Raw genomic sequence first — 226233 nt, 5'->3', positions numbered from 1 at the left:
CAGACAGACGCCCAGACTCGGCGCTGGGGAGTCCAGAATAGAAAGAGGCTGGGGAGCAGAAGTCCCCTGAAGTTGCAAACTGGCCAGCTTATGCGCTGAAGGTGACGAGCTGATTTGCGTGTGTGTGTGTGTGTGTGTGTGTGTGTGTGTGTGTGTGTGTGAATTTGAATACATTGAGAGGGGACAGCCTACTTACTGCACCTTGCGACTTCCAAAACTTACTTCCCCTGCCCAGTCCCTTCTGCTCAGGGCTTGAATGTGCAGCGGCTGTAATTTCTCTACCCCCGCAGGTGGGCAGGAAGGAGGCTTTTGGGACCCACCCTTCCCACTCTGCACAGAGGGCCCCTGGAGACAAGTCCGAAGTAGCCAGACACTGGGCACTCCCCAGCAGGGCCTGCCCAGCTGCCCTCCACGTTTTCCTGAGTGTGGAAACAAAGACTTTTCTTCTACCCAGTACCACTTTTCGGGCCTCTGCAGAGAGATGTCCTACTGTGGACATCCCAGGTGGATAATTGGGATAGGGAGAAGAGAAAGGGGTCTGCTTTGTGAACCTGGGTCAGAGATCACCCAAAATCTAAGAATCCTGAGAAAGGCACTGTGGACCAGAACTGAAGCTCCAAACCCAGCTGGAAATGGTCAAGTCTGGGTTAATGACTTTCAGGAAGTCTCTTCACCTTGCTGAGCTCCAGTTTATTTATCTGAAGAAAGTGGAATAAGGAGCTCCTGCCTCATAGGGTCTTTGAAAGACTCGGTGAGCTTGCATGTCAAGCCAGTGAATCTATGTGCTCAATAATGTCAGCTATTGATAGCCTGTTATCTGCCCCAAACATGGTGGCTTCTACAGTGTCTCAGACCCAATATGCATTGTTGCAAATATTCCATTCAAAATTCTAGATATTCTGAGTTGGTGGGATCACAAAGAAATGCAAATGATTTTATTACGCACAGTCTCAAAAACAGTTGCTCATCATCATCCACAAAAGAATCATCTGCTTGACTTTCTAAAACATGAACTGGGGTGCTCTCATTTATCTTATGGATTATTCTGATATGGTGATCTGCCTCCCTCATGGGACTGCAAACTCCCTGAGAGGAGACCATATTACTCATCTTTGCTTCAGCATTTGGCGCAGTGCCTGGTACAAAGCATGCTCTTAATATAGCTGGGTGAACACATAAGGATGAAATAGGACTTTCTCCACCAGGCCTTCTCTATTTGGATTGGTTAATCAAGTAAGAATCAACCTAATAATTAGATCCTTCAACTGAGTTCTCAACTAAACCTTTGCATTGTCTGTTCCCTTTGCCTGAAATGCTGTTCCTCCAGGCTGTTCCATGACTACTTCTTGAGAGAGACACAGAGACAGAGCGAGAGGGAGTGAGCACACTTTTCCTTAGATTAATGTAGTGTAGGTCTTTGTACTTAATCTCAATACAGTTTTTTATCAAGTGTTTTTGGGGGTGGCATGTGTCATTCATTGCACTTTGTTTTCTTGTTCACTGTGCTCTTTCTCTAGATGATAAGCTAGACTTTTAGACTTTCGCAAATGTCTCTAGCCTTTTCCTACTTCAAAGTCTTGCACCTGTTGTGCCTTCTTCCTGGAATACTTCTGTTCCTCTCCACCTGTTGGCATCTTGTCAGTTTTCGAGACCTATCACCTCAGATTTTACTTCCTGAGAGAGACCTTCCCTGAGCCTTAGATCTAAATTAACCCTCTATCCTCTTCTCCTGCATACCATCACTCTTTTTCATTTCCATCATCATAGTTATCACAAATTGTCTAGAAATTGTCTTGCTTACTTATTGCTTACTTATTTATTGTCTGCCTCCCCCACTAGCAAGTAAGCTCACTAAGCCCTCTCCTTGGTTCACTGTGGTGTCAGCCTGCCCAGAACAATCCCTGGCCCTTTGTAGATAGCAGGTAGATATTTGTTGAGTCACTAAACCATGCATTTCACCATCAAGTTGGGAACTGGGGGTATTATTCTTTTCTTTCCTTCAGGCTTTATATGAACTATTCATCAAGCCCTATTGGTTCTATCTCAGACATCCTCTTTTTCTCATCCACAGGACCAATGTTGCAAGCACAGCTCTTACTAACAATGAAAAGACCCACTGGATGCTGTTGGAGCTGATTCATGATCTGAGGCTGGTTAACTTAGGGGTGTGATCAAGTCCAAGTGTTGAACACCAACTGGGATTTTTCTGTGTCAAGGCCATGAACTGTACTGTCCACTCCAACCCATTGTGTCATCCAGAGAAATACAAAAGAAGGGGTTGACTGAGCATGGCACGTCTCCTCTGCCAGGACACAACTGTTTAGCAATGACTTTGGAGTCAGCAGACATTGGCAGAGTATACGCAACGCATTCCTTTGATGCATAACTCATTTGATTCCTACATTACCTTTGTGAGGTAGGTGGAGAGATTTCTTTTTTTACAATTGAGGAAATCTAAAAGATCTTGTCTGAGGTTAAAGCTGAGTGAAAGCGCCAGGATTTGGACCAGGTCTAAGATACTCTTTCAGCTAGCCGGTTCACCAGGCAAGAGAGTTAGATGGACCTCCCAAAGTTTGCTGGAGTTATTACAGTCTGCCCAGGGAAGATGGATTAATAACTCTTTGTCTGGTCTAAAATGTAGCAGTGAAATTGCAATCCCTTGAAATATTTACAGTTAAATGGAAAAGAAAGTGCCTGCACCAGAAAGTGTAATGTATATGGTGCTGATTCTTGAGAGATGCATTATACCACCCACTAGGGGTTTCTAGCCCTAATTTCCTGAACTTCACTAATTTTCTCTTAAGAGGTCAGTTTATTGCTCTTGAATGAACCCCAGTGTCTGATTACTTAATAATATGGCAATACCTTCCCCTTAAAATGAGAGGAGAAAGTGACTTCCTAATAGCAAGCCTAGGAGAGGGAAAATGCTATGTTGTTGCTCTCTGGATCCCAATGGAACAACTCACCCTGTTTGACCTTTGAAAAAGTTTTATTTCCAAGTGTAAGAGTTGTATATATATATATATTTCTAGAAAAGTCAGAAAATGAAAAAAAGCATAAGAAAGGAGACATATCACCTATATCTTACCATAGTAACCTCCTCAACTATCAGGGGGTTATTTCCGTCTAGTTCTTCAATAAAACGTGATTAGATTTCTTGCTTTTCTTGGGAATGTTCATAGTCTGCATAATTTCCCATTGATTAGATGGATTATGGAAATGTTCCCTGATCGTTATATATTTAGGTTATTTTTAGTTGGTTTTTGTTGTGTTTGTGAAAAATGCTGGTGAGTATTTTTTGTACTCACTTGTCAGCATTTATGATCATGTCTTCGTGACTTGTGATCTTACGGGGAGATGTCTGTTTTTGAAAGGGCACAGGCAACTCAGATGGGCTGGTTAACTTGTGTTATATAACATGTACCAAAGGTGAAATTAAAAATTAGACCAATGAAACGGCTACAGATTCAGTGCACTACAGAATTGAGATGATTCAAATGAGATGAAATGGGGTGGCTTCAAAGAACAACTTCTCTGTGCCAAATGGATCCCTAAATCTCAAGTACCCGGTGGTGTGTAGTTGATTCTATGAATGTGCTGGAAATGAAAATCTTCAGATTTGAGATAGGTGTAGAATTCCAAAATAGGAGGCTAGAGGGAAAAGGAGGGTAGCTGGGGGAGCAAGAGAAAGGAGGAGAGAGAGATTCTGCTGATCTGTGAAAATGCCAGAGAAAGATTCCAGATCTTTAGGAATGCTAAGAGATCGAATATTTTTGTTGCCAAATCTCGCATTAGTCTCAAGTACCAGCCCTTAACAGTCATAAAGTAACTGCTGTGGTCTCAGGGGCTTGCTGCAAAAGAACAGTGTCTTTTTGGCTAATATTATTAGAAAACCATTTACCTTTCCAGTTTCCAACAACTTTGGTCTTCTCACACAAGGGGGGAAAAGCAAAATGAGAAAGGGGATTAGTAATTTTTTAGACCACTACTTGTAAGGAAACCACACCAGGACAGAGGGACACAAAACACAGACTCTTCCAGACTTACAAGGCAACCTTTCCCCTCATTTGAACCCCATTCTACCAAAAAATAAACATACCCATCCTGTCACTCTTCCTGTGATTGGGTGGTATGATGGTAACTCTTTGTTTTGAATTCTCTGGCAACTCGTGGAGAAGCCACTAATAACTAGCAAATATTTATAATAGTGATCATAGGTAATAGAAAATATATAGTCCAATATCTTAGTCATTGGCATTTTCCATGATTCATTCTGGTCCAGTGCATATCCAGGTACAGTTATCACACATTTTCAATGAAAGCGTCTGCACAATTTTGTGTTGTGACTCTTTGAAACTTAAAGGTCTCTACAAAACCTTTCCCACATTGTGATCCTCTGCTGAATCACTTTTGATGGCTTTAATAATCTCATAATTTAGCTGGTTTCTTCCTTGTTGGATCATTTTGGAGCTCTCTTACCTTTTGTGTTAAAAATTTAAAAATGGGGAATTTTCGAGATGTTCACAAACCTTTTCCAGTTTTGTTCTAGTAAAAGGTATTTTTTGATCTCAAGCTTGGAGGGCCGAGTTAATCATCGTCTTCAGTTCATTATATATTATGATTAGTGGCCCTTTCAAGGTTCTGCCCTTGTTTTATTTCACTTGCTGTCTCTTCTATTCTCATCTTCTTTCCTTTCCATGGCTTCCCACCTGCCCCTGCCTGAGGCACTCACTCACATGTGTTTGCTGAAAACATGTGTATCATACAATGGATATCGTTATTTTCTGTGTGTATGTGTTTAAATGATGTCAGCAACATCACAGGACAGAAATAATTGTTGAAAGCGACATTATTATTTTCAGATATTTTTATTTAGGCTGTATAAACATCTCGGTAATTCTTTTGAACTGTTGCATAGTATTCCCACGCACCTATTACAGTTTACCATACCATTTCCCTCATTAAGGGACACCTGATGTTCTTTGCCTCCCTACTGCACAATGTTGTAATACACATCTTCATACATGTCGCTTTATGGCTCTGTGTGAGGGTCTCCATGGAATTTGTTCAGAGGAGGCCCTCTGCTTAGGTCGTAGGCATACACAGATTTACTTAAACACTACCAGATTATCCGCTAGAATGATTGCATCCATTTACACTTCCACCAGATGCGTGCTACTGCCTTATTTTCCAGTTTTGGCAGTCTTTTGGGAGTAAAAAGGTATCTTATTGTTTAATTTGCGTTTTCTTGATTACTGGTGAAATTGGGGCGTTTCTTCATTTACTCGTTAGCCATTTAGATTTCCCTATCTGCAAACTGTCTTGTAATATCCTTTTCTGAATTTCTATTGGAGTTGCTATATTTTCTTGTTGGTTTTATTTCTAAATGCTAATCACTTGTCAGTTTGATATGTTGCAAGTACCTACTCATCTGCCTGTTGATTATATAATTTTTAATGTTAACTTTTTTTTTTAATGTGGAGCCTTAATTTTGATGTACTCAGAACCACCAGTTTTTCATTTATGGCATGAGATTTGGATTTTATTTAATAAGTCCATTTCCACGTAGAGATCACAAAAATATTCTCTGACATTTTTTAATTTAGATTTTTGATTTCACATTTAGGTTCTCAAGGGATTTGGAGTTCACCTTTGTAAAGGTGTGAGTTAGGGATCTGACATAATTTTTGACTAAATGATGAACTTGTTTCTTCATATCCTTTATGATTCTGGATTTGTTTGGGTACCAGTTCCTACACCAGTACTTCATTATTTCTACTGCTATGCTTTTATATAATGTGATGGAATCTGGTAGTGAGAATACCCTTAATTGTTTTTATTTGCAAGATTGACTCAGCCAATTCATATTTACCCTTTAAAAACCAAGTTTACATGGGTTTCTAATACTCACTTTAAATACACACACACACACACATTTCATAGAATGGGAAAAAATAGTGATGTTTTAAAGTCTTCCCAAATTTATTTATATTCACTTAGGACTTCTCTTAGGAATTTCAATGTTTTTGCAATTTTCTTCTATTCCTAGGTGTGTGATAGTTTTTTGTTACTAGTTAAGTAGGATTTTTTTTTCCTCTCACATTTCTTTTTTTTTTAAATTAATTTATTAATTTATACAAGCACTGGGTACAGTCAGGAGCGCTGGAGGGTGAGAGAATTCACCAGAGCCAGAGCGGGGAGCAGAGCAGGCAGAAGGACCGAAGTACACTGCTGAGGGGAGCAGCGGGCGGCAGGAGAGGTCTGCGCGCCATGTGGGACACTCGCCCGGCAGTCGGGGATCGAACCAGCGCTGCAGAGGCTGTGGGCAGCTTCGCAACCCAGCGCTCAACTGCAGCGCCACTGGGGAGGCCCTCCTTTCACATTTCTAACTGGTAGTTCTTAGACTATAGGAATTTTACTGATACTGGTATGTTGTTTTTGTTTGCATTCATCATGCTGAGGTCCCTTGTGATTCTAATAGCTTACCTATACATGGTCTTGCATTTCTGTATTGTCAGTTGTATTGGTTGTGGATTTTTCTTCTCTTATTCTTGAACATTTATTTTTCTTGTCTTACTGAGTGGTATTTTAATTACTATTTTGATCACGACTAACAAGCATCATTTTTTTTTAAATTCCTGATATTAATGCTTCTACAGCTTCGCCAGTAAATCTGTTTATAGTATATATATTTTTTATAGTATATTTTTCAAGAACATTTCAATCAAGTTTCTTTTATGAAAGTTATGCTTTATTAAAACTTTAAAGTATAACTTTATATGTGTATTATTCAGGTTTGGCTACATTAGGCATTAGTTAACTTAGATAATTTAGTATTGTTGTATAATCATTTGCTCTAATATTTTTTTCTTGATATATATCCTTTCTTAGTATCATTAATATATTATATTTTAATATATTGTGTTAAATTTTATTGAGTGGCTTTCCTGACTGTATTAAGATTATGATTCTATTATTTCTTGTTTCCTCATTTGTATTTTCTACTCTAACTTTACTTGTGGAAGCTTTTATTAGATGAACTTTGTTTTATGACTTTAAAATTTTTTGTTTATTGTGGGTATGAAAATATATTAGCTGAAATTTGAATCTCTTGGATTATAACTTTATGTCTCTTAGCTTTTATACCATATTTTTTCTCCTTGTGTTTTGAAAGATTTTCTATAAAACATTTTATAGGCGTTCCACTAAATAAAAAAATTTATACACTGCATTTTTATTTTCTAAGAGCTCCTTCCTATTTATAGGAAGCTATAATACTAATAGCTTCAGTATTATTGGAGCCTATAACTATCATTATTAATAGCATTAAAAATGAATATCTTTTGAAGGTTTCTCAAGAAACTAATTATGATTTAAAAATTTTTCCTTTTATACTTTATTTTGATTATAGGCCAGTTATGCTGTTTGTTCATCTCAATTTTGTATTTTATTTTTTTTAAGATTTATTTATTTGTGCATACAAGAGCAGGGGTACAGGCCAGAGGTGTGGGGAGTGAGAGGATTCACCAGAGACAGAGTGGGTAACAGAACAGACAGACTGATTGAAATACACTGCCGAGGGGAGCAGCGGGCGTGGCAGGAGAGGCCACGCCATGTGGGTAGCTCACTGGCCAGGTATCGAACTCGTGCTGCAATGGCTGTGGACAGCTTCATAGGTTGCGTCTTAACCCCTTGTGCCACCTGGGAGGCCCTGTTTATCTTAATAATCAAAAAATGGGGGAACTTCATATTTATAATGGAATTGATTAGTTAATATTAGCAACTATTGTGGATTTCTCGTCAATGTATAAGACAGTTTCCAGCAGGACTTCTCTCTTGAATGGGGAGTCATTATCTTGTATAAACCTCATAGTAACTTTATTAGTTATGTATTACTGCATGTCAGATTATCTCAACATTAGCACTTCAAATGACACATATATATTATCATGGAAGTATGCATTAGCTCATGGTTTCTGAGTGTGAAGAGTCCAGGTGCAACTAAGACAGTGTTGTTTCAGGGTGTCTTGCAAGACTGTAGCTACAGTCATCTCAAGGCTTGACTGGTGGAGATTCACTTCCAAGCTCACTCACATGGTTGGTTGGCCTCATATCCTTGCTGGCTGTTGATATGGCAGCTTAGAGTGTGTGTGTGTGTGTGTGTGTGTGTGTGTGTGTGTGTGAGAGAGAGAGAGAGAGAGAGAGAGACAGACAGACAGAGACAGAGAAACAGAGAGAGAGAGACAGTTAGTTCAGAAGAGACATCTCAGCATTATTGCTGTATATTGCTGGTTACAGGCAGTCAAAAGATCCAGCATACACTCCAGGGGAGGGGATTATGTTATCCGGCAGGGTGAGGGTATCCCGGGACCTCCAAACTTGCTGCCATCTACTGCATCAAGACAAAACATACTATAGTGCCTATGACCTCCAGTGGAAAGGAACTTCAATACAATTAGTGTGCGTTAGAGAGAAGAGAAAGAATATAATTTCCAAATCAAGCACCCAAAGTTACCCATCAGTAGTGGCAGGATGGGCCACTGAGTATGTTTCCTATGATTTGAACAGACCAGACGGGTAAAGGAGAGCCGTTGAGCCCTCGGTGGCTTTCTCAGGCTTTTATTGAGCTTTTACATGTAGTGCAGCAACCAGGTACACGGCAGGCAGAGGTGTCGCCGGCCCAGGAGGCCTCCAAGCCCCTGGCAAGTCTTCACTCCTGGATCCTCTCTCTTCTCTCTCTTGCCTCTTCTACTGCTTCTGCTTCTCTTGGGCAATATCTCAATACTGAGACATGGCCCACAGAAGTAAACAACATAACTTACAACAATGTAACAAATGCAGGTGCCCATCAAGCAGGGCAATCCTAATGGCAGGGCAGAAAAGCCTGAAAATCATCTACCCTATACCATCTCCTCGCGTGTAAAGCCAAACAGAGTCAGCCCAAAGCAGGGCCACTGCGACCCAAAAGCTTGCCACAAGCCTAAGGCCCCTTCTGGTGGAGACTAATAGGAAAGGGGCAGAAGGGGCGAGGCAAGTCTGGGAGGAAAAGAACAAAATCAAAACCAAAGTCAAGATCAAGGCAGCCATTGTCAGCCTCCCCAGGGTCTCTCACCCTATCTCTGTCTCTTTCAAGGGTCTCCTTCCGCGTCCCCCAAGTCCTGGTACAAGTCCAAGGCTGACAAGCACGTGCAGCTCTTTCACCTGTCTCTCTGCTCCATGTGCTTCCTCCGGGTCTCCCTGATCTCCCACGTTTCCTTCCTCTCTCCTTCCTCTCTAGCTTCTCCTTCCTACAAGGAGTGGGGCAAGGAACCTGGAACCTCCTCTTCCTTGGGGATTACCCTGTTACAATTCTACAGGGCATTCATGCCTGAGATGAGCACCACTGGGGCTATCTCAGAGACTGCCCACATTACCCTAGTCCTATTACGGACTCCAGTGACAACTGTGGCTTAGCAGGATTAAGTCACTTGCCCATCATCCTGCAGCCAGTGAATCAAGTACATCTGCTTTCAAAGTTTTCCCCAGTTTCTTTGCCACCAGCTTTCAAAGTGTACTCACAGCTCATTGGTGGAAAGTAAAGACATTTTAAAAGTCTCACAGGAGTGCTGATAGACCTTTAACCCCTCTCCCTCTTAATCTCCCATTCAACCAAGAGAGGGCTGACCTCAGGCTCAGAGTATTGGGAAGACAATAGTATCTAGTTAGAGTTTAGTAACATTGTTTTGCTTTAATGTTGTTTACCATTTTGGAGTGGCTTTAAATTAATGTTAATGACAAATTTTTTTTTTAAATGATTTACTTATGCATGCAAGTGTTAGGGTGCAGGCCAGAGATGGGGAAGTTGGTGAGAGGATCCACCAGAGACAGAGGGGAGCAGAACAGGCAGATCTACTGAAATACACTGCTGAGGGGAAGCAGTGGGAAAAACAGGAGAGGTCTGCTGTGCCATGTGGGTCGGCTCCCTGGCCAGGAATCGAACTCATGCTGCAGTGGCTGTGACTAGCCTTACAGTGCTGCGTCTTAAACCCTTGCACCACCAGGGAGGCCCGACATAAAATTTTCTTTTAAAACACATCATTAAAATATAAAATACATTACTTATAGTAAAGCTTAAATAGCAAAGATGGCACCCAGTTGGCAAACATAGTGAGGGTGATCTATGGGTTTGTCAGATTTAGGAAATACCACCTATGTTATAATGCATCGATTCTGAAAAGTGCCTTACTGGTGAAAACCCCATTCTTTGGTTCGGTCTTCACCCCTGCCCCCACCCTTCATTTTAGATATGTACAATGATAATGGGGGGGAGGGTTAAGTAGTTCCTTAAGGGGACACAGACCCCATGATCGCAACCCAAACTCCATGAATCTCCTGTTTTCTCCTTCTTCTTATTTATCTTATTATTATTTACCTTATTATGGTTTGCGTATCAGCTTGATACATTTTCTTTTTACTCTCCTGTTCCTACCCCATTCTTTCCAATTCACTTTCCTCTGATCAATTTTCCGGGAGTGGCACTCTGACATTTTGGGCAGGGTTTTTCATTGCAGGCGCTGTCTTGCTCACTGCAGGATATTTAGCGGAGTCTCTGTGTAGGGCTGGGTGGGGGAGGAGATGGATGGGACACTGCAGGCTGTGGTAGGAAATCTGCATAAACAGTAAACAATATGTTCATGGCCTGTGTGCTCTTGATGGGGTTTTGCAGAGTTGCGGGGTCCTTGGGTTCACTCTGGGAAAGGTTTCACCAGAGCTCCCGTTTCAGTGGCACACAGTGAGTTTCCCAGGCGCGTTTCTCCAGGAGACAGAGACGTTAGTCATATTTAAAGAACAGGTTTATTAGGCAAAGGGAAAGGGACAGGTTTTGCTAAGAGAGACCTGCATGGTTGCAGGCGGGTGGCCTCGAGGAGAGTGGCCTTTGCTGAGGGAGGTGAGTGAGGAGAAGCCCCGGCAGGTACAGCTCATGGGCAGGCAGGAGGCTGCTGCCCTGCAGAGGGAGAGAGTTGGTAAAAAGAGGCACCTGCACAGTCACAGGTGGGCAGACAGAGTGCTGCCCCAGCCTGTGCAGAGACGGCCCTGATATAGTCCTCTTCTGTTTGGGAGGGGTTACTCCTCCGTGGAGTGGCCTGTTTGTTGCTGATCTGGGAAAACTAGGCAAAACCAGGAAGGGACCAGAGATTCCAGGGTGGGCCCAATGTCCACATCTTTACCCTCAGGTGTGTGCTCCACTCCCAGTAGCATCTGATCCTGCTTGGGTCTCAAGCCTTGTGATAAGGCACTGGTGCCTGAGGGTCACGACCTCTACAGCTGGGTTTTGGTCCTGTTATTTGCCTTGATCCCCACCTCCTCGTGAGTCAGGTTCTGGTCTTGGGGCACCTCCTTTCCAGTCTTTCTATTTTTGTCCTCCATCACTCTGAGTTAATTTTCCAGCCCAAGGACACGTCTGGAGGAGTGCCGGAGCTGGTGCTCTCTGCAGACCAGCCTCAGCACAGCCAGGGGTCCAGGAGGGCGGTAAGGAGCCCCAGGGGCTGGACATTACCAGCCCCTGGCAGCACCAGAGGCTGCTTATTGCTGACCTTTGTTCAACTCACTATAAAAACCAGCTGGAAATGAAATGTGCAGGGAGTTTCTTTAGGTGTTAACTCCCAATTCCAGATTGCTGGCTGTCTGATTAAAGCACACCTTAAAGAGTCAATTCCTGGCTCGACTTTATTGGCATTCGGTGGTGACAGGTGGCCAAACTCTGGTCTTCCGGTTACATCAGGACTCTCCCCACCAAGTGCCAGGAGCACCCCAGACCCTTGTGACAACCAGAATGTCTCCGGATATTGCCCAATGTCTCCTGGGGGAGCAGAATCACCCCCATGGGGCATCGCTGCTGTGGAAACTGCTTTTTATTTCTACAAGCTTGCAGGGACCGCTGGTCCTGGTGGGCTGCGGACCACACATTGAAAACACCATCTAAATTATACAACCTGATAAGGTAACTGTTTCCCCCTCCCTCCAGCTCTGGAGACAATTGTAACACAAAATAGTACTATCTGCAGTCCAGTATTTGCATGAATGAAATTACTTTTCCTTATGTGAATAATGAGGACTTCAGCGTTACATTTTCACAAGCAAGTGGTACCTGCGGGATAGGGAATATAGTTTTACATTCTACACTTGGCAAATTAGACATCCACTCAGTAAATGAAAAGGGGGTGTATATAAAACAATGATTTCATTCTTTGTCTTACCTTGAGAGAAAAATTTAACGAACCTCACCTACATATGTAGCAACCACAGCTTGAGAAGAGTTTGTAAAAGGAGAGCACATGAAATGAACTCCTAAATGTTGCAATACATGCCCAGGCCAGGATGAGCTCAGGCTCCAGCTTGGCAGCAGAGTGACCCTTTTTAATTGCTTAAGAGAGCTTCCTGGGAGCGCTGCACGCTGGCAAAGATTTGGAGGCAGTTCTTATATAAGCAGGAAGGGTTGGAATCCTGTCCTCAGTGTCTTCAGTTATACATGAAGGATGGGCTTCCTGTCACAACTGAGCAAAGATTTCTCGGCTCCTGAGGAATTTTCGTGTATTAAGAATCTGTTAGCAGGCAGGGTGAGTGGCACCCCAGCACCCCCAAACCTGCATGCCCTAAGTGCGTACAGCCATCTGCTGCATAAAGACAAACGTACTCTTAGTGCATAAGACTGCTTTAATCGAATTAGTGTGCAATAGAGAGAAAAATATAGTTAAAATAGTTTCCAGTTAAACACCCAATGTTACCTATCCCCGTGGGTAAATGCCCAGCTAAGTAGGACTCTCTCAAAGTGGATCTGCGGGGGCCTGAAAGCTTGCCACAAATCTGAGCCATCTTCGGGTGTGGACCCAAAGGAAAGGGGCAGAAGGTGCCAGGCAAGTCTGGAAGGAAAAGAGCAAAGTGCAAGTCAAGGTAGCAGCTGCCTCCCCACAGGTGTCTCACCCACGGCTCTTTCAAGTGTCTCCTTCCATGTCCCCCAAGTCCCTGGTGCAAGTCCAAGGCTGAGAAGCAAGTGTGGCTGCTGCTTCACGTTTCTCTGCTCCATGTGCCTCCTCCTCCTCCTGTTCCTTCTTGTTTCCATTCCCCCAGCCTGTTCTGGTTTCTCTTCCCGGCCCAGCTCCACCCTTCGCTAGGGTGTGGGAACCTGGAAGCTCCCTTGTAATGAACATTTCCTTGGACTTTTTAAGATTTTAAAGGACAGGCTTCTTAGGAAAAGGAGAAAGAAAAAGAGGCCCCTGCGTAGCCACGGTTGGACAGGAGCTGCCTTTAGCCACTGCTTCCTTGGGTCTTTTTGGCCAATGACGGGACAATATGGCAAAATTGGTTTTTGAAGTTCAGAGCCATGGCCAGAGAGCCTGTATTTGACACCTTTTCTCTTGCTCTTTATTTCCATCTCTACTCCTCCCCCAGAGCCCCTTCCACTTCTGCTTTTTCTCTTCCTGTGATCTTTTTGCAAGCGAATATGAGACACACACGCTTGTCTTTTGCTTTATGATTTGCATTCTGAGATACTTTCTTTGTCTGAACCAGAAGAAAGCAGTGCAGTTCCAGGAAATGAGATGGTTATTATTTATCAGCTATAAGAATTTCCAGCCATATGCTATTGGCTGGCACTGGATCACTATTTCTCTAGGCAACTGAAGTTTGGAAAGAGCAGCGTTCAGGCAATGAAGAAAGAAGGCTCCACCAATTAGGACTAATCAAACTTGTGCTGGATGAGCCCTCTGCTTCTGAAAATTTCCTGGCAAAGACTGCATCTGTCAGGAACACTGAGTTGGAGGAGTCTGTCCTCGTCCAGACTGGTCACCAGAATCCCTGGGGAGGTTTTCCAAAAGGGGGGATGCATTTTTAGCCTGGGGTTCAAGTCCTGTCATTTCTATATATTTTTTAAATCCTCCCTCATGACTGAGATGGAGCCAGTCTGGCTGTGGGGCCACATGGCATTTAGCACCAGTAAATGAGCAGAACTGAAAGGTCCTTTGGAAGGACCTGAGGATTCCCCCAGATCCTCCATGATTTTAAGAATTGATTTTGGTGAAGGGTCATGTACGTCGTATGGGAGATAATGGCATGGCTCCACCGGGACAAGTTAAATTCCTGTTCCCTCACTGGGTGACTTTGGCTAGGTCACCCAATCTCTCTGAACTTCAGTTTTCTTACCTGTAAAATGGTGACATTAGTGTCGATCCTAACAGGGATGTTGGGGCAACTAAAGGACATGAAGTGTGTGTGTGTGACTAAGCATCACGAGTGCTCAGTAAGCGTTAAGTATTGGGGGCTTCTTGGGGGCTCTCTGGTGGCCTGGGGGTTAAATCTCAGCGCTATCACCGCTGTGGCCTGAGTTCGATACCTACCCAGGGAGCTGACCCACATGGCGCAGCAAACCTCTCCTGTCTTGCCTGCTGCTCCCCTCAGCAGTGTATTTCAGTAGATTTGCCAGTTCTGCTCCCCACTCTGTGTCTGGTGAATCCTCTCCCTCCCTGCACCTGTGGCCTGTACCCCAGTTCTTGTATGAGTAAATAAAAATAAATCTTTACAAAAATCTTTATTTCTTTATTTTCTTACATCACGAATCATCTTTCTGTAGTCACTCTTCCCCTTAATTGCAGCCCTCCCACCAGCAATCCACCTGAATCCCACCGCCCAGCTCCCCGAGTCTCTCTCCCCGGCATGAATCACTCCCCTCCTCTCTGGTGGCAAGATGCGGATTCATGTTTTGGCCCACAGGCCTTGTCTTTTTCCTGGGCGAGGACCTGGGCTCCCGGACCGCAGCAGACCAGGCTGCTCAGATCCCAGAAGCAGCTGGGAGGCAGGTAGCCAGACAGAGCCATCCAGGAACCTCTTGTAGGGCAGGGGTGTGAAGTGGTGGGTCTCTAGACTCCTTGATTGTGGAGCTTCCTGTGGTGCAGGAGACTGTCCCGTTTTGTCCTGGCCAGTTCTGTGCCTCCTCATCTGCACGGTTGTACCATCCTGTCTGGTGACTGTCACATGCTGCTGCTTCTGAGTCTTATAATTCTGCCTTCTGAGTCTTATAATTCCACTGCCAATGTCAGTGGAGAAGTTCTCCAGCAGGGACAGACTCCAGTGGTTGGTTGGTCCAGATCCACTCCTTTTGTGGTTTCCAGTCCTGCCCTGGGTCCCCAGTCATGTCTCTGGTGTTTCCCTACCACAGCTGGAAAAGGAGCAAGCCTGTCTCACTCACATCGCTCACATCTCTGGGTTTGGTTCCCCAGCCCCGGGAGGTTACAGGTAGAGCTCATGTGACAGGTTGCCACCCCAGCCCTGCCATAGCTCTGTTTGGATCTGCCCCAGGCTATGACTATATCTAGGGATTTAATTTGTCTTTCTCCTCTCCTGAAAGTCTGCAGCAGGAATGCCTGAATTACAAATGTCTTACACCACTCTGACTGAAGTGGGAGTTAGAATGGAGGGGACCCCTTTTAGCCCCCACCTCCAGCCTACGTGGAGGCGAAGGCCGGCTCCCCCAGTCTGAGATCCCTAGGGCCAGAGACCCTGAGACCCTGAACTCTTGGATTATTATTTTTTGGGGGGGATTATTGCTATTAATATGACTTTGTTGTTGTCCTTTTGACTTTAGTGGCCTCCAGTTTTGTTCCATATAGCTAAGTATTCCCAGCTGTGCTCTCTATTTAAGAGCTTTTAAAATTTAACTTTTAAAATGTGTGATAAAATGCAACATAAAATTTACCAGCTTAACCATTTGGGGGTGTACAGCTCACTTAGGTTAGGTGTACTCATATTGCTGCACAACTCATCTCTAGAACTTCTTCATCTTGTGAAACTGAAACTGTACACCCAGTAAATAACAGCTCTCCATACTTCCAGCCCCTGGCAATGGCCAGTCTATTTTCTACTCTAGATACTTTATATAAGTGAAATAATACAGTCTTTGTCAGTTTGTGACTAGATTGTTTCACTTAAGCATAATATCTTCAAGGGTCATCTCTCTTGTAACCTATGGTCATCTCTCTTGTAACCTATTTCCTTCCTTTTCAAAGCTGTATAATATTCCACTTTATGTACAGACCATGTTTCATTCACCCATCCATCCATGTATAGATGCTTGAGTAGCTTCCACTTTTTAGTTATTGTAAATAATGCTGCCATGAACACGGGTGTGCTTATGTCTTTGAGACCATACTTTCAAGCCTTTTGGATCTATATCCAAAAGGAATGACTGGCAAGTTTACTTTTAACTTTTTGTGGAATTTCCATACTGTTTTCCTAGCAATGACACCATTTTACCACCAGCATGTGCAGAGGTTCCAGTTTCTCCTTAGTCTATTATGTGTTATTTTATATTTCATTTGATGAGTACCTGTGCCAGTGTGTGTGAGGTGGTATGTCATTGTGGTCAGTTAGTTTTTATAATGTGCCTGGTACTATGCTAGGACAGCATGTGAACAGACTTGGAGTTGGTGGGCATAGAACACACACACAACACACACACACACACACACACACACACCAAACTGCAGTTGTGCAGATAGCTCAGAATGTCTTCATCTTGAAGTTTCAGCTCTGGGACGGAGGGCTTGATTAGTTCCTAGAGTACCCATGGCTCCAAAGTCATAGCCAAAGTCATGGCCACTCCTTCCCAAGCAGCCTCCTTGGTGGGAGAACTTTTCCTTCTGCTCTTTAATAGGCTTCTGGGGAGGTAACCTTTTGGCTGCTCAGTTTTCAGAGGCCCTTGGGCCCTTTCTTAGCACACAGCAGCTTTTGGGACTGGGGCTTGCCAAATATCTTCAAAGGTCCCCAAAGAGCTCTTACTCTGGCAAATGATTTTCCATCAATAACCAGGGTGGTGCTTCCTGCCCAGATGCTTGTTAAATTTACCTCTGTTTTCACAATGAGTCACTCTTAGCCAAATGTTCCCATGTTGGGAAGGATGTTCTGGTCACTCAAGGTCACCTGGCCCACCTGAACCGAACCCAAGCCCACTTAAGGAAAAAGGACCCCAAAAAATAAAAAATCCAAAAGAAGGTGCTTCAGACATAGCAGGATGCAGGTGCTCGAATACACCACCAGGAATCTGTCTCCAGCTCCCTCCCTGCGTTCCCCAGGGTGTGGGGGAAATGGGCACTATGGAGCCGTGGGGGACGGACTGTTCAGCAGCATCCATTCCTCTGTGAATTGCAAGCTAAGTGGAGACCACTTACAAATCCTCTCACTCCCCAGCCACTGTAATACTTCCATGGAGGTTCTGACCAATTATACCAATTTTCTGTGGTCTCCTTTGCTAATTTGTCACCAGAAGTTGGGTGGTCATTTGAGGTGGGGGAGGTGGTGGTGAATGGGATTAGGATTGGGAGAGGAGATTAGGGTTGGCTGTTTTGGTGTTTGGGTGTATTTGCTGTGACCTGCTCACAGACTCAGTTTTTCTTTTTTCTTTCGTTTTTATTTATTTTTGTGTAGAAGAACTGAGGGGTAGACCAGAGGTATGGGGCAGGGGCGGGGTGAGAGGATTCACCAGAGACAGAGCGGGGAGCAGAACAGGCAGAGTGACTGAAATACACTGCTGAGGGGAGCAGCGGGCGGCAGGAGAGGTCTGCGCGCCATGTGGGTGGCTCCCTGGCTGGGGATCAAACTCAGGCCATAACAATGATAGCACTGAGTCTTTAACCCCAGGCCACCAGAGTGGCCCTCAGTTCTTTCATATGTTGGCAAGATTAGATGCAGTGTGTCCCTCTTCTCCTTGATAAGCGTGGGGAGTGTGAAGGAGGTGGCTAGGACATTCCATGAGTGTGCATCATTTATTAAAGCTCTTTTCCTAGTGGATCCACTGGAATCACAGTTCTGCACAGGTGCCCACCCCAGGGATTTCTGAGGGCTCTTGAGAAATGCTTCTGTGTTCCCCATATCTGTTGTAAGGTCCTCCTCTGAGTTCCTGGTGCTTAGTTTTCTGGGACATCTCTCATTGCCTTAGCCTGAACCTTTCACTAGAGGCCTGGAGGTGAGAGCAGGGAGCTGTGCCATAGAAAGGATAACCTGGCCATGGAGTCCTGACTGCTCATACCCCAGGGCTCCTATGGCGTGCTCAGGGGCCCCTTCCCTCCAGCCACTGTGTTGCGGGGTCAGCCTGTGTCCTGTAATAGGTGGTGTCTTTGGCCACCTCCTAAATCAGGATGAAAGCCCCAACTCTCACTTTGTTCCAGAGAGAAGAAAATCCCTCCTTCCTCGTTGACACAGGCTTATTTTCCTAGAGATGCGTCTGCCTTCAACGAAGGTCTTTACAGAAAAAGGACTTGGCTTTCCCTTTGTTAAATTCTGAGGCTCCAAGAATGATTCTCCCAAAACAAAGCCTTGAAGTCTTCTTCCCTCCTCTTCTTCCTGTGGGGAGCTCAACCTCCGTCTGGGGAGTAACTGAACAAACACCGATTGACGGATTTCCCAGAGGTGTTTGTCGTCCACTATAAGCTGACAAGGGGGTGGGAAATGTCAAAGTTGCACAGCACACGTGAATAAATGAGAGGTTGAATGTGCTCGCTCTATACATCCCCATAGGGTAAAATGTAATCATCTACACAGTGTTATGTAGCACATATATGTGGTGTATCGTGTTACACGAATGTCTATACTTTCTCCACATTTATAGCATAACATACAGCAAAATATTTACTGTTTATACTCAATTCTATTAAAATTCTTGAAAAATGTTGGTACTATTGGAAGGTTTCACTTACAGGTGGAATACAGAGAAGCCAAACAAAGGGTCATGAAAAAGAAAACTTGTAAGCTGAGCATAGATCGAGGCGTACAGCCGGGGAGGGGGGAGGTCAAAGCAGGGGAGGGAAGAGCTCCAGGGGCTGTGGAGGTGAGAGAATTGCGGGGACCACGCCTGAGGGGGGAAATCAAATATTGCACAAAAATGAACAATGACAGAAGAAAATAAACATTTATTTTATAATAATTATTATAATTATAATAATACATTATAAATAAATATTATAATTATTATAAATGCATACTTATAAATGCTATATTATAAATAATTATAAATAATTTAATAATAAAAATTAAAAAAATGAAAGATAAATTAATTAAAAAATTAGACTGTCATGTTAGTGCCTCCCAGGGATTCTGATCCAAGAGCTGCACTCCTTGACCTGACAGCAGGTGCTGACGCCCAGAGGTGAATGTGAACCCCAGCGTGGGCTACTTGCTCCCTGCTGACTTCTCCCTGCCCCTGGAGTGGGTTCTTCCTCCAACTTTCACTAGCCCTGGTGTTTAGTGATGCTCTCTGCTCCCTGAAGTTCCAGGATAGAGGTGAGGGAGTGAGCGTAGGACAAGTGTCCCGAAGATGAGTGACCTTCTCTTCCTGGAAACATTCTTGCAAGGGCATGTCCTTCCGGTGGCAGGTTATTTCTGGGCTCCGGAGTCTGTGGGGCATGAGGGTGTTAATAACATCACTGGTGCTGAGTGTGCACAGATGGAGGAAGTGGATTCCCAGGAAGAAGAGAGGAATTGAGGGGGCTCACAGGCTGAACAAAGCTCTTGGATGTGGCTTGAGTGGTATCTGATGTTAGCCTCTGGCAATGGGGTCCTTCTGGGGACAGTGGCGATGAGCAGGGAACCAGTGGTGATGACAGAAGTGGCGATGATGGCATGGGCAGTAGAGAACATTTTCTCTCATTCTCCTTTGCTATTTTTTTATGTTGAAATTTGTAAATTCATTGTGTACATTAAAAGGTAGAGGTTAAGGGGCCTCCCTGGTGGCGCAAGGGGTTAAGCACCACACTATGAAGCAATCTGCAGCCTCTGCAGCACGAGTTCGATCCCCGGCCGGCCAGGGAGCAACCCACATGGCACAGCAGACCTCTCCTGACTCGCCCGCTGCTTCCCTCAGCAGTGTACTTTGGTCAGTCTGCCTGTTCTGCTCCCCGCTCTGTCTCTGGTGAATCCTTTCACCCCCGCATCTCTGGCCTGTACCCCAGCTCTTGTATGCATAAATAAATCTTTAAAAAAAAAAAGGTAGAGGTTAAAAAAGAAAAGTTGGATCCCATCACTGAGAGATTTTGCCAAAAAAATATCAAGGCTAGCTTCTAGGTTCTGGGAATAGAGGTAGAACAAGACAGATTCCTTCCTTCCTGGAATTTATAAACAGGTGAACCCATGAATAGATATTTTCAGAAAGTGGTACGGGCAACGAAAAAAATAGAACAGAGTATAGAGGATAACTTCGTGGGAGGTTAGCTTAGCAATAGATGATCATTATATTCACCTTTTCACGTGTGTGCTTTTTAAGGTCTCTCCCCTGAGTTTCTGTTGCCTTTTCCTTCAGCTCTAATTATATATCGTCTATCTAAAAATGGGATCATGATGTACATTCTGTGTTACAACCTAATTTTTTTGGCTTAATATATTATGAGCACCATTCTGTTTCATTATTTATTCATTTGCAGCTTTATTTTTATGCATGCAGAGCAATTTATCATGTCAGCGGCACCGTATTTATATAATTAGTTCCTTATGGTTGTTTGGGGTGGTGTTGATGGGTGGGTCTGTGGGGTCTGTCCTTTTCCTTCCACCATATGGCCACTTCCCTGGTTCAAGCTTGCAGAGGCCCCTCCTGTTGGGTCCTCTGCTTCCATCTCCAATCTTCTGCCTAGGTTTTATATTTTTGATCATGGTACTCCTCTGCTTCCAAACTATCACTGGCTCCTGATTACCTACACAATAAAATCTGAGCGCTTAGTTTTATCACTCTTGGATTGTGTACCAGTAAAACTAGACGACTTGAATAATTATGTGAAAGACACTTAAATCCTTAGTCATCAGGGACATGCAAATCAAATCCGCAATGAGATACCTCTTCATGGTTACTAGCATGGAGATGTGTATTATGTATGTAAACAAATAGATATGGAACAAAAGTATAAATGGGAATATAGAGTTATAATGGAACATATCACTAACTATGGTGAGGATGTAGAGAAATTGGAATCCTACGTTGCTGGTGGGAGTATATAATGGAGTAGTCTTTGTGGAAAACAGTTTGGCAGTTCCTCGAAAAGCTAAATCTAGAATTTCTTAATGACCTAGCAATTCCTCTTCTAGGTACACATCCAAAAGAATTGAAAACGGGCTCAGACAGATTGCTGCATGCCAATGTTCATTGCAGCGTTCTTAACAACAGCCAAAAAGTGGAAGCAACCCAGGTGTCAATGAAGAAACAAAAGGTGGTCTCTACATACAAGAGAATATTGGGGTCTGGTCCATGCTACAGTTTGGAAGAACTGTAAATAAATATGCGAAGTGATATAAACCAGACATGAAAGAACAATATATAATTCCATTTATATGAAATATGTAGACTAGGCAAAGTCAGAGAGACAGAAGGTAGATTAGAGGGTATGATGTTCCAGGGAATGGGGAGTTATTGCTTAATGGACAGAGTTTCTCTTTGGAATGATGAAAACATTTCTACCATGGCACAACAGCATGGACACAATGAATGCCAATGAACTGTACATAGAAAAGTGGTTAGAATGGCAAATGCCATGCTATACGTATTTTACCAGACAGACAGACAGACACACATACACACATACACGCATCTGGATGGCTTGTCCCTCCCTGCCTTTGCTCACCTGGCTCTTTCTTCTTGATATACACTATTCTCACATCTGCATTGAAATCCCATTCCATTTTCAAGACCCATCTCAAGGGTTAACTCCTTTTGATGACTTTTGATAACTCCTTTTGATGACTTATCTCCTTTTGATGACTTATCTTCCATTCCCTCCATCTCTTCTCAAATCAAAGTGATCCTTAAGTCATTTGAGCGTTCAGAGTGTTATAGGGCAGCCCCGATATTGAACGGGTTGCCTGGCTGTGGGTCCTCACCCGCGTGCTTAAAAGGGACTTATTAATACCCACTACAGGCACACACAAAAGGTTAATAAAAGGTTTATTTACAAGGGAAAGGAAATAAGGAAAATGTACAACTCAGGGAGAAAATAGGGAAATAAAGTCTTTAATGCATCCTACCTGATCTGCTGACCTGGAAACCCAAAGGCACTCTCAGAGCTGGCCGGACGCTGCGAGCTGGCGGAGAGCCAAAATGGGGGACCCCTCCAAAGCCCACGTGTCTGCCTTTATACCAACCTGGCTGCTTAACCCCACCCTCAGGTCCCAGCCACCTTCCCTTTGGTGGTGATGGGATTTGGAGTTCCCAGTGTCTTTGGCCTGGGGTGAGGGTGGAGTCCACAAAGCCTGTATGGAATTAGCTTTAGGACAGCCTTCCCCCCCCTAACAAGAGTATTTCATGTTTCCTGGACTTTTTCTTGCCTAAAACTCCTGTTCAGCTGTAAGTTTTTCAGACAGAGGGACTGTATCTTATTCATCTTTGCATTATTCATTCAACAAAAATGTCTACCAAGCCCATACTTTGTGCTCACTTGGAACATAATGTCAGTTTCATGATAAAAGTTCAGTTAATGTTAGGGCCTCCCCGGTGGCGCAGCGGTTGAGCACTGGGTTGCGAAGCTGCCTGCAGCCTCTGCAGCGCTGGTTCAATCCCCGGCCACAGGGCGAGGGTCCCACATGGCGCGTAGACCTCTCCTGCCGCCCGCTGCTCCCCTCAGCAGTGTGCTTCGGTCCTTCTGCCTGTTCTGCTCCCCGCTCTGGCTCTGGTGAATTCTCTCACCCTCCCGCGCTTCTGACTATACCCAGTGCTTGTATAAAAAAAAAAAAAAAAAAAAAGTTCAGTTAATGTTAAACTGAATCAAAATGTCATGGTGGGGGGGGGGGCCTGAACCCCAGACCTTGGAGGAATTTCAGAGTGCTGTAGCTTGCACCCTACTTAAAAGCTTTGTTGGCTCTCATTCTTGGATGGAGTGGACTATGATAGGTTGCTTTTTCCTACTTCTGGGAACATATATCATCCTTCTTTTGGGTAATTGTTTTCCTTTCTCTTACCCCAACTCCAACCCATGGTGTTTTGAGTGAGCTGCCATGTTCTGACATGATTTCATTCTCTTGGTCACTGTTGATTGGTCCAAGGAGGGCACCTGACCTAAGCTGAGCCAATCAGAAATTTTCCTTGGGATACTTAAATGAGGAATAGAGCAGGAGAGCTTGGGGAATCCAGAGGTGTATTGCCATCTGTATAAAAAGCTGGAATGTGGCAGAATAAGATATGGCTGGTACACACACAGAGAGAGAGAGGAGACACAGAGAAAGACCCCATTATACCAATTGCATCAAAGATTCAGATACATCTTTGTCCATCCAAAGCTTGCTGTTTCAATCCTGCATTATATTTCTTGAGATAACAAATTCTCCTTTTGTCTAAGTCTGAGTTGGGATTCTGTCACTTGGAACCAGAGCTTCACACTCTCTGAGTCACAGTTTTCTCATTATAAAATGATAATGCCTCCCCCCCCATATAACTATTATGAACATTATCAAGATGATGCATATAAAGTGCTTGTGATGGGGTCTGGCATGTAGTAAGTGCTCAGTAAATGCTATCAATGACTATGATTTGAATCAGCACCCATTGTGCCTGGAGAAAATGGAGATGCTCAGCATAAGTCTATTTAGTAAGAAATAAGATAATTTTGATTTTTCTTTCAGTTCTGCCCAAGAAAGAAGGGTCATTTTTCATGACTTTAGTCTCTCTCTGTCCTTCTCAGGCCCAGCCTTATCTCCTTCTCTGATGATAGTCTGAGGTCTGAAGGTCCCCCGCCACTGTCAGCCAGTTCTCATAGAGGTGTCTCCCGAAGTGGGGGTCCTGAGACACAGATGGGCTGATTCCATGCTCTGAAGGGAACTTCACTTCACTACATTCCCATTTGGCTCCAGCTGGTAGACAGTGTACAGCTCCAAGGCTTAATTGCTTTCTGCTTATATGTTGCCAAACACTAAAGCCTCATTGTTGGAGTTAAGTGTTTTGGGAAATGGGCTATATTATTTCACCAACTGAGGGTTTGAAAAGTTGGAACTGCTGAACAAGCTACCAGATCTGACCTTGATCTCCACTTGGCCCACCTGTAATCACAAGGAGGATGTGTTGAAACCGTCATTGTGAGCTTTGTGGCTTGTTTGGAAGATGTCCTGTTTCCTGCCATGCCATTTAGTGGCACACAGTAGGTTCTCAATTGTAATTTTAAATATATTCTGAATTATTCATGACATTAAAAGTATAATAACAGTAAATGCTAATCATGGCCACATAGCTGCAGGCATTGCTTTATTTTATTTTATTTTTTAAAATTATTTTTGTTTATTTACACATATAAGAACTGGGGTATAGACTAGAGGAGCAGGGGGTGAGAGGATTCACCAGAGACAGAGGATTCACCAGACAGCTGAACAGGCTAATTGAAACACACTGCTGAGGGGAGCAGTGGGCAAGACAGGAGAGGTCTGCTGTGCCATGTGGGTCACCTCCCTGCCGGGGGATCAAACTCGTGCTGCAGTGGCTGAGGATAGCTTCATAGTGCTGCATTTTAAACCCTTGTGCCGCCAGGGAGGACCCACACTTAAATATTAAAAGCAGGTGACATTAAGCTTAATACAATATTTAACTTAACCAATAAACCCCAAATGGTATTCTGTCAACATATAATCAATATTATAAAACACATATGCGATATTATACCTTCCTTTTTCCATACTAAGTGTTCAAAGTCCCACATGTATTCTGTGACTGCAGCACATCTCAACTTAGATCAGCATTTCTTGTGCTCAATAGCCACATGTGGCCAATAGCTACCATATTGGATGGGGAAGCTCTAACCCACTCTCCACCTGCAGGTAGAATGAATGTTCTGAAATGTAAATGTCACATTGGTTCCACAGCATTTTAAAACATGTCCCTAGCTTCCCATGATTCTCAAAACAAAGTCCCAGAGGCCTTTAGTGGTTGGATTTTCCAACTCATCTTTCTAGACTGTCTTCTCACAATATCTCCATGCGTGGAACCTCCACCCATAACACACGACTTTCTTTCCTCTCAAATACATCATTATTTTGCAGGTCTCTTTACCTTTGCACAGATGGTTGCAAACTTTATCAGGAATACCACTGCTTTTCTTCCCACTTCTTCACTAGAAATTTTCTTCTTCTCCAAGAAGCACCTTTTAAAAACTTCTTCTTCTTCAACTCAAGCACCTTTTAAAAACTTCCAGGAATCGCCTAGAAAGTTAGTCCAACACCACCATGGAGTCGGATGGCACTCTGAACATAGCTTTTATCCTATTTGTCTATATAAGTACATGAACTTGTTTCTCCCCCAAGACCAAGTGCTTCCGTAGGGAAGATAGCCTGGCTAATCCATTCTGCTGCTCCCGGTGCCTTTCTTACTCAATGCCTATCAAATTGGGGGCACATTATATTATACCCAATATCCTTCATTCATTTTTCTAACTTGCCTCATTTATAGATCATTTGGGGCCCTCATGATCTCGTTCTCTCCCTTTATAGGTGACAAAACTGAGGTCCTAGAAGAGAAAAGGACTAAATCTGTGGCCATCGAGTCCGCCTCCTGTCTACCCCTTCTCAGCCACCCTTGTCTTCCTTGGTAAGTTTTCTGGAAATGTAAAATGATATTAGCTTATATAAGTGGAAGAGAGGAAGAGGAAAGTGAATCTGCTTTATGTAATCAGTAGCTCATGAAATAATAAAGTATAAATAAAATGTTTGTAAATGAGACTGCACTTCAGATGCTCTAGACTTGCTGGATGTGTAATGGAATCCTCTTATGAGTTCTGGGATAAAGAGAAAAGAGCTTGAAATGTAGTGTCTTCTTCCTCTCCAGTCAGAACTGCTGCTGTTTAAGCAAAGCTGGATGATGGTGTCTCTGTTCCACCCCAAGTAAAAATTCTTTGGGGTGGATTATCTTGTTCCTTTCATCCTCTGAAGCTGCAACCCTCTTTGTTATCAATGCTGAGAGAGAGAGAATGTGTTCAGGAGGGCTGATCTGTGGGGTAACTGACAGACATTACAGGCTGCTGTTTCATGTTCCTTAATTCAGGTTCTTGGTCATCTGAATTCTTGGTAGTCTCGGCCATTGGAAACCTGACTTTGAAACTGACTTAGATATGAAAATCTACTTTTTGTAAAGTGAAGGTTTCTCACTGAATTAGGTTGGTCTGTTGTTTCTCTTGGTAATCTTGATTTTGCTGGAAGAGAAATCAGACCACTAAGGAGGAAAGCAGAGGAAGGGTTAATTAAAAAAGCAATTGTCTGGTGTCATTTAGTGCAAGCTTAGGTAGCAAATCCCCCTATAACCTGACAGCATCCCTGAGATCCGGATGGTAATGTCAATTTACTGTTTGGTGCACTAGAATTAATGATAGTTGTGATGAGAGACTGAAAAGACCCAACTGATATGTACAGAGAACAGATTGATGGTTGCTAGAGGTGTGGATGGAGTTGGAAGAATTGGGTAAAGGTGGTCAAAAGTTTCAGATACGCAGGTATAGCATTCTGGGACTTAATGACAGCATGAAGACTAGAATTAACAATACTATACTGGGCCTCCCTGGTGGCGCAAGGGGATAAGTCTCAGCACTATGAAACTATCAGCAGCCACTGCAGCTCGAGTTCGATCCCCAGCCAGGGAGGTGACCCACATGGTGCAGCAGACCTTTCCTGTCTCACCCGCTGCTCCCCTCAGCAGTGTATTTCAGTCTATCTGCCTGTTCTGCTCCCCACTCTATCTCTGGTGAATCCTCTTACCACCCCCCCCCACACCTCTGGCCTACACCCCAGCTCTTGTATGCATATAGATAAAATAAATCTTTTTAAAAAACCCAATAATATACTATATATTTAAAAGTTGCAAAAAGAGTCATCTTAACAGTTGTCATCATAAGGGAAAAAGACCTACATATAACAATGGATGTTAGCTAACCTTAAAGTGGCCATCATTTCTCAAAATATATGTATATGAAATCATTGTATCATGTACCTTAAACTTATATCATGCTATATATCAATGATACCATGATAAGAAAGTGTAAATTTAAATTCCAATATTTTCTTATTTAAAAAAAAGATTTATTTATTTATTTATGCATAGGCGAGCTGGGGTGCAGATCAAAGGTGTGGGGGGATGAGAGGATTCACCAGAGACAGAATGGGGAGCAGAACAGTGGAATCGACTGAAATGCACTGCTGAGGGGAGCAGTGGGTGAGACAGGAGAGGTCTGCTGCCATGTGGGTCACCTCCCTGCCAGGGGATCGAACTCAGTCCGTAGAGATGGTAGCACTGAGACTTAAACCCTAGGCCACAGGGGAGGCCCCCAAATTCCAATATTTTCTAATGTTCCGTAATGGACCGATCATCTAGTGCACCCTGCCTCTCCTTGGAGACCATCGAGCTGGGAAATTTACTTACCCAGCACCTCTCTTCTCAATGGTACTCCCGCCAGGGCTGGCTCCCATACAGTCCCCACCCTACATTCGTTTCATGCTTTTTTAAATCCAAATTGGCACTTAGCACCTGCTGCAAAGCTGAGTGATAAAACATCTGTGTTGTTAGTCCTTCCTTTTTCTCTTGATTAATGTTGTGGGTTTAACTCAGGATTTTCTCTTAACTTTAGCTGCGTGGAATATCTGAAGATAGTTTCTCCTGATTATCCCACTAGGATAGTGGGTCCTTCCTTAGGGGTTCTGGAATTTGGTTTGTACACAGATCTCTTTTCTCTCTCCGGTTGCATTAAGTAGGAATTTTTGTTGTTGTTGTTACTAATAAAGGAAACCAAACTGAGTCTGACTCAGCAGAAAGGAGAACTTGTGAGCCCCCCTAACTACACAGCTCAGAGGGCTGATGAGGTTCAGGTGCTCTAGTCAGGCACCCAAGATTTGCTGTCTTTCTTACTGCACTTTTCAGCTTGGGGTTCCCCTTTCTGGGCAGTGTCTCTGCATGTGATGGCTCCCCCACACTCCCATACTCTGTATGGGATGACTTATCTTAGAGTCTGTGATTCCAGAAGAAAGCTCCTGACAATTCCAACAAGGTGATGGGCTGACTTTTCACTGGGTTACTTTAGATGCCCATTCCTCAATCATTGGGCATCAGGTAAATGTGATGAGTGGATTGGCCGGGTCTTAGTGACGTGCTACACTAAGCACTGGGGTTGAGGCAATGCCAAGTCCACGCTGTATGGGAATCAAGGGGAAGGGGCTGCTAGTTCAAGAAGAGGGAGTGAACAGGCATGGACTATATGCCTTTCACACCCTTGCAAGAGGACTTTCTTTGACAGAGGCTCAGCCATAGGCTTGAAACAGTCCACTTCTCTCTGGGAATATGCTCTTCTGACCATGAAATTGTGATGTAAACCCTGGACTTAGGGCATATTTTACAGGCTAAGGACACAGTCCTAAAAAAAAAAAAAAACCCTCAATTAGCCACAGTTCAGGAGTCCCCTGGTTACTTATTCTTTAGACCAACTGGTTACGATTTGGGAGGGTCTCAGTAGCTTCTCAGATCCAGTAACAACTGCAGAACTCAGCAAAGTGTGATCCCTCATACAATTTTATCAGAAAACATACAAATAAAGAGCTTCCAAATAAGGATGGGGTCTAGGAGTTCCAAACAGGAAGCTTCCATGTCCTTAAGAGAAGTCACCAACCAGGGAAACTCACTGGGGCTCTAAGAATTATGAGGTTTTATCTTGCAGGTGGAATTGATTGATCATTGACTCTGAACTTGATCTCCAGTCCTCCTCTTCTGGATGCTCAGGAAGACAGAGTAATATCACATGATTTGAAACTGCAATCCTCTAATCAAGTGATTTGCCTTTCTGGCATGGCCATCCCCCAATCTAAAACTACCTAGGGATCACTTTATTTACATAAAATTTGGTGTGGTCTAATGGAATACTATTCAGCAATCAAGAAAGATAAACTCATGCAATTCGCAGCAACATGGATGGAGCTGGAAGGGATCATGCTCAGTGAAATATGTAAAAAGGAAAAAGAAAATATCGAATGGTTTCACTTATAGGAGGAATATAGGGGAACTAAATAAGGGGTCAGGAAAAAAATATAATTCAGAGACATTCTGCAGGGGAGGTGGGGGAGAGGGAGCAAAACAAGGGCAATGGTTCTTTGTCCCCTGGAGGTCTGCCATAACTGCTCAGAATAGTGAAGAAATTGAGACTTAGAGAAGTGATGAGAGAGCTACTTCTGTGAAGTTTCAGAGAAGCCTTGTTCTAAGATATGAAAGTGGGGGTTTTCAGTTTTAAAAGTGGAATAGCTCAGCTTCAATTTCATAGCCTGGTGTGGCATAGTAGAAGAGTCTGTGTTAATATCCTGCAGGCACTGAGCTGCAACTTTATTTCATAGCAACCCCTAGTTTTATTAGGATGGGTTCTCTTGCATATTTGCCAGATGCATGGCTGTCTCTGTTTCCCAGAAGGCAGCGGGGGTCAAAGGAACCCTGATGAGGTTCACTCAAGATGATGACTCTTAGCTTCTCTTACAACCATCTTGGCTTCTCTTACAACCATTCATCCATCCGTCCACCCACCCATCCATTCATCCACCCAACCATTAATTTATCCAACCATTTATATACCACTCCATCCATCCACCAATCCATCCATCCATTCATCCATCCATCCATCTCCATCCATCCATCCATCCATCCATCCATCCATCCATCCATCCACCCATCCATCCACCCACCCACCTATCATTCCATACATCCACCCATCCAAACACCTAACCATCCCATCCATCCATCCATCCATCCATCCATCCAGTTGATGCCAGTCCTATAATAGGTGCTGGGAATATACTGATGAATAAAACAGATTGGATCCTACAGTTCAAAGAGAATAAGCACAGTTGGGGAGATAGACAATAAACAAGTAAAAAAACAAACAAACAAGGTGTTTTGAGACTAGAACTGAAAGGACTTCATCACCCCAGTGTGCTCTGCAGTGGCCCTTGAGCTCAATCTCCAAGGCCAGTGTCATAGAGAAAGCTTGAGCATCTAAGAGCCAAGTTCAAGTCTCCAGTTACTGGGTGTGGCATGTCTAAGAAATGAGGGTGAGATCTGCTTTGTGCCTCTCAGAGGATTGCTTTGAAGATCACATGGTATTAATGGATGTGAATGTCCTTTGAAAGATGTAATTGGTTGTTGAAATTGATTATTACTAAAGCTCTGGCTCTGACCCTCACCAAAGAATGATCAATTTGAATCTCAAAACAAAAGCCTCTAACTAGACAGAAAAACAATATATTGCAGAGATGACCAGGATGACCAGGATTTGAGCGCTGGACCCACTGCCCGATGGTGTGTGACTCAGGCACGTTACTTTACTTTGTGCCTCATTTTTTTGTCTGCAGAGTGGGAATAACACAATAATGCTAGACTTACAGGGTGATTACAAGGATTCAACCAGCAAAAGCATAAGAATTAATGGCATAGTGCCTGGCATAAATCACTCAGAACATTTCACTTCTATTAAATTACTTTGCATTATCTGTATATGGCTTCTTCTGGCTACATCCCAGACCCCAAACAGGGAAGGACTATCAATCTCATCCTTGCAGGGTGAGGCTCAGGGACTGGAATGAGTAGTATCAGGCAGAGAGAGATGATGTGAAGGTTGTTTTAAAGTTGGCTGAGGATTACGGCCTGAGTTTGATCCCCGGCCGAGTCGCTGACCCACATATGGCGCAGCAGACCCCTCCTGTCTCACCCACTGCTCGCCTCAGCAGTGTATTTCAGTCGATCTGCCAGTTCTGCTCCCCACTCTGTCTCTGGTGAATCCTATCACCCCCCCCCAGCACCTCTGGCCTACACCCCAGTTCTTCTATGCATAAATAAATATTAAAAATAAAAATAAATAAAGTTAGCTGAGGCTTTCAGCCACTTTCCTCCATGTAAAGTTGAAAGCTGGGACCTGAAACCGTCATCAACATAAATCAATGCAGAAGTTTGTGTATTTGGCTTACTATATCTGTTTAAAAGAAAGAAGAATACCTGCCCAAATTATGTAGCCTTAGGCAAGTTTTTCCACTTTTCTGTACCCCAGTTTCCTCCACTACAGAAATCAAAGTAGTACTACCTCATAGAGCTGCTGTCAGATTAAAGTGAGCACGACATGCCAATCTCTCAGAACAGTGAGTGGCATACAGTAAGCATACAGTGAAGGCTTCATTTAATTATTTAAAATTTGGCTTGCATAAATAATCTGGCTTTGCATAGAATATCTCCAGAAGATGCACAGTCTCCCAGGGAGATTGATTCTCCAGATGGGAGTGGGCTTGAGGTTTCGAGGGAGAAGCAGTACTACTTGGTATTTATCCTTTTGCATTGCTAGGATTTACACTTCTTGCAAATGCTTTTCCCCCACAAAAAGATGAAAACATTTTTCATTTTTTAATGGAAAAAAAACCTGTCTACATATTTACCACATTTTTTTTTAAGCGGCCCTTCCTGTGTCACATTGCAGGGAAGACTAGAAAAATTTCCTTCTGTTCTTAAATTTATGCTGTAGCAGGGACTAGAAAACTATCACCCCTGGCTCCAATCTGACCTCCAATCTTAGAATGGCTTTTCCATTTTAATTTAGATAGAGTTATAGATAGATGGATAAATAATTTGCAATAGATACTATCTGTGCTTTTATAGAAAAAGCTGCTTTAGGGCACATATCTAAAAACTCTCATAATATCCACTCATGTGGGTTGGTCAGAGCTGTGGGGCAGTGGATGCTCATTCCCTGGCACAGGCTTGGCATGCAGTAGGTGCTCAATTATAATTCTAGGATGTTCATAGCAAAAATAATTCTCCCTGTGGCTATTCCTTGAGTGTGGCAATTGGGAGGTATATTGCCTCCCCCTAGTCTACAGTTTATTTTAATAGTAAAAAATCTTCTCTTGTTTGAATAAACACCCCTTGCCTGAGCAGAGTGGATCTTGTTGCTGCTGTTAATGCTTGGTTTCTTCCTTTTGGGCAAGAAGCTAACATTTTACAGGTGACTGTAGAAATACAAACCACTAGATGGAGCTAGGGCTCTGAGAAATGGGCTTAGAAGGCGGCGAGCAAGAGGGTGGAGTAAATCTTGTGATTTCAGCATCTCTTCTGCCCTACAGAGACAGCCCTGGTGCTAGCTAAGGGCCTGCCACTTACCAGCTATGTGACTATAGCAAGCGACCTTAATTTTTGGTATTTTTACTTGTAAAATAGGCATTATGATAATGCTTACTTCGGAGGAACCCTGCATTATCTTATTTGCTAGCTCTGGAATGCAATGCAAATGTTAAGTTAATATGGATGCCATTAGAGCTGTTCCTTGGACATGATTCCAAAATGCAAGATAACTTTCCTGACATACTTGTCTCATAAGTGAGGACTGGGGCTTAAGGGCAGCAGAGGGGAAGGCGGGAACTCAGTGCCCACCTCCTGCAGAGCAGGGTCAGGAAGATGATAATGTAGGCCAGCAAGCACTAGGCCTGGTGGGTGTCCAGACCAAGCAGCTAGCTTGTGAGTGGGCCGCTTGATGCGTTTGTGCTTCTGTCCTTAAGCCCTTTCTCTCCTCCCCTCTCCTAGCTTCTCCGCTCACTTCCAGCTTTAACTCTCCTGCCCCGAGGGTACAGATGTCTTTCTATCGCCAGAGCGGTCCTTCCTCTTGAGTTTTAGGTCCTTCTGCTCGACTATGTTGACTTCCCACTCAATGTATCAGAGCAGAGGGCCTCACTTCCCTCCAAACTTGCTTTTCTTCTCTCCTCCTGGAACACCATCCTCCATGCAGAGTGTGAGCTGGAAAGCTGGACTTGAGCCTGGACACGCCTGCCTTCTGTTCACCTGTTACTCACTGCACCGAGTTCTGTTGAGCCTGCCTTTTATTTATTTTATTTTATTTTTTGTTTAAAGGTTTATTTATTTATGCATACAAGAACTGGGGTACAGGCCGGAGGTGTGGAGGGGGGGGCGAGAGAATTCACCAGAGACACAGTAGGGAACAGAACAGGCAGACTGACTGAAATACACTGCTGAGGGGAGCAGTGGGCGAGACAGGAGAGGTCTGCTGTGCCATGTGGGTAGCTCCCTGGCCTGGGAACAACCTCTAACCCCTTGTGCCACCAGGGAGGTCCGAGTCTGCCTTTTTATTTTGTTATTTTTGCACTGTCAAGAAAGAGTAACTGAAGTTTGATTTTCAAAGGAAGACAAGACCTACCCAAGAAGAATTAGAATTGTCTCTGCTTAGATCAAACTTCTCATTGGCAGGTAGCCTTTGAAGCATCCTTTTAGTGTCTCCTCATCTCCACGGCCTCTGTCTCCCGGCAGTCACTGCCCAGCCTTATCTTGCTCCTGCTCCCCACCTTGCACTACCGCAGTAGCCTTTTTTTCTGAATCAAAATTATCCCCTGCTCAGAAGTTTTCTGTGACTCCCTGTGGCCAGTAAGTTGGTCTAAACCTCATAACGTGGCTGAGGAGTTTAAAAATCTGGTTCCTACCACCCTCCCCAGCCGCCCTCATCCCTGTGCCTCTCCTGCATTTGCCAACCCGACTGTATGATCCAGCCAGACTCATGTTATTTTAGCTCCTCAGATGGCAGCTGGTTTCTTTTTGCCTCTAGGCCTTTGCAGCTGCAGGTCTCTCTACTCGGAACCGACTTCCCTCCCTCCCTCCTTATCCACTTGACTCTTCTCCTGACTCCTTATCTCACAGACTCTTTACAAAGACTTCCCTTCAAAGACCTCACTGGGAGGGGGCAAGTAGGAGTTGGTGTCCCCTCTCCTCCTGCCCCCTGGGATGTTCTCACACTTGCTATAATTTGGCACCATTGTATACTGATTGTCTAGTGGAATGAGATGTCTGCTGTGTTGGTCTCCTGGCATTTCATATATATGGCCAGTGGGGAGCCAAACACTCCATGCTGTCTGTAAATCCAGAGAGTTTACATAATGGTAGTCTCTGACTTTCTGCTCGTACTAAGCTTTTTGTGTATTCAGTCCTGAGTCCCTAAAATCCTTTCTTCGCCTTCAGGCAGACCCTGGTTTTGATCATGGACTCTTTTTCCTGTTTTCTCAAAATGTCACTTACAGAGGACATGTGGGTTTGTGGCAGAAATTACTGAGGGTACAGGGTGCTCAAGTAGAGGGATTGGTTTGCCTGGGAATTTTTAGAGATCTTCCAGCCAGCCCCATCCTGGGAATTTTTCCTGCTTGGTTTTCTCCCAAATTCCCTTCTCATTCTCATATTACTCAGCTTCTTTGCCTGCTTCCTCGTTTCTGTTTTTGGACTCCCTCCATCCTTCGCTGTCCCCTCCTTCCACTGAGATTACTGTTTAATACAGAGACATTTAGGGTCTTCATTTTGCAGATCCTATAGACTGTATTTCACCTTTACACCCCAACACAACAGCTTGTCAAGGTGTCATGCAAAACGAAGAGTATCAGTGTGGAGAGGGAGGCAGTGAAATCCCTCTGGCCTCCCCATCACATTTTATTCATTGTCTACTTCCGTGTTCATCTAAACTCCGCACGAGCAGGGACTTTTCAACTTTGGTGGATGGCTGTACCATCAGGACCTTGAACTTGGGGATGCATATTGGGCTGTCAGTAAATATTCATTGAATGAGTGAAGTAATGACTGAATAGGTGAATGAATGAGAGGTTGCTTAGTCTGAACTGGACCCAATTCAACTCTCTTCTGGATTATCATGAAGAGAAGCTGAAGCCTACTATATATATGAGTGTTATGATAATTTGGGGATAAAAGGAAGCCAAGTCTAGTTATTTAGTTGTTAATCAACCCAGCCATAGGAGAGAGAGTTAAATGACTGCAGGTCCCATAACTTAGGTGAGAAGAGTGGTTAAATAGCAATGTACCCACACACATTTGAGATGACAAGAGATTAAGTTTCCTTCTATAACCAAGACTGCCAAGATAGGAAGATTGGTAAAAGGCTGAGATTTTGCCACACACCATTTGCTTTATTGAGGAATGATCCATCCATCCACCCAATCATCTGCTTATCCATCCATCCACCCACCCACCCATTCGCCCATCCATCCATCCATCCATCCATCCATCCATCCATCCATCCATCCATCCATCCATGCATCCATGCATCCATCCATGCATGCCAGTATATCTAAAGTTGAGAATTACAATCTAGCTCCAATGGTGTGAAATGGGGATAATATCAGTTCTTACTTAACCAAGTTATTGTGAGATTAAATTATATTCTAAGGCAATGATAGCTCCCAACACTGGGCCTATTGTGCAACAAAAATCAGTACAGATTGTTGCCCTAATCTGAATACCACACCCAAATTCTATAGCAACAACTCTTTCCTAGCCAAGCATCAAACATTTAGTTCAGTTTTATTATCCAGAATTTGAATAAGAAAAATAGGGTGACAATCTGGGGAGGGAGTAGGTAGAGCCAGGCTGGACCAATGAGGAACAGATACTGGGAGGCTGAGGTTGAGGTGTGAGGTTGAGGGGAGTTTCCACTGCTGGAATATTGGCAGGAGACATCCTCCAGATGATGCTGTCAGGTCATACCGAGTATTCCCCAGAGTATGCGGGAGGCTGGAACACAGCGTAGACGCATCCTCCGCCACTAGGAAAGCTGGTTGCCCCTGGCCCAGACTATATGGGGACACTGTGAGGCTGGATGGGGATGCTGATCCTGCTCTGCAGCCAGCTGATGTAGTCCTCCTGAGACATATGGATGATGTGTTCTCGTACAAACTGCGGGACGGACACAGTACAGCCTTAGCTTTGGCATGAGAGCTTGACTCTGCACCTCCCTGGAACCCCTTCCCTGAGATACTGAAGGTTTGTGATTGCAGCTGGTGGCCCCAGGATTCCGCTAATCATCAGGCTTTCATAATACCTGAAATGTCATGCTAGGGACCCCTTTCCAGCTTCTGGGTTCAGCAGAATGTTCAGCAAATGTCCAGACTCCAGTCCCCACATCCTGTGACGCTCATATAGGAAAGACTTGGTAAAACTAACTGTAGGATAACCCGTCCACATCCCACTCACTCATCATTTATGCTGCCCACCTTCCACGCGTTAGTTATGGGGAAGGGGTGAGCTCTGAGTGGGGAAGAGGGGGAGAGTATGGACGATCCCCCATTTTAAGTACCTTCTATGTGTTTGACCCACAGAAATTTGGGGGAAGCAAGAAAACCCTGCTGTCTGTATCTTATCTCTTTTCTACCTCTTAATATCTTTTCAAAAGGTTGTTTGTCCTGAAACTTTTTGGGATTTTTTGGTTCTTAGACCTCTTCGAGAATTCATGACAATGGGCTTACTTTAGGAAATAAAGCGTTAAGACACAAAATAGGGAGTTTCCTTCAGAGTCTAGATTAAGTGACCTCATGTTCAGATTATCAGAAGTTCAGTGGGAGGGGGTACATGATGCATTTTGCTAACCAGGATCATGAACTCACCCTTACTCACTCAGAGCTCGCCCCTTCCTCATAACTAACATGTGGAAGGTTGACGGCATGAATGACAAGTGAGTGGAATGTGGACGGGTTATCCTACAGTTAGTTTTCCAAGTCTTTCCTATATGTGCATCACAGGATATGGGGACTGGAGTCTGAACATTTGCTCACAGGGTGATTCCCCCTCCCTGGCTCCAAACTTGCCCCCAAACACACATGCCCAGATCAGCCTGTGGAGGGGTCATCCTGAAAACACCAGGAAGCCTGAGAAAATTCCAGCAGTAGAATCACTTCTTTATCTTGAGGCATTGAAAGCCCTATAAAAATTTGGGGCCTTCCTGGTGGCACAAGGGGTTAAGCACCACACTATGAAGCAATCCGCAGCCTCTGCAGCACAAGTTCAATCCCCGGCTGGCCAGGGAGCTACCCATATGGCGCAGCAGACCTCTCCTGACTCGCCCGCTGCTCCCCTCAGCAGTGTATTTCAGTCGGTCTGCCTGTTCTGTTCCCCACTCTGTCTCTAGTAAATCCTCTCATCCCCACATCTCTGGCCTGTACCCCAGCTTTTGTATGCATAAATAAATAAATCTTTAAAAAAATGCACATGTGCCATCTGATGAAGATAAGGAAGGGACTCCACTAACTTAGAATGGAGACCTTCCTCCACCCCCCCCCCATCTGCAGATACCTTTGGATGTTCTAGGAGAATAGAGCACTCGGATGGTCTAGAGTGGGGGATGGTGGTGATGAAACATTCAGTGGAACCTCAGCATCCTTCAGATAAAGACCCAAACCTCAACTTGACCTTGAGGGTCTGCACAGACTGACCTCTTCAATCCCCTTGGAATTATGCCTTCCTGACCCACCCATTGACTGCCAATGAGCTCCTCCAGCCGGCCAAGTTCCATCCTGCTTTGTTTGCCTTGTTCTAACCTGCCCTCAACCCTGTTCTTCATGCTGCTGTCTTCTTCTCTGTTCAGTTCTTGGTTTCAGCACCATCTTCCCCAGTTGCCCTCTGTGTTTACCTTAACAAGTGCTCCTTGCACCTTCCTGTGTACACAGATCACCTGGGATCTCCTTTAAGTGTAGAGTCTAAGTGGGTAGATCTGGTTTGGAGTCTGCGCTTCTGCATTTTCTAACAAGCACCCGCATGTGGTCCATGCTGGTGGATGGGCCACGATTTTAGCAGCCACATGCAGAGTGCTTCTTGGTTTGTTTGCTAGTTGTTTGATTCCATTGTCCATTTATTTGACTCTCCAAAGCCTCTGAGTTCCCAAGGGGCTCCATTTACATACAATACAATACCCCCTGGAGTTGAGCAACAAGGTCATGTGACCATCCCTCTGCAGTGAGGTGATGTACTCTGTGTCCCCAGCACTTACACAGTGCCTGGGTGTTGAGAGGCAACTGACTGAGGGTACTTGAGGCATGGCAAGGGCACAGGAAGCCGTAGTTTACCTCAATAGCCACTGCAATTTCCGGAGAGCACAGTTCCCAGATTCTCAGGTCCTGTAGCACCTTCAGGAAAACATGGGGCCGGACCCTCAGATCCAGGTTTTCCCCAAACTTCTGCAGTTTTACCAGGATCTTTTTGGCAGGGCGGAAATTCTTCAGATCCTCTGGTAGTTTTGACAGCAGATCAAAGTACCTTTAATTCCAAGATGAGAGGGCCACTTAGGAAGCTGCAGCTGGGAGATGGGTCTGAGAACCTCAAGCCCTCCATCTCCCATTCTCTTTTTCTGTCATGTGATGTCTCTAGGGTGCCATCAACCTTTATTTGGGGGGCTTTCCTCCCTGCTAAATATAAGGGGCCCCATAAACGAAGAAAGTCCGTTCTTTTAGAAGTAGTAAAGATTGGAGCAGAAAAACAGATGAAGGCGTGCTTTAAAGAGATACATTCATGATTTTTCTATCCTAACAATGTGGAAAGCTAGGAGAAAGGGATTCTGGGCTCCTCTATTAGAGTTAAACAGGCCAGAAAACATGCAAATGTCTGTGGAATACCTTCTAGGGTGTGCTGTGGTTGCTGATGGTGATGGTGATGATGACGGTATAGATGATGATGGTGTAGATGATGATGATGATGGTGGTGGTGATGATGGGGGTGATGATGGTGATGATGATGATAACCTGTATATGTTTTCCTTGTTTTTGATAATGAGTAAGCTTGTGTAACAACTTTGTGTGTTTCGGTGGGTTTTGAGAACGTTTGTTAGGACAAAATGTGAGGCTAATCTGAGAATAGTCTTCAGATGGTGGGAGCGAGGTAAGTTTTAACCTGGGGGTTGGTTGAGGTACCATCAGGGTTTAAGGCAAGGTGTGGCATCTCTTCAAAAAAATCTCCCCCAATATACACATGGAAATAGGTGAAGAAGAAATCGATAACCCACCGTGCAGTTTGGGCTACTCATACTTTTTTTTTTAATAATTTGTGATTTATATAAAATATACACTTTTTGGGGGGCCACCTTATCTGGGTCTCAGGATCCTTACCAGTGGTCTGCAATTTCTTGTGCATCTCCTTTTACCACGGGGACTTGATGTCTCATTTTCGCCATATCCTTTTGAAAATTCGAGACAAGGAAAAAAGAATGGAACTTCTGGAGACCTCTCTCTTCTTGGCGCCTACGGCACAGGTTGGATGAGAATGAGGCAGATGAGTCAGACACCTCCTCCTTTAACAGCCGTGTTACCCATTCAGTCATGACTTAAACACCCTTTCCTTTACGAGTGTCTTCTGAACGACTCTCAGTCACTCTTTAATGTATTATCTGGCATTGGTCTCTCTCCAAGGTCCTGAAATAGTCTTGCTAAATCCAGTCACTTTTTAGTAGCCCTAGTTCTCTTTCTACTTTTCATGGTATTTACACAGCTTTCTCTTAGGTAAAAATGGAGGGCAATAGTGGTCCCTAGCTCTTGGAAGCTAGGATTACATGATCTAATATTCGTAAAATGCTGAACTTAGTGTTAGACACACAGTAGGTGTTTAACTCATGTTGGTGTCACCTCCTTCATTCATCTAATCCTTTTGAAAAATGCCCTATCTCTCCAAGGAGACTTTATACTATAAATATAACCCTGTCACTCTCCTATATATGAATTTCTCTGATTTTATACAGAATAAAGTCCTTGACCAAGGGCTTATTCAGCCCCTGCATTTTCTAGTTTCTTCACCATCCTTTCCTTCCCTTTTCTCCCAGTACTTTATGCATTGGCTGATGATCAAAGTCTCTGCAATAAAGTTCAGGGTTAGTAAGGCTTTTTATGATCTCACCTCTGTCTGTGTCTTTGATCACCTTGCAGTCACCCTAAGCTCCAGCCATACCTGACTTCTGGAAGTTCCCAGACCATTGTGCCCCTTCTGGCCTCTAGAACTTTGCTGCTACTTTTCCCTAGAACTCCCTCCTCCTTTACCTGGTAACTGTGTTTGAATCCCACCTTTACTACTTAACCACTGGGTGACCTTTGGCAAGAGAAATATCTGAGTTCATTTTTCTCATCTATGAATGGGTCTAAAAATAGCACCTATCCCCTAGGATTATTTTGAAGTGATAAATAGAAAGTTCTGTTACCCACAACTGGTACATGTTAAGTGCCCTGGAAATAGCATCAATTTTCATTTAATTAAAAATGTTACTTTCTCCAGGAAGACCATCCTGGTTGCTCTCTCCAGCTAGGCACGATATCATTTTGCTATTGTGTTAGCCTCCTCCTTACTCCCATGTTGGCCCCCATCACCTTGTGTGGTAGTTGTATGTTTATTTTCTGCTTTCCTTATTAGGCTGGATGCTCCTAGAAGGTGGGGGGGGCAACTCATTATTGAACCCTTGGCTCAGAGTATCTGCTCCCTGCTTGCTGACAGGGTGAGAGGGTGAAGGCCCACCAGGTAATCACTCTTGCATGGATGAGGTCATTGGGGGTGATCAGTTATGTTGTCAAGGGGTAGGTGGGCAGAGAGGCAGTTCTTGGGTTGTTAGGATAGAAAAGGAAAGTTTCCAATGGTCCGATGGTGTCCTTACAATCATGTTCCAAAACTTAATTACCACATTTATGGCTGTGCATGACACAGCTCTTACTTTTTTTTTCTTCCCATTTTCTATGTCCTTTCCCACCTTGGGACTGTGTATCTTTTTCCTGCTGCCAGGAATATCCTTCCACCTTCTCACTATGCCACCAGCTCCTCTTCACCCACCAGGCCTCTTCCTTAAAGTCACCTCCTTAGAGAGGTCTTCCCAGATTACCCAACCTAAAATAAGTTTCCACGGTCTTTCTCTCTCCCCTAGCACCCTGGTATTTTCCTGTAGAGCAATGACTATCATTTGTAACTGTGTAATTATTGATTCAGTTATTTGTTTCTACTCATATTTTACAAGACTATGAACTCCCTGAGGACAGGGAACCTGTTCTTCTTGGTCTGTGCTACAACTCAGAGCCTAGCAGCTGGTGGGCACATAGTAGGTGCCAGATGAATGCCCTTTGAATGGCTGGATATTTGCATGCCCTTACTTCATGAGGATTTCCATCTTGTCCTGCAGACAGAAGCCAGCCTCCTGGGCCACACTGTAAAACTTGGCCCTCATGGTGGCACACACTGCACTCTTGGAGTTGATGATGTCACGGTTGTTGCGGCTGTAGATGTAGATGAGAAGGGCTTGGGGGATAGTTCCCAAGGAACAGACCCAAGAGGCTGGTTTCCCCAGGTCACTATGCAGTGGGGGGTTCTCTGTACCCACCTGGGTTCTCCACCCTTGCCTGGAGCCTCCCTCAGCATCCCCCTGGATTTAGCAGGGACAGGTCTCCCTAACATCATCAGGTTACTGGTTCAGACCTTAGTAAATGAGCATATGGTAAGACATCTGGTCACTTAAGCCCAGCAAATGTTATGGACATGGAGTGAAAATGGAGCTTGGAGCTAGGAGAGTGAGGTTCAAGCCCCAGTGCCACCATGTGGTATAGCCTTGTTGGGACATTTCACCTGGCCGAGGTACAGCCTGCTTCTCTGTAGAATGGGGAACCCTCTCCAACTTATAGGGTTGGTTTTGGGGCATCAGCAAGATAACAGCAAGACTACAGAATGCTTTGCCCAGTGCCAGGCCCAGAGGAGGATGTGCTGTTATTGTCTGTTGCTCGCCCACTTCCCCAAGAGGGGGTCCCTCTTTCAGTAGTGTCTGTGATTTTAGAGCTTGTCTGCATCCAGTCATTTTCATACCCTTGGGGTGACAGAGGCCATGGTCACCTTGGCCTCTCTTGCTTGGTCTCCTTCCATTGCCCACCTGGCCTACCTTTTAGACTTCTTCTGGTTTAGCTGGGAGTGGCTGTCTCCACTTGTGCTGCTGGATCTCTCACTGAAACACAATGGAACGGTTTCAAGTTAGCAGCAGGCTACTTTTCAATGGCCCTGTGACACCTGCTGACCTCCAGGATTTAGATAAGGGGAGGTGGTTTAAAGCAAGGCTGTCCTAGAACTCAATGTGCAATTCCCCCATATCCTGCTGTGCCCCTTGCTGGTCATATTTTACAGGACCTGTCTCAGGACCTTTGCACATGCCAGTCCCTCTGCTTGGAACACTATTCCCATCTTTTCCAGGCATAGGTTGGTTGATTCATTCTTTTTTTTTTTTTTCAGATCTCAGCTTAAATGTCAAACTCAGTTTTGGTTAGGACCCTGGAGCTCAACATTCACCCAAACCTCCATAATTCAGTATACTTTCCATTGTCTTGACGATATGGCTAACTCCGGTGTTATCTGATAAATGCACAACTTTCCCATTTAACCAGCAATTCTTAAGCATGGGCAGGATTCAAGGAGTCCATGAATGCAGGTGGAAAAAATGTTACGTCTTTTCTTAAGCAGAACCAGAAATCACAGATCTGTATATCCCATTACAATTGTGGGAGATGTTTTGAAAAATCATTTACACTTGATGTTAATCCAAAATCACAGTAGTTATTAAACCTGCTGCTAAGTCTTATTATATATAATGCATTGACTATATTCCAAATTTAGTCATAATATCACAATCTATATTACTATACATATCTCTATAAACCTTTGTAATTTATAGTATGCATTTAAAAGCATTTTTTTTTCCTGGAAGGAGTCCATAGCTCCCTCAGACTCTCAAAGGGTCCATGGTCCAAATAAAGTTATGACCTCAGTCCAGATAGTGAGATTCATGAGGTCAGACTGCATTTGTCTTGTTTGCTGAATCCCCTAAAACCTAGCACACTTACTGGCACAGGGTAGGATGTGATGACTTAGCTCTAAGTGAATACTTGAATCATCTTCTCCTCCCCCACCACAAGTCACTCAAGTAAAGAGAGAGGTGGTGGTTCTTCCCAACTTCATCCCTTCATTACTGGAAGATTTAAACTTTAATGGATAAAATTGTTGGGGAGAAATGCCTGGCTGCTCATACCTAGTACCAGAAGCTAAGGGGCTTTCCAGCAAAGGAGGAGAAAGCAGCCTCCCTGGTGCATCAACACTATCACCTCGACGTCCGGAGTTCAGTCCCTGGCCAGGGAACTAAACCACATGGCACAGCAGACTTCTCCTGTCTCTCCCGCTGCTGCCCTCAGCAGTGTATTTCAGTAGATTTGCCTATTCTGTCTCTATTGAATCCTCTTACCCCCCAACTCTGGCTTATACCCCAGCTTTTGTGTGCATAAGTAAATAAAAATAAAATAAAATAAAATAAAAAAACAGGAGAAAGCTTCCCCACCCATCCACTTCCCTCTCTCTGGTGAGGAGCACCTCTGCTGTGGCCTGTCACTGTGGGGTGCCTCCCCACCCACATGCTGAGGACCCCACACCCTCCTACCTTGACTTGCCGGTGATCTGCATGTCTTTGTGGGCAGAGTCGCTCTTGTTTTGTTTAAGCATTGATAAGATGCTGCAGAGCAAGAAGTGAATGTTAGCAAGATGCTGAACCTGCAGTACTCCCGAGGCAGTGACTATCTATGGGAGGATGGAGGATTCTCCTTCTAGAGCTGGAGCTCAGTGTCTGCTGGGCATAGGAATCAACCCGAGAGAGGGTTCAGAATACAGATTCCTGGGCCACACACCTGAGACTTAGATACATTAAGCTGAGTGGGACCCCAGGAGCCTTTAGAAAGCATTTCGAATCTTTCTGTCTCTCTGTCTCTCTCTTTCTGTCTCTCTCCATCTCTCTTTCTCCCTGTCTTTCTCTCTCTCTGTCTCTCTATCTCTGTCTCTCTTTCTCTCTCCCTCCCTCCTGAAGCAAGTGTGCAGAGAGCACCCGTTGCAAACCTTAGAAATCCCTAGGATTCTGTGAAATAATGCCCACTTGAAGTGCCTGTTAAGACAGTTTCCTCTGGAGATGCTGATTCGGTGGGCCAGGGATGCAGGCTAGAAATTTGTATTGTTCACAAACATCCCCGCTGATTCTGGGAATGGAAACCACTGGTCGTGGAGTTTCAAAACATTTGGAAAAGACTGCTAGAGGATTTTAAGAAAAGGCCATCTTCCCCTAAGATGTTTGTTATGCACACGTGTACTCCCCCCACCCCTGAAGTTCATGGGGCCTCTAAAATGTTATTAGGTCATGAGGTCCGCACTGTCATGACTGGGGTCAGTGTTCTTATAAAAGAGGCCCCAGAGAGCTGCTGTCCCTCTTGCTGAGGAGAGGCAGGAGGATGCTGCCTAAGAAGACGGGAGCCTCACCAGGCCACATGATTTTGGACTGTGAGAAAGAAATGTCTATTAATTATTAATTAATTTATTAATAAGCCATCTGTTTTATGGTATTTTTGTGACAGAAGACTGCAGGAACATGGCAGGTGGCTGGAGGGCCATTTGGCTTTGTTGCCGGGGTCTGGGTGGATTGACTTCTAGGGGTTTCTAAAAACTGCAGCGTTCTCTTTCAGCTTTGAGGAGGGCAGATTTGGTGTCTAAAGTGGAAGGCAATTCAGAGTCTAGAGTGAGGAGGGTGAGAGACAGTCTGCAGCTTTTCCTCATCGTCTCTCTCAGCGCCACATGAGCCTCCAGTTGGGCTGCGGGAGTGAGATTAGGGAGATAGAGCTCCTGCGGGAATTGATGGGGATGGGAAATTTCAACAGGTTCTTGCTCTGTAACCATGGTTATTTTATCATTACTGAGAATGCAGGGCTGTGTGAAGAGTGTTGTGAGAGCCAGATTCTCAGGTGGTTTTGTGTCTAATAATCTCAGGCAAGTTGTTCATTGCTGTTCTTCTCCATCCAGGAGATGGGAAGTTGGTGATGAGTCATGGGCTAATAGCCCTGTCTCAGCCAGGTGCTGTGAGGATTCCATGGGGCACTATATGTGAAGGAAAAATCACCACCACCACTGCCACCCGCATTACCACCAGCACCACCACCATCACCATCATCACCATCATCATTACCACTACTGCTATCACCACTACCACCGTCACCACCACCACCATCATCATCATCACCACCATAATCATCACCACCATCACCATCATCATCATCACCACCATCACCACCATCATCATCACCATCATCACCACCATCACCATCATCATCACCATCATCACCACTACCACCATTATCATCATCATCACCACCACCATCATCATCACCATCATCACCACCATCACCATCATCACCACCATCACCATCATCATCACCATCATCACCACTACCACCATTATCATCATCATCACCACCACCATCATCATCACCATCATCACCACCATCACCATCATCACCACCATCACCATCATCATCACCACCATCACCATCACCACCACTATCACCTTTATCGCTATCACCGTCACTGCTGCTGTGGCCATTTATAGGGTGCTTATAATATGCCAGGCATATGGTAATGTTGAATGCATTATCTCACTAAAAGCTTAAAATTATTCATTGAAGTAGACATTACTTCCATAACAATAATAATATTTTACAAGGACAGTATAGTTTAACTCTCACTATAACCCTGTGAGGTTAGTTATGAGCCTCATTTTATAGAATTGGAATTAGGCTCAGAGAGGTGAAGCAACTTGCTCAACATCACACAGCAATCAAATGATGGGAATGGAGATTGATCCCATTTGTTCCAAGGCCAATGCCGGGCTGCTATACAACCTCATTTTATAGACAAGAGAGCTGAAGCTTAGAGGCACCAGTTTTTGAAATCACATGATTCTGACTCCAAAGCCAGTGTTCATGCTGTCACTTCTTACAAAGGAAGGAGCTTCCTGGAACTGATGCTTCGTTGTGATGATGTGTCTCAAATGCTGACAAATCAGGCACAACAGCCCAGGCCTTAAGGCCAGCCTTGTCTCCAAGTGCCTCTAGGCCCACCCTCTGGAGCCCCCATGTGAATCGAGGCCGCAGCAGCAAATTCATCATGAACAAGCAGAGGCGGGAGTGATGCATGTGAAAGTGCCTGGTGAACTGTAATTATGGTAATAACAATAACCAATAAGTCAGAGTCGGCATCCCAGTAGGATGAAGGCGATGATGAACCTCTTCTAGTGCCTCATTTATTCTCACAGAGCAATTTGCTGACTCAAGAAGGATATACACTTGGGAAGGGAACTCTGGCTCTAGCTGACGTGGTCTCTGAGGCTTTTAGAGGTCAGAAGCTCTGTGGACACAGCCCCCACCAGGAGGAGGACCCCTTGTCTCAACAAAGACTTTAGAGGGTGATGTTGCTCTTAACGTAAAAACTGGACCCTTTGAGGTCCCAGACAGGCAGGTAGACCTCTCACCATCCCATTCTGGCTGCAGTTCCGTTCCCTTGACCATGTTTGCACCTGTGCCGCCTGCAATGTCCCCCCCTGCCTTGTCCCTAACTTTAGCTAGCTGGCTCTTTTTCATGCCTTGTTCAAAGCTCAGCTTAAAGTTTCTTTGTTGGAGGAAACTTCTGTGACCCCATCTCCAACCTGGACTAGGTGGTTCCACTGCCATTTACTCTCACAGGCCTGAGCCTTCAGAACATTCCCTCTGTGACCAGTGTGCCCTCCACACGAGCATAATGTCCACGGGAGGAAGGTCTCACTGAGCGATTCCCAGGCAGCAGTGTATAGAGTGGTTAAGAGAACAGTTTTGGAATTAGAAAGGTCTGGATTGGAGTGTGGCCTTATATTCACCACCTGTGTGGGTTTGCCCCGCTCTGAGCTCGGGGAGGTGCATGTGTGAACAGAGTGCACCGGGCAGTGCTTGTCCCCGAGGAGATGCTCTGGGACAGGGAACTGCTGCTGTGAACTTGACGTTCGTGCTTTTATTCTGATAACCCTTATGACCTCAGCAGCCGTGACAACATACCTGGGCGGTTTTTTTTGCATCTCGTTTTCCATGGTGACTGTCTTCCGGGCATCTTCCCGAACCAGCTCCAGAAGCTTCTGCAAATCTGCCGGGAACAGGATAAGTCACTGCAAAGAGCTCATGAGACAGGATCGTGCAGGGCAGGGCCCGGCCCCCAGGCTGCTGTCACCTTTCCTGCTGAGTGTTGGGGACTAGGCTTTGGTCTCAAGGCGGCAGGTTGCCAACCTGACTGTCACTCCCCTGCATTAAGCCAATGACTCGCCATTTTCCTTTTGGGCAACATATAAATCCCCCCGTGTGGCCTAGGAAGGCTTTCAGGGCCTGACAGCTGTTTCCCTTCTGGTCCTCCCCCACTTTGAACTTAATCACAGCCAGAGAGAACAGTTTCCAGTTCCTGGAAGAAACCATCTTGTTCAGGAAATCCTTTACTCTACAGACCAGGAGTTCCTTGGTGACTCACAGGCTGACTCAACTGTGTGTAGACGCCAGTCCGTGGCTCTGGGGTGGGGGGGCTCTTCCTGCGGCCTGCTGACTGCGGCCTTTAGCGGGACTTGCCTCAGCTCCCCATATTTGTCAATGTGCATTTTCATACTTAATATTGATGCCTTTTCCAGAGAATAGAAGTATTTCTTTGTACTTGACTGTTAGAAGTGGAACTGTGCCCTCTCCAAAAAGATCTTTTGAAGCCCTAGTCCCTAACTCCTCAGAATGTGGATGCGTCACACCTTCATTTGGAAACAAGGTCATAGGTTGTCAGGGGGGGTCACGGTAAGGGAGGGTGGACCCTTCACCACCTTCCACCAGTGTCCTTTATTTTTTTAATTTATTTTTCTTTTTTTATTTTACTTTGATATTCCCCGTACAATTGCAACCTTGATTTTGACCCCAATCCCTCCCCCCTGCCCCCCGCCCAAAGAGTGTCTCTGGTTCACAGTTGTTTGTTGATTTTGATTTTTTTCCTTTCTTATAGTTATTCTTTTTCCTGGTCCATATTTAGGTTTTCCAGATTCCTGCTATGAGTGAGACCATCCGGTATTTTTCTTTTTCTTTCTGGCTTATTTCGCTGAGCACGATCCCTTCCAGCGACATCCATGTTGCTGCAAATTGCATGTGTTTATCTTTTTTGAATGCTGAGTAATATTCCATGGTGTATATGTACCACATCTTCTTGAGCCAGTCATCTATTTTTGGGCATTTGGGCTGTTTCCAAAGCTTAGCTATTGTAAACAGTGCTGCTATAAACATAGGGGTGCAGGTGTTCTTTGGAATTGATGTTTCTGTGTCCTTTGGGTAAATACCTAGGAGTGGAATTGCTGGATCCTATGGAAGCTCTATGTTTAGTAGGTCCAGAAATCTCCACACAGCTCTCCATAGTCCACCAGTGTCCTTTAAAGAAGAGGAGAGATACAGGGAGAAGGTGACCCTGTGGTGACAGAGGCAGATTGGGCCGGTGATACTCTCCCAGTCCAAATGCCAAGGGCTATGGACAGCTACCAGAAGCTACCTGAGGCAAGGAAGGCTCCTCCCTGCAGGTTTGGGAGGAACCTGGCTGCGCCCACATCTTGCTGTTGGAGGAGTCTCCAGAACTGGGAGGCAACACCTTCCTGAATAAAGGAACCACCCAGAGTGGTGCTTTGTGACTGCAGCTCTTCTGCAGGTACAGACACTCTTGAAAGTTGGAGAAGGAAATATGTAGAGAGTAGGCCATGCGCTTCCAGGAAAATGCAGGTGCCCCTTCCAGCCAGCCTGGAGCTGTGGGCTCGTCCTGCCCCCCTGGCACAAGTGCTGCCAGCCCCGGGCGAGAACCTAAACCTGAGCAGGGAGGTGGGACTTGGAGCCCTGCTGCCAATGTTGCCAGTGCTGAGGGGGGCGGTCTGAGGGGGGTCTGGTCGTGCAGTGCGACGGGGCAACAAGGAAGTACAGGCCAGGAGCGGGTGGTGGGGAGCTCCTTCTGGGACCCTGCATGTTGTCCTTGCAAAACAGGACGACTGATGGCATCTACACTGCATCCAGCACCTGCTGGCCCGCACCCAGCACTCGGGGAAGAGTCCGTCTGCTCCTTGACATCGCACCTCCCAGGGCACCCCAGTCCCGCTGGGCACGGCCGCTGGGTCGCCAGTAGGGGCTGAGCTGTCTCCTGAGAGGAAGCAGATTTTAAATAAAAAGGCATCGAAGGAAATTCAGAAGAAATATGAGGAGAGGAGAAAGAATGCCAGAATAGGCCCCTGTGGGGTGTGGGGGGGCAGGTTTCCCCCGTACAGGCCTTCAAGACTGGACAGTGTGGCCTCGCGGAGGGCTCTGGGCTCAAGTGCAAGGACAGGAGATCTGTGAGGAAAATGAAGGCCTGGGAAGGCAAATAAATCCTCCTCACTCCTGACTTAGCTCAGGTCACAGAGGTGCTCGCTGTGGAAGGAGGGAGAGAGGCCGGAGGGAGGAGGGAGGAGAGAGACAACGGCGGGCGGGTGAGAGGGGAGCAGTCCTGCGTGTTTTCTGTGGACACAGATTTGTAAGCACCCGGCCCTGTGCTGGTCATGTAGGTGTCTTTGTCGCTGTTTGCTGACTGACTAAGTGAATGACTAAGGAGAAGGAGAGCGGAGAGGGTGGATCGGGGCTCTCACGAAGGACAGTGTCTGTGGAGGTGCTTTTCGCTCTGAGTCGGCGCCTGTGGTCAGCGCAAGCGCAGGTCTCAGCGGCTGCGGGGGGACGCCCAGTGCTTCCCCAGGCCACTGGCCTGCAGCCTTGTTTCCCAGGGTCACTGCTGGGTGCTGGGGAAGGGGTGCCCCCCTCGTGGAGCCATTTAGGCTGTGGTAAACAGCAGCAGGCAACCGTGTCCCTCTCCACTGCTTAAGTAGTTCATTTTCCTCGTCATTTGTGGATTGATTCCATTGGCCCTGAATCTGACCTTCATGTTTGTCTGGTCATGTCTCCTTGTCCTGTTGCCACGCACACATCCCAGAATCCTGGGGTGTGTCTCGAAGTCTCTTAGTGAGGGAGCTGTGGCTGGTTCCTCCACTTTGTTTCCTTTCCCTGGGAACGAAGCAGCAACATCCGAGTGTCCCTCCCACCCTCTCCTACCCATGTGAAAACCAAGCCAGGGTTTGCGACAGACTGTAGATGCCAGCAATGACCCCAGTGACTTGGCACATTGGGCAGCCCTCCTAGAGAATCATGCCTGACGCTCCATACATCACTTAGTCCACCACCGCCTTTGCCCTGCTTGCCAGTACCGCCCCAGGCAGGATGGTGCTCGCCAGTGTCAGCCTCCATCCCTCACGTAGCTGAGGTTGGATAGATGTGACGTGGCACAGAGCCTTGAGACCGTGAGGTCCACACCCACTCCTCTCCAGGCGGGAGAGGAGAGTCATTTGGGAAGGAGCCAGGTGTGACACAGTAGATTTTCCTCAAGGGAGACTGTCCTGGATGGGTGCGCACTCTCAGAGGAACCCGTTCAACTCTCGGTGCCTAGGGCTGTGGAGATGCCCCAACCCACCCCACTTGCTCAGAGACATTGGTATTAAATGCCAGATCACATCCTCAAAGAAAAAATTCTGACTTCCTTCCTCCGTCTTCTGTCCCAGCCCATCAAAGGAGAGAGGGCCCATCAAAGAATTTCACCCTTGAACAACTAAACCCATTTCTTTGGGGGAAAATGGAGGAGGTGGTTGTTTTGTTGTTTGGGGACTTTGAGGGGAACATTGGTTGGCATAGGACCGAACCTTTTGAGTTGCTACTTAATTCCTCCTCTAATATTTATTTATCTATGTTACATCTAACATAGATTTCTCTTCTAACATTTCCAAGACTGACTGGCAAAAGGAACGCATGGGCTCTGTTTTCTGGGGGATCCCGCTGGCATTGATTTGGGAGGACATGGGTCCACTGCCAGGCCACGACCTGCTGCCCCAGTGATTTGTATTCACAAAGACTTCATTATGCAGCCAGTCTTGGGAATTAGACCTTGGTCAAATGTTGTGTCTCTCAGAATAGGTTTCATGAATACAGAATCAATTTGAGGAGGTTTTGGAAGGCAATGAAAGGCTGGGTAATTAATCTACTTTTTTGTCAAGGCTGTGACAAATGAGGTTAAGGTATAAACAGAGGGAAAGGGTGGGGAGGCAGAAGTCGCAGGACTTTTTGTCCAGATGCGGGTCTCTGGAGGAAATGCATCTTGAGTCACTGCTGTGTACCTACTGTGAGCTAGGATGAGGGCGAATAAGACATTACTGTCCCATGTCTGCAAGGACCTCACATGCTTTCCCCCTTCCTTAATAATAGAGGTGGGTAGCTAGGCAGTGTGTATTAATGCACACATGCATGTATTTGTTTTCCCTGTGCATGGAAGCATTTTCTTGCTTAATTTCTACAAATCCTTTTCAGTGCAGTATAATCCTGTGTCTAAATTCTGGGCAGTGAGATTTTAGTAGAAGTATTGTATGGAACATCTGAGAAAGCTGCTGAAGCTCAGTGGGGAGTGGGCACTTTTGTACTTCACCTACTTCTTTCAACTTCCAGATTAGAATGTGGTTGTGATGACTGGCATTCCAGCAGCCATTTTAGACCATGAAATTATCTTGAACATGATGGAGAAGAAAGACAGAAAGAAGCATGCTCCTAATGATCTTTTGGAGCTACTCTACAAGCCATGGATGATCTTTAGCCTATAAGCCATGGATGGGCTTTCTCTTTTCTAAGCCAATGTTTTTCAGATCTCTGTACCCAGCCAATAGATGCAGTGAGATGCCATTGTAAATTAAAATTTACTCAACATCAGTAAATACATTGTATTAAGAAAACAGAGGAAATGCAGGAGTTCAGGGGAGATGTCACTGTGGAGGGAACATTTGAGCCACGTCTTGAAGGTTGTCTAGGAGTCCATCAGACTGATGGTCAGAGATAAAAGGCCACTGCAGAGGAGGACCTAAGAAAATGTGCACTGTTTAAGAAAAGGAACAATTTTTTTGAGAGGTGGGAGTCCTATGGTAAGATATAAAGAATTGGCAAGAGTGGAGCCTATTATGGGCAGCCTGGGACAAGATCAGACTCACTATCTTAGAGGCAGTGGGAACTCACTGAATGTTATTAAGCTGGGGAGCACCAAATCAGATTTTTAATTTAGAAAGTTCTCTCTAGCTCAACACAGAAGAATCTGTGGGCATGTGAGGAGAAGACAAGGGAAAGGGAGACTAATTAGGAAGCTGTTGCTGTCTTCAGGGTGAGAGGTGAGGAAAATCTGGACCAGGGGTTCCTCTCAGTTGCCTATAGGGGTCAGGTAACAAAAATGAGTGACATAGGATGGTGTAACAAAAACAAGGCTGCTCTCTTGGTTTTTCATTTCTGTCTTTTTCTAGAGACTTGGGAAAAGCATGGAGGGTTAGAGTGCCTAGTTTCAAATTCAGGCTTCTCCACTTACTGGGTATGTGACTTTGGGCAAATAATTTAACCTCTCACTGTCTCAATTTTCTCACCTGCTAAACAGACATGAAATTGTTGACTCGATCTGTCTTTCTTCCTCTAACTTCTTCCCTTTTTTCCATATAAATCCTCTTTCCTTTCCTACATCCTTTTACTATACAAGCTGAAATCAAAAAGATGTCAGAAAGAACTTTCTACAGGACTGATGGAATCCAGTCAAAGTCCTGTCGGGTGGAAGTCCATAAGGCTTCCCCTAAAGGAATATGCAAAATGTGTATAGGTGTGTTTGGATTTTTTTTTTTTCCTGGATAGAGGGTCCATAGCTTCCAGTAGACTTTCTAAAGAAACTGTGTCCTTCTAGATTGTGAACTACTGAAAAGATATGTTCCAGAGTGAGGGTCACAGAGTGACACAACATCCATATATAAAAAGTTGAGAAAAAGCACATCCTTAGACACAAAAAGTAGATTTATGGCTGCATGGGTCTGGAGGTAGGGAAAAGGAAAAGCCTGTCACTGAGTACAAGAATTACTTTGGGGCTGGTGGAAATGGTCTAAAATTAGATCGTGGTGATGGCAGCATAACTCTGTAAATTTACTAAAAATCATTGAGTTGTACGTTTAAAATGAATGAACTTTATGATATGCAAATTATACCTTTAGTAGACTTCAGTGTCATCACCGAAGAGTAGACATCAAATCTCACATAGCATGAAAACATAAAATATCTCATTAATTTTTTTACATAAACTACATATTGAAATGATCATTTTTGTGTAAGCTGGAGCCAAAAAAATATTACTGAAATAAAGTGATATGTTACCTAATAAAACATAAAGAAGAGCAGCTGAGGACCGTGGGCTGTTTTGCAAGGAGAAATGGCTCAGGGAATCCAAGTAAGAGTGTGCATTTCTGATCTCCACTGGGAGAAAGCAAAGGAGTCCAAGATAACTGAATAGGCCTAGGGGACCCCCATCTCTCCTCCCACGGAGGGGGGACAGCGCTGGAGCAGGAGTTCTGGACAAGTCTGGCTTGCAGGTAAAGAGTCAAGGCAGGTGCTCAGACCTCAGGCAGGACTTACTGACATGGAGCGGCTCTTCATCTGGCCTGGTCGAAGAGGATTCATTGTCCTCGATGTCCTTGATGCATGTTGTCACCTGGGTGATCACGCTCTGGGGCTCATCTGAGCCAGGGTTCATAGATATCATGCTGCTCTGGGGGGATGATCCCCCACTGGTCCTAGACAGACTGAGCGTGGACCCCCTCCGGCTCAGTTTGCGGCTGGTGGCTCGTGGCATGGGGATTTTGAATTTCTTGGTCTGAGGGACAGAGAGAAGAGGGATTTCAGAAAGGAGGAGGAAAGGAACACCGTGGGACTTTTCTTGGGCCTGGAGGGACCTGTCACCCGTTGAGATGATTTCAAATCATGTGTTATTTGAATACATGGGGGCTTGTTCTGCTCACTGAGCACCTTGATTGCCCGGGGACGTCACCCTGGGACGCTCCATACCTGCTCCAGGGAGGCCACTGTTGTCTCGTGTGCTCCTCAATGGGCCTGATTTTTAAACCGTGAAAGAGAATGGGCCTAATTTCCTGAGCTGCATTTTGGTTTTGACCCCCGATTGCATGGATCTGCTTCTTGTTCACCAAGTTGAACAAGAGCCTCAAAGGATGAAGATTTGTATTCGTGGGAGTTTTCTAACGAATACAAGGTGGAGAGAATCTTAGTCTGACATGTGGGAGGTAGCGCAGGGCAGGCAGATGTGTCCAGTGGGCCGGCTCTCTTGCTGGGAGCGGGCGAGCCATGTGGCAGGCAGAAAGGCGCAGCTGCAAGTCTGGAGCTGTGGAGGGTGGCAGGGAAAGTCCTGCAGGGGCAATGTGGCCTTGGGGAAGGAAAGAGTCAGAGAGGGTTGGTTTATGCATGCATGCATGTATGAATGTGCATGTATGTACACAGGCATGGGTTAGTGCGTGTACACACCTGTGCATGCACATGGGAATGCGTATGTGCACCTGCTTGCTCGATTGATGCCACGTCAGAACATTGGGGAGGGGGTCATGTCCTCATTTAATTCATCTCAGAGTCTCAGAAACTTTCTAACTTGACGATCACACACCTAGGACGTGGCAGAGTCAGATTCAAGCCCAGGCTAGTCCCAAAGTTAATTATTATGCCTTGCTCAAAAATACTTTAAAAAGTCGTTCTCAGTGGCATTGAACATGCCCTTGACCCCAAGCTCGAGGATTTTCTGTGACATTTTCAATGCCAGGTTTACAGTGGGGAGAAGATATCCTAAGCTACCCCAGGGTGAGAGCTTAGTGTGGACTTGGGCTATAATTTATGCTCAGTTAATAATATAATTTCACCTGAGAACATTTAAAATGAAAGCTCTCGGAGGGCAGATTGAGTTCCTCTCCCAGTGAAACTCACGTTTGATGCCCCAGAGAGGGAGAGAGGGAGATAGGGAGCAGAGGCAGCTCGGAACGACATTGAATAAACGCCTAAGAGGATGCAGAGAATTGTATCCAACGGGATTCACTTTCGACAGTCCGCAAGTAATTTTTTGATTGGTTTTCTCGTGGGTATGAGTATGGTGGAACTTCCCTGCACTAGAAGAGGGAAGGGATTTCTTGGTTGTGTAGGACAAGGAGGATTCGGGAAGAGGGAAGGGACATGGGGCCAGGCTGTGGGGTGTTAGATGTGATCTCTCCCTGTGACCACCCCTCCCCGATTAAACCTAAAGTGATATTCTGTACCAAGGGGCTCTTCAGAATGTGACAGACTGGGGAGCTGGGGTTTGAACTGGGTCACCCAGCTCGCCAAAGGAGCGTGTGTCTTACAAAATGATGGATGAGGAAGAAACGCACGCCAACGTCGACGTGTTCTTCCCTTTGATGAATTAGGGCCATGATACAGTGTACAGTGTACTGTGTGCCCTTTGTCCTCATCTTGCAGCTGGTCAGGGGGTTTTCAGACTAACAAAAAGCCCCTCTAATCCTGTCATCTGGGGAAAGACGATGTCAGGGCTCAGGGATCATCCTATTTCCTCTGGCACTACCCAAATTCCTGACCCTGGAAACCAGGCTCTTTAGATCAGCGGCATTTTAGAAGGCTGGACAGATTACGTCCCTGGAACTTAGAACCAGGAGACCTGGAGGTGGGGGAACTGAACAAGTCACTTTGCCTTGCCTCAGTTTCCTTATCTGTAAGCCAGGAGAAGGGACCAGGCTGATCTTAGCAGTTTCCACATCCAGGCTTCTGTGTGCATCTTCCTTGCACTAGGATTTCATCTTGTGCTCCTAAAGTTGCCATTAATTAAAATTCAATTAACGACCTCAGCCAGGAAATCCAAAGTGAAGGGCTGACACTTCTGATTAATTGAAAGTGGCAGAAAAATAAAATGCCAGGGCGAGGGGGTGGAGATGTGACAGGCAGTTTCAGCATCTTGCTTGCTCTTTATTGACTTAAATTCCCAGTGTTCTCTAATTTTTTGTATTTCACTCAGGAGCAGTGTTAACCAGCTACTGTGTTCCACCTCAGTAGAGGCTGCTTTTTGGCTATGAAGATTTCCCTGAATGATTCCTCATACTTACTTAGAAACAGGGATTTTAAACTAGTGGTCGATGGGGAGATGTGTCTAGCTGGCCGAAATTTTACAGACTGGGGAATTTTTATAAAATAAAATTATAAACCGAGATTATTGATCTCTCTTGAAAATGATAAGCCCTGGGCTCCCATTCTCATCTGGCAACATAAGCTAGAGCTGAACGGAGGCATTTTTTGTGTGTAGCTGTGTGAGTGTATTCCTGTTCGCCACAGACCTCACTACTCCCTATTGCATCACCTGGCCTCATTTTCATGTATGCAATTTGCTTTGGTACTGACAAGCTTTACATATACACAGGAATATCAATTGCTGTGGGGGTTGATGGGAGCCTCTATTTCAAAGTCTTCATTTTATGGGTGGAGGAAGTACTTTCAGGAGAGAGAAAAGGACTTGTCCGATACCACACAGTAAACTTGATCACAGTGACCAACTCAGATCTCCTGACTCCTAAATGAGGGCTCCCCTCTCTTGTTGCAGGCCCAAATTAGACCTACAAACTTCCCTGAGAAATTCAATTTTATGAGAGTTCAAATGTAGCAATTCATTCTCTCCTCCTCCAATTTCAGTTGTGAATATTCCTGAAGGACATTTTTCAAAGGTTTGTGGCTCCTGCTGCTTTCTGTGCATCTCTGGAGGCAGATGCACATGCTATCTCCATAGCAACTTTCTGTGATAAAAACAAAGGCTCTTACTTCTCAGATCTAGGAGGACCTTGATGAAAGAGCAAGAAAATGGTGCAACCATGACGTGCAATTATTATCAAGGTGCCACGGAGAACTTGCATTGGGAGAGCTCCGTGGTGAGTAAACAGACCTAGGTGAGCTCGGCTCTGCCATTACCCATTAGATTGCTGTGTTACTTCAGGCAAGTCTCTTAACCTCTCTGAGTCCAAACTGCCCGCTCTCCCTACCTGTGGATAATAATAATAATAGTAACAACAACAACAGTGTTTTTAAGGGGACTGCTTTAGCACAGAACCTGGCCCACTGCAATTATGTTAAAAAGTGATTTTGAACCTTGATGAGGCTGCAGTAATGCTGAGCATTTAAAAATTTTCAAAGTGACCTTGCACATTGTTTCCTGGAGTCCCTTACTCATGTGGTGGGGTCGGCAGGGACCAGCATTGTGCCTGTTTTGCGGACAGGGGTGCAGGGTCAGAGAACACGGTTGTCATGTGGTCTCCCTCCTGCTTTTACCAATATCACCACTTGGTATTACTATTCTAATCATCATTATTGTGTTTGATTGTTAGGTAGATGAATTTGGGGCATTTGGAGTGAGAAATAATTTGGGGTGAAAAGAATTGACCTCTTGATGTTCTCGTCATAATACACACATGTTCTGGTTTTAGAAAAACCCTGTCTGTTTAATCACTCACTTATTTTCTGACTATCTTGAAAAGAGAGAGAGAGCTGTGCCTGGTACTGATTTAAAAGATGGAGAGGGGCGTCCATTTCCTCCCGGTGACATCTTCTTAAGCTGCTTAACCCCCTTCGACCCGACCTGTATCCAGCCGCATGTCATTTCTCCTATAACCCCCAGTAACCATTTTAATTAAACTTTACAAAAAACACCCACAGCATGGTTTTCATTTCCCTTCACTCCGAGAACCTACTAGGGAAAAAAATCCCAGCAGAGAAGAGTCCGGCCCCAGACCCCGGCCTGGGCTGTGGCTCACCTTCGGCGCCGTGATGAAGTGCTCCCACCTCTGTCCCATGGACTTGTCCTTATTGATTTTTTTAATCGTGCTCTTGCTTCCACCCGGGTCCCTGAGTGAGAAGCAGATGAATGGGTTTTCCATTCCCAGAGCCTCGGCTTATTTATTTATTTATTTATTTATTTATTTTTTTTTATAGAGGCATGCTTTATTTGTTTGCTGGTTTGTTTGTTTTGTTTTTGTTTTATACATGCACTGGGTACAGTCAGAAGCGCGGGAGGGTGAGAGAATTCACCAGAGCCAGAGCGGGGAGCAGAGCAGGCAGAAGGACCAAAGTACACTGCTGAGGGGAGCAGCGGGCGGCAGGAGAGGTCTGCGCGCCATGTGGGACCCTCCTCCAGTGGCCTGGGAGCAGCCGGGGATCGAACCGGCGCCGCAGAGGCCGCGGGCAGCTTCGCAACCCAGCGCTCAACCGCTGCGCCACCGGGGAGGCCCGAGCCTCGGCTTATTAAGGGTTCTTTTAAGAAAGGCAATAAATAAATGGACCATGGGTGGTAGCTGGTCCCTGTTAGGAATTTCTTCCCCCTCCTGCACTGCTGAGAAAGTTGGGGGGGACACTTCCCCATAGTGGGGTCTGGTGAGTGGGGATTGAGGTTAGGAGAAATCCCCACCTACTGGGTGGGGGGTGAGGGAGGTGGGGCATATCTGGGCAGCTGCACCTGTTTTTATTTTGGGCTCGGTCCGGTCATAGCTCCAGGGCAGGTTCGCGCTTACTCCTGGGGGTGAACTGAGAAGCAGGTTCATTTCTGAACCCTGAACAGGGTCCCACCACCCCAGGGGCACTTCTGATGAACACAGATAAACAGTTATTACGGGGTGGGGCTGGGGGGAGCTTGTGGGGTGGGAGACACCGTGCAAATCACTGGTTTGGAATTTACTGAGCAAAAATTCTCAGTGAGGCTCTTTGTAGGTTGCTTGTGATTCTCACTGAATCATCCAATAAAACCCTGTGGTATGTTCAATATTATTATATATCATATATATATCATGATAGTATATATAATGTATGCCATATAATATTGACATATCCCATATAAACATCACACCATATCATATTGATCTACAGCAATAAATTGATACAGTGTATTAATATATAATATGACATTATATATTAAATGGTATATAATATGTCACATATATTATAATATATATTAAATGTGATAATTATATATGACATATATTATCATCTCATTTATAATAAGAAATTTACAAATGGGAAGGGAGGGAGCTTAAGTCACTTTCCTAGGTGCTTATTTGCAATGAATCTAATGGCCCTCTCTTGCATCACTTACCCCAGCGCCCTGTGCCTAATTTTGTAATTGAGTTTCGTATTTTTTCCTTAAATTGTGTCCCTCCCACCTAATTAAGTAAACTTCCGGTTCCACCAAACCTGGTTTCTCCCCTCAGGGGCTGAGACCTTTCTGGATATGAGACTGAGGCCCCAGCAGGCTCTGTTAGTGACATGCCCATAATCCCTTCTCAAGCCCGTGGAACCAGATATGTTGGAAAATTAAAAATTTTGGCATTTTGGAAAGGAACTATGCTGCACAGACCATATATTATTGTAATCTCTCCAGTGGGGCCTGGGGAGGCGTACTGTGATCAGACACATTAATATTTTTGTAATGATATGTTTGACAATTTGCATAAAATGCCAGTAAATAAAGACTATAAACAGCTTCAAGTCAAATTTTGCCTCCAAATCAGTATGGTCCATGTCAGATTTTGCTGCCAAATGAGTTATGGAAAAACTGAGTTTTCAGAGCCTTTTAGATTTGGGACTTGTGGCTCTGGGGTGGTGGATCTCTGTTGATAAACAAGCAAGAAGACTCAGGGTGTGCTCTCTCATTTATCTACCTGTTTACTGATTGACTCATCTCTCTTTCTCTCTCTCCATTACTCATCCATCCATCCATCCATCCATCCATCCATCCATCCATCCACTCATCCACTCATCCATTCATTCAGCCATCCACCCATCTCTTTCTTTACCCCCATTTTATCTGCAGAAAAGCTTTTAGATGGCTGTGATCCTTTGAATGATTTGGCTGACTGCCACCTAGCATAGAGCAGGGACTTCAGGGGATGAGAGGGCCATACCAATTTGATATCAAGGAGGGCACCAACAAGAATTTAGACTTATCAGGGCTGCCGAGTGTTGGTGGTGGGGGAGATTCTGCTCTGATATTGGAGGAAAAAAAGATGATCAAGACCACTGCAGATAGTTCCCCAGACTACTATTCCCTAAATAAACTTCCCCCATGCAATTCACACACACACACACACACACACACACACACACACACACACACAAAGAATAACCTTACGTAGGACTGTCTTATCATGTCCTGGAGCTCTGAGGAGCAGAATCACGACCTTGCTCAGAGTCACAACATTTGAGATGCCAAGGTGGCTGGGAAGGGCGGGGTGAGAATGTGCCTCCAAGCTTTTTGTAAGACTTTATGTTTGATTACACAATAAAAAGCCCTCTGAATAATTAACAGTGAAGCTCATTTAACGTTGGTTCAGCCTGTCTCTCCCTGGAGTAATCAAATTAGGGAATATTTAAAATCCAGCCAGAGGAAGAAGGAGCAATACTTCAGCCCTATAAACAATATTTAAACTAGTGGTGCTTTTGAAGTCTGATTTAAGGCTCACCAACTGGAAGCTTTAGTGGTTCTGCTTTGGAGGAGTTTTTTTTCCAAGCCCACAGGGCTTTTTGCTTTTCCCTTTGCTAATGCAGCCCCCGCTGTGCCTCCAGTCTTCTTGAAGTTCAAAAGCAACCCCCCCACTTCCCCTTTTAAAATTAAATCTGGTCCCAGCCAAGCTTTCAAAATCTTCCATATTCAGGCCCAGTCGGGAAGATGGGGGTTCATTCTGGCTTCCAGGATGACCTGAAATCTGTTGCTACATCGGGCAGCAAGGCTGAATGAGCTAAAAATGCAGCAAGGTTCCAGAAGATCTGAAAAGGCCTGGTGCCTTGGCTTTTGCAAAGTTGCTGATAAAGTAAGAGCATGGCTAGACAGAATGAGTCTCTCTGATGTTTCATTTTCAGCAGCAAATAAACCCCAGAGCAAGATCATTGGGGTGGCAGGGGATAAACAAGCTGAGCTGTCTTGTCCACTGTGGGCTGAGGCTCCTGAAGAGGGCAGAGCATTTGGGGCTTCTTCCCATCGCCTTGGGGGGGCAGTCTTCTCTCTGTGCATCTCACCAAATAGTCCAGGGACATCAGGCTTCTAGAAGTCAGGGGTAGCACTGTGACTTTTGCTTTCCAGTCGGAACACATGCTCAAAAATGTGAGTGGACAGGACATGTGACTTAGGGTGGAGGCTTTAAGGACCCGTTACCCAGGTAGATGCCCTCGGCTGCCATGTGTGTGATGGAAGCTCGTGTCAGGTGGGCAGCCCTCGGCCCAGGGCCCTGAGTGACTGTGAGCGGAGCTGCACGGAGGCTGAGCAAGGATTGAACTTGTGTCAAATAGTCGAGATTGGGAGGTGGTTCTTTTTTGGCAGCTTAACCTAGTTTATCTAACTGGTGCCCCTGCTGTACTCTCCGAGTGACCTCAGGTGAGTCTGAGTGTCAGAACCAGGGTCGTGGCGTCTCTCTGTGGCTAAGAGTAGGTTAACAATCCTCTCAGCCTTCCGCCTGCCCTGCCTCGCTGCTTCCTCTGTGTGTGAACGTGTGCGCATTATTCAGCTTCTCTAAGCCTCAGTGTCCTTATCTGCGAAATGGGGGGGATATCAGCTATATCAGGGGGTTACTGTGATGGTGAAATGACACGGAGCCTGATAAGGGATGAGAATAAGTGAAACTATCGATATTAAAAGCTACCTGGTTTTTCCACTGAGATCTTCCTGTGTGACTTGGAGGAGGGGCTCACGGGGCGTTGAGACAGAGCCAGGGAGAAGTGTCTGTGTTTTTCAGACCACAATTCACCTCTTGCTGAAGCTTTCTGGGGATCCAATTTGCCAGAAATCAGGGGAAGAGGGTGTTGAGCATCATCTACATCACTTTTAACTGGATGTCCCAAATATTTTGTCCCTAGCAGTCACTTGCAGGGGCCTGTCTGCTGTGGCCACTGGAACAATCTTCTCGAATGCTTCTTTTTTTGTTCTCCTTTTCTGAGCTCATGTTTGGGGTGCATGGGGGAAGTCAGCGGCCGTAGGTCTCGTTCCTGTGTCCAAGATGGAGATGGAGACAGAGGGGGCTGCTGATTCTGCACCAGGACCAGAGACTAAAGCGCTTGGAGTCTTTTGGGCTCTCCCAGGCCAGGTCACCCCACCATGCCTCCTCCTTGAGCCATGAGCGGTCAGGTCCCCCTCCATGTCCCCCTGCTCCCGCAGAGAAATCCACTCGGGCACAGGCGTAGAGGGGGAAATGCTAGAATCAGCATGGAGAGGAGAGCAGGGGACATCAGACACTTCTCTGAAATGTCACCTCCTAGTGAGCCTTTTCCCCTGACAACCCAGTTGAAAAGCTGTCCCCTTCTCCCTGTCACTGTCACATTGCCCTGCCAATTTCTTCTTCATGACACTTCGTGCTACCTCAGAGTGTCTTGATTATTGCATGTTTATTATCTGTTGCTCCCTCCACCTCCCCTGGCGGAGAAGCTGTAGAGAAAGGAGTGGGTCTGTTTTCTTCAGTTTTATCCCCAGTAGTGCCTGATAAAAGCAGGCTTGAAGAAAATGAGATTTTTTTGGAATAGGGGAGGAAGTGCCTGACAAAGGGAAAACTACTTAAATATATAATAATTGCTTTCAGGTGTGTAGTTCAGAAGGGCACTGCTCCCCCCCACCTGCCCCCTGTAAAAGTGACATTCTGGCAAAGACTTGAAGGTGATGGGACATGGGTGAAATTTGTTCCTGTCCAACCACACACTGATAAAGTCTAAAATCATTCAGTTTCCAATGGCGAGGTGTTCTCCTCATTAAGTTAAATAACCAAAATTAGTTGCACCGCAGTAAGAATAGAATAATCATTTGGTGTTTTTTTTTTTTAAAGAAAGATCTATTTATGTTTCAAATTATCTTGGTAAATTGGGGTCTCCTGGCAAATAGTCCCCTTTTTTTGGTCACCACATTGTCCCCTCAGTTAATTGAAGACTTTCAGAGAAAAGGAGGGATTGAGCCCTTCGCTGTTGAGTGCTCCTGCTTTCCGGCTAGGTTCAAATCCTGACTTAGCATTTTCCAGCTATGCAAGTTCTATCGAGTTACTTAAATTCTCTGTGCCTCAGTTTCCTTATCTGGAAGTCAGAACGAGGCTCAGATGAGGTCAGCTGCTCGGCACAGTGCTGGACACAGCAAGCCGGCTCACATGCCGGCTCTCTGCAGTATGACACGGGAGTTGGACATAGGTGCTGGTGTCATATTTGCAACGTTGAAGTGTGGTGGCCTTTCGGCCAGCTGTGTTTCCCTAAAGGAGGGGTTGATTCCGTATGCTTGGGCAACCCAGCCTTTGAGTGCCTGGACTCTCTTAATAAAAATCAGGGTCAGACCTGGCTGGGCTGCCCTGTTAAGAAGGGGGTGGAGCTGGGGAGAGAGGTCCTGACAGTCATGTCCTCTGGGGTCAGTCCTTCTGGCTGGTCTTTGGAAAGTTCGTCTTTAGGAAGAATAGTACCAGTGCAGGGACATGATCCCTTATCCAGTTCCAAATTCCCAGGGGTCTTGAAAGCCAAAATCTTTTAATAAATTACTTGGCAGCAAAACATGACCTGAAGGATGGGAAGCTACTGATGACTGTTATTGATGCTTATTATGCATTTCTTAGTGGGAATAGTTATTTGTCCCCTCTCCCCTGAAATATATGCTTAACAGTAGGACACTTCCCCAGCCCCCTCTGGGAGGGTGGTGTTCTGTATAGTAAAGGCTCCATGTTTCCTTTCTAAAATGCAAATGAGGGGAAAAAAAAAAAAACCAACTGGGAAACACAGCGTATCCCAAAGGTTTGGATAAAGACTTTTGGGTCTTTCTATAAAAAGCCAGGCTTCCTCTGCCTGAACAGAGGCCTGCATCTCTCGGAGAAGGGTAGTTAGCATACTCATTATTGAAGGCTCTGTTTCTGCTCTGTGTGGACCCCTTCATCTTGTCAATGGAAATAAACTCTCCTGCTAGCAGTCAGATTAATGAGGATGCTGGGAAATAATAATGTGTTTGAATTGCCATATGATGAAGTTGGGAATTTTTTTTTTTCTAAATAGAGACTTAGGTGCTACATATGAGACAGCCTAGGATCTGTCTCCCATCCATTCACCTAAACACCCACCTGTGTGGTCTTGCATCGAACAGGTACCATCTATGCCGTGTGGCACACCAGCTGCCAGTTAGTAAAATTCTGCTGCCTGGAGGCAGTTCACGTTGAGGTATTGAACCTCCCCAGTTTTTTTGCTATAAAATCCATTGAAGGGCAGGATTGGAGCTACTGCTGTCATTCTGCCTAATAGAAATGAAGCTTCTGGGATCTACAGGTCCCCAGGGATGGGTGTTTCCTTTTGGAAAAATGCACAGTGGCTGACAGGGCCCAGGGTTTTTGTTTCAGGTGCTTTAATAATAGGAGATGCAGGCTGCCTGTTGGTAGTGAGAGTGCACAGACCAGAGCAGGGAAGATTTGCTGTTTGCCCCTCGAGGTTGTTCTTTGGATTATTTATCTTTGCAACCAGATTTGGTTTGACCTTATGTGGCATTTTCCCCCTATCTGTTGGTAAAATTCTGTTCAGAGTCTTAATTCCTTCCTAGACTCAAGTGTCAGTGGCATCGATAATCATAGCACTAGGTGCTCTTTAAGCTGGGAGGCTAATCTTCAATAGTAGAGTGAGGGGACACTCTCCTTCCTTGCTATCTAAATAGATGCTTTCTGGCACTTTCTAGGCAACTTAAACACACTGTCCCTCCTAAATCACCAAACCCGTATTTGCAAAAAAAATTCTTTTTGTCAATCCCGACAGCGGTATGCTAGAGTGGGCTATACTAGCTCACAAATATGGAATTTATGCATCTCTTCCTGACCCCAAGTTCAGTGCCAGCACGCCGGGAGGTCTGCAGTCAGCCACGGTGGGGGTATTTACATGGGTCAGCATTGCTACAAGTCATGGCTGGGTCCAACTTTCTCCTGGTATCTGAGAGTAGACAGTTCCTGTTTGGTAAGCTATTTTGGGGGGTCTGTGCATGCTATTGCTATTAATTTCTATGAAAATATGTTGAGCATTCCTAGGCCCCCAAAATAGCCTACTAAATCATACCAAATAGGATGGTTCTACTGTTCGAGAGCAGGGGAACTGTGCATTAGATGTTTACCTGTCTACCAGTGACTGCAAACTAAAATCACCATCAGGATCAAATGGTTCACTAGGAAACCAACCAACCAACCAACCAACCAACCAACCAACCACACTGAAAACCCAACAAATGCTTTGGTTTCCTGAGGGATTCTTTCCTGAACTGCATTTTTCTGTTGGGTCCGAACCAAGATTCTGGCTCGGCTTCTGCTCTTGTAGAATTCCTCGTGGAATTCTGCCCCATGTCACAGACCCGCACAACTTCAGGGGACTGCTGTGACTTTTCACTGCCGGGGATGATACTGGGTCACGTTGTGGGTGTATTTCACCCGCCGGAGGAAGTAAAGACAGTCCCTTTGCATCAGTTCCAGGCGAGCTCTGCATGATGTTCTTTCTTCAGCTTGGGAGAACAAGTGCCCAAGTGTGCCCACGTGCCCGCATTTGGGAGCCACCCCCTCCCCAAATGTTGCTGCTGGGAGTTTGCTCGGGGAGATGAAATGCTATGAGAAGTCTGCTGGCTCGGGGGCCTTTTTCTTAGAATCTAAGCAATCAACTGTGAAAAAAAAAAATGAGATGTAGTTTTGACCCAGAAATTCCAGTTCTCAGAATCTGGCCAACAGAAATATTTTTAGCTGGGCACAAAATGTACGTAAATGGATGTTCTGTACCCTCCTCTTTGAAGTGGCAAAAACCTGGAAAGAGCCTTCGTGCCCACCAGTACAGAGAGGGTTATCTAAAGGAGAGTCCATCCACCCATAGAAGACCCTGGGGGATTTTCATGAAGAGAAAGTGGAAACTGTTTTTAAAAGGAGGTGGAAATTTTGTGCATATGTAAGATGTCTGTGAGGCCTAGTGAAAGGGGGGCAGGAAACCCATCTAGAAAACCATGTAGAGTATAACCTCATTTTTGTAAAAAACAAACAAACCTTCATATATGCATATTTTTTATAAGAAATCTCTGGAAGGAGAAAGGATAGGCCTCAGGGGTTTTTCTTCAGGGAGCTGAGTGGACTGGGGTAGGAATCAAGGCTTTCATGCTTTATACAGTCTGAATTTTTTGAAGATGTTTGATAAGAGTAAATTTATTTGAACATTACACTAGCAGCTTTGCTTTAGAGAAAAATACTGTGTGGTAACTGTTTTAAGGCTGTGGTTTTCACCAACTTCTGTGAGCCACACAGGTATTTGGGAAAAAACTGGAGTGCCTTGGTAGGGCTGGGAGTGTATTAGAGGGGCCCTAGTTCTGTCAGGAGCCCCAACCTCTTGCTTCATGTAGAAGCTCCGTTTTGAAAGATCTGTTTTGTATCTAGGGTTTGCATTATTAAAGGAAAGAAATAATTTCTGCCAGTTAAAAAAATAAGTTTGTAGGCCACACGTCAAGAGAAACTATGGTTTTAAATTTATGCCAATCCAAAATATGGAATCAGTAGGAATTCTTGGTCTACCAATTGATGCATGATGTATATTTCTGGTTGCAACAGAGACTCAGGGGCCAGAGATGAATCAGGGCGAGGCTTGGGGAGCTGGGGAGTGAATGCTTTCAGGAGGAGGGAGTTCATTAGGATTCAGACTTGGCGAGAGAAAAAAAAAAAAAAAGAATTCTCCCGGGAGGCAGGACTGTGAAAGGGTAGTTGGTGTCAGTCTTTTTGGGGTGGGTGGGTGTGGGGAGTTTCCACTTATGGGGGAAGGGGATATTTTATTGCATGCAGCCTGGGATGTTCACAGAACCAGAGCCAATCCCTTCCTCATGTGAGGGTTCTTTATCTTTTTGGCCCCATTCATGCAGACAGTAGGACGCTCCTTAAAGAAGCGATGCTTTCTCATGTCTGCTGGCCCCTTGTTTGCCCTGTGTCTGCAGCGTGCCTCCTGTGGCAGTGACCCCAAGGCTTTCATATGAGCCCTCCCTTCCAGTGGGGACACTGCTAAAACTGTGGAGTAGACAAGTTCTGGAGCTTGGGCCTGGGCAAACCCAGCCGCTCCAGGAACCTCACACATGCACAGTCTGAGGGTCGAGAGGAATGCAGCTGTGGGTCCAGCCCTGCGCTGCTCCAGCCGGCTGATTCCTGTGGTGTAAATACTCCCGCCGTGGCTGATCGATTTCTAGCTTCTGAGGTGATGTCACTGACTGCGGAGCTGGGACGAGAGGCACACAGCTGGCTCTCGCAAGTGTGGTGATGCCCTGGCTCCAGCTCACCCTTGTTTGAGTCACGCAGATTGCACAGAACTCCTAAAGTGACCCACCCACCCAAAACACCTCAGGAGGGAGGACACACAGAGGAGAGAAGCCCTCTCCCACCGCTCAGTCTTGCCAGTTAGGGTGGGTTGAAGGGCTGAGCCTTACTTTGGATTCCAGCAGGTGATCACCGGCTTCATGGTGTGGTGGGTGTGGTCGATAGTGAGCGCCTCCAGGAGCCAGTGGAGTGCACAGAGCTGGCGGAAGAGGGGTTCCCTGCAAGAGGGAGCACAGTGGGGTTCTGTCAAAACAGTATTCTTCACAATTATGGTGACAGAGGTGGGGTTGTGTTGGTTCTTAGTTGGGGGCTGCTGGCACATCCCAGGCATGTGTAGATATTTCCCCACATCAGCTCATTAACCCTTTGCCACAGACCCGTTTCACAGATGAGGAATCTGAGGCTCAGAGGATTTAAGGAACTGGGGCCGGGGTCACTGGGCTAGTAGGTGGCAGGGCCATGCTTTGGGACATGAGCCATGGGAGATGACCCCGTGCTGGTTGCTGTGTAGTGGGGAGGGCTGAGGGAGGGGTCCCCCCACAGGGGTCCTGACACAGGCAAATGAGAGGATAGAAAGAATTTCTATCCTCTAGGTAGCCAGTTGCTCACCTGATAAAAATACAATAAATGCACTGCGAGTGGCAAAGAAGCCTGCAAACACGCAGAAGCCTGTGTTTCATGGTGCTCCCCTCCCGCAGATGAACCGCTTTACTTTCCATGTGTAAGTTGTTTGGCTGAAGTTGCTGCCGGAGCTTGAAGAAAACATTGGCTATGTTTTTTGAACCAAAGCTACCTACTGTTTAGAAACTCTGTAGTGTCCCATGAAGGGAGGCCCATCTGTCTTATCGTGACCCAGGCATGGGCTTGATCACTCCCTCGACCCCCCGCCCACATTATTCAATTCTCTGGGCATCGTGACCCGCATTTCAGAGAGGAGGGACCCGAGGTTCAGAGCTGTGCAGTCACTTTGCTCCAGGTCACACAGCTTACTGGTGGCAGAGGTGGGGTCTGAGATCTTTACTGCTGCTGACCACATGTACTGCTGTGACATCTTTGCAGCTTAGAGACGGAGGCTCAGAGAAGTAAAGGGGCTCCATCAGGGGATTTGAATCCGAGTCTGTTTGGCTCAGGGGCTGTGCTCTCATGGGAGTGAGTGCTGATTGCCCGGGGGGCGGGCCAAGCCAGCCCAGTGGTGCCCTGAGAGTGAGGTCAGGAGGGGGTTAACCTGAGGCCTGTGTTCTTCCTGGAAACAGGTGGAGTCCTGACTAGCACCCAACCCCCCCATGATTTCTCCTTTTACACTAATGGGCGTGAGACCTCCATTACCAGTGCTGTTCCCTGAAGTTGCGTCCAGCCTTGATCGATGCTCCCCAGGGTTCCTGGGCCTGAAGCGCACAGAGGCCGGGAGGCCCCCACTCTCTGTTTCCAGGAAGACACCGCCTCAGCAGGTGGGGCCCAGGCCCTGGGGACACGTCTGGAGCTGCCCCAGGGTTATTGGGCATCCTTGGGAGGCACCCGTTTCTCTCAGCTTGGGGGAGAGCTGCCCACCTCGCCCCATTCTCTGCCCTTCACCCTACCCCCGCCAACTAGGGTGGTTGTGTTCACAGGTTTTAGGAAAACTAATCAGTGACTCTCTTTGCTTCCCAGGAGCCTCTTCCTCCCGCTTTTTTTCCTTCTACAAAGTGTTTACACTATGTGCCTACTCGTTCTTCACTTCTAATTGAAAAGCCCTATAAGCCCACAGCCCTGACCGTTCTTGTCTTTGTCCCCTAGAAGCCTTCTTTGGCAGCTTTGGGCCCTGGGCACTGTCCAGCATTTCAGCAGCAGCAGTGGCTGTCCCTGGGCTGTGACACCTTGAAGCCCACTGCTGTAACCCCAGGGAGCTGGGAAAGGCCCGGGAGATGCCCCCCTTCTGGTGACAACTTAGAGCCCCTGCATGTGGACAAGCCCAGGCTGACCTGCCAGCTGATGAGAGCTCTGAGGGCCAGACACTCCTGATGCTCTAACCAACCAGTCAGCCAGCAGAACTGTGAATGAGACCATCCTAAATGGGCCAGCAGACCTGTGAATGAGACCATCCTAGATGGGCCAGCCTCAGACTCACCCATCAGCTGGGGGCACACCCATAAACAGCCCAGCCAGGAGTCAGAAGGTCAGGATAGTGTTGTTGGTAGCGGCAACTTCTACCCTTGAACTAAGTGTTCTTATTAATGACCTTTTCCCCTACCATCTCAACCTATGATTTTGCTTTTGCATCATTTTAACTCTTCAAGTACACAAGACTTAACTCTCCAAGTGTATATCATGAGGGCTATGAAGACAAGGCCTTGGGATACATTTCTTGGGTGGTGTGTGGATGGTAAGAGTTGAGACTCTGACATCAGACAGGCCAGGCTGGATTTAAAAAACTCCAGTGCAGCAACACCTGAGCTGTGTGACCTGGACAGGTGCATATACCTCTCAGAGCTGCTGATTGCTCATCTGCAGGGAGGGGCTAACAGTGCACCTGTACGGCAGGGTGTGGGGAGGGCTGAGTGAGGAGGATGTAGCACTGTTTAGTTTATTCCTGTGTACACAATTGGGGTCTAATAAATATTTGACAAGTGGGCAGACAGAGGAGTCTAGAATCCATACGCCATTTTGATTGCACTAAAGCAGTGGTTCTCAACATGGGGGGCGAAATAGAGAGCTGGTACAGTTTTGCCCCCAGGGGCCATTTAGCTGTGTTTGGAAACACTGTCACTTTGCAGGGGAGGTGCTCCACTGGCATCTAGTGGGTGGAGGTCGGAGCTGCTGCTCAGCACGTGCCTGGACAGCCCTTCCCATCCAGCAGGGGTTAGTTTCAGAATGTCCGTAGGGCCTAGGGCCAAGTCAAGAGCTTTTACCACTGCATCTGAAATTCTCCAAATGTGAAGTGCTAACTAGTGAAAAAGAATAGACATTGGACTTGAAATACATTGGAAATATACACAAGGGGAACAAGATTTTAGAAAGCGAGAGTGTGCTTTGGAGGGGGGATTAGCTCCCCTTAAACCAGGCAATCGTGGGTTCATGCCTCGGGTCGGGGGTGACAGGGCTTCTCCGGGAAATAGCTCTCGGGTCCTGGGGAACTCGTGTCCCTTGAGCCCTGGCTAAGAGATCCTGGTGCACGCTCGGCCAGGGCTGTAGACAGACTGTATCATGCTGCAGGAGGCCTTGTTGCCCCAGTCGGATAAGACACTGGCAAGCAGCGAAGCTAAAGGGCTTCACACCATGGGGCTGAAGCTAAAGCGCCTCACACCGTGGGGCTGAAGATCTAACATTCCTTCATTTTTTGTTCTTGGTCATAAAGAGAGACAAATTTATCAGAAAGTACATTTAGGCAGTAAATTATATGCATCAGTATACTACAAATAAATGGCATGGAAAATCATCTGTTTAGAAAATTAGTTATTAAACAATTTGGCCCACTTGACAATGGGAGACGATTTATTGTACATATCTGACAAGCAACCCAGCACTACTATTATAGTACATCCTTCTTTTGCTTTTTTAGAAGTTCCTTTTATTTAGAAGTTTCTTAGGCAAGTTTTTAAATGAAGTTATTTGTGTTGAGGAGTTTCTAGGTAGAAAAAGTTCTGATAGCTGAGCAGCAGCTGGTCTCCGTTGAAGGCCATGCGAATAAGAAAAGTCTTTTGATGCTGAGGCTTTAGCTGATAGGGATGCACTGGCGGCTATCCACTGTCTTAGGTAATTGTCTCGCTGAAATAATAAGTTAGTGTTAGGTCTGGTTTTTTATCTATTAACCTTGAAGGCTACCGTCTAGCTGAGACCCGTAGGAGCCAGTAGTCCGTGGGAATAAAGTACACTAATTGTTTCTGCTCTGCACATGATGATGTAATTTTTCTGCTTACTAAAAATGAATAAATAAAGACCTGCTGGGTCTCTCCGCAGAAGATCCTTGCACCCCATCCTGGGTCAGTGTCTCCTCACTACCTCATCCCCTTCCCCTTAGCCCTTAAGTTTCAGCCCCTAACGTGTGGCCTAGGCCGTCTCATCCGTTCAGGAACCCCTGACACGACATTTTGCCGGAGGCTGGTCCCTGGCAGTATCAGGCTTTGTAAACTATTTGACGTTACAGTCTGGCTGGGTGAGCAGTGGAAGGACTCGGCCCCAGCTGATTTGCCTTTTAGCTCTGATTCACGGGATCTGCCTTCCGGTATTTTTATACCCCAAATTGTGGTGTAGGCTCTAGGCTTCATGTCCGTTTTAAGAGGACAGAGGAACAATTCAACAGCTCCTGAGGAGTTAGCCCAACGAGTCATTTTGCCTTTGGCTTTGATTTATTAGTTAACAAGGCAGACAAGCCAGCGGTGAGACTACTTACACGTGGGCCTCAGGTAGCAGGGGCGAAATGATGCAGCTGTGGATGGGGGTGAAAGGGAGGAAGATGTTTCCCTTCTTCATCTTGTCATCGCCATATGTGCTGAAGGAAAAGCAGAGAGAAAGAAACTGAGTGAACAATTGCAGCAGCTTAAACACCTGCTCTCGAAGGGCTGAGTTTTGAGGGGCGGGCAAATATTCATGGCTCCGGGGAACACAGGGTTTATGTCAAAACACTTAGTGACATGAACACGTTGGAGGTATGTGCACGGCATGAAAATGGCAGTGTGCCAATAAAGCTTTATTTACTGGGGCTGGATTTGCCCCCAGGTGGGAGTCTGCTGAGCCCCTGCCCCAGCCATCCCAGAGAGTGCACATATTTTGGGGTGCACAGCCATGCCCTGTATACCAAGGTTTTGGTCAATGACAGGCTGTGTAGAGGATGATGGTCCCTATATAGAGCCTCAGCGTGTGGAAGGTGGTACCAGCAGGGTTTGTACAGTTATACTTTAAGCTGTTGACATGATGAAATTACCCAAAGTCACGTTTCTTAGCAGAGAGGGAGATTTGGGAGGACTGGGGGTTGTAGTTTCAAGACTGGTGTTTGGGGAAAGTGTCAGTGGGAAGGTGACCTTTGATAAAAATCTGGAGTATAAGAATATGGGCCGTTCAGATGTCTGGGGGCAGAGAATTCAGGAGCAGCATGTGCAGAGATTCTGGGGTGGGCTGTGATTTCAAGACAAGGAGACTGATGTGGCAGCAGTGGAATGAGCAACAGAGTGAGGAGGTGGAGAGAGAGAACATGGGCCTAGGAGATCCACTGCAAGACTTCGGCCTTTTCTCTGAATGAGGGGATTTTGAGCTGAGAGAAGGCACCATCTGACTGACATCTGAAAAGGATCCCTCTGGCAGCCGCTGTGAGAACCTAGGACTGTTGGTCAACCAGGAGAGCAACTAGGCGTATCGCAATGATTCTAACTTCAGAGAGGAAGGTGGATTCAGCCAAGGTCCTGCCCCTGAGGACATGAGATGGGCACAGCTGAGGGGCTGCCTGGAGTTAGTGTCTCCAGCTTCTGGTCTTTTCCTTGAGGAGGCGTCCTCCAGTTCTATAGATTGCTGACTGGTATGTTTGTAAATTGTCAACTCACCAGCCATGAGGTGTGGGCACCTGGAACTTCAGAAGACTCTCAGGGGTGCCCCAAAAAAAGATCACCCACAACCAGCTATACCTCGGTAGCCCCCAGGCAGGTCACCATGAAGAACCAGAGGCCCATCCTCTGCGCCACAGGAAGTAAGGGCTCTTCCTCTAAAAGCAGACACCACGGGGGAGTAGGAGGGAGGGCAATTGCACAGAGAGAGGGAGAAACAGCCCAAACAGGCAGTTCATCTCTGAAACCACGGATATTTACCCAAAAAATAAAAAAATAAGAAAAAAAAACCCGACTTTCGAAGTGGAAAAGATTAAATTACATCTAATACAATATAATAATACTTAAGATTTTCTCTGTCATCATAGAGCAAGTGGTTTCAGTTAGAGAAGGTTGTTTTTGTTTGGTTTTTAGCAAACCTGAGTCATTGGACATATATTTTTTGTTCATGACCAAATCTAGCCCATAGAAACATTTTAATTAGTTCTCTCTCTCTCTCTCTCTCTGTGTGTGTGTGTGTGTGTGTGTGTGATTGAATCAGTTGCTTATATTTTGAAATTTATGTTGGGCAAAATGAAATATTATCTTGAAATCTGACCGTCTAATGGGAATGAACTAGACAAAGAGTGAAGGGGGATCAGGAGTGGAAAATGCAAGGTGGGGGCCTCCCAGGTGGGCCTGGGGGTTAAGTCTTAGTGCTGTCACCACTACGGTCTGAGTTCGATCCCCAGCCAGGGAGGTGACGCACATGGTGCAGCAGACCTCTCCTGTCTCGCCTGCTGCTCCCCTCAACAGTGTATTTCACATGCAATGAAATATGAGGCTCCGGCCACTGTAGACCTGTGTCTGGCTGGCAAGAGACCGGTGGGGTCCAAGATTGGGGACCCAGATTGAGGTGGCCGCCTACTCTGCGTGAGGTGTGTTCCTGAGACTTAACCATTCCGTCGTCCCCCTGCAGCCCGCCTTACTAATTCATGATACTGTGTAGTCCCTAAAGGCCTTTTAATTTCTGAGCTCCAATTTAAATACCTTCACTGGTTAAATCGCTGGTGGGTTGGTTCCCTGATCCGCTCATTTACTGAACATCTGTGTACTGGGAGCAGCAGATACAGCCACCAATAAGGCAGACAGGGCACAGCCCCTCTCCGCTGGTGCTCCAGGTCTAGAAGCCACATGTAGCCAGGCCTACAGTTGTGATAAGACTGAGTGTGAGGGTATCTAGTGCTTTGACAGCCCCAGTAGGGACGTTTGGCTGACTGGAGTTGGGGGTAATTTCCTGGAGGAAGTTGGGCAAATTAGAAACCTGTGTCCAAAGTTCTTTGATGCTCTTCCAATGAGGAGAGGTGGGTCCTTGTCTCCTTCCCCTGGAATCTAGGCTTTGTGAGTGTTCGAGCTGGATAGAATGTGCCAGAAGTGGTGTGATGCTAATTTCTGGGCCCCAGGCCCCCGGAGCCTTCGGCTTTTATTTTAGTTATGTCTTGGGAAGTTTAGCTCTCTCAGCACCTGGCCACCGCCATGTTGGGAGGAAGCAGACAGCCTATGACGGGACTCAGAGGGAGAGGAACCAAGGTCTCTGGACCTCCACCCTGGCTGAGCTCCTAAGTGACAGCTGACCCCAACTTGCCACCCACAGGCTTGAGCATCCTGGAAAAGGATCCTTCTAGCTGCCCTGGTGAGTGCTGGCTGGAGCAAGATCCATTTTCTGCCCCATTGAGCCCAACTCAGATTGCTGATTTGTGAGTGAAACAAGTGTTTGCTGTTCTAATGAGTTTTGGCATGCTTGTTCACAACAATAGTAACTGGAACAAAATGAAATATTATCTTGAAATCTGACCGTCTAATGGGAATGAACTAGACAAAGAGTGAAGGGGCATCAGGAGTGGAAAATGCAAGGTGGGGGCCTCCCAGGTGGGCCTGGGGGTTAAGTCTTAGTGCTGTCACCACTAAGGTCTGAGTTCGATCCCCAGCCAGGGAGGTGACACACATGGTGCAGCAGACCTCTCCTGTCACGCCTGCTGCTCCCCTCAACAGTGTATTTCAGTGGATCTGCCTGTTCTGCTCCCCACTCTGTCTCTGGTGAATCCTCTCACCCACACATCTCTCGCCTACACCCCAGTTCTTCTATGCAAACCCTCCCCCCAACCTTAAAAAAATAAGAAAATGCAAAGGGGGCTGGGGCAAAGGGAACCAGAAGGGGCTACAGGCCAAGGGCTTGCCTACCCTCAACCTGTGGTGCCTGCTCAGGCTTTTGTCTTGCATGAGCTGGGGCAGAGGACAGGAAGCTGGGACCACATTAGGATTTTACCTTCCACCTGGGACTTGAGGGCCAAATATGGAGTCACAGAGTTAACTACAAAATTAGACCCAAATTTAGGCCCCCGATTTCCACTTCCGTGGACTCTTTATTCAACTCTGAGCTGAAGGAACCCCCCGCAAACATGTTGGCTGGCCAGGTTTTCCTGGCTCACCCGCATCCCCCCATGATTTAGAATATGTGGGGAATAACTCAGCCTTTACACTGTTTCATCTCTGGTTTTCTGTCTTCTCTCAATTACGATAATAAGACAAATTCTTCTTGTTTTTTTTCTCTACCTTCTCAGCTGAATTTGTGGCTGTAAAACGAGGCGACTGAACACAGCGGGGAGGCTGCTGGCAGGCAGGGATCTTTTGGGGCCTGCTTTCCTTTTGTGAAAACTTTGCAGTTTATCAGACTTAAAAACTTTGGTCTAAAAGAGCGTCTCCTATTACGGTCTTAGATCCATAGGAAATGATCCCTTTTGCTTTTATAATGCAATACTTCATTACAAAAAGAATTTGCTAAAGAACACCTGAATTTTGGATTCTTCAGTGATTAGAATTAAAGTCATAGAAGCATAGCTCTTAGATGTGAGATGCCTGCCTGGAAATTAAGATTTTTTTAGCCATCAATCTCAGGATTTTAGGTAACGGAAGCCCAGGGAGATCATATGCACTTGATTGCTTAAAAATTGCTGACAATAACCAAGGACATACGCCTCAGGTGCCAGCCTCTGTGTGTTAAGCGTTATTTCATTTAACCCTCGTTATGAACTGGTATCATTCATGTGGGTGAAGAAAGAGAGATTCAGAGAGGGCTAGCGACTTGTCAGGACCTCAGCATAGCTCTTAACCTCTGCTCTGTATTGAATGGTCAGGACAATCTCCTGATGCTATTTTGTAACTCCAGCCACCCCACCTGCATTTGATGGCCCCATCTGGTAATGGCCTCCAGTTTTATTTTAATAACCAGCCTTGTACAGCTCATAAAATCCACCAGTTAAGATGTAGCCAAGCCAACACTGATGGGAGGAGCCACATCATACATATTTAAACTTATTAAACTTTAAATAAACCATGTCTCGCTCACTGAAACATGAATTGGAGAGGGAAGAACTGTGGTCTATGACCGTGGATTAACAACCCCATTCAAACATGGAACCGTTAACATCCAAACTATTTAAACAGCCTCCAGGGGATCTTTAATGGTTCCCCCCTAACACCCCTTACAGCCCCTGTTTTGTTTGCCTGGTAATCTGAGCACAACTCCTGCAAAAGCAAGAGCCATGAGTGAGTTTGTTCCTTCTCTTTATTCCAGGGAGCGGGTGTCAGGGGGCTAGAGTCACCAGGAACCCCAGACTCCGTGAGCACCACTGGCTCAGGGAAGGTAGAATAGGGGCTGAGGTCTTGGGGATCCTCATGGAAAGAGGAGGAAATTTGTACTTCCCTGGTGGCTTAGGGGTTAAGTCTCAGCATTATTACCTCTGAGGCCTGAGTTAGATCCCCGGCTAGGGAGCTGACCCACATGGCGCAGCAGACCTCTCCTCTCTCACCCACTGCTCCCCTCAGCAGTGTACTTCAGTCGGTCTGCCTGTTCTGCTCCCCTCTATGTCTCTGGTGAATCCTCTCACTCCCTGCACTTCTGGCCTATACCCCAGTTCTTCTATGCAAAAATTAAAAAAAGAAGAAGAAAGTCCCTGGTCTGTGAGTGACCTCTGCATCAGGGTCTTAGAATTCTTTCCAGGTTCCCCGTCCTCCCCCTAAACGAGAGAATGAGTGGTGTGAAATAATAGAAAAAATATGTATATATACATCTGTATTCATATAGATGGCATTTGAACTGATGGTTGTGCTCCTTTGAAGCTCCTGAGGTTGGCCTTTGGGTGGTTGGATGGAAGGGACTCAAGTCTAGACTGGCTTGCATCCTTTTTCCATTCTGAAAATAATGATTCTGGCTTTTGGCAAAAGGTAACTCCACTGTCCCCTCCTCTCTCAGCCCTGGCCCACCTGGCTAAGCGGCCTTGCTGGCTGCGGGAATTCCCTGCGCGTATCTGTGGGTTTCTAGTCAGGCCAATTTTTGTCACCTGAACTTCCATTCAGGAGTAAAGATTATGTTGAAAAGTTGTGTCTCTTGGGATTCTTTCCAAGTTTCTCTTTCACCCCCTAAACTTGAGGGAATAGGCGTGTAAAATAATAGAAAAAAATATATACGTATATATGGGCACCTAACACAAAACAGACTGTTTAGGGTGTGGTTCGGTGGCATTTGAATTGATGGTTGTGCAACCATCACCCCAATCTAGTTCCAAAAAATTTTCATTCCCCACCCCCTAAGAGACCTGGTCCCCACTGAGCAGTCACGCCCAGTCCCTGCCCCCTCTGCTCTCTCTCTCCCGTGGGAACCTTGGCTGCTACTGATACCTCCACTTACATCAGAAGATTATCCCTGTATTGGATTTCCGAGAGCATTTTGGCTGGTTGGAATTTATGCCTTTCTTCTTCTTGCAGCTTCCGAAGTTGCTGTTGTCGTTTTTTCCGGGCAGTCTCTTCCCTCAGCATGGTGAAATACCCGCGGCCTATCTTCACCGATTGAATCATGATGCTAAGGGTTGGGGGGTGGGGGGGTGGGCAGAGGAGAGAGAGAAGAGAGTTGACTATTAGGTCTTACCCTGTTGTCTTGGAACTGATAACCCCATTGTCATGTCTGATAATCATTCTTCTCCCAATGGATTGGAGCCTGCTGCCTTTAGAACTCCAGAGTTGACAGAACTGAGCTTGAATTCTGAATCCATTTCTTACTAAAGACCATGAACGAATTATGTCATCTCTCCAGGTCTCATTTTTTTAATCACTCCATTGTTCAGCAAATATGTGTAGAGCGACTACTGTGTGCCAGGCACTCACTGGGGGCATCAGAAGGTACCTTAGACCTGTGGCGAGTTTTTGGGCCTCAGTGGCCCTGCTTTGGGCCAACCCTGTTTGGCTGGATGTATTGTTATCTATTCTTTCCCTGCTTTTCCCTTTATTGCACACTAATTGTATCAAAGTTATTTTCTATTGACGGTCTTACACATTAGAGTATGTTTTGTCTTGAGGCAGCAGAACCTATTTAGAACAGGCAGGTTTGGGGGTCCTGGGGTATCCCTCCTTCTTCCTGGTAACAATTAAAGACCTAATTAAGATGATGTCACATTGGAATAGGGTTGCTTCCCCACCCAGTCCAATATGATGGACGTCCATATAAAAAAAGGGGAATTTGGACATACATGTGCTTGCAGAGAGGATGGCCTGTGAAGGTGCAGGCAGAGATCGGGTTATGCTTTTACTGGCCAAGAAATGCCAGGGAGTGCCACAAACTGCCAGGTGGGAAGCCAGAACAGAGCCTTCCTCCCCTCTTAAAAGGAACCCTCCCTCCTGACACCTTGATCTTGGACTTACAGCCTCCAGCTCATGAGCTGATAATGGTCTGTTGTTGAAGTCCCTGAGTTTGTGGTGCTTCGTTATGACAGCTGAGCAGACTCAGCCAGTGTGGTCAGATACCCATGACTACGCTCATGGAACAGCCTGCCTCTATCGTCTTTGACTGTGAGGCCCACAACATCCTTATGAAATTAATTTTGTAGTAAGTGACAGGCGGATGGTCTGCGCCGCAGTTAATAAAAGGGGCTTGAATACTGTGTACCAGGCTCTGGGCTGGACACTTATTATGTGTCCGATTCTGTATCAGGTGCTTTATTATGTGTCAAGTCTTGTTCAAGGTACTGGCAGTACAAAGGTGAACGCCTCTTACAAAGAGTTCACTGTTTTTGCCTCTGCCTCTTGCTTGTTTTGTTGTAGCAATTAAGAGGCTGGCAAGAGATTTATTTGACTGTTTATGCCCTTATTTTAAAAATGATTAGAGGCAGAACATTAAAGCAGTGAGAAAGGCAGGAGACAGGAAGAATAAGACTGACAAAATCAGTTAAGGCAAGTCTCAAAACCCATGCTGCAGTGATCTCGTGCACAAACGTGACCAGAGCATCTTTGTGGCCAGTGCAGAAAGGGAAACAATGACCATAATAGTTAAACAAACACGGGCCTTTTGAGCGATGCCCAGCTGTTTCTGGTGCTGAAACTAGGAAGAGACTTCTTTCAAGAACCTATACGGGGAGGCCACTGTGAAAAGCTACGTCAGTAGTAAACCTCCAGATGCAAAAGGTGATGGATGTTTTTGTCTGTTCACATATGGGAAGGGCTAGTGAGCTGGTGTTGGCCAATTTTAACAAGCAAGCAAGTTCTCTGTTGGAATTGCAGCCCCCTTTCAACCAAGCAGTCAGCCCAGCTGCTCAGTCTTCTGGAAAGACCCGGGTGAGAGATGAACAGAGCTGTGGGGGAGGGTCTGGGCCCCCCTGTCAGACACTCCAGTCTATTCTGGGAGCTGTGAAGTGCTCCCCTGGTACCACGGAGACCCATTTAAACATGCTTAATATTTTAGCCAATTCCCATTTAATTCCCTGTATGTTCCCTACATTTTCTTCATCATTATTGCTGATTACCAGGCTATTTGTGTGAAGGGAGCTATTTGCAGGGAAGAGCAGTTTTTGCCTTTAAATCCACTCACCCGGAGGCCTCCTGCTCACTGCTTTCCACAGTGTAAAATTCCCCTGGCTCACATCGCGAGGGAACAACGAGGAGCAGAATAATTAACTGCGTCAGGCAAGTGAAGGAAGAAGCAGGTTATAAAATGGAAAGTTTCCTCTACTCAAGGCAACTTCCTCTTACCCGATGCGTGGGGGCGGGTTTTTATGTTTAAGGGACATATGTTCTCTGTTTGGGAGTCTGTATGTCAGCTGACGAAAGAATGCTCACTTCAGAGACAGGAATACTCTCAGTCGGGCTTAGGTGGGACAGATCGAAAGCACAGGTGTGAAGCAGCTTGGCTTCCACTCCCAAACACCTTTGGACTTGATGGTCAGGAAATACAGTGGTGAGGCTGGCAGGGGTCAGCCTTTGGATGGGATCCACTTTCTTAGGCAGGCTCGAAATCTCTCAGAACCAGAGCCTCTTCCTCTTCAAATGGGGTTGAAGAAGAGTGTAGAATATACCACCCCCCAAACATGTGTTTCTGGCATTTGGATTATATTGGGTTATTTTTGAGACTGCAGACAGAAGAGCAGCTCTGAAAAATCTAGTAGAAGTGGCTGTTTTGCAAGGGAGCACTTATGTTTATAAGGGAAATTTCCATTTGAAAGTGAAGGGTGGGGCCCCCCAACATGTTCAGATTGGCCTTTCCAAGATAAGTCACTTTGATGTGGGTTATTTTGAGCCAAAGTCAGTTGAAACCCTTGCAGACTCACAAAACATTTTTACCATTCCCTTAACTACCAAAAGAAATGAAAATTTGGGATCATACCCCGAATTAGAGTTACTACCAGGAATAACCTTTCTAGCTGAAAAACACATGGAGGAAATAATTACAGATCCTCTGCTCCTAACCACATGCATCTTAGTCATTCTTTTTGAAGTCCCCAGCCCCTACCCCATTCTTTAGTTCAAGGATATATACCCCAGTTTTGCCTCAGAGTCTTTGGAATTCTCACTTCTATGTAGATTCTGTGTATGTGCGGAATTAACTTAATTTTTCTCTCCTCTATTCTGTCTGTTAATTAGACTACTTGATCAGTCTGAGAAGAACCCAGAAGGGTACAGGGTAGTTTCCTCTCCTGCTTGGCCGGCTGAAGGAATATTGGCAGATAGGACTTGAATGGAAATTTGAAAGAAGCTTGCTCTGTGGGGTCCAGGACAAGAGCAAACTACCATCTTGCTGAACTGGGAAGTGTGAGAAAGGCTTGAAATAGACTTGAGTCTGGCTAATCTCAACCTAGGTTAAGCAGCCCAAAGTTGAACCTACAGACAATGAGTAAGGAAGAAATATTTATGGAAAGTCACTGAGTTTGTTACACAGGGTTATGATGAAAATAGCTGACCGGTATCTCATCCATTGTAAGTTGCACCATTATTTTATGAGCCACAAAGAGGGGAAGAGCCATGGCAACTAAGGTAAGAGATGATTATATTCTGCACCCCCAGTTCAGAGATGTTAAAATGTGAAGAAAAGAATTTTTTCTCTGAGATCAGATAAAACATAATGTTAAGAATGAAATTGCCTCAACCCTGAGAAAAGGTGGTTTGGAACAAGATCTGGAAATTAATAGCCCCTTCTGAGAAGTAGCTAGCATATCTGATAAAATATTTGAGCAACTCTCTGATGAGATGAAAAGTCCTTTCTGGGGTGCTAGATTTACCCACACAGCTGGCCAGCAGACTTGGAAACAAGGCTAATAGCCTTTAACCAGCCAGTGCTCCCTACCTTCTTGCTATTCAAAGTGTGGTCCCTGACCCAGCAGCATCAGTATCATCTGGGAGTGTGTTAGGAATGCACAGTCTCGGGTGCCCTTCCAGACCTCTCCAATGAGAATATGGATTTTAACGGGATTCCCTGGGTGATATTCACATATACATTGAAGTCTGAGAGGCAGAGGTCTGCTGCCTTTTCCCCCTATTAAAAACAAAACCAAAAAAGCTCTCTCCAGAAAGAAATCTTCCAACTGGCTTTATTAGAAGCCTGATTCCCTTGTCTCAAGTTTGAAATAAAACTTTGACACATACCAGCAATCAGTTCATCTCAGAAGGCTCTTTAAACCTATTTGTTGTAGACATGCTTACCCTTGGAGGGCACTCTGCTTGCACTACGTCTCCCATTATCCAAATCAGCCTCCACCCCCAGGGCCCCCAAGGAAACTAGGACTGAAGGCATCTAACACAGACAGTCCCAGCTGTCTGCACAGGAGCCCTGCAAGCAGCTGGGAAGTCTTGGGAGATGCTGAAGGGAACTCAAGCTCAACCCTTCCATTATGGGGGACACGGGATTCACCACTGCAAATCACTTTGTTAAAAACTAACAGCCCAGATGTACTTAACAACAACAACAAAATCTTTTAATGTTCTTATGGCTCTGCATCCAGCTGGTTTTCACTCACATTTTCCGTCTCCTCTGCCTGCAAGAAATATGGGGCTATAAAGCCAGGGGTGCTTGGATGGGAAAGCAGAATGACATTAAGATGAACAAACACTCCTTGCAATCCGATGTCCTGCTCTTGCAGAAGGAAATTGCCTACACGGGAAATTTTCACTTAACAAATTTTACTGTTTTCAAATAATAGCAAATAAATCAGCTTCTTCCCAGATGTGAAGGCTGGGAGAGCCCACTTCATCTGGCTTGCTCACACTTTGCTCTGTCAGCCCACCCAGACATATTGATTTCAGAGGAGGAGAGGGCAAACGTGATGGAATGAAGGGATCTGAAACACCATCCTTAAATTCTTGATTTTTTTCAGTCAACCTACACAGGCAAATTAATAACGCAGCCCCTGTTCAAACGCACAGAGCAAAAATATTTTGCATTTAAATTCCCGCATTAGAATGCCCTGTTTATACAATAACTTAATAAATCTAGCCTGGCTCCCAAATTGACAAGAAGGTGAGAATCATTCATTAAAATGCAAATGCAATTGAGATGAAATTTGGAATACATTTATTACAGTAATTGAACTTCAGTCAACTGTAGTCACAACACAGATTTTGAACTGCCTTTCAGACAAAAGGACGCGTTGTATTTTCCCCCTCCCCAAGTTAATATCTTTGTCAGCATGCAAATTAAAGCCATTTCCTGAGTGCTAATGATTTGCAATGGAGGATTTCACTCTCCTTTATAGGGCAAGATTGCCAGAGATAAAGGTCAACTGCATACACAAAAGATTGCTCTGGTAGCATATTGTGTATACAGCAAATTGATTGCAAACATATTCTGAGTGCTTATTGCAACCACATTCTTATTAAATCACATCTGAATACCTCTTTACCATCCCTTGGTCATTTGCTAATTGTGATGCCCAACAATGGGGAAATTTTCTGAGTCAGGATTTCACTTCTCAGACCAAAAGTTTCCAATGGGATGTCTCGCTTTTCTGAAGGACTCAGCCCAAAGGGAAGGCCCCCTTCGTGGCTTCTTTTTGATCATAAATCAGATGGAAGAAAGATGCTACTGGGACTGTGATAAAGGGACAGAAAACTTGACTCTCCATGGAGAAGTGACTTTAGCTTTTTCAGTTTTGTTCTTTCTTGTTCCTTTGCAAAATTCATGTGGCATTACTGAAGTCTGGGCAAACAGCGCACTGTTGGAGTGCTTTGGCAAAGGTACCAGTGTGCTGTGCAGAAGTCACTCTAAGGTAGCAAAAACAATTTCCTTCACTTGCAAAATGAAGAGATTACTTCTGTTTTCTTTACTCTCTTTATAGGCATTAATTGATCATGAAGTCAATTAATTGATCATGTAAAATATCACCTGTCTTCTGTTGCCACTACCTATCCAGAAACAGTCATTTATTACTTCTATTATTCTATTTTTTAAAAGATTTATTTATTTATATATACAAGAGCTGGGGTGCGGGCCAGAGGTGCGGGGTGGGGCTGAGAGGATTCACCAGAGACAGCATGGGGAGCAGAACAGGCAGATTGACTGAAATACACTGCTGAGTGGAGCAGCAGGAGAGACAGGCGAGGTCTGCTGTGCCATGTGGGTCAGCTCCCTGGCTGGGGATCGAACTTGTGCTGCAGTGGCTGCTGATAGCTTCATAGTGCTGAGACTTAACCCCTTGTGCCACCAGGGAGGTCTATTACCTCTATTATTCTTTGTAGCTTCTTACCTGGTCTTTCTCTCTCCCAATCTATTGTTCACCTGTCTGCCACAGGTCTCCTAAAATACAAGTCTCATTTTGCCATCAGAGTGCTCCACATGTTAGAGGAACAGTAAGGAGCAAACTCCAGTGAGTGAATGATGTTCTCAATGGACTTCACTACCATCTCCTCACTGAGGATATCTCAGGCACCAAAGACTACACCTTCCAGTGTGCCATGAACCTGACTTCCTGAACAGAGGACCTTTGGGAACTCTGGGTGGAGTTAAGCAGCCATGTATGGCTTAAAACGGAACACGTGTGTATTTACTCTCTTGCTTTTCCTGCTTCAGTTTGCACCCTGGTGTCTCAAGTCAGACAGTGCTGATGGTAGGGTGTGTTGACCAGTTAATCTCCCCCTCTCTCATTCCATATTCTCATCCCCCTTGTAAATAAACCTTTTTTAAAAAGTTTCTCTCTGCATGCCTACTTTTGGGGCTTGTCCTGAGTACTTAAGTACAGGAGTAAGGACTCACAACTCAAGAGATCCCGGTTTTTCCTGGGGTTTACCCTGTGACACAAACCCTTCAGAGACTTCCCACTGTCCTCAGAATGAAGTCTAGACTCCTTTTCATGGAAACACTTCCTTTAAGATCTGGGCTTTATCTCTACATCCTCAGACATTCATTTTCATCTCTCTGCCTTCAAAATGACTTCTTCCTGCAGCACCTTCTCCCCCTTCTTCACTTGGCTGAGTTCAAGTCTTGGGGTGAAACTGTCCACTGTTGACCAGTACTGTGATTTTTCCCCTGACCCCAGCTCCAGGGTAGCTCAAGTGTCTCCTCTGTGCACCCATAGTTCCCCATGCCTGAGTGTTCCCCATTTTTTAACTCCTTGCACTATATGGTGATTGCTTATGTCCTTGTCCACTTTTCCAGGTGGACTGTGGACTCCTTGAAGACAGTGGCTGGCAGAGCATAGGAAATCAGCATTTTCTGGGTTTCCTTCCCTATTCCTTTTTTCCTCCAAATGGTAGAAAGTGTCAGTTGCCTCCCTAGTATACAGTTCTGCAGATTTTTTATAGCAATAGACCACATTATTTAGGGTATCAAAATTCCTGGATTAAAAAAAATCAATACAACAAAACAAACAACAACAAACAGAACTACATCGCCATCATCAACAATATCACAGTTGTCATGAAGGACTGCTGTTACAACTCTGGCTTTGCACACAGCTAGATGGGTGGTTTGGGTCTGAGCCCCAGATACTTCTGGGAAGAGGAAATTGGTTTAGATGGTGAGCTTAGGGGGTTCCCTTCCCTGAGGATGGCAGAGTGAGCCATCTAATTAGGCCACAATTATTCTGGGATTTGGTAAATTGCATTATGCAATAATTCATAAAGGTCTGTGAATCAACTGTACATAGTGGTGGTAGGATAAACACTTGGTTATCATGTAAGTAATAAAATTTATTAAATTAAAGGGTTGGGGAATTAACCTCTACTCTTATGAATAAGATATTACATGCTGGAAACTTCTAGTTATTTGAAGTAGTTTTCTTTTCTAGGTTCTTCCTTTGTTTAATCTCTAATCTTCACAAAAGACAATGAAAAGGGTAGAAAGCAGAAAGAAGAAAAAGAGAAATGAAGAATTGAAATAACTCACATCACAATCTGAGAGATGTTTTAAAGGGAGACACTGCTAATAACAGCATGTTATAATCAGACCTATGGGTTTAGGCAAAAGTGGGATGGACAGGAATGTCAGGTAGCGAGCCAGCTTCTAATTGTGACTCTGCCAATGACTGGCTGTGTGATTTAGGCAGAAAACTTAGCCACCCTTATCTATTAACTAGATGATAAAAATGACCACTACTACCCACCCCCCCCACCAGAACATGCGTAAATACCAGTTATCACCAGAACATGCGTAAATACCAATTGGCGACACTATGGAAAGGCTTTCCTACCAAAATTCTTTAATGTCTTAAAACAATTCCCCCAGGCAACTGTGAGTAGCACTGTCAGCCCAATCCCATAGTGAGGAAACTGAAGTACTGAGAGGTTCTGTGCGTAATGCCAGGTTACCCAGATGGGGCAGAGTCCAGGCTGGACCAGGCCTCAGCCTGTCCTCCTTGTCTGCTCTGTAAGATCATACTATCTTACCTGATTTGCTGTGGAAGAAGAAAAGTGAGGAAACAGAAGTGAAAGCATTTTAAAAAAAAGGTCCTGCCAACATTAGCACATTCAAGAAGTGGAAATTCAAAGCTGCTTTATAAAGTGACAGGAGTGGGCCTCGCCCCCTAATCACATTACTGCTGACTGCCAGGGCCGCAATTAGAAAAGCAAGCCCTCTCATCAGCACAGGAGCCACACATAGATGAGCAGGTGATGAGTGAAATTAAGATGCGAGGAAGCTCTATTTCTATGCAGAGCAGCTTGAGAGTTTGACTAAACTAATTTCTAGAAATTAAAAATTTTAAAGGCAGAGAGCATATTCTGTCCCTCACTCTGGCCCTCACCCACTCTTTGACATAGAGAAGGGACTTAATATTATTTTTGATCCTCAATAAGAAAATGGCTAGTGGATTCAGTGAACACACACGCGCGCGCGCGCACACACACACACACACACACACACACAGGATCATGTTGATGAGTTGATCTCTTGCTGAAGGTCAGTTCTATTCTTACCTAGCCCTAAAATTAGAGACCAGCATCTCCAGGCAATGTTTCTCATGATTCACAAATTCACTGTCGGTATTTATCTAATCTAAATCTCTTCACTGCTTGCCAATCTTATTTCCATGTATCCTGCCTAATTTTGGGTACACATTTAATTCCTTCCTTCCTGACATTTTCATTGGACATCCACTAGGCTGAGGCGCCATGGGAGGCTGAGGAAAGGGGCAGCGTCGAAAAGCTTTGACCTCTGCCTTCAAAGAATGTGCATTCAGGTGACATTTAAGGGCCAGAGTCTCCATTCCTGGGACTCAGGGCTTGGCATGGGGAATCACTGGCCTGACCTGACTCCGAGGCCTGGCTGAGAATTGTGGAGGGGAGATGACCCTTGGGGAGCCCACACCCTTGTTTTGCAAATGAGGAAACTGAGGCCCAGAGAGAAGAGGGGTCACAGAACAACTCAGAGCCAGACCTGAGACACTGGGGGTCTCCGGAGTCCCAGGCCAACGTGTAACTGGGTGGTTACCAGGAAAAGGGGAGGTTTCAGGTTTCCTGTCCCACCCCAGGGAGGGTGGAGCTGGGCAGGGAGGAGAAGAAGCTGGAGAGGAGCCTGGGGAAGGAAGGAAGCAGGATGGGGAGCCAGAAGGAGACCTGGAGGAGGCATGTGGAGCAGAGAGACATGTGAAGAAGCTGCTCTTGCATCTTGGTCCTGGGCTGGTTGAAACAGACGTGGGTGAGAGACCCGTGGGGATGTTAACAATGGCAGCTTTAATCTTGGTTTTGATTTTGCTCTTTTCCTCCCAGACTTGTCTGGCCATTTCTGACCCCTGGCTATGGGTCCGCACCAGGAGGTGCCTTAGACTCGTGGCAGGCTTTTCAGGCCTCAGCGGCCCTGCCTGGCTGGGCATTTTCCCATGCGGGTCAGGTAACTTCAAGAGCTTGATTTGGAAACTTTATTCTTTGTCTTTTCTTTGTAGCACACGAATTATATCAAAGTTCCTTTCCACTGATGGTCTCATGCATTAGAGTATGTTTTGTCTTGATGCTGCAGATGGCAGAACTTATTTAGAACGGGCAAGTTCGGGGGTTCTGGGGTGCCCCTCATCCTGCCTTGCAACAAAGGCACTGTCTTCTAACCCCTCTGCCGCCTTCGCTCCCACTCAAAGCATTGACAAGCATGGCGTGGTTAGCTGGGGGATGGGACATCCGCAGTCCTGGCAATGGAGTGATCAGAATGTTTTTGCCCCGTCACTCTCCTCCCCTGATGCTTCAGCCCTTCACCTCACACTCATTGTTGCCCCAAGGTGAAGATGGACCTCTCGTGAAGGGTGCAGGGCCTGCTTTATGAAGTCCTCCGGTGGCCCCCCCATCTGTGTTGGGTCCCCCGTGTGTCTTGGCTCTACCCTCCTGTGGGCTAAGAACACTAACTTTTAAAGCAAATTCTAAATCTTTTCTGTGTCCCAGAGCCAGCACCTAGGGGGATCCTAAGAAAATATGTCTTGCATGAATGACTAAACCATTTGAAATTCTTGTGCTTCAAGTCCTAATTAAGTACCTGCCTACTTTGGGGGCCTTTGACAAGACGCCTCCCTTCTCGGAGGTGGTGTGTTCACCTTTCCGCACGGAGCAGGTGTCGAGGACTGTCTGTGCGGAAGCTGAATCATGCAAACACAACAGAGATAAGTGGATGCTTTTGAGATGTCTGTTTCCACTGGGGAGCTGGAATACAGCCATGTTCGAGAAGAAGTGATCAAATGAAACAGACTCCCTGTGTGCTTCGTGAGAAAGTTATTTCTTTAGCTGGTAACGCGGACTCTGACCTACCTCTGCCCAGTGACAACAAGTGGGGTTGAAATCCCCAAAGGGAACATAGATCCAGCATTTCATATCGGCGCACATGGTGCACGCATGCCTGCTTTGACTAGTGGATTTTGCAGTCTTTAGGTGACCTCACTGCCCACACACACCCACGGACACACCCATGGACACACCCGGCCTTGTTCAAACAGTGTCCTGCCTCCAAAGCCACTTCAGATCTTGCAGACATCCCCAAATGCAAACACAGTGACCTCAAATGGCCATTTTGTCCAGGATGCCCCCCCCCCCCCCGCACCCCCGCCAGGCTGCTCCCCCAGGGGCTGGTCTGTGGTGATGAGGTCTCTCAGCCCAGGGCTGCTCTTTAATTAATGTGACTCAGCATTTGGATGAGAGGGCTGCATCTCTTCTGTGCGAAGAAGAAAAACCTGCCAAGTGTCAACAAACAGTTCTCTTTGCATCCCAATTAGAGAGATTTCTGGAAGGGAGCAGAAACCCACCACGGTTCCTGTTTCCAGGCAACTGTGCTTGGGGGTTCTGCACCTCCCGGGCGAGGGGACACTGGCGAGTCTGCCTGGTGACTGAGTCTAAGTGCCTCTCGTGCCTCCCCTCCCTGCCAGCGTGTCTGCTTACTGCATCCTATTCAGAAGCCAGTGATGGCTTGGAAGTGGTATAGAAGTAAATATCCTTGAGGGAAGTTCACAAATAGGGAAACAGGAGCTCACAGAATCCAAGCTACTGACTTAAAGTCACACCATGGGAAGGTAGCAAGGCTGGGCTTTGCACTCCTGTGTGTCTGAATTCAGGGGCCACTATCCACACCACTACGCTCGCTTTCCTGCCCCTGGGCACGCAGGCTGGCACATCACTTCGGGAGCAGGGCAGAGCCAGCTTTCAGTTCCAGGATAAGCTATTGTTTTTCTTTTCTTCTTCTTCTTCTTCTTTTTTTTTTTTTTTTCAAGAATGCAAGCCCCATCCTGAAATACCCATTATTACCTATCACTCTTAATGCCTAAACAGAGTGGTCCTTCCTAATCCTGCCACTGTGGTCATAAAATATGCATTAGCAGGGAGAGGTGTTGTGTAGAGAGTTCTGACAGTCTCCAAAGCATCTGGGCTTTTTCTTTCAAGACAGACAATGAGATAAGGTGCAAGACCACTGCCTGCTCTCTGTGGACCGTTCTGCTTGAGTGGAGCTGGGAATGGCTTGATGGAGACTAGGACGTCTTTTCATTGAGCATCTGTAGAAGGGGACGTCATAAGGGTGGGCGGTGTGGCAGTTGCTGCGGGTGGGTGGTCAGGGTCCTCCCTTCTGAATTTGTACCTGGGGTTTGCTGCCACCATCATCAGGGCCTTCGGATGGGCTCCTGGACTTGGGTGGTCGTCTGCCACTGCTTGTCTTTGTCGTGGTGCATTCAGGGGGGCTGTAGAAGACGCAACCCCTCTGTCGGCACCAGAGGCCAGCTCTCCCCCAATCACTCAGGGTCTGCTAGGCTGCCTCAGTCTGAAAGCTGACCCCTTAACTGTCTGGAGCCCCGTGATGGAGCTGTCTCCTTTCCCTCACTCTTGAAACCATCTTGGATCACTGCCTCTGCCAGTGCCTGAATGGGGCAGGGACTGGGGTACAGTCGACGGAGTCTGCAGCCACCCCAGCTTCCAGAGCCTGCCCTGACTGACCACATGCACGTGCTTTTCTTTGTCTGGGATGCCTCTCCCGATCCCCCATGTCCTTTTATCACCTGGTCATTTCCTGTTCATCTTTGTAGACCTCATACTTGTGTGTGAACTCAAGAATTCCAGGGACATGGCAGGGAAAAGGTGAAACACATGTCCTGTAAGCCTCTATCTGGTCTGTGAACCACCAGATACTCTTCCCAGGCATTTGGATTGTGCTTTTCTCTCTCCATACCCCATCCCATCCTACCCTACCTCACCCCGCCCCGCCCCGTGCCCTGAGGGCTCCAGTGTAAGATTCCAGGGTCTTGGTTAACATTGTATTCTACACCTTGTGCTTTGGGGGTGCCATTTGCCCCTGGAATGTACATTGTACAAAAGGAAGGCCCTGCCTGTACTCACCTCACCCACCTCCTAGTCCTTGTGCTTGAGTAACAGCAGACCTTCTGGAAGAGTCTGAAGGGTTGCTTTTTGGTAAATGTGCATTTTGGGCCAGCTCTCTTCAGATTGAGTCAAGCTGTTGACTCTCACCCTGCAGCTAGTGGCTTGGATCTGGCTTTATTAGATTCCTTTATAAGCTCTTCTGTTTTGATTGCTAACTTGCAAAAAACAATGTTCTCATCGGTTTCTTAAAATTCACACCCACATTCTGCCAAGAAACTCTCGTTTGGACCTAACCTGACCCAGAATGATTCCTATAAACAGTTAGATATCCTATGGGCAAAGCCAAGCATTGTCTTTAAACAGCACCAGCACCTCCAAAACTGCCTGCCTCAGATGCAGCCCCGGGGAATGCGCTCAAGCATCACTCTCAAGACCTCTCAGGCTGTTGGGTTTGACTCCTGTGTTGTTTAGCTCGAGGTGGTGAAGTGCTTCTGTGTGCTTTCTTGCTGACTTTGCTCTCATTTTCACGGGAAATGTTGGGAAGATAAAAGGCCAGGAAAGTTTCTAAGGGGTTCTCCCTGGTTTGGTGTGGGATAAGACTTTGGGGAAACTTTTCACTCCACATCATTGTCCATCTATTGCAATGATGAATGGAATACCTGGGTTCCTTAATAGAGAAAAGATTGTGTTCCACCTGCAAGGCATTTTTTTGTTTGTTTGTTTGTTTTTTGGCAAGAAGAGGGCCAAAAAGTCTCTTTGGTTAACCTCTAGGGCACTTCCTTCAGACTGAGTAGAAATAGGGCATCTTGGAAGCCCTAAAGGTAAGTTCCCATGTGGAGGAGGCTGATTGTCTTCGGGCAGGCATCCGATCACACCCTCCAGGTTCTGAGATCCAAGATGGAGTGGGTGATCCAGAAGTTAGTTAAGCAAGCCCAGTGTGGTCCACAAGCTCTTGGAGGACCTGTTCTCTCCAGCGACACCTTGTGGCAGTCAGAAGAAGTGGCAGTGGTGGACACAGTAAGCGCCAACTTGCTCCACCTCTGGGTGTGAAAGGTAACCAGGAACCTCCTGTTAGACAGTTCCTGGGAGGGGAGACACTCTCAGAGGGAGACACTAGACTTCCCGTGAATAATTCAAGCCATGACTCATTTGGCTAACTTGAAAAATAAAAGAGGTGTGACTTGAATTTCTTGCTTGTGTTCCAGAAGAAATGGTCCTTATCCAGTTGCTGGTTTCCACTTAGGGATGGGGCTGTGGCTGTGGATGAAGGTTAGCTTTTACCCAGACTTGTCTTTTCTCATTGAGCTAAGCTGTTGACTCTATTTCCAATAAAAGGAACACAAAGAACACTAATCGTGCAGGCGCCAACCCTCAGCTGTGGTGACTGTCCTTGCTTCCCGAGCACTCACTGTTGCCTTAGGAACAGTCTGCTCTTTATCGAGGCAAAGGAACACACAGCAGGGCCTTAAGCTTTTTAGGCATAGCAGTAAGATAAGTCTGGGTCCCCACATAGGTGATAAGGACACGTCCCCTAAGGGGTGGGTAGAAGCCCAGGGCAGACCAAGCGGTGGAGGGTGAGGTATAAAAACACCAGCTGTCAGAAGTATTGGCTGTTTTGATGTGTGTGTTTGTGTGTGTGCTCATGTGCTGAATGCATTTGCCTCTTAACTCACAACTTACTCATTTACATCCACCCTGTGATGTAGATTTTCTCATCATGGTCTCATCTTCCAGAGCAATGAGACTCAGAGAGATCAGCTCCTTTTTTTTATGGGACAGGGATGGAAGCACCCCAGAACCTGCCTGGTCTAAATAGATTCTGCCATCTACTGCATCAAGACAAAACATATAGACCTTTAATGGAAAGGAACTTTAATACAATTAGTGTGCAATACAGAAAAGACATAGAATATAGTTTCCAAATCAAGCACCCAAAGTTACCCATCCCCTTGTGGGTAAAAGTCCACCCAAACAGGATTGGCCCAAGGCAAGGCCTGAAAGCCGGCCCCAAGTCTAAAGCATCTTCCGGCAGGGACCGATAGAAAAGGGTTAGAAGCAGCCAGACAAGTCTGGAAGGAAAAAATCAAAGTAAAAATCAAGATAAACACTGCCATTGTCACCTCCCCACGGGTCTCTCATCCACACCTGTGTCACCCAGTCCACAACCAAAAGTCAAGTGTAGTTTCTTCACGTGTCTCTCTGCTCCACGTGCCTCCTCCAGGTCTCCTTCTGGCTCCCCATCCTGCTTCCTTCCTTCCCCAGGCTCCTCTGCAGCTTCTTTTCCCTGCTCAGCTCCACCCTCCCTTGGGTGGGGCAGGGAATCTGGGACCTCCCCCTTTCCTGGGGACCACCCTGTTACACTTTCCCCTTATTCATTTAGTTTGTGGTAGGAGCCAAGATTGGGGCTGTTTTCAAAGGCCCCAATAAATTATACTGATAAATTATCCTGGTGGGAATATATGAGGTTAGGCGAGGGGTAGGTGACTGGGAAGCTGGGAAGATGATTCTGGTTCTCGTGCACTTTTGGAATAGACTCCTGAGGAAATTAATGCCTGTTGAATTACTCCCCCAGGCATTAATTCTGGAATAACAGGGTTTAAGCTGCCTGCTGTTTTATTATTATTATTGCTTTGCTCTCATGTGGGTGGTGAGTTGGACAAATGACAGAGTGTCACTTGCCTCACAGTAGGCCAGAGACGAATTTTGGTTTCGTACCCCAAGTATTGTTCCTGAGCACTGTCCCCGTGTTCTGATATTAATTTGACAAAATTGTGGGGTCTCTGCTGTTGATTTTTTTTTATATATTTTAAATTTGACTGCAGTAACTTGGTTTACAACATTGTGTGTGGTTTAGAGGCAGAGGGTCACACCGCCTCCGATGCAGTTCACTGAAGCCTACCCACCAGCGGTTTCTGGATTTTAATATAATTTATTTTTCTATGACTTTTAAGTGAAATCATGATGTCAGTTAATTTACAGAGAAGATGCAGTGAAAGACATGGGTAAAGATTATCATCTTTTCGGGAAAAGTGGCAGTTTTTACCTGCCTTGAAAAGATGAATGGATTATGGCTATTGCCAGAGGCTCATCTGAGTGAAAACTGTCAAAACATTTACTTATAGAAGGTCTGAGATTAAAGGCTGAGCAGCATAAAGATTTTACGTCAAGAATCCTGGGGGGTAGGGGATGGTCTTGCTGGTGCAGCTGCTCTGTCTGTGGCTCAGTTGGACATTCTCAGTAAAATGAGGGGGGTTTATTTTGTAAATATTTTCATTTTGCTTTCGTAAACTGCTTATTTGTTGACAATGATGATGCTATTGGCAAAAAGTCATGTCTGGAGTATTTTCAACGTCGCACATCATATTTCTTGCTTTTCTTTCATTTCTTACAAGAAAAGTTCATTTTGTTTCAAACATTTATGAGTTAGGAACTTTTCAGCAAGAGAAAAACAATGTAAATCTAGAGGACTTCAGGTAAGGTTTGAGAGCCTTAAAGTTGTATACTGAGGAATTTATCCTAAGGAACTAAGGGATGTGACTCCAAAGACATCTCTGTGAGAACCATTTATGCAATAAGAGAACAAATAGGAAATAACCAAGAGGCCCAGTGAAGGGAATTGGTTAGATGAATTGTGCTACATTCTTCAGTGGAATATTATACAGCCATTAAGATGGTGGTTATGTTTGAGTGGAGATTTGATATTAAAGAATAATTATTATTTTTCAGATGTGATCATATTATTGTCTTTTTTGTATTTTCATTTTGCTTTCCATAAACTGCTTATTTGTTGATGATGACAATGCTAATGGCAAAAAGTCATGTCTGGAGTATAATTTTAAAGAGTCCTTATTTAGAGAGTTTAATATGTACTGATGAAATGATAAATGCTTCAGAATAAATGGGACGTCTGTTGTGTAAATGATAAAAGATTGGCTATGGCTTGATAATCATTGATCTGAGTAATGGTGCAGAGAGGTTCATTTCATTTTATTATTCTGTCTGCCTTTATATATTTCAACATTTTCATCTAAAAAGTTTAAAAATGAAGTTGTGGCTATGCATTGCCAACATGGAAGATATTTAGAATCAGTCATTAAATTGGAAAAAAATCAGGTTGCCAATTGGTTCTTGTTTTGGTAAAAAGAATACACATGTATATTTAGAAAAACACTGAAAACTGATATGCCAACATTTGAATGGAGGTTATTCCTGGGTAATGTAATTGTGTGTAGGTCTATTACTTATTTAGAGCTACTTAGCTATATTTTCTAGATCATCTTATTTGTGCATTTTAAAAAGTCATTTAAAAATGTAAGGGCTTGAGAAACTGGCAGTATCTCCGAAAGCTGAGCGTATGCAAACTCTGTGAACCAGCAACTCCACTTTCAGGTATATCCCCAGTGGAAATGTGTGCATGTGTTCAACAAGAAACATGTATAAGAATGTTCATGGCTGCTGTGTTCATCATGACTCCAAAGTGGAAACAACCCAAATGTCCATCAGGGTGCTGGATCCAGGGTGCTGGATCCAGGCTCAACACAGTGGAAACCACACAGAGATGAGCAAATCCCAGCTCCACCCACACGAAACATCAGTGAGTCTCAAAAAAATGATGAGTGGAAGAAAAATCAAGCCCAATCCTATGAAGATGCTGACTGAACAATTTCATGTATGCAAAGCTCAAAGCAGGAGAAATGTGTCTGAGTGTTAGAAGCGAGGTTAGTAACTTCTTTGGAGTCAGGGGATAACTGGAAGGGGGACATGGGGAAGTCTTTTGGGGTGTCCTGGTAATGTTCCTTTTCTTGATGTGGATGTGGAGTCCCCAATGCATTCATTTAGTAGGAATTTATTGAGCTATATGCATAGTGATTTGTCTGCTTTCCTGTAGTATGATACACTTCAATAAAATGTTCAAGAAATTACAGGGCTTAATGCAGGCAGCAGCTACCCTAAGTGGTGGATTAGTGCTTGGTTGTGTGGCCCATGATTATAGCCATTAGAGTAAAGGCTTGTTCGGCAATCCCAATAGGAAGAGATTTAAAATCAATATGGAAATCCAGTACTAACAGCTGCACTTGCACAGCTTCCTCTTATGAACTATCTTTCCTGACTTCCTACCCTCTACCCCCACCCACCCATCATACTTGTTTCAGCTGCCCCTAAAACACTCTGCAAGGTTCAGAATCTGTGATCTGGTTGACATGGTGGGTCTAAGGCTGAGCTCTGCCTGTAGCCCCCATTGGAGACAGGGAGAAATCTATGAGGTCATGACCATATCGCAGAGCATGACTGATGTCATATGCTCACCTCCACTTATCTGGCACCTACTATGTGCCAGGCAGTGTTGGAAGTGCTTTCCATGTGTTAACTCATTCAATACTCATAATAGCTCCTTGAGAGGGGAGAACATATTTTTGCAATTCCACTTTGGGAATAAGAGGAACTAGGCAGTTTGTTTACCACTATGTGGCTAGTCGGTGGGAGAGCTGGAGCCTGAACCCCAGAAGTCTGTGACTCAGAGCTTCCATGGGCTCATGAGACAGAAGCCAGCTCTGTGCTTGCTGTTCTGAATTAGGTTCCCTTGGGCTTGCTTGGCCCCTGATATTTTCAGGGATACATCTAGTCACCTTCCTTCTCTCCACTCAACATGATGCCTAAGAAAATGCCAGAATAATTCTGAAGCACTCATTCGTTCATGCAACAAATATTGATTAGGCACCATTAAGTGTGTTCCAGACAGTGTGCTAGACACTGGCCATATATTAATAAATATGGTCTCTGTGGGGTTTGGGTTTGGAGTCTTCTTTCATCCTGTGGATTAAACAACTCAACAAAATCACCAAGGTAAACACATTGAAGAAGACAACAGTAGAACAAAGAGCCTGGAGTGGGTGTGAGCTCCCAGTTCTGCTACTGATGCACTTTGTGAACTTGGGCCAGGCACAGCTTCCTCATTGGCATACAAAGCCCTCAGACTTCTGTTCCAAAGGGACTTCTCTTGATAGCATGTCTACAGGATGTTACTTGGGGATTGTTGTGCCCGAGGACAGAAGGTTCCATGGTCGATGGTGGCTCTTGCTCCTTGCTCTTAAGGCTTTTATTTCTTTACACATTCTAGTGGATGCTAAGCTGAGCCACCTCGAAAATCCTTCTTCTAAACAGAGGCTCTCATTTCTCCTGTTGCTGTCCCCCCCCCTGAGATCTTCTCCAGGAATTGCCCTCAAATAAAAGGAGTGCTTCCAGAAAGACTATGTCCCTCTTTAGAGGACATGTACACGCAGTGACTAGTCCCTGCTGAAGTGTCTGTCGGGATCCTCTCTCTGCCCGGTCGTGCTTCGTGTACTTGCTTACAGGTGTGGCTCCAAGATAATTTCCCAGAAACCAACCTGCATCAAGTCTCTCTCTCAGGATGTCCCAGGGAAATGCATCTTCAACAATTGATGCAGCGGTGGGCTTTGAAGTAGACTCTACAGTGGGGCTTGGGGGTAGATTGGTGGTCCTCAAATGGGGCGTGGGGGCTGGATAAATTGCCATTCAACTGGCAATGAGGACCTGATCAAGCCAATGCTGACTCAACACCCATCTCTTCCCAGCTCCATGTCCAATGCCACAAGGCTGACAGGTTAGAAATGGCCTTGGTGGGAGTATTTAGAACACAGAGATTAGTAGACATTACATAGCGAGACTTTTCCTCCTGCTGAAACACTGGCTGTTAAACATCAGCACACAGAGATCTTGTTTCTGGCGGTCAGTGGCGCACTAACTGCCCCTGGCAGACTGTAGCAGTGCAGTTGCTAAGAGACTCAGCAGTGGCAAACAGGATGGGGGGAGCACCAGCTGGTGCAAGACTCACGCTTCTGAGAAGTTTTGGGGGGAGGTAGAAATAACAAGGATAATTGCATTAGGTGGCTGTTATAGGGGGTGTCTATTGGTACACTGGAGAAAATAATGTACAAGTGAGAGTGATTAATCATCAATGTAAGGTGAGGCGTGAAAGCTAGTGAGTCTCTTTGGCAGATGTAATGAGAACCTCATCGATTGCATCCAGAGGGCAGATGAAACTAAGTGCCAGCTTGGGACTTAAGGATAATGGTAACAGGGCTTCAGAGGCAATTTTCTTAATGCTAGCTGGTCAAGATCATGGCCCCAGTTGGGAAGAAGTGGGACCTATGGACTTGGGGCGGGGATGTTTGGATCAATGCACTGAAAAGTCTTGACTCTCTAGATCCCCTTGATCCATCTGGGCCTGCAGAAGTGGGCCCTTCTTCCTGTTCAAGGCGAACGCTCCCCCTTCCTTTGGAAATAATGCAAAAACTCTGTCTTGCAAGATCACATATTCCTGCCCTGGGGGCCTATGCTACCTCTCCTCCTGGCTGCTGAGTCAGTATCTAAGGCTGAGTCAGAGGATAGCTGAGTCTGGGCACTCCTAGTCCTTGCTGAGGCAGAAAAGGGGCTGTGCCCTGAATCAACCATAGGCTCTGGCCCACATGCACCAGCAGCATCCGGCAGAGCTGGTTCTCTGTCTTCAGAGCTCATGCTCTTGGTTGCAACCCATGGCTAAATTCAGATACTCACAGGATGACTGGTTTCAAAACAATGACAACTACGTTTGATTGATTGATCTGTTCCTGCATTGCTCACCCCTGTCTGTGCTCACAGATCCAATGACAGCAGCATAAAGAAATCTTGCTAGCCCTGTATCCCATACCATAGAGGACACTGAGGCCTGCAGGGGTGGCATGCTCATGGCTACGCAGGGAATAACTGGCAGAGTCGGGATCTGAATGTGCCCTGACTCGAGTCAAACCCTACATTAAGTCCTCCCACCTCTAGTTACAAGATCCAGCCCATTGTCTGCCATCTGGGAAAGAATTTTAGAAAACAAAGTTCTATGCAAAACCTCATGTAACAAAAGGTTCAGGAGTTTAAGATATTTTCATGCTTAAATTTGAAAACAGACATTGGTTATATCTTCCTTTTCTTTTCTTTTCTTTTTTTTCCCTTTGGGAGCCTCTGAGACAGCTCCAGCCAAAAGGAGGGGAGTGGAAAAGATGTTTGCCCTCAGCAGAGCATGGTGCTGGAAAAGCAGAGAAAACTTGCCTGGAAGTGTGGTTAACTAGAGGTGTCAAAGACACACGAAGACACTAGGAACAGAGAAAAAAATGGGCAGGGCCTCTGGGTCACATTCGAGATGGTAAAAATGCAATTAACTTGAACTGAGGCCCTCCAGCCCATAGCAGTGACCTCCCCTTTGGGTGTTCGGTTGTGTTTATCAGTTCTGGGCTGAGGACATAAGGCCAAGCATTTGCTTTTATGGGACATGCCAGGGACTCATTAATGTCCACCCGCTGGCTTCGGGGTGTGGGGGTGATGTGACGTGGGGAGACTAAGGTCTTCTTTGAATGATTCATAGGGTGCAGTGCAGAAGCCTTAACTTTGCCAGCATCCAAGGTGTTGTCCAGCCTACAAATCCGTGATCCTGGAATAATTCTGGGGAATTGAAGCAAGTCTTCAGACTTGGGGAGGGGCAGTAAGCTTGGACTTCTTCTTTTTTTTTTTTTTAAGATTTATTTATTTATTTATTTATTTATTTATTTATTTATTTATTTATACAAAAACCGGGGTACAGGCCACATTTGTGGGAAGGTGAGAGGATTCACCTAAGACAGAGTAGGGATCAGAACAGGCAGACTGACGTAATACACTGCTGAGGGGAGCAGCGGGTGTGACAGGAGAGGTCTGCTGCACCATATAGGACCCTCGCCGGCAGGCCAGGATTGAACCAGTGCTGCAGAGGCTGCGGGAAAGCTTCAAAGCACAGCACTCAACTGCCTGCAGCACCAGGGGAGACCTGAGCTTGGACTTCTGAAGGAAGAAATTCTGGCTTGCAAGGTATGGATGTGGAGGTTTGGGGTATTGAATGATGAGAGGCAGAAGTCACTGAGAGCAGACTGTAAATATCTGAGGTAACAACAATTTTTTCAACTATTTAAATTCAATGATTAAAATCAGCCTCATTCATAAAGGGACTTGGGTGATGTCTGTTCCTCCTGTCAGTCTCATACTCTAGTCCTTAATTTGAGTTAATAAGGTATCATTATACCAACCAAAGTTTCCTTGAGAGTCTTCTAATTTAGAGATGACAAATAAATTACATCCCATGTAACAACCCTAATCAAGAGTGGTGTTTGCCTGGAGTGCTGGGTTGAGGGATGTTTGACAAGACGGGTTCAATGAAAAGAATGCTGTGTGATCCATTAGTGATGTCTGCCTTGGCACTGGAGAGAGGAGTGGGTGGGGAGACATGTGCTACGTGGACATTACCCTGGACCTAACTTTTAGTTCAATTATTAGTTTCATCACTTCTTGCTTCAAAAAGAGTTGGGAAACACTCACTCTATCTACCAGCTCAGATACAGACCTCATCTCACAGTGTATGTTCCTTATTAAACACCGTTAACTCACAAACAGCCCATGAAATAGGGTGAGATGATAAAAGTGTCATGTTTCCTCCTGATTTCTCTCTCTTTGTGGACTAAGAAATTGTTTAGCCAGACTCCTGGATTGTCAAGGTAGCCTTCTTTTAGGAGGGATGTATTATAAGAATACACATGGGGGTGATAATTCTCATGGGGTCCAAGTTCAGGAAACTCACAGGGAGGAACTGGAGTCTTGCCCCAGAAGATGGCATCAGGGACCTCTGTGGCGGGAATTTGAAGGTCTTCAGGTTGAGTACTGGCATTACTCAGGGACTTCTCTTCATGCTTGCTCTGTCTTCCTTTAATTTCCCATGTGGCTACTTCTCCATCTTTCTTCTATTTATAGCATCTCTTCACACAGAGTCATTTCCCCCCAATACCTGTGGCTTCCTATAGTCTTTCAGCCTTAACTCCACTACTACCCGCTGGGTTCTTGACATGGCCTCCACTTGACACCCCAAGATTTGTATAGATCACCTCACTCAAGTCTTACAGACCAGCTCAGTGCTGGCTCTCTAACTGTGGTAGATTGAAAAAAAAAAAAAAATGACTCCAAATCCTCCACCCTTTTGGAATTTGACTTCCCATCAAGTGGTAGAGTTTATCTCCCCAACTCTAATTTGGGTTGGATTTGTGAATTGTGCTGGCCACAAGAATATTGTGGAAGTGATATTTTGTCAGCTGCCAGCCTAAAGGTTAAGCATCCTGATGCTTCCATTCTTTCTCACAATCCTGCCGCCATGACAACCAGTGCTGGCTACCCTGCTGGAGGGTCACATGGCAGGTTGTTCCATGCCAGGCCTGCCTATGGCCAGGTATCCTCCAAACATATGAGACACCCCAGCCAAGATCAGCAGAGTCACCTACACAACCCTTAGCTGATGACAGATGCTCAAGGGAGCCCCATGAGACCAGGGAAGCTTCCAGTGAGCTGTAGACACATGATCACCGATGATGCTTATTGTTTTGAGTTGCTGAGTTTTCGAGCTGATTTGTTAGGTGGTGATAGCTAACTGGTACAATGACTTTAAGCAGATCTTGGAATTTTTCTGAGTCTGTTTTCTCATCTGCAAAATGGATTAACAAAACCTTTCTTTCCTGCTGCAGAGAAGATTTTTAAGATGCTAGGCAAATAGCAGCTTTAGATATTTATCAAGTGCTTATTCTGATGCCAAGCACTGAACTGCTTGGTTGCTGGGGATTCACAGGCCAGACTGACTTGTGGGACAACAGTAACACCTGCTCCTTCCAGACGCAGGCCTACCACTGATAGCTGGAGAGGAGACTCGGCTTGCATGGCAGTGGGAGAGGGAGAAACCTGTGGCTTCACTTGGCTAGAGGTAGCAAAGGGCCAATCATTTCATGGACTGATACGTCCTGTAGCTTAATATATGTCATCTGCCTCAATTGCTTCCTCTATGAATTTAACTGCTAAATTCCCAGGATGGAGAAGGGACTTAACTTACCCCATCCATACACACTGGGAGACTATGACAGTGGACATATTACAGGCCAGGGGGTGACAGATCCTATATCCCTGTGAGGGAAGCAGGTCATTGTAGGATGTGCCTCATCCCTTGCCTTCCCCGTGATCCATTAACCAGTCCTTGGTGTTACCCCCAAATCAATCCGTACCCAGTGATTTTTCTCCTAAGCCCTCATCATCTCTTCCCATAGCCTTCCAGCTGGTCTCTAGACAGCCCATGCAATGTTCTTTTAAAAATCAGGTCTGGGCCTCCCTGGTGGTGCAAGGGGTTGAGTGCAGCGCTGTGAGGCTGTCTACAGCCTCTGCAGTGCGAGTTCAAGCCCCAGCCAGGGAGCTACCCACATGGCTCAGCAGACCTCTCCTGACTCACCCATTGCTCCCCTCAGCAGTATATTTCTGTCATTCCTCCTGTTCTGTTTCCCACTCTGTCTCTGGTGAATCCTCTCTCTTCCTGTGCCTCTGGCCTGTACCCCCGTTCTTGTAATCATGGATAAATAAACCTTAAAAAAAAAATCAGGTCCTATTCCTCTCTTGTGTAGAACCCTGAAATGGATTTTCACTGCACTTGGTCTAAACTCCACACTTTCCACTGTGTCCTCCACGACTCGAGGCTTTTATGGCCTCATGTCCCCCTCTCTGTCTACTTCTCTCACGCTGCTCCCGCCCTCTTCCCGTTGCTCCAATATTTCCAGTTTCTCCTGGCTTTGGTGGCTGTCTGCCTGCTGCCCTTTGAATACTCCACCTCTCTCGCCTGTACCTTCCTGTGAATGGCTCTTTCTCACCACTCAGGTGTCAGCCCCGGGACCCCCTTTATAGACAGGCCTCTTCCGAGTACTTGGCTAAAGTCTGAGGGTGGAGCTGAGTGGGCAGGAGGAGAGGCTGCAGGGGAGCTTGGGAGAGGGAAGAAAGAAGAGCACGGAGATCTGGAGGAGGCGCGTGGAGCAGAGACATGTGAAGAAGCGCGTTTGCTTCTCGGCCTTGGACCAGGGACTTGGGGGACGTGGAAGGAGACACTTGAAACAGATGTGGGTGGGAGACCCGTGGGGTGGCTGACAGTGGCCGCCTTTGTCTTGATCTTGATTTTGCTCTTTGCCTTCCAGACTTCTCTGGCCCCTTCTGCCCCTTTCCTGTGGGCCCCACCAGGAGGTGCCTTAGACTCGTGGCAGGCTTTTGGGCCTCAGTGGCCTGCTTTGGGCTGACCCTGTTTGGCTGGGCATTACCCTCAAGGGGATGGGGATCTTTGGGTGCTTGATTTGGAAACTATTCTTTGCTTTCTCTTCTCTTGATTGCACACTAACTGTATTAAAGTTTCCATTAAAGGTTTTATGCCCTAGAGTATGTTTTGTCTTGATGTGTTGGATGGCAGAACCCAGTTAAAGCAGGCAGGGTTGGGGGTTCCTGGAGTGCCCCTGCCTGGTAACACTTCCATGTCCCCCAAGTCCCTGGCACAAGTCCAAGGCCGAGAAGCAAGCTTGACTTCTTCACATGTCTCTGCTCCATGTGCCTCCTCCAGGTCCTCTTCTTGATCTCCTTGCTTCCTTCTGCCAGTCTTCTCTCGATTCTTCTCCCTGCCCTGCTCCATCCTTCCCTGGGTGGGGCAGGGAACCTGGAACCTCCCCTTGCCCTGGGGACGACCCTGTGACAATTTCATGATCTCTTATTCACTGAGGACAGAATTATGTCTCTCTTCCTCCTGCCCTGTCTCTGATAGATACAATGATACTTGGTGTGTATCTGGTCTTCAATAAATAGTTGCTGGAAAAAAATGAATGAGCACCGAAGAGTGAGGAAGAGCCAAGAAGAGGAGTAAACTCAGGTGGATCCCACCTTCGTTATTTCTAATTGTCTTGCTTTAGCTGTCTGCCCAGTGCAGGTGGAAGCAGGGACCTCACAAACCCTCATGTAATCTGTACCCTGCTGGGGTCTGATGCTGGGGTGGGGGGCGGTGAGTTCACACTGGTGATGTGTCATTGCCAGCCCCTAACAAAACTTTGCCGTGGGCACTTCATGGCTTTGGGTTCAGCATTTCCATTGTTTTAGTCGCAGGGAGGTTTATTTTCCTTAAAACATTGGCAATAAAAAGCGCTGGCAGCTTTGGCGCTAAGTGTGTCTTTGGCTTCCGGAACCAACCTAGAGCTGGCACCTCCAGAAGCCACCGCTGCCGAGACCGGGCAAGTAAGGAGGGAGCTCGCTGCTTCGTGCCACTGAACATCTGGTGGAACAGGCGAGGTGGAAAGCAGTTGGATTTTTATTCTTTTTAGCATTATGTTAAATTGGCCATGAAAGCAGGGATGGTGCAATTGAATTATAAGAGGGCTAAAGTATTAAATAAAAATCTAGGAGGTAGTCAAGGTGTTTGCTCAAGGTGGGCAAGATTCAAACAGGAGGTAAACTGGATTTGAAAAACAGTCAGTGGAAAAAAATAACATCTTTGCTAATAATTTGCCTCATTTAATGCTGGGCCACGGGGCCATGGAGTCTGCGTGATTGGAGAGGTGACCGCCCCTTGAAAGCAGGGTGTTCCCTTCTGAAGTGGAATTGTTGGTTCCTTAAATGTCAGTGTGGTCCAGGAACGTGGCCAGGGGGAACCTATTGTCATTTCTGGGTTTTTTTTTTTTTTTTTTTTTTTGCTTGTGGCTTTTCTGTTTGTTTTTTTCCCGCGTTCTCCTTCACATCCACAGTTGGACAGGCGAACACTATCCAATGAGGATGTCAACTTCTAGTTAGTTTCAGCTCTGTGGCAAATGTGTCTGGCAGGAGTTGCAGACTCAGCCTGCCAACTCTGGTGGCAGAAAAGCCGCCCTTCGTCACACTTTATTCAAACCCCCTCTATTCTAACTGGGTGGGTAGAAAGTTCAACCCTGGTCTGAGATAGGCTGGTGAATGTTTTACAACAATGTCTCTTGTGGGGAACAAGTCCATCCCCCCCACCCCAGTGCCTCCGATCTATGGATCTATGGTCACTTGTCAGTTTTACCTTTTTCTTGAGCTTTTGTTTGGTTTCTCTGTATTCCACATATGAGTGAGACCATCCAGTATTCATCTTTTTCCTTCTGACTTATTTTGTCTAGCATGATCCCTTCCAGCTGCATCCATGTTGCTGCAGATGGCATGAGTTTATCATTTTTTATCTCTGAGTAATATTCCTTCATGTAAATATACCACAGCTTTTTGATCCATTTGCCTGCTTGGGGCATTTAGAAACCTACTTGGGGCGTATGGAAACCTACTTGGTTTCCATATCGTGAATATTGTGACTACTGCTGCAGTAAACATAGGGGTGCAGGTTTCCTTTCGAATTAATGATTTTGTGTCCTTTGGGTTGATTCCTAGGAGTGGAATCTCTGGCTCATATGGTAGATCCATTTTCAGTGTTCTGAGGAACCTCCACACAGCTTTCCAGAGTGGCTGGACCAGTTTGCATTCCCACCAGCAGTGCGAGAAGGTCCCTTCCGCTCCACATCTTCCCCAGCATTTGTTGTTGCCAGTTTCTTTTAATGTGGGCGAGTCTCGCTGAAGTGAGGTGGTATCTCATTGTGGTTTTGATTTGCATTTCCCTGATAATTAGTGGTGTTGAACAGTTTTTCATATGCCTGTTGTCCATTTGCATTTCTTCTTTGGAGAAGTTTCTTTTTAGCTCTTCTGCCCATTTTTTGATTGGGTTGTGAGGTCCAGTACTTTGAACCTTACCTTGACCCAACTAAACGGATGCCATTGACCCAACTAAACCATTCCTTCTGAAGCCTGAAACTTTTCCTCCAAAGCCTAGAATATCCTCCAGGCATGAGTGGGGAGCAGAGTACAGCACCCTGTTGGGGGGGGATCACCCTCAGCTATGCAATCCTTTTTTTTTTAAAGATTTATGTTTTATTTATACAAGAGCTGGGGTACAGGCCAGAGGCATGGGAGGGTGAGAGGATTCACCAGTGAAAGAACAGGGAACAGAACAGGGAGAAGGGCCGAAAACACTGCTGAGGGGAGCAGCAGGTGCAACAGGAGAGGTCTGCCATGCTATATGGGAATCTCCCTGGCCGCCAGGAATCAAACCCGCACTGCAGAGGCTGTGGACAGCTTCACAGCGCTATGCTCAACCCACTGCCCCACTGGGGAGGCCCTGTGCAATCCTCTTTCTTTGCCACCTGCCACTTTGCTAACTTTGTAACAGTGTGATATCCATAGAGAGGGGAGGTTTCCTGCCCCTCCCAGGGGAGGGGGAAGAGCTGGGCATGGAGGGGAAACTAGAAAAGACTGACAAAAGGGGGGAGGAACAAAAGGGACAGAAAAGCCTGGAAGAGAACCTGGAAGAGGCATGTGGCGCAGAGACATGTGACGAAGTTGCATTTGCTTCTCGGCCTTGAGTTTGTACCTGGGGCTTGGGGACGTGGAAAGAGTCACTTGAAAGAAACAGACATGGGAGAGATACCTGTGGGAGGCCTACAATGGCAGGCTTTACCTTGGCTTGGGTTTTGATTTTGCTCTTTTCCTTCCAGACTTGCCTGGTCCTTTTTGCCCCTCTCCTATGTGTCCCCATCTGTAGGTGCCTGAGACTGTGGCAGGCTTTCAAGGCCCCAGTGGCCCTGCTTTGGGCCAGCCTTTTTTGGCCGGGCATTTACCCATAAGGGGATGGGCAACTCTGGGTGCTTAATTGGAAACTATTTTAAATATATTATTTCTTTTCTCTCTGTTGCACACTAATTGTATTAAAGTACTTTTCGGGCCTTCCTGGTGGCCTAGTGGCCTAGGGGTTCAGTCTCAGTGCTATCACCATGATGACTGGAGTTTGATCCGTGGTTGCGGAGCTGACCCACATGGAGCAGCAGACCCCTCCTGTCTCACCCGCTGCTCCCCTCAGCAGTGTACTTCAGTAGATCCGCCTGTTCTACTCCCCACTCTGTCTCTGGTGAACACTCTTACCAGAGGTGTATGCGAGAAATTAAAAAAAAATTTCTTTTCTTTTCCACTGCAGGTCTTATGCACAAAGAGTATGTTTGTTTTTATGTGGCAGATGGCAGGCCCATTTAGAGCATGCAGGTTTGGGGTCCTAGTGTGCCCCTCAGTTTTCCCTATAACAACTTGGCTTCCTGACTCAACTTTGCTGTGGTGCCTGGGGCTCCAGCGTTCCCAAGGCATCAGCCTCAAAAGCCTTCTAGTCTGGCTTCAGGTACCATAGCGGCCGGCATGTCCACTACGGGGGGGGACAGTGGGGGCCTCACTCCTTGATTCTGAGGGCCCAGGTCACATGCCGTTCCTGGTCTTGCTTTCCCAGGAGACTCTGGGAATGAGCTCCACCAGCTTTGGAGCTGGGGACTAGCCTCACATTGACTGTCAGCCGGAGGGACTATCATAACAGGAAGCCACAGACGGAGTGGCCTGAGGCACAGACGCTGATTTCCTTGCTATCCTGGAGGCTGGGAGCCAGGATCAAGGTGCCAGAAGGTGGGGTTGGTTTCTCTTGGGGGTTCTCTCCTTGGCTTGCCCTGGCCGTGTTACCATGCATGCGGCCGTGTCCTCTCGCACCCTTCCTCTGGGAGTACATCCTGGTGTCTCTGCGCTTCTTATAAGGACACTAGTCCTACTGGGTTAGGGGCCCACATTTATGACCTCATTTTATCCTTAATAACCTCTTCAGATACAGTCACATTGGGGGTAAGTTATGTGGGGCTTCCACATATGAATTTGGGGTATGGCATGAGCTGGAGTGGGGAGATAAATTTGGCCCCAGTGTTCCCTGAAAAGTCCAAACAAGAAATGGGTCTTTACAGGTCTACCCTGCTGCAGTCTTCTGCTTAATGTGGAGGGTTGGGGTCCCCTGGCACTTGGGGAGGACTCTAAGTACCTCCACGTAGTCTGCTTATCCTGGCCAGGTCATCTATATGTTTAAACAATGGACATATTCCATGCTGGGCTCACTCACCGGCTCCGAATAAGGTCTTTTTTGAGGTTTATTATTTCCTTGTCCATATACTTGATGCTCTTCATTGGCTTGTCTAAGACCTGATGGGAAGCCAAGGAGTGAAAGAAAAAAGTGTTAGCACAACTGTCAGAAATAGAGCCAGACCTAGAAGGCTCATCATTCATCTGAGATGTCTGAGGAGGGGCCCAGAGCTCCTGAGCCTTTCTCTACACTCACAGGGGCCTTGTGGAAACAGCACGGGCTCTGGGGACGGGTAGACCTGAGCTCGGTTTCTGGTTCTGTCTGGTGACTGTGTGACCTTGGGAAATCATGACCTCTCTGGGCCTCAGTGTCTTCAGCATAAGGGGAGAATAATTCCTGTATTGTGGTGATTAAATTAATTGCCAAGTTCCTGACTCATAGCAAGTGCTTGATAAATGGAGGCTTCTGTTATTACCACTTTACTCGAAGTAATGCAAAGGATCAAATATTAACAATCATTGTTCTTGGCATCTGACTTGAAGAGCTGAATCACAAAAATGTAAAGACCTAAGTGTGCTCTTTTCCCCCTTAAAATTCCTGTGCTATGATTTTATATGTGAATTATCCATGGGTTTTTCTTACCTTTTTTCCTATTCATCTCCCTTGCCTCGCCATAGGGGCGGGCAACTCACAAGACTTAAACTCATTACTCTGAGGTTGGTACCAGGTCAACATAAAGAAGAGAGTTAAGTTGACTATATTATCATATAAACATCACTTTTCTCAGCAACCAATTTGGTGAAACAACAACAAGACTATTATCTGGCTTATCCTGTCTTGAAATTAATTCCTGCAACATTAGCTTTTTTTTTAATTAAAGGAAATGCCAAGAAATTATGGAGAAAGCAGCGCTTTCAGATGAAGCTGGTGAGGGAATGCCCTGAGATGACTTCTCTGAAGTGCATCTTGTTAAGTTGTGCCAGATGCTGTAAAGGTGTGGGTGCCCTTGGGTTGCATGATTTTTCTGCTGTCAAGCATCCTAAGGGAATCTCCCTGCATGGGCTCAGAAATTCATCAACAAAATTGTTCGCCAGGATGCTGCTCGAAGAACAAACTCTTGGAAATCACTTCTACATCTTCACAATGGAGGACAGGTTAAATAATGATGGGGTACCACGCAGTAATTAATGAATGTACTGACAATATAATGATGGAAGTGTAATTATGGATATAGAGAGATGTCCAAGTTCTTCAAGTGAGAGGCTGTGTTACAAAGTATTGTATGATGCTGTGTTGGTTTTTGAAAAATGATCTGTGTGGATATACACATATCAAAAGCTATGGAAGGCTGTACCACCCACAAGCAGTGATTTCCTCTGGAGTGAGCTTTTTGTTATCTGCATTAAGTTTTAATTTGTTGTGTAGTATAGTAAGCAAAGGGGAAATAAATGGTCAAGTGACGTTTGATGAAGGTTAATTGGTAGTACTGTATTGAGAGTATTTTTCAATACTTGAGGAGGCATCGGGAAAGTGGGTGGAGGCCCCCATATGATCTATGAAAATCAAAGTGAGCTGTGATGGCTGCCTCTCTGGTCCTTTTAAGTGTGATATGGAAGGCGAGTTGTGTACCTGGATCAAGGTTGAAAGATGTTTGTGGCAGGGAGGTGGGCAGGAGGGTGGGATCTGAAGTGGAGGGAAATAGTGGTTATTGGCCTCCTGGATTCTCAGCCACTTTGTCATGGGTCACTCAGTACTTGTCCCCTACAAGGAAGCCCAGAATAAGGGGAGAGGCTCTGTCAGTTCCCCAGAGTACTTGCAACTGCAGCTCCTTCTTGTCCACTCAATAAAGTATATAGGATACAAAAGCATTTGGGATAACCTTAGGTAAGGTCAACTAGATATGAGAGTTCCCAGCTTAAGGCCGATTCAGTTTACATTTTTTTGACCTTGTGATGTTTATGAAAATGATATGCATTCGGTAGAATGTGTACTTTGAATTTTGATCTTTTCCTGCGCTGGAGATATGTGATATTACATTCTACAGTGTTCTAAAGTGTTCCGAGCACATTTGAAGGAGGCAAGGCTAAGCCATAATGTGGGGTAGGTTGTGTATTAAATGCATTTTCCACTTAATGATGTTTTCAATTTATGACGGGTATATCTGGTTGTAATCCCACTGTAAGTCTAGGATGAGCTGTATAAACTTTCTCTCTTTAGTTATTACTAATGAATTACAGGTAATATATCTTGCTCATCTGGATACACCAGGTGGTTTCAACACTTTGTCTGAAACTAATGGGCACACCCATTCATTTTTGAGGGGTGGGTAAAGTGAATGGAGAGACAGACCAAGGAGGCATGTAAAAATCTCCAGGTGTACTTCTAAAAACATCTTCATAATGGACATTTGCTTTTCTCACACCCCAGTATTCCTTAATCCTCTGTCCTGATGTCAGTTCCCTGGTTAGGCTTTCTGCCCCTCTTTCTTTCTTTTTTTTTTTTAATTTTTAAAAAGATTTTTATTTATATATTTATACAAGCACTGGGTACAGTCAGAAGCGTGGGAGGGTGAGAGAATTCGCTGGAACCAGAGCCGTCTGCCCCTCTTTCTGCGTGGAGCACATTACCGTAGGAAACGCTCATGGCATTAGCAGTAGGGATGGTTCCAGAATGGTTGAAACTGAACACCACAGCTCATCCCCTGTCAAAGTGTCTGCTCCACCCCCTACCAAAGTGTCTGAATTAACCATGAAGGCTGATTCAGTTTACATTTTTTTTGACCTCATGCTGTGTGTGAAAGTGATATGCATTCAGTAGGATGTGTACTTCAAATTTTGATGTTTTCCTGCATGGTTGTGGCCCAGTTTGAGCAAATGAGATGTAATTGGACATTTGCAAGGGGTTTCTATGAAACACCATTCTTACATCTTGTGAAGAGTCACAGGCAGAGAAATCCTCACTCCTCACTGACCCTGATCACAGGAGCAAGACAGTGATGGGAGCTGCTGGCCGCCATTTTGTGCCCATGAGGGTCCCAGTCTTTAGTTGAAGATGATGTCAGGGAAGATGGAGTCTTGTCCCATGGTACCTTGTGGGACTGATCAAACCTCACTAGAACTTGGACTTTTCACAAACATTTCCTTTACCGTTTAAACCAGAATGAACTGGGTTTTCTGTAACTGCAACAACATGATTTTTATCTGAATTATGTTCCTCCATCGACTGTGTCGAGGCAATCAAGAGTAGTATTTTTTTTAATTAATAAATTTTATTTTTATATTCCCCATACAATTGCAATCCCCCCATTCTGACCCCAATCCCTCCCCTCCCGCCCCCCACCCCCCAAAAAGTGTCTCTGGTTCATAGTTTTTGTTGATTTTGATTTTCACTTTCTTATAGTTATTCATTTTCCTGGTCCCTTATTTAAGTATTCTAGATTTTTAACTACTCCTCTTTCCCTTCCTCCTCCTCTCGTGGGGGATCAAGATCAGGTAATCCCCATTTTAGTGTATTTTGCAGTGAAAGCGATGTTGTAATATTGAAAGCATGAATTGTGCTGGGTTCAAACACTGGAGGTCAAGGTTACCTTTCTTTCTAATCCCTTTTTTTATTGAGCACCTCTTTAGCTCCTTCCCATGGAACCAAAGTAACTTGCTTAAAAAATATTGAGAATTGGGACCTCCCTAGGTGGTGCAGCGGTTGAGCACTGGGTTGCGAAGCTGCCCGCAGCCTCTGCAGCGCCAGTTCGATCCCCGGCCACCGGGCGAGGGTCCCACATGGCGACAGACCTCTCCTGCTGCCCGCTGCTCCCCTCAACAGTGTACCTTGTCAGTCTGCCTGCTCTGCTCCCCACTCTGGCTCTGGTGAATTCTCTCACCCTCCCATGCTTCTGACTGTACCCAGTGCTTGTATAAATAAATAAATAAATCTTAAAAACAAGAGATACTATTAAAAAAGATATTGGGAATTAAACATATTTATGAACAAGGAAAAAAAAATCCTCAAATTTCCCTGTAAGAATTTAAATATACATGGTTGAAACCCTGCATGGAGTTACAGTCATGAAGCAATCAGGACACTGTGAATCTTAAGCATTTTTTTTTTCCCAAATCTTACCTAATGACACCTGCCTGTGCATGAGGGAGTTGTACTATTGTAAAAGACAGAACTTGTATAGATCAGATTGGTGCTGAACAACTTATAGCAGCAAAGTCCTTGACTTGACACAAAAGTGTATCAGAACTTAATACACTTGAACCACCCCACGAGCACCACAATTATCCCAGCCTTTCAATGGATTTGAACACCCCTATCTTCACTGTGACCACTGTTTAATTACCATGATAATAAGGCAGTGGTAGTGGTTGGCAATGAATGGAGAGTTCTGGTTGTCAGGACACTTACAAGCACCATTTGACATCAGCACAATTAAAAATTATAGAGCACCTAAGAATCACTTCTCGCTACAGCCTTGCTGGAGGGCAATTTTGCCATATGTATGATACACCTTAAAATTACATATCCTCCTACCCAGGTAATTCCATTTCTATCCAAGGAATTATGTAGCAAGGATGAAAAGATTTATCCGTGAGGATGTCTATCACAGCTGTGTGAATAACAGTGAAGAACATCAAAATGCCCAGCAGTAGGCACTGGGAAGATAAATCACAGTCTATGCAGACAATGGTATATGATGCCTTTGAATTTGGTGCTACCATTTAATTCCTACAGATGTGTATTTATTGATGTGGAGAGGAATATAATTTCAAGTGAAAGAGCATGTTACAAAATATAAAGAATTTTGATCATAGTTTAAGATTTATAGTCATTGAAGTCTACAGAAATGTCTAAAAATGCATTTAATTTGGGATGTTATGTTTTTAAAAATATTGTCTATGTGGCAAGGTATACATGGAAAATATAAGTTAGAAGTAAATATAACCAATTATTAATAGAGATGCTATCTTGGGGTGTTTAAATGATAGGTAAATAGTTTTTTGTTTTGGTTAATCTTTTATCCTAATTTTAAAATATTTTGCATATATTAATTATGTAGTAATAATTTTTTCATGTTTGTAAAGCAATTCTGACTAAGCTTCTTAATAGAAGCAAAATATAAGTTTTCCATTAAGTCATCTGCATCTGAAATGATGTAAGTCAATAACTTATTTCAACACACTGAACCAGGCAGGATCTGCTCGGGAAATCAGAGCTCATGCCAGGTTAGTTCACTCGAGAGAAATTAATATGGAGGGGCAGTTCAAAGATGTTAGAAATGCTAAAAAGCCCAACAGGCAAGACAAGCTAGACATTAGCAAAAGAAGGAGGTTGCAGCCATCTCCAGGCTGGAGTGACTAATGGTAGAGGTGACTTTCAGAATTCTGGAATTGGGGCACCTGCTAGAAGTGGACTCACTGAGATGTGTATCATTTGGAGGTACCATGTGGTGCCATTTGGAGGTGCCATCAGAAACTGAGGGAGAGAAGGGGAGAAATTCTTTGGCTTCTCCCTTCTCACCTGGAATTCCCTCCTGGCCCGTCCTACTGGCTGAACCTACCTGGAAACCAGCTGGCAAGGGCTCCTGGGAATGTGATCTGCAAGGATCAGCTCTGTATGGGGAACGGGGAAGTGGAAATAGGGTGAAACACAAGTGGTTTTGGGTATAGCTTATGCAAACACCGTGGCTCCAGGTGCTGACCAGACACGTTTGGACTAAAAAGTTGGTTCTCCAATGAAGAGCCCTTAGCGAATGGTAACTTTGGGCTTTCCTTCTTTTGTCCGAAGTCCAAGGTTCCCCGAATTTTTCCATGGCTTAGATGCGTATCCAGAATTGGGGTCATTCTCTTTTTCTCTCAAAATCATTATCACAACTCTTGTTTCTAGGCTATTCACAACACTAATTTCCCCCAGTTTCTTTCCCTAGAGAGTATTGTATATTCTAGATCTTCATAGATCACCTCCTCTTGCATCAAATCTTGCATGTCCTCAATCCGCCACCTTCCAGGTCCCTTTCACTGATAAGCAAACTGATGCTAAGTATTTCCTCCCTGCTGACACTGGTCACAGGCACATCTCAGAGATATTGTAGGTATCACAAAAATGAGTCACGTGAATTTTTCAGTTTCCCACTGCCTATAAAAGCTACATTTACACTATAATGCCATCTATTAAAAGTGCACAGTATCATATGTCTAAAAAAAACAACATATGTACCTTATTTAAAAAGACACTTTATTGCTAAAAAAAAAAATGCTAACCATCATTTGAGTCTTTAGTGAGTCATAATCTTTTGCTGGAGGATAATCTTGTCTCCTTGCTGGTGGCTGCTGACTGATCAGGGTGGTGGAGGCTGAAGCTTTGGAGTGACTGTGGCCATTTCTTAAATGATGGCAGCAATGAAGTCTGCCCCATCAACCAAGTCTTCCTTTCAGAAAAGATTTCTCTGAGCATGTGAGGATGTTTGATGGTGTTTTACTCACAGTATAACTTCTTTCAAAATTGGAGTCAATCTTCTCAAATTCTGCTGCTGCTTTATCGGCTAAGTTTGTGTAACACTCTAAATCCTTTGTTGTCATTTCAACAATGTGCACAGCATCTTCACCAGGAGTAGAAGCCATTTCAAGAAACTGTCTTTGCTCACCTAGATGCAGCAACTCCTCCTCTGTTCAAGTGTTAAGAGTTTGTAGCAACTGAGTCACATCTTCAAGCGCCACTTCTAATTCTAGTTCTCTTCCTGTTTCCTAGACTTTCTCCACCGAAGTCTTGAACCCCTGAAAGTCATTCGTAGGGGTTGGAATCAGTTCCCTCAAACTCCTGTTAAAGTTGATTTTTTTCTCTATTTATTTATTTGCTTACATCGTTGTTCATTTTTGGACCGTAATTGGTTTCTCCTCTCAGGTGTAGTCTCTAGAGTTCTCCCGCCACCACATCACCTGTGAACTCTACCATAGTCCCTTGTGTGCTTCCCTCCCCTGTGTTTACCCCCTTTTTTCTTCTCCCTTGCTGTATGCCTCAGCTTGCAAGTTTTATCATTTTCTTGACCTTTTGTTCAGTTTCTCTGTATTCCACATGTAAGTGAAACCATCTGCTATTTCTCTTTTTTCCTTCTGACTTATTTTGCTTAGCATAATCCCTTCCAGCTCCATCCATGTTGCTGCAAATAGCATGAGTTTATCTTTTTTGATGGTTGGGTAGTATTCCATTCTGTATATATGCCACAACTTTTGGGTCCATTCTTCTGTTGTTATTTTAACCTCCTCCCAAGAATCATGAATGTTCTTAATGGTGTCAAGAAAGGAACATCCTTCCCAGAAGGGTTTCATTTTGCTTTGCCCAGATCCACTAGAGGCATCAGTCTATGGCAGATGTAAACTTACACAATGTATTTCTTAAAAATCACATGTGAAAGTTGAATTTACTCCTTGATCGATGGCCTGCAGGGTGGGTGTTGGGTTAGCAGGCATGAAAACGATATTAACCTCCATGGAAATCTTTATCAGAGGTCTTGGCTGACCTGGTGTATTGTCAACGAGCAGTGATATTTTGAAAGGAGTCTTTCTATTGAGCAGCACTCTCAACAGTGGGCTTAACATATTCTGTAAACCATGTTATAAACAGGTGTATTGTCAGTCCAGCTTGTTCCAATTATAGAGCCCAGACAATGCAGATGTAACATAATTCTTCACGGTCCTTGGGTTTTTAGAATAATAAATGAGCACTGGCTTCAACTTAAAGTCACCAGCTGCACGAGCCCCCAACAAGAGAGTCAGCCTGGTGTTTGAAGCTTTGTGGTCAGACTTTGGCTTCTCCAAAGTCCCAAATGGCATCTTTCTCTGGTAGAAATGTGTCTCGTTTACGTTGGACATCTGTTGTCTAATGTCGCCACTTTCATCCATGATCTTAGCTAGATCTTCTGGATCACTTACTGTAATTGCTCCATCACCCCTGGATGCTTTGCCTTTCTCTTTTATGTCATGGGGAAGTCTTCTTCCCTTAACCCTCGTGAGCCAACCTCTGCTAGCTACACATGTTTCTTCTGCAGCCTCCTCACATTTCTCAGCCTTCATGTAAAAAACTGAAGGGAGTAAGACCTTGCTCTGGACTGGGCTTGGGCTTCAAGGAGTGTCGTGGCTTCATCTTCTATCCAGACCACTCAGCCTTCCCCCTTGTCGGCAGGGAGGCTGTTTAGCGCTTATTGTTCTCATGCCCACTGGCGTAGCACTCTGAATTTCCTTCAAGAAGTTTCCTTTGCTTTCACAACTTGGCTGCTGGCCTGTCTCAGCTTTGCCTTACCTTCTGCACTAAGCTCGAGATGTGTGCCTCTTTATTTGCCCAACACGTAAAGGTCATCCAAGGGTTAATAAGTGGCTTGATTGAAATATGGTTGTGTCTCAGGGGATAAGGAGGCCTGCAGACCAGAGATGGAACAGCTGGGCAGTGAGGCAGCCAGAACACACACAACATGTGTCAGTGAAATTTGTCATCTTAAGTGGACACAGTTTGTGGTACTCCTTTACCCCCACAAATCACGATGGTCACATCAAAGGCGATGGGTCACACACAGACTAAGATAACAGATTTAATAATAACAAGAGAGTGTGAAATACTGGGAGAATGACCAGTGTGACACAGAGACATAAAGTGAACGCATGATTTTAAAAATGGCGCCAATAGACTTGTGCGATGCCAGGAGCGGGGTTGGGGGGAAATCAAACCTTTTATTTGTAGAAGATGCAATATCTGAAAAGTGCAGTGAGACAAGCTACGCCTGCACCATGTCTCCCTGCTGGGTAACACAGACGCAGTACAACCCTCAGTACAACTTGCAGTACTCCCAGCCAGGAGTCACACAGACCAGCCTGGGACAGTTGATTTGAATGCTGGCTCCTCACTTCCCAGGGCTGTGCCATTAGCCTTGAGAGCCCTCAGGTTTTCCACTGGGGTGGGGGGTGGAGGGGTGGAGGGGTGGTGTCTCCATTCTTTTGTTTCCTGGATAACAATGTCAAATCTCTGCCCTGCCTGCCTCTTCCCGGGCATGCGTCCTCCTTTTTCTGACTCATTTATAAGAGGGTCTTGGCAGGCAGGACCATAATGTTCTGTAATGTGTCAGATTAAAAGGCGATAGATGTGGGGCAGGGGGAATGTTGGGGGGGCAGGTCTACTCGTATTTAATATGCATGTGCTGAGGCTATTTAAATAGTGACATTTGGAAGCATTTTGGTTGAACCTGACAGCTTGGCAGGAAAGCCAGGGTGAATGGAAAGAGCTTTGTTGTCTGAATGACCCAAGTTCAAGTCCTGGCTCTGTCACTGAGGATGGACTAAAGTTTTCCCACCTGTGAAATGGAACTGTGCTGCCACCAATCACATTATTCTTCATGTAAGGAGCAGACACGACCTTGGGTGTGCTCTTTTCCCCAAATAACGTGATTCTGTTTAGTGTGTCCAATATTATTATTATTCACATTTCAGAGAGGAGCAAATGGAGGTTTCAAAAGGCGAAAATGCCAGTTCTGGATCTGAAGTCAAGTTCAACAGACACCGAAGCATGAGTTCCTCACTGCTTCCTTCTACCCCCAACCGTCTCCCCCTTTAGCCTGGTGGGGCTAACTAAGGGGCAGCAGGTGCTAACCATTATGTTACTGCTACCACTTCCAAAACCCATTGGATTTTGTTAGATTTTGTCATAGATACTTTTATGGGGCAGAAAATCAGAACGATTCGTTGAAGGTCATGGCCAGAAAGTCAATCTTTTAAATATCTGTTGTTCTCTGTCTTTTATGAAAGAATGCTCTAAACCCATCTTTGTTATTTCTTAAAATATGATCTACTTCCTAGAATCAGATTAAGAGGGAAATGAATTCCTGCTAAATGTACTTGGGCCGATACAGATGTCAAGGGAACAGCTGGGATGCTCCATCAAATGGCGAGGGCGGGGGGGTGCCTATTTTAAAAGAGAGCACCGAGGCACAGGCAAGATGGTTAGTGAATTTCAGACTCATTCTAGAGAAGCTGTAAGCAGGCAGAGAGTGGGTATCTCCCACGGCAAGAGGACACGCACCGGCTCAGACTGCTCACGCACTGAGATTTAAGCTTTTGGTGGTTTTGTGGTAGTGACAAGCACGTTCCTTTGGGAAGAGTGAACTTTTTTGTGATAAGGATATAAAGCAGGTACCTACCAAAGTAGGGATGACCTTGACCCAGTGACCTCGTTCAGATGCAGGCTTTCCAACTGAACTGGGAAGTGTGCTATTGAATTCTTGAAAGAATCTCTTGCTGAAGACAGGATGCATCCTTCAGAGAGTATTTGATTCAACCTCCCTTTCTTCTCATCTTCCTGTGGGCCCAGGAGATAGGAGGTTGGGGGCCTGGGGATTGGCAGGGAGGGGCAGTGGGAAGATGGATGACTGTGCAGGGGAGTCCAGTGAGTCCTCTGCTGAGAACCAAGGGCAGAATAGACACCACATGCCCGGTGTGGGAAGGGAGCAGTGGAGAAGGTCCTCCCCGCCCCAGAAGAAAGCTTCTGATCTCCAGCTCCCAGCACAGTTCCTCCTTGCTAAATGAATGAAGAGATAACTGCAGCACAGCTCAGGATTGAAACCCTATTGGCTAATCACTGATTATAAAAGCAGTGAGATACCTGCATAAGCCAGGCCTGGCGAACACTGCCTGAACCAGCATCATCAGCGACGGGACAAACTGACACCATGTGCCCTGGCAGTGACACACCACCTGGAAGTGGCCATGTAGAACTACTTCCCCGAATGCCTAGCTGAATCTGATCACGAGGAAAAGACCAGGAAAATGAAAAGTGAGGGTCATTCTCCAAAATAAATGGTGCCAACATGAGACAGTTGGGGCCGCTGTGAAGCAGGCCTTGAGGCAAGGGGTACGAGAGGCTGATGTGGAGTTAGCCTGTGGAAGGAAAAAGAGAAGAGCGAAAGTGGGGAGAGCACCTCAGATTGTGATAGGAATCTGACAGGCCTCTGTCGTGCAGCAGGGGGCGCCAGAGCACAGATTGCTGGGGAAGGGTGTCCAAAGGTGGGCAGAAGTGGCCAGCACTCACAGTGGCCAGCACTCACTGCCTGGGCATTGCTGGGTTGACCCTGGCATTGCTGGAAAGCTGTGGTGAATCTGGAGGTGCTCAGTTCGTGTGCTCTTTGCGGGGGGTGGGTGGGGAACAGCAAGTTTTTCTTGGAGAAATATCTATGGGACACAGCTTTGTGGCTTTTATTGTGTCAGGAAAGAGGGAGTTGGTGAGGATCTGTCCCTTTAGGAAATCCAGGTGACAGAGAAGGAGAGACAATGTGAGGTGTCCTGATCAGATGATGGACTGAAGAGAAAAACCATAAATAGCATTACTGGAGTTCATATAGGAGAAGTTTCTATATGAACTGAATATTAGATAATTGACATTGATTTCTGTGAAATTTCTGCATTAATTGTGTTGTAGTTTTGAAGGAGAATGTCCTAAGGTCATAGATGTTAAAGTATTTAGGTGTGAAATGTCTGCTAACTGACTCTCAAAGGGCTCTGTTTAAAAATATTATAAATAAGTACACGCACATATATTATATATACATAGACCCACAGAAATGCATATACAGCAGATCCTCACACAATGTAGTTTATTTCCATGCCATTTTGTTTTGACATTGGTGAGAAAAAGAATTCCCATCAGGGCCTCCCTGGTGGCACAAGGGGTTGAGACACAGCCTCTGAAGCTGTCTGTAGCCACTGCAGCACGAGTTCGATCCCCAACAAACCAGGGAGCTACCCTCATGGCACAGCAGACCCTCCTGACTCTCACGCTGCTCCCCTCAGCAGTGTACTTCAGTCAATCGCCTGTTCTGCTCCCCACTCCGTCTCTGGTGAATCCTCTCACCCCCGACACCTCTGGCCTGTACCCCAGCTCTTGTATGCATAAATAAATAAATCTTTTAAAACAAAAACAAAAATTCCCACCAACATTGACTGAAATCAAGTTATTTGAGGACTGGCTTTCACGATACATCATTTCACTTGCAGTTTCCAACAATCTGCCCATGATGTTTCAGCTAGGACTTTCTGTAGACGCACACACACAGACATATGTATGTAAAATATCATGGAAAACTATTAAAGCAAAACATGACAAAGCGATAGCCATGAATTTAGGTTGAGAGTACATGATTATTTTCTGTACTGTTCTTGCAACCTTTCTGTTTTGGAATGTTTCATAAAGTGGTGGAGGAGGAGACGAAACGGTGGCAAGCCCACTTTCAAGTTGCCCTTGGCTACGGTTTGTTCCCTTGGGTCATCTTCAGATGTCAGTAAGCAGGACAGCTTCATAGAGGAGTGCTTTGTAAATACAATTTTATTCTGCCATTGGCTTACAGATGTTTTCCTGATACAACAGCAGAGTCGAGTCATTGGGTTAGGGAGGGAAAACCTGCATAGCTAAGGACCATCTTTTTGTGGCTACTTTCTGGGATCACTTTCTTTCTCCTTTTTTTTTTTTTTTTTTTTAAAGATTTGTTTATGCATACAAGAACTGCCAGAGGTGTGGGGGTGAGAGAATTCACCAGAGACAGAGTGGGGATCAAAACAGGTGGATCTACTGAAATACACTACTGAGGGGAGCAGCAGGCGAGTTGGGAGAGGTCTGCTGCACCATGTGGGTAGTTCCCTGGCCGGGGATCGAATTCGTGTTGCAGTGGCTGCAGATAGCTTCATAGTGCTTAGTCTTAACCCCTTGCGCCACCAGGGAGGTCCTGTGCTCTCTTTCTGATTGTCTTGTTAGAATCCCTTGAGACCCTTGGACAGAAGAGAATCTAGTTTCCTTCAGTCCCATAACCTCCTGGGGCAACTGCACACACTGTCCCAAATCAGTTTGGGCTGCACAATGTCTGGAACAGTGAGGCGCTCAATCTCTTTGATGGCTTTTTTTGGGCTAAAATTCCTGCTGTAGTCACTGAGGCTAAATGGTTGAATTGCTTTCAGATCCTCAAGCACAAAAAATAAAAAATCCTTACCTAACTTTCTCTTTGAGGTTTGCTTCCATAGACAGCAGAGCCAGAACCTTATCTACAAATAATACAGCTTGAGCAAACAGAAGTGACCTTGAGCTGAGCTCCAAGGCCGGTTGGAGCTGGGAGACACAAATGCAGAGGAGGGGGGCGACCCAGATGCCTGCGTGACCCAGAGGCTGGGAACAAACTGAGCCTAGATGACCCCTCTAGTGAATGGAAGGTACAAAGGACCTCCCAACAACAGAAAAATGACTACAACACCAGCTTTTGTTTATTGATTGAGCATCAAGGCATTGAATGATGCTCTTTCCACATGTTACCTCATTTAATCCTCAAGAGGACCCGTGAAACTGGCATGTAAGGTAGTTTTCAAAAAATTAAGTGACTTAATACATTTATCTGACAGCATTTTCACGAATGCCTGATATGAGCTGGGCGTCTTACTAGAGGTTTGGCGAGAGGAGGTTTATTTGCTGGCTCTATGGTGCTCTCCAGGACCTCTGAGACTTTTGCTCTTTGCTGTTGGAGGCCTAAAGTGGTGAGCCCTGACTTGCTGTATGACTATTCTCCCATCTGTCACAGGGGTGAGTGGTTCAGAGACAGAGATGTCAATCTGGGGGCCTGATTTTTGCTTGATGTGTGCGGAATTTACAATTATTTGGAGTTAATTTCCTTGATTTAGAAACCGTGATCGTTTGCATATACACTCAGGTTTCCAGCTATGCAACCACATAAAAAGTTGCAGAAATGGTAGGGTAGGGGGAGAAGGAATTGGAGTAAGGTGGTCAAAGGGTACAAACATCCAGTTATAAGATAGGTAAGTCCTGGGGATATATGTGCAACGTGACTATAGCTAACTGCTGTGTGATTCCTAGGAAAGTCGTTAAGAGAGTAAATCTTAAGAGTTCTCATCACAGAGAGAAATTTTGTTTCTTTTCTTTTTATTGTATCTATATGAGAAGATGGATGTTAGCTGAACCTACTGTAATCATTTCACAATATGTGTAAGTCAAGCTGTCATGCTGTATACCTTAAACTTATCCAGTGATGTGTGTCAATTATTTCTCAATAAAATTGGGGGAAAAAGCTATAGCATATGTGCAGTGTGCAGGCTTCTTTTCCTCTTGGGATGGGTGGGCGATGAAAGTGGGGGGTCATTTTCTAAGACTCTTGCAATTTTTTTTTTTTAAGATTTATTTATTTATACAAGCACTGGGTACAGTCAGAAGCGGGAGGGTGAGAAAATTCACCAGAGCCAGAGCGGGGAGCAGAGCAGGCAGAAGGACCAAAGTACACTGCTGAGGGGAGCAGCGGGCGGAGAGGTCTGCGCGCCATGTGGGACCCTTCCCCGGTGGCCAGGCATCGAACCGGTGCTGCAGAGGCTGTGGGCAGCTTCGCAACCCAGTGCTCACCCGCTGCGCCACCGGGGAGGCCCCTCATGTCTAAGACTCTTAAATGGAAAAATTATTGAGGAGTTACTACACATCAGTACTGTGCTAAGCATGTTACCCCATCAATCTCTCTTGCCTTTTTTCACAACCCAATGAGACAGTTATTCATACATACAGGGGCAATGGAAACACAAAGGAAGTCATTTAAGTTCACACAGCCATTCAGGTGTCAGAGCCGGGCCTAGAACCCTGTGTGATGATTAATTTTATGTGCTAGCTTGCCTGGGCCACAGAAGGGTTGAACATGTGGTCAAACATTCTGGGTGGTTCTGTGAGGGTGTTTTCGGTTGAGATTAACATTTACATTGATAGACTGAGTAAAGATTGCCCTCCCTAATGTGGGTGGGCCGTATCCAATCAGTTGAAGGCCTGAATGTGTGACTTGCCCCCAATAAGATAGTTCCTCCTGCCTGTCTGCATTTGATCTTGGACATTAGTTTTTTCCTGTCTTCAAACCCAAGCAGAAATATGTGATTTTCCTTGGTCTTGAGTCTTCAGCTTGTAGGTTTTTAGGCCAAATGTTTCACTATCAGTACTTCTAGGTGTCCAGTTTGCCAACTGTAGATCCCGGGACTTGTCAGTTTCCATAATTGCATGAACCAATTCCTTATAACAAATATCTATATCTCTGTCTTCTCTCTATACCTATATCTATTTATACTGAGATATATCCCATAAGTTCCACTTCTCTGGAAAACGCTAATCCAGTCTCCTTGTATTTAAAACGAATCCTCATTAAGTCTCCCTGATAGTTTAGTCTCTTTCAATTCTGAGACAGACAACACTTTCCAACCATCTATTTCTTCATCCTCCCTGTTACCTAAGGATAGTGATTGGTTTCCTAAGAAGGAAGTTGGATGTGAAGATGGATACTAGTGAGGCACAGAGAAAGGCTGAGTGGCTCTGGTTAACAGAGGCAGACTGACATATTGTGCAAGTGAGAAGGGAGCATTGGGGCAGGAGAAGGGAGGAACTGACATCCAGAAAAAAAAAAAAACCCAAATTTAAATGACTGTTAATTAGTTTCTCTTCCATGGGCTGCAATGTAACCTTCGCCTCCATCCCATCCATGAACCTGCCAATAAAATCCACATTATGCACTGGCATATGTGCTTTGTGGGACTTGGGGAGGTGTGGGTCAGGCCCCAAAATGAGCAGGGGGAGCAGAGGTGAGCGAGCAGGAGGAGAACAGGATGTGGAGTCAGAGTCCCAGATCCTTGCTCCCGGAGTTGTGTGACCCCAGGCAAGTTTCTTCCTTTGTGCACCAGAAACAAGGACCTGTTTCTCTCATTGCTGCTACACCTAAAGTTTTTACAAAATTTGATCATAAATTATAAGTGAAAAATAGAACTTGAATGAGATTATGAAACTGTTTCAAATAAACTCTCAGGGAAGGTAGGTAAAGGCTACAACAACCTGGAGGGCATCAGCGGTAGTAGCGGTGCAGGGAGGTAGCAGTAGGTGGCGCTAGATGCCACAGCTTTGAGTCAAGTGCTGGTTTCCTTCAGTCTGCCTTGCTCTGCCTCCCCTCTCTCTCACTAGATTGAAATGGAAATTGTCTGCCAGTGTCAATTAGCCCCTATCAGCCCCAGGATTGAATTGGCACGCCAGCCTCCAATGTGCTATCCACCCAGTTTTTGAAAAAAATATTTTTAATCAAATACGTTAATCTCATAAGCTCTTTAAAAAGACTAGATATGAGGGGACAGCAGTCCAGCTGTTGAGCACCAGGAGCCAATGGGAATCCACACGATGGGCTGATGTTCAAAGTCCTGGAGGAGCTTTGAGGAATGGGCCACAGGATGGAACGACCATCTTGCCAGCAGTACTTCTGTTTAATAAATACAACAGTGCTTAAATTTTCCGCACCTCCCGTGTGTCTGGAAGTGTGCTAGGCTAACGAGAGCAAATGGGAGAGCAACTTGTGTGTCAGCTTCAATCTACCCGTTAATAACAGTGGCTGTCTAGAGCTCCCTACAGTGCATTCTCATCAGAAAAGAGCTCGGTAATTGACTAGCAATGTCTGCCGTGGCCCCAGGAAGGGAAGGCAGTGTCCTGACACACCATCCCCGGCTTTTCTCATGGAATCCTCACTGACCATCCCCAAAGTTAAGTGTTGTAATGATTATGATAATAGAGGAGCCTGTGACTCAGAGTAGTTAAATAACTTGCCTGAGGTCACCCAGCTGGGAGGTGAAGACTCAGAAAAATAGCCAAGCTTGTTTACTGCAGGGCCCTCTCTATTGCTTTTCACACCCCAATTTTCTTCCTTTCTGGAAAATGAAACAAGATATATGGCAATTCATCCCAGAGAAATGAAATGAAAGAAAGCCTCCCTTCATGTTGTCAAGGTCCAAATTTTGGCAAGGACCATAGCGAAAGGGCGCAAGGAGCCTGCCCTCCCATTGGCTGATAACTGTTGACCTACTCATCCACATGAGAAGCAGAAACTGAGCTGAATGAAAAGTGGCTGTAAAGACATAGAAAAGAGCCAACATGCTGGTGGGGACTTGAATTCCCCTTCATGTGACTGCAGGGCTGCTGCAAGGTGAATGCTGAACTGCTGTCTGCAGGATGCTGTCAATGTCACATTAAGTGGACTGTGCTAGGAGGACGGGGGAGATCCAGAGCAGCTCCGTAGTTCTCAGATAACCACTAAGAGTTAGAAACTGGCCAAGGACATGCTGCTGAACAAGACACCACCCAGCCCTCAGGGGGCCCTCAGTCTAGGGGGGGAGACAGACGCCAACAGGTAGTGCCACTGCGATGTGACACACAGCATGGGGCTGAGGTGGGGGAGGAAGACCAGCCAAGGTTCCGTCTGGGCTAAACCCAAAGAAGTGATAGGGAAAGTGTTGCAAACAGAGGGAACCACAGGAGATTGGAGTGTAGAGCATGATGGGAGAAAGGGGTGGTGGTAGTGGAGCTTCTCCTGACATCCCCACGCAGGAGAAAACCTGCCTAAAGCTGGTAATGCTGCTAAGAACCTCGGAGAAGCCACTTGAGCAAAATAAGATTAGAGGTGAGGGCTCCAGCTGGGGCCTGAAGCCTTGAGTTTTATGTTGTTTCATTTTGTATTTTAATTTCTGGGGAATAGGTGGTATTTGCAAATGGTTTAGAAACATACAAAGGGGCATGTAATTAAAAAGCATTACTCTCACCTTGTCCTCAAGCCATTCATGTTCTTCCCTGGAAAGGACTAGCATTGTAAGTTCTTGTCTCTCTCCAGTCACATTTGGGAAGGTTGGAAAGAGAATCGTAGCCTGCAGGACTTTACTGCTGTCCATTGCACACACCCCACACACATAACCTCTTTGGATATTGGGTCAAATCCTAGCCTTCTCTGCTTACAAAAATCCCAAATCCTGTCTTTTCTCATTTCCTGATCATCTGTTGGTGAAAGCTGGAGCATGTTCTGGCTATAACGGTGGCTTGTCATGCATTCCTCCAGGGCTTCCTGATGACAGGCAGGCTCAGAGCTTCCCCTCTAACACCACAAGGTGGACCTTTAAGACATCTAGATATTTCCCCAGGTATCACTGAAATTCTTTTTGGCTGTGACAACTTGGCAGGGGCAGAGGGCTGAGGGGTTTGGGGAGGACATCTGGAGGGTAGATGCCAGTGATGCTGCCAAGCACCCTACCATGTGCTGCCTAAGCCCTTCTGCCCCCTTAAAACTGTATCTGGTCCAAATGGCCAAGAGTGCCAAGAATGAGAAAATGATCTCCTGTTGGAGATGAACGCTGTGCTTTTATTTCTCCTGGAGGCCCCTGGGCATCCACCTTGTAGCTTGTTGATGATCAGGATCTAGGGTTTGCTTTGCCCCCACCAGCCTGCTGTGTGGCAAGCAGCTGCTAGGACAGGCCCCAGTGAGTCCCCCTCTGGAGCTCCGCCCTGGTGGATTCTCCTCTCCTGGAGGATGTGCTGGGCCCACGAGCTCACATTTCCAAGGAACAGAATGTGGCCAAACGGCTGCAATGTCACTTCTGAGATCAGGTCACAACAAAAGAATATGGCTGCTGTCTTGGTGTTACCAGGCAGGGTGAAGGGTACCCCAGAACCCCACAACCTGCCTGCTCTAAATAGGTTCTGCCATCTGCTGCATCAAGACAAAACATACTCTAATGCGTAGGACCTTCAGTGGAAAGGAACGTTAATGCCATTAGTGTGTGATAAAGAGAAGGGAAGGGAAAGAACAGATAAAAGAGTTTTCACACAGAACACCAGTTACCCCCCTCCTCATGGGTGAACACCCAGAAAACAGGGCTGGCCCAAAGCAAGGCCATTCAGGCCCCCAAACTTGCCACAAGTCTAAGGCCCCTCCTGGCAAGACCCACAGGAAAGGGGCAGAAGGGACCAGGCGAGTCGAAAGGAAAAGAGCAAAATCAAAACCAAAGTCAAGACAAAGGCTGCCATTATCAGCCTCCCCAGGGCCTCTCACCCACGTGTCTGTCAAGTGTCTCCTTCCATGTCCCCCAAGTCCCAGGTACCAGTCCAAGCCAAGCAGCAAGTGCAGCTTCTTCACATGTCTCTCTGCTCCCTGTACCTTCTCCAAGGTCTCCTTCTGGCTCCCCATCCTTCCTTCCTTCCCAACTCCTCTTCCCTCTCCTCCCTACTCAGCTCCACCCTCCCTTGGGGGGCGGGCAGGGAAGCTGGAACCTCCCCTTTCTCTGGGGACCACCCTGTTACATTGGGTGCCCCCTGTGGGGAGGGCTCTCCTATGGCAGAGGCCCCATAGCAAAGGCTGACATCTGGGCAGCGACCTGCCAGCAGTCACGTGGGGGAGCCTGGAGCTGGGCCTTCCCCAGGATGAGCGCTGAGATGACTTCGGTCCCAGTTGGCATCATGATGTGGCCTCTGGGGACTCCCTGAGCCCGGGGTGTGGAGAAGCCACAGACGCTGTGACATAATTCAGTGTCTGTCGTCTGAAGCCACCACATTGCAGAGCTCGCAGCAGTGGACACCTAGTACACAGGCAGAGCGGAGCAGGCGCCCCACAGGAACCACGCAGTGATCTGGGCTACAGAAACTCACTTAATTTCTCTTTAGGGCCTAGTCACACGATTACTAGAGCAGCTTTGGTGATATTTACGTCACTTTCACCCATTATGGAGGTAAAAGCATTGGCCCCTCTGAGGGTGGCTTGGCCCGGCCATGCCTGGGCTGCAGACAAGGCGGTTCCCTAACTGCGCCTCCGCCGGCGACAGTAGATCGCACACTGAAAAGCACAGGCTTCCCAGCATTTTATTTTGTTTTTTTAATTAAAAAATTTTTACTGAGGTAGAAAACACGCACAATTTACCACTTCACCCTCTCCCAGCGTGCAGCTAGCCTGGCGGCCTCAGAACATTCACCTGCTGTGGACAGACCTCCGGGGCGTTGCCGTCTGAAACCCAGAACCAAGCCCCCGCCCTCTCTCCCCCGCCTCTCACAACCCAGCCAGCCTTCTAGCTTTTGTGCCTGTGCCTCTGACTACTGTGCACATCTCACACTTAGGAACTCGCACTCTGTCAAGCTGAGTGCCGCACACCAGTCACCAACCGCAGGGGAAAGACGCAGCACTTAAGTGATTTCTGTCCAGCGTGCAGCCGTATCGCCCAAGAGACGACAACACGGTCCTTACTCTCTGGATCCGTGCTCACACACGCGGAGAAGGAGCGAGGGCAGCCTCAGGGGTGCTTGTCAGCCCCTCCCACCCCAGCCAGCCCCCCAGATAGTCTGTTCCCTACTGTGCACCCCATACTGTGTACCCCATACTGTGCACCCCATACTGTGCACCCCATACTGTGCACCCCATACTGTGCATCCCTACTGTGCATCCCTACTGTGCACCCTGCAATGGGCACTCCTACTGTGCATTCCTACTGTGCACCCCATACTCTGCATCCCTCTCCTGTTGCAACAGAAAGAAGGCTGTCCTCTCCAATGGATGACACACCCAACAGTGGGGTTGGCACCCGACACATACTTTTAGGCAGAGACACATAAGCCCTCGTTGTGGCTGTAACAAGGAAGGGTCTCCCCAGACCAGATGAGAAGCCCCCACAGGCTGTGTGAGCTCTTTAACTCATTCAGGGAGTCTCCGATCACTGGGTCTTCCGTGACCCAGTGGGGGTGAAACACTGTGTCTCTAAGATGGCTCTCTCCTTCCCCCTCAGATTTGTCCTCTTGGGTTTGGCTCCTTTCACTTAGCACATGGTCTTCAAGGTCCATCCGTGGTGTAGCAGGTCACAGGATCTTGTCTTTGTGAGCGCATGAAATTCCACTTGTCTGTAGTTGACGCTTTTTGTTTATCCACTCCCCCCTCAATGGGCTTCTGGGTTGCTGCCACCTGCTGGCTGCTGTGAGTAGTGCTACTATGAGCAGGGGTGTGCAAGAACCTCCTTAAGTCCCTGTTGTATTTCTCTGGTGTGTCTACCCAGAAGCAGGATTGCTGGTTCATGTGGTAATTCTATTTTTAATGTTTTGCACCGTCTCCTGTGCTTCAAATTCCCACCCAGAGGGACTCCAGTTTCTCCCCATCTCTCCAGAGGCTGGGGACAGACGCTGAGCTGTGCCTCTGTCCCCAGTTCATATGTTGAAGTCCTAACCCCAGTGTGACGAAATTTAAGATGTGGGGTTTCTGGGAGATAGTGAGGTTTCGAGGAGGTTATGCAGGTGGGGATCTCACAAGGGGATTAGTGTCCTTTTAAGAGAGGCCAGAGAGCACACTGTCTCCATCCCCCTGTCTGTATATGCACCGAGGAAAGATCTTGTGGGTGCAGGAAAAGGTGGCAGCTGTCTGCAGGCCAGGAGGAGAGGCTGCAGAATGAAAGCTGCCTTCATCTTAGACTTCCTGGCCTTTATACCATGAGAAAGGAATTTTTATTGTGTAAACCGTCCAGTCTATGGTGCATTGTTATGGCAGCCCAAGCTAAAATAACTCAGGGGTTTTTTTTTTTAAATTGATGATACGAGTGGGTATAAGTTGATAGCTCTTGTGGTTTTGATGGGCATTTATATGATTAGTGAAGGTGAGCATCTTTTCATATGTTACTTGATCGTTTGCATATCACCTGTGAAGAAATGTCTGTTAAAATCTTTTGCCCATTTTGAAAATTGTGTTCTTTGATTCTTTTTGTTGAATTGTCACAGTTCTAATTTATTTTCAGTGTTAATTCTTCAATTTGCAAAGATTTTTCTCCCTCTGTAAGTTGTTTTTTCACTCTGTTAATTGAAAGTACAGACTTCAGGACCAGACAGACATGGGTTCAAATCCTAGCTCCACCAGTTGTGCACAGGTGCTTTGGGCAATAACCATCAGAAATACCGGTACTTCAGTGCCCATTTGACGGGTTAAAAAAATGGCCAGGACATGGAGGGATGGAGTGATGGGACAGGGCCCCACAGTCAGAGAAACTGACCCAATGATGATCATTAAGTAAATAAATTATGAGGTATTTTCAAGGTCACAATCTGAGACTTGATTAGTGCCTGTGCACATATCTGTGTTTGGAAGACACTGTGTTTTATAATTTTCCTGGAGCACTTGGCGATCTGACCTCTAATGTTGTCACACACACACACACATATACACACACACACATACACACACACACACACACACACACATGGATGGGACATTCCTGCCAGGGACAGTCAGAATTCCTCCCCATGGCCCTATATGGGCCTTGGTGTCCTGCACTGGCCCAGTCTGGTCTCCTGGCGAGCAGATGTTTTCTCTCAGCTGTCCTTAGAGAGACAGTTTCCAGCCAGTGTGTTCTGAACAGGAGCATCCAGTGCAGCAAGAGACTCCCTGATGATGGTGGAGTTTTACCAACATGAAACATGCTGCAGGTGGCATGCCTCTCCCCATTGCTCTGTCCATGGGGAAGGATGCTACCCCAGGACGCAGAATGCTCTAGAGTTCTGCCTTCAGCGTGGGGATTGTAGGGAAGACAAGTGGGCCAAGATCTGAGCACTAAGACTCGACTAATATTCACAAAGTCAAAAACCAAGCAGTGACTATTTAAAATGTTTTGTTATATTCAGATTACCTCTTGACGATGATTCATATATATATTTTTAACATACATTCAAATCCTCTGGTTTAAGCAGCCATTTTCATATGTTATGGAGCGTGTGTCTTCCCCCCCAACCCCACCCCCCAGATCACAGCTTCACCGGGGCTGTAGGGTGTCACCTTGTCACATTGCACCCTTGGGCTCTGGCATAATGCCCAACACAGCATGGTCAGCTGAGCTACTCTTGTACAAAGTAAGGGATCAAAGACACTCTCTTTTGTGGACGGGACAAGAAATGCAAGTGTTGTCTAGTTTTTGTTTCACGATTTCATTATTATTTTCTTAGGGCAGTTGTAGGTTCACAGCAAAGTTGAGCTGAAGGTGCTGACATGTCCCGTACACCACCTGCCCCCACAGGCATAGCCTGCCATCAGCCACCTCTGAGAGTGGGACATGGGTTATAATCACCATCACCCTAAACCCCTGGTTTGCATTGGGGGGTCAGTCTTGTGACACTTGCCACAGGTGGGGACAATGCCATGCCCCCCCCCACCCCCAGTAGAGGAATACAAAGTAATAGAAGTTTTGGAAGGATGGGATTCAGGAGTGGAGGTTATATAATGATGTGAAGAAGCCAGGTCATCACCTTTCATCACAAAAGTCCTTGAAGTCTTAAATGTATATGCTGGGAAATAGAGGTAAAACTAAGATAGCTCAGAGACATGGGTCATTGGAAGAAATAATGAAGTGTTAGAGGTGACTGCCTGGGGCGGCATCCAAGAGGGGGGCAGTGGACAGGGAAGGGGACTCTTGCTCTTTGGTGGAAGACTTTCCATGCTACTTTGTTTATTTTTAATTTCTGTGTAGAAGAACTGGGGTATAGGCCAGAGGTGTGAGGGGGGTGAGAGGAGTCACCAGAGACAGAGTGGGGAGCAGAACAGGCAGACTGACTGAAATACATTGCTGAGGGGAGCAGCGGGCGAGACAGGAGAGGTCTGACTCGCCATGTGGGTAGCTCCCTGGCCAGGGAACAAACTCGGGCTTTAGAGATGACAATGCTGAGACTTAACCCCTAGGCCACCAGGGAGGCCCTTTCCATGCTACTTAAAACAAAGCAAAAAACCCCAAACTTGGGTATGTTTTGCATTGTTACAAAAAAATTAAAAGCATGGAGAGACTGAGTTAGAATAAAAATACAGAGTTCCTGTTTGTTTCCCTGAAAATCCACCAGCACAACAAACTCGTAATATCCATTCTCATTTTGGAGTCAAGACAAAATTAATTTGGAAAAGGAAATACAGCTGGGGAGCAGAGTTAGCAACCTCAGGAAATTCAGGGAAATGTAATTGAGTAAGAATTATCTTCTTAATTACTTCTGACCAAATCAATAACAACGCTAGATGAGAAACCGTAGTTGCCACCAATGAGTATCAAGTTACTAAGAAACAAATTGGGGTTCAGGCTTGTTTGAAAAAGCAGAACACCTTTCTCCTCACAGTTAGCAAGCATGGTGCCTGGGAGGGGTGGGGGGCGGGTGGTGGAGAGCAGAGAGGCTGGCAGCCTGGGGTGCTGAAAATAACAAACGTGCTTATTATTTTTTTCCAAATGGAAAATCCTGAATTGGAGAGCCCTTCTCCAAAAGGCATGGATGCCTTTGACGGTGTCAAATGTTCGTGTTCATGCTTCCCTGGGGCTAGACAGGAGAGAAGCTGGTTCCTTGTGCAAACTGAAGCAAGGTGGATACCGCAGAGGACGCAGAGGGGCCGTTTTTATGTTCAGACACAAGAGTCTATGTGGGGATGGCAAAGATTTCAACACTATCTACTGTGCCTCTGGAGGGCAGAGGGGGATAAGGATTCTTGTTCCCCAGGGTCCCCGCTGGGCACACCTTCTAGAATTCTCTGGAATGTGGTCTTTGGGCTGGTTAAGATTCTCTAAAGAGCTGAGATTCAAGTATGCTCCGTTTGCCTCATCTCATGCAAATCTGTCTCTATCAATCTTGGGGTCTCTTGGCAATTGTCCGAGCTGTCTCACTTCCTTCTCACACTCTGTGTCTTCCTCCTAGTTCTCCTGCCCCTTGCACTTGTCCGTGAGTCATCCATGTTGTCCAAGACACAGTGGGTTGCCTTTCAGGGAACAACATACTGATCCTCCCCTAGGGTGTCGACCCCATGAAGGGTGCACACCCTTCCCAAAACTCCTCTCAGCGTCTTATGGGGGATAGACAGATTGTCAGACAACTGCAGTAGCACGGAATGCGGGGGTGGGCATGGGCGCTGTGGATGCATCCGACCCCAAGAGGCAGAGAAGCAGTCAGGGATGAGGTGGCTTCTAAGTCCAAGCAGAGTCTTGAAGGGCTCAGAGGAGTCGAACAAAAAGGAGAGGGACGGTGTCTCAGGCAGGGGGAATTGCATGTGCGACGACCTAATGATGAGTGAGACCTTGAAACTGAACGTGGATCTGCCCAAGGGGAGTTTACAAGTGGGCCCGGAGAGGGGGGTGGGGGTGGAGGGGGGCCAGGAAGGACCTGATCATGAAGATGACCACAAAGAACTGGGATTTTATGCTGAGGGATATTCTGAGGGTTGGATGGTGCTGAGGGGTTTGAGCACGGCTGCTGGGATCACCCAAGATGCTGTGATTGGAGTTGGGGCAACAATTTGCAGCTCTAAGTGATCAAAGCCGCAAGTTATGCTCTTGGACCCCAAAGCCTGGGGAATCTGCTGACCGACACCGAGAGCTGGAGGAAACTGCTGGGCACAGAGCAGCAGCACCTCCTGGGGCTTCCTCTCCCAGCCTCAGTTCACACAGCTCTGGGGTGAGCACGTGATGCCTGTCTGGGCAATCAGAAAGTTCCAGTTCCCTGGCCATGGGGAGGGCTTGGTTTCTTATGAGTCTGAGACCTAGAGCAGAAGAAGGGCATTCAATCCCAGGGTATTTGCTGCAGCCGTTACGGAGAAGATGTCTTTTTTAGGGGGTTGCTAGGTGGGAGAATGTCAGTCTAGAACGCTTCTGATCTTGGCCACCATTTTGGCAAAGTCTATCTAAGAATGGACGAGAGAGCTGTTGCTTGAGCACATGGATCTAACTGTTCCTAAAGCTGGATTCACATGTGAAATTTTTGCTTCCACGAGACAATTTTCTCCTCTGCTGGGGCCACTTTGAATTGGGTTCTTCTCTCACTTGCCACTAACGGGGTCTTGGCCATGATTTTGCTAGCACCGTTCTAAAATTTTGCCTAGAGCACCCCACGTCCTGGGAGAGTCATACTATTTCCTGGTGGTACAAGTAGTTATACAACTTCAAAACCCACGTGAGAACATTTATTTTAGAATCATCAGAGGTCAGCAGAGTTGAGAGAGAACACAACCTCTCCATCACATGACATTTATACTAAAAATACAATAAGGCATTTATTGTGGGCACCTGTGGATGGTTTCACATGTATCAACTCATTTCACTTTTGCAACACCTTTTGTGGGGTAGGAGTGTGACTAATTGCGTTTTACACATTAGAAATAGGTTACAGAAAAGTTAAACTTGCAGAGTTATGTGAGAGAAGACAGAGGTGGAGTTGAAATCCAAACTGTAATTTGAATACTCTCCTTGCTCCACTAACGGATGAGCAATCCAATACCCAGAGAGGCTGAGAATTTCCTTAAGGTCACACAGTAAAGATGCAGAAGACTTAGGACAAGAATACACAGGCCCTCCCTTCCCAGCATGCCACCCGGAGGTGCAGCCAATCCAAAGGTCTGTGGTTTGGAGTCACACCTGAGTTCACTGGCAAGCTTGTCTTTGGCAAATACAACACCTATTTGAGCTTCTTTCTTCAAGCACAGAGCCCATGTCATAAGGTTGTGACGAAGATTCACTGTGTTAATGTGTGTCAAGTTCTCAGGACAGAACCAGGTTTATGGGGTCTCTCAATAAATGCTAGTTGTTACTGTAATTGTGATAATTAATAAGTAGTGCTGTTAATGAAGGTGTAAAATGCAGGTGATCTGCCACATGACCACGGGCAAGTCGCTGAATTACAGTGACTGCTGGTCCCATCGGTAAAATAGGGTTATTAACCGCCCTCTGCTCATGACACCAGAGCATTATGAGGATTAATTAGAAATTTTATAATGTGCCGTGCACTTTGATGCTCTATAAACAGAGAAATGTGATGGCTGAATATTTATATAATCCTCATTACTGAGGATCTTGAATTGCTTTACTGATGTTAAAAAAAAAAATGCCAACTTTCCAAAGGTGTGTAAACCCATCTGAGTTGAATAAAATGGAGATGGGGATTTTATTATCTGCCAAGCGGCTTAGAGACTTAACAGGATTGGGTATCTGATTGCAGGGCCTAAGTCTTAGGGATATAGAAGATGCTGAGATTGTGGATCTCTCTTTCTACATTGGTGCGACTTTAGGAGTAAACCTAAATCCTGTCCTCCAGTGGATCGGTCCTGAGCACAGAGCTTGACATGTAGGAACCATGGGAGACACACATGTAGGGAAGGATGGATGGATGGGTGGAGAGGCAGATGGATGGATGGATAGAATTCTCAACCTCTTGGGGATAGGTCATTAGGTGGGTCTAGCCTCAAATACTTGGATTGCATTAGATGTGGAGTCACATGAGGTATTGAATAGAAAGCCACTCAGTCAGGGTGACAAATTGGGAAGACGTTTGGCATGACACAGACCTGGGTTACCAATGATGTGGTCTTGGGCTTGGACTGCACTTGTTTTTTTTTTTCATCTGAGAATGACAATAATGTCTGCTAGGATGATTTGAATTGAGAGTGACAGGAAACTCCAGTCACCCTTGCCTAAATATTAAAGATATTTATTACTTTGTGAGAGGGGTCCAGGGTAGGATTCAAAGCTGGCTTCGAGGTTCTGCCCGTAGAATCAACTCCATCCTTACATATCTTCCTTTCACATATGTGAAATGGCTACTGATAGCAATTGGGGTCGAGGTTTCTTTCCCAGAAGCTCCTGGCAAATCTCCTGTCACGTTCCATTGGCCCATCATTTGAGTCAGTCATTGGCTGGGTGAAACCAACCTGTAGACTAATTTCTACTAAAGTGGTAGTGACAGAAGGTATCATTCAGCTCGGTGGTATTCTCTTTTTTCACCTTGAAAATGGAGTACAAGGATGCTTGGCAAAATGGAGTACAAGGATGCTTGGCAAAAGGTATAATTTCAGATATGCCCCAGGTTTAGTGTGTTGGGGTCTGTTTTAGGGTGAGAAACATTGGCCATTTGGCTGAGCAGGATGCCCAGAGGCAGCTGTCATGGGCAAAGGCAGAGGAGGATAGGGAGTGCAGGGTGAGGAGGGAGGGCTGAGGTCTTCAAGGTGGTGGCATCAACCTCCACTCTGCCTCCTCCTGTCTTTAGAGTCCTGTCAGGGCCTGTAGGGAGGAACACAGCTCCTCTTGAGACTTTGATCTTTGGAATCTGCAATTTCCGGATTCCCTTTTAAGAATAATAATAATTAAGAGGAAAAATCCCTACAAGTATTAAAAAAAAAGAAAGGACACACCCAGGCAGATGCCAGATGAGACCTGGGCATGACAGGTTTCTTGGCAGGGCTTCCTGATGCAGCAGCTGGCTCCGTTTGTCAGCCTCAAAGGGAAGGAAGAAGTTGGCTGTGCGTTTGAAGGAACTTTCTTCTAAGTAAGCTGGAACTGAAAATGTCCCTTCGTCCCCAGAGAGGAAAAGGCTTCTTTCGAACAGACTGGAGGGCAAGGGAAATGTTGGCAGCGGAGAAGGGATTAATTAAGTTGGAGCCCTGGTCCCGCAGTTGACAGGGGGGAATGCTCTTCTGGGTCCAGAGAGCACCTTCATTTCGGCCCCTCCCACCGACAGGGGTGATCACCCCAGCTTGTCATCCAGCACTGGCCCTTTATTCCAAGCTAGGGTCAGGGACACTCCTTCTTTGGGAGCAAGATAAATTGGGGCCACTTGAATTGATCAAATTTTCATAACCCATCCCTTAATCCTATATATTTTTCTTAATAGAGCATGTAAGAGATGGATGATTTTAAGAACTGTCTTTGGCACCCCATGACCCTAGATTCCTATTCATCTTTACACTCTGCAATCCTGAGCGTTATAACCCCGCTGAGCCCCAATGTCCTCACCTGGAAAACGGGGACATTCAATGTTACACATTTCTTTGTCTTTTTCAAAGAGACCTTGTCAGCTCCAGGTCCCTCCCAGAATACCTGGCATTTGGTGTGCGCTTAATAAATGTTGGCTATTCAGGCAATTATGAGCTCTGCCCATAAGCTCCTCGCTCCTGGGGACCCTGACTAAACTAGACCTTGCTGGGAAGAGCCGGATGCATGACAACCAGGTGAACGAGAGAGAGGGACCCTCGAGACTTACGACCTGGCTGTGAAACACGAGTCCCAGCTCTTCAGAGCGTCAGCCACCCCCTTTGTCAGTACACCCAGGAAAAGAGGCCAGACCTGTAAGGAGTCCCTGTGTCATTACGTGTCCCTCCCCTTGGGCTGAAAATGTGGAGACATAGGTGCCGCTGTGGAGGTCATGTGTGTGCAGAGACATAGGAGCCTGGGGTGGGGCGTACAGGGAGCGCCCTGAGGTGTCTACCATACCCCCTAACAGCACAGGCATAAAACGAGGCTCAGAGAGGTGAAGTGGCGGGCCCGAGGCCCTGCTGCTGGGACGCGGTCACGAGCAGGACAGAGCGGGCCCCGCACCATGTGTGAAAGGTCAGACTCTGGAAGACGGACCTTTGGGCACAGTGTCCAAACTTATTCCACCACCTGGCAGCCACTTTGGTTCCAGGCACACAGTTTGGAAATCACGTGACCATAACCTTTTCTGTGAAATGGAATTTCTTACTTGGAGTCCTGTACTGTTCCAGAAGACCTTGAGAATCCAAGGAAGAGTGGAGGTGGATGATTTAAATGTTTTCTATTCTTAACAACCTTTTACAGTTTCTCAATGATGTGTGCCCAAGATATATAAATAATGAAACAAAGAAAACACAGCAAACTGTAGGAAATAAGGCCAGTGATACAAATAGGTAATTTGCAGGAGGGAAAATACACATGGACCATAAATATCGGGTGACTGGCATCTCTTTAGGAAGAATGCTGGTAACTATGGAGCTGGCCTCTTTACCCATCCTATTGGCAACATCCAAACACCTTATTCAGAATAGGGGCACGTGTGGAAAAGCTGTACATTGATACGTATTTTCTGGAGGGCACTTTGATTAATAAAATTCATTTTCCCTCCTCTTCTAAGATCCAGAGGGGGTGTCCTGACCCGTCGTGGCAGGTGCATTACTGTGCCAGTGCCTGGTGGTTGTGTAGTTTGTAGCCCGGTCCTGGCCCATGGTCCCAGGGAGAGCCACATATGTCAGCACGGCCCCCTGGACCACTGCAGATGGTGTGCCCAGCTCACTGAGGAGGAGCAGGAGGATGGAGAGAAAACATTTGGTCCACGGTGCGGTCATTGAGCCCCAGCCTGATCCACCTTCTCGACTGAGCTACATTAGTCTCACAAACATGAGAAAGTCAACCCTTGTTACTTAGTCGCTCATGTCTTCCTTTATGGACAGCCCGAAGTACTGATGTCACTGCCTTCCATCGACACGCAGGGGTTCTTTATGTCTAAGTGGGCAACTTCCCAGTATTTCCCTGTAGCCCTGCATGAAATGATCATGGCCTGGGCGTGGCCTGCACGTGTGTCTGCAGAGACCGAGGGACCTAAGCTGCTTCTTGGCCACGCCCCTAACTCACTGCATCCAGTATAGCAGGATGTCTTGTGTGCTAACTCCAGCATGCGCACATCTCTGAGAGGCAGTCTTAAGTTTTAAAGAGGTGCAAATAATACGTGTGATAGAATCCTGTTTATGGAAAATGGAATCATCTTCAGAATAAAAGCTGGGTAAAGCCCCACACGTATACATTCATCCCTATAGAGTTGGGGTGCAGGGCAGGCTAAGGAGACGATGCTTTTTAAGGTAATGCACAGCACTTGCCCTTTTGGTGACACACATGGATTTCATTTGTGACTTTTGTCATTAAAAATAATGTCCAGAGAACCTCCCACAGGCTCATTATTAGAAAATCTAGCCAATGCTAGAATGCAGAGATGTTGGTTTTTGTTAAAATCATGCAAGCCAGAGGTTTTCCTTCTTCTTTTCCTCAGCCACTGTTTCAGGCTTCCCGGGAGCGAGGAGGAGCTGCTCCTCAGGCCCTCAGATGCACCCTGTGTGCAGTGTTCAGTGATGCTAATCAAAAGTGACTTGTCCAGTGGGCAGTAAACTTGGTCCCAACCTGCAGGTGCAAAGCTTTGTGGGAAGGGGGTTAGAAAGTGGGGGTGGGGGTGGGGGTGGGGGTGGGGGTGGTTGGGATGCTCTGTACATGACTCTGGAGACTTCTCGTGGAATGCTGGCCCCATGTCTCCCAGCACTGGCTCTTCCCCCCACACCTGGCTTCCTGAATTTGACCTCCATGGGGAGGGGCTTCCTGCAGTGCCCGGCCGGTGGTGACAGAGCTGACCGGTCACTCGGGCTGTGTGGTGACTGCCTCTGGTTGTCCCCGCCACCCGCCTGGCTCTGATTTCTGGGCTGGTTGCCATTAGTTGCAAGAGTCCTGTCATGCAGTCATTAAATTATTGTTTTCTCTGACTGTCATTTCTGCAAAACCCAGGAGGGAGAACACTGTAGAGTCTCCAGGAGGGGCGGGCTGGGCCTGCAGAGCTTGGCTGGTGACAGACCTTTGTTGGCTCTGCGCCTGTCTCTCTGATGAAGTGGCCCTCGCTGTTTCAGGGAGGACTGATCCTGGGGAGGGAGCATTTAGCAGCACTGATTTAGGGGACGAGGTCTGGCAAATAGGCCTCAAGAAAGGAAGGATGGCAGAGGAAATCTTTTTCTGGAAATCTAAAAAAAATGCTTCTCGCAGTATGTCACATATCCCTCCTCCCTCTCTTCTACCCCTATCCTGGCAAGAGAAAATGTTCCAGACAGGGTCTAATGGTCATCTGAAATAAATGATTGAGGATGGGGCGCTCTGGGGTCTGCCAAACCCAGGCAGAGAAGTTGGTTTCGTTAAAACCACGCAAGCCAGGTGAAGCGGGAGGGAGGGTCCTGGTGACCAATGACCGCTGGCCAAGCTGTGGCTGCAGGCACGAGATGCAGATGAGTCTTTGACAAAGCACTGAGAGGCCGGGACCCTGTCCCCACGTTTGGGACAGAATCCACTCATTCAACAGACACTGGCGATTGCTCTGTGCCAGGTGCTGGGATGGGGCAATGAACAAGCAAAGTCGCCGTATCCTACGAGCTCCTGGTGGCAAGGAGATGGCCACTCAAATTAGAAGCTTGAGCAGAGCTGGATAAAGGGATGTTTCCAAAGGTGTGGGCAGATGTAAAGTGACCTACAAGGGCTAGTGCGGGATGTGTGTGTTGGGGGAGCCGTGGGGGGTGGTCAGCACCAGCAGGGAGCCCTTCACATCCTCTGGCCTGGGGAGTGGCACAGGCGGGAGCAGCGACCAGAGCTGCAGGGGCAGCTGTAAAGGAAGCCAGGGCAGGAGCCGCGTGTGGCCTTGGTGGAGGGTCTCCCCCACCACGTGGACACCCCAGGCAGGGAACAGGCAGCACATGCTCTGAGCTCGCCCCCCGCCCCCCATCTCCTCGTGGTGCCTCCTTTTCATGACTCCAACCCGAAGCCTGAGAGCCGGGCCCTGTGATCGCGGCCATGCGGGTCCTCCCCTGCCTGGCCCGGAGCCGGAGAAGAGGAGGCGGCACCGAGACTTGGAGAGGCAGGTGGAGCGTCCAGCACGGCCTCTGCCCTCTGGGGCTCAGATTCTACAGGGTGGAGACAGACACTAAACAAGCAAGTGGCCGGCTCTCAAATCACATTGCAAGGAACTTCCCAACCCCGGCGGCGCTTCTGTGCACACTAGGAAAGGCCTCCCTCTCGCTCCCCAGTGGACGCAGGCGTGGGGCTGGTGGACACAGATGGACTGGACATCAGCCCCCACCTGTCCTTTGGGACCTGCTACTCCTGAACTGTCAAGTAACCAAGGTGTCATAAATAAATAAGCAAATTAATAAACAATTCAGAGGCGTGAGATAAAGAATGCAAGGCAAAGGGAGATAGCGGGGATTGTAAATTTGCTTTCCCACGGTCCTGGGGTCTTCTGTCTTCCAGTTGGCCTTGCTGCCACCGAAGGTGGCCACCAGCGTGACCCAGGAGATGCATTTGACAGGTGATGCACCTAGAGCTTTCTTTCTAGAGCTTTCTAGCACTTCAGGCTTGGTCACACCAGAGACTCGGTGGCGTGGTACAAACACGGCTGATGAGGGGCCCCGAGGAGGTCCTTTCCTGGGGAGGCTGCTTTCCTGGGCGCTCCCCCCAAGGACCCCCAGCACCCTACAGGCAGGCACAGGCCAGGGTGGGCTCCAGACCAAGTGAGTCCAAGGGGGCGCCGCCTGGAGTGGGCAGAGATGGCACAGCCGCCTTGCTCCTGCTCTCTGACCTGTAATGAGCCATGTGTCTTTCAGCCTTCATCTGCTGTCATCGGGCTGACACCAAGTCCGAGCATTAATTTCTCCTCGCATTGCCTTATGCTGCAGCCAACAGAGGGGCGAGAAATGAAGCAGGACTTGCCAGGCGCAGACACTGATCGCCCGGCGGCGTCTATTAGTGGTGAAGCGGTGGTGCGATGTGAGGCCGGGCCGCGCCTTTTCTTTTTTCAACATGCAGATGCCCAACCCTTAATGAAGCATCTTCGTGGTGTGGCTTGCTTCTGATACCACCGCCCATCACTCTCCCTCCTCTGCAGGCTCTTCGCTCTGTCTCCCTAGAGGGATCGAGTGGGGATCTTGCAGGGAAAACCCATGGGCACCCCAGAGGGAAACCCCCCCCCCCCCCCCCGCTGTAAAATGCTTGCCCAGCTCACGAGCATGCTCGCTTGCTGGCTCCCATCTCTTGAAGACTGGGTTTTGTTCGGGGATCCGTGGCTGGCATTCACCCAACTCCAGTGGGAAAAATAAAAAGGAATCCAGTGGCAGGAAACACAGCTGCCTGCTCTGCCTCTTGGGCTCTCCAGAAAGGCCTGGGCGCTTAGATCTGCTCTTTTCTGCTTCTTTCTTCTTCTCTGTATCCCGCCTCGTGTGCTGTGCGCGGCGTCCACAGTCGCCTTGCCAAGTGGTGTTCCTGGCGGTGAAGCTTACAGGCCTCTTCCCCATGCTCTGGCCACCTGGACCAGGGCCCGCCGTCCAGACTCCCAGGTAGGAGAACCTGATTGGTGCAGCCTGTATCAGGTGATTCCCCCTGGTCCTGTCACCTGTGGGGTGGAGGTTGGGGCCATGGGGGACTCGGAGCATCCCACAGAGAAGTGGCCTGAGTCCCTGCTTTTGCTAAGAGGACAAAGGCAGACCTGGTGTCACATCCCTTTTCCTCCAGTTACTTCCAGATTTCTGGCTTTTGATGAGTTATTTGATTTCCCTAAGCCTGGGTGTCTTCCTCTGGCACGCGGGGGTGATAAGACTGCCCTCACAGGGTTTCTGGGGGGAGCTGAAAGAGCCAGCGCATGTCTGAGTGTGGGTTAACAGCTCTGGCGCAAGTCAGTGCCGCGTGGATGTTACTGAGGGGCACACGAGATACCCCTTTGCCCCTCGCCAGCTGCTGCTGTGGTGACAGTCCCCGTGCAGCTCCTCCTTCCTGTTTTAGGTCTTTCTCCAGAGCCTTGGGTGCCCGCTGAGCCCACCAGCACAAATAGCTCACAAGTTTGGGGCAGTTAACACTTCAGGGGCAACCCCCACCTGATGGAAAGTGACAGCCTCTAATTGTGGGGTGGTGTACCCTGGAGCTTGATTGCCTGCCCCCTTATTCCTGGCATCACCTCCCCCCAAGTCTACTCCCTGAACTCAAATCCTTGTCTCAGACCCTGCTTTTGCAGAAACTGAATAAAACACATAAGTCCCATAGTTGGTTCTTTAACTCAGGAGAGGAGCTGAGGCAGCTCCACCCGACAAGCTGAACTTTAAGAATGTGGCTGAACAAGCATGTAAGTCGCCTCCACCTCTGGAGAAGTGAAAGTCTAGGAGACAATTCGAGGGGGTCTGGAACCTTTTCAGCTGCCTCGGGGAAGAGGGAAGAAACGAAGCTTCTTACTGACACTGGAAGGAGCCAGGGTGGGGAGTGAGGTAGGCACAGGTCCATGGCCCTGTATTTCTGGGCTCATGGCTTCTGCACAGTCAGGTTCAAGGCTGAAATTCTTTGCAACACACTTCGAAGACCTCATGGCCCACCTGCATGTCTGCCTTCACCCTCCTTGGCCCTGCCCACCCACCCACACAGAAACTAACAGTCCTGCTGCTTTGTCTTGGTCACCACAGACCTCAATTCCCACTGTCAAGGCAGAACATTGGTAGGGGAACTAGGGACATGCCAAAGGCAAAGTTAGACGTTTAGAGCATTTTGGCTCAGTTTACCACCAAGACCCAAAAGTCCATGACAGTTGATGGGGGTCTTGCGCCAAAGACAAACAAAGAGTAGAGGTAGAGGAAGAACTAACCTGGAGGACAGAGGGGTTTGAGTCAACTAGGAATTTAATATGGGAAATACACTTAACTTAAAAATGGTGGGGGTGGGGTCCTCCCTGGTGGCTCAAGGGGTTAAGTCTCGCCACTATGAAGCTATCCGCAGCACGAGTTAGATCCCGGCCAGGGAGCTACCCACATGGTGCGGCAGACCTCTCCTGACTGGCCCGTTGCTCCCCTCAGCAGTGTATCCGCCTGCTGTGTTTCCCACTCTGTCTCTGGTGAATCCTCTCACTTCCCATACCTCTGGCCTACACCCCAGCTCTTGTATGCATAAATAAACAAATCTTAAAAAAAAAAACAATCAAGGTTTCTGGAGCGACCTGGACCCCTTTGGAGTATAGTGAGTGCCTGAGGCATCTCTCCCTAGGGTCCAGAGGCAGAGCCTGTCTCATAAATGGGCTCATTTTTTAATATTAATTTTGATGTAAAATTTTTTTCAAATTAAATGTCATTCTTTGGTAGGTTGAGAGTGCGACTTGATTTCCACCCCCCCCCCCCGCCCCCCAAACAATAGCAGAGGGTATTACTAGCAGACTGACTACTGGTAAGAAAGATTTTAAAAGTTTTTCACCACCCCACACCTCTGGCCCTCATCCCAGTTCTTGTATGCATAAATAAATAAATCTTTTTAAAAAATGGTGGCATGGAGAGGAAGACAAAACAGCCCTTTTTATTTAAATGGGCCATTTCCTGGCCACAGCAACAGAAGGGAAGCCTGGGGAAATGGTGGCCTCCCTGGGGGATGGATCCAGTGACTTCGGCTGACCCAGGGGAATCCCATGTCACTGCACTTCCCTCATTTCCAAACTGCCCTCAGGATATTTGCCACCTCTCTGCACTTTTGTATCAGCAACTACGTAATAATACTTAATACATGATGTTCATTTGAAGACAGCAACAGGAGGACTTGATGCCATCACTGTGGGTATAAAGCCATCAGTGCCCTCACACACCAAAGGTGCCTAGAAAAGCAAATGCAGGAAAACAAACCCATATTATCCCCTCACCACCAGGCACTGTGGCTGCCACAGGGCTCACAGCCTGGGGTCTGGCCTCTCCTTGTGCCAAGGGAGCGTTTATAGAGGTGTTATGACTGAACTAGCACTGAACTCCAGCTTCTTCCTCTGCATATTAAAAAAGGGACAGAGAATTGAGCAAACAGCCACCTTTTCCACGATGTGATTTCATGTTATTGTCTGTGTAACACCGAAAAAACATCTCACGGTGACTGGTGTCTGCCTCACCCTCAGGGGCACCTCTCTGGAGACTGCTGGCATTGGAGCTGAGATGGGTTAAGAGAAGATCTAAAATCTCTTCCCAGTCTGAGATTTTATGACCTCGGGATCTCATTATGAGACTTTCCCACCCACTAAAGGCTGGTGAATGTTTAACAACCTGTTCTCCAGGGGAGAGGAAAATAGGTCTTGTCTTGTAATGTTTGCCGATGCGTGTGGTGTAAATACTCCCACTTGGTTGCGGTTCACTGCCAGCAGAGATGGGAAGAGACGAGTGTGATGGGCTTTCGGAAGGCAGCCTGAGCTGGTGTGGGCGCACGACCATCCCCACCCCTGTGGCTGTCTGCTCAAGAGTATAAAATAAGATGGAATCCAAGAGATTTAGACCCAATACCAGGAAATCTCCAAAATGCCTCTGAGAGGTGTGGCCATCTCCTAGGTGTGTGAGGGGTGGACTAGAATACATCCTGTGGTTCCAGTCCAGCCCCATTCATTCAGGCACAGACAGTGAACTACCTTCCTGCTAGCATCCCATGTAGGCGTTTCAGTGACCATTGAAGTTGAGCTCAACTCTCAATTTGCCCACTTTCTGCACATCTGTATTTGGTTTACCCCTGCATTTTGCTAGGGGTTGGGCTTGTATCCAAGAAGGTATTCAGACTCCTGCCTGCTGAACTTTTAACTCACAGCACAAGTGTTATTACCCTTTTGGTAGCTTCCTTGGGAGAGTTCACACTTCCCATCACCTTCTAAAGTCCAGCATCTCCCACACATCAACTCCCCTCTGCATCCAGACACAGGTGAATTACTGTGCTTTACTATGGCAGCGAAATCTTCATCTGATATGTTTGGACATTTCACTATAAGTTCTTTCAAGGAAAAACAAGGTCTAAACATTTCACCAAGGATTCACTATGAGCCAAGCATTATTTACTATTAGGGTATCTATTTCACAGAATTAAGGTGGGGGTTAAATAAGGTGCCAACCACCTCTACAATGCACTGGCATGCTTGCTTTTCATTTTTGTAACCAGGAATGTCTAGAACAGTATGGTGGGTCCTGAGGGCCCCGATCAGCACTCACTGATGGCTGTGGGGCTGCCACTGGTTCCAGATGCAAGCCTGGCTGTTCCTAAGTCCAGCCCAGCCCTCCCTACACCTCCTAGGTATCCACCACAAAGAATTTGAGTGTCCTCCACCTGGAAAATGATGTCCTATATATTATCACTTAAGCTTAATTGTCAGTGGCATGGAGGACACCCCACCTGGGGTGATTTTACACCGGGCTGTTATGTTGGCATATGCATTGCATGGTCTGTGGCCACCTACAGCAGCAGCTATTTTTAGCTGTCTAGCCAAGGTTTGGCATGAGCTCCTGTAATGTTTTCTTGTTCTTGTTTTTGTTTTTATCTTCTCTTCAATGCTGGAATTGGCCACTGTCTGCTATGACTTGCCAGGACAGACTGAACTGGGGGTTTCCAGAATGGGTGGAGAATGGTCAGCTAAAGCTGGTTGTCTGATGGCCATGCCCCCAGCCCCAGACCCACCAGAATGCCTTGGCTCTGAGCTGAGCATCAGTTGTTATGGACATCATGGCTGAGTGGCTTCATATCATGGGAGGGAGGATTCCATTGGTGGGCCTGGCGCTCTGCACACACATCCAGCAGGCCCACTGCCCACCACCTTCTGGACAAGCCTGTGTCGAGCTCGGCCCATGCATTGGGCTTTGCCTGGAATGTTAACTAGATTTGTGGCTGGACAAGTGTGGTAAAAGAAATCAATTTCAGCAAGGCACTTGCTACTTGTTGGAGCAAGAGCAAGGTGTCAAATCCTACCTCTGACACTCACCAAGCTCTGTGGGCAGTGACCTAATGCTTCTGAGCCTCAGTTTGCATGTCCGTACTTAGCACCTTGCATGCAGTTACCATGCTTATTTATTGCGTACAAGAACTGGGGTGTAGGCCAGAGGTGCAGGGTGTGAGAGGATTCACCAGAGTCAGAGTGGGGAGCATCACAGGTAGATCTACTGAAATACACTGCTGAGGGGAGCAGCAGGCAAGACAGGAGAGGTCTGTTGCATCATATGTGGGTCAGCTCCCTGGCCTGGGATCAAACTCAGGCCGTAGCAGTAATAGAAATGAGACTTAACCCCTAGGCCATGAGGGAGGCCCTGCAGTTAACAACCCTTTATGATCCTGATTCACATTAAGAACCTGTGTTCACAGAACAGTTACATTTGGTGTAGGAGAGAATGTGCCGAGGTAAAATGGAAAGACTTTGGAGCTGAAATGCCCTGGCTTTGATTCCAAGTTTCCCCACCCACTAGTTGTGCATTCATGAGAGGTCTTGGGGAGGACTCACCCTAAACAGTTAATACCACCTAGTTCTGGTGGAAAATCTGGTTTGGGGTGGTGGTCCAAGATAATTTCAACATATTCATAATGTGATTATTTATAAAGTTAACGCATTGTTGCCATTATCTGTGCATGTAAATGCTGAGAATAAATAGGGAACAGAACTGGTTATTTGAATGTCTCAGATTTTTGTGGGTCACAGAGGTGAGACTTTCTGACCTCTGGGAAGGACTGCTTGCCTGACGGCGCCACTGTGTGTGACTTAGGTTGGACTATTGCGGGTATAGTCTCCATCTGCCAAGTCTGGTGGCCTGTAAATATTCTCCATCCGGAGGTCTGCAAGGCCTTTCTCTAGTACAAGGCCTGGTAGTCCGTATATTCTGAAATGGGGAACTGATCCCATCCCCATTGCCGAGAGCATGGCCTGCTGTTGGGGCCCTAGGTGCGCCCACAATACAGGGCTCATCGCTGTATCTAAGGGTTGGGACTGAAGCGTGGATTGAGAATGGATGGAACAAAGCCACATCCTTTGATGGCCTCTGCCTGGTACTTAGAGCAATCCCATGTTACTAAGAACTAAGCCCAGACAGCCCCAGGCACTGGGACAACATGGTGAGGATCCCGGGGCCTGGCCTCCTCTGCCCAAGCTGGGACTCCTCCCCTGGGTGGTCTCAGCTCCTAAGGAGCTGGCCAAGAGGTTCTCAGAGCTGCAGCTGGTCGAGGGGGAGATTGGTGCTTTAGGGCAATTTGGAAACCTCCAATTTCAACTCCAGGTCCCACCACTGCTCCAACGCATGGGCTGAGCGCCACCGGGGAGAGCAACAATGAGGTGTCCGTGAAGGCAGACACGCTTTCTGAGTTATTAATGAAATAGAGAGAGCAAGTGTGTTCACACACGAGTCAGGCGTGCGGTGCTGCTTCCAAAGCAGTCGCATTTCTAGGCATAATGTGACCTTTCCATCTGATTACCGCTCTGCTCTTTTCGCCAAAGGAAAGCCAGGAGAAGAGGTATTTTTAGGAGACAATAGGCAAGTTAATTAGGTGGCTCTACATTTGTCAGACTTTACATTAAGAGCTCTGAGGGAGGGGATGGCCTTCGCAGGAAGGAGCTGTGGACTTGATTCATTTTGAAGACTGGCCTTGGGGCCTTCTGGGCAGCCCCCCACTTGATTTTGTGGGCACCAGAAGTCCATGAAATTTTAATGACATCCAACCACTTCCCTCTGCAGATCCTCGCTGTCCATTCTGCTGAAAGCTCTCTTTGTTGTGTGTAGGGAGCTGTTCAGGCCAAGGAAGAACATGGTTACCCCAAATCTCTGACCCCACGTCCCATTATTTTGACTGACCAAACAGTTCTTGGTGACTAATGGGGGTGGGGGGCAGTGGACACATTTCATGTGCACCAGCGCATTCCATAATGGTTCGGTAGATGGGGCGGAGGGATGTGGTTCGAGAAAGACAGCTCAAGGGTTCTGTCAAGCGAGGTGATCAAATTATGTGGGGGCCAAAAAATGGTGTGAGCAGATGGTGCGCATCTTCCTGACTCTGTGCTCAGAGAGGTCACATGGGTAGCTTGAAATTGAGCACAGTGAGAGGGAGCATTTACACCACAGAAATTGGCGACACTGCAAACTAGGTTTCTTGGGAGTTAGGTTTTTCGCTTTCCCCAGAGATCTGGTTGCTAAGCATTTATTGGCATCACTGGGACACAGATTTCTGTCCACAGAGACCCATTTCTAAGAGGCACAGCCCCCAGAGCACCCCATCCTCTGACAGCCATTCTCATCACACCTCTTCCTCCTCAGGTTGTAATTATCTGTGTGTTTATTATTTTTTAAATGTTTCCTTTCCTAACTCTGCCACGCGGTACCTCTGAAGTTGGGCAAGCTGGGCAAGAAGCCATGTCTCAGTTTTCTCATCTGTAAGATGGGAGTAATAATGTCAAACTGTGTAGGGCAGTTTCTTTGTGTCTCAAATGATGGAGGAATATAATAGGCTATATTTAATATTTTAATATATTTAGTCCTCATACTAGCACAATGACATAGGTATTATTGTCCACTGGGGGACCACTTGGGTGGTCCCCAGTTTTGAATACCTCACAGTTGATAAGTGGCAGAGGCAGCATTAGAACCCAGGACTTTGGAACTCCCAAGCCTGCATGTCTAGGCATCACATTACACTGCCTCTTCAGCATATGTTGTGTCCTCTGGCAAGCCAACTTCCCACCACTCCACCTGGAGCAAGCACTGGTATTCTGGCAGGGGCAGAGAAAGAACTTAACTTCAAAGAAAACATTCTTGCCTCAAAGACAGCATAAGAAAGGCTTGGTTTATGTTCATCTGGAATTCTGAGTTCATTATCCTCATACTTAAAGCCTGCCCAGATGACAAATGAGATGTGAAAAACGTAGTCAATCACCCACATGGCTGGTCTTGGCGATGTCAGAACTGGTAAATTCTAGAAACATCTGGGTGACTGGAGAAGGGGCCAAATGGAGCTTGCTTGCTTTCTTTTTATTCTGAATACAAGAACTGGGGTACAGGTCAGAGGTATGGGGGGTAAAGGATTCACCAGAGACAGAGTGGGGAGCAGAATAGGCAGACTGACTGAAATACACTGCTGAGGGGAGCCGCGGGTAAGACAGGAGAGGTCTGCTGCGCCATGTGGATCAGCTCCCTGACCGGGGATCGACCTTTGGCTGTAGTGGTGATAGCGCTGAGACTTAACCCCTAGGCCACCAGGGAGGCCCCAAACCAAGCTTTCATTAGTGAGAAGTTGTGGAGATGAAGAAGGATCCCCCTCCATTTTACAGGGGGAACTAGCACCCCTGGAGGGGAAACACCCTACCCCAGTTTATAAGGAGTTTTGGTGGCAGAGCTGAGGTGTAAAGTCTCATTGGGGTGGTTTCAAGTTCTCCACCATGTGCTTTGACTTTGGAAGAAATTGCATCACATGGTGCTGGATACACAGTCCCACAGAACTAGTAAGTGATCTGGGGGTAGGCTCCTCGTGAACGTGCCTTAACTGTGACAAGCAGGGCTGGTGGAATGCAAATGTCTATCTGGAGGTGAGGGGACTGAGGCTCAGAGAGGTGAATTCACTTCCTCAGGGTCGCAGAGCTGGTGGGGTCGGACGGGACTGGAACTGGCTTTCCGTTGGGTCAGTTGGCCAAGACAACCTCCTCTTAAGGACCTCGAAAAGATCCTCAGTTGTTTACTGCGTGTGGACTTCGTGCTGGGCATACGATGGAGCAGTATCCTGAGTTCCCCATGGTTTCGCGCCCAGGAGTTAGACTTGCTCCATCGCCAAGTCAGGTCATCAGCTAATCCTCCTCACCTGGGGTTGGGCCCTTTGCAAATACACCACCACCTGCTCTGCAGTTCAAACCTGGTAGTTCCCCACGCCCCCCCCCCATTGCTTATTTTCCAAAATTCAGTCATTCCCTACAATCACGAGAATCCACTGGCTACCCCTGCAGAAGCCCCTTCACTGTGAGTATTTTTCTTCATATTAACATTAGACAAAAACTCTTAAGTGTCTATTGTAGTCTCTTGTTAAGCGATAATATCCATGACAATGTGTCTTTGAAGGGCTCACCAGAGTTTTCCTAATTAACACCATTCAAACGGAGTGCAATGAGGCTGTCCTTATAAAGCCGCTGCTTGCTGCTTGTGTACCCCTCTCTGGGCAACGCGACCTGGCTGTCCTGGGAAATCCCTGTCACGCCTGCGGACAAGGCGGAGGGGCCCAGTGCCAAGACAGCTCTTAGAGGATTCCTTGGTGAAGTGGAAGACTGAACGCATTCAAGGGCCCAGGCACTGCCTGACATCTGTGGGGTGGGGTTTTCCCGGGTCAATTAGATGGCTGAGATTTTGCCAGAAGGTGCTCTGTCTTGACTCTGGAGGCCAGGGCTATGGGAGGATGGCTCCCAGTCATGTCTCCTTATGCATCAGCTCCGAATCTCATTGCCTCTGGAAAAATTGACGCGATCCCCTCAACTTTCCAGCTTAGAACTCAGGGAGGCAAAGCGGCACATTATCAAGAAGAGGAGACCTGATTAGCCTAACTTCAAAGCCCAGGCTCTGAAGGATCATGGGCAGCCACTACTTGGCCCCTGTCCTGTGTCATCTTCCACCTGGGATCCCCGGGGCTGGGTGGGATCTTGGGGGGTTCCTCACTGGAAGTGGTGGATGAAGGCTGCAGCTGCAGGGCTATGCCTAGAGTTGGGGAGGGGTGCACTTGGCCAGGTTCTGGAGGAGGGAGGGGAGAATTCCAAGGCAGTGTCTTTCTTGAGGTCTGGAGAAACCACCCCCCCCCCAAAAAAAAAAAAAGAATTGTTAGGGGGAAAGGATGTCCTGCGCTAATCCCATGCAGGCTTTGTGGACTCCACCCCCACTCCAGACCAAAGCCAAAAACACTGTGTAGGGTAAAGAAAATGTCAGGCTTTTCTGCCCCTCCGCCATCAGGATAGATGATGGATCCTTGTCCTGAATGCATGCCTGATGGTGGGCACCTGGAATAGGTGTGGGCATAGGTAGATGGGATTCAGCTGAGCTAAGACTGTGCTTTTAAGGGCGGCGCCACGGGGGGACGCCAGAAGCAGCAGTAGCAGCACCAGTAGCAGCAGTGGAAGCTGAAGCAGAAGCTGAAGAGAAGCCGAGATCACCAGAGAGCCCAGATAGAGTGAAGACTTGCTGGGGGCTGGGAGGCCTGCTAGCCTCCCAGCCCCCCAGCCAGCACCCCTGCCTGCCATATACCTGGTGAACCCCAAATAAAAGACCTGCAAAACCACTGAGGACTCTGACTCCTCCTTTACCCGGTCTGCATGGGATCAGAAAACCTGCACTGTGCCCATGTCCTGCCCCTTACAATTGGCGTAGTCGGCAGGATCCATGCAGACGGGTATTGGAGCCCTCCGAAGACCTGGAAGGGACTAAGGAGTAAGTGTTTGCCTGTGACGACGCTGGAGGTGCCAGGGCGGCACAGAAGATGGATACGGTCCGGCAGCTGCAGGACGGGACCTGGCATGAAGGAGACGCCCAAGAGGACCAGCCAACGACACCGGAAAGGACCAGCCAATGACCCCTGAGGCAGCAGGCCATTGCTGACGCAGGGAGAGGCCAATGGACTTGAACTGATGGACTGATGGACTGACATTCCCGCCAGAAGGCGGAGGACCTTGCAGGTTGATATGTTTTGGGACCCTGGGGGTGGAACAGTTTTGTTTGTAAACCCCAAGAGATGGGAATCTGGGGGTGGCCAGTGGGCCTTGATGGCCAAAAGCAGCCTGTGCATGCCCAGCAGCCAGGTGGAGAAGAAAAGCTAAGGCAGCAAAAGCTGGTACTGATGCTAAGTTGAGAAGCCCTAAGCGGCTGTTAAGCAGCCTGGGTATGCTGAAGAACTGTGAGTCTCGTAAAATCACCTGTGGGTGATGCCCTGCTCATTCTTGAGTGAGGGTGAGGAGCTGAGGAACCTGTCCTTGGGGGACGGGTGGGGAACGTGGCTTGGGGTGGAGCCCAAGCCGAATGCAGAGTTTGGATCCCGACCCATGTGCTTGTGCAGTGGGTTGGCCTGAGTGCAGGGGTCTGCGAGTCGCATGGGTGGCCATGAAGGCCGAGTGTTGGAGCGACTGCAGAAAGAAACCCTGAGGGTTGGGGATTACCCCCAACAGAATAAAATTGCCAATCCCAGAGCTAGTGCATCCTGGGGGTGGATGCTGTGTGTGCCTTGTAGCCGAGACTACAGCCAGAGAAGGCCAGGAAGCCTGACGGCTCCTGGTGTGATATAGTAGATGCCGTGAGTGATTCCCCTTCCTCGTATGAGCAGTGACTTCGGCAGCAGATTTGGTGGCTTATCTGCTGGTACCAATAATTGTCTTTTGCACTAGGTTGGTGCCCTGCCTGGACTTATTTGTGTTCTGTTGTATTCTGTTGTGATGTATTTGCTTTTGTGGGCCATGGCTGCACTGTTTATGTTTGCTTAAAAAATTGTATATACATGGACTATATGGCAGAAAACCCTGAGGGGGTGGACTGTAGGGTAAAGAAAATGTCAGGCTTTTCTGCCCCTCCGCCATCAGGATAGATGATGGATCCTTGTCCTGAATGCATGCCTGATGGCGGGCACCTGGAATAGGGTGTGGGCATAGGTAGATGGGATTTAGCTGAGCTAAGACTGTGCTTTTAAGGGCGGCGCCACGGGGGGACGCCAGAAGCAGCAGCAGCAGCACCAGTAGCAGCAGTGGAAGCTGAAGCAGAAGCTGAAGAGAAGCCGAGATCACCAGAGCCCAGATAGAGTGAAGACTTGCTGGGGGCTGGGAGGCCTGCTAGCCTCCCAGCCCCCCAGCCAGCACCCCTGCCTGCCATATACCTGGTGAACCCCAAATAAAAGACCTGCAAAACCACTGAGGACTCTGACTCCTCCTTTACCCGGTCTGCATGGGATCAGAAAACCTGCACTGTGCCCATGTCCTGCCCCTTACACACTGGGAACTCCAAATCCCATCACCACCAAAGAGAGGGTGGCTGGGACCTGAGGGTGGAGTTAAGCAGCCAGGTTGGGTATAAAAACCAAACACGTGGGCCTTGGGGGGCTCGCTGTCCCTCGCCTCCTGGCTTCACGGCTCCTGGCTCGCGGCAGCTCTCAGAGCGCCATTTTGGGATTCCTGATCGGCGGATCGGGTAGGACGCATTTAAAACTTTGTCTCCCACTTTTCTCCCTGAGCTGTACATTTCCTCATTTCCCTTCCCTTGTAAATAAACCTTTTATGAACCTTTCGCGTGTGCCTGCAGTAGAGCATTGATAAGTCCTTTTAAGCGCGCGGGTGAGGACCCACAGTCAGGCACCCCGTTTTGTATCCGGGCTGCCCTATAACAGAATGACCTTGGCTTTGGAAAGCAAGGCTGCTTGGGGAAATGGATGGATGCTGGGGTTTGTGTTAGAAAATCTAAACAGCAGCTTAGGAGAGCCTCTGATTCTGACAGTGAAAAAACCAAGGCTTGGAAATGCTAGTGTCTTGACCAAGATTTTGTAACTTAGAAGTGGTAGACCTGAAAGGTTGATGCAGGGGACAGGAATGCAAAAGCCCACCTAGGGGTGAGAATGAGGAAGTCACCTAGGGGTGAGAATGAGGGCCTGCTGATACCATCAGAACCACAACTGACTCCAGAACCTTGAACCATTGAATGGAAAAAAACAACTCTGTTCCTCGTCAAACCAGTTCCCCCCGCCCCCGCTGCAAGCCCGGTTTCCCTCTCCCCACCCTATAAAAACCTGCCTTCCCCTGACAATGGGCGCAACTTCACCGACCCCCACCTTGGGTCTGTTAATCTCGCCCCGGGGGCGCAATAAATTCCCCCCACCCACCTTTGAGAAACTAGGCCTGGCTCTTCTTTCCTTTACAGAGGGGAACCAAATCTTTCAAGACCTGGGGTACTAACCTAGCTCTGACCCCAAGGCAATTGTTTTTCCTGACACGTAGGTCATTCATTCATTCATTCATTCATCCCGTAGTTATTTATTGAGCAACTGCTCTGTCAAGCCTTGGGAATAGGTTGGGAACCATGTTTGAGATTTGGGCTCTGAAGACAAATCCCTGGAATTTTCTGGATGTAAGCCCCTCCACTCCCTGTTCCCACTGGACTCGTGCACCACTGGGGGCTCTGCCTTTTTTCGTTAATTATCTCCAGAATTAATTTTGCTGATGTAGACATAACATCATGATCTCATTTTTTTTTTTTTTTTTTTTTTGATGGGAGGAATCAATACCCCAGTGGTGGCTGCTTAATGAAGAAACACGAGGATGTTGCAAGAAAGGGAGTCAGGTAGCAAACGCCAAAGGGCCCCACAGCCGGATCATCAGGTTCTAGGGTCTGAGCAGATCGAAAAGTGCTCACATATTTTAAACTAAATATTGGGGAACAAGTGTTCTCACCTACATCCCCACCACTTGCAGGTTTACACTGTTACCCAACACCAGCATTTCAGACTTCAAGGGCTATTGTCAGAGGCTTTGCTGAGACGGGCAAGGAAGAGTGAAATATTCTGCCCACGCGGCCCTTCAAACAGCTTTCAGACCCTCGAGTGCAGTTTTAAAGACCCGTGTTGAAAAGAACCTTCTCTCACCGCCCAGCTGTGATGTGTTGCCTTATAAATGAGGTACAAGGTGTCACCTTTGCAAGGTACTTCTTGTCTCAACCCAACGTGATATCCTGGACATGTTCCCAAGCCTAAGTGAGCACAGCAATTCATTATCATGACAACTTAAGCCACAGGCCCGACGCGGAATGCACCACCAGCCTGCCAGCTGCCTGACACTTGGCAGCTTCGCCAGGGCCTTAACAACAATGCATGAGGATATTTGATAGGCTCTTCTTAATTCATTGTAGATACTGTGGGTTGGAGAGAAATTGGACTTCAAAAACTGGAGTGTGTTGTTTGGAGTTATCTACCAGCAGGGGCGGGGTGTGGGCTGGATGGTGGTGATGGGGGGCTCCAGCAGGCTCAGGCGGATTCAGGCCTGTTGTCCATGGCCACTGTTCTGCCCTGGGCCCCAGGCTGAACTGGCCTGGGCTTCCCTGCTGCTGACATCTGTGGGGAGTCCAGGGAGGTGAGTGTCTTTACCCCCAAGCCTTCCTCTCTCATTTGGATTTCCTGCCTGGGCATTGAAGGCATTTAAATTAGAAATCTTTGCTTTCAGGTAGTGGATTAAGAGGGAAAAGTCTGCATAACAGAGGCACTTATGGATGCCCTTGGCAGGTCTTTGCACTCTCTTCATTCATTCATTCATTCATTCATTCATTCATTCATTCATTCATTCATTCAATAACCATTTACTGGCATCTACGCTGCTGCTCTGGGCCCTGTGCTGGGTATCAGGGAGGCAGTGTGAAATAGTAACCCAAACTTATTGATGGAAACTGCTTGCCGGGGGCTGGTTCAGTGCATAACCAATTCATCCTCAAAACCACCCCACCGGGGTTTGTTCCCCATCTGATGACGGGGCTGCTGAGGCCCAGAGAAGCTCCGTGCCTGGGATTGCACAGCTGGTGAATCCTTGGTCAGGATAATCACATGCACCATCATTTCTCTGGCCAGACAGAATTCAAGGAGCTTAACGTTAGCTTTCTAAGATTCACCTGGCCTTAAACTCCTGCCGTCTGACGTTCACCCATCCTGCAGACTTAAGAAATGCAGCGCAAGGCAAGTGTTTTTTTTCAACCCAGTAAGACTGGAAAGCTTCTCCCTCCCCTGAGAATTGCCATTTGGCTGCCTTCTGTTTGCGATTTCACCCCTTTCTGGACTTACAGGGAGATTGTCTGGAGATGATCCTGGGAGCTTTGCCCATTGTGAATCTTTTAAAAGCCTCCACAGCAAGCTCCTTTCTCTCCAAATATGGTGACCTCTCAGGCCGGGATTTAGAGTCCATTCCTCAGGCCAAGGCGAGGAAGGCCCCGTATAAGGTCATGCCTGTGCAGTTTTCATTTCCTGTACAAACCTGCCTGCCTGGGAGGTTTTGAATTCCCGCTTCCCTGATTCTGCAGCCTTGGGCTGTCGCTGTGCGCGTGGCCGTGCAGACTCTCCCTTCCCAAAGTCTCCTCCTCTATTGCCAAAGAGAACAGCCTTGGTCTTCCACCCCCTGCCCACCCCCCCAACCCTTTTCCCCTCTTCTAGGGGGATTTGTTAGGAAAAGCAAGAAAGAAGAAAACAGCAAAAGAACTGCAAAGTGATCAGGTTAACACCAGTAGAGGAGGAGAAATAATTAGTGCCCATTAAATTCGGGGTATTAAAAATAAAATGGCGAGTAAGTGGAGGTTAGCGTGATCCGAGGAACAGCGGTACAGCCCCTGCCACGTTAATTAAGCACAGGGAGTCTCCATGGAAACCCAAGTTGGGCACATTTATGAACTCATGTTAATTGTATGGAAATCTCGGCACCGGAAGCGATGCTCCAAAGGGCAGGGGATGTGCTCCCTCAGCTCTGGTGTAGTCACACAAGTCAAGGCTTCCCTTGCTGCTGTGGCCGGGCTGCATTTCAGGTGGCCCCTCTCTGGGCTGCAGACTTTGAACTCAGCAGGCAGAAGGCCTCGTTCCTTATTGTTCGGCAAGGAGGGATGCCCTGGATGCCTACCCCCTGTCATCCGAGACCCCTCCTCAATCCCTTTCAGGCCCGTACAATTCAGCAACAGCAGCCCATCCTGATCGCTGAACATTTCAGGATCATTTACTATCACTGCAGCTGTTACTAGGCAGGACAACGGTGAGCGGCCAGGAGTGTGCGGCGGCACAGCTGTCAGCCGAAGGCCTGGGGTCTGGAGCCGGGCAGTTTCGCTCCAGAATGCTCACGTCCTCGCCTCCCGCCCTCCCCACCTTTCTATCTACCTCCCTCTCCTGCTCCTTTGCTCCCCTTTCTCCCCCTCTTCTTCTTTCCTTTCTCTCCCTCTCCTCTTTTGCACCCTCCTCCTGCTCCCCCTCCTCTTGCTCCTCTTGTTCCCCCCTCCCTCAGCAGCTTAATTGAGCTATAATCCATGTATCATATCATTCACCTGTTTAAAATGTACAGTTCAGGTTTTCAGTATATCCACAGATATGACCAGCATTGTAGTCCCGACAGCATTTACGTCAACTTGGAAAAGAAACTCTTTCGCTATCACCCTGTCATCCAACCAGCGTCCCAGCCCCTGGAGACCACGACTAGACGCCTCTGCTCTGTAGATTTCCCGTCTCTGAACTTTCCTCTAAACAGTTCATATAACACCTGTTCTTTTGTGTCTGGTTTCTTTCATTTAGCATAATGTTTTCATGTGTCGTCATGTGTGTTAGCACTTTGTTCCATTTTTATGATTGCGTAATATTCCATTGCATGAGTACGCCACGTTGAATGGACATGCCATTTATCACTTGATGGATATTTGGGCAGTGTTCCCATGTTGACCTCTACATAATATAAGCTTATTGAAGGTCAAGTTACGACTTGACCTTAAGGAGGCAGACTCGGCCTACTCTTTGCACACAAAGAGTAGAAATAGAGATCTCATTCCGTACGATCGAGGAAAGGTGTGAAGATCCCACATATCTGTGGGGGACTTGGAGGATATAGGATGAGGATGGGACTCACCTCAGAGGGTGGACTATAGACCTAAGCAAACACTATGAGCCTCTTAATCTTTCTTTGCCTCAGTTTCCACTGACATGAAAGGAAAACAACTACAGCACCTACACCTTTGGGTTGTTTGGAGTCTACGTGAGTCACTCTCTGTAAAAGTTGTTGCAGTGCCTGGCACATGCCCAGTACATAGAGCTTTTCCTATTATGCTGTTACTATCTAGGAGGCATCTCCTGGTGGGGCTCACCTTGCTCCCCCAGGTACACAAAGGCGTGTCCCCAAAGGATGACTGTTCTCAGAGCCTCTCACTGTCCCACAGTCCTTATCCTGGATGGTAATTTTCCTATCCATCCAAGTAGGGAAACGGGCACCTATATCTTAAGAATGTTAAGATTTTCTCTGGCTATGTGGATTTCTTCATGGAGCACCTCCCTTCACCCCAGAACACAGTCTCTCTGACTGTGGGAGTGGGGTTCCTTAGGTTGTCCAGTGGGGTCATCCTCTACCCCACCCCACCATTGCTCTGCTCCCTCTCCTCAAGGCTTGCGGGTATAGGACAGAGCAAAGGTTAAAATTCAAGGTCTCTGTGAAAGCCAGAAGAGCTTCCTGGTTGCACACCGAGACCAAGTAGTTCAGCCTCTTTACCCTGTTTTTTCCTCTCTAAAATGGGGATAAATGACATCGTCTGCCTGCTGTGTTTGTTTGGGAGTGAGATGAGTGTGTTTGTGTGAAGCATCTTGGTGCAGTCAGCATTGAGTAGGGAAGTCCTTAGCCGTTGTCATCCTGCAAGGCCAGGAGCTCGGGTGGGAGGCCTGGCTCTTTGAAACATGGTCATCTCAGCCCCAGCGCCCCTCACTTAGTAAGCAGACTGTGGTTCCCGCAATTTGTGAGTTTACTGGAGAGAGACCGTCTGATCTCCATTGGCTGTTAGGCGCCTGTCTGTGTGTTTCCCATCAAAATGAGCCTGCGCTGGTATTCTAATCACATCCTCCAGCTAATACCACATATTTCTATGTAAAGGGGAACAAATTACACACAGACACCACCAAATAGGAAAGCTCCCAGCGATGCTTTCATTGTTCAGGCAGCGTTCTCTGCTCACTGCTTCTGAGAATGTAAAGTTAATTGGCAGTTCTGTTTATCTTGCTTTGGTTAACTGCTAGAGCCCTCTACTTTTTAGTTTCTAAACATCTCTTGGTATTTCTCTGATCCCACTTTTTTTTAGCTCTTGTCTCTGACCACAACATATAATCTCATACACGCATACACACACACAACCACACATACAAACATTCCTACACATACACACACACACACAAACACACACACAACTGAAGCCTGCATTTGGATAATGTGACATTGTGGACAATAAGATTTAGCAATTTCAGCAGTGATGTCTATTTTTACTTTTAAGCATTTAAGTAAATACAAATGAAGAAACATAAGCAATATGCTAACTTTCTTTGGCATTTATTCATTACATGTGCATTTATTACCACATATATATTTTGTATTATCTCTATGTCTACTAGTATCCCTCACATGCCAGGAGTGTGCTGCTCCTTCTCGAATCTGTTCCTTTCTTTCCATTTCCCTGCAATCAATATAATCAGGTTGACCATAGGTCAAGGAAGAAGCATGACTTTGAGAAGTACTCAGAGCTAGGTTGGAATCCTGATTTACCACTAATGGCGTCTCCTGGAGCAAGTTATCTACTGGAATCTTAGGCCTCTCATTGGTAAAATGGAATTTCATGGCTCCTCCCACAGTTGTTCTGAGGATTAAACAACATTTTAAAAATGCCTATCAGTGTTGCTCTCCCTGTGTAGAAGGTGAACGATGTACTAATGTTTGTCTGCTTTGCACGTCCGCTGAGTTTTCTTTTATACCCAGAGCCTGCCTCACTTATCCACTCCCAGCCATCCTTGATCCTCATCTCCAGGCTCTTTCAGGGAGGTTTTCCTGCAGCTGGAACTTAAGCAGGCGCTCCTGTTGTTGGCTCCTGTGACACCCTGTGTTTGCCTTTTGGCAACACTCATCATGCTTAGAATTACTTGTCCAACATCGATCTCCTGCTCTGGCTGAAGTATACACGAGAGCGGGGACTATACTCTGTTTACCAGGATGTGATCAATGGTAAGGTGCACCCAGCAAATTACTTGTAGCATCTCATATTTTAAAAAGAAAAATTACAACCACCCCAAGTGTCCATCAACAGGTGAATGGAGCCCATTTCAACAATAAAATGGAACAAACTACTGGTATACCCAGTAATGTGGCTGAGACTCAAAGCTGCTGAGTGAAAGAAGCCAGAGACAGAAAAGTATATACTGTATGATTCAATTTCAGGAAATGTGAAAGCAGGTGAAACTCATCTTTGGTGATAGAAAGCTGATCTGTAGCTGCCAGGAGCTGACAGTGGGAGGAAGAGATTGAGTTAGAAGGAGCAGGAGGGAACTTTTGGGGCTGTTAGAGCTGCTGTCTATGTTGACTGGGATGGTAGTTAGGTAGGTGCATATGCTTGTTAAATTTCATTACCGTAGACTTACAATGTGAGCATTTTGTTGAGTGTAAATTTTACCGCAACAAGTTGCTTGAAAAGTCAGTTATTAAAACAAGAAATCAAAAACTGGAGAATAAATGAATGAAGGAGTGAATGACAAAAAGGAGGGAGGAGAAAAGAAAAGCAGGTGTCTTAGCATGAGTTGTCCCCAAGTTAGAACTGGACTTTCGTTTCTGTGTGGCAGGCAGCAGTTAGTGGAAACCTGTTGTTTTCATTGTCACGAGAAGAAATGATACGTTACAAAAATGTCATGGAAATAAAAGAAGACTAGATGATCTAACATTCCAGAGAAGGAGAGGTTATTCCTGAAAATGAGAGAAGCCGTGAGACAATGGGATGATATCTTCAAAGAGTTTTTGGTGGACACCAGAGATGCTGCCCACCTACAGTTCTATGTCCAATAAAAATGTCCTTCAAAAGTGACAGCAAAATAAACACATTGCAGACACACAAAAAGCCTTGCTACGCGAGAAGTAATAAAACAATTTTCTAGGCTGCAGAAAGTTAATCAGAGATGGAAATAGGAATCCACAAGAACAGAGAGATCAGAAAAAAACAATATATGTCTGTTCATACTGGTAGAAAGTTGATTGTTTAAAGCAATATTAATGATCTTGTCTTGTGGTTCTATAATAAACATGGGACAAAGCAAAAATCATAATTTTAAAAGCATTGATAAATTTGATTTCATTAAGTTTAAGAACTTCTGCTATCAAAAAAGACATCATTAAGGGAGTAAAAAGACCCTGGATAACTATATACATACATATGTCAAAGGACTTATCTATTAATAGGATTTATTAAGCATTCCTACAAATCAACAATAAAATGGCATACAATCCAATTTTAAAAAGACCGAAGACTCAGATACTTCACAACAAGGGATCCCAAATGGTCAATCACCATATGAGAAGATGTTCCAGAAGATTGTTTTCATCAGGGAAATGCAAATTAAACCTCCAGTGAAGTATCACCACATATTCACTAGAATAGCGAAAATTAAAAACACAAAGTTTTGATAAAGATATGGCGCAACTGGAACTCCCATACATGGTGGCCACTTTCGGATGCTGGCTGAATACAAAAGACTGAAGGCACCACTTTCAATGACCCAGCAATTCCTAAGGGGAACACACACACACACACACACACATGCACATATACACACAGCATAAAAGAATGTCCAATCAATGTAATGACAATGGTCCCAAACTGGAAACACACTACATGTCCATGAGTGGGGGAATGTATCAACACATCATGGCGCATTCAGACAATAAAACACCATCCACAAATAAAAAGAATGAATGAACTGGTGCACAGATGAAATGGTGAGCAAGGGAATATGCTCTATCATTCCACTGCATGAAGTTTGAGAATGGGCAACACTAATATATGGTGAAAGAAGTTAGCACAGCGATTACTTCTGGAGTGAGGGGGGTTGCTGACAAGGAGGAATCTTGAGCCAATCTTCTGGGATGATGGAGATGTTTTATATCTTGATTGAGATTGTACAGAGTAGACAGATAAAATTTAGTTGAGAATTTAGTTGAGTTGTAACTTAAGATTTTAAACAAATTGACTGCATGTAATTATACCTAATAAGAAAAAAATTTCCCCTTTTTTCCCTTTTCATATCTCCTAGGGTCAACCTGACTCTTTTTAAAATGAAAGCCCCCCCCCAAAAAAAAAAGTACACCTGTAGGGTAAGGTAAAAGGTATCAGGCTTTTCTGCCCTCCCGCCATCAGGATGGATGACGGAGCCCTGCGGTCCTGAGTGCATGCCTGACGGCGGGCACCTGGAGCAGGGTGTGGGCATCGTAGGTGGGCACACCTGAGCTGAGAGACTGGTTTCTAAGGGTGGCGCAGCAGAGTGCGGTGTGGTGGTGTGGTGTCGAGGGTGGAGGAGGCAGTGGCGTGCACGGAGGCGTACGGAGACTACAACGACAGCGAAGAGCATGTGGCTGCTAGAACCATTCATAAACCTGCCCGGAATGGGCTGGTCGCGTTACAACTGGTGTAGACGGCAGGACGGGTCAAAGCAGGAAGGCTCTACGCAGCCGAAACCCTCTGGAACCTGGGGCGGGATTGCCGGGTGGCCGGTGATGAGCAGATGGTGCTCGGTGGCCGACCTCCTCGCCCGGTGGGCACCTCCCCAGGAATGGCCAGAGGTAGATGGACCCCCGGGGCAGCTGGAACAGGCCCTGTGTGAAATGGAAGAGACCCTGGATAGATACAGTGCCCGCGCGGCGGCAGGAGCCGGGGGATGGGTGTTTCTCACAGCTCTGCGAGAGGCCAGGCAGAAGAGCAGTCTAGACTCCAGCAAGCACGGGATGAGATGCGGGAAGAGAGGCGGATACTGCAACAACATCTGAGGATTCTAGAGGAAGAAGTTCGGAGAAACCGACCCACCCCTCCGGAGATGCCAGACTCCGTCTCAGGAAGGAAGGAGAGGGAGGCTGGCCCTTTGCCTAAATCGCAGCCGGTGGTGGCAAACCAGCCTGCGACTCCAGAGATGCCAGACCCCACCTCAGGAGAGGGGGAGAGGGAGGCTGGCCCTTTGCCTGAGTCCCAACCAGCGATGGCAAACCAACCCGCGACCCCGGAGATGCCGGACTCCTCTGGAGAGGAGGAGGAGGCTGGGCCCATGCTCCGGGCCCGCCCGGTGGTGACTCAGAAAATGAAGCGACAGCGACCCATGGCCCCAGGGGGTCTGGCTGCGGGACCACCACAGATGACGGAATTTACTACCTATCGACCATACCCCCAGGCGGCACGGGTGGACTTGGGCAAACAGTTCCGCCAGAAACCAGGGGAACCCTTGGCAGCCTGGCTGCTGTGTTTATGGGACCTGGGGGTGGATGGGAGTATTTGTGTGGCACACGAGATGGAGAGACTGGTCTCCGTGACTTCACACCCATCCTTGTGGCAGAGGCTGCATAACAGCCGGTGGTATGGCCAGGGCGACCACACCCTCCTGGAGTGGATAGTGGCTGCTATACGGACAGTACGGGCTGGTGCGGGAGACGTGCTGGAGACAGGAAGCGGATGGCAGAAGGACGCCGAGCTGGTGCGGGTACTTCGGGCATTGAGGATGCGGCAGGCCATGTTTAATGTGAATACCCGTGGTCCTGACGACGAGCGTTTCACAGCAGGGATGAGAGACTTGGTTGGTATTAAAGAGTGCCCCTCATCCTCATTTGGATCCCTCATGGCAGTTCTGGCACCCTATGTGGGACGTCAGATACATGACGTCACCACAATGATAGCCAGCTTGGGCGAAGTTGAGAGCCGGCGCTCTCAAACTAAGAAAGGAATACGGGTAGTTTCTGAAAGGTCAAAAGGAATGCCAAGGAGGGCAAGGAAGCCTCTTGGCATCACAGAACCTATTAAAGTCACCCGTAACCAAATGTGGACGGATTTAGTGAAAGCAGGTGTAGTAGCACTAAAATACACGCGCAGCCCACTGCATATTTGTTGAAATTATGGCAGCAGCTGCGAGAAGACTAGAGGTTCACACCCATGAGAAGGACTGCTGCTCAGGGGGAGCCTGGAAGCTCCAGGCACGCGCCCTGCACCTAGAAGACACCACTTGCTGCCAACCCCGTCCTCGGGTGATGGCCTGATGGCTTTCAAATAGGGTGAGGGCCAAGGAACCGGCCCACAGGGGACAGGTGGGGACCGGAGGCCACATGTGGAGCTTGCCATCCACTGGTCCCCGACTAATGTGCAAAGGGTTTTAGCTCTGGTAGATACAGGAGCAGAATGTACTCTGCTCTGTGGAAATCCAGAAAGATTTCATGGGTCTACTTGTTATATTGATGGCTATGGAGGCCAGAGTGTCAAGATGACAGCAGTGAGACTGTCTCTGGGGATTGGGCGATTACCCCTGAAAGAGTATAAAGTATATGTATCGCCCATCCCGGAGTGCATCCTGGGGGTGGATGCGGTATGTGGTTTGTAGCCGAGACTACAGCCAGAGAAGGTCAGGAAGCCTGACGGCTCCTGGCATGTGACAGATGTCTGAGTGGTTTCCCTCCCTTGTATGAGCAGTGCCTTCGGCAGCAGATTCGGTGGATCATCTGCTGGTGCCAATAATTGTCTTTTGCCACTAGGTTGGTGCCCTGCCTGGACTAATTTGTGTTTGTTGTATTTTGTTATATTGTAATGTATTTGCTTTTATGAGCCATGGCTGCATTGTTTGTTTGCTAAGAAACAAAATTGTATATATGTAGATTGTATGGCAGAAAACCCTGAGGGGGTGGACTGTAGGGTAAGGTATAAATTATCAGGCTTTTCTGCCCTCCCGCCATTAGGATAGATGACAGAACCCTGCGGTCCTGAGTGCATGCCTGATGGCGGGCACCTGGAGTAGGGTGTGGGCATGCGTAGGTGGGTACACCTGAGCTAAGAGACTGGTTTATAAGGGTGGCGCAGCAGAGTGCGGTGTGGTGGTGGTGCGTTGTCGAGGGTGGAGAAGTGCAGTGGAGTGTACGGAGGAGCACGGTGACTACAAACATCGTGAAGAGCATATGGCTGCTAGAACCGTTCATAAACCTACCCGGAATGGGTTGGTTGCGTTACAACACCCATGAATACATACATACAGAGAGAGAGAGAGAGAGAGAGAGAGAGAGAGAGAGAGAGAGAGAGAGAGAGAGAGAGAGAGAGAAGCTCTCACTGAATTACAGATTCAGTGTAATTAGTTATAGCATGACTTTCACCCTTAAAATGGCCATTTTGGACAATAAATTTCATGGTCACACTCATTATACCGTGCATATATCAATCACCTTTTCCTCCCCTGCAAAACTACACATAAAAACCATCTTTCCATGTCTCTCTCTATATGCATCTATCCGTTTTAATGGCTGCATAATATTCCACATCATTCATATACATGACATTAGCTGACTCTCCTATTGATAGAGATTTTAAGTGTCTCCAGTTTTTAAGACAATATGATTAATGCTATTAAAGTAGACGCTAACTATTCTTGGTTTGTCAGCATTTGAGTTGCCTTTTTTATGTCAAGGCATCTGGTTTTTCCTCTTAAGAACTTACCCTTCCTCATCCTCAGTGAATGTGGTTCAGGTGTGTGTGGCCCTAGTTCTTTGGGCTCCAGAAACGGGCAACATCCAAGTGGCTGACTCAGGGATGGACTCTTAATCCCACAGGGTCTCTTAATGATTCATTTGGGAAAGAGAAGGTTCTTTTTCCCTGCTGTTCTTAAACCAGATGAATCTAAATCTGGAGCTGCTGGTGCCATTTGGACACACATTCCTACCTTAGAATGAAACCATTACAGATGCAGATAGAGACAATAAATATAGCAAGGCAGATTCCTGATAACTTTATCTAAGCTTCCTCCTGGGTCCTGCTAATAATTGAAACCATATTCCTTACAGTGGTTTTCTGTAACATGAGACCCTAATTCCTTTTTTTTCCTTTTGATTGTTATTTGTGCAAACTTGAAGACTTTTTTTTTGTCACTGGCAACTGAAAGATTTCTGACAAAATATAGTGGTGATAAGCATTCTCTCTATATTTATATTCTCAGGAACATATATAAATATACAATTCAGGAACATATGCCTATCTTTTAGTCGTGATTAACACCTAAAAGTAGAAAAACTGACTAAAGAATCGCCATGTAGTTAAAACCACATCCAAAAAAGTACAGATATTCATTCCCACTGACCAGCGTCAGCTTCCCCTCACCTGCAAGTGGATCTTAGTTCTATGCGATAATGAAAAAATGAGCAAGACACTTGGTTGGCACCACACGCAAGAGTATATCCAAATGGTGAAAAACAAACAAATAAACAAGCAAGCAAGCAAGCAAACACCAAAACCCAAAACCCATGAACAAATGTTCAACTGCATTTAGCATTAGGGAAATGCAAATTAAAACCACAATAGGACGGGCCTCCCTGGTGACGCAAGGGGTTTAAGTCTCAGCACTATGAACCTGTCCATAGCCTCTGCAGCACTAGTTCTATCCCCGGCCAGGGAGCTGACCCACATGGCGCAGCAGACCCCTCCTGTCTCGCCCACTGCTCCCCTCAGCAGTGTATTTTGTCAGTCTGCCTGTTCTGCTCCCCACTCTGTCTCTGGTGAATCCTCTCACCTTCCCAACCTAGACCCCAGCTCTTGTAAAAATTTTAAAAAATCTTTAAAAAAACTCCAAAAACCCACAATGTGACACCACTAAACACCCGCTGGAATAACTAAAATGGCAAAGACTGACAAGCCCAAGATTTCCGAGGATGCGGGCAGCTGGGACCCACTTCCCCTCGGCTGCTGGGAGTGCAGTGGCACAGATGCCGCGGATAACCATCGGGTGGTACCTGCTGAAGCCAAATACAAGCCCACCCAGGACCAGGGGCCTCCTGCAACCTGCACATGTGCCCACCAGAGACACGCACAGCAGTGCGGCTGCGGGGGCCATCTGCTTCTCCCCCATAGTGCACCCCCAGAGTCCTTCCATGACCATCCAGCAGGTGGCGGCACCCCGACATGGCCGAGCGCACCCTGTCAGTGATGTGTGCCGGCTAGACACCTCAATGTTCTTGCATCCCATAAACACAAGGTTTCAGTGACGCCAGGTGCAGCAGAGCACACACCACACAGTTCCACACAGTTCCACACAGTTCCACACAATTCCCGGGCAAAGCAGGCTGCTGGAGACAGAAGTCAGGGCAGTGCCTACCACTGGCGACAAGAGGGTTCCTATCTGGGAGGGAGCTTGGGGCATGGGGGGTGTTGGGGTTCTGGCCATGATCTCGATTTTGGTATAAAACTCCATGGATCTTTATACAACGCAAAGTCATCAAAATTTGTGTAATTTTCTCTATGCATGTTAGACTCAAGCAAAAAAAAAATTTTTTTTTTTTTTTAAAGCATTGGGTGAGAATAAAATGACTTGAGAAAAATCTAACCATTGGCAAACACTTCAGTATACTCGGATGAGTGCAAGAAATTACTAACCTGGTCCTGATGTGCCATATTGTAACCATGAATGGCCAATTCCTCCCGCCTTCATTACAAACCCAAAATGAAACAGTGGATGTAGTTCTCATTTGAGTTACCAGACATGGGAATGGGGTGGAAAATGGACCAGGAACAAACTTGATGGAAACTTTGGGGCAACGCTGGCCACTGTGCTGGATCTGCTGGATCTGTTGGTGGTATATTGAGAAGGAAGAGAATTCTGTTCTCGTTCCACACTGGACTTTAGAGAAAAATGTTTGCAAATTTAGTACAAGATTGATAGATGAGTTCACGGCCAAACTCTCTAGAAAGAAATGTGACATTAGATTGGTAGGGGGGCTTCTGGAAAATGAAATTTGCAATGAAGTGGATATAAAAGAATGAATGAATGTAAATATGAATGAAATGAGTATGAATGAATGGCTATGCCTAGTTCTAATAACAAAGGTAACCTGGACTCTTACAGAGCAGCTGTGAACTCTGATATTTGAAAGGATTTCTCCAAAGACGGCAGGGAGGGCACGGCCCCAGAAGTGAACAGTCCTAGAAACTTGCCAGGACAGGTAGGCAGGAATGAGTCAGAACTTCTTAAAAAAGGGCCAAGAGCAATTCCTTTAAATGGGATGTGTACTGTTGAGAGCAAGTTGATGAACGAGGAGCCAATGGGTCCACTCTACGGGGGCAAGATCTTGGATTAATGTATTTGACAAATATTCGTTGTGTGTCTTCCATGAGACTGGCTGGTAATGGAGGTGCCGTGGATAACTGTTGAATGAATGAGTGAATTCAAAGCTCATTCATGGCGGTCCCTGTTCCAGGGGACCTCTCTGCTGTTGGTGCCCCAGCCCTATAGTGGGAGTGTGATGAGGACTAGGACACTGGAAGCCACAGAGTTGAAGGGAAGAGCCAAGGAGAGAGTCAGAGGAAGCTGCTCAAAAGGAAGAACTTCCTAATCCGCCTTGTTATAGTGAACCCTGCATATCTGCCTGGATGGACCCCGACCCCATCAGCTTTTTAATCAACAACTAGGAAGGAATATAAAAGGTCAGACACATCTGTGTACTGGGCCCACCTCTGGCCAGCTCCGTCTCTGAGAGATCACAAATCTCTGGTCACCTGAGGTGTAAGGGTCCCAGACGAAGGGATCTTCATTTCTCTGTTGCAGATAAGGAAACTGAGCTTGGCGAGAAAGGGGCTTTGCCCAGTCACACAGCTGGGGAACAGAGGAGCCGGCTCACCCCAGGTCATTAGACTCCAGAGCCAGCAAATGTCATCGTCTCTGTCCCTTGCTTTGGCTAGAAAGCTGGCTAGATGCCCTTCAGGGTTTCTCTGTGACCCTGGGACTCTACTAGGCATCGAGTCTCCCTCTTCCAGGCTTCCCCAGCACGACAGAATCTGTTGGTTTGGGTTGTACTGCTTCCCCGACCCACGAGAGGAATCTTTTGGTTGGGGCTGAAATCAGCGTCCGGGCGCTCTGTGACCCACTGAGTCAGCAGCTGCAGCCCTCTCGTGCTTTCCACGCAGCTGTGCTGTTTTCTGCCGAGAAAGGGCCTTTGTGGCATCTATTCTTTCCCTTTAAAAAATCATTCACCTCGGGTCCATAAAATACTTTGATGAAAACCAGGTTTTCTAAAATGAAGAAAGTAGCTTCCGTGACACTGCTCGCTCTGTTAACGAGTTGTCAGTTGATGTCAAGTTCGTTATCAAAACTAACCACCCACTCCCCACACACACACACACACACTTTGCCTGCGACCCTCCGCTCTGTGTCTAGCTGGAAAGAAAGACTTCTTTTTCTTTGTTAAAGCAGAAAAGCAAGCCGTCAGATAATGATGATTTATGCCTCGAAACCCTTCACCGAAACGGCGAGAATTGTGGTCCTGTCACTTGCAGCTGGAGCCGCCCTCCTGCTCTTCTGATTTGGGTTTAAAAACATTACCTGGGCCCCTGCTATCAATCTTCTCTAATGATCTAGTTACCTAACGTGCACAATTACAGAACAGGCTCCCGTTACAATCCAGGGCAGACAGCGAGGACGGTGGGGGCCCGGAGGTCTGGGGAACTGGCTTGCTTAGCAGTTGTCCAAGGGGCTGGGGTGCATCGGGCTTCTCTTTGCTTTTTATAAACAGGTGGAATTGTTACAATCATTAAAGGAACTAAAAGGAAGAGCTAGCAAGTATTGTTAGGTGACTCGGAACAGAAGGGAAGAGGTGGGGAATAAGAGGGAGCAGGGGAGAAGGGATGGTGTAAGAAGGGCGGGAGGGAGGGGTAAAGAGAGAGACAGAGGGGGAGAGACACAGAGACCCAGAGGCTGAACTAACAGCCTCCAAACCTGCAGCAAAATAGAAACTCTTTGAAGAGGGATATTTTTGATTTCCCCCAAATCAGGGCTGACTGCTTACAGGAGTGTCTGACCTCTGACCCCATACCCACCCCATCACCCAGACCCCGGCATGGATTACATCAGGGTTCTCTAGGTGCCCAGCAGCGATCTTCCTTTGGGGCAGACAAGGAACAACAGGGTCTGTCTGCCTTCTGGGACAGCCTGCAGTCCCACCGTGTTCTAATGTCAGAAAGCCAGCAAAGGCCACCCGAGTGCCCCTCAGCGCTGGATGTGACTTGCGAGGACAGCGTGTCCTCTACTCCCCACCATGCACCTGTGATTTCAGACATCCGGAGGCCCTGGGAGAATAGAGACATCCTTTGGCCCTATCAACGCGATCTCGCCTGGGGCCACTGTTTTCCCTTCCAGCCCATGCAGCTGGAAAGTTAAGGACAGCGGGTGGTGGGAGGGACAAGCCCGCCTGGCCTTCCCCGCTGGCAGATGGTCGGCCTGAGTCACCCTGAACGGGCAGGAGAGGGAGAGAGTCCGCTTCTCCTCGAGGGAAGGTTCAAGTGTTGGTTCCATGTATGACTCTCTCGAATCAATGCTTTCAATTTCTGGTTGTGACTGTGTCTTGTGACAAGAGGATGAGACTGGCCCCTACCCAAGGGTCAGCAGGAAAGACACCGGAGAGGTAGCTTTTATGCAGAAGTGGGAGAAAAACTCCCCCCACTGAAGTATTTGAAGGGAGCAGTGCCAGGCAGAAATAAATCTGTGTTCTGATTAGACGCCAGGCTTCATTCCACGACAGGTTACTTTTGTTACTACCTATATTACAAAAGACAGGACAGAGGCTTGTGAGTTTTGGGGCAGCAGGCTGGGGCTAGATTCAGAGCCCATGGAATGTTTGTTGGTTTCTGACTTCAGGAACTTATGGGGTGGGTGGCGCACCTCCTGGACTGTGATCTTGGTGGGTGAGGACAAGCCAGAAGTGAACAGTCTGTGGAATGCACCAGATTTTCTCTACCTCCCCCAAAGCTCCTCAAAGTAGGTGGTTTTCTTTTCTCTCTCTCTCTCTCTCTTTAAAATATAATCTCCTTTCGAGAATGGGAACATATTTTCCCTCAATCTACTTCCCCTGGAAAAAACCAGGCATATGTTTTAAATTAGTATACAATGGTTAAATATAGGGATTTTGCAGTCTGGCCCACTTGGGTTTGAATGCCAGAGGGTCCACTCTCTAGCTGTGGGACCTGGTTAAGTTATTTAATCTCACTTAGCCTCAGTTTCCTCACTTGCAAAGTGGGGTTAAGAGTGCCTACCTCTTAGAATTGTAGAGTGACCAGAGCATAGCATGGCAGAGACACAAAGTGCTCGACCAGTAACACCAGTTACTTTTGTTATCATCACTGTGACTATAAACAGGCCATTTATTTAATTTTAAACCATTGACATCGTTGTTAGCCTCTTGGAGGACATAGGAGCACTTCATTTTGCTATCCCCAGGACAACTGAGACAAAATGATGATACACATAGAGAAAGATACACCTCTGACAAAAATTGGACATGGGCATTGCACACAACAGAACATGGCGGTGGTTGGGATATCCATAAAGCACCCAAAGGCAGGGTATTATTAATCACACGTCAACTTCAGTTGTTCTAGACCTAGTCTTGCCACACATTATCTGGAATCTTCACAATATTCAACTACAGGTAGGAAAAGCCAGCATCAGAGGCAAAGCAGATAGCCTAAGGTCACAGAGCAGCAAGCAGCAGCACAACCAGACCTCAAGCTCTGGGATGATCTGTGACCCAGGGGTTATGTCCATTAGCCCTGGGATGAGTTTTTCTGGACAGCCCAGGAAACTTAAGTATTGTCCTTTATTGAGGCAATTTAAATTCCAAGCCCTGGAGTTGCAGGAAAGGGGATGAGGAGAGTTGCTTTTTGGTATGGGACAGGAGGGGAAAAGGCGAGGAGACTAGTTAGATAATTGTCCACGCTGCCGCTCTCGTTCCCATGACCTTCTAGAATGCTCCCCCACCCCCAGTCATCCCTTATGAGGATGGCAAATTCATATTCTCTCAAGTTCATTGGTACCTGTCAACAAGGATTGCTTCCTGAGTTTTGAGAGGCCTCTTTTAAAAGGTCTAAAAATATCAAAGAAGCAGTTTGATTAGTAGCGGGTGGGATCAGCTAATAAGCAATAACAACATAGGTGACAACCACGTGCTAATTGCGGTTTGGGCATTTTCTTCAAGGATTCTTGGAAATGCAACATTTTAGTCATCTTACCCTTTTGCTGCCTTTTCCTGAATGCATAAAACATGATCAGCAAGAGAGGTAGCATTTCTGGAAATGTCAGTGTTTCGATGTTTGAATGTTTGATATTTGGAAACCAATGGCTTCAATCTTTAAGTGGAAATATGGACGATAGCATTTAATGAGCACTTACTATGTGCCAGAGGCTTTTCTTAGCATTATCTCATTGACCCTCCCAACAATACTAGGAAGTAGGAATTGTCATTTCCATGTGTGAGATAAAGAAAATGAAGCACAGAAAGTAGCCTTCCCAAGGTCACACATATGGTGAGTATTAGGATGATATCCACATATGTGGAGCACTCAGCAAGTGCTAGGGATATACTTCTGCATAAAGCATTTGTGTCCTTTGTCCAAAGGGAGTTTACCAGAGGGGTGTGCTGCCTCACGTGGTAGGTGGAGCTGTCCTTGGTGCTGTGAAAACACTAGAGAATATTGAACTTGTACGCAGTCAGGCACTGTGGTAGGCTCTGGGGATTGAATTGTGAGCAAGGCATGATTCTTTCCCTTAGGGGGCTCTAAGTCTAGTGGTGGGATATGGCAAATAAACAAACAATATGATGCAGGGTTTTTTTTGATAGAAAATAAAGTATTAAGCAGGTCAGAGCTTGGATTCAGACCCAATCCATTTAGCTGGATATTTGCCCAAATTATTCAACCCAATTAAGCTATTTACAATTATCAACCTCTCAACACCCCCCCCCCAAAGAATCTCATTCCTCATTAGCTGGCTTGTCTTCACTCTGTTTTATCTGGCAGGTCTTGGCAGTGTATTGACCCAGGATCAAAATAAGCCTTTTTCAGGAATGTGACTCTAATTAGAAATGGCTTATAAATCTTCATTGAAATGAGCATTATTTAAAAAGATGACTTTAAACCTCATGCAGAGTTCCTCCTCTGCCCCATCCTTAACTGTGTTTCTCTTCCAGGAAAGCTCACTAGCACATTTTAGCAAGAGCTCAAGAAAATGCAAAGTCCTTGTCTGTGGTCACAGGCAGCCTCATTCTTGTTTGCTTTGCCTACAGCTAAAATTGGGCACTTTGCTTTCCCTGCCAGAGACTGTACAGATTCTCGTCTCCTGGCTCTTCTTATTACAGTCAGCCAGGTTGATCTTAAGAGCACAGCATCTCTGTAGTTTGCCCTGGATTCGAATCCTAATTGCATCAGCTATTTATCTAGGTGTTTCTAGCCAAGTTACAGAATCTCCTCGAGCTTCACTTTCTTCATCTCTATGAACAAGGGTAATGATGGCACTTGCCCTATAGGATGGAGGACTAACTACAGAGATGCTGTGGCATAATTTAGGCGAGGGATGGTGGTGTCCTGGACTGGGCAGTAACCTTGGGGAGACAGGCGGTATCCACAGGACCCTGTGAGAGCTAGCTGGATATAAGGGATGATGGAGAGGAAGAGTTTAAAGACAAAGCTTGGGTTTCTGTCTGACAACTGGGTACACAATGGCATCACTACTTAGATAGGTCATGTTTCACTATGAGGTAAGCATTCAACTAGTAAAGGCACTCAGGACTTCACAGTCTTCTACTGCCACTGAGCATGACTGCACCTGCTAGGGGTCATTTGGTGATATCTGAACACGATTTTGTTTGTTACAACTGGGGGGTGCCCCTGGCATCTAATGGGTAGAGGCCAGGGATGCTACTCAGCATCCTTCAGGGGCAGCGCATCAGCCCAAAATGTCATTATTGGGGGGAAAGTTGGGAAAATCCTGCTGATATTCAGATCCTTGAAAGAAACAACACAGTAGACATTCCTGGCTATTGAAAGCTTTAGTGGGAATTCATGGAGTGAAGTTCTCCCTAGTTTGACAAACTTCCCGTCCCACAGAAATTTGGGTAACTGGATGGAGCAGCAGAGAATAAAATGATTGAGCTACTGGAGCTCTGTAGGGGAGCATTTTATCTAGCAGGGTACAAGAAAGAACCTGTTTCTTTGGGGAGAAATGTCATATGCTCCTATCCCCTCCCCCAATGTATTAAAGAATAAAAATAAATTCCAGCTTTGACTTGGAGTCTCACACCACCCCAAGTCTAGACCCAGCCAACAATAAGAGTCAGATCAGAAGGCTTCATTGCATATTTCTTCCCAAGAAAGAAATTGCCTCTACTTTAACTCCCTATTATTTTTGCCTATCTTTTTGACACTTCTTATTTGTCATTTTGATTTATGGTTATTGATAAACTTGCTCTCCAACAAAATTGTGGGTTCCTTGGGAGGAGACCCCAGGTCTGACTCATTTTAGTGCCCCCAAACATTGGCCATGGTAGGTATTAAATATATACCTCTGAAGGTGACCTTGAACATGTACAAGGCTACTGTGGGAACTATTCTCTGCCCTGTCTACCACTGAGCTACTGCCCACCCGGGACCCCTTGAAGCCTTTGACAATGCTGAACACATCCCCCACAAACCCTCCCAGCTTTATAATCTTCCCACTTTGTGAAATCCAGAAACCCCCGAGGCACTTGCAGGCTTGCAAGCAGATCGCCAGACGTGGCTAATTTTCAAGTTATTAAATAAAACCACCAATCGCATAAATTCCAATTTAGACAGAAATACATTAGATCAAACTTGAGCCCCGCAAGAAATTTTCTCAGCAGAGTTTGAAAACAGGAATTTAGAAGGGAAAATGCCACCATCTCATGATAGAAGGTATCCCATTACCAGCGATTATGATTCAGAATTTAGCTGTCAGAAAGATCTCCGAGAAAAATATGTTGGTTTATTCCGTCCAGGAAAGGTTTAATTGGCTTCTGTCAGATTTTATGTAAGTGCTACTTGCCACGGAACCCCATATGGATTCTGCAGTTTGGAATTTAATAGCTGACAGCCGAGTCTTTGGAGGCTGTGAAATGCTGAAAAGGGGTCAGGACTAGGTTTCCTTTCAGAGTCATGCCGAGACTGGTCTAACCAGTTTCTTCAAGCCTCACCAAATGGGGGAAACAGACCAGGGCATAGAAATAAAGAGGCTCATGTTCTGCTGCCTCAGTTCCCTCTTCGTGTTGTTCCCGGTAGGTTTTGTATCCAGAGTTTCCAAAAGGGTGTCCTGTGCAATCGTCTGCTTTCGTTTCTGTATCCCCAGCGGCTAGGAGCATACTTGGCCCATACTCAGAGCTCAGTTAATGGTGGTGGAATGAATGAATGATTGCTCTCTTTGGAGCACTCTGCCCCTGCTCTCCGCCCACCCCCCCACCCCCCAGCCTCTCTGATGGATACTGCGCAGTTTTTAAAAGTACCGCTATGCATCAATGCTTTTGGGATTTCTGAGAAGTTGTCTGTAATGTAGGGGTTAGTCATCTTTTTCATATTACTCTCCGCGTATGGCTTATGATCCTCAGTAGCTACGGTTAGTGAAATTGTGCCAGTCACTGCTGATTAGTCCAACACCCACTCTCAATACCTTTCCACACTCACGACAGAGTCTCATTTCCCAGTCATTTTTGTAGTTAGAAAAGATAGTTGACACTGTTCTGGCAAATGAGACATAAGAGGAAATGTACTGGGAAGATTCCTGGAAAGTCTTTTGTTTGCCTCATAAAAGGGACAAACAGCTCTTACTCTCCCCTTTCGCTCTTTTTTTTTTTAAAGATTTATTTATTTATTTATATAAGCACTGGGTACAGTCCGAAGCATGGGAGGGTGAGAGAATTCACCAGAGTCAGAGCCGGGAGCAGAACAGGCAGACTGACAAAGTACACTGCTGAGGGGAGCAGCGGGCGGCAGGAGAGGTCTATGCACCATGTGGGACCCTCGCCCGGTGGTCGGGGATCGAACCGGCGCTGCAGAGGCTGCGGGATCGAACTGGCACTGCAGAGGCTGCGGGTAGCTTTGCAACCCAGCGCTCAACCGCCCACCACTTTTTCTCTTTTTACTGGAGTGTGAATGTGGTGGCTGGAGCTAGGGCAGCCATCTGTGTGCATGAGGAAAAGGACCTGCCAGTTCTGGCATTATCAAGCTCCCGAACCTATGCCAGCAGGCATCCACCTCGGGAGTTCTATAAGAAAAATAAATTTCATATTTATGTCATGGCTTTTTAGTCTTGCAACCAAAAATGATCCTAATTGACACACAGGGGTTTCCTTTTTTCTCCTTTCTTCCTGGTTCTCCATAGCATTGAGACATGAGTAATAGGCCGGGGCTGAGAGTTAAATCCAAAGAACTCAAATCATGCTCAGGGCTCCCCTTTTTTATTTTTATTTTATTTTTATTTTTCTTAAAGATTTATTTATTAGGGCTCCCCTTTTTACAACTAAGCTCAGGGTCCCCCTTTTTTTACAAGTAAGGTTTTTAACCGGGCCAAACATTTCTGCATCAGGATGAAGAACTTTGTCCTGCAAGGTACCTCCACCTTCATGCAAACATCCTCGCAGGCCCAGTCTTAATTATCTCCCTAGACCTGCTTCTCCCCAAGTGCCCTTGAACTGGGACTTGCCCTACTCTGTGATTTTATAGTTAACACTCAGCTTCTTCCAGACTTCATATCTGGGCTGGGCACGTCTTCAAAATATTGACAGTGGCATTCATGTCCAGTTAGAGAAAAGAGAAGGGCACTAACTATAAGAAGAACCACTGTCGTCACTGGGGGTTAACTAGTGTGCTCAGTATTTCACATGCATCCTTTTATTTAATCCTTCCAAACCATCTGTGCAGCAGATCCTATTCTTGTTCAACTCACTTCACAGACCCTCACACTACAGAGTTTAAAGGAGGGGACTGAACCCACCTTTGTATGATGTCCAAGGCAGGGCCTGAACTTGTCAGTCTCTAGGCTAATTTCACATCACCTCGCCCCTGACCTGTACCTCTGCAGCTCCCTCCTCACTTCCCCAGGCGGAGTGGCTGCCCCTTTGTGGATGAGAGGAAGAGTTGCTTCATCCTGTCCAGCAGAAAGCCAGCACCTCTCACCCTTCTGTGCCAGGAGGCAATGGACACGTGCCTCCCTCCCACCCTGGATTAACTTGGAGGGGAGCTGCCTGTCACGGGGCCTACAATTACACAAAGCAGGATTTGCCGAGGCAAGCATTACCGGTCCAAGGCAGGCAGAAAAACAAAAAGCAAAAAACAAAGCAACAACTTGAATTCTGCAGTTGTCTCAGGCATAACAATGGAGCCACAAGACTCCCTCGGAAAGAGAAAAGAACCAATTGCTGTTTCCCTGGCCTAAGTTATGTGTGATCCAAAAATAAGGGTGCAGCTGGCTGGGAGTCTTCAGAGTGAGTCTCAAGTGGTTGTTAGATATTTTTTATATTTGATTTTATTTTTTCGAGTGATCAGTGATTCAGAGCCAGGGCTGGGGCCTTGGGGATTAGAGGCCAGAGAAATCGCCCAAGGCTGTGCTCTCTGGGAATACAGACTGATGACTCTCCGCTGGCCTCTTCAGGCCTTAGTTTCTTCTCCCTGGGCAAGGAGGAAAATCAGTTCCTGCTTGCGGTGGAGACGTGTTATGCCAGAGGTCAAGGTTGCTCTTGTTGGGGGAACCTTTCTAAAAGACATTGGCTCTACATTTCTGATTCCACGTAGCCTGGCTGGGTGGGCTCAAATTCTGAGCCTCTCCATTTTCACCACTGCGGTCAAGGTCATCTCCGTGCGTGGGTTCTGCCTGAGCTGCGTCCTTCTCTGTATCTGCCAACTCACTTCTCAGCAGATGATTAGACCCTGGGGTTTATCATGTCTCAGTCTACCCAGATGCAAAAGTATTTGCATCAGTACTTCTACCACAGAATTGACACAAAGGTGAAACAACCTCTTAATGGCGAATGTTTCCTGGTATTTCCTCTGTGCCAGGCTCTGTTCTAAGAGATTTGCTCGTATTAACTCACCTAGTTCCCACAATGACCTATGAGAGAAGAACAGTTTTTGGTGTATTTCATCTGTTCTCAGATGCACATTCCAACATCTCCGAAACTGGGGCACATCTTATTGCAAACAAGTTATAGTTTAAGTCAGGAGACTTTTTCCCCTAAAAATTATGATGCATCTTGAAATGGAAGTCTTCTTAGGTTAGTAAAATATGATGTGTCCATTGCACAGATGGGGAAATGGAGGCAGAGGAAATGATTTGCTCAAGGCCACGTAACGTAGTTAAGTGGCAGAGTTGGGTTTTTTTTTTTAAGATGTATTTATTTATGCACACAAGAACTGGGGTACAGGCCAGAGGTGCAGGAGGGTGAGAGGATTCACCAGAGACAGAGCAGGGAGCAGACCAGGCAGATTGACTGCAAACACTGCTGAAGGGAACAGCGGGCAAGACAGCAGTCTGCTGTGCCATGTGGGTAGCTCCCTGGCCAGGGATCGAACGCATGCTGCAGAGGCTGCAGATAGCTTCCCAGTGCTGTGCTTAACCCCTTGCACCCCCAGGGAGGCCCCAGAGTTGGATTTTGAACCCACGCAGTTTGCTGAAGTATATGCTCTATTTTAATCTCTGAGTTTGGGTCTGAGCAGCCAATGTGGGGATGTTTCTTTCTCCTGCTGAGTTTTTAATGACAGCTGGGGAGGCACCAAGAAACAGCACATGTCTAAAAGATTCCACACCTTTGAAATTTTTGCCAACGGCCATTTCTGCATTTCCATTCTAGAACATGGAACAGAGGCGGGGTGGGGGTCTAAGTGACCCTAGCCTTTTCCAAGGAGGAAAATGTGGGTCCAGGGTCTTCTATACAAGCCCTGCCCCATTCCTACCCCATGGCTAATCTCATTAGACTTCTCTTTTGCTTCCTGGGGAAACAAAGGGAAAAGAGACTCCCTAAAAGATTAGGCAGCCCTACAGATGGTTTCCTAAACAAATGCAGTTCAAGCAGAGGATTTACATATATTATTCATATTCCTTCCACTGGGGAAAAAAACCTGACTCGAAGCTGTTGTACAAGACAAGGAAGCACTGTGACATTAGTTGGGATAGAACCACCTCCGCCTCTGCCTCCCGGGAAGGAAATGGTCAGCTGCAGAGGGCTTCAGGACCCATTTGGGTTCCCCCATGACACCAGCGCACAGTGGACTCATGGCAAGTGGTGTTACCACGAAGCCAGCGTGGCTTCACCCACCTCTGTAACGCCAGATCCTCCCCATGGATACTGACCTGGCTGCCTAACATTTATTATTCTCTTTGTGTTCAAAAACCTCACCAAAGCTGAAAGCTATTGGAAGCCAGTGAGTGTATCTTACACCTTCTTTTTGCATCCTTCATGGTGTATTAACCACGATTGCTGCCTGATGAGTGTGGTGAGGCAGGGAGGCCTTGAATTCTCGAGCCAGGCGGGTGCAAGTTCAAATCCCCACCTTGTTCCTTGCTGGCTGGGTGTGGTGGGAAAAGGGACCTGTCCTCACCGGGCCTTGGTGTTGTCCTCTGTCTCATGAGGGGGTTAACAGTTCACTTTGAGGTGTTATTTTGAAACATCACATATAAACACTTCAGCTCAGAACCTGACAGGTGGTAAATACTCGATATTTACCAGCTATCATCATGGGTGTCACCACCACGGCAGTTAGTATGGGTTGGATTTCTACCAGAAGTCAACCTTACACTCTATATGTTTTGTTGGAGCCTGTCACTTTCTGGTCGGCCTGATTTAGGTTAATGCATGCTTTATGGTAGTTCGCATTTCTCCAAGCCTGATCCTGCAGAGATGAACCAGGGACATGGTGAGGTCTCCTTTATTTTCAGAAAGTGGGGAGGATTTCAATGAGGTTTTTTGTACCAAAACTCTTTTTTTGTTTTTTTAAGATTTATGTATTTATTTTTTATTTATTTCTACAAGCACTGGGTACAGTCAGAAGCGCGGGAGGGTGAGAGAATTCAACAGAGCCAGAGCGGGGAGCAGAGCAGGCAGAAGGACCGAGGTACACTGCTGGGGGGAGCAGCGGGCGGCAGGAGAGGTCTGTGTGCCATGTGGGACCCTCCTCCGGTGGCCGGGGAGCAGCCGGGGATCGAACCGGTGCTGCAGAGGCTGCAGGCAGCTTCGCAACCCAGAGCTCAACTGCTGCGCCACCAGGGAGGCCCTGTACCAAAACTCTTCGTTGAACCAATAAGTCCTGGAAACCTTCAACCCTTGTCTTGGCCTCCCTGAGTCCCACCCGAACCTCCTCCTAAGAAAGAGTCGATCATGCCAACCCCTGTATCTTTCTCCACACTCTCCCTCTCTCTATCCCAAGGTGGAAAACTCTGTAGCATTTACTTGGGTACATGGTTTTTATCCCTCCCCAAATCTAAGACACATACACACACACAGGAATCTGGTTAGCTTCCCCTTCTCTGTGCTCCTACAACACCCAATGCTATGTCCCCAGGATGTCACCAACCACCTTGCATTATAATTCATTACAGTTATGTTTCTGATCACCTTCACTCCTCATCCCAAACACACACACTTAAGATTGCGACATTTTTAAAGGCAAGTCTCATTTGTTCCAAGAGCAAGTGTTTAGCACATACCAGGGGATTCAGGAAATGTTTGCTAAATGATCAAACGATATAACTGAGGCCTGGGGAGTGCTTACTATGCCGGAAACAGTCGTAGATCTTTGGAGCATGTTATTTAATAGTCACAGCAATTGTATCCACATTTGACAGATGGCAACACTGAGGCAGAGCAGTCCCACGGCTTACCCAAGGTGACTGCCAAGGGGGAGATGCAGGGCTCAGCCCCAGGCTGTTGGTACCCATGTGCTCACAGTCATCTCTGACTCTGAAACCTCCAGCTTGTTCTTCAGTCTCTTCCCCCGTTGCAATGCTGGGAAGTTCCACCCCAGAGGGGGCTATGTGGATGGGATCTACTTCTAGGCAGCACCCTAAGAAGGCTAAGCAAGAGGGGTGTACTCATCCTGAGAAAAGAGAAGCTCAGGAACTCTTGGACCAGCCTGTCCAAGAGTTGCAGGCTCCCCTGTGTGCTGCTTCCTGGGCACAAGGAGCCATGAAGCTGGACCACAGAGGCCAGCGCTGCCTTTTAAACTTCTCTCCTCCTGCTCACCTACCTTGGACACTCAGTGGTGATGGGGAGGTTTGAGGACAGAATAACAAATACACACTTAAATTTGTGGTCTATCGGTCATGATCACTTAGAAGCAGAAATGTATTGACTCTGGTCATGAGGCCAGGAAATACATACCTCTCGCTCTTTATCTTCCAAATCAACAACAGCATTTCCTGCCACATCTACACATAATCAAGTGCCAGCATCATGCGAAACAAGGTCCCTATCTGACTTAGTTTAGTTTTCACACAGTTTTGGCCTGTTCTCATTTTGCAGACACAAGGAAATAAAGGCTCAAGGATGCTAAGCTGCTTGTTTGAGGTCAATGGCTGGGAAGGAGCAAAGTTAGGTTCAAACTCTAAAGTTTGACCCCCAAGTGTCTCTCCCTAAGAGAGAGGTTGTGCACACGAGCCCAGCAGAACTCTCAAAATCATTCCTGCAACAGCAAACCCACAATTCATCTTCATTTTTTTCTGATGTTCTACAGTGTCACTGCCGATTTAGTCCATCATTTTGGAATTACTGGCTAATGGGATGCCTCACTGTTCTGGCTTGAATGTTCATTCTTTATGAAAAAGTAGCCATTGATAGCTGCAGAGATGTGTCCTGACAATTTAATTATACCACGACTCTTCTCTCCTCCCCTGCGCCTTGTTGGTCTAACGCTAATTCCTATTTCATTTGGTCTGGAAAACACGAGTGGTTTTGGCAGAGAGGGCGAGACTTACCTGAGTTAGATGATCTGAGGTATGCAATGGCCAGAGGATACCTGAGAAGGGGGAACTCTGAACTTTCTTGGCGGCTGGGATCTTGGTCATCTTGGAAATCCTTCAGATTCAATCTGCACCGCCCCAGGAAAGGGTTTTTCCAGAATCTTCTATTTCAGCAGCCACTACTGTGAGGGGCTCCAGCAATTTCTTCCTGACTTTCAAGTCCCAATCACACAAACTCTGAAGGTGTGTCTGACTGAGGAGTAACGAGAAAGCAGCTCATCTGGGTTTCACACCAATTGGATAAGGACTTCGGGATGCGGTAGGCCAGACAAGCCTGAAATTATTCACTTTTAAGAAAGTTATAAACTTTTTTGAACTTGCCCTCTTTTTGGAAGTTCTTTCTCTCACCTATAAACAAAAATAACATATGGACTAAAAAAAACAAAACACTCTACCCCGACAGTCTCAGGGGGGCCCATGGCGAGGCCCCCAGGTCCTCATGCTGGGTATGCTGCTTAGTTTCCCACTGTCTGGGAGAGAAAGCGGCTGTTAACCGCTGGGCTCCTGTCATCAACCTCTCTGCTGAAGCCAACTCGGTTGCCAGGCAACGAGACGCTGTGGAGGGCATCCTCATTGGCTGGGATTGGTGGGGGCGGGGTCTTGAACTGTGCCAGGTGCTGGGGGATGGTGGCTGGGAGCAGGAAGCTGCCCAGGGAGCCACATTCTCCCAACTCTGCTTTCTTCTCTTAGACCTGAAGACCTCTACCCTTTTCTTTCCACAACTACAAGTGATCCCTTCCTTCCAAACTCTGCTCCTTCCTGCCACTAACCCACTAGTGATTTCTTGTAACTTGGGTTGATTAGTTTGTATGCCTTTAGCCCGCCATTATCTTAACCTGACATGCTTATTTCTCTCCTCTTCCATCTGGCAAACTCCTACTCATCCTTCAAAGCCCTCCTTCCCCACCCACACTATGGTATATATGACACTTATGGAGTGCTGAGAATGTGCTAGACATTGTTCTGAGGGCTTTACATATAATAACTCAAATTGTCACAGCATGTCTTTAAACAAAGTGCTTTATGATTCTGTTTTATAGAGTAGGAAACTGTGGCCCAGAACAATCAAATCACAGGTCCACACAGAAAGTGCCCAAGTCATAGTTGTTTGATTCTAAAACCCAAACCATAACTACTTTGCTTTATGACCTGGGATAAGATGCCCAATTTTGCTGAACTTTGGCGTCCATATCTTTAAAAAGGGAAAATCAGCTTTATAGTAAGGCTGAGCACAGTTCTGGCTAACTGGCCATGCCCTGGAATAATCAGTCATTTCACCACCCAGTGTTCATTTCACAGTCGATAGTAAAACTAATATTTATTGATTACTTGCTTGATGCCAGGCGCTCTGCTAAGCACTTTACATACATTAATTTATTTAATCATTTCGATAGCCCTATGGGATAGGTTCCCCACTTGCAAAAGATTTATTGCACCTGCTCTGATTGCATGCATTTATCCTTGGCATTATTTCACACCGGATCAATGTGATTCATGTTCTATCTCTAAACCTTGAGTTGCTGAGGATTATGATGTCATCTTGGCCACGTGATGACCTCACCTCCTCCTTAGAAGGCATCGGCTATAAGAGGACACTCCAGAGAATGCAAAATGCCCAGCTGCACTGCTCCAGATGGGGCTGCCTGGAAGTCATTATTTTCTCGCCACTGTCAGAAGACTGAGCTAACCTTCCCTTTCATGGGAAATTTGGTCCTCCTGCTTCCTCTGTGGACAGCATTAAGCAATCAGAAAGCACTTTCAGAAGGATGTGGATAAATGAAACTGTGTTCAGAGGATGGAGCTGGAGATGAGAAAACAAGACAAAATGTGAACTGTTCAGCCCCAAGGAGAACACACAAAAGACTGTCTTCATACAGCATTGAGTTATGGACTTGACAGGGAGGGACTCAACTACTTCATAGGAGCCCTTTTCTCCTGCACAGATCCAGTTAAAGACGCATGCCTGAGGATCAGGTCTTCCCTCATGATTCCTTGGGCAGCTCTTCTTGCAGGAAAACTTTAAAAAGGGAGCTACGTGGGACAAACCATAACCTTTGTGCTGTGTTTGGTTTGGGGGTTGCAACCAGTGTTCACCTCTTCCTCCTCTGGTATCTATTCTGAATTCCCCTTACCCTCAGCTCTTCTTTCTGCAGGTGCCAGGGCTTAGCCAATGATGTGATCAATATTTTCTCTCCTGAGGAATCTGAGCCCCAAAGTAAATATGTCCCCCTCAGTGTCTCAGGATTACTGCAAATGTCCATTCCTAGTACTAAGAGGAACCCAGGGTGAGCACCAGGGTCCCACACACATTCTCTGCTCCCTGTTCCCTGCTTCTCGTACATGATCATTGATCAGGGTCGGTTACCCCTGTCCAAATAGCGACCCCTCTTCTTGACCACTGGTTCCTACACACGAGTCCAAAGTGCCTGTGGAAACTGTCATATAATACTGCTCATTGTCAACATAACCCACGCCGTGTCTCCAACACGCATGCCTGCTTTGGGAATCAAGACCTCTAACCCTGCAGAGCCCAGGATTGAAGGAGTGCACAGGATGCCCTGGCAGTGGATTATGGAGCATGGTGGAAAGTGGTGTTATCACCCCAACTGTTGTCCTTGGCTCCTGGAACCATGAACTTGTCCTGTCCTACTGGGGGTGCAGTGCCATACAGAGCTCTGATTTGATGCATCTGCTTCAATGGTAGGATACACCCCACCCTTGCAACATATTCCTTCTGAACTGGCACTTCAGTTATGTGTTCAATAGACTGGGCCAGAACTCTAGAAGGTCAGCTGCTTCTGAGTTGTATGAATCCCCTGGTCTTGTGAACAGTGTCGAGCACTCAGAGTTTGCATGACATGGAGACAGTGCTGGTAGTGGCTATTGCTGGTCACTGGACCCAGCCCCCTCCACATGTGACATTTAGTTTCCAAGAAGGGCTCCCTGCTATCATTTTGCCCTACACCCTCCCGTGGTTGCAGCAAAGGTCCCCAACCTTTCTGTTCATGGAGCCCTTTGCTTCCCAATAATTTTTTTCACAGTACCCTTAAATCTAAAGAAATGGCTTATGAGTTGTATTTATTATGGAGTCGGGTCCTCACAACTTAGTAAAATGTATACTAACAACATGGTAGCCATTTGGAAAAACACTACACAGAAATTGAAAGGAGAGTTAATATTTGCAGTTGATGCTTAGGTAGCCACAGTTCCCTGCTAATGAACAGGGGCACGTGGTGGGCACTGCCAGATTTCTCAAACCTTGGAATCAGATTGGAAACAATCACCCTCAGTTTTGACGTTTGATTTTTTGTGTAATTCTCACTTTCTGTCATTGCAACTTCCCAAGCCCTCAGTTTTTCAAAAAATACAAGCTCATGAGGAGAATGTCATGCAATGTACTGTTGAAACTGAGTTGTTAGCTGACTAGGACTACCATATCAGTTACCACGGGTGGGGTAACTTCAGAAACAGGATTTTCTCACACGCTGGAGGCTGGCGTTGGAGATCAAGTCGTGGGCAGAGTTTGCTTCTTTTCAGAGCTGTTCCCTGGCTTGTGGATGGGCTGCTACCTTCTCCCTTTATCGTCATATAATATTTCCTCTGTGTCCAAATTGCCTCTTTTCCTAAGAACATTAGTCATATTAGGACCCACTTTATGGCATCATTTCAACCTAATTGCCCCTTTAAAGAACTTATTTCCAAATAAAGTCACATTCTGAGGTTCAGGGCTGGGAGTAGTGGGTAGGTAGAACTTCAATATATTAATTTGGGGAAGATACATAGCCCATAACCTTGAGCTTGTGCAGTCTTGGGTAAATGTCACTGTGTTTCCCTCACATATTTAAAATATCCCTTTCCTCTCCTGTGAATTTGCCGTGGCACCCTGGGGGCACCTTGGGGCACAGTTTGGGAACCAGGGGCTGTAAGCATGTGTTCCACCCTCGAGCAGCTTGGGACCACAAGAAATTCTCTCTTGCAAGAGTAAACACAAAGTAATGGCTAACAGAAGTTTGTAGTGTTGATTTCAAAATATAAACCATGGGTTATTTTACCAGCAAAAGGGGCTCACTTGGAAATAGCAGTGTTGTTGCACTTGAGGAGATGCATGCTCTGCCTAATTATAGGCATGTCCAGAGTACAGAGAGAAGAGCTTACTTATGCAGCTGAAATGGGGCAACAGGAGTAGACCTCCTTGGAAGGTGAAGGACATGCTACTTCCTATTAGGACTGGCGGTGAAGACAGTGCATGTAAATAATGGTAATTGGTAATGTGTGAGAGTGCCCCCTACAGGCCTCCCAACTCTAGCTGTAGCAGAAGTTTCCTTGATTTCCTTGGTGGTTATATATGGCACCTCCTCCATCTTCTGTTAGACATGTTCTCTACTCTCCGCAAGATCCCCTCTTCGTCACTGACCCAGCAGTGGCTTCTGCCTGGATGACCTCCCCAATAAACCACTTATATCCAAATTCTCATTCCTGGATCAGCTTCTGGGGCACCCAACCTAAGTCAGTGATGACTGGAATAACCAGGGAGGTGAGACCTGAGTCAGGCGCTGAAGTTTTCTTTTACCTCATCTGGTGACTTGGACTTACCAGCTTCTTTGTCACCTCTCCCCCTGACTCCCGGCTCGCTGTAGCTCTCAAGGATACCTAGGATATCCCAAAGGGTTCCTTGAGATTCTCCCCGTCCTTAAACACTGTGTGGCCAGCATGTTTTCAGATATGCAAATCCATCCCTCGAAGTGAAATATTTGACAACTAAGATACAAAGTGATTGTTTCATTCTTAATTCTGGGTTGATTTATGCCAAATAGGAACAGAAAGATGGGGAACGACAGGCATTCTCTCCTCCCAATTTGCCAAAAAAGAAGGCCTCCGAAGGGTTTAAAAATAGACTTATCAAGGAGAAGAAAAATTTTGGAATGTGTTGGATGCCAGCTGGGGTAGCTAAAGTGAAAGCTCAGAATCTGTTAAACACTTGAATTTCAGTCAGTAATACATATGTTTGGCATTAAAAACCAATTGGAAAAGTCATCCTTTTCTGGATATCTTTAGTATACTTTTTTGTGTTGAATCTAGCACCCGGAGAACTCCTTCTGGGTATTTTTACTGAAATGTCAGCACTGGATTTACAAATGATGGGGCCCAGGGCAAGAGTAAAACTTGGGGCTCCCTTGGCACCTGGTAGCTGGCACTCTGTTGATGAATTGCTGCCAGGATGATGCGAATTTGCACCACCTCCACGGATTCCTGTACTTCATTAGGTTAAAGAAAGATTACTGCTTGTTACGCTGCTCCTCAGAGGATCCGTGGCCACATATTGCGTTTCTGCCTTATCTTCCAAATTACACCCCAAGATCGGGAGGTGAATTTGGATCTCTGAAAATGAAAAGAAGGAAATGCACTGTTATCCTCCCTCATCGGGATATTCGGTCCAACAGCAGAGGAAGGAGTGTGGCATTTGGAAATATTCTTGGATAATGCTTTCACTTTTTTTTTTTTAAGATTATTTATGCATACAAGAGCTGGGTGCAGGTCAGAGGTGCAGGGGTGAGAGGATTCACCAGAGACAGAGTGGGGAGCAGAACAGGCAGATCTACTGAAACACACTGCTGAGGGGAGCAGTGGGCGAGACAGGAGGGGTCTGCTGTGCCATGTGAGTCAGCTCCCTGGCTGGGGATCGAACTCATGCTGCAGAGGCTGCGGATAGCTTCACAGTGCTGTGCTGAACCCCTTGTGCCACCATGGAAGCCCGATAATGCTTTTATTTTTACATGCTCCATTTATCTCACAGGGTCCTGGGCTGCAGGACAGGTTGAAATTATGGAATTAGCAGTGCCATTGTACCAAGGTAGAGAGTGAAGCTCTTGGGATTTAGCACTTTGATGGTGGTGGAACTTATCTGAGAATCTGGTTTTAGGATTCCAAATTCAGCAATTTATTTCAGCATAAAACACCCTGTTTTGATGCTTTTTTACTTAAAGTGTGTGTGTGCTGTTCAGCAGAATAACCCGGAGTTATCTCTGCAAGCTCTGCCAAGACAATTTGTATCTTCAAGCTCCCTAGATGATTTTTCTTTTCTAGTTTTCTGGGGGAAGCTTTTGTTTTAACATCCAAAGAAGACATCTCAAAACCCCATCCCAGATAAGAAAACACTCCCCTCTAGGTATTTCCAGGTAGCTCACAATTTCCTGTCTACTATACATTCTACCCTCCTTCCTGTCTAGAGTGGCTAGAATTGTATCCACCCCTGCAAAGGTATGTTCAAGTCCTAAACCCCAAGGCTGTGAATGTGACCTTATTTAGAATATAAGTCTTTCCAGATATATTCAAGTCAAGGTGGGGTAAGACTGGATTAGGGGCGACCCTAATCCCATGACTGGTGCCCTTACAAGAAGACAAAGGGACAGAAAAGGCACAAGGAAAATGCTGCCTGATAACAGAGGCAGAGACCCGTGATGGTTTGTCTACACAGCAGGGAATGCTCCGGATTGGTGTAACAGCCAGAAGCTAGGAGAGAAGTAAGGAAGGACCCGCCCTCCCCTAGTCTACAGCAGGCAGGCGGGAACCCTCAACTATGCATCGCTTTTGCACTTTCAGCTCCAGAACTGTGAGAGAGGGGACATTTTGTTGCTTTAATCCACACAGCGTGTGGTCATGTGTGACAGCAGCCCCAAGACACAAAGACACTCCCCATCCTGGCTCCAGCTTCATTTCACTCCCCACTCCAATTTATTTATGCCCTCAAAATGCTACTTTCCCAGGCCTGTGAGAATAGGATTTTACTGAAGATTTGAGCTAATACTCAATACTACAGTGTCACTTTGTAGTCAGTGACTTAAAATCAAATATTAGCCATCCCTGAATTTTTTAATTGAATAAAAATTCTGTAGGCAATTCTAACACAGGTAGGAGCAGGAATCGCTGCCCCACACCTTGTTTGTAAGCAGCTTGTTCACATAATGAGATATAAACAGCCTGCCATTCCTGTAGATGCATTTAAAATATGGTTTTTAAATGAGTACTTGCTAAAATGGAGCTCCAATTTATGATTATTCATCAGTTTCGTCAACCAGCTCCTTAGCATTGCACAAGATGCAGGTGGTTCTCCCCCTGGCTCTACAATCAGGTAGTTCTATCCAGTGAGGATCATGCCTCGTTGAATACAGAGCCCCGAGGCTGACTTCAGCTGAGTGTCCAGCCCTTTTAATTGGGATCTAGTGCCAGGACACCCAGCTGAGACCTCAGATAATGGACATCACTGCTTTGGCCTGTCAGCACCCACTCTTCTCTTATGGAACTGATCCCATCCTACTCTGTGATGGGATTCTTTTGAGGGTTACAGGAGTGAGCTCATCACCCAAGACTGGCCAATGGGACCCCATTCCCCCACCCCAGAAACAGTTATTGTACTAGATGTAAGGATACCATCCATATTGGGCCGATGAGAATCGTTTTATGGAGTGTGTATCCATCCATCCATCCATCCATCCATCCATCCATCCATCCATCCATCCATGGATGGCACTGACAAATAGGGGCTTCCTTTAGGTCATGGAGCTGGCAGGATGTGGGCTTTTGTCAGAGAGCATATTTTTTTAAGATTGATTTATTTATGCATGCAAGAACTGGGGTGCAGGCCAGAGTTGTGGGGGTGAGAGGATTTTCCAGTGACAGAGTGGGATTGCCTGAAACACACTGCTGAGGGGAACAGCAGGGGAGACAGGAGAGGTCTGCTGCACCATGTGCATCAGCTCCCTGGCCAGGATCAACCTCGTGCTGTGGTGGCTAGGGATTGTGGATTGTGGATTGCTCCATAGTGCTGCAACTTAACCCCTCCCCTTGCGCCACCAGGGAGGCCCCTGGCAAGCATCACTTTGAAAATACACCAGTGAAGTCAGTTGTTTTCCCCATTCTGCACACAAGAGCAGAGAAAAGTGCTATTTTCTCAAATGGGGGGAGAACGAAGACCTTCCGATTCCAGACACAAAACTTGAGCATAATGGTCCCTTCCGGGGGGCTGAGTTTTCCACGGAGGCTGCTGGTTGATCCTCACCAAGATGAGGTTGAATGTCTGTGTTCACTGACCCCTAGTCCGTCTCGCCCACACTCCGTGCCTCCTGTTCTTCTGCAAAGTGACAGGTAACTATTTCTTTTACCACTATTGCTTCCTTTATCTCTCTCCCTCCTTTCTCCCTTACCACCACCACCACCATTTTCCCCCTATAATTTCTTTTTAAAACTTACAATTTTAAACTCACAATTCAGGTAGCCATTTTAGAGGCAATTTTCCTGCTCTTACCTCTTTCAGGTGTCATTGTTTAGACAGTCTGGATGGGGTGGTCCAATTTCTCAATTTCCTGACAGTCCCTTCCTTGAAGGGACTGTCTCTGTCCCCACCCCACCTTTGGTTTTATCCTTTGCTGCTGTCTCTCTCTTGTTCAAGGACAACCTCACGAGTCCACAACTGTCTCTTGTCTCATTGTTGCCCAACTGCTGGCACTTCGGTAGAAATTGTCTTTCTTTCTCTCAGCTTCAGTGACACTTCTTTCTCAATAAAATATGCTCTTTCAAACAGGTGTTGAGGAATATGACATTTGGAATATATAATAGCTGCATCCTAACATATGCCTTCATCAGACAGTAGCGAAAGAAGAAAAGGAAGCCACTGATGTGGAAAATTCATTCAGAAGATTTGCATAACCCTCCACTCCTGGGTCTCCCCCATCCTACCCCAGCCCTGAGTAGTTTTTCTAATTTCCAAATTTTGTTTGCCAACTTCTTCCTCCCACAGAAGAATTGTGAAATTCAAACAAATCAGTTCCCTCTCACTTTTATAATAACATGTTTGTCACAAGAAAATGATAAAGTACAAAGAACCCACCAAAAAAAAAAATTGGCATTTGGGTAGACTTCTTCCAGATATTCTGAAGAAGGCTTGCAGAAGTATACTTACCTTTCAAAATAAAAATAGCTTAAATTTTTTTCTAATGGCAAAAGTCACATGCCTATTTTTAGTTTGTATTATATAACAAAAAGAATGCACATAAAAATTAAAAATGCCACAACACCCCCCAACCCAGAGATAAAAAGTTAACTTTGAGGTATGCATAATTCCATTCCTTTTTCAACATGCATCCATAGCTATTATTATCGGTTGTTTTCTCTCTCCAAAATTGGATCACATTAAATATACTAATTTTTTTTTAACTTATCACTTCTTTCCCCGTCGGCAAGTCCTGATTTATACCACTAGCTTTCACCCTTTTCATAGCACAGTGAGAAATATATTTGAAACCATGACCCAGTGTAGTGTGTGTATAGTACACATATATTTATAATTGAAATAAAAGTTTCATGAACCACTACTCACCTCTATTATGTACGATGTACTCTGTTATTTTCTATTTTATTCTCGCTCATTTTTTAAAAATGCTGGTTATGACCCAGTAAATTGATTTCAAGACCCACTAATGGTTTGTGACTTGCATTTTGAAACACATTCTCCTACACCACATTTAAATGGCTTTATTGTGTTTCCAGCTCTAGAGATTATAATTTGTATGGCAACATAGAAGAGGTTGTGTCCAGCCTTTAGATTTTATATGCAGAGGAGTGAAAATTTTATTTTCTCAATGGTTGCTACAAGAATCCCCCTCAGGGTGGGAATTTTATTTGTTTAGGGAAATTCCTTTATAACTACTGAGGGGAGGAGGTACTATGGTGGGAGTGGCTGAGCCTCCTCCAACTCCCAAGCAGGGGCTGAACAGGACTTTGAATGGAGGGTACTGAGTCACATGGCAGAGAGGGGCAGAACCTGCATTAGCAAAACAAAGAGCTTTTAGAAACAAGCATATCTGATATTGAATTGATAATATTTGCATTGCTGTGTTGTAAATTCCTCTACCCGCTCAAGTTTTCAGTAAGGTTTAATGAGTCAGGTCTTTTTCAGGAACAAGTGATAGAAATACAACTCAAACTGGATGAGAATAAATAAGCCAGAAGGGCTTATTTGCTTATGAAATTGAATTCACCAGGCACGGCCTTAAATAATGCCATTGACACTTGGTGTTTTTTAAATTTCTTTTCTCGACTTTGGCTTCCCTCTCAGGTATTCCTTCTTGGCTTGTTCACAAAGACTGAGGACCAATTCTCATTTGATTTACTAGAATCACGTGACTGTCTTTGACTAATCACTGTGCTCAGGGCAATGGAATGTTCTCATTGGCCAAAATGGGGTCATGTATTCACTCTGGGACCCAGTGATGGTGTCACATCCACTTGGCTTGAAGTGGACCAAGAGTGGTTTCTAGAAAATTGGGTTCACATGGGGAGAATCAATGATGGGCAGTAAATACACCCCCCACCCCAATACCTCAACTGAGTGGTTTGGTGGAGACTGAGGAAGGAGTGAATTTCTCATCCACCTGCACAGTGTGGAAAGGGACCCCCACGAGTGGCAGGTCAAGATAATCCCTAAATTATTGAACTAAGACTAAAAGGATAGCACCCCTGGAAGTTCACAGGAATCTTGGGGGGGATTTTTCTGTAATTTCTACAAAAGGTAGCTGTCCCCATCTTATCTAGATTTTAAAGGAAAGAGAGCCTCTGAGGATATCTGGGTTGTACATCATGGGGTCATTGAGGTCTAGAGAGGTTAGAGACCTGCTCAAAGCTGGACAGCTAATCTTTATGAGATCCGGGGTGCTGAGCAGGTTCATCAGCCTCTCTGTTGTGCTGTCTATTAAACACAGATTGGCTTCCCCAGAAGCACCTGCCCATGTGAGCCCCTTACCAGTCCCTGGGGTGCTTGTTGGTTCTGCATGGAACCAGCAGACGAGCTTGCCTGAGTGTGGAGGAGCCAGGCTCCAGGCTCCAGCCTCGAGAAAGGCAATCCTCAGGGCAGGGCCAGTGGAACAAACAGGAATGACCCAGAGAGACAAACAGCAAAAGAAAGGGAACTAATGTTTATTGCCCACTTCCCACTTACTAGGTATTTTGTGTTCATGTTTTATTTAATCTTCACAAAATGCTTATTTCAGAAAGTGAGGGAAGAAAAGGGAGTGGGATATGAGGGTGGTGACCAGCTGCGGCCACCCTGAGAAAGGCCTGGAGTTTGGATGAATGAGTGAGTGAGTGGATGAAAGAATACATGAATGGAGTTAACACTTGTGTAAGTTTGCTCTGGCTGCTGTAACAAAGTATCACAAACCATGGTTTAAACAGAAATTTAATGTTTGATAGTTCTGGAGTTTGATAGTTCGGAAGTCCAATATCAAGGTGTTGGCGGGATTAGCTTATTCCAAGAGTAGTGAGAATCTTTTCTATACCTCCCTCCTAACATCTGGCGGCTGGTGGGCAATCTTTGATGCTCCTTGGTGCAGGAATGTATAGCCCTGATGTCTGCCTTTATCTTCATGTCATTCTGGCTGTGTGCATACTGATGTTTGTCTCTAAATTCCCTCTTTTTTTTTTTTTTAACAAGAATATGATCATTGGATTAGGGGCTCACCTTATTCCAATAAGACCTCATCTTAATGAATTACATTTGTTACAACCCTATTCCCAAATAAGATAACATTCTGAGATACTGGAGGTATCATCATACATCAACATATAAATATGGTGGTGGTGGTGAGGGGGTGGACACAATCCAATCCTTGTCAATGGCTAAATAGAATCTTGAGAAAATCTGGGTGAAGTACAATTAATCAGATTTCTTTACTTTAGGGTCTCTCTGGTGTTTTGCCACTTAGGCAAAATTTCTCTCACCCCTCCCATTGAGAGGTACAGACTCTGTCCCCATGCCTGGAATCTAAGACTCATGGAGTATGGGCACCATGTGACTTCTAAAATTGGATTATAAACAGCCATGACCCTTCTGCTTTGTTTGATGGAATGGTGGGTCACCAAGTAGGAAGTCCAAGTATCAAAAGGGTGCAAGGTCCTAAACTGGCAAGTGAAAATGCTCTCTGGGAATTGCATCTTCCATTCCGTTAGAGATTTCCAAGTTGAAATCCCAGTCATGATGGAGTGAAGATGAGTGGTCCATGCTATGGCCTGTGTAAGTCCTGACCTACAGAATTTATGAGCGTGCTAAAAAGGGTATTGTCTCAACAATTGAGAGTGGGTTGTACATTAGTCAGAGTCCTCCAGAGAGACAGAACCAATAATATCTATATCTATGTATCATGTATATCTATATCTAACTACAGAGAAATTTAGAGATCTATTTTTAAGGCATTTTGGATCATGGGATTGTGGAGACTGGCATATTCAAAATCTGCAGTGTGGGCTTGCAGGTTGGAGACTGCAGACTGCAGACCTGGGAAGAGTTGATTTTGTGCCTCTGCAGGCAGTCTGCAGACAGAATTCCTTTTTCTTCAGGGCATATCAATCTTTTCCCCTTGAAATGTTCATCTGATTAGATAAGGCCCACCCATGTGATGGAGGGCAATCTGCTTTACTGAAAGTCTACTGATTTAAGTTGGATCTTTTCTGAAAAATACCTCACAGCAATATCTGATCTAGTGTTTGACCAAATATCTGGGGGTACTGTGCCTAGCCAAGTTAACCCATAAAATTACCTACCATAGCTTGGTTTTTCATGTAGCCATAAATAACCAGAACAGAGCACTGCTGTGTGACTTTCCAAGTGGGTGATAATATGCTGTATTTTCCAAGTTTACTTGATCAAACTTCCTACCCTCCTTTTTCTCCCCCACTTTTGAAACAAAGACTTTTTGGGCCCTGTGTTCTACATAACATCTCTTAAGTAGCTTGAGTACAGTTAAGCACAGAATCAAGTTCAAGTCCTGATTGTACTGTAAGAGTTTCCAGCTTTGTGTCCTTGAGGGATTTATTCAACTTTTCTGAGCCTCAATAACATTACCTATACAGAGATGATGATACTGGCCTCACTGCTGTAGTGAGGAGTAAATTGAATGAGCCATGGAAAGGGGTCAGGCCAGTACCTGGGCTGTTTTCATCTGCTCATTCATACATTCGTTCATTCATTCATTCATCAGTAGGCCACACATTTTACTAGTCAGTGGTGCAGCTCTTACATTTAAAGCCTTAATTGTTATGTTCAAGCTCCCATCTACTCAATTTCTAGAAATGTCTCTCTCTCTTCCTTTATTTTTCATCCTTTCTGATTTCCCCCCCTCCCTCTCCCTTTTTCTTTTCCTATGGTGAAATCAGGTTTCCCCCACTGGGGAGCGTGTGTATGTTTCACAAATCCATCTTGCTTGTCACTCCAACCAGCCATGCTTCTCTGGACCACTGCTTCACATTTCCCATGAGGCCCAGCTTGCTCTGCTTCAGCTTCTGTCCTTCTGCCTCCAGCTGCTGCGTTCTGCTCGGGCACTCCCCTCAAGCATGGGACAGACCTTGCTGCCCGCGGTGGCAAAAAAGAACAGGCTGCAACTTTTGTGCTGACTTGAGTGAATGTGTTGGGATGGTAGAAAGGAAGCAGATGTAAAGCGAGGCTTCCAACTGCTCCTGGAGGTTGGGAGCTCACAGACAGGGACCCCTGTGCTGGGGGCCCTGCCTGCCTTGGAATTCATACCCTCCTGCAGTTCAGCTTGGAGTCTTCGCCAGCCTCTCTGCATCCTCCATGTCTGGCTTGGGTCCGGCATGACTGGCCTTTTCCACTCCCTCCAGGGAATATCTGGCCCAGTCATCAGAGATAATGTTGCCCTCCAGACAGACAGAACCAGTAGAGCTTACTCACTGATTGGTTGACTATCTCGGAAATCTCCCCAAAGTCTGATTTCACATCTGTAAAGTGGGGAGAATGACAGCTCCCCATCATGGGGTTGAGCACAGGGATGGCGATGATACGGAGAGCTATATGGTGAGGACTTAGTTGTACCATAGGTTCTCTGAATCTGGAAGCCTTTTTTTTTTTTTTTTTAAATGGAGGCTAAGAGAGATGAGAGTGGGGCCAGACTTTCTAACCCACATGCATGCTCATGGCTGCGGTCATACCACCCTCTTTCATGGAAGGAATTTCTCCAAGGTCCCTCTTCCTCCTCCCACTGGATGGTTAGAGATGATTCTGGAAAGTCAAGAACTTGACTGTCCCATGAGGTAGCCATAGCCAAAAGCAGCTGTTGAGCTGCTGAAATGTGGCAGGTCTACGCCGAGACTTGCTCAGAAACCCTCTAAATGTAGAAGCACATCAGGTTTCAAAGGCTTAGTCCAAAACCAGGATGCCAAGATATCTCAACGTTTTTCTGTATATTGATTACATATCAGAAGACAATATTTTTATATATTAAGCTAAATAAATATATTACTCAATTTAATCTCACCTATTTATAAGTGATTTATTTTTTATAAGTGGTCCTTAGAATATTTTAAATTATGTATATGACTAGTTTTTTATTATTTATATTGGAAGGTATAAACTGTGGGTGCCCTGTAGTTTCCAGGTGAACAAGACTTTGAATAATAAAACCTGGTAAGAAAAGAAATTTGCTAAAATCTAGGAAGGGAGATCTCACACCACTTCCCCAACCTCTGGGCCCTGTCCCCCCTACAACCTGCTTTCAGGGACACTTTCTCATTTCCCAACACCTGCTAAGAGTGTTGTCCTCAAATTGCCCACCCCCCAGTAATCTCTACCATCCAACCCTGCCATTCTCTTCATGACACTGTACAAACCAGAATTTCCTTGTTTTTGAAATCTTGTATCCGCTTGTCTTTCCAACTAACATTTAAGTTCCACAAACACAGGGTCTTGTCTAGCTTCTTCTCCACAATGTCTTCTCATGCCTCAGAGCCTGGCACAAAATAGTCTTCCAGGAAATATTTTTTGGATGAATGCATGAACATGGATTCTTATTGTTCAATTTGGAAGCTTCATATGAATTTGCAATTTATTCTCCTCCCCACACCAGAACTTCGGCAAAGTACACAGATTCTTTTTCTAAGTGGCAATTATGGAAAACAGCTGAGTTTCATATCTGAATGAATGCTGTGTGGATCAGGGAAAATTGATCTGAAAATAGGAAACTGAAAATGGGGGTAAGCCCCAGGAGTGTGCAGGAATCTGGGTAGAACTTGGAGGTCTCAGAGAGTGAGCGATGAGCCATGCACCTTGCAGACATCTTCTTCAAGAGACGCTGTATGCTGTGTTTTTAGGACTGCCATAAAAACCACCACAGCTGAATTGTTTTAAACAATAGAAACTTGTGTCTCATCTCACAGTTCTGGAGGCTAGAAGTCCAAGATGAAGGCAATGGCAGGGTTGGAGTCTTTTGAGGGTTGTGAAGGAAGAATCTGTTCTATTGCTGCCTCATTGGCTTCACATTCACGTGACATCCTACCTGTGTCTGTGTCCAAATTTCTCCCTGTAGAAGGACATCAGTTGACTTCACTTTAATTTGATCTTCTGTAAAGGTGCAATCTACAAATAAGTTTCCATCCTGAAGTGCTGGGGTTACAACACCCACATATAAGCTTAGCAGGGAGACACAGTTCATCCCATGGCAGATGCTACCGTGACCACTTCCAAGTTGCTCCAGGAAGCCCAAGAGAGGTTCTGCAGGCCCCCCCCCCCCCACCGCCTGCCCACCCGGGGCTACTCTGATGGAAATCCATTGTTCATGCCTGTTGTCTGGGCCAGTCTCTCTCTACATCTCTACAACTGCCAGCCAAGGAGAGAGGGCACCAAGAGAACAGCAGCCATCTCCTCTCTCTGGATCTAGCACCCCTACTTTTCTTTTTGAGGACTTAGCCTCTAACTCCCTCAGCCCATATGGTTCAGTTGGGATTGGTGGTGTACCTCAGAGACATAATCAGCCATGTGACCCAGGTCCAGCCAATCACCGTATTTCATAGGTAGTCCCAGCGAGCCATTCAGGCGTGGTCACGTGACTGAAGTTGATTCAATGAGACTCAATTTTAGGAGCCGAAATGTAGAAAGCCTGGGGACCATGTTTCCTGTGAGAGAGAAGCCAGCACAGAGAGAAACAGATGAGGGATACAGAGAGAGCATGGCGCCAATGTGTGGAGGAAGCTCTGACAGTGGGCTTTTCAGTGACGGGAACCAGTAGGTGCTTTTTTAGCTTAATGCCATTTTGAGGTGAGGTTAAATGATTTGTAACCAAAAACATGATAACTGATGTGATTTCCCTCCCCGCCACCTCCTGTTTCGATACCTCAGTCATTCCAGGCAGCTTGCAGTAGGAACATTGCATCAGGAAAGCAGAATTTCTTTCAGACTTCCTGCATTGCCTTGAAAGAGCCTCATTGAAAGCCCCAATGAGATGCTTATAATTGGCCAATAAGAGGCAGGCGCCAGGGTGGTGAATGTGTGCCAACACATAACTCAAGCAGGCAGAACTCTGGGGATTTTGTAATTATGTGAAAAGACCTGAGCTTTCTGGAAGGCAGGGGTCAGCAAATTAAAATTCTCCCAGGAGCTAAGGGCTTCTGAATGCTTGTTTCTGATAATCTTGTTTATTTCCTGGGGTAAATAAATCTGTCTTTTGTTCTGTGTTATTCAACTCTCAAAGCTGTTGGTAATTAAAGGGGTGGAGGGTGGAGAAATGAATGAGTTCTTTAATTGGCTCTGTGCTGGGTGACACAGAGTAAGGAAAAAAGGTCCTCGTGGGCAGAAGTTGGGGGGGTTGCCTGTTCTGCCCTGGGGAATAGTGATAAAACCCAGGGCAGCTGGTGATCAAGTGGCAAACAGTTGGGAGTCCATCGTCATTAGTGTAACCAGTGAGTGCAGACAGTGCCCACTGGCTGTGCCAGGGTTCTCCTGGCACGTGGAGAAACCAGAGTGCATGTCTGGGTTCAGAAGTCACCCCCATGCTAAGGATTCCCAGGTGGGATTATTCACCTTCAACCATGAGTCTAGGGGTGGGAGAGAGGATGAAATAAAGCAAACTGATCTTACCAGGTGATTGGATAAGGGTAGTCCCCAGTTACAACGTAATATGCTAGAAAGAGGTTAATGAATATAAATAAAAACAGTAGCAATGACAACAACAAAAATAATAATAACAGATATGACAGTTGACATGTGTTGGGTGTTTTCTATGTGCAAGACACTGTATTGAATACAATAATGCAATACAAACATGATTTCATTTCATGCTCTTACCAGCTCCATGCTACTGGCACAACTCTGTCTTTTTTGGATGAAGAAATGGAGATTCAGAGAGAGGTTGGATAACTTGCTGGGGTCCCTAAGGGGTCATTGATGAAGCTGGCAAGCTTCACCGATGCCTTTATGTACAATAGCTTTGCTCGATAGCATTTTCTACTCTTGTACCAAGTCTTGTACTCTCCAGAGTTTATCTGTAAAATGGGGATAACAACACTCTTATGGAGCAGGATGCTTGTGGACACAAATAACAGAAACAGACATTGTTTCATTTAGGCAAAAAGGGAATGTTCTAGAAGGAAATTGGGTTGCTTATGGAGCTCTGCTCTCTTCTGGTTCTGTGAAAGTAAATGATGGGTTCAGCTCCCACCCAGAATCTCCCAATGGTTAATTTTCCCCAAACAGGATGAGTATTCAGATGCTGAGTAGTTGAAATACCCTATCCCTCACCCTCTCTGCCCCAATTTTCTAATAGGGCTATGTGGTGATGGATATTACTAGCACCAGACATGACACAAATAAATGCACAGTGAATGGTAATTATTATTATTATCATCATTATTATCATTAGTGTCCAGGAAGAGACAGCTCAACCTGTCTCTGTGCTTGCTGTATAAATCCCAGGCTGCTTTGTCCGTGGAATGATTCAGATGTCTTTAGTGAACAGAGACATAAACTAAGCTAACAAATCTTTGAGACAGAAGGATGCTGGCGTGTCGTCAGATTGGTCACTAAAGCGTATCCTAAATTGGGAAGAAATCAAAACAGATTGCATCTAATTTCTCACTGTTCCAAGCAAGAAATTACCTTTTTAAGGGAAACACCATGACTTTCAAGCTGTTTGCAAATACAGTTTTTGTTAAGTGTTTTGTCTTGAGCTTGACTTAGCTTTCTTGGGTAGATGTCCCCTTGGGGTTAGTTGGGTCTGCAGAGAGAAGAGACACAGAGAATCCTCCCACTTCCTCCTCTGATACTAGGGGTCTTCTTACAGGTGGCTGCATCGGTATCTATATGGAAAGCATGGAATTTGGACCTAGCCAGACATGGGGTCAAATCCTGAGCCTGTGGATTCCTGCTCTCGGGTCACTTTACCTCTGTGGATCTCAGAGGTGAGAAAATGTTGCAAGTCACTTTACCTCTGTGGATCTCTGTTTTTTTGTTGTAAAAATGGGAAAATCATTATTCACTTCCTAGTGCTTGCAGTGGCCTGCAGTCATTGCTGGAGGCTCATATGACACCTTTGTATGAATTAGCAAAAGGCATCCTTTCCTCTAGCAGGTGTCTCTGGGGGCAGGGTGCATGACTTACTGAGTAGAGCACAGGCAGGGCTTTATCCCTTCTTAGCCCCTCAACTGGCACCCTTGTGCAGCAGGCAACTGAGCGACTGTCCATGGGGGCTTTGTTTTGATCTGCCTATTAAACTTTCTAAACCCTTCTTCTACTACGTCCCACAGGATGGAAACATGATTTAATTCTAATCAAATCATTTGCCAACAGTGATGGTTTAAGGAATGGGCATGTGACCCACATAGTCTAATCAGAGTTTTCCCCTGGGACATGTTGGGAGAAATTAGCAGTTTATAGCCATTGAGAAAAATGGCAGCCACATTTCTCTTCATGTGGAAGGTTCCATGTGTACACCAGAGGAAGTTTCTGGGCCAGTCTCTGATATTCATTTCTGAAATTCTTCCTGTGCTTCTAAGCTCTAACTTAGTTTCCCTCTTAGTTACATGACCCACACATAACCTTTGTGCTTAAGGGAGAATTACTTGTTTGACACTTGCAAGCCAAACTGTCTTGATGGCTGGGGAGTGGCTGTCACATGTATTATGTATGGAAAACCTGCGGTGCATAGTAATAACAGCTGGTGTTGATGCCGCACTGTACCTGGGGTGTTCCCACCACTTTGACTCTGGAGTGGCAAGAGAAAGAGCTTTATTTTATTAGACTTGGGGTGTCAGCTATGCTTCACACCCTTGATCTCATGCTCGTGGCAGACATCAATAACTCATTAATGGAAAACATGAATCGATAAAGTTATGATATTTTTTGGCAGTTGCTGCTTTTCCTGTTTCTTGGTTTAGCCTGGGAATGGTCCCAGAGTCCTTCCTAACTGGTGCTAAGGCAGCTACAGCAAATCATTGGGAAATGAAATAGGAGATGAAAGCAAACATTTTGACTATAGGCAATTTGTGACAAAATCCATTGCAATTCATTTTTTTGAGTCTCTAACTCATGGAAACACACTGGCAGAGGTGAGAAAATGTTGCTTTAAATTAATGCCAGAAAATAAGGGGACTCGGAATGGCACCACAGATGCCTCAGTGTGGAATGAAGTTTGACAGAAGGCTTTTGCAAGCATGTGTAGGGCATCAGGGTCATCTGGAAGTGAATCCCCAAAGACATGAGAGAGGAGCAGGCCAGCTCAGCTGTGGGGTCTGGGTACAGCTCATTGCCCTGGAATCTCTGGGCATGGGTCTGGGGAGCTGGTGAATTTCCAGCCAGAGAAAGCCTTTGCTGTAGAAGAGAAAATGAAGAAAAAAAAAAGGAACAAAATGAAACTCCAAAATGAAACTTTTTCTGTTCAGCTTGGAGTCCTATATCTGTCACTGACTGCTGATCTTAAGGGGGGAAAAGAGGTCCAGTGTGATACTAAAGAATGTAAACAGGTACTTCATTTCAAATACACCCAATTCTAACAGGTTTTCACCACAGTGAGATGTAGGATTTTGATTGGGTGCTTGGTAGGTTTATTTTTCATCATAATTTCCTAGAGAGACACCTGTTTATGCATAACAAACCCACAGACAAAATAACCCCCCAATAAACCATTAAAAACGGCTTTAAATTTTTGCTCATTTACTCTGTGCTGAGTATTTTTATTCTCATTATCTAATTCCTTACAACAAACTCTGGAAGATAGCATTGCTGCCCTCATTTTATTGATGATGAAACAGATCCAGAGAGTTTACTGAATTCATGATGCAGGATTTGGAGGCCGGTCTTTCTCACGCCCAAGGTCACAGCTATTTCCACTTTGGGTGTCAAGTGGTTTATACTTTGCTTTACAAAAGTAACATCCAAAGAAAGGCTATACATGAAATAGAAAACAGAGCTCGCCTCATTAACTAGTCCTTCCCCGTTCCATTTCCCATTGCCTGTGGCAGGGGGAGGGTGTGTCTTTCAAGATCTTAGGCAGTGCCACACCTAATACACGAGACTCCTGGGGAAGTCAGAAAGAGAGAGGAGCAGAAAGAAAGGTAAAGACTGGAGATAACCAGGAGATAACCATACATGTTAATGTATTACCTTCCTGGCACAATGTGTGTGTGTGTGCGCGCGCTTGCTCACACGTGCATATTTATTGAATGCCTATCATGTGACCATCCCTAGGGAATAAGATGAAGGAGACCCAGCCCTGACCTCAGGTTCCCACCATCTGATGGGAAGGAGCATACCCTTTCCTTCCCCATTCCAGGGACTTCTGGTCTTTGCTTTTCCTACAGAGCAACGTAGAGGGGATGGGAGGCCCCACAGAGTGTAGCCACTAAAGGGCGTTCTGTGTCCAGTCCTCACCATTGGCCTGTGCTCTCGTGCCCATTCTCATGTTGAGTGAAAGGGTTGGCATGGTAAAGAAAAGGAGAGCCAGGCCAAGTTTCTCACAGGTGGGGAAACTATTACACCTCTGGGCGAGATTCACAGACCCAAGGTGGGGGTCGGTGAAGTTGTGTCCATTGTCAGGGGAAGGCAAGTTTTATAGGGTGGGTAGAGGGAAACCGTGCTTGCAAGTGGAGGGGTAGAGGGGAACTGGTTTGACAAGGAACAGAGTTGTTTTTCTCAGTTCAGTGGTTCTTGAGTCAATTGTGGTTCTGGGCTTCCTAGTTCTCGCCCCTAGGTGGGCTTTTGCATTCCTGTCCCCTGCATCAACCTTTCAATGAGGAGACCGAAGCTCTGGGAGGTGACATGCCACCCAAGGTCACAAAGCTCCTAAGCTACATGCTGCTCTCAGCCCTCCCCTGGGACAGCCCTTCTAGGGGCCGGTCAACCCTTGTCCCCAAGAGTGGGTCCACCCGGGAGAAGTGGCTGGGCCGTGAAGCCTGGCTTATGGAGTGCATGGTGTCCTCTAGGGGCTAGAGTCGGGCCAACTGGATCTGAATCTCAGCTGTGCCATTTCCAGGCGAGGCTCAGTGGCTTCACCTCTCTGAGGCTTGGTTAACCTACCAGGTGAAAGGGGTTCGTTAGCCTGCATGCCTCACGGGCCCTGTCAGGGCTAAGTACTAAGTAGACAGTGCCATGGGCATTGCCCATTGTTGTTTATTTATTTATTTATTTATTTATTTTCTACGGGCAACCCATTGTTATTAAGATGCTTCAGGGAAGCCAATGGCTTGGGGAGACCTAGGGCCTCTTGGGGAATTAGGGGATGCCCCCTCCCCTAGGCACTGTGGCTCTGCTTTTGTTTCTACTTGCCTTTGGGGTCTGGGCTGCTGGTGCCATTGTTCCAGGCCCTGGTTCTGGCTCTGGACTCTGCTTGCCCCAGATCCCTTACCTGAAATCCTCTCTTCTCTCGGCTTACCTATTTCTAAACTCTCCGGTGCCTGACCAGGGCCTGACACTCCGTGAATGGTTGTTGAAGACAGAATAAAGATGGGAACACAAGAGGCCTGACAGAGAGAGTCAGTTGGACCCTGTTGATGAATTCACTTCTCCAGGCTCTGCTGCCAACTCTGATCACAAGGGAAAAACCTCATTGCATTATCGTGAAGATGAAGTTTACACCACATAAAAGGCGCCCAACACACCCGCAGTAAGTGGTCGCTGCCATGGTTACCCTCACTCCCCTCAGCTTTTCCTCTCTTTGGGGATTTTCCATGTAGAAGTCACTCTGTGGACAAGGGAAAGGTCCTCTTTTCTATTCAGATGCCTCAACCCAGGCAGCGAAGCAGAGGGGAGAACAGCAGAGCAGTTCCTCCTCACTGCATCCTGCATCCTGCTTCTCCGCTTCCTGCACTGCCTCTTTTTCATGTCCCAGCCACACTGGCGGCCAGCCCTGCAGCCCAGCCCTCCGCTCCCCCAAAATGCTCTGCCTCCCTTCCAAGCCCTCTCTGCAGCTCGCAGAGCTCTGAAACGGCTGAGCAGCAAGAACAACACAGGAGCTGGCAGTCATACCAGGCCAGGTATTTGATCAGAATTTACAAAAAAGGTTGGCTTGGTCAGTTCAGATCAATTTCCACCAGGACGTAATGTTGGCCAGCAGCCATCATGGACCCGAACCGCCAATCTCCTCCCCTGCCTGGTGGGGCTCCGTGGAAGGGATTGTGCAGACACCCCAGTTCCCTGCCACTCAGAGCAACCCTGTGAGGGAGGGAGCACGGGCTCACCAGCCTCCCTTCGCAGATGGCACAACGCAGGCCGAGACAAATTACTAAGTGGGAAACTGACTGCGAGGAAATCGGCTTGAAACCGGGATCGTCTATTCTCTCTGGCATTTTGGAGGAGTGAGAAGGTGTTGGGCTTGTCTTGCTGGGAAAGCGGGGTGCTGAATTTGATTTTAGCTGTAAAACTGAAGTGGTTTTCTGTCATACGAGATTGCTTTCCCTCAGGACCCACTGGGGGCAGAATTCGAGCATGAGGAGACTGCAAAAGGGATGAGCAGGCATCTTCTTATCTGATAATGAAAAAAGTATTTTCAGCCGTGACAACGTCTACAGGCTGTGTTACTAAGGGTTTGTGCAAAAAATGGGAAGTGTCTTCAGTGGATAAATGATCTGATCATTTTTACACTAAATTGTGTAAGAGAACCAGAACTGTGAACAAGATTGACGAAATGAGAGGCTGTCATGGGAAATGGTCATGATGATGGTAGGAGCGGGGGTGATGGTGGTGGTGATGATGGTGGTGATGGTTCTGTAATAGGGCAGCCCTGATGTAAAACGGGTTGCCTGGCTGTGGGTCCACACCCGCGCGCTTAAAAGGGACTTATGAATACTCCACTGCAGGCACACACAAAAGTTAATAAAAGGTTTATATACAAGGGAAGGGGAAATGAGGAAATGTACAGCTCAGGGAGAAAAGAGGGAAATAAAGTCTTTAATGCGTCCTACCCGATCCACCGACCTAGAAACCCAATGGCACTCTCCGAGCTGGCTGCGAGCCACGAGCCGTAAAGCCAAAAGGAGACCCCCAAGGCCCACGTGTCTGGTTTTTATACCCAACCTGGCTGCTTAACCCCACCCTCAGGTCCCAGCCACCTTCCCTTTGGTGGTGATGGGATTTGTCTTTCCCAGTGTCCTGATGGCTTTGGCCTGGAGTGGGGGTGGCATCCACAAAGCCTGCATGGAATTAGCTGAGGACATCCTTTCCCCCTAACAGTTCTATTTTGCTGGGCCCAGTCACTTAATCAGCATGTTAAATATAGTGATGCTTCCCCTGATTGGGAGGTACTTATTTTTATCTCCATGATTCAGATGAGGAAATAACCACAGAGAGGTGAGGTGACCTACTTGAGGTCACACAGCTGGTGAGTGGTAGAGCTAGAATTCAAACCCTGATTCATGCAAATTTATTTATTTGTTTAAAGATTTATTTATTTATGCATACAAACACTAGGGTGCAGACCAGAGGTGTGGGGTGGGGGGAGAGGATTCACCAGAGACAGAGCAGGGAGCAGAACAGGCAGACTGACTGAAATACACTGCTGAGGGGAGCAGCGGGTGAGACAGGAGAGGTCTGCTGCGCCATGTGGGTTGCTCCTGGCTACTGGGGGATCAAACTGGTGCTGCAGTGGTTGGCAATAGCTGGAGAGTGCTGTCTTTAACCTCTGTGCCTCCAGGGAGGCCCATGATTCATGCAAATTTAAATCTCACTCCCCCACTGTTATTTTATTCCTGGCTAGGTCCTGGGGTATCAGCGCTGAATTAGGACACAGTCCCTGCTCTCCTGGAGTTCCAGGTCTTGCAGAAAAATGACTAAAACAGCACATCTCCACCACTCTCTGGTCAGGGAAGAAGGCTGTAAATATACAGGCTTTATGTAGAAATTCCTTTGTCTTACTTCTGACTATTTTTTCAGCACCTGCCTGGGATCTGCACTCAGGGTGAGCAGTTTACTTTGCGCTGATGCTTCAGGAAGAATAGCAGCCAGTCTTCTCCGACTGCTGTGTAGAGGGAACAAGCAAGAGGCCCCCAGCATCATGAACACAGTCGCGTAGCCCTTCTGGGCTGGGGAGCCACGGTCATGAAGGTGACCCAGATCCTGTCCTTAGTCACTCATTCCTCCCACTGGGCCAGGAGCTGGGCTAGCTCAGAGCTGACCAGCAAGGACAGACACCCTGGGGTTTAGCTCTGACTGCCTGGAAATTCTGTTTTAACTTTCACCTGTACAAACTCGCAAGGACGAGAGCTGCCATTTATTAGTGCCTGTGAGTTGCTTTCCCTGTAGGTCGACTGGATGCTTTCTCTGGAGAAGCTGGCTGCTGAGAGAACGGGGCTGGTGGGGACCATCATCGAATGCTTTCCTTTCCCCCCAGCTGTTGTGCAGTTGCAGCTCTGGTCCTCCCCGTCTCTGAATGAATGTCAAAGAGACCCATTTTAGCTCACCCACTTATTTATAGGTCGTAAAAATGACTTTGGCATCTGTGGCCCCGCCAAACCACTTTGGTTGTGTGATTCTCATGTATGGTGCAGTGCAGGGGCCGAGCTCTGGACTTCATGTGCCCGGGCTCACTGTGGGGAGAAGCCATGGGGGGGAGAGGAACAGGCAGCTTCTTGTTTTGTTCTGCCCTCCAGCTCACCCCCCGGTGAGGCTGCCCTGTCCTTCCAAGGTTGCAAGGGGAGAAAAAGTCTCGCTTGACAGGGTCCGCTATGAGAGGGGTTCTGTTTGTGTGAACTTTGGATCTCTGTCTCCATTGGTTCCAAAGCATACCAAAACCTGGCTATGCTTCTCCTGGCCTTCAGAGGGAGCCTTGCGGTGCTCAGCTGGGCACATGGATCCTGTCCTTCCTGAGTCAGAAAAACCTCCCCTTCCTCTAGGTTTCGGTAAGTCCACGGTGCAGTGCACACCCAGAGGCAGCTGCACTGCTGCAGGCTCCTCCCTTTGGAGTCTGTGCTTTTGTTCAGTGCATGGAGTGCGCACCTGCCCACGATGGCCCCACCTCTCCCCTGGGGTTCTCGGGCACTGGAGATGCAGTCTCCACGTGTCCCCTAATGTTCCCTGTGGCTTCGGTTCTCCATGGGCCACCTCCATAGGCTGGGAAGCTGGTGTACAAATTCCCCGAGCTTTTGCTCCCGAGCTGGGATGAACCTGAGTCATGTATTCTCCACGGCTTTCCAGGGCTCTGTGGGATGACGCTGGCACCCACGTTGCTCACTGGTTTGGTAACAAACCTTCATGAACTTTAGTCCTTCTTTGGCTCATTCCCCCGCTCCCTGCCGTCACCTCCCAAATAAACGACTGGTGCTCCCATCCTTATCTCAGCTCCCTTCGTTTGGTGGAACTCAAGCCGTGACAGTCTTGTTACCTTTAGCTCTTAGCACAACTCTGATCATCTCCAAATTTTGCCAGAGAGGTCTCTTTTCTCCATTGAGGCAGCAGAAGATCCTGGGGATGAAGTGGTCTAGCCATCACATCTGATAGCGTGGGGTTCACCTTCAGGTCCCTAGGACTCCAAAACTCCGCGCTTCCTCACACTCCACTCTGCATTCACTTGAGCCGGTAAAACACAACCCTTTGAATGGTCGCCTCCAGCCTCAAAGTGCGTTCAGTCTAGCATTCTCTTGCCACACAAAACTTCAATTCTCAATTAGTGACCCAAGGCCATTCACTCCCCACTTCAACCTGCTCTCATCCTCCCAATTTCTAGTCTTAACTCACCCTCTGGACTTGATGCTGGGTGCTTCTTCCTGGCACTTCACTTTGGCTCACCAGCTGTCCCCACGGCTCAGGGTTGTCCTGAGAAATACTCTCTGTGGTTGGACCAGGTCCCTCCCCCCAGGACTCCTGGTCCCTGGACGCTCCACTCTGGAAAGTATTCATGGCTGTTCCCCCAAGTCCTCATTCCCCTCTGCCTTGACAGTCCATATCCTTAGCTGGAGCAAAAGGAATTGATTCCCATTGCTCAAAATTTGAATGCACCCCCGGAAAGAGGTACACGCTAGCAGAGCAGACCTGAGTGCTATTGGGAGAATTTGGACAGAGCTGCTGGGAATTGGCTAAATGGGAAAATTTTAATTGTTCCCAGGGTCGTCGCAGCCACCCAATTTCCTCTAACGAGCACACACAAAGCGACGAGGAGAGGTGCGGGGCTGCATGGCGATGCAGAGCCTCATAACGCCAGATGAATTGCCGCGCAGGCTCGGCGGTATTGCTTTTGCCGATGTCTGGGAGACGGTCTCCATGGATGCTAATTCAATTATGCTGAAACATGGAAGGAAATTGTCAGCCAAATTGCTGCCATGCTGCTGAGCTGCGCCCGGCCCACGTCCCCAGCGCTGTTTCCTGCTGACTCAGCGGCTGAGGGCCCTTTTCGTCTGAGAATGGCCCGGCATTGTGTGCGCTCTGTGTGGCTTCTTGGCTTCCCAGGCCAACTTCCCACTTCAGAACTCTGACCAGAGGAAACAACTTTTGTGAATCTTTTCCTGGCTTCCTTTCTCTCCTGAAACCTTTTGTGACTTGCTTATCCCCTCTAGGGTCACCAGACAAGGTTGGGGATCCCGGGTTCCTCAGGACCATCCCACCTCTAACAAGACAGGTGCATCAGCTGGGAGCCAACCAGCTGTTCACCTGCGGGAACTGGAGCTGGGAATTAAGGGTGCTGCTCTGAAGCTTGGGAACGGGCTCTTGAGAGTCGCTGGTCTGTGTCTGGTGCCACAGACACTAATGAGGGCAGGCAAAATGTTTATTGATTAGCAAAGGAGCAAGAAGGAGAGCTCTGGAGAGACTGCTGGGCATGCAAGACTCTCTGAGGTGTCTATGGGCTTTGGGGCTGGAGGTTGAGAACAAAGGAATTCAAGTTTATTGGCTGAGGAGGCAAAGGGAGTGGCCTTGGCTACAGTCCATTTCTTCTTGTTAACTGTGAGCCCCGATTGGCTGCAGCTCTGGGGGCGTGCTGGGCTTGGGTCACGTCCTGGGTGACTATCTCATGGAGACCCCGTGCCTGCAGCTTCAACTTGACCCAGTGAAGACCTTGAGACCACTCAAGGTCTGTAGAGCCCTCTTCAAAAGGCTAACTTGATAATCTGTAAAGAGACGGTGTAGGGGCCTCCCTTGTGGCGCAAGGGGTTAAGTCTCAGTTCTATGAAGCAATCGGTAGCCACTGCAGCAGAAGTTCAATCCACAGCTAGGGAGCTACCCACATGGCGCAGCAGCCATCTCCTGTCTCACCTGCTCCTCCCCTCAGCAGTGTGTTTCAGTGGATCCACCTCTTCTGCTCCCCACTCTGTCTCTGGTGAATCTTCTCAACCCCACCCCCGCACCTCTGGCCTGTACCCCAGTTCTTGTATGCATAAATAAATAAATCTTAAAAAAAAAAAAAAGAGCGCAGACTGGAGGAAATTAGTAAAAATAAATAAATAAATACTACTATGGTCTAAAGAAATTTATGGGTTAGAGTCAGATTTATTTAACCTTTTGTTTCCCAGCCCAATAAAAACAATGGGAACAGCAGAGTTGTGTCCTTGAGTCCTGTCCTGTTTTTGTTCTGGGACCCTTCCTGTCTCACTGGAGGTGACCTTAGGGGACTCAGCCCAGACTGGGACAACATTTCAACCATAGCAACAATTTATTGAGAGTCACTGATGCTCAGTGACATTTTTTTTTTGTCCCCAGCCCCGCAGGGCAGCAAAGGGGGTGTCCTCTCACTTGAAGCCTCCTTGTTAACAACAACAAAAGTGACAAGTCTAAAAGAAAATGTTTATCATCTAATAAATTTAGCTTGAACACCAACTATGTGCGAGGCATTATCTCTACCACTGAGAATGCAGGAAGGAGAATATGGGCAAAATTCCATGATTTGGGGAGTTCATAACCCTACCCTACCTTCTAAGGAAGTAGAATAATTGGCCCATTCGTACAACCTTTGCTTTCTAGAATCTGGATGATGGGTGAATGTGTAAAATCAAAGGCAATGGGAGGGCCAAGTTAGCCATCTAGGAGAAAGAACTGTGAACAGAAAAACAACGGCACGATGAGTTTGGAGATTTTAGAGGGGCTACAAAATAGAGGGAAGAATTTTGGTGGAGTGGGTGGCTGGAGCAGAGATGGGGAGAAGAGGTTTTGCTCTGTTTCATAAATGAAATGTCTCTGCGTGCTGGGATTTTTTAAAAGAGACTTCCGTCGATGCAGTTTTAAAAAATGCTCAATTTTCAAAATAAAAGAATCAATCAATCCACACATAGCAAGGGGGCAAACGAGAATCCCACCCTGTCAGGGGACTGGGCCAACTATTTCAAATAGTTGAATGCCTGCTGTGTTCCAGGGGGGACAAAGGCAGACTTTGAGGCCTGACGGGGCTGGTGGTTTGGAGGGAGAGGCAAGGAGAACCTACAATGGAGATGCAGCTTCATCCTGGAAGATCTGGGAGACTTCATTGAACAAATGAGATTTATGCTGAGCCCTGAAGGATTAGGAGTTGTGTCAGGCAAGGAGAAGAGGGCCGGCGTATAGATAGTTTCAGACAAGTGTTAACAGCTTTCGAGAAGACTTTATGGAATGAAAGACCGCAATTTACTTGACTGCAGCTGCCTCATCGAAAGAAATAATGCGGAGAACTTCTCCACCTAGTTTCCAGAAAGCAAGTAAAATCAAATGTTCTCAAGTGAATTTCTGTAGTGTGGACACGATGTCTCTTTTGCCCCCTCTACTGCCACCACTGTCAAGGAGATAAAAGCTGAGATAAAGTGGATGGTGGTTGGGGCAGGGAATTGGTCTAATGACTGCTGATCTGGCTGTCAAAACTGGAATTTCTCTGTCGAAAGTTCTGTGCTATAATAAATTCAGGATGATAGCGGGCCAGCTGGGCTTTCTAGAAGGTTCATTTATTAGCTACCTACTAGGTACCTTGTTCTGTGCCAAGTAGGAAACACAAGTGAAAAGCAGATTTGATCCAGTTCTAGGTAAAAAGACTTTGAGGAGGTGGAAATAGTGTCAAGTAAAATGGCATTTACAGTAGCTCTTGTCCTAGCTGCTGTGAAAATGCAAGATTACAGTTTGCTCCCTTGGGAAGGACAAACAGCCTTGAGTTGGCATATTGGCTCCATGAAGCGCAAGTGTGACTTTAAGAGAGTTAATTCTCCTGCATGTATATTTATCACATGTAATAACTAAGACTATGGCCCCTCCCCCGTCAAAAGAATTAACTCAGTCTGTATTACTGTGAGTTAACAGCCTCATCTTTGCCCACTGTCCATTGAGGAGGCCCCAGAAGCTGGCGCTTTCTCCTCCCTGGAGTAAAATCTTGAGTGGTTTCTTCACTTTATAAGTTGTTTTTAGATAACAAAATGTCCTGCCATCATTTTTATTCACAGAATAGTTCCCTTTCAGTAATGAATTCTCAACTATTAAGTAATGGTGAAAATCCTGTGTTTCATTTAAAGTTAAGCTTCTTACAAAAGAAATATCCACTGCAAAAAAGGCTTTTCTCAAATTATTGGAGGAATTTGAACACCAGTGAAGAGTAGTCGAAATTAAGAATATTCTTGCTAAAGCAAAGGAACAGACAAAACCGAAACAACCCCTAGAAATTTGACTGTAGAACTGAGGTTACCAGAGGGGGACAGGGGGTGTGGGAGCAAAGGAGGTGGAGGCCCAGTGATGGAGGAGGATTATTGGGGCTTTGGTGGTGGGTGTGGTGTGATAACATAATCTAAAAAGGTCTGAGCCTATGTCCTAAATCGTACAGTGCTGTACACCAACATTATCACAATAAAAATAATTTAATATAAAAAAGTAAATGGATGCTTGGGGAATAAATAAAATCTGGCACATCCATTCAATTGAACTCTATTTAGCAATGTAGAGGGGGATAGAATCTAAAGACAAACCATAGTTCAGAACAAAGAATGGCCATGTTTATTTTATTATTTTATGTTATTAGTTCTGGCTGGGAAAATGTTTCAAATAGTTGAAAACTTATACAATAAGACATTTGAAAGATGTTAAAGCATCTCCTCCAGGTGCCTGGTAGTCACAGTCCTGAAGGAGCAGAGGGAGCTTGCTGCGGGGAGCAAAGGGCTGTCTTGACTAGTGCCCTCAGGTGTGGGCGCGCTCTGCCTGCAGGTATTTAAAGTTCCTCTGGGATTGACAAGTGTTCAAGCTGACTCTGTTCTTCGAGGTGCATTGTGGGACCTCTGGGGGTGGGGGCCGCTAGTGGCCTCCCGTGGCCCAGTCCCCTGACAGGGTGGGATTCTCGTTTGCCCCCTTGCCAGCTCCCCTGCTGAGTGGTAGACGTGGGCGCTGCTCTTAGGGTGTGTCACCCCAGCTTGCACATTTACTTGACCAAGAGAGACTCAGCCTCTGCTTCCACTGCTCCCTCTCACTCCATCCTGTGATCTTGTTGGGCTGTAGCCACAGTTTGCTCATTTATGTTTTTCCAGGGGACACAGAACGAGGCAGAGCCCTTGTGCTGACGCTCCTCGCCCAAGGCCTGGGTCAGGACTTATTGCTTCTCCCCTTCCCAAGGACTGAGAATCATTTCACCCCATGTTATGCCCCACCCTCCCCCTCAAAAAAAAAAGTCTGAACTCTGCTGAACTCAACTCAGATGATGAGACAAACCTAGCTGACCCACTGCCTGTGAGGGAAAATAATTGTTGTGCGCGCTGAGGGAGCATGGCCGCTGGGCACGCAGCATTAAGGCTGCAGAGACAGCTCACAGGGCCATCCCGGGAGGGGAGCGCTAATGAGGGAGTCGCTCCTGAGCACAGGCCCCTTCCAGTACCCGGTGACAAAGCTGACTGCCGGCTTGGCCTTGTCATCCACGTGCGTCTCTCCCAGAGGAAGACCGTTCTCTTTCCTTAGGCATTCTCGGCTTCGGCCGCGATTCCTCCTGGCTTGTCAAAACTTTCCAGAATCCAGTGCTGCAAGCAGCCCTTCCTTTGGCAGCTTGTTAGGGTAATTGAAATGTGGGGGGAAGCTCATTAAGCTCCCCTTCGTCAACATCCTTCCTTCCAGGCCCCGGGGAAGCTGCGAGTTCTGTCACATCCCATTAGCACTGCGTCTGGGTGGTTTCCACACCTTTCCAGGCAAATCAAACGCTGGAGGTCCATGTTCAAGAGGAAACACATTCCTTCCACCGAGAAGGGTATGTTTATGGAAATGCAGAGACATGGATACATCTGGCTGGGGTGAGTGATGAAAAAGAGAATGAGAAGACCTTTAACATGCTTTGGAAGTAGAAAGAATCCTGCAGGTTGTTACTGCACATATTAAAAACCCAGCATTTGAGGTAATCTCTGGACATTTCCAAGTCTCTCTTGATTCTTACCTTGTGCTGGCCCCTTGGGGTTTTGTCAAATCCAAATTTTTGTGGGCCACTCTAAGAATAATAATCATGATGTTAACTTTTATGGAACATGTTTTATTTACCAACCTTTATGCTAAGAGCTATATAAATAATCTCTTTGAATAATCTCTTGGAGAGGGAGCAACCTGAGGTCTAGGGTGTGGGCCAGAGGTGTGGGGGTGAGAGGATTCACAAGAGACAGAGTGGGGAGCAGAACAGGCAGATCTACTGAAATACACTGCTGAGGGGAGCAGCAGGTGAGATAGGAGAGATCTGCTGTACCATGTGCATCACCTCCCTGGCTGGGGATTGAACTCAGGCTGCAGCAGCTGGTGATCGCTTGATGGCACTGAGACTTTAACTTCTGTGCCACCAGGGAGGCCCCTCAATTCCTATCTAGTGAGCACATGAATGAATGATCATCTTGTGAGGCAGAGGACGTGAGTGCCATCTTTAAGAGTCGGAGACACATCATGTCCCAAGCTCCCACCGCTAGTGCATGCTGGGAGGGGCTTGAGAACAGGCTGTTTCCAAGGGCCATTATGTTCTTTGTTCTCGCAGCATCTCTCGGATTCCAGGAAGTGAGAAGCTCACAGTTGCCACCATGCACTGGGCAGATGAGCCAATTACACAAAGCAGAGAAGAGAAACACGTAGGGCACGGCCTGGTGCGTCAGCAGGGCACGGATGTCAGGTTGCTGGTATGTGATTTGTTTGATGTTGGTTTGGGTCTTTGTTTTCTGTTAAAGTGGATGTGAAGGGGCAGATGGTGGGGGGAGGACCAGGGCAGGCCTTGGGGGTTTCCTGCAACTGAAACAACATGGGTTCAAATTGTGACTCCTGCCCAGAATTGCTGTGTCACTTATTTAAAGGCTTGTAAGATTCAGGCCGTCCTGTCTACTACCGGATGTTCTTACAGCACTGGGCTGGGACTCCCAGGAAAGAAAGTGTGGGCACGGGAACATAACAAACTCATCATTAAATGCTTTATATCAACAAACACCATATGCTCGTGCAAATCAATCAACAACAATTAGTTTAAAAAAAAAATTGAGCAACGCGAAACCTACCTCATGTGATTGCTTTCAAGACACAATGGAGATAATGCCCAGTGATGCCCAGCACTTGGCAAATAATAATAATAATAATAATAATAATAATAGCTAATAATAAGTACATCTTACCACATGCCAGGGCTCCCCACGCTTCATCTCATCTTCTCATCCACTCTATAAAGTTATAGTTGAGGAAACTAAGGGACAGAAAGATCAAGAAACTTGTCCAAGGTCAAGTATCTAGCAGAAAGTGCTAGTTTCTCTTTGGGCTGGACACATTCTTTAGAGGAGGGATGAGAGGGCCAAACCTAGGGCTGCATGGATTGCACTGGAACCAAAGGCTGCACTGGAACCAAACGCCAGTCTTTCGTAAGTCTGCACTTGGGTGGCTTCTGGGCTGAGGAATTTCTGGCATGCCTTGGCATTTGTAAGAAGCTAGTCCTGGGCCCCACTGGTTACATGGTCTCAGCCCTTGTAAGGGTGGATTTGATGATCTTCAGTACTGAAGTTAGTTTTCCAACATTATCTTTCTTTTTTTTAAAGATTTATTTATTTATGCATACAAGAACTGGGTATAGGCCAGAAATGCGGGGGTGAGAGGATTCACCAGAGACAGAGTAGGGAGCAGAACAGGTGGATCTACTGAAATACACTGCTGAGGAGAACAGCGGGCAAGACAGGAGAGATCAGCTGCACCATGTGGGTAGCTCCCAGGCGGGGGGGCGAACTCATGCTACAGAGGCTGCTGACAGCTTCATAGGTTGCATCTTAATCCTTGTGCCATCAGGGAGGCCCCCCAACATTATCTTTAAAGGGATATTGTAATTTAGCAACTGCAGGAAGAAAATCCTTCAAGGATGGTTTTCAATACTTGTGATCAGTTAAATCTGGGATTGGCTAGCCTTCATCACACTCATCAGCCCTGTTCTGCTGGTTGTAGCTGACTGGAGCTCCTTATTGAGAAGCATTTTGGCCAAGTTTGATGTGTTTGATGAGCGATGTCTGCTGTGAGCGTGGGGAGGAGGAGCCGGGCACGGGTGCCATGGTTATCGACTCTGCAGTATTTATATGCTTTGAAGTGATGCTCTAGGAAGGAAGTCAGACTTCCTTTTGTTGGAGTTTTTGGGGGTGCCCCTCATGGGTGCCTCCATATACCATGCACAATAACCTATTTGCACAAAGAAGTGTGGCTGCGTCATTGGAACCATCCTTTTATAAGTCTTACTCATGTTACTGAGCCTCCACCACATAACTATGCCTTTCTTTAGCTTTTTCCCTTTGTTTCTCCTGTTGGATAGGAAACATTACCTACATTACCCAGGAGAAACAGGTTCAGAGAAGTGAACTAACTTGCTCAAAGTTGCACAGCACTCAGCACAGTGCCTGACATCTAGTAGGCAAATGACAAGTACCGTGTTGATTGACCAGTACATTAGTGGCAAAGTTATTTAGGCTATTTGGTTTGGCCTGGAGAATAATGTCGTTCCTGGCAGACCCCTCTGCTGAAGGCCTAGAGCGGTGCTAGATGCCACAGGGAATACAGGAATAGGAGCATTCTCAGGGTTGAAGGAATCCGTCATCTTAGTCTCTCTTTTTGCCTTTCCAACCTTCAGGGAGAATTCCAAATCCTCTGGCAAGGGGAAGAAAGGGTCACTGCATTTTATTTGGCTACAAAGTACTAAATGGTAAATTGCCTTCACATTTTAAATCGCTGGCATCATCAGATTCACGAGGAATACAAGCGTTTCTTTGGGGGGATGAGAGCCATTTCTATGCTGCTAATCTAGAAAAAGGAAGCAGGGCTCATAGAGGAGACTCACGATATGTTTGGTAGAAGTCCTGAGGCTGATGTGGGCCAGAGAAAGCCACAGAATCTCTGGGCCTGATTTCTCAGTAAGAAATTATATTTTATCTGTGTCTTGGTAACCACAGCAGGGGAGAGTCAAGAAACCCTAATAAGGAGTCTCATGGCCAACTTAAAGCTCTGTGCAAAAGCAAAATAATGAGAACGCTGCCTGAGAAATTCCCTTTGTGTGAGCAATAAGTCCCATTTATTTGTTCAGTCCCCAAAGCTGTTTCAAAGCTCGCTTTGCGTGTGATCTTCGCAAAAAACCTGGAGTTTGGTGAGATGGTGGAGAGGAAGACTTGGCTCAGGGGAGAAAACCCATTTGCCCCAGATCACAAGGGCTAACGATGGGCAGCAGCAAGTCTCCAAAGCCTCCAGCTGGGTCCCAGGTGCATCATTGCTTTATTGTGGCAAGAAGGACAGGGTAGGAGTCCCTCCTAACAGAGCCAATGTTTGTTGAATGAATGCAAGTGATGGTGGCATCGTGGTGGGTAAATACTCCCACACCCCTGTCCAAGAACAATTTTGCTGAATGTGTCAAAAGCCTTAACGTTTAAATCCCCCGCAGACTCCCATTCTTATTCTTTCCACTTCTTTTTTTTTTTTTTAAGATTTATTTATTTATGTATACAAGAACTGGGGTGTGGGCCAGAGGTGCGGGGATGAGAGGATTCACCAGAGACAGTGGGGAGCAGAACAGGCAGATGTACTGAAACACATTGCTGAGGGGAGCAGTGGGTGAGACAGGAAGAGGTCTGCTGTGCCATGTGGGTAGCTCCCTGGTGGGATCAAACTCCTGCTGCAATGGCTGATGATATCTTGACAGCACTGTCTTTAACCCCTGAGCCACCAGGGAAGTCCCTCTTTTCACTTCTTAAGAACTTGTCCCAAGGAAATAATCAGATAAGATGTGTTTGTGATAGCCAGACACTGAAATCAATATTGCCTACCTATAGGAGCCAAAAAAAATGAATATAACCTAAATATCTAATAGTAGGATATTCGTTTAAATAAGTGAATAGATAACTAAGTTAGTCCATGTCTATATTTTAAGCTTTAAAACTGTTTGGTGCATAAAGAATGTGCAAAACACATTCTTCCCTACAGTGTGTTTATTGCAAATTTCTTTAAAAGAGCAAAAGGAATATAAGCTTCCATGCCCAATCACAAGGGTTTGTTTGGGTTTGTAAACACACGAAAATACTGTATCATTTTTTAAAGTAATGATGCAGACGGATACTTATGGACCCAAAAAGAAGTTCACAAAATAGAAGTTAAGTAGATGAAGCAGGGAAAAGAGTCCATGCAAATGATCTCTCTCTCTCGTTGAGGTATTTGTGAGGATGAATATATGCTCTATCTATAAGCAAGATGTTAATTGTGGTTGCCTGGAAAGGATAGGGGTATATTTTAAAACCGTAAGAATTAGGATAATTTTTATAGGTACGTAGGATAATAATCTGTTTCACTGTGCTCTTGCTGTGAACTGTGTGTGGGGCTATGCTAAGCTCATGGGCCTGACCCTCTGAAAAAGCCACGCCCCCCCCCCAGGGGGTGTTACTGCAGAAAGGAGGTGAGGACCCCAACAGGGTTGATCTGGGAAGGGTGAAAGGAAAGGGAAGGAAAGTACCTAACTTTAATAAGTAGCAACTCTGGGCCAGGCACTTTCTACACGTTATTACTTTGAGTGTGCACGATTATTCAGAGGAAACTTTGCCTCTGACTCACACATGTGAAAATCAAAGCTCAGAGACATTGAATAACTTGCTCAAGGTGACGCAGCTTGCAAGTGGTGCCTGTCTGCCTCCAAAATGCACACATGTGGGCCTCTCTGATGGGGTGGGGGTTAAATCTCAGCACTATGAAGCTAGCACTAGACACTGCGGCAAGAGTTCGATCCCCAGCCAGGGAGCTAACCCACAAGGCACAGCAGACCTCTCCTGTCTTGCCCGCTGCTCCCCTCAGCAGTATATTTCAGTCAGTCTGCCTGTTCTGCTCCCCACTCTGTCTCTGGTGAATCCTCTCACCCCCGCACCTCTGACCTGCACCCCATTTATTTATGTGTGCATAAATAAATAAAAATAAATCTTAAAAGCAAACAAACAAAAGGCATAGAACCTTTACCTTGACTATTGCTCAGAATATATACTTTGAGCTGCAAGGCCATGGTCAAAATCACTGACAAATAGAGGTTGTGGACGTTCGGCAGGACCTGTGATCTTCATGGCCATGTTACAGTGAAGCTGGAGGAAAGAGTTGGATCTGGAGCTGGGCCCTGAGTGTCCTCGCTCCACGCCCAGCTTCTAACCTCTGGGATATCTGTGGATTTGCGACTCCCAGCCTGTCCCTGGCTTTGGACATGGAGACACAGCCATGACACCAACTTTGCACAGCTGCGAAAACAGCCCGACGCCTCCGTCTTGCTGGGTAATCTCAGGCCAATCACTTTACCTCTTGGAGCCTCCATTTTCTTACCTGTCATTGGGATGAAAATGCCCATTTTATGTGCCCATCTTTCCATGAGGTTAGAAATAATATTTGTAAAACACTTGGCACAGAGTGGCATTCATGTTTCAGAGAAAGCTTTCTTTTTAAAACAGAACAAAACTCATTCTAAAAATGTTGGTATGACGCTCAGGGACTCGTGCCCTCCTGAAGCCAGTGACAGGCTTGGCACATAGGTGTAGCTTTGGGAACCCCGAGGAACAGCACTTTTGGTCTTCTCGCCAAATTAAAGTCAGTTCCACCTTAAGACTTCCCTCTGCAAATGCTTGGAAAGATGGTATTTAATTGATCATAACATCCTCAGACTCTCAGGCAGGCTCTTTCCTCCTCTTGTTCATCACTGCTGATTACTCGAGATATTTTAATGTAAACAAAAACGACTCCTGCATAATGAGACCCAGCCATGCTCCCACTCTGCTCACGGTGCCTGGAGCCGCCCAGCCACGATGGAGGCTAATCTAATCGGTCTGTGCGTCTGCTGAGTGTCAAGGATGCCAGAGGGGCCGGGCCGGGGCCACAGGCTTTGGAGAAGCTTCATCTGGAGGTTGCTGAGGAAGAGGCAAACCCCTGCACCAGGGCAGTCACCACCCTGCAGATCCCCCACGTGCCACCTGTCACACCCATGGGGAGAGACTCTTTTCAAACATTGCAGTGTTGTGTCCGCCCCTGACGTGCTGTTGTTCTCTTAGGTAACTCTGGAGGAGAAAGAGTTAATTTAAAATAACTGCATCTCCATTTGTGGGTTGTAACTAGGTGGTGGGCTTCTTTCCTGGAAGATGGTGATGAGCTTCTTTTCCTTGTTGTCCCCGGCTGCCAGCCACCCCATACAGTCCCATCCTTCTCATGATCACTGAGGGCCGGGAGTGACTGTGTGGTCTCCTGTATTTCCAGTGCTTGGTAAGTTTGTAGGAATTCGTAAGCGCTCTGTTTGGGGGGAGGGGTGAGAAGTAAGTCACAGAGGTAAGTGAGAGTGGATTGTTGAAAGGTGTGAGGTTTGTCTTAAAGGTCCTGAGGCATTGGAAGGGGCAGGCGTGCAATACACAAAACCAAACCAAATTTGTGTTTTGGGAAAATTGCTCTGGCTGCCGGGTAGACAGTGGGCCGAGGGATAAAGCAAGATTAGGAGGTCACTTCTATAATCCCAGAGACTGTGGCCTTGGCTGCAGTGGTGAGAGCTTTTCTTAACCTTCTCTAGGCTTTTCCGGGCTGTTGTGTTTGCCCCAGACAGATGCTCTTAGGCTATGCTGTTGGTATCCTTGGGGGCCTAAGCTTTCAATTGTCTGAGGATAGTTGCTGTATGTTCTTAGAACTTCCTGTGTGCTCTGACATCTTCCTGAGTCTCCCAGCTGAGGGTGTCCTCTGGCCTTGGCAGTATGCTCAGTGCCTCCGAGGAGGCAGGAGGTGCCAGAGGAGGGTCATCTCAAGCAAGTCCTTCCACCAATGAAGAGGAGGAGTAGGTGGACAAATACCCCAGCTTCCTTCTCCCTCAGTGGGACAACTTTGAAGCTTGTTTTACACGATCTCCTAGAACTTTCTGTTGGGATGGTGCTCCAGCACCCACCGTAGTAACCAGCTCACCAGGGTACTCCGTGTTGCTGTCTTCTCTCTTCCCTACTCCCTCACTGAGCATCCCAGGATCACTCCCAAATAAACTCCTTGTATTCGAATTCTCATCTCAGGGTCTATTTTTAGAGAAGCACAAAATAGAACAACAACATTTTATGATAACTTTCTATTATAATGAATGGATAAACATACACACGTATTCACTTGTTCATTCACTCATTTATTCATCCTATATCTTGCTATATTCATCCTATATTTTTAAGATCATTTCCCTTAGTAAGTGTAGATAATTCTCTGCTCAAACCTCCTCAAGTATAGCATTTAGTCATTGACACTCTTGCCAAGAATAGATCCCAAATGCCAGGATGAGGCATAGAAATGCCCCAAGTAGAGTCAGTTCTCACACCCACACACAAGAAATCCAGGGGTAGAAGTTATTTTCTCCCTAACATTCCAAGGAAATGTTTCACTCTAATTGGCTAATTGGGCCCGGTGGGGTCACATGCCAATCCTGGATCAATCATGACACCAGAGGGATAGAATCCACTGATTGGCTTCTCCTGGGTCACATGACTCATGCCTGTGGCTATGGATGGTGTCCTCTTCCCCAGAGCAACGTGATGGGAATCAGGCATTGGGAAGGAATGAGGGAAGACACAGATGCTGGACGGCATGGACATGTGATGGGTTCCCACTCCATCCATGGAAGGCAGAAACCACTGCTAGAGGGTATGCTGATTCACGAACTGCTTGTTATTTGCCACAACGAGATAAGAATAGAAATCAAGGGTAAGCATTTAGAGACTTAGAGAACAATCTGACATTTCTACAATGTCCAAGTATGTGATAAATAACCCCATCTTGTGGACCAGGGTATAGACCACAACAGCTGATGAAGGGTTGGGGAAAAGAATTAGTCTTATACTATAGATAATATGAGAAGTACTAGTATAGATGCTATACCTTAGGGGTTGACCACTCTTAGCACATTGGAAATTCTGAGCTGAAATTCCCAAGATTCATGCAATATGACTGGGTGCAAGGCAATGGGAAATTTAGGTGTGAACTGGCCTGAGGCCAAATTTATGAGCATCCTCATCTTGAGCTGTTGCTAGACACCAACAGGTAGGTGTGTGGATCTATTGACATCTACAATACCAAGAACTCGTAAGAAAAAAGCATCAAGAAATTGAGAGTGATTGTGAGTGAAGTCTGCATTTTCAAGGTTGCTCCTTTTGTCTCTTCTGACAATGTCTTTACTACTTAGTATGAGATCTGTGTTGCTGTAGCAACAGGAGAGGTACAGGGGACTTGCAAGGTGGCATTGCAGATTAAGCATTGCAAAATCTGGTCTAAGTTTCCTCCTGGGAGTCTAACTTTAAACATCTCATTGCCTGCTGTCATGATATCAGGGGCTTTCCTGAGGACCAGAAAGCCACCTCCAGTTCTACTAGCAGGATTGTCTTTATCCTCATTCCTCCAGGGCCAAGACCTAGTGAGGACAGTTCTGCTAAAGCAAATTATTATTTCCTTGGGGCGCTGATTCCAAAGCACTGTTCATGGATTTAACCCAAAGCCATTGGAGGGGCTGGCTCAGTATTATAGGAGATTAATAGCTCCTCCTGGAACCAGGAGTAACTAGAGAATGACAATTCCCACACTCTTGAATTCTAAACAGAGAGGTTCCTCCTATGTATAGTATATGTTACATCTTCAAAATATTAAAAATAGCATAAAATAAACAATACTTCTAAATAAAAACTGATACAGAGGTTGTAAGGTAAAGTTGAAGAAATCTCCCATGAAGTAGAAGCAAAAATGAAGAGTTGGAAAGTGAGATAAAGGAAGTAAGGACATCAGGGACTTGTGTAAGAGGTTCAAAAATAAAAAGAGTGTCAGAAAAAGAATAAAGAAAAGCAGAGAGAGATCATCAAATAATGAGTATAAGAAAATATCCAAATACTACAGGATAGATTTATCTATCTACCTACCTACCTACCTATCGATCTATTGACTGATCTCCATGTAGCATCTATTTACTATAGATGTCTACATAACTCTATATAACTACAGAATCTCTCTCTCTCCCCACTGTCAGATTGGGGGAAATCAAGATGTAAGATAATTAAATTCTTATCTTCCTTAATAGAAATATAATAGATAATGCTTATCATTGCTAACCCAAGAAATAGCAACATTTGTATGTTACTTAAAATATGGCAATTAATACCAGCAAAGATAGCCCAAAGCAGTGGATGTAGTTGTCCCGGGGGACCAAGTCTGGGGCATAACGTTGCACTAGGAAACAGAAGGGACCGCTGAAATTTTGTTGTAAATGTTATAATTAAATTTGACTTAACCGTAGACATGTGTAATTTTTGTCAAAATAAAAAGTAACTTAATAAAAAAAAATCTCCCCCTCCCAATATTGGAAGGATCCAATATTGTTTGAACCACAGACTGTAGGGGGTGGAACGGAAGGAGGGAAACCAGTTATTTTTGAGTGTTTCACTTTGCCCATGAAAGTATATAATTTCTTAGCTTTAGTTTTGAGTTTCTATCTCAGTTCAAACACAGAAATTAACAACATTTATTAATCTGCTTTATTAAGAGTTGGTATTTGCCTCCTCGGTCAAATCTGGAATCCTGACATTATTGAGTTTTCTTCTCTGTTCCTCTTCTCTCCCACTCAGCAAAGATGTCTGCAATGTGAACAGGAGGAATTGAAATTCCAGTCATGTCTCTCCTCAGTTTGGTCTGATTTTCAGAAATTGCAGTAAATCAGTGGCACTGAAAATTGGCCTATTTTTTTCTGGGGGTGTTGGTTTGGCTTGATGAGAAAGCAAAAACAAATGGAGTTTATAAATGTAACTAATCAGGAAGTTAAAGAGAGGTTAAACCTAATGGATTAATCAAGTTCCTCTGGGAAGTGGGAAGAAAAGGGTGGGTGGGAGGCAGGGAGGGAGTGATGGGGCAGGCTGTGTCCACACTGATTTAATAAGCCCTTCACGGGAGTCGGCTCTTTGAGTGTCTGGGTTTCTGTCTCTCTCTGTCCACCCTTTCTGGTTAGGATGGAGAATCATCCAAGGCTTACAGCTGGCTCTGCTGAGTGGAGAGAACAGGATTCCAGGGGCTAGAAAAATTTGACTCTGATTTCTGACTCTGCCATTTACTAGTTGTGTGTCCTAAGAGACATTCCTCACACTTGGAGCTGGCGTCACGCTCATCTGTAAAATGGGATGACTATTCTAATTTTCTGAGTTTATAATTACAAGGCTTGTTCAAGTTCAACAGAGATAATGTAGAATTGCAGAGCTGGAGGTAGAGATGGAGTGGGGAGATGGGTGTTCTTGCACCCCCAGGCCGAGGAGGGAAGATCACATCCCATGCTGGGTGGTCAGAGGTTCGACTATGATAATCAGTGTATCCGTAGATGACATTAGGATTTTCATCTTTGTCCTGAGAGCTGTGAGAAGACCTTGAACTATTTCAAGGATGGCATGGAAGTTTAAGATCATCAGGTTTGTGTTTTGAGATGATTCATTCCACCGTCCTTAGTGGTTTTCAAGTTCTTAGCTTTGTTTCTCTCCAGGTACTCAAACCCGGCAAGTCTCAAACCAAACTCATTTTCTTCCCCAAATCTGACTCTCTTCCACACTTCTCTGCCTCCTAGTGTCTCTTTGTAACTGGAACCTGTGACAGAAATTGCTAGTTGTCTCCTAGTTCTACCCATTCTCCCTTCTTCCTTAGTAACAGAATCTTGAGCATTCTGCCTAGCAATTTAATACATGTCTGCATTTACCTGCCTCCTCCAGGTGGTAGGTGTCATCATGTGGCTGATGAGATATAAGTGGAAGTTTTGTTTCCAGGAAAACTCCTTAAGGAGACTCCACTTTGCACTCCCACTTGTTATTCTTGTAAACACAGATGTGATAGCTGGTACTCCTGCAGCCTTTTTGGACCCTGAGGATAGGGTCAGTCATGCATCGCTTAATGCCACTTCAGTGAACTCCAGATCACATCTATGATGGTTGTCCCAATAGATTATATCATATAACCTAGGTGTGTAGAGGGTCTACCACCTTAGTTTGTGTATGATGCTCTATGATGTCTACATGATGAGGAGATTGCCTAATGAAACCCTTCTCAGAATGTATCCCCATTATTAAGTCATACATGACTGTAATGTGACAGAGTGGTGGAACAGATAGAAAGAACCAGATTCTCTTAATATTGAAGAGTTTCCAAACTCTTCAGCCTTAGATTGACAGCCTTAGATTGTCCACCTCTAGATGTCTTTCAGCCAAGAAAGAAGATCTTTCTTTTTTGTTTAAGCCACTGTAATTTTGGATTGCCTGTTCCTCACAGTTGAACATAATCTTATGATAGCAAGAATCCTGGGACTCCTTCCCTACATCTAATCCCATACTAAGTCCTGCCTTCTGGTTCTCTCTAGTTCATCCCCTTTTCTTATTCTTGTCTGAGCCACATCATCTCTTACCAGGAAGATTGCAACATCTCCCTCCTTACTTTTAGCCTCTTCTCACAGACACTCGCCCAGAGAATTTCCACCTTTTCATTAAGTAATCTTTCTAAAACTCAAATATGATTGTGCTACTTCTGGGGACTCATGGAATTATCAATACTTAAGATATAGAACTTAAAGTGATCTTGGAGCTCATTTAATCTGGATTTCTTACTGTTGCTTTGACTTGAAAAAAAAGAACGCAAATGGAGTTCTTCAAGGGCTTTTTACAATAACATACAAACTATTCCATATATAAAATGTAAGAGTTTACATTTCTGGAGAAGACCCAGAATTTTTAACAGTGTCTCACAGGTGTTCATCAAAAGGTAAAAAAATTCTGATAAGTCTAACTTCCTGGTTTTATAGAAACTGAGGCCCACAGAAGTTGAACGATATGCCAACGTCAAAAAGAAATTCTGTGTTGGAGCTGGATCCCAGCCATCCCAAACAAGGAGTGCTGACTGGCAGGCCATGCTGTCACTGCTGAGCCTTCATATTTCTCTCCGTGAAGACTGGGTGTCTCTTTTCACTGAGACGACTCAAATTGGACTCACACTGATGAGGCCTGGGGTGCAATTAATACCCGTGAATACAAGGAAACTTAACAGAATTATTAATTACATACATTTCTATTTACAGGGGAATAATACCGTTAGCCCCATTAAGCACCATTATCAATGCATGATCTAATAATTTCAACATAATGAAACTAATGTATTTCAGAGGAGTGAGAGGAAATATTCTACATCTACTGCAAATTGGATTATTCTGAGCTAAGACGTTTTTGAAGCAGTGACAATAATTTTCCTGATTTTCATCACATCTAATTGGCATAGTGCTTTACAGTTTACATATTATTTCCACATACGTTGTTATCTTGTTTCTTTCCTCCAAAAAATCATGGAGGGAGTCGAGCAGATTGTACTAAGTAGAAATATTTTGGTTGCAAGCAACAGAGAATCCAAACTAGCCTAATTTTAAAAAATACTGGGAAAAGGATAGAAGACTGTTGACTCACATAACTGAATTGCTCTGGGATACTCTAACTCAGTAATGGCTTGATCCAGCAGTTCATGCTCGCAGGAAGGCCCTGGTTTTGTTTCTGGATGATTCACTCTGCTGCCCTGTTAGCCTCATCCTCAGGTTGACTCACGTGGCCTCCTATTTTCAGATTCTCACATCACATTGCCCAAAAGGGAGACAGATGAGCCCTTCCAGCAGGTGTCATGGAGGGTGGAGTACTGATCTCTCTCAGAAACCTCAGAAAACCTCTCCTCACATGGCATAAGTGTCAACTGGGTCAGATGCTTATCTCGAAACCAATTGCAAACGACTATGGACTCCATGCATCCATTGATTCAAGGAAATCTGGGTTCACCCTGGACTAGGGGTGGAATAAATCCCACTGAAAAACAACAGAGTTAAAGGTGGTGGGGGTGGAGTTACCCAAAGGAAAACATGAGTGCTCTTGGTGGGAAAGAAAGAAGAGATTTGGAGAAAGAACTCACAGCATCCATTACAAAGTGGTTCCAAGAGGTTGAGAGTCATGTTCAAAGTGGTACAGCCTCTGGCTCTTGGAACCAAGATATAAATTCAGTATTTTTCTCTCATATCTCATACCATAATCACCAGGGTTCTCTAGAAACCTCAGGTATTTCCCCAATACCCTTCATACTTATCTATCGGTTCTACTTTTAGAAAAACACCAGCAAGTCACGACAATCATTCAAAGTCATCAACTTCCTGTCTGTGCTCTTTCACATAGAGCCCAGACTCCAGATAATGAAGGAAGTGAACCTGTGTGAGGAATTGTCCTGTAAGCACAGAAATTCCCTTGATTGTTGTCCCAGGAAGTAGCTGGATGGGAACAGGTGTTAGCTATTTTTTAATGACCCTATACCCTTCCAATCAAGTTAGAAGCCAGTTCTCCCTGTCACAAATCAAATCACTGCAATAACTATCACCTCTTGATCACATGACTTTTTCTAGGATTCCAATTCATTTTGCTAAGAATCTCAATGTATAGAACTGGCCAACAACACAACTCCCAATGAGGGAGGTGATGTTAGTATCTATTTCACAAATGAGGACACCGTGACCCAGAGAGCTAGCATACCGTACCCCTCCAAAGTCACTCAACTAGTAAGTGTTGAAGGGGTGGGGGCAAGTCCTCTTCTGTGACTTACAAGCCACATTCTCCTCCCAGTGTCCAGTGCAAGAAGAACAAGTGTTGGTTCGGTTCATGGAAACATGTGGAAGATGGTACTTGACACGATTGTCTTCTGCCTGGATTTGACATTAGAACTCCCTTGCCTGTCTCCACCACTCATCTCCAGGAATAAAATCCTTGATTGAAAGACTTGTCCAACAACACAGCTTTTACAGGGCCACCTACATAGGACACAGAAAATCCTGACAGCAAACATCTGCCCTGGAGACGCCAGGGTTTCTGCTGATTGAAACATACAAGTGCAAAAGCTGTCCTCAAGCCCGGGGGATTCTGAGCTGCGGAGATTATGGCATCATCAGCATGTCTGCAGAGCCGGGAAT

At 46.3% G+C, this 226233-nt stretch overlaps 1 protein-coding gene across 1 annotated transcript; it reads right to left on the bottom strand.

Annotated features, from left to right (window-relative positions):
* Nucleotides 1-35614: 35614 nt before the first annotated feature.
* On the bottom strand, nucleotides 35615-180610 carry CCDC60 (coiled-coil domain containing 60; the record flags this gene model as incomplete). Its single annotated transcript, XM_084253199.1, has 14 exons — nucleotides 35615-35716; nucleotides 37879-38068; nucleotides 38914-39045; nucleotides 40927-41049; nucleotides 41703-41765; nucleotides 43242-43313; nucleotides 46702-46786; nucleotides 53194-53431; nucleotides 57399-57489; nucleotides 67049-67156; nucleotides 71305-71403; nucleotides 77175-77345; nucleotides 106893-106972; nucleotides 180521-180610. 14 exons carry the CDS (start codon nucleotides 180608-180610, stop codon nucleotides 35615-35617), a joined length of 1644 nt encoding a protein of 547 aa, XP_084109325.1.
* Between the last annotated feature and the right edge of the window lie 45623 nt (nucleotides 180611-226233).

This window comes from Talpa europaea (genome assembly GCF_964194135.1).
Source record: "Talpa europaea genome assembly, chromosome: 14".
NCBI classification, from domain to species: Eukaryota; Metazoa; Chordata; class Mammalia; order Eulipotyphla; family Talpidae; genus Talpa; species Talpa europaea.
This window is presented reverse-complemented; position numbering and strand designations above follow the sequence as displayed.